The sequence below is a fragment of the Daucus carota genome, chromosome 8, assembly GCF_001625215.2.
Source record: "Daucus carota subsp. sativus chromosome 8, DH1 v3.0, whole genome shotgun sequence".
NCBI lineage: Eukaryota > Viridiplantae > Streptophyta > Magnoliopsida > Apiales > Apiaceae > Daucus > Daucus carota.
Window position 1 is genome coordinate 32,422,648 of NC_030388.2, and position 228,731 is coordinate 32,651,378.

Consider the following 228,731-nt stretch of genomic DNA (forward strand, 5'->3'; position numbering starts at 1 on the left):
AATTATATAATACAAATTATAGTATTACGGAAACCCTAGGGGGGCCCATGGCCCCTCTGGCCCCTACGTATCTTCGTCCCTGGCTGCAAGCCTGCAACAGATTACAGAACTATCCAGGTACGTTTTTGTTTAAAGGTTGAACATTTCGAAAAAAATCTCGAAACTGAAAATATCGAACACGAATTTCCTGTTAACTTGATAATTTTCAATTATAATTATCAGAATATTTAGCAGATTCTAATAGTGAACATACTACGGGGGTGTTTGGCTGGGCTTTTAAGCCTAGCTTCTAGCTTATAAGTCAACTTCTACTTATTTCGTAGTGTTTGGGTAAAGAAATTATAAGCACTTCTGGCGACTTATAAGCTGGAGTTTTGGAAGTTAGAAATGCTAGCTTTTTTCTTGACTTATTTTTTTTTTTCAAAATTTAACTTCACAACGATGTGTATGATCATTCTAAAAGATAGTTTATAATATTTTATTATTATTTTAGCAATTTTTATACCTAATAAGTCGTGAATTTTAATGAATTTATCAAAACACTTAAACAGCTTATAAGTACAAAATTACTTATCACTTTTAATCAAGAAATCACTTAAAAGCAATAAGTAACTTCTTTTAAGTTAAGCCAAACGGCCCCTACATTTGTAGCCTTACTTAAAATTTCATAAGCTTCTGGAATGTAGAGTGATAAAGCTAGGGTTGGGGTGGAAGGGCCCACAGAAATTTATATCGGTAAACACATGCAAGGAAGTCGCTCTCTGAAGCTTGAATTTATTTGGCAGGGCTACTGAAATTATTTTTTCTTTTATTTGAATCGTCCCATTTATTTTCAGCTTTTACCTGTCAAAATTTTCAACCAAATCAATCAATCAATCAGTAGTCACTTATGCTTGCTCATTACATTCAAGGCCAATCTCGTCATTTCACTTTTTACCTCCGACTGTCTCCGGCCGTTATCAAGGCCATAATTAGTTCCTTGTATTTGACACACTTTATTTGAGTGTTTATTTACACCCTTGTACTCCCTCCGTCCCCCTGAATTGTATATATTGGGGGACGGGAACGCGGCACGGACTTTAATGCTCCTGTAAAGTGTAGTTGTGTAATTTATTTTTAAAATTTTCTTTTTCTGAATTAAAGTTTGGATGTTATATTTTTATTCAGAAAAAGAAAATCTCAAAAATAAGTTACGGAACTATATTTTATAAGAGCATTGAAATGCGTGTCGAACAGTTGAAAAGAAACGTATACAATTAAATGGGACAGAGGGAGTAGTAGTCTTTTATTTCATTTTACGAATATCCAAATGTTCGTACCAATATAAAATATAAAAGAATTGATAAATATAAAAAATATTTAGATATCTTTAAAGTTATTTTAAACTTTTTTCAAATTCTGATTAACAATATTTAATTGATTCTTATATTAATAGTAATGAGCTTCTCGGTACGCACATAAACAACGCAACTAAAAGTAGTTATTTATTTCCCACATTATTTGAACAAAATATTTTATCATTTAAGAAGATTTAAAACAAAATTTGGGAATATTATATTCAAATATAAAAATATTACAAATTTCATTAATGAGTTTCACTTGAATTATGAATTATAATTGAATAATATTTTCATAATAAAATCCGACATTTTTTCCCGTTACTTGAACAACGTCACAGACTTACAGTGTGCATGTCCTCAGACTAGGCGTTACGTATAATTCGAAGCAACTGAGAGCAAAAAAAATAGAAATAAAATGAACAAAGAATCGAAAAGGGAAAGGTGATATTTATGTATAAAATAGTTGAAACCGAATGAACTTTTTTCAATGTAAGCTAGCTAGCCCATGACTGAAAAGCTAACTTCATTGTTCTCCAGCATCTCCTGCTTCCTCCTGTCTGTTCCATCCTCCACACCAAATTATTTCTTATTTTTCGATAATTATTTTCGTATTTTCCCATAATTATTCGAGAATGGATGGACTCTACGGCCACCGCGCTGATTACGCAGACAAGCTGCTCATGTCGCCGGAAAATATCATGTTTCCTTCGTCGGATTACCAGAACCTGATTTCGTCGCAGCGGTTTCCGGTTTACGGATCGGATGAGCTGTTTTCTGCGGCTTCGGCTATATCGGAATCGGCTTCGAATAGTCGTAGAAGTTTTCAACAAGGAGAGGATTCGAATAATGATCCTAGTTTGATTAAGGCTAGAATTATGTCGCATCCTTCGTATCCGAAATTGCTTCATGCTTACATCGAATGTCAAAAGGTTTTTTTAAGTCCCTTGCGGGAAATATAATTAGTTGTATGAAAATTATGTGTCTGTCATTGAGTATACGTTCCTAGCGTTGCAGAACGTTAGGAATAGTATAAGTTTCTAGCGTTGCGTTGTACTACAACGCTAGAAACTTATACTGCAACGATAGGAATAGTAAAAGTTCCTAGCGTTGTAGAACGGTATGAAAATTATGCGTCATTATTGAGTATAAGTTCATAAATCGTGGAACTACATGTTGATCATATTGATAATAGGTTTCTTTGGAACATTTTTATTTTAAGGTTGGAGCACCACCGGAGATCGCGTCGTTGTTAGATGAAATACGGAGAGAAAATGATGTTTACAACAAGCATGATCATGTGAATTCTTGTATTGGAGCCGATCCCGAGCTGGACGAGTTCATGGTAAAAACAATCGTTATAATTCCGTGTTAAACGACCAATTCTCCGTCACGGGATTTAACGAGTGACCTATGTTTGTATTAATATGCAGGAAACCTATTGCGATATACTGATCAAGTACAAATCAGATCTTTCGAGGCCTTTCAGTGAAGCCAGCACTTTCTTGAGCAATATCGAAACTCAACTCGGCGATCTCATCAATAAAGGTAAACAATACAATTCCTTGGATGTATTAGTATTTGTTTCCTATGTGTTCTTGGCGCAAGATAGCTGGAGAACTTGCGCAAATTAGCATCAACATGCTTTTTTGTACTACACAGTACTCATGTTTTTTGCACACAGTACTGTGTAGGTCTGGAATTAGTGCTCTAGGTTTTGCCTGAGTTCTTGTGTCTTTGACTTTAGAGAAATAATACAGATCTAATTACTTGAATATAACAAAGATTTGACCATGGCTTGTGAGTTTTTAGTGTCTATGCTGACTGGAGCAAGATGATCCATGTAAACCCTAGAACGGAAAATCCGCTCACTTGGATACATAACACACGGATTAATTAAATCCGGATTTTCTAATTTGTGCTCGTAGACACCCACCATCAACAATTTTTCGGTCAGGTATTAGATTTATATCAACTCGAATTTTATTAATAATGATGATCCTTCACGCATAAAATTTTTCACCAATTAAAATTTTCCACGAAAGTAGTTGTCAGTGTTTATTCATATAAATTTAAATACTGGTGTCCGGAACTAGGATTACAAATGATTTAAGCTTGAAATATTTAATTGTAGCTCAAACTTCGAATGTCCGTTAGCAAATTCTTTTCACTAATTTTTCAAAATTAACCGCGGGTCGGGGTAACATCCACTAATTTTTCGAGTTCTGATGTAAAAATCTGAATAAATTTTTTCTGAGTACAACAGACTTGTTGAGTATGGGTAGCCACTCTAGTTCCGCAGTGTGGATCTTAACAACTGGGAACTGTTTGGTTCAGGTTCTGGTTCGCAAGTGATTGTTTTGGTTGATGGAAAACTGAACTTGGAAGTAAACCCATGATATATATATAAGAGATTTTGATTTGACATTTCAGAGTGGAGATCATGCCATATATGTTCAATAGTAGCAGCCTCTTTTATAGACAAACGTGAGGTGAGTATCTGTTGAAGCTAATATAAAATACTAAAACAGTATGAATTACAGAAGGTACTATATATATGGTCTTTAGCCTTTGATATAAAAGCCTCAAGGAGCATACCCCAAACACAGTCTTGCTGTAACTGAGTCATGTTTCTGTTAGAATATAATATGATTCTAGTAGGCGCTTCTCTTAGCAATTATACGTTTTAGGAGAACTGATCGTTTAATAGTTGTTTGCTGAGTTTGGTTTCCTGCTCTTTCCATGCTTTGCACAGTATAACCCTCTTACTGTGATTTGGTACTGAGAAAAACTACTGTTTATGAATGATTATTACAAGTGTGGCTTGTGAATGGGTCCAAGATAAGTATACATATTACAGACAATCTATATGGTTATTTTCGACCAAATCCCATGTGTTTGGGCAAGCTTTTCTTTTTCCTTTTAAATTTAAGGGATTATTTTTTATAATAAAAAATGCATATTTTTATAATTTTTTATATATAAATGTAAATGAGGTGTTGTATATTCGTTATTTAGTAAGAAAATAAGGGCTTATTTCAAAAAAAGTACATTTTTCTGTACTTTTCTCCAAAAATAAGCTCTTATTTCTGAAAAATAAATTTGGCCAAATAAGTCCTTTTACGATGGAACTGTTATGTTATATATGTGGATTAAATCACATAATGTGTCAGCTATAGTCATATCTGGAATGTGTTTCAAAGTTGTTATAACCTGATGTACCCACTGAAATTATATGTGGATCGAGTCTCTAGCTCCTCAGTCTTAAGATATAATGTGATATGCATATAATGTGGTACTGATCTTAAGATATAATGTGATATGCATATAAGCTCTATTTGAACAACCGCAAGGAATTATCAGAAACTGGCAGCAAATCTGAAACGTTTTCTTAGGCATCATAATTAGGGTGGTAAGTCACATGTAGTGCATGGCATATAAACTTAAGTAACAAAATGATCAAAATATGATGTCGGTGAGTGTTACAGTCTGGCAATCTGCTCTTCAATGAGCATGCCTTCTTTCCGATCTAAACTAAGAATTCAGATTCGTCAAAAAATCCTCCATCCACTTCCTGATTTTGAGAAAAGTTCCGCACTTGATATAGTGAATCATAAAGGCCTAGAGCTTCTTGCATTATGCTTCCTAGTTACCGCGATCTTCTATTAAAGGATGACTCTGGCTAGTGTCGAGCAGCAAGTACAATTAAAGATTTGTTTTTTGCTTTGTTGCTGAATCAAGTATTAATCTATATGATTTACATGTTAATTTATGAATCATCATCACAATAAAGCTTCTTTTATTATACAATTTAATATCTGAACTCTGAAGTAGTGAGGACGTGAGGCGATGAATAAAGCAGCGATGATTCCTAGTCAGTGAAGTGGTTTATGCTTGGCGACTAATGTTGTTTATTGCTTCTAAGTACAGATTAACTTTCCTGTAATCTTTTCCGAGCTTTGTGCTTCTTAATTGTTTAAGCACTTCACGTATGTGGTAATTAAACTAATTATGAATCCAGAGATTCTTAGACAATATAGCAGATGTCCACTTGGGTACAATATTAAGCATATTGTCATGTGGAAAGTCTGCGATTAGATCTTAACTACCTGTATATGTCCTATGGCTCGATGAACTTTGTCGTCTGTCCTTGTTTATCTTATCCTTAAAGTGAAATTATTTTTTGATTAGTCCATTTTGCCAGATCATAAAGCAAAAGAAGCGTCTAATTTGTCTAATTTTGTTTTTAATCTCCCTCGGAGCTGTATCAGTAACCGGCCAAGAAGTTCCAGACATGTTAGGTCCTTATTAGCTAGCTCTCCAGAAAGACCCGAACTAGTATTTTCTCTTCATTATCGCGGATCTTAGTCAAAGTCAGTTTACTGTGTCCTAACGCATAAACCAAACCAAATCAAACGTACCCAATATATCCGACTTAGAGCATGGAGGGTAAAATGTACACACAACAAGCACCATACCCCTATTCTCAAGAGTTTAAGGAAAAACTGTTTCCGTAAAGACTCCGGTTTAGTGTATGAATATATTGTGTGAGATATATGTAATTAGTAACTTAATTAGCCCATGATTTTCTTTTACATGGACTACTCACTTTTGTCGTGAAATCCTCCGTCACTGATCTGAGTCTATTCTTCAAACTAGAGTGTCATAAATCTGAGAACAGGAGTTGCCACATATTTATATTTATTTGGGAAACTTTTAGTTCTTTTTCTCCGACACATCTGTTGTCCGTCGATAATCAGGATCACCCGTGCCTTATACATACGTATAAGCCATGCAGTAGTATAACACATGCATGATTAAGTGTATGTAGGGTTTCCGCAAATAAGCTAATTAAATGAAAAATCTTCTAGAAAAGTTGTAAAATTAAATGGGGATGCCCGGTTGATCGGGTGATGAAAAGACTCCCGTGTTTTGCGCTGAGTATCTTGTTTTACAGGGAGCAAATTAAACACAGGCCACAACTCAAACACATGACTGCTACTAATCTACTGGTACCTGCACACACTGTACAAGTGCTGTAGTAGTGGCTGTCAATCTTGGCTTTATTTTTCTTGTGCTTCTTTGCTTCACATCTATCTTTAGCTTCTATGCATCTTTGCAGGCCCGGTCCTACCTCAACCACTTTTCCATCTTTCCGTTCCGGTTCTCCTAAAATCTCAAACTTCTTAGAAATCGGACTTATTCGAATTTTTTTTAATTTTTTGAGTTGAAATAGTATCAATAAGAAGAGGTTATTTTAAGCTAGTATATCTAACCTTGACCTCTCAAACTTCTTAGAAGTCGGACTTATCTGGAAAATTTTAATTTTTTCGAGTTGAGATAGTGTCAGTAGGAACAGGCTGTAGTAAGTACTATATCTAACCTCAGTTCTCAAACTTCTTAGAAGTTGGACTTATACAGGAAATTTTAATTTTTTCGAGTTGAGATAATGTCGAAAGGAATAGGTTGTAGTAAGCTAGTATATCCTGGAGATGTTGATAAGAGAGTTTACCGGGATCATGTTGTATTCTAACGTTTATATGCATGAATTTTTTTTTCTTCGAGATTTTTTGTTTTTGTTACAAAAATAGCTCTTTCAGCAGATGAAAATGCTGTATCATCAGATGATGAGCTTAGCGGAGTGGAGGTAGATGTTCAAGAAGGCCAAGCAAGGGGTGAAGATCGCGAACTCAAAGATCGACTGTTAAGGAAGTTCGGCAGTCACATAAGTTCACTGAAACTCGAATTCTCGAAAAAGAAGAAGAAAGGGAAGCTGCCTAAAGAAGCAAGACAAGCACTCATGGAATGGTGGAATGTGCACTACAAATGGCCTTATCCCACTGTAAGTACATTCATACATTCTTTAATCACATTATGTCACGTAATTTCACTGAAACTCGAACTCTCGACACGTTCAGGAGACCGACAAAATATTTTTGGCGGAATCGACTGGACTGGACCAGAAGCAAATCAATAACTGGTTCATAAACCAGAGGAAGAGGCACTGGAAACCATCAGAAGACATGCAGTTAGCTGTTATGGATAGTATTTCGGGGCAATATTACAATGACGAATAGACGAAACCAGGTAGAACGCAGATTCTCGAAAATATTCGGATATTTGAGCATGGTTTGGTTCGGTTCGGTTCGATTTTTTTTCATGTTTGTATATTCTTAATATTACTTGCTTTAAACAAGTTGTCATCTTCTTTTATGAATATAAGAGAAGATTAACAGTAGTTTCTTAACAGATATGGAACATGTATGTTCAGGCACATGCAACTAGCAAGACTGGAACATAATTTTATTCTAAATATTTATTAAGATTAAACAATTGTAATTATACTGCAGTTTTAAAAGCTAATATGTTCAAGTATATTTTTGTATTAATATCACAGTTGTAAAAATTCGAAATCGGAACTAATCAATCTATTGCTTCGGGATTTTTTTGATAAACAGAAATTTTTAGTAAAATCAGTGTATAATATCTGAATTGATAAAATGTATTTTAGAGATTATTAGGGGATTTTTTGGAATATAGGAATATGTTTGCGGTACGTAAAAAGCTTATTCAGAAAAAATAAGTAAAAAGTAACAGAGAAAGTAACTATAGCAAATGAAATAGAGGTATTTTTCTAATGGGCTTTGAATTTGAACGACCCAGAAGTCTGTTTGAAGTTTCGATAAATTACGGGTCTTTAAATATTGCAGGCTGTCTTCTTGGGCCCAAATTTAGCAGCATCTTGCTGGGTTATTCCACGATTGAACAGGGCCCAATAATATTTGTTGCATAAATTAAACTATGATAGTATAAATAATGCAAATTAATTTGTTGCATAAGATTCTGAAAAATAATTGAATAATTAGTCATTGTAATATTTCTCATTTCTCTATTTTCCACATACGTTATTTTTTTAATTAAATTTATTAAGTGGTGATTGGAATGATTTTTTTCATTATCAATAAGTAGCTTTTTTTTCAACCTTCTAAGACTAGCTTGCTATATGCTTCATTATACTACATGTAAATATATCGGTTAATTAACATGATATCATCATAATTTTGTACATCGGCAAAAACTCGTATATGAGTCGGTTAAGCATCACAGTATCATTAATTTTGTGCATCAGCAAAAATTCACAAATAATTAGCAACAATATGTCACTTCTTCACTTGCTAAAATTGTATACTATGAAGAGATTGTATTTAGTGTGTCCTGCCAGCCTTCTAAACAATGTCTTTGCAACACAAGTCACATTTTTTTCCGAATCCTAATAAACCAACTCCAACGGTATGTTTCACTCGGAAATAGGGTCTAAGATCGGATCAAGTGCAAACGTTGACGAGCCAAGTACGGGCAGAATCCTGACAACCAACTCAAACAGTATGTTTCACTCGGAAGTAGGGTCTAAGATCGGACCAAGTGCAGATTTGACGAGCCAAGTACAGGCAGAGGTTAACTATTGACGGTTTCTGTTCAACACTTCACTGTAATGTATGTGCATGATGCTTCTAGTTTCAAGAAATAATGGGTTACCGTGGGTAGAAAGAACTGTGGGAGATATTAGCAATTGAAGCAGAACTAGAACCATTCTGAGGGTAAAATGGATCATCACTCGTGTCGTTAAGCTCCATGGTCTTTTCATCAATGAAAGGAGGATTTGTTGGTGGGGGGAGGATTTCATCCTTTTTTGCCAGCATTTTGAGTGCTTTCGACATTGAAGGTCTTAGTGATGCAGCCTCTTGGATGCACAATAGTCCTATATGTACCACTCTGAGAACTTCTGCCTTTACATTGCTTCGATGGAAATCGTTCAACATTAGGTTCGTATCAAGAATCTCCTCTACGGTGCCTTGTTGAAAACGCTTCCATGCCTGTTTCACTCGAATTGGTTAGAAACCTTTAGGGTGGTGACAGATAGATGAACTACTAAATATAAAAAACTAGAAGGCTCACAATTGTAACCAGGCTGTCGGAAAATTCAGAGCTTTTGCCCTTGTTGTTTTGCCTTCCAGTAACTATCTCCAGCAAGAGCACCCCGAAGCTGTACACATCTGCCTTTTCAGTTAATTGGCCATTGGCAAGGTATTCGGGTGCCATATATCCTCTACAGAGTAGTAAACATCAGCTAATGTTAAAAACATATCTTAATTACGCTTCAATTTAAGTACCATGATTTTCTATGTCAAATATAAAGTAATCCTTACAATGTTCCTGCAATGGCGGTACTAATGTGACTCTTGTCTCCTTGGAAAGACCGGGCTAATCCAAAATCAGCAATCTTAGCTCTGAGCCTTGAATCCAACAGAATGTTGCTTGCTTTAATATCTCTATGAATTATACGAATCTTATTGTTCTCGTGAAGGTAGACTAAACCTTCAGCAGTTCCAATGATAATTTCATCTCTCTTTTCCCAGTTAAGTTCTTTTCCTTTGCTTGAGTCTGTCAAGTTATAAAAACATATATTAATCGCATCTCAGTCTATGAAATTAGATATAATAAAAATCTTCTATGAGGATAGAATTACGAGTACTTACCAAAGATGAACCGATCAAGGCTCCTGTTTGGCAAAAATTCATACACAAGAAGACTCTCGGGACCTGAACAACTGCATCCTAACAACCTGACAAGATTTTTATGTTCAACGCTGCTAATAATGTTAACTTCATTAAAAAAGTCTGCGGCTCTGTGTCTGTTATTGTAGAAAAGCCTCTTGACTGCAATCTCTCGTCCATCTGCCAGAACTCCCTGCGTTTAAGATACAGTGTAAAGTTAAATGCTTAAAAACAGATTTCTCGGAAATTCCAGATTCCTGTTGGAAAGATGGTTCATGCTATTACACTGGAATGAGATTTTTTTCTTGGCCTACCTTATAAACCGTCCCAAATCCTCCTTGCCCAAGCTTGTTGGCTTCATCAAAAGACCCGGTGGCTCTCTCAACTGTTGAGTATTTAAAGTTCAAGCTACTGTCGTGAAGAGTCTTCACCAATTTATTCACTTCGGTTGAACCTGAAAAATGTATAGAAAAAAGCATATAGTCATAACCATCTTACCAATGTGTTTACATGATCCATAGATACAAAGGTGCGAATATGTAAACGATACTATCTGATCTCTCTCAGATATACTCTCAATTTATGGCTAAAACTGCATCGATATTATCCTGAAACTAGGATACACTATTTGTAATTCAAAATAAAATGCAAAAACTCGCACCTCTTCTCTTCTTTTGAATCTTCCTGTGTTTCCATATGTAAACTGCAATAACTATCCCGACTACCAAAACAATAACAGAGCTAATGGTGACAACCACAATCACTACAACTGTCCCTGCAAATCCACAAATGAAACACCGTGATCAGGCGTACCAATAGCACCACTTTTACAGAAGACTACAGATGGTGAAGCCACACTAAACTTTTATATCAGAATTAAGCGAGGATTTTACTATTGTAACTACCTTTTGAACTTCCACCGCCTGGTATAGGATTAAGAAAGTTGGTGTCAGAATACCTCATGAAGCAGCCAGTGTTCAATGCTCGGCCCTCAGACCTAGGCAAACATCCCAGTATTGAAGAAGAAGCATTTTCAAGGCAAGCCTTACAAGAACTCGCATTCAATGTCCTCCAGCAATTAGCCAACACATATGTTGAGTCATTTTGACCTCCTCCAGTCGGTTTAAAGTGAACTCGAGCATAGTTCTGATTGTTTGGTGCATCTACAACTGCTTGTGCAACAGCTGCTTTTGCAGCTTCTTGAAATTTAGAACTCTTTCCAGTGCCATTTCCACACACTGCCACATCTTCAGGTCCTTTGTATTCATCGAAAAATGTAAAATTCTCAGCCCTCATAAAGCAACCGTCAAGGTAAATTCGACCTCCATTATAAGGATAACACTGAGGAAGTAGAGTTCGAGCTTCAGCATAGCACAAAACACAGTCAAGTAAAGAAAGATCACCATAACATTGAGCAAGTCCAAAGTTAGTATCCACCCCTCTACCAGTAATCGCTACACCAAAACCTGAACTTCTCATCTGGCTACTAATATTTTCCATCGTAGCAACAAAATTCGGTACAAAAACAGATGCATTATGCTCTACAATCTTCCCACACTTGATCTCAACCATCTTGGATCTCGGATCTCCCTCTGATCCATTTATCAACAACAGAGCTATAACAACAAAAACTACGACAACGGATACATTAACTCTTCTCTCCATTCGAGACCCTCTAGAAATACCTCCAAGCCTAATTCTGCAGTTATTCCCAATACAATTTAACAAAACCCGAAAAAATACAAATAACTAAACAAAACTGCCTTTCAACACACATAATTGAGCAATTCAGATGGGCCAATCTGTCAATCCATAAAGCATAAAATTAAGCAATTTCCAACATTAAAACTCAACTAATTCCTTGACTTTTCTGGTAAAGTGCACTAAGGTAGGGTGTGAAAGCAACTCAAATTCTTGATCCTTGGCTCAAAAGGTTATACATGGACAGTTGCATTACTACAAGCCAAAGATGGCAGGTGTCAAATAATCAACATGTGAAACTAAACTCATTTCAAACTCAACATGTCAACAAAAAAAAAAGGAAATAAAAACATCTAGAAACATTTGAAAATCTATGGGATCAACAATGAATTGATTAAGGTCATAATCAAATTAAATAAAGTGGGCAATTTTCATTGACTGAATTACACCTAAGGAGAACAAGTGAACAACCTACCTACACTAAATATATGTCAAAAAGATGTTAGACCCACCTCATCTACTCCCATGGCACCTAGCTAACCATCTTCATTATTTTTAAGCTCACTTTCATAAAATAAATAAATAATTTAATAATTATTACACATATATTTCTCGCTCGAAAACGGATTGTGTTTGAGGGTGCGATGTACGCAGACTTTATCCGACGCTAAATTTTAAATTTTGTTTACCAGAAAACAAAATTATGGAAACAAGAAAGTCAAGAACTGATCAAGAAAGTCAAAAAACTCAAACACTTAAAAGCTAAAACCTCAAGAACCTGAAACATGAAACAGTTAACTACTTATAAGCTAGAAAAACAAGCTGAAAGGTATTACAGCTAGATTTATAGTATTATTATTTATTACCTTGATGTTTTTCTTCTTCTTATGCTTGTATATACATGTATGATCCTTATATGTGCATGATCACTTGAGGTGAGCAAAAATTTACTGAGCTGCTTCTGGGTTGATGGATAAAATGATGAGTTACTGCAGGAAAGAAAAAGAAGAAGAAGAAGAAACAGAGGGTGCAAAAGCGAAAATGATGTTGTGTATATCTGTTGTTCTCTTGAAATTCAGAGCATTAAAAGCTAAATAGAGACGTTTTCAAAAACGCGGTTGGGTAAATTTGAAGGGGGTTTGACTATGTATTTTATCTGCCCCGGGAAAATTATTTACAGGCAAGTGCCAAATCTGGAGTACAATTGTGATTCGTATAATATATTTTTTAATATAATTTTTAGATTCGTAAAAAATCCGACCATAGTAGGAAATATTTATAAATAGTATCGGTAATAAACAGATTTAATATATAGTATTAAGAATTTTGGGTCCTCAGTAAGAAGAATTTGCATTTATATAAAATAATTTCATTCTTATTAAAAATGAGAGGTCACTATTTTTATTTAATTTTTCTTGTATTTCTCTTTTTTTAAACTCGGGAATATCTGACGGAAAAAAAACTCAGAAACACGATGTTAAAAGTCAAAACTTTAACTCGTGCTGTTTTCAGTTTAAAAAAAACATCAACGGACTGAAATTAGTCAAACGACCTTGCGAAAAAAGAAGAAAAAAAATTAGTCAAACGAAATCGAAGAAACAAAAAGAAACTAGTCAAACGAAAATCAAGTGAACCTTCCTGGGAACCTAATACAGGGAACTTTGTAGTAAACGAACAGAAATTGTGATAACAGTTAAAAGACACTAGCAGCATCATATTTGTAATATTACGTGCAATGCCAGTTCGTTCTCACATTTTTAAATCTAAATATTACATGTAAAACTCACTCAACAATGACCTTTGAGATTTTGACCCGACCCAGTTTTGTACAGCTTATATTAAATATCACGAGTATTACCCAGTCATTGACTAAATAGTATAAATCATTATATATGATTAAGCTCATAAATTAAAATTTTGATTATATTTTTCTGTTTAATAAATATTTCAGAATTAGAATAAAGGCAAAGCATTAAACATATGTATTAAAAGTCAAAGACCTGTGTATCAGTATTTTTTGACAAGTGGGGGAAATATGGCAATCCTCATACTTTGGTAAAGGAAATCGGTCAACGGAAAGTCAAAATATAAATCTAAATTCGATAAGTTTCCATTTCAGCAGAAGTGACCCGCAAATATAGCTACTTCTGTGAGGATAGGTAGATAACAAAACCTGCTAAAATCAAGGAGAACCTAGGAAGGTGCAGTCCAAAATAAATTTGCAGAGTTCAAGGCCATAAGATAAGAACAAGAAACATCTATCAAAAAACCTTTACATATTCTAATTCTTCACCCTTGGGACTGTAGGTTGTTCTGAGGGCAGAAGAACTCATTTCAGGATCCGAAAGCCAAGACCTGAAACAATGGCTTCCAATATGTACCAGCATTTGGCAAGAGTTTGGCTGGTGATGGCCATGATTGGCCTCTTTGCTTCAGCTACCGAAGCATTTGGCAACAACCGGTTCTGCAAAACAAGCGATTACAAGCAAATTTGTAACTTGATGGTTAAAGATGCTAATAATTGGCATGATGCCACAAGAAATGCGATTCAATCATCTATAGACGTTGCAGTAACTTTGCAGAAAATGACACCTACACTAGACAAAGCACTTGGAAGACTTCCTGGAAATTCCAAAGATAGCACCACGTCAACATGCAAAGAAACATTTGACAACACCGTAGATGACCTGAAACAATGTTTAAAATTTCTTGATAATAATGATACTGCTAGCCTTAACATTCACTTATCCGCAGCGACAAGTGTTACCGACTGCCAAGATGCTTTCCAGGAATCTGGAGCAGAATTGCCTCCGAGAGTGGCCAAGATTACAGAAGAATTGAGCAAGTATGTTAGCAATTGCTTGGCAGTCTCTGAACAAACTTAAGCACAAGCATTCCACGGGGCTATTTATACGAAATAGAGAGGAATATCTCAGGTTATGGTCTTAATTTGTTTGTGTGGGCAGTTTATTTAGTTTTACTGTGTCTGAGATCTTGTCATTATAGTATTATCTATACATATATATATATGATAAATATATTACCCTCCTGAAGGATAGAATAGTGTTCTGTGATCCTTAAAGGGGTAAGCGAATTTTATCAAGTATTGAGCTTGATGATTTCGACTAGGCTGTCGGAAGGATTTAGCTCTTTTCTTTTACAAATAATAGCTGCAGTCTTTATAATGCAAAGATGCCCCACAAAGAATATGTCTGTCAACTATCTGCTCTTGACAATATTTCTCTAGTGATTCTTTCATCACAGTAAATAGTAAATACTATTTGAAAGCTACATTAATCTAAGCATATATAGTATTGAATTTCTTAGCAGTTCTCTTCCAGAAGCTACATTGATCTAATCATATATAGTCTAATATTATGGATAGCTACAATAATGTTTCTTAATTTTATATGATCCGGTACCGTTGCGTAAAAACAACTGAAACTGTAATTAATAATATACAACAGTTGTACATGATACAAACAAACCTGGAAAATATCTTTCCAGTACAAATACAATTGGAGTCCTGAAATCTGCAGTAGTATAAATGGGGCATTTAGATCAGTCTTAATTCATATTCCCCTGCCGTTGTTATGTATCTAACCCAGGGAAGAGCCTGATAACCACTCTTTTCGACAATCTTCAGGTACCGGACCTACAAAAACTCAAGTTCTTTCATTAATTATAGATGAAATTAGCTTAGTACTATTTTGCGCAGAACTGCTGAAGAACAAATGTATGCAACCATATCAAATGCATCAAGAAATATAAGAGATAACAGCAGATAATGTTGGAACACGTATATAGCTTGCAGGGAAAGAAAATGAATATAGATGAAAATAAGTAATATCTCTGCAGAAATTTCAGGGAGCCAAAAACTGAATCACAGTCATACGAACATATCCTCAACTCGAAATTTAGATAAGGTTTACTCAGATACTCGTTGGCAAGGAAATTCATTCCAATTAGGTAGAAATTTATTACAGCAAGCTTGTCTGATAATAAATTGATTAAATAATTATATATGTAGGACAATAAACATAACTAGCACTTATGATATGTGCTTAGAAAGGAATAATTGACTTCAAAAAATTGAAAACAATGAGAAAATAACCAAGAATCATTATTTATCTGAGTATTGTTCAGTTGGATGGAATTTAAGCAAGTTAAAGGACATTTCTGCATAATAGAACTATGTCCATTCCATCCAATTAATGTAACAACTCTCCGGATTAATTATATATTTTTTCCCCAGTCATTTCCATTACAAATTTTATCATTAGAGTGATGCATTATTATGGCTTTTTTTTTACCTTTTTTGCATTTCTCTTTTAGCCCTTATTTTATTCCAATCAACAAGGCACAACATTAGGATTAGTCCACAAAGCATTAGAGATGCCAAGAAATTAATGCAACTGGTAAGTTCAAATCTATGAAAAGAATCAATATCTCACTAGAACAAACCTGTATTCCGGAAACAGTAAAATATGGAATCTCAAATTTCAAGCGTATGGGAGCTTTTTTCTCCGGAGCTGCTTCTTCATCTGTAATACTAGAAAGACTAAACTCCGCTCTCAACATATATTCCTACAATGGCCGTAAGAAGTTTTATTAATGAACGAGATAAACACATTTAGAGTTAATATGACAGAAGCCTTAAAACCAAGAATGCAAGAGTGGTCCAAGCTATTACCTTACCACCTGGAAAAGATTTGATTTTCCAGATCAAAGAATCACTTTCAGGTGCATAGGAAGCAGAGCCCATCGATGTTCTAACATTTGGATTGCTAGCATCAGATGGCACAGGCAACTCAATTTCAACATTAGTTGCAGTGCTGCAAAAAAACCCAAAGTTTTCTTGTAAATTTTGGAATCTGCATGACGCACACTTGCTATGCCAGAAGAACAAAAACAATATAGGGTTTATACCTACGATCTTTGAACTGACTTTTGGCTTTTACTGTGATCTCTATACGGCTTCTTGAATGCTTTTCCACTTGAGCTTCCACCCATATCAGAGGTTTGACCTACAATAGTGCAATTTAAGTATTCCCATTCAGGAAACTCTAGTCAGTAACCAGAAACAACATCCGAAGAAGCAGTATCGTTTACCTGGGTACTGAGTCTATATGTCATGACATCGAAAGATCCATCAGGAGGTATGAAGGATATTGTCCGATCATTTTCAAACCGAGCAAGACGCACACACCTTTGTGAATAGTGTGTCTTAGTCCATTAGAAGCAGGAAACAAATTTAGGGAGACATAAAAGAAAAATAAAACTCTTTTTACACATCTTTAACAAGCAATGTATACAAAAGTTGCAACTCATACTTTGTTAAATGTTTAACCATAGTAGTACCAGAGCACAGGAAAAAAGAAAAGATTGTTTATCTTAATTAAACAGTAGAAAGAAGCAAGGTTTTACCAATACTTAAGGTGGTATTGTAATCACCAATTAATGCTTAAATTTTACAGGAAAAAATGAGGAGATTGAGAAACTTCTCTATAAAGACATCTATACATGGATGGAGGGATTATAGAGGTGTGTGACATACTGATGAAACTTTATGTCGTCAAGGTCGATGGCCTTTCCTTTAGTTGACCGTCCTTGAGCCTCCAGTAACCCTCTATCATTTAGTCCCAGTTTACATTCGGGCATACCACTGCAACATGAGAAAAACTCTTTTCTTTAACTAGAACAATAAGAAGAGATCATCAAGCTCACAGAGAGTTCTTTAAGACATGTAAACTGCATCTTTTTGCCATCACAATAATAGTGGTCATCTTAGCCATTATTTACCAAAATTACTCGTGCATGGACCAATTAGTGAGTAATATTGGACTCATATTCAAAGTAAAATTTTGTCATGCTTATGGTCGGGCATCTTATAAGTATCATAGACACATACATGCTAAGGTAAAATACATGAATTTATTAGCAAAAAGGGGTAAATACACTGTCACTACGTCATCCTTGTTATCAGTCTTGCCAACCAAGTACCATAGAAGGGTTCCAAGAATCCTAAATAAGTTAACAAAGGCACAGGTTCAGTGGTTCCATTGGCAATCTTTGAGGGATTCCATCTGCTCTGTAAAAGCACATTATGTAAGAATCATAACAAACTTTGGTGATTGTAAAGCCCTTTCTCTAAGTTTTGCAGGGGGGAAGTCCTGCACTTGATTGTATACAAATTTTGGTGTAAGAAGAAATTTATGTGTACTTAACGAGAGGCACTAGTTCAGCAGTTCGAGATGGCAATTTTTGAGTGAATCAGACTGTTTTTAAAGGTAAATCATAACAAACTTTGGTAATTGTAAAGTCCTTTTTCTGATTTTTGCAGGGAAAAAGGACATAGTATGTATCCAAATCTCGGTATAAAAAGAAACCATGTGGTCTTAGGATGTCAAGTTTACAAAATGTTTGTAGCAATTTACAGCATGCACTTAATCCAACATATATACTAGTTTGTCCTAGCTGCATAATGTGATATAAAAAAAAGAATATAATAGTTAAATGCCCATATATCGTAGCTAGCATAGCATATATGCTCAAGATTTAAGGTGACAACTCTCATTATTACTAATTGTTCCAAATGACATTAATTTCCATAAAGAATTGGAGATTTACATAGGATAACTACACGTGTAGCAAAAGATAGTATATACAAACATGATTACCAATTATATTATGATTTACCTTAAATATGTACGCATCTTTAATGCTCCAACAACATCAGACCTAATAACTTGCCCGTTGTTATTCACAAGAATATTGACACTCTCAACAACATCTAAAAACACCTGAAACAAGTCAATAATCTTCAGTATTTCTTATCTTCAATATAGATAGCTACAAAATAAAAAAACCCACTTCGTTCTTCTTGTAATGTATCCCTTCGCTCCGCCAAGAAACAGCATTTGTAACAGCCATTGGAGGTCTCTGAGAAACCTCCATCCTATAAGCATCTGTCTTGATAAACTCACTCAAAATGTTCGCTTCAGTGTATTGAGGGTAACCAAAGTCCATCATTTCATCAAGCAGCTCGTACTGAGAAACAATATAAGAGCATCAACATTATCTCACCGACAAGAAACAGTGTTAGACCACTTGTACAAGAAAGAAAAGACTGAGCTGTAATCTTGTAATCTTACGACAACAACAAAATTGTCTCTAAGTGATTCCTCTTCTAACTCTTCAAAATAGTGTACAAACACCTGCAGTCAAATAAAATATCAGGCAAAAAATGATATGAACTATATATTTAAGCTAACAAATATAGCATTAAAAATTGAAGCTGGCAAGCTTATAAAACAATAATTCTCAAAAACTCTCATCAGAACAACAAAAGCAGTATCATAAATTAACAATGGCACTTACATCAACAACACGGTGTAGAAACAAAAGGAGGCTGGCAGCATTACAGTTCTGCCTCGAAGCAATCATCAAATATACATTACTGTGTTGTATAAACATATAAGTCACACCATTATCGTATACAACCGGATCTTGCGAATCTGAATCTCCCTGTCCACATATCAAAACACATAATGATAAGTCAACTCAAATCAACATAAAGCTCCAATTCATATTTTATCAACTAAATTGAAATGGCCCATGATATAACTTAACACATATCATGATAGACACTACTCGGAGACACTTCAAATTTGTACTAAACCAACCCCCAACTCTTTACAATTGGATGGGGCGCAGAGTTTAGGGAAATAGTATGAAGTAGTGAGAAAGGCGGTAAAGTGGTGGGACCCATTAATAGTTAATTGATAGATTTGAAAAGTGGATGAAAGTAGTGGGTGGGAGTAATTTTTTTATAATATAAGTTTACAAAGTTTTGAGAGTAAAGAATTGAGAGGAACATCCAAAAAATGAAAGTGTAAAGAAATGGTTGTGACAAAGGGAGTAGTAATATAATCTCTAAACAAAAAATACAAATTTATTATAATAAGCTCAATATGTACGAGCAAAAGTAATCCAATACAAAAAATAAACAACTTCCCATATGTGTTGTATAAACATATAAGTTGCACCACAAAACTATAGTTACAGCTCGAAACACATTAAAAGATGTACAAGATTCGACCATAATTCAGTCTCTGAACTAAAATTGCAAGCAGAAGAAATTTATACTTGCATCTCTATCAATTTGATTGAGCTACACCTATATATACGGGACGAAAGACTTTAAAAGCAATTACATCAATTGTAATCCAATCGCCTAACCAAAACAAAAGTACACTTAGTTACAACAACATCAAGTGAACAATAATTAACAGCAGCTATACTCACAATTTGAAGCACTCCTACAATGTACTGGATCAATCAGAATTCAGTTGCTTAACTAAACACAGAATAGAACCTAATGAGCAACAACTAGATCGATCGTAATTCAATCGCCTAACTAAAATCTCAACTAGAACAAGTTCATACTTACGAATTCATCAACTAAAGTAACAAATCATGACTCGATTGAGCTAAACTACTGTATGACTTAAAACACTTTAAAAGTGTACTCTATCAATCACATTTTATTCATAATATAATCGCACAACTAAAATAACTAAAACTGAATCGAGCTACAACTAGATCGATCGTAATATAATCGCTTGACTTAAACCGCAACTAAAACAAGTTCACTTACAAATTCATCAATTAAACTAACGCATCATCACTTAATTGTGATAAACTAGTTTATAACTCGAAAAACTTTACTCTATCAATCACATTTCATCCGCGAAACTAAAATCCACTACAACTGAGTGAGTCACAACCAGATCAATCGCAATTTCATCGCCTAGCTAAAACCTCAACCGAAACAACTTCATACTTCCAAATTCCTCAACTAAACCACCGAATCACCACTTAATTTAGCTAATCCACTCCACGACTCGAAAGACTTTGAAATGTACTATATAACCGACTCGAGTCAAGCTACAACTACACTCACGAGCCGCAACATTTCAATTGTGTTCTAAACTGATTATTAATTGTTAATTAAGCTCTGAATTGAAATAAATTGAGTGATGAAATATGTATTGAGATGAGACCTGTTTGGCGATGAGATTGGAGAAGGCTTTCTCGGCTTGAGCAGAGGAGACGTCGCCTCGGTAATCGTGCCAGACGAGAATGCGGCCTTTGATGTCGAGGATGAACAGCGCCGACGCCGCGCCGGCCATTGAAGTGGTTGTTAAGCGAGTTGGATCTGGTATGAGCTACAGTTTTGGTTGGTTAATTCAAACAAAAGAGGGAGTTTGTGATGAAGATAGTCGAGTCGGTGTCGTTGCTCACCGTCGGTGGTTGAGTTGGTTCTGAAAATTAATGACTTTTAAAATATGTGTGCATTTTCGAAGGAGTAAAATGTAAAATAAGGCCGAAATTTATTCGATTTTATATTTTAGTAGTCAGAATTTTAAATTTATTAATGGATGGCCAGTCATTATTTTTATCTTGAAATAAATGATCAAAATTCACATTTTCTGCTAAAAACTAAAACAATATATTTCATTAAGAATATTCTAGTTAAATTCTTATAATATCTTCTTTTTAAAAATATTAATATTATAAATAAATATTTAAACTTGTAATATTAGTCTATTAATCACGGAAAGGTCCTCCTCCTGGTGTTTTTTATAACACTGATTTGATCATTAATTTTAAAAGTTTATATTAATTTAGCCATTATATTTAACATTGAGATATGATTTAACTTTCAAATTTGTAACCAAATTACTGACAAAAAAAAAATTGTAACCAAATTAGTGATTTGAAATGAACTACTAATTTGACGGTGCTGCTAAGTTATGAACCAGCAAGTTATATGTAGCATGCAAGTTTTTCTCACACTGATCTCAGCAGCTGCAAATTCTTGTGATTTTATATATAAACTAAAAATGCAAATCGAGTTAACCAAACTTTCTGATCCTCCAACTAGAAATTGAAAAATGTCTACAGCAAGCTATTTTTATTATTTTAATAATTATCAAAGTGCAGCAATGTATACATAATTCGATATCCATCCTCTGTTCTTACTAAAAATAAACAAAGTTGTCACTGTTGTTGTGCTTACAAGAGGCTCTTTTGGAAACTGCAATCACATGCTACCTAAACTTGTTATCGCCCACTGAAAACTCCGCTAAAAACCTGACTGTTTCCTCCCAGTGAGGCTTCCCATTCCACAGAAGAAATCATGGTCTGAGACAGTGCCACGACGATTTCACGCATCTCTGGTCTGCTGATTGGATCTTCACTAAGACACCAGTCAGCTATTTCTGCCATCTGTAGAGTATCGTCGTTGCAGATAGTTAAACATGTCAGCCTCCGGGGCACCAAGCAAATTTTTGGAAAATATCTATATATTTTCAAAATTTCTGGAGGCACTTCTACAATTTTATAAAATTTGGAATAATGAAAAAATGTCAAAAACAATAATTAGAGAGGACACGTGCCCGCAGGTGCTATTACTAGATCCGCCCCTGTCCATACCGTTACAACTTCTTGTTTCCCTTATGCAATGTCTTAACATTAACTACTATCTTAGACCTTGGTGCTAATATATTTGGAAAACAATGGTATAAATTTTAGGAAGACTAACCCTGTACACGTCTTCTGTAGGATAGCTTCCTTTGAGATTGCCATCAATGACAGATTGTAATACTTTTACGGGATCTTCATCTTGGAAGATTTTATTAATCTGGACATGAAGTTAAAAGTTATGATCTTTTTTTTTCAGAGGCTCAACAATAGCTACTTTTACTCAAATTTCTTTACCATAAAGATATAGCTGACTTACTACTGTGATGAGTGATTTCATCTTGTTAGGTTCTCGGTTGTCACGAATGAGTGCACGCTGACCAGTTATAAGCTCTGCCAAGACTACTCCAAATGCAAAAACATCGGTTTTAGTGGTCACCTGCAGCTCCTTCACACACCTGTTCATGATGGCAATTAGTCCCCTACAGATGCACTAGTGCGTTAAGTTCAATTTGAAATGACATTGGTAAATGCATACTCTGGAGGTAGGTATCCGGGGGTTCCAACCAGGCGAGTTGCCACAAAATCATCTTCATTGGTTCTTCCGACAAGTTTTGCCAATCCAAAGTCTGCAACCTATGGAAATCAATTTGAAGGCACTTGCTAAAGCTAAGGTTTACTCAGTAATATTAAGATGTAAAACAAGATACTGAAATTGAATGCCGGTCTTTCTTTTAATACTTTAGTTTACAGAATCAGCACTTATAAGCAAAATTTTGTTACGTCTGAAACATTTATTGATCATGAAAACCAGTTGACTTATGCTGCAGGTACCTTTGCTCTAAGCCTTTCATCAAGTAGGATGTTAGTTGTCTTTATGTCACGGTGCACATACCGGGATTTTGTGTGATCATGAATATACTCAATACCCTTTGCTGTATTCAGCGCAATCTGTGTTCTTGCAGTCCAAGAGAGAGGCTGGTGACCTGGTCAATGGTTTAATGTTCTCGGCTTTATTGTCTTCTAAATGTTTTAAGTAACATGCATAAATTTAGATGCATTGTGAATAGTTAATCTGAATACCTTTTAATAAAGGATCATGAAGATGATCACCAAGAGATCCGTTAGAAACATATTCGTATACTAGATAGAGGTAGTCTTCTGCACTGGCATACCCCAAGAGCTCCACCTATACCGGAAGCTTGATTAGTCTAACTATCCATATGGAGACAAACAAAACCGAAAGAACCATTTAGTAAAACGGAAGTTTATTAGTGATCACATACCACATTTATGTGGTGTATCTTGCATAAGACCTTGAGCTCTGCTAAAAACTCCTTGGTCTTGTTTGATCTCATCTTCTTTACCGCAACCTCCTGAAGAGCAATCAGAGATACTGAAGTTTAAGATATAATGGACCTAAAGCCACATTCAAGAAAGGAGATCTTCTTACCTTTTCTCCTAGTACCCCAAAATACACACTCCCATATCCGCCCTCTCCAATTTTCCTAGTTTCATCAAAGTCCATTGTTGCCTCTGCAATCTCCTCAATGCTATATACTACTGGTCTTTCTGACTCAAAACCCGTGATATCTGCACATGTAGGATCATCTTAAAGTGAGTTAATAATACTAATTGTCTATAAGTGAGGAACTCTAATTATGTAGTCCAGACCTTCTCTTTGCAGGAATTTGTTCTGCAAGGAGAATGATTTATGGGCGCTCATTGTTTTTGATACATGAGCTTTTAGGTCCTCCTCATTGTATTTCCGGGATCTCTGACGCCTGACAAGGATAATGGCCAATGTGCATATTGATAACAGAGACGCTGCTGCTAATACTCCAACTATTATCACCCACTTGTGACTACGTCCTGCTAATGAGCGTTAAAAACAAAGTTAAAATACTTAACTTTACCCAACATTATCATCTAGTACAGTTTGAAGATTTTTATGTATCTTATTGTCTTATTCCATAGCCTTTTTCAATTAAAGTTAATTTTCTAAAAACTGAGTTTAGAGAAGTGTTACAGGTTGCTGGTTCGTGTAACTGAAGTTAAGATGCACTTAGACAGCGTCGAAGGTAATGGAGAGAATAGAAACTTAAAACGTCGATACAATGATGAGAAAGCAAGTACTTTGTGCAGAAACATTGTTCATAAGAATAGTATAAATTAGAAAAAAAATTTAAGACTCACCCTGAAACATCCTGTCAACATCCCGCGGTACAGGAAGTCCATTTATCTCCATGGGAACAAACAGCACCCAATCTGCTTGAATATATGTTGAATTTTGAGCCAAATTTGTGTTTAGGTCCTGAATCTTGCTCACTTCAGCAGATAAATCATCCCCGATTTTTGACAGTGTATCCTGCTGCTGGACTGTATAAGTCACAACAACTTGATCTTCACTTTGTACACAGCCACAAAGAAGATGGACAGGAACTTCCGTGTCTGGAATATAAGTCCGTTCTTCTCCTCCAACCGGCCAGGCTTGGCCACTATAGTACCAAGCCGACACGTTCACAAATGAGTCTCCGGCCTTCACCTTATAGACCGTGTCATAAAAATACCCAATAGTCCCATTGACATTTTTGCAAGAACAAGGTACTTGGACTAGATAACTTAGTTTGTTACCATTTGTAACGTTCTTGATATCCGATGCATTAACCTGGTAATAGCCTGCAATTTCTTCCGGCTGAAGACCATTGCTCTGGTAGAGCAAGGAATTGCACGTCTTGCTTTGGTCTAACGAGCAGTTGAACGCGTTTATGGCAGGCAACTGATCAGCAGAAACTGCAAACCTGATGCACAGAATCTGCGGTAAAGGGAGAAAGAACAGAAGAGCAAGGAGATTCCAAGAAGCCATGAAGTTTCTCATGTGAAAGATGGACACTAAAAGAAATAAAATGTGTTGAAAAATACAATGCCGATTTTGTCACACATGCTTGTTAATTAAGTTGAATCAGATACTTGTTATATAATTCATCTCTGATATAAAAATTAGACAGTCACATCTGAAGTTTGTTATCAACGACGAAATTGAAGAATACTAAAGTTCGCTAGCATTATCATTTACACATTATATTCGCCAGGATTGATTATATATTGTGGACCTGTCGATAGTCGATGTTTACAAGTAAAATTATTTCATTAAAAAATCGAAGATGCAAGCAGCAGATGGAGCTGTGTCTGCAGAATCTTGCATAACATGATATTAATATGCAGATAGCTGTGCATTTTGTTCTAAGACTGCATGATATAAGCTGTATCATGGTGTGTTTTGTTGAAGAAATAAGGAGATGCTCTGCAGGCAAGTCTGTGATGCATTTGCATTGTTGTTTCGATCGCATAAAAAGGTTTTGATTATTCAAAGAAGATTCATGTTTCGTAAATTTTACAGAGGAATCTCAATGTTTGGATATGGACAAAAGAATTAAAAAAATTGGATTCTGCAGCTCAATATATTTGTACACTTGCATATGTTCAGAACGAATCAGGCCAGCATATTTGATAGGTTAATACTTTCGATATTGAAAATATTATTAAAAGTTTTGTGCCTTTGTATCACACACACTGTTTTATTTATCGTGCACTAAGCCGGGGTTTTCACGAAAACAGTTTAAGGGTAGGGGTAGGGCTGCATACATTTTATCCTCTTCAGACTTTAAGGGTAGGGGCAGGGCTGCATACATTTTATCCTCTTCAGACCTGCTCTAAGCGGGAATGCTGAGTACGTATGGTATGGTGTGCTCTAAACGGGAATACTGAGTACGTAAAGAAAGGCCACAGTAAGTGACACGGAACAAGACATGTAATTAGATAAGAGTAGTGCTAGGTGCACATAATTGTGTACAGAAAATTTGTACATAATGATGTGGCAAGTGATGTGGTGGATTTTAATTGGGGTGGTTGGTGTAAATGCAGGGGGTCATCCAATTAAAATCTGCCACATGTCATCATGTACATGTTTTTGTACACAATTATGTGCACCAAGCATTTTCCATTAGATAAACAGACCTCTGGGACAGAGAATAGGGGTCGAAAAATATTTGTGAAATTCTTTACTCCTCCGTAGTGTATATATAGAGAAAAATATAGGGGCCCAAAAATATGAGTGAAATTCTCTTATATAAATAGAGAAAAAAAGCAGAGACTGAACCGATGCTAACAAATTATTTAAGAATTGTAAGTATAATTGGATTTTTAAAGTTGATAATATAAAGTTCTAATAAAGAAAGATTTTTTTATTTGTTTTTTTATCGATATAATAAAGAAAGAGTTAGCAATAGTAAGTTCATAACCGATAATACTGAGCTATTGGGCCCTTGCCCAAACTCATAAATCTGGGCTCAGTTCTAAAACTCGATTTAGGGTTTATCTCTATCCTATAAATACGAACATCGCAAAATTATTAGGGCTCCAACGAGCCGATCCTTTCAGAGCAACACAAAATGGTAATCCGTCTCTCTCTCTCGATCTCTCTCTCCCTCTCGTTTCTCTCTCGATATATCTCATCCTCTCCGTACAATTAATATCATTACATATATCATATATATTTTTTACTGTTAGCGTTTTGTATGCTTTAAACTGAATCGATGTGCTGTATATGTAGTTTAAATTCATGTTTGGTGATGCTCGAGGAAGCTAATTTTGAAATGAATCGATAGTTTTTTGATTCTAAGCTTGTGATAAAATCAAACAGCGAGTATTACTTCTTTTTTTGTGTGATGAATTTTATGGATTAGTTCATATGTTATTAATGCTATATTATTGTTTAGTTAGGTTGATTAATGTATTGTTCGCTTTTTGTGTGTTAGCTTGTTCTGTGTTGTATGGTTTTGTGTCGGAGAAATATAGTAAATAAGCTTCATAGAAATGCGACGAGACGGAACAGTGTATATAAGTGATTATGTAATTGAAGTATGGTGTGGCAATCGGTTATATGCCAGTTATGAGGATTACTATATATCATTGAGTCTGTGATGATTCTCAGTGAAAGAAGACTGGTTCTCGGTTAGTGGTCATATTTGGAAATATAATCAGGCATTTTAAGTTGAGTTTATAAATTGGGCTGATATTACTTGTGAAGTACATTTAGTAGTGAATCTCACTTATTTTGAAATTTCTGCTGGCATGTGTAATGCTGTCTTGCTGTGGTATACTGCTTGTTCTGATTGTCGGGAAAATGTGTTTTAAACAGCCGAAGCAGATTCACGAGATCAAGGATTTCCTCCTAACTGCAAGAAGGAAGGATGCTCGTTCAGTGAAGATTAAGAAGAACAAGGATGTTGTCAAGTTCAAGGTTCGGTGCTCAAGTTACTTGTACACACTCTGTGTGTTTGATGCTGAGAAGGCCGAGAAGTTGAAGCAGTCTCTTCCCCCAGGTTAGTTATCGGTTTATAATACATTTCTTTTGGTTGGTTACTTGTATTTGCTTGTTGCGACTTATAGAGTTTGTTATAAGGTGATTGTGTTGATAGAGCATAGAATTGAATGATCAGATCATGTGTATAGTGGGATATATGCAAGTAGCTTATAAAAATGATATAGTTGTAACAGTATATTATCTACCTGCTGTTTAGTGGATTATGCTTGAAAATGAACTTGCATTAGCAATATTGTGTTCTTTCATATTGAACCTAAACTGAATAACTTTTATCAAGAATTAAGATATATGTATCGTCATTGAAGTCATTTCATTTGTTGGTTGGTTTATAATGAGAGCCTCGTTTTTGTTGAGTTATACTTAAAAAGCCTGCTTAAGTTTCCTTTTGAATACAATGGCGCCATTAAGTACTAAAATTTTGTGCTTTAGAAATGATTTTACCACTTTCTAGAAGTGCTAGAAGCTTTCTACTTGACTACTTCTCTTTTGAGATAATGGGTTGACTATATCATTTTTTGATCCTTCATTTAACAGAACTTACAAAGCACCAATTCTGTCAAGTACTAGTAATATTTTCATAGACTTTGGATGAAGAATATGGTTGAAGGATGAAGACAATATTATCTGTCTAGTATTCAAATTTCTTCTATTATTGGTGTTTCTTAATCTGTTGGTGTTAAGATAATTGATGTATGGTCTGTTTTTAAGCCTCTTATGCTTATTTATGTTTTGTTTATTTTTGCAGGTTTGAGTGTCCAAGACCTTTAAGTAAGAAGATTCAACTACATTCCCTTTGCATTAGTTATCACCTTAGCTTGTAATGGAATTGATTTTGTATTTCTCTAGTATAAGTTTTGAACAAAGTTTTTTAAGCATTTGGAAATGTAGACTCCTCTTATACTATCTTTTCGTTAATTGCTCTTCTTGGATTTTGCATGGCTGGATCTTTGAATGTTGTCCATTTCTGTATCATCTGATCCCCTCAGTTTATATTGTTTGACAAGCTTCATTATCGTCCGTTTTGAGTTATTGGTCGCAAGAACAGGGGTTGTGGCATATTGCCTCCGTTTTTTAATATATGATGCTTGATATATACCAAAATTTAGAATTGTGCACAGAGCCATCCTGTATACTGTATGCAGGCATATGGCCTCTAGCTTTTTGTTGTCTGACTAATATATGAGACATGAAAGAATCAGAAACTAAGTAGTTGATATATTGATTTAGGATTTATTTATTTATACACGATTTACGTGAGCTTTTTGTGTGAATCGGAAATATTTAGTTAATTGGAATATAATCGATGATTTTTTAATATATTGGAGATTTTTCAGAAAAAAACACAGATCGTAAGCATAATCTCAAAGAATTGAACTTCCCACCACAAAAAAGGAAGAGGTGACATGTAATGAAATGGAAAATTCAAACACAAATGGACAAACCATCAAAGATGAGTATGAACCATGCAGTCATTCTTTGAAGCTACTACTAAATGGGAGCCAGTATTTTTGGCTCGGAAACAGAGTTTATGTTTTAGTTAGGAAACTGAAATACTCATCAAAATCTATTTAATGGGAGTTGGAACATGAACATTGGTAAGAATATACAAATAAACTACTTCTTACTAAATTTAGTAAGAAGCTAATAGTCAAGTATAAGAATAAATATATTATTAAAAGAGTTCAGGTAAAAATCATTTATATTTTAGGTAATAATAATTTATAACTTCAAATTTATAGTTAGTAAGATCGGAAATAACTCTTGAGTTCAAAAATAATGGTGATATCTGAGAAACATGATGATATTCGATAATAAAATGATAAAATTATTTATAGATAAGAAGGCCGGGAGAATACGTGAAATATTTTTTGTTGTAGATGTTTGTATAGTAATACTGTTTAAAATTCATTTGATAATAGAAAATAGGTGAAAGAAATATTAAGAAACAAAAAAAGAAATATGACATGATTATTATAGAAATTGTTTTATTTTTTAAAGTCAAAAAAATATCAAATTCAAAAGGTGAAGGAAAAATAAAGAAATAAAAAGAAAGATATAAGACGATTTCAGATATACTTCTTTTAGGGGGAAAAAAACTCTGTAATATATAGGCAGCTTCTGCTTCTTACTAAATTTACTATAAACTCGTGTTTTTGTTGCTGTTTGTTTTCTGGTATCAACTCAACTAACTAAATTTAGTATAAACTCTTTTTTTACTAAATTTCATTGTAGGATAGTAATGAAAAAATATGGGCTTCAAGTTGTCATCAACTACCTACCTGAACATGGATAGGTGCTCAGAATACTTGCAAGTTTAGACTTGAGACTAGATATTACAGAGATATTCTTCATTACGTATTTCACTGAGTAAACGCTCTTCAAGCTTAGACAAAGAACATGGAATTTCGCAGTTTTTCATGAACGGTCCCACCACCATGGTTTGAACACGTTTCTGAAGTGTCATCGTACATTGTAAACTTCCTTGTCTGAGTGGCTGCCAAGCGTGCATAATGAATTGGAGCAACTGGAACAAAGAAAGATTTGTATCAGAATCTATAGTGGAAAGCACAACACATGTGAACATTTGAAAGCACTGGTTGGATATGTACATACCTACAGAAGTAGCAGTTGTGCTTCCCTGGTACCTGAAATCACATGATATACTGGGATGTTAGTAACCTCCTACATAGACATGTCAGCTAAATTAACAAATAAGAAACAAATACATACTGGTAGCACAGAAAATGAACAAATTTCTGCATCTCATCCGGGGAAAAACCAATTTCATCCAACAAAACGTGATAATGGGTTGGCCTTGTAGTACCCTAATGAGATGAAATATAAGAATGTTAGGAGAATTTGTTGACAATTGAAATGAAGAATTGACTGACCAAAACTAATTACCCAATATATCAACAGGTAAGATACATGCTACCAAATTATATCATGCCTTTAACTAACAAGTCAAATACTCACAACCATTCCAGCCTGAGCACACAAGTAGAAATCATTGTTCCGAGGATGACAGATCTTATTGTCAACAACAGTTCCTGAAAAGAAAAGAAAATTAGCACCTCGTGCACCACACCTTTGTACTAAAACCATGCAAATATTAACTATCTTAAACATTCTACCAGCGGGGACATTGTCAGCAGATGTTGGCTGGAAAAACTTTGTATGTCGACTCTTTTGTGCAATTATGACAACAAACTTTGGGCACCATTTCCCATCCTTGAACTTGCACGCCTGCATATATAAATTAGAAGATTTCCAACAAACATAACATACAAATTAAGCAATATTTAGCATACCTCAATAATTTGATTCAATTCAAAATTCAGAACCTGATTGAACTGTGATTCGCTAACACCATTCCTAAAGATTATAGTACAGGGTATTACTACATAGCAAAAGAATATAAATTGCACAAAAAAAGTAGCACCCGGAATAGAAAAATACAAAAACTCTTATTTGGCAAGTAGTTAGAAGGTAAACACACATATTCTAAATTTCAAGTACACCCACACTTCAATCATATTCAGTCAAAAGTACCTAAATATAATGATTTGTTCGGGTCTCCTGCTCCCTGACCTCATGTAATAGTCATCCAAAATCTCACTGCAGATAAACAGCGGATGTCACTAATAAATTATCCCTCGACTGCTTACTGATAATTATGACTGCATACTGAAAGTCAAAAACTGATTCTAGCTTACTATTATTACCCTTGCAAGGGTCTTCAAATGAGATGAAGGACTTTATAACTAGCAAATGTAACAATAATAACATAAAAGACAGTCATATATAGATCAACCTCATTATTCCATCATCTTTGTTGTCAGCAACTCTGGTAAAGAGAGAGGCTATCATCTTAACCTTTGGGGACTGAGTATGAACTGATGCCCTATACTTTGCGCTCAGTGGCCCCTCTCCGGAACTAACAACCTGAGAATTTTATGAATGTAAGATAAGACAAAATGGCCAGTGCTTGTACCTAACAACCTGCGAAATTTTACGAAAGAAAAGCAAGACAAAACACAAAATAGAATTGAAATTCCGACACCGATGTTGCATTTCGTCGGAGAAATATGTCACATCGTTCATAATCCATTAATGGTAATTTTTAAAAACTATTGCATCGTAAATTTCAATGTATTACTTGTATAAGATTTTCAAAAATACACTGGAACCACTTAAATTAGAAGAGCAGATGAAAAATGATTATAAAAAAAAGATTCACCGCAGCAATAGATGGAACATCAGAAGAGCCACGGCAGAGCGTCATCCCAATGATAAGTGAGCCAGCTTTTAGTTTTTGAGAAATGCTACGGGCATATCCAATTGCGAACTTCGAATTCAGCCCACCAAGCTACCAAGACAATAAAAAATATTCATCAATGTCAAATCCACTGAAAAACTATTAACATCAGATTATTCCAGAATATATAATACCTTTGCATTGATCTTTAGAAGGACACTCATCAGACGTTGGTCAACTACATAAGAAAGGCCTTTTCTTGTATAAATCTTAGGACCAATGCACTGTGTATAAATTCCATGGACAACTTGACAATTTCTTTTCCAGTGACCTTGCAAAACAAATTAGTAAAGTCAAGTAAATATACAGTATTGAAAAAAATTTGAACAGAGGACTAGAAACAAACCATATAGAGGTGATTTCCTCTCAGGAAGTACACAGAGCAAAAATTGTGGGGCGTATGGAAGTTTTGAGAACAAAAATTTGAACATCTTTTCAACTCTAACAAGAGGAGAATCCCGCCTGTGCTGTGGACTTTCCTCGATCACCACAGGAGAGCTCAAAAAATTCTGTAGAAAAAGTTTTAACAATTAAAAAGTTCAACAATTAGCCGTGCAAATGGCAGAAACAATTAATACTTACCATTCCTTTTAACTCCCCGCATTTTATAAGATCATTTATTAGGGATTGCATGTTGCACTTAGCAGAGAAGTTGACAACAGCCCATTCACTAATTGTTGTAGGCTGCAAGAGTTTCTGGTCAAACACATTAAAAGTTAATTAAAATCATCAACAGACATGTATAATGGATAAAAACGTTAATAACTTTACTATAAACAAACCTTTTCGCTGAAATTCCAGCGACCGTTGTGGGGTGCTATGGTTTCTAAATGTCCGACCCGTATCTGTAATTATAAGAAATGAGAAAGTCATAAGCTACAAAACATATAGGGGGGAGTGAGAGAGAAGTGTGTACCCTAGGTGCTGCCAGCATGCGCCCATCTACTTCAGTGAACTTATTAATAATAGAAACACCGCAGGCACGCAACAAAGGCTCGTCAGCATAATTGTTGATTTGTGGACCCTGCAAACACCATGAAGTAGTTTTATAAAAAATAAAAATGAGAATGCTCTTCCTCGAAAGGTTGATAAGATAAGAATTACGTTTGTCAATGTTGTCATCCTATCTTGGGGCTTTTGCTTTGATTTCTCCACCAATGACCCTGGTTGAAGAGTGGTAAGAGCTTTTGGATAATGTTGCAAGGAAACCAGTGAACAAAGCTACAAAACAGTTGCATTTAAGTATAAAGTAAGAAATTCATTTGTCACATAGAGATCCTGAGATATAATTGAGAACTGTAACTGCTAATTAGTAATGCGGCAAAGAATAACCTCTAGAGGGATATATGTTGGACGCTTGGGGTTTCCAACAATAATGCAGGGAAGATCACCAGAGTAACACAGAGGAATATTTCTAATGTTTACAAAATAATCATAAACAGATAATTCAGTCATTAGTGGTTCCCCATTCTCATCTTTTTCACCTCTCCGCTTCATCGAAAACCTACAGGACAATTAAAAGAAACATAAATCTTCGAGTTGAACCAAAAAAACATTGGGCAATGGAAATACAAAAACTTAAACAGGCAAGGAAGTTGATTTCTAAGAGCATCCAGGCACAAATACCACAAATAGGTACATTAAAAGTACTAGAAGCATACATAAGTTTTTTGCAGATTTCATCGCTGAGTCCTGTAATCTTGTACGCAGTGTTAGTTGAACTGGTCTTCACCCTTAAACCTTTCAGCACTTGATTGGCCTGCACAATGGAGGGAAAACGAGAATTTAGAAATAATAAGTTGAAGAATTGGATGATGTAGTGAAGTTTAGTTTACCGTCGCCCAGTCAAGAGAAAATGAATCCTTGGCATTCTGATTGGCTATCAGGAAATCAACAACAGGTCCAGGCTTAATAACCATTATGCTGTCTGATAAGTCACAAAACAAATCTAGTTAACAATTTATATGTTGTATCAGCTATGCCGGCATTAATATACATTACTTGAAAAACATATATTACAATACAAACTTGAGCAAGCATACCTATATTTAGTGACAAACCTCCCTGTGTGGTCCGAAAACTTGAATTAAATCCATGATAACCAAGGACGCCACCCCCCAAATCAGAAAACTCATTCACGTTAAAGCACAACTGGCGTTCAAAACGGCATCCCCTGCAGTACTCAATGTTAAATATCAATCACATGACAAACCCTAAAAAAGTCAGGAGCAATAACATACTGTTTAGCTGCATGCTGTCTGACGATGATATTTAGAACCCTTATGGCCTCCTGAGAGTTCTTCGAGTCCTGACCACGTAAAGCTTGTGCAATGGCCTGCATAGGAATCTTCGCAGCAAAGGATATCTCAACCTTGTAAGACTTAGATTGATTGTTCCTGCATATAATAACAATCCAGTGAACTCTAGCTTGTTTCTTAACCACAACAGTGAACTCTAGCAATTATTTAAGCAAAAACATACCTATTGGATGAGTTATCCTTAAGCACAACAGTGAACTCAAGCTTGTTTTTAGGAAGAGCTCCAACTGTAAACAGACTCTTTTCACCATCATAAGCGAAGTCTTTCCCTTCCACCTCAGCCTTGTATGTGTCATGAACACAATCAAGCACTTGGGTTTTAATACCTTTACCTTCAACTGGACGGCCATCCTCATAGAAAAAGGCAACCTGCATAATTATTATGCTTAGATTCTGCCAAACGCAGCCAGGCAACAGCAAGGAAAAAAAATACAAGGTAAATAATTAACTAGGAAGAAACTTACAGTATACTGAAAAAAATGTCCATCGACATTTTTAACATTCACTTTATAGTGATTCGTAAGAAGTTGAATCTTCTTGCCTTTTGATGCTAGGCCACACCTAGCTATAGGCTTCTTGGCTTCCATCTTAACACAAATAAACACAAACATTACACAGTAATGAAATAATCAGTTCAACACGAGTAATAGATTTTTAAAAAAATAAAAAATATAACATACACAGCTCTTTCAACTCTAATTCACATAAAAATACCGCAAGCAAAAAATCAGTTCAAGCATCAAACTGTAGTTCAACACGAGTAATAGATGTAATTAACGCGTCAAACTGTAAAAAATATTACATACACAGCTCTTTCAACTCTAATTCACATAAAAATACCGCAAGCAAACAATCAGTTCAAGCATCAAACTGTAATTCAACACGAGTAATAGATGTAATTAACGCATCAAACTGTAAAAAATATAACATGCACAGCTCTTTCAACTCTAATTCACATAAAAATACCTCAAGCAAACAATCAGTTCAAGCATCAAACTGTAATTCAACACGAGTAATAGATGTAATTAACGCAACAAACTGTAATTCAACACGAGTAATAGATGTAATTAACGCAACAAACTGTAATTCAACACGAGTAATATATGTAATTAACGCATCAAACTGTAATTCAACACGAGTAATAGATGTAATCAACACTAAAAGAGCTTCGAGAATACCTCCGAAGAAATCGCAAAACCCTAATTTGAGAGTGCTGTTAGCTTTAGAGAGAGAAAGTGAGAGTGGAATGAAATGAGAGAGAAAGTGAGAGTGGAATGAAATGAGAGAGAATATGATTATGGGGAGTGGAGTGTGGTATATATAGACAGGAAGTGTGTATGCAGAGGTAAGGTGTTTGGAAAGGGGAATGCGGATATATAGACACGAAGTGTGCGTGTGTGTGTCTCTGTGTGTGTATAGGTGTACGTGCTTGGAGGAAAAGTTGGAATTGTAAAGCGAAATTGCCCATGGAATCGACGTGCTTCTGTCTCTGTGTGTTCGAGCTCTGAGAGTTTAGTGAGCATTCAATGCTTTGTTGTGCAGACAATATACAGAGTCAATTGCAGTTTAGTGCCATGAAAAATAATAATTTTATGGTTTGGTGACTGATGTTCAAAACCTTGCATCTTCATTGTTCAAACCAAAATTTTGTTTAAAATCAATATTTATTTCTACAAATCTATACAATACTATTAAAGCCGAAATATTAAAAGTTTGGCCGGTCGGTACGCGTGCTTTTATACGGACTTTTATAATTAGCGGGTTTTGTTGATAGAGGAATTTGGTGAATCAACAAACGTGAGGTTCATTGCCGGAATACGGTGTAGCGTGGTGGTGATATGACGGAAAACCGTCGTAGGATGGTAGTGTTAGGTGTTTGAGGGTGGCTGAGATCAAGGGAATATATCTTCGCTCTCGTTCTCACAACTCTCGATATCTCCCTTGATGTGCCTACGTACCCCTTTATATAGGGGATCAAGCCGTACGTAGTTCTATTGAACCAAGACTCCTAGTTTGATCAAGACTAGGACTCTTGGGGATAAGACCAACATCAAGCCGGTGACTTATCACTTAGAGTTCTACTCCAGTTAGAATTAAGCCTCGAGACAACTACCGTAGACTCCTAGTCCAAGTACATCACGGATACGGCATCATCTCCACTACGAGAGATGACACTAACCGCTACTCTTTCGTAGCATGGAGGAGACGTCCGATAGAGCCGTGACCAACTCCATGAGGTGTAGTGACGCGTCCTCACCCCTTAGTGAAGGTTCTCACTAAAGGGCAAGACAAATAAGGAGCCAAGTTACACGATCGTCTCAGTCCCCCAATGAGGGCTAACTCACTAGAATACAGGACCCAGACATATGATCGGCCTTCATGATACCCCTGAGGGCCTTCAACAATCATGATCACCTCAAGCCCCCGCACGAGGACAACCCGGCAGATAGCAGGATTGAGGATTATAGATCACGCCCGGACGTAACCCGGGAACTACCAGATGAGCCTGATAACTACCAGATGAGCCCGGCACTAGTCTTCATATCCCTCGGAAGGGTTGGTCTTCGTATCCCTCGGAAGGGTCGTCATTGAGACTCACTCATCCTCACACATAACAAATTTACCTGTGGGCGCGACCATGGAGGGCGCGCCCTTCTCCTTCGTTATCCTGTCTAATCATCTCTCTCCAGTAACAGAGACCATACCTTCTTTCAGACAAAGGCCGCACCTTCCGGGCTGACCCTGTGAAGGGCGCGCCCTTCCTGACCTTCATCACCTGTCTTCCGAGTTTCGAACATGACACAACCATTCATGACACTCCTGTCCCCGCCACTCAGGGTCGCCCCCCACGGGATCGCCCCGTGGAGGGCGCGCCCACCTTGATATTCTCATGGCCAAAACTGGCCATAACAGGTTTCAAACAAAATTAGTGGGTTTCAAACAAAATATAAACAAATCAAAACATAAAACAAATATACGATCAAAACATAACAAATATAAAACCTATTTGACTATACCAAAATTAAAGTCAAACCTTAAAAAATACTATCCTATTAAAACCGAAACATTAAAAATTTGATCGGTCGGTGCGCGGGCCTTTATATGGACTTTTATAATTAGCGGGTTTCAAACAAAATTAGTGGGCTTCAAACAAAATATAAACAAATCAAAATATAAAACAAATATAAGATCACAACCTTAAAAAAATATATACGCATCTATCTATACTATACTATTAAAGTCGAAACATTGAAATTTTGGTCAATCCGTACTTGGGCCAAAATACGGGCCTATCTATATACCAATTATTCTTTTAAACTAAAATATGTTTCTTTTTTTATATTTTCTAAATAAAAAACTCCATTATTTAAAATAACATCGAAAAACGTAGTAATTACTTTTTTAACTAAAACACATTCTTTTTTTTATATATTCTAACTAAAAAATGGAAATTCTACAATTAACACGGGCTACATATATCATAATTTTATTCTCACAATAATATTAGTTTACCATACTAAGCCGAAACAATAAAAGTTTGGTCGGTCGGTACTTGGGCCAAGTTATGGGCCTACTTATATAATCAATTATCTTTCTAACTAAATCTATTATCTTTTTTTATATGTTCTAACTAAAAACACTCAATTTTTTAAAATAATATTGAACAACATAGCAACTACTCTTTTTTACTAAAACACATTATCTTTTTCAGAATCCTAACTAAAAAATCGATTTTCCAGTAAATAAAATACATCTATATTAGACTATTAAAGCCGAAACATTGAAAATTTGGTCAGTAGTTACTTGAGCCATATACGAGCCTATCTATATACCAATTATTCTTTTTATTTAAAATATGTTAACTTTCTTATATTTTCTAACTAAAAAAACTCCATCATTTAAAATAACATCGAGAAACATAATAATTACCTTTTTAACTAAAACACATTATCTTTTTTAATATTTTCTAATTAAAAAGGGATCTTCTACAATTAACACGAGCTTCATATGTTAAAATATAATAATATTATATATATTTATTAATAAATAACCTGTGATATTTTTCAACCAAAATACATTAAAATTATTTTTAAATATATTAATGTAATCACTTTAAAAGTAATATTATACATCTATAATATACTATTATACTGTTAAATCCGAAACATGAAAAGTTCAGTTAGTCAGTAGGTCACTCGAGTATGGTGAGCCGGTTGGTGTTCGACCCACGAACCTCCTTAATTTATAACATATTATAATATATTTTTTTTATCATCTATTAAACCAAAACATTTAGATTAGTGGTTTACGCGTCTTTTTTAACTTATTATGTTCCATACTATATTATCAATAATGAAATATTAAAAGATTGATTGGTTGATTTATATCTGATTTTATAGATCTTCTTAAATTATAACATGAAATAAAAACGTATTTTAACATTCTCAGTAAAATATATATGTTCGACCTAACTTTTAATTAGCCATTTGACGAAATTAACTATAAGAATTTATCATCTGTTAAATAAAAAATTTATTTAATCATATTATTCTATCATAATTTTATTCTCACAATAATATTAGTTTAAGTTAAAATATATACGATAAAATAGCAAATATTATAACTGCATGTGCATTGCACGGGTTATAAGCTAGTATAATGTAATTATGTAAATGTAAAACTTTATTTTTTAGAATAAAGTAATCAAATAGTGTTGTAAATTAATAAAAAACGAGTAATGACTATTTTAAGTAATATTTTCGTGCTACATTAGTCAAATCTCAATTTTGATCTTTTCACTTTTGCTCAAGTCAATTCAATCTTTCTTTTTATTAAAATTGCACTTATCTTATTTATATTGTCGGTAAATATTTTTATATGTGAAAATTACATACAACATAATCGGGTTAAAATATATAAATGGGATCCGTTGATGGAATTTTTAAAATAACGTTCTAATATGCTCTAAAAAATTGAATAATATTGGTTAACTTTTTTGACTGAAAGCTACATACATTTTATAATTAAAAATAGAGAAAAGTGCACTATGTGTACTCGCACTTTACACGTTCCAGCACTTTCAGTATTGTACTTACATGTCCTGCACCCGAACGACTGCACTTCAGAATTTTCAGCAATGAGTGTACTCCGGTCAAATAAAATGTGACGGTGTTAGATTAGTCTGTAATTAGTAGGGTAAATTAAATTTTCAAACCTTAAACCGACAAAACATTACATATTCTCTAACAAATAATTATCACAGCGGGCTGACAATCAATTGAGAAAAACATCTAATTCAATGAAATCGATTGACTTGGGTAGAATCTTAGCCGCCATTTGATAATTGGAGAAATCAATTGGCAAGGACCACACCAAGTGGCAACAAACTCAGCAAGAACTGGAGGATTAAACTTCAATACAACATCTGAAAACTGAGCCTCGTCAATCTCTATAACACCGCTGCAAGTAATCAACAATCTCCTGCTGCAACGAGAGACTTAATTCGAAAAGCTTCTGGTACTGTGGCGGAATAGAAGCTTCCTTCTGAATTCCTCGACGGCGGCGTAGAAAACAATAAAGTGGCGCCGGTGCCGGAAAATTTAGCTGCACGGATCGGGTAACTAGAGAGGAGATTGGAAGTTGAGGCCATTGTTGTAGTAGTCTCTATTATCGAGAAGATAAACAGTGAAATGCTTGAGTTAGTTTCTGGGGAAACTAGATATGAGATTATAGTTGTGTGGTGTGGTGTGGAGAGTTATTATCCTCCGTGGAGACAGCAATAGCATACACCAAATACTCTGATCCTGCTAATTGATCAACCCTGTTAATTAATAATTAATCTAACGCCGTTAAGTTTTATTTGACGGAAGTACACTAACTGGTGAAAATCCTGAAGTGCAGTCGTTCGGGTGTAGGATATGAAAGTACAATATTAAAAGTGCTGGAACGTGTAAAGTGCGAGTACACATAGTGCACTTTTCTCTTAAAAATATTTCAAACACAGACTGTGCACTCGAAGTTTCCAACATATGCACATCATTGTCATTGTTTAGCTTAAGTTTCATATCTAGCAAATAGCATGATCGAGTTTAAAAAAATATTACAATTCGCATACTTCCGTAGATAGGATTAACGATATGTGGGTATTTTTGTAATTTCACTACTGCAACGACTAGTTTTATTTTGGGCGTGTATATATAATCGAATTAAGCGTGTGTATAAACGGGTTAAACCCCCCAAAATCGTAACCCTAATTTCAGAATTGAGTAACCTCGTTGTATTTAATGGAGGAATGGTGTGTATGTCGTATGTTGGTTGTGGAACGCACGGTTTAGACGGAGAGTAATGCATGTCGGAGATTTGTTAGCTGTCTAAACAGTAGAAGGAGTCGCAAGTATTTCCGTTGGGTGGATCCGCCGGTTTGCGATCGTGGTCGTGCTTTTATACTTGGGTTACTTAGAAGAATACAGAGGAATAAAAAGAAACTTGAAAAATTAATGTTGTTGTAAGACAAAGAGAAGCAAATAAGATGTTACTCCCTCCGTCCCAGCAGATTCTTTACAGTTTCCTTTTTAAGCCGTCCCACTCATTTCTTTACATTACAAAACTTTCCTAAAATAGGTAATGGGTCCCACCACTTTCTCACTTTTTCTTACTTTTCACACTACTTTTACTCCCCTATCTCCCTTTTATATATTAAAAACCAATGGGTCCCACCACTTCACCCACTTTTCTTTCTCTTTTCCACTACTTTATACATATTTTTTAACATCCGTGCCCAAACCCAATGTAAAGAATTGGGTGGGACGGAGGGAGTACAAAACTGGGATCAATCGATGGGTTTATATTAATTTTGTTGTTGTAATTGTTCTTATTGTTGTTGTTTGCTTTGACCAGTACGAAACTAAAGATCCCATATAATTGTGTTTGTCATTGTAATAAAAGTTAGATTTTGTCTTTGATCGAATGTAATGGTGCTTGTGTTTGATCGGATGGTTTGCGTATTTTGTGTAATTGTGTTTGACAAGATTAAGGTTGGTGCAAATCAATTCATTAAACTGAGACTGGCCTATGATTTGCAATATATGTATCTTCGATGTTTAATGACAACTGACCTTGTTGGGCTTAATTAATGGCTTAATGACGTGGCGGTCGAGTTTGTTTTTTTAGTTATTTTCCTATTAACAGCTTTGCGCATGCCAAATTGTCAATGTCCCATAATATTCGTCCTCCGTGTACAAGTGATTTTGTATTTATTTTAGCATTTTTAATTATTTTCACTAATAACTTTTCTTATTTGGGAAAGTAGATTTTTTTTACCATCCAACTTATTATTTATTTAGAAACCTACCACTGAACTATAATTGTTTTCTGTTTTGTCACTAATGTTAAGTTCGGATTTTTATTTTGTTACTAACGTTAGGTTCGGATTTTTTTTGTCACTAACGTTAGGTTCGGATTTGATTATTAACACTATATTATTCTTTTTAGCATTATTAAAATGTAGTGATAGTCTGCAATATAATAGTTATCTGATATGTGTCTATATCTTTATATACAGTACTCCATATGTGTCCTAGTAGTTTATCTTGAAGGACGGGAGTAGTTAGAAATATTATTTTTCAAATTTTCCTTTTTGTGAATTAAAATATATAATCAAAATTTTAATTCATTAAAAAAATTAATCAAAAATAATAGTTTTTACTATCCGGTCAACTCACCTAAACATGTGTGTCAAAAGTCAAAATATCAAATAATAAAATAACAGAGAGAGTATATTCTATAAAAAGTGAGAACCCTAAAATACGTGCCAAGTAGTGGTAAAGAACTTTAAATAAATGAGATGGACATAAAGGAGTGGTAAAATCAGGAAGAATTATAATTAGAATTCTAAAATTTCATTAAATTATCAATATGAAATCAATGACTTCAAACATAATATTGCACACTACCACTATGTTTTTATAATGGTATAAAAATAACATATTGTTAAATTCAAACGTTAAATTTTATTTAGAAAAAATAAAATAAAATAATTTTTGAAACTAAATTTTTTAGCAGTCTCAAAATGTGTGTCCAACTTTCGTCCTCCAAGGTAAACTACATGCATATGTAATATTACATATAAAGATATAGACACATATCAGATCACCATAATATTGCAGACTAACAGTATAATTTAATAATGCTAAAAAGAATAACATAGTGTTAATAATCAAATCCGAACCTAACTTTAGCGATAAAAAAATTTGAACCTAACATTAATGACAAAATAGGAAAAAATTACAGTTCAGTGGTAGGTTTCTAAATAAATAATTAGTTGGGTGGCAAAAAAATCTACTTTCCTTTCTTATTTTAGTATCTTGATTTTGTTAGGGTTAAGGCTCTGAATGCCCACATCCGAACAGAAAATAACCAAAATACCCATTGTCAGGAACTGTGGCCCTTTTTACAGACTGATTGCGCAGAGTGTAGATGCATGTTCTGAATTCACATAATCCCTCCGTCTCTAAATACTTTTTGTGTTTGTACTTTTCACGTTCGTCAATACACACTTTTGATCGTTAATATCTTTCATTTCGTAGTAGCATTAAATATAAAAACTTCACCGTATTAAAGTACTCGTGAATACGAATCTAACAAGATCACTCATGACTATATTTAGATTTATAGATTAGATGTAAATAAGTAAGTTGTCTCATGTTATGAACAGTACCGACATCACAAACAAGAAAAGAAAAAAAGAAACAGAGGGAGTATAATAAATGCGTATACAATGCATATTTGTTTGCCAACTACGTTAGATGCGCATATACTGCTTGCATATATGTAGAGTCGCATTTGTGGGATGCGACGGTGTTAGATATACTTGCGATTTTGACCTAAAACGAGTGGGTAAAATTGAAACCAACCTCATCATAAAATATAAACCGGTGCAATTTCAACAGGTTAAAATGATCGTGGTTTTTGATAGAGCCGGAAACACCGGCTATATTAGAAAGTGAGGAATATATAAATATAAAATATGTAAGTATATATTTTATGAATATGGTATGAGTTATAGAACGTGTCGACGGGAAACACCATTATATAAGTATATCATAAGGGGAAGAGGCGACTTTCTCTTTAAAGAGAGAGAAAGAGTAATGCAAGACAAAATGCACTGGGATGCTTGCCTTTACGGTTTACCTTTCATATATGACAATATAGCATAAGTAGTTGTATGTCTGTCAAGAATACGCATGTTGTTTATGCAAGTTCAGTGGGTATTAAGGCCAACTCTCCCAGAAAAGGTAATTTGAGAATTATTTTTTATGGAGGAGCTATATTGGGCATTCTTTCTCATTAATATGCATATTAATACTCATTATTATTTATTTGATCATAAATATATATACTTTTATAAATAAAAAAAATTAGTGTAAATCACTTATTAAATGCTAAACCCCTACATTAATGTACATGTAATTTTGTATGTAACGCAATTCATTTATTTAAGCCTATTAACTGTTGCATAATAAATAGATATATTTATATATAACTCATCATTATTATATTGTGATTATGGATACATACAAATATACATACTCAAACATACATACACACACATGCATAATATAACACCCATTCATAAATGGGAGGAGATAATACTTAAAATCATTAATGTCTTAATAAAATTAAACCTCCTGATAGTTCAAACTAATCAATTTAAATAAACTAAATATCTAAATAAATATTAAAATATTAAGTAATGCTAAAAGCCCACAAGTCCTAACCAACAAAAGTAAAAGATAGCTATTCATCACACAGTCCCAGATCCCCCTAAATACCTGTCAGAGAAAGAATACGAAATGAGCCAAATGTTCAGTATGGATTGGAAGTAGTATTTAATAAAACATGAAGTAGAAATAATATTTTGATCATTTTATAATAAAGAGAAAGATGTTGAATCAACAAAGGGTTAGGATATTTCATACCGAGATCATAACAGATACAGATACATCCATCATAGGGTACCGTAATGTATGCAACAAATCAGATAAATACACATATGTATCGTCACCGCCAAATCAAATAAAATCAAACTATGGTGCATCCACGTATCCTGAACAAATATCAAATGGTCAAAGCTCCTCTTAAAGCTAACAAAAGAATACGCTATGATCAATCACACTGTCACGAAAACGTCATGCCACTGGTGCTGCAATGACATGGCTATAGTACCCCTACAGCTGGTTAACTCGGTATACCCTATATCACTAAGGGTCCAAATAAAATAATTTTACATAATTTTAAAAAAAATACTTCTCGCAGATACTTCGAATATTGTAAACAAATACATAAAACGAATAATTTTCAGAATCACCATTACAGATATTCAAACTAGTATAAAAACCCGTGCAAGGCACGGGCCGCTAATCTATATTGTATTTTATATCATATTTTTGTGTAATTATCTTATTTAGAACATGCATATTATTTATCTGTTTTTCTATAAAATATTTGAGTTTGATTCTTTTGTTTAAGCAAGTGAAAATATAATATTTACTATTTAGCAATAATAATATTAAGAGCAAACTTCAGATTTGTGGCTAAAGTTTGCACCGGTTTTCAAAAAGTTGGCCAGAGTTCCAAATTCTCAAAAAGATGGCCAAATTTTGGCTTCGCTTTTTAAAAGTGTGGCTCCCGTTAAATGTCACTAACGGAAGCCTAACGGGAGCCACATTTTTGAAAAACGGGCCAAAGTTTAGCCACTTTTCTGAGAATTTGGAACTTATTTTTACCCTTATGTCCATTTCAAATTTCAGAAAAGTGGCCAAACTTTGGCCCGCTTTTCAAAAATGTGGCTCCCGTTAGGCTTCCGTTAGTGACATTTAACGGAAGCCACATTTCTAAAAAATAAAGTCAAAATTTGGCCACGTTTTCGAGAATTTGAAACTCTGGTCAACTTTTTGAAAATCGGTGTAAACTTTAGCCACAACTTTGAAGTTTACTCTAATATTAATATATCACCATACTTTAAAAATTTATTCCGGATCATAAACATATTTGGACATATTAGCTCATGTTGTCAAATCACGATTAAGTTTTAAGATATTGCAAGAATTCTTGTAATGCATATATAATTTTCGATAGTTTGATTGTGATTAGAGAACAATGTATCACTGCCACTATCTCACGCTCCTATTTTCATGTATGGAGGATTCGAATACTTTGATAATACTTAAGATTATTCGGACTCAACGTGTAATTTTTAATGTTTAAGACTGGATCAACCGGAAAGTGTGTAGAATTAACAATGTTTAAGATCGAATCAACATGAAAGTCAAAAATCAAAACACATGAATATTTTTTGTGTTACTTGATTAAAATTTACATGAATTAATTGCTCGATTAATTACTTCTAATTTTTTGTACCCACAAATTTGTTAGTGATACTTTTATAAATGAAATTTTAATGTAAAATGATAAGCGCAATTAATGTCATTATTTTATGTGTAATTAGAGCATTCAATAGCATTTAATAATTTTAGTGAATTAAATGAATTTTTGGATGGTATTCTTGTAATTATATGATGAGTAAGGGTATATCAGACATTTCACAGCTATTTTCTTGATACTTTTTGCCCTTAGTTGCCTTATTATATATACTAGCCTTTAACCCGTGCGAAGCACGGGCGGTTATATAATTCGTAATTTATTTTTTATAACTTAAATTTAACATTATTTTATTAGTATTTTAATATTAAAGAATTGAACCTTAGTTAAATTATATTAACTAACGGATTATATTTTCTCACAAAAATTTAACTTTTACAATTTATTATCTATTTTAATTTTTTGTTATTAACATGCGATAATTTATTATTCAATTAATTTTAAATCATATTTTTCATATTTCGTATATCTTCATGTGTATGAGAAAGATATTTGCCGTGTAGCAGATTAGAGTTAAAAAAAATTATGTAATTATTCGTGTTTGTATTGAAATAGAACATGTTAGAATTCGAAAGAGTTATATCAAGGTTTTTGTTAAAAAAATATATTCAAAATGATATATATAATTTTATTTTAATGTCATTACAATTTTTTTAATGAAATAACAAAGCAAGCCGAAGACTCGAAAGTTATATGCGTGTGGTGTTTTGGATCGGTTTAAAACTTGTATTTATTATGAGATAGATTTTTAGTATTGTAATTTTTTTAAAACTTGTACTTATAAGAGATAGATTTTTAGTCTTATAATTGTTTAAGACTTGTACCTATTAAGATAGATTTCTACCAAAAAACATGAACAAAATTTATGACTACAAATTATACCCATGTTGCATGGGCGAGTATATAATTCATAATTTATTATTTATAAGTTAAATTTCAAAATTATCATAGTATTTTTAGTATAATTGGAACATCTATTTATAAGTATTTTTTAGTATTAATATATGTTATTAATAGTAGTTTTATTTTTTTCAACTAATTATATTTAAGAGGATAATGATAAAGTTTTTGTCTTGTAATACATGATGAGTGTTTTTAGTATTTGAAATTGTTTAATGAAAGAAGAGTAATAGACCGTTAGTATTAATATATGCTATTAATAGTAGTTTTATTTTTTTCAACTAATTATATTTAAGAGTATAATGATAAAGTTTTTGTCTTGTAATACATGATGAGCGTTTTTAGTATTTGAAATTGTTTAATGAAAGAAGAGTAATAGACCTGCATAGTTGTAGACTTATAGAGTTCTAGTTGTATAAGGAGAGTACTAAACCAAAAAGAACATGACCAAACCAAAAATTTGTACGACTACAAATTATACCATGTTGGCTAATTTTCAGAACAGAACTAAAACAGATACTTTAACAAAATTAAAAACAACACCGTATTTAATCATATTCTGTTATTTTAAACCCTTTACTACGATAAAGCTACAAATGCTAACTTCAAAAGTCTAAAAAAAATTTAATAGCACAAATTGAAGCTGGCGTATGTAGTTCATTTCTGTTTCATTTCTTATATGAATATCATCCTTTAAGTATATCAAACTTTCTTTTAATTGAAATGTCAAATACTTCAGAAGATGTCTTCTCGAACCAGGTATTAGACACAACTTCATATTCAAATCATATGCTCTTATTAGTATATATCAAGACTCCTTTCTTCTTTATATTATAACATAAGTTCGAACTTTGAATGCCTTCATATCTTAACATTTTTTGAAATGTGATAATGAAATTATAATGTTATCGGTGCTCCGTTTTTGTTTCTTGTAATCCTCCAACACCCGAATATTTCTCTCCTTTACGACAGTGAGTAGTGACGGCTTATCATTTCACATCATAAAGGTAACCTCCTTCCAGAATGTAAGCTTCGCGGCACAGTACAAGTTGTACAGGATTCCTTTTCAAGATCTATGCAAATGATTTCTGTATTATTCGATCCAGCCGGAACTATGGTGCAAAAATATATCATATCGCGATCAGTTGACATGCCACAAGTAAAATAGTTGTCCTTCATTAAACGGATATTGTAAAATTTTCAAATATTGAGAGTTCTTTATGTTATATTGTTATTTTCAATTATATACTAGTGTCGAAATTGGTCAATTTTATTAAAGAAAATAATTGGTCAATTTTATTACAATAAATTAAACAAAATAGACAATTTTGGACGAATAAAGTATTTTTCAAGTTTTTAGTCAAATTAAACGATCGTAATACAGTAGATTAGTAAATACTTTTATGATTTGAATTGGTAACTATAAAATATTTTTGCACAAATTTGAGATGACAATATTCTTAGTATTTCACATTTTATTATTTAATTAATGGACAAAATTTTAAACGAAACAACACACAACAACTATACTAACTAAAAATATCAATAAACATAGTTTTTGGTGTCATCTTAATATTGAACCGTTCTTCTTGATCATGGATCGGGCTCACAAAAATATTGGATTGTAACTCAACCATCTTATTTCTACTTGAACAAACATATAAAGTACTGAATGACTTTGCAGGCCTACCGCACGTTCGGATTTTGTATGTTCCCGTCAACATTTGCCTGCCAAACATGTACTTGACACATATATAAGATGAATCAATCATAAAAATGCTAATAAATTTTAATTTGAGACTCAGCCGGATCCCATATTTATGTGTTAAGTTATCTCAATCTTATCGTGCAATCAGGTTGAGAATTTCAGAGAACGCTTCCGAATCCAGACACCACTTCTAGTACTAGTAACCACAGTTGTTGAGGTTATGGCAGATCTTTGCGATGTAGTCCTTGGCTTCACTTAGGAGATGGACAGTTTGATCACGCATACTGGATGGGCTCTACCTTCTGCTCCAACTTTTCATAAGATTCTTGAAGCTGCAATGCAAATTCAAGGCTCCAAACAACATCACTCATGCTAGGCCTATCAATCCGACAATCCCTTGGTCTCTTAGAAAACTATATGCTATCTCACCAAACTTGTTCAAACTCTCTACTGCAATCTCATCCATTAAACTTGAAGTTGCCTTTCGTATAACAAATTCGAGCCCATTCAGCTAAATTCGCTTGCTCCACCGGTAACTCTGCCATAATCACTGGCCTAGCACACAACACTTCAAACAACACTACTCGAAATGAGTAAACGTCTGATTTGCAAGTTATTTGCTTCCGTCGGTAATATTCGGGATCCAAGTATCCGAAACTACCCTTAACTATTATGTGCAACTGTTGGGTCACTGTATCCCATTTTGGACAAACCAAAATCTGAAACCTTGGCAACCATTTCCTCGTCCAACAAAATATTAGTTGACTTCACGTCACGATGGATTATCACACGTTCTGTACCTGTATGGAGATGATGCAATCCTCTTGCCGCACCAATGCAAATTGTAGCCTTTGCTTCCACGACAACGGGGGATTTTCCCCTGTAAAGATGACTACTGAGAGTTCCGTGAGCCATATAATCGTGCACCAGAATCATTTCTCCACCATCATTACAGTATCCGATCAGGGGTAAAAGATGAAGGTGTCGCAAAATTGATAGCATTTTAATCTCTGTTTGAAACTCGTGAGATCCTTGTCGTGATGATGGATTCAACCTCTTGATTGCTACAGGGCATGTACCGTTCTCCAAATACCCTTTGTACACGTTACCGAATCCTCCTCTCCCAATAACAAAATTGTCATCAAAGTTGCTAGTAGCTAATTTTATTTCTTCTGAAGAAAATTTCTTGCTCCTAACAGACGGCAACGATGATATGTTTGTGGGAGTTAATTTGTTGTCACAGTCCAGAGTTTTTTGTCTTTTTCGGATATATAATAAAAAACCGACAATCAACAAGAACAAGATTATACCGCCAAATGAACCTCCCATACAAGAGACCATGAGTGGAGAGTGAGAGGCGCCACTCATCTGGATGCCTCCAGATTTTTTTGTTTCTGAAGGAGGCGGTGCCACAAGTTCAAGATTTGGTGCAGCAAGGCTACCACCGCTAAGCTTGAAAATCTCCAACCCATTCAAAATTGTATTATGATATAGAGGTCCCAGCTTCTTGTAGGGTTGCAAGGTGAGCAACAAATCTGGCTTATACTTGCTACCATATTGGTTGGCACCAACAAAAACTTATTTAGCTGGTTTCTTGAGAATCTCGACCTAGCAATTTAATTGCATTTTGGATATCATTTTGGGAACGGAACACTTTAGAGATGAAGGATTGTACTTACATTATCTGTCCATCCACTCTGTGGGAAAGTTATTTAACTTATTTAACAAGGTTCTTAGAGCAATGAAGCCTGCTTCTTCTTTTTTTTTCTTTTTTGTATTAGGACAGTGATAAACATTTGACTGTTTGAACAATGGTAGAACCAGGCTTTGAACTTCAGAATTTTCGCTTGCAGACAGGTCAATGCTTAATCGAAAAGGGATACAACTATGTCATAGATTTAGATAGAACTATTATAGCACTGGGATATGAATGTTAGACAATGAACTTCCAGAACAGACTAAAGCTCAACAGAAACAACGTGCATTATCAACATGAGATTCATGTTGGAAAAAATCGCATATATAATTGTTTCTAGAATTTGCTTAAGATTGGTAAAGGAGATTCACCTTAAGAGCAGACCTCCGTACTAATTCAACCTCATCCAAACATCTACCTAAGATGCTTTCCCAATACAGCTGGACAATCCCCCCACATATGTTAGTATCACCTGCACCGGCAGCAACGGGCACACTTTGACCACCCTCTACAGAATAAGCAACCTCATTGTTGTCGGAATTATCTGTCCCCATTCGACTTTCCGCATCAAGAAGATATTCATACAGATTCTGCAAGGATTGCATCTGGAGAAGTAGATTCTGAATGTCATGCCTTCCCTAACCCTTATAACATTAATAATGTGTGTGCGGTGTTTCTTTTCGTAAAGCCTGTACAGATGCTAGGAAAATAAACTTACCTTAATTAAGACGATGAACTGTACTGGAAGACAATGTTGCCTCCAAAATTTTTCCTATATCCTTCTCCAACATGAATTCAGGCCTGGAAACTAAAACATAACCTAATGCCTGAAAAGGTCAAAAAGCACATGATCAAAGGTAATAACTACATCAGGACTTCAATGAGGGGAGAATAGAGGCTCACTTGCAACGATCTGATCTTAAAAACAAAGTCTTCAGCGGTAAGATACTTGTTGAATAAGGTGACACTATTTTTAACATCTAAGTTTCTCTTGCTACTTCGCAAAGAGTTACCATAACGAATTAACAACCCCAGACAGAAAAGTGAGCGGCCCGCTTGCTGAAATAAGGAGGGTAAAAGGAAAAACAGATATATGTTAGAACATGTATAAATGTCCAGGTCAAAAGCTGGAAAAAGGGAAGTACTTATTATAAGAAGGGTAAAAAGGAAATCACAGCAAGAAGACACAGATACAATTCAAGGCCAAAACTTATTCTAACAATAATATGTGTTTAGTTGTATCTCGGATAAGCACCTAAGTATCTGCATATCATTTCTCGGTAATACGTCTTGATAACATACGAATCACATAATACTAATTCACCTTTGTTGCACATCTAAAAGAAATGAGGGGGGTCAATGCTCTTGAGAAAATAAGTAAAAAAATTAGTAATATATTCGAAATTTATTAAGAAAGCACCAACCTGTTTATTGTCGAATCCTAGTGCATCCAATCGCTTGAAAAAAACATGAATAAGATATCCGACAACTCTTGCACCTTTTCCTGCTACTCTACTCACCGTGCAGAGGCACCTTACGAATAGGGAAAGAGTTAGAGAAGTTAAACACCAGATTACAAGATGATTTACGATAAGTGATGCAAAGAGAAAACTCTTTAACAGATCATGTTTTTCACATCTTGCTAATAACTTATCTAGCTGCAAGAAACCGAAAAATCCCTCCAAATACGCAAGTGATAGAGTGTAGAAAATCTAAGGAAGGTAATTACTTGATGCAAGCATGGACAATAGTTAAGAAAGAACGTCGGACAATCATCTGTTTCAAATCTTGCTCGAGCTCTTCAACAACAGCTTGAGGAATCCTTGGAGCCAAGGGCAAAACAGAATCAATGGCAAACACTATGCTTTCCAGCAGCTGCGCAACTCCTCGGCTATCAGCCTGAACACAAGCAAACTGAGTTAAGTATAAACATAAATTTAATTGAAGTATACAATAGACAACTATCTCCATACTAAGAATTGCAACGATTTCTCTCACCAAAATAAACATCAAACCTGTACAAATCAAATAACAATATAAAGAAGCGACACTTCAACACATGCAGTGATACAGCACTTTTCTAACGAATTCTTGGCATAAAAAAAAAAAAGCAATCAGCAATAAGGCACAGCGAGCCTCCTCTTCCCCGATATATTAATTTGGCGAGCATAGACACAAAAGGTGAAGTTATAGGTTACTATAAGGTATATAACAATATTATTTCACAGCTTACTTTTATAGTGCACTAATATTGTTCACTCCAGAAAGAAGGCATATGATATGAAGTTTAATATCCAGCCCACAAAAGTTCTGTCTAAATATTCAAAATTTTGAAAAACTCAGATATCCAATATTTATGTATTCAAAAAACTTCCAAATGTATTCAATTCATTTATTTATAGCCGTAGCCCATAAGTAACATTTCTTACCTACCAACTACAACAAATCCATTTAAACTTGAGAAAATAAAATTTCGATATAACCTGACTCTTCAAGTACGGCTCTAGAGTGACAACGAACTGTGAAGGATCTGAAGACGGTGCACATAGTGCAGGATCCACAGTACAAAAGGCATGCAACAGAAGAACATAAGGAAGCAGTTAATGACGGTGAAAAAGTCAAGGGCCAAGTTACACTTAACGACGGTGACAAGCAGTTGATTGTCTTTCATCCTCCGCTGCATCTCGACAATCTGCTCGGTTTTCTTAGCTACTTCTATTGGTACACAACTACCATCTCCAAAAGACCGAGTCTGTGAGCTTGAAGAATCGTCAAACCAAAATTCATAAAACGTCTTACATACAAGATCCTGTGGACCAAAAAATTCAGACAAGATCTTTAAAAAAATAACACTGAACAGAAGGGAAAATATAAGTAGTTCTCATTAGTTCAAGGCCAGAATGCCTTTATGACCCTACGTCAGGCATCTTGTACTCCTGGCACAATGATATTCAGTTTTGAACTCATAAACCTCAATGAAATGTAAAATATTCCAATTGACCTCTTTAAAGCCATAATATACGAAACTCCAGCACCCTAACACCTTGTGACTTTTATGTGATCTATGTGATCTTATCACAGACCATACATATGGTAGTAAAAGTAGATACTTCTGGCTATATGGTTTGATTTTGACTGTAAATCACATATAAATTTGCAATTCTGACCAAATTGGCCAAAAAAGAGTTGATTCCATATAAAAAGTACTAGTTGATAGCCCGTGCCAAGCACGAGTTTAAATAAAATTTTAAAATTTATTATTTTATTAGAAGAATTATGTCTTTTTTAATTACATTATCATATTTTATTATATCTATTTAAATTATTGTTTTTAAATGATATTTAAATTATTGTTATTTAATATAAGATTTTTTATATATTAAAATTTGATTATACTGTAAATTTATTTCATAACAATATGGGTCACTGTTCAATGAGTCCACAAAATAAGAGTATTGGAGTCCAAAATTATTTAAAAATAATCTACTCGTTTCAATTTTAAGTTTTTTGGTACTTTGGTATCAATATCGAAACTTATTTATTTTAGTTCTGAAATATTATTGAAATTTTATAGATTTGTTTCGTAAATTAAATTGTATGAGTTTTAAAAATTAAAACAAATATTTGACGTATGTCCAGAGTTTCGGTTCTTTTTTATTATATGTGGCATATGGACAATGATTTATTTTTTTTAAATTTCCATTTGTCAAGTCAGTGTTACCACCGCCTTATTCGTCTTTATCGCAATCTTCTAAAAAACACTGAATGATACTTGTTTATTTTAATTCTGATATATGATAGATTTTTTATAGATTTGTTTCGTAAATTAAAATGTATGAGTTTTAAAAATTAAAACGAATATTTGACGTATGTCCAGAGTTTCGATTCTTTTATTATATGTTGCAATATGGATAATGACTTCATTTTTTAAGTTTCCATTTGTCAAGTCAGTGTTACCACCGCCTTATTCATCTTTATCGCAATCTTCTGAAAAACATTGAATGATAATAATTATTTTTATTAAAAAATCTATGACCAAATTTTTTGGTACTTTGGTATCAATTTTGAATCTTGTTTATTTTAATTCTGAAATACGATAGAAGTTTTATAAATTTATTTCGTAAATTAAATTGTATGAGTTTTAAAAATTAAAACGAATAATTTCGTTGACATTATTATTCTATTAATAGGATATTATATTAATATCAATATGAACACTTTATTTATTTGAACTCTGAAGCATGATAAAAGATTTATAGAGTTGTTATGTATATTAAATTATTTGAGTTTTAAAAAATTAAAATAAATAATTTTGTTGGTAACATATATTTATTAGTAAGATAATTGTTATAATACAAAATCCCGTCAAATATAGAAATTTTTTGATAATAGTAATAATTGTTAAATAAAAATTAATATGATGATAGCCAATTTTTGATATGAATTTTATAGAACTGTTTCATAAGTTAAATTGTTAGCGATTTAACTGTGCGAATATGATAATGTTATATTACAAAATCCTAAACACCATAGAAGTCTTTTGATAATAATATAATCATCTTAACCAATATTGAAATTTTTATTAATAAAATCTGAATCAATATAGAAGTCTTTTCATAATTGTATAATAATAATTATAAAATCCTAAAAATGTATAATAATAAGTATAAAATCCTAACAATATAAAAATCTTTTCATAATTCTATAATGATTGTTGTTATTAAATAAAAAATTTATATTACATTGTCCTAGTCAATATTGAAGTTTTTAATAATAAAATTCTAATCAATACAAAAGTCTTTCACTGTACTAATGAATATTGAGGTCTTTAATAATAAAATTCTATTCAATATAAAAGTCTTTTAATAATAATATAACAATGACTATAAAATCCTAATCAATATGAAAGTGACCAAATTTTGGTACTTTTAGTACCGATGTTCCACCGAAAAGTGGTTTGGCTTATTAATAAAGGGTATTGATGGTCTTATGATGAGTCCTACACATGATATCATGATGATATGAGTACAATGTGCTGAAGTTAGGGTTAAAAAGACCCGTATCCGCTGCATGGAAATGTTTCTAGTATTACCCATCACTAAAACAGATAAGCCTGACATGAGAAAACTCCTTTAAAGGAGCAGAAGTTGCGAGAGTAGAGTATGGACAACATGATACATAATAAAATAATTTGGTGCAGAACTAACTGAATACTGGATTCTTCATCACAAATACGGGATATAATTATAATGCAAGCATTAGTAAATTCTGAGAAATTTGGATCTGCAGTGCACATATCCCTTGTAAATTTGATGGCTCGTTTCAGCACGCTCACTCCAGTATCTTTTATTCTCTCAGCAACCTTCTCGAAATACTAAAAAACACAAGCAGAGAGTGAAGACAAAATTATTATATAGCGGAACCCAGTATATGAGGATGTACAATCCAAATCAATACCTTTACACCAAAATCAGGATGTGAGGTAATATAGCGACCAACAAGTTCAAGAGATACTTCTCTAACAGATATAGATGAATCACAGAACCTGTCTTCAACTGCCGACTGGACATGCTTATCAGTTATCACGCAAAACTTCTGGATATCAGCTTCAACAATAACACTAACCTGCTCTCATGAAACAAGGGAAACATGATGCCAAGTACATCAAATTTCTTGCAAAAAATAGTAATTAATACTATAACAACTGGTCTTGTAATGCTTGAAGGGACTAGAAAGTTGGGCACACTCTACTTACTGCTCTTAATGCCTTGGCACGAATCACAGGAGAGTTCTCCCTTAAACTTGCCTGAAATCAAGTAAGCAGTACATATTAGCAGGAACATTATGTATTGGTAATCAAGATGCAACAGAAAATAAACTGACCAGAAGCATTTGAAGGATTTTATCATACCCTCTGGAGAAAGAATTGTTTTGGCCCATGGCTAAAGTCATCTGTGTTACTGAATTTCTTTTCAATACAGAAGAAACAGTCTTGCAGTCTCGCACAAGTGCTCTTGATTTCAGTCGAGCAAGAAAGAAGAGTAACTTTTGTTGGCAAGTCAGGTCGTCTTTGTACCACGAGCAAAGAAAAAACCTGCACATTAATAATCAGCATGTTCAGCAAAAATAGCCAACCGGGCTCAAAATCCTGGAGGTGTTTTGTTTTACTAAAACACTAATTTATTAATGTGCAAAAAAACAGGTCTTGGCATGAGAATATCCTGGCAAAATAGTAAGGTCCACTAAAAATGCACACCAGCGGGTAATGAGATGCATATCAGATGCATATCAACTGAAGCACCAGCATCCTGGAGATAATTCAAAAGCATCTGCTGAACAATCTCCATCTTTGCTAGGGGATTCGAAAGCTTTAGTACTTCTCTTTTGCCATCATTCTTGCACTCTGATTTACAGTACGATTGTAATGCAAGAAGTTGGTCCCTGCAAGCACAAAACTGACAGCAGCTGCCGACAGATATTTCATCTTCTCTTAATCCCATGCACTCTGCATGAAATAATCTCCGACAGCCTTGGCGTACAACTAAAGACTTCCCAGTCTTTGCACCCAAGCAAACAGAACATGCATCTTTCGGATAGCTCTGACTCGTATCATCATTCATAAACTCTTTCACAGTCCAAAAATTTTCCCTCCTACATAGAACAGCATCCTGTTTCAACCCGGCAGCAACTGTACCAAGGAGTTCAATTGTCATCGAACGAGCAGCAATATCCTTGGATTTTAAACCAGCATTCTGAAGTAGCAAAGCACCTGCAAGCAACTACATCTTAGTAAACTAAAAATAATATGCATTTACAGGCAAGTCAACCAGGTGGCTGATACCTCCAGAATAAGAGCCGAAGCTGGATACTCAGGCAAATTCAGTGTCATCAACAAATCAGCTACAAGATTATCAATCATGTTTCTCAGCTCTGCAGCATCATGATTTTTTGTACTAGTAAATCTCTGAAGAACTCGAGTCCAGAAAAGACAACATGCATCTGTGACAGCCTCATGTCACTTGCTAGGGTAAGAGGCATCAATTGAAGGCTCAAGAAGGAATGAAGTGCTATCAGACTCCCGTAAAGCATCAGGAAGGTTGGCACTACAATGAACCAACTGAATCAATAGAGCAGTTACCATTTGATTGGATAAATCCAAATTAAATTTGATTTGAATTCAGATATCTAAAAACCCAATTGAATGTAAAATTCAGATATCTAAAAACCCAATTGAATTTGGATTTGATTAGGAGTCCTATAAATCCACCACAATTCCCCTCGTGTTGCCTACACATTCTCTTCCTCCCCTTTTTTTTCATAGCTAAAGATGGCGACTTGTCTACCCGAAGAGATCACTTTTTACGAGATTTTACTCCGACGATCAACACTTTCTATCAAGTGTTGGATTCGTTTAACTTTAGTGTGCAAGCGTTGGCTTTCACTCATTACAAAACCTGAAACAATCAATTCCCACCTCGTTCACTCTTTATATTTTAATAATACTTGTGAATCCCCTTCTGTTGTTGCTCATTATTCCGGACGTCACACTTTCCCCGAAATCATCGTCTTGCCCAACAACAACTCAGTCTTCGAGTCATTTAAGCTTATGTATTCGAGTTTTCGAGTAATGTGTGTGTGGTGGAGGAAGGTGGTGGTGGAGATTTTTGTAGGTGGAGGAGGATAGTTAGTTGGAGTGGGGGTTGGTTATTTATGAGAGAAAGACAGACTCTTGATATGGTGGTTAAGTTTTGAATTATTTACCTCCAATTTTTGTTTTGTTTACGAAATAATCGAAGATAATTAGCAATTTAAGACAATTATGATGTGATCTAAGACAATTATGATGTGATTCATGTGTTATAGGAGAAAAGTGTGTGTTGATATACAATACAGCAACATGGTTTTGCCAGAGTTTTGAATGGACTTTTGAAAGTATTGTAATTGCTTCTAATACACTTTTAATTTATACTAAACTAGGTTTAATTGTCGAGTAGGATAATGATGTAGATTAAGAGCTTTAACAATGATGTGAATACAATGGTGATTTCTTTATTCATACGGCTTTTATCTTTGCATAATCAACTTGAATTCCTTGTTAGCTGAGCTGGTTTCATACAACCTTGTCCTTGTGTTATAATGAAGGTTTTATCATATATTACACGTTAATTAATCATGATGATTAGTACAAATAAGTACCAATTATGAAAACAAGCTTACAAGCGAAATATACCAAAAGGAGAAAGGACAGTAATATTTTCTTCCTGTTTTTCTATTATCATATCTTCATCCAATATGCACTCTGTACCATGACATAATAATTCTGATAAACCTGGCAATTTTTCAAGCTTTTGTACCAATTAAATCTGGTAATGCCTTCAAACAGATATAGCCTATAATGCTCTCTTCAAAAACCTTGTACAATACGGTCTAAACTCTGTAAGATACTGCTCTATAATACTTTCAAATGATAAATCAGAGACGGCCAACCTAAAATAATGCTCTACAATACTTTCAAATGAGAATTGGACACTAGACCTCAGCAATCCTTCAATTCAGCAAGAAATACTGTAAAGATGAAAAAAATGTCATGTTCTGTTACGTATTAAAAAAAAGAAAGGAGTAACTACTATCTTGAGATGGAAGAGGATACTCTGTAAGCTTGAAACATTAATTTCTGCCATTGAAATCGCAAAGACATATCAAATAAGATCCACGACAATTGCAAAGCCGTGTCAAATAAGATAGATACTAATTCAAGTTGCACGACAGCAGGGGCACATAAAGATTCAATTTTACATTGTTTAGAACTAGTGCATAGCAACTCAGTTACATCAAAAGATCTAATAATCATTCAACATGGAAGCAAAAAGTTACATGCATGCAATCTCTTAAGCAATGGAAATTTCAGCCATTTCCTGTTCTACAACAGCTGGTCCGACAGGATAGTACTTGTAGTGCAATTCTCCAACATCATCACCAGACAATTTCTTCCATCCATCAGGACCAACATAATAAACTGATAAATAGCACCAAAATTAGACAAATACTTGTGTTCCAGTAATAAAAACAAAAAGATCAGAAACAAACTAAGACCGAGGGGGGAGGGTGAGAGCTTACCGCTAGCAGTACCACCACTGGCTCCATCACGAAATGTTGCATGATAAATGGATCGCCGAGCCAATTCTGCAGCCTCTTCTATTGACATATCATAGCGGTACCTACAAATAAACGACCAAGAAGAGTACATATATTGTAAGATAACAGAAAATTGCTCTGTTTAGAACGAAACTTGCAGTTCAGGGAATGATCACCCAAGAAAAAGTGAATACAGTGAAGTAATTATGTCAGTTCAACTAGAGACTAGCAAAATTGAGGATAACTGGAAAAGCATCCCCGTCATCATCCATACAAAACAACAAGACTAACGACTACGGTAGCATATCATATTTGGTCATGGAAAAAAACATAACAGAACTACAGAAGTAATCGTTTTTGCTTTTCAATCCGTACAAGCAGTTACAAACCATAAATAAAATTTCAAGTTGCAGTAGGATGCATACCCGCTGTCCAGTACACCATAAGCATATGGTGATCCAGATCCAACAGAAAATCTGTTTCCCTTTAGCCGTCCTCCTTCACTGTCCACGTAATAAAGACCAGGGCCCTGTAAACCAACAAATAAAAAGCAATAAGTTACCCGCCACTCATAATTACCAATCAGGGTTAAAACAATTAATAATCATTACCTTTTCATCCCAAATTAATAAGCTACGTACAGTTCAAGAACATTACCTTAATACCCAAATTTCTGTGCCAAAATTGGCAATCAGCAGCACCTCCAGCCATAGTACCAAGCATGTGGGGATTAATTTCAATGATTTTCTTCACTGATTGTGATGCTGTTACAAGAGAAAGGTATAATATAAATGCCACATGATCTGTGTTTTAATAATATCAGACGTACATTAACCCCTATAGAATAAAGTTTCCGATGACACTCGTGATCAAAGCTATATTGATTTACACACCGACTAAAAATTGTATATGGACAAAAATTACAAGCACTATCCAATCCAGTAGAAAAATACATACAGATATAGCCTCCCATGCTAGCACGAGAATCAGCAGCCACAATAACACCTTCCTTAAAGATAAAAGCAAGAGTAGTGATAACGCCAATCTCCGATCCCGGTCCTTCCTCCGCCGTGACTGGTGGTTCCGTGGTGTAGCTGCTGGATGGGAGCCTACAAAACAACGCCGGCGGGGGGGTTTTGCCCCAAAGCGCCTCCGGCGTGAGAGTAAGCGTGGGCTTCGGAAGGATAAAGATTAGAGAAAGTGCTATCTATGTGTGGTGGGTGAAGGTGTTTGGCTGGTGGTTGCTGGTGGCTGAGAGTGTTTGAGTATATGCTGAGTGTAAGTGTGTGTATGAATGAGTGTAAAGAGAGAGTGAAGTTAACCCCCAGACTCTTGATCCTTGGTCTATTTATAGGCCAAGGATTAGGGTTCGGGGGTGCGTACCTGGATCCTGGTCCTACACGTGTAGGGGTTTGATCCCCTACACGTGTCCAGGTGTCGGCGTAGAAGTAGTCTTTTGGAATGTTCCCTGGCTTGTCTCTATCGCCAGTAGTTGACCGTTATATTTGTCTTCATCGTGTCAGTCTGTGCCTTGTGCAGCAAGTGTCGGCTGGTACAGGTTTGGACCCCGGTCAAGGAGTATGATCCGGATATACGCCTGGTGTACCCGGGTCCTGTACCTTATCCGGACGGCGTACTCTGGTAGGGTTGGTGGATTGTACCCTACTCCTGGTGGCTTCCCGGGGATCGGGGTCTTTGAGTAGGCCCGGGTTTGTGAACCCGGGTTACCCCTATCATTTGCCCCCCACTCCCTTATATAGATTCTCTATGTGAGGGAGTAGAGTGAAGTTTCCGCTTTTGTTTGAGTGGGCCCGGGTAGATGTGAAGTTTTGATGTTTGCCCCCCTGTCCGGGTAGATCCGGGTAAGGGTGGAGGTTTGTCGGTGTCGCTTTGCTCGGGTAGACCCGGGGGTTTGTTTTGCTTTTCTGCCAGGGAGAGTCCGGGTCCTTAGGGAGATCCGTCCGGGTTGTCCCGTGAGAATGAAGCGTTTTCGGTACGCTGGAATTTCGAGGGGTTTTGTAACCGCATCCAACGCTTTGGAATTTGAATCGTCGCGGCTTTTGAGGAGGCGTTTAATTATTACAGCAGTAATAATTAAAACTGAATGCCCAGTAATACGTCGCCACGTGGCCTACGTTGTGGCTATAAGTACGGCCATTTCTTTTAGTTTCCAGTTTTCACTCTTGCTTTCGTCTTTTCTCCTTTACTTTCAAAGAATCGTTCTCTCGCCTGTGTTCTTCGAGTTGCTGGAGATTTCGAGTTTTCTTCGAGGGTTTTTGTCGCCGTTGCTCGCTTTCTTTTCGGTTTTCTTTCAGGTAAGTTTCCCCTCCTCTCTTTTCTCTGCACTTTCGTCTTTCCATGTATGAAGCTATTCGTGTGAAGTTTATTTTTTCGAAATGTTTGCTTTTGGTTTGTTGATCGTTGCGTAGATGATTTTGTATGCCGTCTATGAATCGTATGCGTATTTGTGGAGTGTTTCGCGATTTGGCATGTGTTTGGTTCGAGTTTGCTTTGCGGTTGTGTTTTGGTTTCGGGGTTTTGTATTTCGGAGGTTTGGAGATCTGGGTTTTGGGTTTTGAATATTCTTGGCTGTGTGTATGTATGTATAGTTGTATAATTTAGTGGGTTTTGGGTTTGATCTTTGATTTTGGTTTGGAATGTGTTAGGATCTGTTTGTGTCTGTTGGGTTTTTCGGGGGTTTGAACTGAACCCGGGTATGGCAGTTGTGCCCGGGTTGGGTAATTTTGGGACTTAGCCGTTTTGTAGGTTGTGTGCAGTGTTGCGGAGGGAAGGGTTCGCGACCCGGGTACATATGTTAGGTCCGGGTAGGGCCTTTGGGTGTTTTGTTTCGTACTTAGGAGAATGTTTTGCGCTGTAGTATGTACACGGGACCCGGGTGTCTTCCTAGTATGTTGTATCCTTTCCCCCCATGTAAATTTGAAGAAGGACATGGCCCGGGTAGGTTCATAGGATTTCTGTGTGTTTTCCTGGTGTATCCGTGTAGCTTTAGTAGTGTTGTGGTAGTCTTTATTCTTTGTATTGCTGTAGTATATGTCGGACCCGGGTAGCTCTTTTCATGTTGTACTTTGTTTTTTGCTTCTCCTTTGGTATGTTTTCCACATAGAATTAGGCTGGGATCCGGACCTAAATAAAACTTGCAACAACTTGTGTGAATTTTCTTCCTTTAAAATTGACCCGGATTGCTTCTTTATTTAGGTCTATGGTCCGGATCCCTTCGGTGGTTTTTGAAGAGTCTTCCAGTGATAGTGAATTGGACGGGTTTCACGCCCTTGCTCATCGTGCCCGGGTCCGCCTCTCTAAAAGGCCAAGACAAGAGATTGTTGCTTATTCGGCCGTCCCCGGGGAGTTTTCTAGCGACACAGAGTGTGACGAGGTCCAGACTTTATCTCATCGTGTCCGGATTAAGATGGCAGAGAGAGAAATTGAGGAGTCCGGGGTTATTTCCGCGCGTCAGGATGTAGTGATCTCGACCGGTCGACAAGTAATAATGACCCCAGAGGGCATGTGGGGAAACGGTAGGTCGTATTTTGTCACCAAAGGTCCGCTGGTGGAGGAGAAAGGTTTCTATACCAATATGTCTGGTTTTTATAGATGCAAGCATCCGAACGGACGTTTGGCTCCCTACAACAAAGAGGAGTTCGATGAGAATTTCCGGGAGTTGACTGGGATCCGGGTTCCGTTCCCGTTGAAGAATCATATCAGGGAGATGTCTCCGGATGCGGCTGACCGGATGATCCGGGCGGCTTTTCAGCTGCCTTCTGAGATCGAATGGAGATGGCCTGAACCCGGCGAAATGATCTATCATCGTCCGGCCGACGGTTTCGTTCCAGTGTGGATGGAGCATCTCAGGTCCGGGTGGAATCCCCGGTGGCATGTTTTCTTCAAACATCTGTGTAAATATGAGTGGAGGATCTCGCCGATGCAGTTGACGCCGAATGCGGTCAAGTGGATGACCTGGTTCCTGTGGGCGTGCAACAAGATGAATTATTACCCGACGCTGAAACTTTTCCACATGTTGTTTCAATTTAAGAAATCTGGGGTAAGGCCTTTGTATGAGTTGCGCTTCCGGTCGAAGGAGTGTGGTTTGGGCTCCGGGTTCATAAGCCCGGTTATCCATCAAAGCTCGCTGAAGGGATGGAATGGCGAGGTAATTATGTTGAAGGGCTTGGATTTGGCTTTTATGCCTTATATCGAGACAGATGACGAGAAAGTGAGGACGGACTTCGGTGCGCCCGGGGCGGCTGGGGAGTTCCGGGCCCAGTTGGTCGAGTTCTGTAATTGCCTAGGATTTCAATTGACTCGGGATACATTTATGCGTCACGATCAATTGCATGAGGGTGGCTGTAAGTTGCATTTTGTTTTTGGTTCCGCTTTCGTAGTATCTTGTCCGGGTCTCCTTGTTTGTAGTGTGCATGTTGCTATCTTGTCCGGGTCCTTTTGTTTGCAATCTGCATGTTCCTTAGGATATTTTATTGTGGCATTTTTCTTTGTATGATTTGTCGTATTGTTCCCTTATTGACCCGGGTTCTCTTGACTCTTGGCAGGTCTTCCCTACTTCGACCCGGATCTTTGGAGAGCTATGTCTGCCAACGACTCTTTTGCTGCTGCCTTGAGGAACTTGGGGGGAGTGCATACCCTTCCAAAGCCGCAGCCAAAAGTTAAGTCGGCAAAGAAGAAGGGGGTCGCGAAGAGAGGGGAGTCCGGGTCTTCCCGTCAGGAGTCCGGGTGCTGATGCTGATCCGGGCTCTTCCTCTGATTCTGAACCGGTTGATGAGACTCCTGTTGACGAGACCCGGGGTGATGAGACTCCTGCTGCCTGATCTCCTTCTCTTTCTAGTTTGTTCATATGTTGACTCAAGAACAATGTTTTTGTAAGACTGAATTCGTTGGATCTGGATTTGGATGTTTGTCCGGGGTTTATGTAGACCCGGATTTATGGATGGTTGTCCTTGCTGTTTCTTATCAAATATTTTGTTGTCATATTTGTTTGTGAATGCTTTCGTTTGCTTTGTATATTGTTTTATCCAGGTGGGGATAATACAGGTGTACTCGGGTAATTCTTACCCGGGTTGATTGCTTAGAATAGGTTTATACTTAGAAAAATCTTAGAAATTTTTCTAAGTAAATAAAATGGATGGACCCGGGCAATTCCTACCCGGGTTGATTGCTTCATATGTGTTTGCACTTAGAAAATTTTTCTAAGTAAATAAAATAGATGGTCCCGGGCAATTCTTATCCGGGTTGATTGCTTCATATGTGTTTGCACTTAGAAAATTTTTCTAAGTAAATAAAATAGATGGACCCGGGCAATTCTTACCCGGGTTGTTTGCTTCATATGTTTTTGCACTTAGAAAATTTTTCTAAGTAAATAAAATAGATGGTCCCGGGCAATTCTTACCCGGGTTGATTGCTTCATATGTGTTTGCACTTAGAGAATTTTTCTAAGTAAATAAAATGGATGGACCCGGGCAATTCTTACCCGGGTTGTTTGCTTCATATGTTTTTGCACTTAGAAAATTTTTCTAAGTAAATAAAATGGATGGACCCGGGCCATTCTTACCCGGGTTGATTGCTTCAAATGTTTTTGCACTTAGAAAATTTTTCTAAGTAAATAAAATGGATGGACCCGGGCAATTCTTGCCCGGGTTGTTTGCTTCATATGTTTTTGCACTTAGAAAATTTTTCTAAGTAAATAAAATGGATGGACCCGGGCAATTCTTGCCCGGGTTGTTTGCTTCATATGTTTTTGCACTTAGAAAATTTTTCTAAGTAAATAAAATGGATGGACCCGGGCAATTCTTACCCGGGTTGATTGCTTCATATGTTTTTGGTTGCCTTAGAAATTTTCTAAGTAAGATAACAGGTGAAATTCATTAGTAGCAAAAGACTTCATTGATTTCATTGATATTCAGGAGATTATACAGCTTTGATAGTGATCAAAAGTACATGATTGCTTTTAGGTATATATAGCTGTCTTCTAGGATCCTTCCTTCTTGATTTTACTGATAGAACTTCCTCAACCTAAGACCATGCCAGGTGTTGGATACTTCTAACCCATCCATATGCTCCAATTTGTAGGTGCCCGGCCTTAGGACTTCTCTGACTTTGTAAGGGCCTTCCCACTTAGGCATTAGCTTTCCTGTGTTAGTTGGATCTGAGGCTTCGGTGTCTCGTAGGACCAGGTCCCCTGCTTGAAAATTTCTAACCCGGGATTTCTTGCTGAAGTGGTCCCGGGTCTTCTCTTTGTACTTTTCCATTCTTGCGATTGCCTGATCTCGGACCTCATCTACCAAGTCCAGGTTGACCCGGAGTCCTTCCTCGTTTGCAATTTCGTCGAAGTTGATTACTCTGTGGGAAGGTGACCCGACTTCGATTGGGAGCATTGCCTCCGTTCCATAGGCCAACTTGAAAGGGGTTTCTCCGGTGCTTGTCCGGGGACTGGTTCGGTATGACCAAAGGACATGAGGTAGTTCTTCTGGCCATTTGCTCTTGCTTTCTTCAAGTCTCTTCTCAATTCCTCTCAGGAGGATCCGGTTGGTGACCTCTACCTGGCCATTTCCTTGAGGATAGGCGACTGAAGACTTCTTGTGCTTGATGCCTCTTTCGGCCAGGTAGCTTTCAAAGTCCGACCCGATGAACTGGGGTCCATTATCTGAGACCAGAACTCTTGGTAGCCCGAATCTCATCAGGATGTTGTCCATGAACCGGATGACATCTTGTTGATTGATCGTCCGCATTGCCTTGGCTTCAACCCACTTGGTCATATAATCAATGGAGACAAGCAAGTATCTGAGGTCTCCTTTAGCCCGGGGGAAGGGTCCCATGATGTCTATCCCCCATACAGCAAAGGGGATCGGGGATAAGACTGAAGAAGGTAGGACAGGGCTTACCCGGGGTACGTTGCTGAACAGCTGGCAGTTCTTGCATTTTTTTACAAACTCCATGGCGTCCTGGTGGATAGTTGGCCAATAGTAGCCTTGCCGGATGATTTTATATGCCAGGCCTTTTGCCGACATGTGATCTCCACAGATCCCTTCGTGAACTTCTCTCAGACAATATTCGGCCTCCTCCGGACCTATGCATTTCAGGATTGGGGATGAGTAGGTCCGGCGGAAGAGTGTTCCTCCTTCGACAAAAAATTTGGCCGCCTTAGCCTTCAGCCGTTGTGCTTTCCCCTTGTCTTCGGGTAACTCTCCCTTCTCTATGTAGTTGATCAGGGGAGTCATCCAGGTAGGGTCATTGTTAATTTCAAAGATTTCTTCCTGCTCTATTGTTGGCTTGTGTAGCTCTTCGAAATAGACCGAGCTATCCAGGTCTGCTGAATTTTGGACCAACCTGGAAAGATTGTCTGCCTCCGCGTTTTCTTCCCTGTTGACTTGCAAGATTTTGCACCCGGGGATCAGGGTAAGGTAGCCCAGAACTCTTGGTAGCCCGAATCTCATCAGGATGTTGTCCATGAACCGGATGACATCTTGTTGATTGATCGTCCGCATTGCCTTGGCTTCAACCCACTTGGTCATATAATCAATGGAGACAAGCAAGTATCTGAGGTCTCCTTTAGCCCGGGGGAAGGGTCCCATGATGTCTATCCCCCATACAGCAAAGGGGATCGGGGATAAGACTGAAGAAGGTAGGACAGGGCTTACCCGGGGTACGTTGCTGAACAGCTGGCAGTTCTTGCATTTTTTTACAAACTCCATGGCGTCCTGGTGGATAGTTGGCCAATAGTAGCCTTGCCGGATGATTTTATATGCCAGGCCTTTTGCCGACATGTGATCTCCACAGATCCCTTCGTGAACTTCTCTCAGACAATATTCGGCCTCCTCCGGACCTATGCATTTCAGGATTGGGGATGAGTAGGTCCGGCGGAAGAGTGTTCCTCCTTCGACAAAAAATTTGGCCGCCTTAGCCTTCAGCCGTTGTGCTTTCCCCTTGTCTTCGGGTAACTCTCCCTTCTCTATGTAGTTGATCAGGGGAGTCATCCAGGTAGGGTCATTGTTAATTTCAAAGATTTCTTCCTGCTCTATTGTTGGCTTGTGTAGCTCTTCGAAATAGACCGAGCTATCCAGGTCTGCTGAATTTTGGACCAACCTGGAAAGATTGTCTGCCTCCGCGTTTTCTTCCCTGTTGACTTGCAAGATTTTGCACCCGGGGATCAGGGTAAGGTAGCTTTTCACCAAGGCTTGATACCTGGTCAGGATCGGGTCTTTGGCGAGGTATTCCCCATTTGTCTGCCTGACCACGATTTGTGAGTCGCTGTAGATGGTCAGGTTCCGGATTGACAGTGTCCGGACCAACTTTAACCCCGCCAACAGGGCTTCATACTCCGCTTGGTTGTTGGTTGCTGCGAAGTTGAAAGAGATTGCTGTTTTGATTACGAACCCATCCGGGCTTTTCAGGATTATCCCGGCTCCTGATCTTTCGGTTGTTGAGGAACCGTCGACGTGAAGTATCCAAGACTCCGGGTTGAGTTCTCCCGGGGCTTCCGGGTCAGTTTCCATGGGGGTTGTCTGGTTCTCTGGGAAGTTGCATTCTACTACGAAATCGGCTAGGACCTGTGCTTTGACTGCTGTTCGGGGTAGGAATGTTAGGCTGAACTGGCTAAGTTCGATTGCCCAATTCACTAGTCTCCCGGAGATGTCTGGCTTGTGAATGATTTTCCTTAGAGGTTGGTCTGTGACAACTCTGATCTCTCTTCCTTGAAAGTAGTGTCTGAGTTTCCTGGATGCGGTGATCGGTGCGAAAGCAAACTTCTCTAAGTTGGGGTATCTGGTCTCCGCATCTTTGAGGACCTGGCTGACATAGTAGACAGGCTTCTGCTGCCCAGCTTCTTCCCTGATCAAAGCCGCCCCGACGGCAAAGGGTCCGGCTGACAGGTATAGGTAGAGGGGTTCTCCGGGCAAGGCTTTTGTCAGGATCGGGGGCTTGGACAGGTATGCTTTTATTTCATCAAGAGCTCTCTGGCAATCCGGGCTCCATTCTACCATCTTCTGATTTTTTGCCCCTTTTAACAACTCAAAGAACGGTAGACATCTTTCAGCGAGTTTGGAAACAAACCTTCGAAGTGCTGCTAAAGACCCTGCTAGCTTTTGGACTTCTCTCTGAGTCCGAGGTGGTTGCATCTCTTGTACAGCTTTGATCTTCTCCGGGTTAGCCTCGATACCCCGGTTGCTTACCATGAAACCCAAAAACTTTCCAGCCTCTACCCCAAAGGTGCACTTGTCCGGATTGAGCTTTAGCTTAGTTCTTCTCATGTTTTCAAAACATTCTTTGAGATCAGAAATGTGACCCGGGACCGAAGTGGATTTGGAGATGATGTCGTCGACGTAGCATTCCAAATTCTTTCCAAGTTGATCCTTGAAAATTTCATTCATTGCCTTCTGGTATGTAGACCCGGCGTTCCTTAACCCGAAAGGCATCAGTTTGTAGGCATATACTGCTCTGTGGGTTATGAAAGCTGTTTTGGCTATGTCTGCTGGGTTCATCTTAACTTGGTTGTACCCGGAGAACGCATCCATAAAGCTTAACATCAGGTGTCCTGATGTGGCATCAATAAGCTGGTCTATGCTTGGTAGAGGATAAGGGTCCTTGGGGCATGCCGCATTCAGATCCGTGTAGTCGACACACATCCTCCACTTTCCGTTTGCTTTCTTAACCATGACTACATTAGCTAGCCACTCCGGGTATTTGATTTCACATATGATATCGGCTTTCATTAATTTGCCAACTTCCTCATCTATTGCCCTCTGCCTCTCCGGGGCGAAATTTCTTCGTTTTTGTTTAACAGGCTTCTTCTTGGGATCGACGTCCAGGCTGTGCATTGCCAATGATTCATCCAACCCGGGCATGTCGTCCGGGCTCCAGGCAAAAACATCTGCATAGCTCCGGAGTAGTTGGATGAGTTCCTCTTTAAAGACAGTATCCAGGCCTTTTCCAATTTTGACTTTCCTTGTCGGGTTGTCTTTTTCGATCAGGACCGACTCGGTCTCGACCGCAGCTTCGACCTTGGTCAATTCTTGTGCCGAGATCATTTGTTGGATCCGGGCGTCAGTGTTCTTTTCCACAAAATCTTGAGCTGAGTCCGTGGTTGCTTTCTGGATGTTTTGTTCAGGACCAGGGTTGGTTGCTCCCGGGTTAATGTTACCCGGGTTGAGGTCGATCACCTGGACCTCTCCTTTGGGATTTGTTTTCGGGTATGGTCGGTGTTTTTTGTTGCTCTTCTGTTTTTGAAAAACGGTTGCCTTTCTCTTGTTGTCCAGGTGTGTTTCTGCCATGACCAAGGCTTGGCTATAACATACCCCGGCTGTCGCCGAGTCTCCTTTGACTTCTCCTACCCCGAACGGGGTTGGGAATTTGAACTTTAGGTGTGGAATGGATGTGATAGCTTCAATCTTGTTCAGACCTGGGCGGCCGATGATCACGTTGTAAGGTGAGGGCGTATCTGTGACATAGAATTTGATGGTATGAGTGACTTGGTTCGGAAGAGTTCCGAATCGGACCGGGAGATAGAGTGTGCCAAGGACCGGGACAATGCTATTCCCGAACCCATATAGAGGATCTTCCCTGTAGTCGTTCATCCGGATACTCCCGAGCTCCATTCGGTCCATGGTGTGTTTGAACAAGATGTTGGCCGAGGAGCCGTTGTCCACCAGGATCCTCCTTACTTCATTTTCGGCCATGTCAAGGGTCACTACCAGGGCTTGATTGTGGCCCCGGGTGACTCCTTCAAAGTCCTTGTTGCTGAAGGAGATCACTTGTTCGGGGAAGGCTTGAATGGACATCACTTCTTGACAGGAGCCGGGGCTAGGGGGAGGTGAACAGGATCCTCCTAGCACTACGTTGACAATGTTTTTCTGTTTCCCGGATCCCCCTGTTTTGTCGGCTGTATTCCGGGCTATATATTGCCCCATGTTTCCTTTGCTGATCTGTTCTTCAATGAAGTACTTGAGGGATATGCAATTTTCAGTTTTATGACCATGGGTACCATGGTAATCACAGTGCCTGTTGGTGGGCCTGCTTTCAGGAGGAGTTTGCATGGGTTTTGGTGGGTAGTAGAAGGGTTTGTCCCGGACCTCTTTGAGTATGTCCCCGCGGGACCTGTTTAGAGGAGTCCATTCGGGCTCTGGTTTTGGTTCCCTGGTTGCTTTGTTCGGACCGGGGTCACTTCTGGACCCGGATCCCTGTTGGCTGGTCCTCTTGGAACCTGATTGCTGGATGAAGTTTGTCTGCCTGTCCGGTTTGAATTTCTTATCCTGGTGATATTCTTTCCGGGGTCTATCCTCGACCTGCTTCCCTTTTGAGCTTCCTTGTCGGGTCATTCTCATGGCTTGGAGTACATCGGTTTCCTTGATGAATTTGGCGGCCATGGCATAGGCAGCTGCCAGGCTTTGGGGTTCCTTGTTGATCAGTTCGACCACATATCTCTCATTTTGTTCCGGGTCCAGGTTCCTTCGGAATATGCTTAGGGCCTCACGTTCATCCAAGTTGGAAATTTTGTTGATTGCTTCCTGGAAACGTTTCATGTAGTCTGAGAGTGCCTCATTGTCATATTGGCGAACCGTTTCCAGGTGACACATATGGAGTTCATGTGTCTTGTTTGCTCGAAACCTTCTGAGGAAGGCTTCCCTGAAATCTTTCCAGGACCCGATGCTCCGGGAGGGGATCCGGCTGAACCATCTCTGGGCCCCCCCTTTGAATGTGGATGCGAAGAAGCGACATTTGGTTAGATCATTGTACCAGTAAATTTGGGCTATCTGCTCAAAGTAGTGCAGGTGTTCCTCCGGGTCTCCCAGTCCATTGAAAGATTCAAAGTTGTAGTGTTTCATACCCTTTTGCCGGGGTATGGATTCCAAGGAGTGGCTGAAGGGAGTCAGGGTTCCCCCAATTTCAAGCCCGGCATCGTTTCCGATTTTCCGGTTGAGTTCATTGATCATGTCTCTGAGGTTGGTTTGCCCCGGTCTCCCATCCTCGTCATCAGAGATGAGTTCGGGTGTTGTTTCCTTCCGGTAGCGCTTGGACCGGGATCCTTTTGTCAACTTTTCCTCTTCGAGTTGAATCCGGAGGGCGATTTTTTGCTCAAGTTTTTCTTCTTCCTCTTTCCGGATTTGTTCTTTCCTTTCGGCCAAGATCTTCAGCCGGGTTTCCTCACTTTCCTTTTGTTTCTTTTTCTTTGTTTTGTCCCCGATCCGGTCAAAGACGGAACCCCGGGATTGACGGCTGTTCCCGGAGTCCTCAGACTCACCGATGTCCTCGAGTCTGCGGTTGCTTTCCCGGCGATCATGGTACTGCCGGATGGCCTCGGCCAACTCTACATTGGTGAGCTGGGACAGGTGGAGGGTGGTGATCGGGACGTCAGTGTACTTGTACTGGTTCGCTTCGATCGTGACCCGGGCGTCATTGGGGTTGATGGTTTGGTTCTCCTCCGGGTTCACATGGGTGAAGAGAGGTCCCGAGGCATGATCCTGGTTCGGGTTATCCTGGTCTGTCTGAGGGTTATCCGGGTTCTGGGGAAGACCCAGGTGGGAGCGTGTCCTTTTTGTCATGGTCTCAAGAACTTACACAGGGTGTATGGTTGCTGTTTTGGTGGTAGTGCCCACAAATAGTATAGATAGTGACAGGATGACAAAAATAGTGTGCACAAGTAGTCAACTTACTATTTTCAGAGATACCACAAATAGTTAAGTGACAAAATGTGTGCTGGTGTGAGACAAGAGATTTTATGTGCTACAGACAAGATTAGGGTTTTGCTCAGACAGGGTTTGCTAACATGCTCTACTACAGACAAATTTAGGGTTTTGTTCAGGTGAGGTTTTCTATCATGCACATATCAAGAAAAGCCATGGTTGAGGGTTCTGAGAAGCTAGGTGTTTGGTGAGAGCTTACTGGTGTTATTTGGACCCCCGTTTCGGGGGTTTGTTGTAGGAGATGAGTCCAGTGGCACCGTGACCACAGGACAGAGGACACCTTCCCCTCCTTCTAGCGCCAAATGATAACGCCAATCTCCGATCCCGGTCCTTCCTCCGCCGTGACTGGTGGTTCCGTGGTGTAGCTGCTGGATGGGAGCCTACAAAACAACGCCGGCGGGGGGGTTTTGCCCCAAAGCGCCTCCGGCGTGAGAGTAAGCGTGGGCTTCGGAAGGATAAAGATTAGAGAAAGTGCTATCTATGTGTGGTGGGTGAAGGTGTTTGGCTGGTGGTTGCTGGTGGCTGAGAGTGTTTGAGTATATGCTGAGTGTAAGTGTGTGTATGAATGAGTGTAAAGAGAGAGTGAAGTTAACCCCCAGACTCTTGATCCTTGGTCTATTTATAGGCCAAGGATTAGGGTTCGGGGGTGCGTACCTGGATCCTGGTCCTACACGTGTAGGGGTTTGATCCCCTACACGTGTCCAGGTGTCGGCGTAGAAGTAGTCTTTTGGAATGTTCCCTGGCTTGTCTCTATCGCCAGTAGTTGACCGTTATATTTGTCTTCATCGTGTCAGTCTGTGCCTTGTGCAGCAAGTGTCGGCTGGTACAGGTTTGGACCCCGGTCAAGGAGTATGATCCGGATATACGCCTGGTGTACCCGGGTCCTGTACCTTATCCGGACGGCGTACTCTGGTAGGGTTGGTGGATTGTACCCTACTCCTGGTGGCTTCCCGGGGATCGGGGTCTTTGAGTAGGCCCGGGTTTGTGAACCCGGGTTACCCCTATCAAGTAGTTGTTCCCTTTGCTGGTTTCACCATCTGGATAGCCTCCTTCTGGAACCCATCGAACTGAAACAAACAGAACAACAATATAAGTCACAATTCTATAATGACAATTTCTAAGAGCAAGTCCAATGGTGATGTTAAAATAGATGTAGCTATTGTTATAATTTGAAACCAAAAAGTGGTTTTTGGTGTTAAAATAGAACTTATAGTCCAATGGTAAATGCAAAATAGAACCAAACATATCCAAATAAAGCTATATTCTAATTACATAATCTTAAAGTACATAATTATATTTGTCACTATTACTTTATTAATGCATTTTGTCACTTGCATGCTTATGTGGCAATTATAGCACCATCTATACTTGGTTCTATATTTAGCACCAAGTATAGCATTTTGCTATTCTATATTCAAGTTTAGCATCTCATTGGAGTTTGAGTTTTTTGCTTGGATGCTATATTATAGCAATAGCACCTACTTTAACACCACCATTGGACTTGCTCTAACATGTAAACCAGGAAAATCAAACCCACATCAAGCGTATCAGGAAGCTGGAACGACGGAGTTCTTAGAAAGCTCTCGCACAAGTCAGAGTCAGCTCCGCAAAACGAGGCAGGAGATTCGAGTCCACTAAAATCAATTCTCTTCATTGCTTAATCTGCAGTTACACAGATAAATCGCAGTTGTTATCCATCCACTACATCAAAAAAACATCAAGCACAAAAGCCACACATTATTCCCAACACCTAACTACATAACATATCCACCTCATAATCCGCAATCATTTACAACATACATCGAAACCTCTAACCTAAACCTTCTGCCTGTCCCCCAGCTCAAATCACTCTCCAAAGCAATTTCCTAAACCTCTAACCTAAACCTTCTGTCTGTCCCCCAGCTCGAATCAACCGACCAAAATTTTTTGTGTTTCGGTTTTTATATATTATATTACTACAAATATGTGTATATGCATATGTTATTCGACGATGATGTCTTTTTTATTGATTTAATGAATTTACCTAAAAAATTTTAGAGACTATAAAATGAAGAATTGTATCTTGAAATTATTAAGTATTGTGTCAATTTTTTTGATGCATAAGACTATAAGTTAAATTTTAAATTTAATAATATTCAAGTTCAGAAAAAAATCTTAAAAAATATACTTATAATGTTACTAATTTTTTGAAATTTGGGTTTTAGATAAATCCAAATTAAATTTGATTTGAATTCAGATATCTAAAAACCCAATTGAATTTGGATTTGATTAGGAGTCCTATAAATCCACCATAATTCCCCTCTTGTTGCCTACACATTCTCTTCCTCCCTTTTTTTTTCATAGCTAAGGATGGCGACTTGTCTACCCGAAGAGATCACTTTTTACGAGATTTTACTCCGACGATCAACACTTTCTATCAAGTGTTGGATTCGTTTAACTTTAGTATGCAAGCGTTGGCTTTCACTCATCACAAAACCTGGACCAATCAATTCCCACCTCGTTCACTCTTTATATCTTAATAATACTTGTGAATCCCCTTCTGTTGTTGCTCATTATTCCGGACGTCACACTTTCCCCGAAATCATCGTCTTGCCCAACAACAACTCAGTCTTTTACAAATTTAAGGATTCTGTAGTTAAAATCTGTGTCCAAATCTTTGGCTTTGATCCCTCCTTTCTTCAAGTTGAATCATATCGCCATGCAGCAGGTGCACTGCATGTTAAACTAATAGATTCAGTAAATGGTCTTGTCTGTTTCTCTCATGCATATGCGCAACGCGTGCTTTTTATTTGGAATCCGGTAACCAATCTCTTCACAACTGTTTACAAACCGTCTGTTGTTTCAAGTGCAACAATCCTTAATGAAGACTCTGTATTCTATTATGACCCGGTGAAAGGAGATGTGAAGATTATGCACATTGAACTTTTGTGTTGGATGGAAAACACGAATTCAATTCGAGTTCATGTGTACTCTTTCAACGCTGAGGTTTGGAAAGAAATTAAAGACGACACACTTCCCAGGACACAGTTTAAAATCATGCGCACTGTCAAGCGTAGGCCTGGTTACACTTATGTGCAATTTGGTTCGTCTGAGTTGGTGGCCTTTGATTTTAATAACGAGGTGTTCAAGCGCTTGCCTTATTTTCCTAGTGATAGTACCATTAACTGGATGGGCTCTCTTTGTAAAGTAAGGCTTAATTACCCAGAACAAGTCGTATATGCTTTGGATGGAAGTAATGCTACTTGGATGGAAAAATGCATTGTTCGTTATTCCCCCGAAGCGGACAAGTTAAGACTAAGACTAAGACTAAGTTTGAGCAATGGTGACATGGTAGTTGAAGATAAGTACGGGACTCCGTTGTGGTCCGAAGCTGAAGCTGATCAACGTAGCAGGCCTACTAATTTAATATCTGAAACGAGTGGACGCTACTATGATATTACTCCCTACACAGAAAGCCTACTTTGCGTCAAGGGGATGCAGGACCTTAATAAAAAGATGAAAACCAGAAGAGAAGTATGTAATTTGAGGAAGAAAATAACAAGATAATTTGGTTGTGGTTTGTAATGAGAAATCTTAATTTTATAATTTGCTTTTCTTTAAGCACGCCATTATTGTAGTTTCTTGTTTGCTTCTGATCATCAACTGATTTTATGTTGCTTCTGGTATGATTCATTATTAACTAAGTCATGACAATCTCTGTCTAATGAGTAACACTGTTGCTTCTCATTATTTACTAATAATGTTAGCTACTAAATGGGAGCCAGTATTTTTGGCTCGGAAACAGAGTTTATGTTTTAGTTAGGAAACTGAAATACTCATCAAAATCTATTTAATGGGAGTTGGAACATGAACATTGGTAAGAATATACAAATAAACTACTTCTTACTAAATTTAGTAAGAAGCTAATAGTCAAGTATAAGAATAAATATATTATTAAAAGAGTTCAGGTAAAAATCATTTATATTTTAGGTAATAATAATTTATAACTTCAAATTTATAGTTAGTAAGATCGGAAATAACTCTTGAGTTCAAAAATAATGGTGATATCTGAGAAACATGATGATATTCGATAATAAAATGATAAAATTATTTATAGATAAGAAGGCCGGGAGAATACGTGAAATATTTTTTGTTGTAGATGTTTGTATAGTAATACTGTTTAAAATTCATTTGATAATAGAAAATAGGTGAAAGAAATATTAAGAAACAAAAAAAGAAATATGACATGATTATTATAGAAATTGTTTTATTTTTTAAAGTCAAAAAAATATCAAATTCAAAAGGTGAAGGAAAAATAAAGAAATAAAAAGAAAGATATAAGACGATTTCAGATATACTTCTTTTAGGGGGAAAAAAACTCTGTAATATATAGGCAGCTTCTGCTTCTTACTAAATTTACTATAAACTCGTGTTTTTGTTGCTGTTTGTTTTCTGGTATCAACTCAACTAACTAAATTTAGTATAAACTCTTTTTTTACTAAATTTCATTGTAGGATAGTAATGAAAAAATATGGGCTTCAAGTTGTCATCAACTACCTACCTGAACATGGATAGGTGCTCAGAATACTTGCAAGTTTAGACTTGAGACTAGATATTACAGAGATATTCTTCATTACGTATTTCACTGAGTAAACGCTCTTCAAGCTTAGACAAAGAACATGGAATTTCGCAGTTTTTCATGAACGGTCCCACCACCATGGTTTGAACACGTTTCTGAAATGTCATCGTACATCGTAAACTTCCTTGTCTGAGTGGCTGCCAAGTGTGCATAATGAATTGGAGCAACTGTGCTCAGAATACTTGCAAGTTTAGACTTGAGACTAGATATTACAGAGATATTCTTCATTACGTATTTCACTGAGTAAACGCTCTTCAAGCTTAGACAAAGAACATGGAATTTCGCAGTTTTTCATGAACGGTCCCACCACCATGGTTTGAACACGTTTCTGAAGTGTCATCGTACATCGTAAACTTCCTTGTCTGAGTGGCTGCCAAGCGTGCATAATGAATTGGAGCAACTGGAACAAAGAAAGATTTGTATCAGAATCTATAGTGGAAAGCACAACACATGTGAACATTTGAAAGCACTGGTTGGATATGTACATACCTACAGAAGTAGCAGTTGTGCTTCCCTGGTACCTGAAATCACATGATATACTGGGATGTTAGTAACCTCCTACATAGACATGTCAGCTAAATTAACAAATAAGAAACAAATACATACTGGTAGCACAGAAAATGAACAAATTTCTGCATCTCATCCGGGGAAAAACCAATTTCATCCAACAAAACGTGATAATGGGTTGGCCTTGTAGTACCCTAATGAGATGAAATATAAGAATGTTAGGAGAATTTGTTGACAATTGAAATGAAGAATTGACTGACCAAAACTAATTACCCAATATATCAACAGGTAAGATACATGCTACCAAATTATATCATGCCTTTAACTAACAAGTCAAATACTCACAACCATTCCAGCCTGAGCACACAAGTAGAAATCATTGTTCCGAGGATGACAGATCTTATTGTCAACAACAGTTCCTGAAAAGAAAAGAAAATTAGCACCTCGTGCACCACACCTTTGTACTAAAACCATGCAAATATTAACTATCTTAAACATTCTACCAGCGGGGACATTGTCAGCAGATGTTGGCTGGAAAAACTTTGTATGTCGACTCTTTTGTGCAATTATGACAACAAACTTTGGGCACCATTTCCCATCCTTGAACTTGCACGCCTGCATATATAAATTAGAAGATTTCCAACAAACATAACATACAAATTAAGCAATATTTAGCATACCTCAATAATTTGATTCAATTCAAAATTCAGAACCTGATTGAACTGTGATTCGCTAACACCATTCCTAAAGATTATAGTACAGGGTATTACTACATAGCAAAAGAATATAAATTGCACAAAAAAAGTAGCACCCGGAATAGAAAAATACAAAAACTCTTATTTGGCAAGTAGTTAGAAGGTAAACACACATATTCTAAATTTCAAGTACACCCACACTTCAATCATATTCAGTCAAAAGTACCTAAATATAATGATTTGTTCGGGTCTCCTGCTCCCTGACCTCATGTAATAGTCATCCAAAATCTCACTGCAGATAAACAGCGGATGTCACTAATAAATTATCCCTCGACTGCTTACTGATAATTATGACTGCATACTGAAAGTCAAAAACTGATTCTAGCTTACTATTATTACCCTTGCAAGGGTCTTCAAATGAGATGAAGGACTTTATAACTAGCAAATGTAACAATAATAACATAAAAGACAGTCATATATAGATCAACCTCATTATTCCATCATCTTTGTTGTCAGCAACTCTGGTAAAGAGAGAGGCTATCATCTTAACCTTTGGGGACTGAGTATGAACTGATGCCCTATACTTTGCGCTCAGTGGCCCCTCTCCGGAACTAACAACCTGAGAATTTTATGAATGTAAGATAAGACAAAATGGCCAGTGCTTGTACCTAACAACCTGCGAAATTTTACGAAAGAAAAGCAAGACAAAACACAAAATAGAATTGAAATTCCGACACCGATGTTGCATTTCGTCGGAGAAATATGTCACATCGTTCATAATCCATTAATGGTAATTTTTAAAAACTATTGCATCGTAAATTTCAATGTATTACTTGTATAAGATTTTCAAAAATACACTGGAACCACTTAAATTAGAAGAGCAGATGAAAAATGATTATAAAAAAAAGATTCACCGCAGCAATAGATGGAACATCAGAAGAGCCACGGCAGAGCGTCATCCCAATGATAAGTGAGCCAGCTTTTAGTTTTTGAGAAATGCTACGGGCATATCCAATTGCGAACTTCGAATTCAGCCCACCAAGCTACCAAGACAATAAAAAATATTCATCAATGTCAAATCCACTGAAAAACTATTAACATCAGATTATTCCAGAATATATAATACCTTTGCATTGATCTTTAGAAGGACACTCATCAGACGTTGGTCAACTACATAAGAAAGGCCTTTTCTTGTATAAATCTTAGGACCAATGCACTGTGTATAAATTCCATGGACAACTTGACAATTTCTTTTCCAGTGACCTTGCAAAACAAATTAGTAAAGTCAAGTAAATATACAGTATTGAAAAAAATTTGAACAGAGGACTAGAAACAAACCATATAGAGGTGATTTCCTCTCAGGAAGTACACAGAGCAAAAATTGTGGGGCGTATGGAAGTTTTGAGAACAAAAATTTGAACATCTTTTCAACTCTAACAAGAGGAGAATCCCGCCTGTGCTGTGGACTTTCCTCGATCACCACAGGAGAGCTCAAAAAATTCTGTAGAAAAAGTTTTAACAATTAAAAAGTTCAACAATTAGCCGTGCAAATGGCAGAAACAATTAATACTTACCATTCCTTTTAACTCCCCGCATTTTATAAGATCATTTATTAGGGATTGCATGTTGCACTTAGCAGAGAAGTTGACAACAGCCCATTCACTAATTGTTGTAGGCTGCAAGAGTTTCTGGTCAAACACATTAAAAGTTAATTAAAATCATCAACAGACATGTATAATGGATAAAAACGTTAATAACTTTACTATAAACAAACCTTTTCGCTGAAATTCCAGCGACCGTTGTGGGGTGCTATGGTTTCTAAATGTCCGACCCGTATCTGTAATTATAAGAAATGAGAAAGTCATAAGCTACAAAACATATAGGGGGGAGTGAGAGAGAAGTGTGTACCCTAGGTGCTGCCAGCATGCGCCCATCTACTTCAGTGAACTTATTAATAATAGAAACACCGCAGGCACGCAACAAAGGCTCGTCAGCATAATTGTTGATTTGTGGACCCTGCAAACACCATGAAGTAGTTTTATAAAAAATAAAAATGAGAATGCTCTTCCTCGAAAGGTTGATAAGATAAGAATTACGTTTGTCAATGTTGTCATCCTATCTTGGGGCTTTTGCTTTGATTTCTCCACCAATGACCCTGGTTGAAGAGTGGTAAGAGCTTTTGGATAATGTTGCAAGGAAACCAGTGAACAAAGCTACAAAACAGTTGCATTTAAGTATAAAGTAAGAAATTCATTTGTCACATAGAGATCCTGAGATATAATTGAGAACTGTAACTGCTAATTAGTAATGCGGCAAAGAATAACCTCTAGAGGGATATATGTTGGACGCTTGGGGTTTCCAACAATAATGCAGGGAAGATCACCAGAGTAACACAGAGGAATATTTCTAATGTTTACAAAATAATCATAAACAGATAATTCAGTCATTAGTGGTTCCCCATTCTCATCTTTTTCACCTCTCCGCTTCATCGAAAACCTACAGGACAATTAAAAGAAACATAAATCTTCGAGTTGAACCAAAAAAACATTGGGCAATGGAAATACAAAAACTTAAACAGGCAAGGAAGTTGATTTCTAAGAGCATCCAGGCACAAATACCACAAATAGGTACATTAAAAGTACTAGAAGCATACATAAGTTTTTTGCAGATTTCATCGCTGAGTCCTGTAATCTTGTACGCAGTGTTAGTTGAACTGGTCTTCACCCTTAAACCTTTCAGCACTTGATTGGCCTGCACAATGGAGGGAAAACGAGAATTTAGAAATAATAAGTTGAAGAATTGGATGATGTAGTGAAGTTTAGTTTACCGTCGCCCAGTCAAGAGAAAATGAATCCTTGGCATTCTGATTGGCTATCAGGAAATCAACAACAGGTCCAGGCTTAATAACCATTATGCTGTCTGATAAGTCACAAAACAAATCTAGTTAACAATTTATATGTTGTATCAGCTATGCCGGCATTAATATACATTACTTGAAAAACATATATTACAATACAAACTTGAGCAAGCATACCTATATTTAGTGACAAACCTCCCTGTGTGGTCCGAAAACTTGAATTAAATCCATGATAACCAAGGACGCCACCCCCCAAATCAGAAAACTCATTCACGTTAAAGCACAACTGGCGTTCAAAACGGCATCCCCTGCAGTACTCAATGTTAAATATCAATCACATGACAAACCCTAAAAAAGTCAGGAGCAATAACATACTGTTTAGCTGCATGCTGTCTGACGATGATATTTAGAACCCTTATGGCCTCCTGAGAGTTCTTCGAGTCCTGACCACGTAAAGCTTGTGCAATGGCCTGCATAGGAATCTTCGCAGCAAAGGATATCTCAACCTTGTAAGACTTAGATTGATTGTTCCTGCATATAATAACAATCCAGTGAACTCTAGCTTGTTTCTTAACCACAACAGTGAACTCTAGCAATTATTTAAGCAAAAACATACCTATTGGATGAGTTATCCTTAAGCACAACAGTGAACTCAAGCTTGTTTTTAGGAAGAGCTCCAACTGTAAACAGACTCTTTTCACCATCATAAGCGAAGTCTTTCCCTTCCACCTCAGCCTTGTATGTGTCATGAACACAATCAAGCACTTGGGTTTTAATACCTTTACCTTCAACTGGACGGCCATCCTCATAGAAAAAGGCAACCTGCATAATTATTATGCTTAGATTCTGCCAAACGCAGCCAGGCAACAGCAAGGAAAAAAAATACAAGGTAAATAATTAACTAGGAAGAAACTTACAGTATACTGAAAAAAATGTCCATCGACATTTTTAACATTCACTTTATAGTGATTCGTAAGAAGTTGAATCTTCTTGCCTTTTGATGCTAGGCCACACCTAGCTATAGGCTTCTTGGCTTCCATCTTAACACAAATAAACACAAACATTACACAGTAATGAAATAATCAGTTCAACACGAGTAATAGATTTTTAAAAAAATAAAAAATATAACATACACAGCTCTTTCAACTCTAATTCACATAAAAATACCGCAAGCAAAAAATCAGTTCAAGCATCAAACTGTAGTTCAACACGAGTAATAGATGTAATTAACGCGTCAAACTGTAAAAAATATTACATACACAGCTCTTTCAACTCTAATTCACATAAAAATACCGCAAGCAAACAATCAGTTCAAGCATCAAACTGTAATTCAACACGAGTAATAGATGTAATTAACGCATCAAACTGTAAAAAATATAACATGCACAGCTCTTTCAACTCTAATTCACATAAAAATACCTCAAGCAAACAATCAGTTCAAGCATCAAACTGTAATTCAACACGAGTAATAGATGTAATTAACGCAACAAACTGTAATTCAACACGAGTAATAGATGTAATTAACGCAACAAACTGTAATTCAACACGAGTAATATATGTAATTAACGCATCAAACTGTAATTCAACACGAGTAATAGATGTAATCAACACTAAAAGAGCTTCGAGAATACCTCCGAAGAAATCGCAAAACCCTAATTTGAGAGTGCTGTTAGCTTTAGAGAGAGAAAGTGAGAGTGGAATGAAATGAGAGAGAAAGTGAGAGTGGAATGAAATGAGAGAGAATATGATTATGGGGAGTGGAGTGTGGTATATATAGACAGGAAGTGTGTATGCAGAGGTAAGGTGTTTGGAAAGGGGAATGCGGATATATAGACACGAAGTGTGCGTGTGTGTGTCTCTGTGTGTGTATAGGTGTACGTGCTTGGAGGAAAAGTTGGAATTGTAAAGCGAAATTGCCCATGGAATCGACGTGCTTCTGTCTCTGTGTGTTCGAGCTCTGAGAGTTTAGTGAGCATTCAATGCTTTGTTGTGCAGACAATATACAGAGTCAATTGCAGTTTAGTGCCATGAAAAATAATAATTTTATGGTTTGGTGACTGATGTTCAAAACCTTGCATCTTCATTGTTCAAACCAAAATTTTGTTTAAAATCAATATTTATTTCTACAAATCTATACAATACTATTAAAGCCGAAATATTAAAAGTTTGGCCGGTCGGTACGCGTGCTTTTATACGGACTTTTATAATTAGCGGGTTTTGTTGATAGAGGAATTTGGTGAATCAACAAACGTGAGGTTCATTGCCGGAATACGGTGTAGCGTGGTGGTGATATGACGGAAAACCGTCGTAGGATGGTAGTGTTAGGTGTTTGAGGGTGGCTGAGATCAAGGGAATATATCTTCGCTCTCGTTCTCACAACTCTCGATATCTCCCTTGATGTGCCTACGTACCCCTTTATATAGGGGATCAAGCCGTACGTAGTTCTATTGAACCAAGACTCCTAGTTTGATCAAGACTAGGACTCTTGGGGATAAGACCAACATCAAGCCGGTGACTTATCACTTAGAGTTCTACTCCAGTTAGAATTAAGCCTCGAGACAACTACCGTAGACTCCTAGTCCAAGTACATCACGGATACGGCATCATCTCCACTACGAGAGATGACACTAACCGCTACTCTTTCGTAGCATGGAGGAGACGTCCGATAGAGCCGTGACCAACTCCATGAGGTGTAGTGACGCGTCCTCACCCCTTAGTGAAGGTTCTCACTAAAGGGCAAGACAAATAAGGAGCCAAGTTACACGATCGTCTCAGTCCCCCAATGAGGGCTAACTCACTAGAATACAGGACCCAGACATATGATCGGCCTTCATGATACCCCTGAGGGCCTTCAACAATCATGATCACCTCAAGCCCCCGCACGAGGACAACCCGGCAGATAGCAGGATTGAGGATTATAGATCACGCCCGGACGTAACCTGGGAACTACCAGATGAGCCTGATAACTACCAGATGAGCCCGGCACTAGTCTTCATATCCCTCGGAAGGGTTGGTCTTCGTATCCCTCGGAAGGGTCGTCATTGAGACTCACTCATCCTCACACATAACAAATTTACCTGTGGGCGCGACCATGGAGGGCGCCCTTCTCCTTCCTTATCCTGTCTTATCATCTCTCTCCAGTAACAGAGACCATACCTTCTTTCAGACAAAGGTCTCACCTTCCGGGCTGACCCCGTGAAGGGCGCGCCCTTCCTAACCTTCATCACCTGTCTTCAGAGCTTCGAACATGACACAGCCATCCATGACACTCCTGTCCCCGCCACTCAGGGTCGCGCCCCACGGGATCGCCCCTTGGAGGGCGCCCCCTCCTTCATATTCTCATGGCCAAAACTGGCCATAACAAGTACTCCCCAGATTTTATAAGTATTGAAAATATTTATGAAATCTTCCCGACACAATCCTCCACCGGTTGTCACCTGCTTGCATATACAAGGGCGCGCCCTTAGTGAAAGGCGCGACCCCTCCCATCCGCCAGACGAATTTGAAACGATTCAGCCGTTAGAGTGGGACAGCTGGCACAACAACCCTCACCACTATAAATATCGCACCACTTCATCTCTTTCACCCATTTTCACTCACTTTCTCTCTCTCTTCGACATTCCAGCGGCGACTAAGCTTTTCTCCGGCCAATACAGCACTTTCCGGCTACCTTCTTGCGATTTTTCTCCACCAATCTCACTCTTCAACTCTCAAGGTACATTTTCATCACTTCTTTATAAGATTTCATCGAGTAAACTGCTAGATCTACTCTTATGCCTCTTCAGTTACTCGTCCGTTCTTGCTCATTTCTATGTATCTATACTTGTATGTATATGTCTTACTCGTGTTTGATCCATATTTCTCCATCAACGATGATACATATCTTGTTTGCTTAGTATAACTTAATTTAATTGAGGGCGCAGCCTTGGGTGAGGGCGCGGCCTCCAAGTACGTTCATCAACCGCACGTAGAATTAAGTTGAACTCGTAGCTATTTCCCTTTGCTCTTTCTTCAATGCTCTGTAGATAAACAACCCAGGGCGCGGCCTTCTTTTTTATGGCAGCATCCTCTAATACTCCCCAGTTACCTACCTTTGATCACGTGTTCACCTTTCTTCTTTTCTTTTGATTTTCCTTTCTTATTCATTTCCAAGGGCGCGCCTTTTATAGCTCTTTCTTTTTATTTTCAGCTGGCAGACGAGGGCGCGTCTCCTCCTTTTCACCCCTTTAGAGCATTCTTGGGTCGCTTTGGAGTTTCTGTTTCCCCTCCTGAAGTCTTCTCCCCTTCGCCTCCAAGGAGCCCTCAAAAGGTTCCTCAAGAGTTTCTAAATAAAATAAACAAGCAACTAGCGGAAGGGACTTTCTGTTCAGACATGGATTCTTCTTCCCCCCAACCTCAGGGTACTTCTCAAGCTCAACCATCTAGTCATTGGGCGCGCCCTGATGATTATGACTCTGAGATTGAGTCGTGGTTCGTGGATGCCCCTACTGCGCCCCTTAATGCTGACAAGGCCGCGCCATCATCAGCTAACCCCAGAACCGAGGCCGCGCCCTCCAAACCTGATAAGGGGAAGAACAAGGTGATTGAAACTTCATCACCTTCTCCCTCCCAGTCCCCCTCAACTCTAGACAATTCATCTGATGAGAGCGCGCCTGAGGTGATTGTCTCCTCTCCTGAGAGTTCCCCAGAAAGATATGAGCATCCAAAAATCGAAGCCTGGGAGGAGGACATATGACGGGGTACTTGAGCTTGTTTAGACCATATGATCAAAGAATTCTTTGTGACAATATATGCCTCGTCGTTTATGTTCTCTCTTGCACTAGTCTGTCCTGTTAATGCGTTTTCTGTTTTTACAGATTCTGGTTCCTGTACCTCAATATCCCCTTTATTCAGCTGCAATTTCTTTGTTTGGCGGTTCTCTTGTTCCCTACTATCTGGAGGAGACAGCCAACTGGGGACTCGACATTCAGAACCTACGCCAGTCAGTTGCTGAAGCCCGCACTAGAGGAATAACTGTAAGCATTTTCCAACTATTGCATACTGGCAGAAAGTTGCTTTGATGAATGGATGCGAAGATTGTGCTAAAAACAGAAACTAAAGTAACTGACATAACCCTTTCTGTTTCTTTCACTAGGTACGCGCTATGGTGATCATAAACCCCGGAAATCCTACTGGACAGTGCCTTAGTGAACGCAATCTGAAAGAAATAATACAGTTCTGTAACCAAGAGAAACTGGTTTTGCTCGGAGATGAAGTTTACCAACAGAATGTTTACCAAGACGACCGTCCATTTATAAGTGCAAGAAAGGTAATAACTTCTACGTATATCAGCTGAAGAGCCCCTGCACTTTTCTGTGATGCTGACAAAGCTAACAATGAACTGAAGGTTCTGATGGACATGGGTCTGCCGGTGAGCAAACAAGTCTAGCTCGTGTCGTTTCACACTGTCTCGAAAGGATACTGGGGTGAATGTGGCCAGCGAGGAGGCTATTTAGAGATGACAAACATCCCTCCAGAGGTTTGCCTCATCAAATGTTCCAAGCCGTTTCTTTTTGCCTCTGGAGAACTCGAAATAATTATTATGTAGTTTTTTTTTTTTGCAGACAGTTGATGAAATATATAAAGTTGCATCAATATCACTGAGTCCAAATGTTCCAGGGCAGATATTTGTAAGTTGCAATTGGTTGCTACTATCAAGTGAAATATTCTAAGTACGTATAATTAACGATGGATTATCCGTTTTTACAGTTAGGTGTAATGGTGAACCCTCCGAAACCTGCAGATATCTCATACGACCAGTTTATCAGGGAAAGGTAAGTAACCATTGCTGATATCAAGTTCTTAACTGCATCTGCAACGTGTGTTCGCGTCTAGTTTAGTAATCAAACGAGGCCATTCGTGCATTGTAACCATTCGGGTTCTATTGCACTTGACTGCAGCAAAGCTATTCTTGGTTCACTGAGGAAGAGAGCTCACATAATGACTGATGGCTTCAATAGCTGCAGAAATGTGGTTTGCAATTTCACAGAAGGTAAGCCTTTCCTCAAATCTGATCAAACTCAGCCTCAAATTTATCTTCATCTTCGCCTGCAATTCATGTCAGGTGCCATGTATTCCGTCCCACAAATACGTTTACCCCCGAAAGCAATTGAGGTTGCAAAAAGTTCTGGAAAAGTCCCTGATGTTTTCTACTGCCTGAAGCTCTTGGAGGCCACTGGCATTTCCACTGTCCCAGGTTCAGGGTTCGGACAGAAAGAGGGGTAACAACTTAACCGCTTTCTGGTCACAATTGTTATAATGGAAAACGCTTCATGCAAAAAATTGGGTTTCACAAAATGACACGTGTTAAGTTTTGATCGGGATGAACCCATGTATTCTCATAAATATCACCAATTAAAACATTCCACTTTAATTGCCATGTCATTTTCAAAATTTTATACTCAATTTTGTGCATGCAGCACTACTCTTTCTACGTTGAACTTTCTGACATTGTTTGCGAACAGGGTGTTTCATCTGAGGACAACAATCTTGCCAGCAGAGGAGGAAATGCCGGGGATCATGGCAAATTTCAAGAAGTTCAATGATGAGTTCATGGAGCAATACGAAGAATACAGAGGCTATTCTAGGATGTAAGGAATGAATGTTCGCTTCTGATGAATACTAAGTGCTGCATTGAGCTTGAGTTTCCTCAGCTCTAAGCAACCTACATTGTGTAAATATTTGTTTTACACCCAGAAAATATATTTATTAAATCTCGGGATGTTGTAAATATTCTGAAGAAAAATGTATTGGAATTTCGGGATGTTGACTGAAGGGTTGAGAGGAGTTTGACTTCCTTGTCGGCACAATTATCTTTATCTTCTGTCACTTGACGGCAAATTTTAATCGACGGTTGTCAGCCACTGCAAGTTGACACGGTACACTAATCCACTCTCTTTGCCGATAAACAGATGAAATTTTTTTATGAAAAAAATATAAAGACAGTCTTTTAAAATAACAGTTTTTAATTTATAATCATTATCAAATTTCAATATATATTACTCTGTCTAATCTTTTATCTAAGTCATTTGACTTTTTACACGTATTTTCGAAAAGTTTAACTACATATATGAAATTGGTATTCTTTTTAAGAAAAATTATGAATAAAGATCTTTGATGTTATATTATTATTCGAAAAAAAATTATATAAATATTAAATTTTATTATACGGTCAAAATATTTAAAATTAAGTATAGAAAGTGAAACGACTTATAGATCAGATGAGATTTTTTTTTAATCTTATAATTCAAATATACAGATACCCGAAAATCATCAAAAACTTAATTTTGAAAACTTGTAGACCAAAGATTTTCCGTTTAATCATGCTTATATTAAACGAGGATGAGAAGTGAGAAAAGGAAATAATAATAATAATAATTGAGCCTGATGACGCCAAATTTGAAGTCAAATTGGTCAAACTCATTACCATTTGACCACCGTCGGCTACTTTTCCATGCAACTTCATCTCATTTCTTCTATTACTACACTTTCTCTGTTCCCACTTCCCACACACAATTGTCTCAAAATTTCTTCTCTCATTCTCACTACTTAAATTTTACATCTGAAGCTGAAGAAAAGATGGTGTACTCCAAGAAATCAGTAAAAAAGAAAGGAGTAATTGAAGCAGAAGTGAAAAAATGGGTACTCACAAGCAGAGCTGATAACAAGCAAGAATCTGATGCAAAACATGACCAGCAACAAGAAGAAGATGAAGAAATTTGTACTACACCAACTTCCGATGAATCAAGAATTCCAAGTAGCAGATTTATTCAGTGCCCCGGGGCTCCGAGAAAGCGAAAATGTAGCTCGAAAAAGCATCAGGTTGCTAGTAAGAATGTTGTTAGCATTGAGTTCTTTAGTTCCCCGGAGCTGGAGAAACTGTTTGTGAGCTCTGTCTATCATCAGAGACCCTGATTTCATTCAGAATCAGAAAGATCCTTTGTTCATTTAGAATCGGGTTTTCTACTTTTATTTAATTTTTTATAACCGTATATTTTTCCCGCTCTTTCGGTTAAATACGATAGGGTGAGAAAGAGCTCTCTTATCCTGCAAATTAATATTCTTCAAATCTAGCTTATCTGAAGGAATTGCAGATAAAAGCTACTGGTCTGAGACTGTCGGTAATATCATGATGTATTGACATGTATCATTTGAACCATAATGTCACCCGGTTAATAAATACAATGACGAGATTTCAGTACAAAAATGTATTAAAATTTCAATTCATTTTCGTCAATAAAGTCTAATATGATCTCAATGAACTCTAAATTTTCCCTAGAACGCATATGTCCGATCTTAACACCCTTGTACTCATATATTTCTGTGAATGTATGGGATAACCACAACTCTACCTCAAATTTTTCTCAAATTTTAAACACTGCTTGATATTTTGGTCAATCTTTATACCATCTGATCATCTGATTCGATTATGGCGACAAAAACACTCTAAATTCATTTACGATGAAATCAATCAGGAAAAAAAAGAAGGGAATAATTAGTATGCTTAAAAACAAGTTTCTTTTACATATGCATGAACGATATATTTAAATTGTTTATTCCAGGATAATGAATAGGCCCCTTCATCGATAGGATGTTGGCCACATTTCTATGCAGCAAGAAACTCTAATCCCAGTACAGTATTGCTACAAGTATCTTGGATTGCAACATGTTAATTCAACTACCTTATTCACGGGGTTTAGCAACATGTTGACTCAAAGACCAGTACATTTATCACTATACGTATCTTAGATTTCAACATTATAATTCAACTACCTTATTCACGGGGCATAGCAACATGTTGACTACTTTATTCACGGGGTTTAATTATTTTACAAAGGCAATTACCTTAGAGTCTGGGACACTCTTATTTACAACTTTGAGATCAAGCCATCATGGCATGCCTTTGCTACTAGAACGTCGTCTTTCAGATCTGAGTCACTTGAGCTTGCTGGAGGCACATCAACTGCTGGTGAGCGATTGAAGAATCCATGCGGCTGAGAACAAAATATATTCAATAACTTAGTACTCCTTTTGAAACTATATTATATATAAACATTCGGTATTTCTTACATAAGCAGCTAAATGTAGAGGTCATCGTCATTACGCATATATATGGCATAACTTGTATTTCGTTGGCCTTAGATGCCAGGCAATTATTAACTCAAACTAATTCTATTCAGGATTTCAACAATTCTAAAGGAGAGAGAACAGTTCGATACCAGGAGCATAAAACCAATGCGATCCACAGGCATCACAGGCCAGTCTTCCAGACGAGGCACATGTGTCACTCCAAATACATACCTAATAATACAAGAGAAAAAAAATTATGTGCAAGATACATATGTACAAGTTAAATCAGTATATAGGAAATCCTTGCACTTTTTTATCTTCGTTTCCTTCATTTCTAATCATTCTTCATTTGTATTTTCAGCGAAGGAAGTATAGTGTATTTGTGTGTTTGTATGTGAGCGCACGCTTGTGGTTGACCGGTTGGGGTTGTGAATGGATGACTGAAGGTTAAATGGAATTTTTTTGAAAGTGTCGCAATATAATATGCTAGCTTGCTAAGATTGTTTAGATTTAACATTCTCAACCACTCGATTTCAAATAATTATTCAAACAGTCAAGAACACTATATAGCAATTTCAGAGGAACAAAATATAATTATACATACCAAAGAACTACATCAGTTTCTTCCAGGGACCGGTTTTGCTTAACCCAAGTAGCCAATCCCTCACCAACACGTGGATTCTGATTCGGAAACTCTCCACCAGGAAACATCTCATCGCGTGAATAAGGGGTGACCCAGAGGTTATGCTTCAGAAAAGCAGCTCTTCTCAAGAATTTTGCCTCCGCACCAGCTAATGGCAAACAGTTGGATCCTGGTAGTAACTTGTAACCAGTTAGCTGCCCAGTCCGATTGACAGTTCTGGTATTCCTGATCTGAATTATGGAGAACAGATATAAATCACACTCATCATACGCCTGATACAAAGATCAACAATAATCGCCAGAGAGCATCTAAAAAGTTACAGGGCTACAACATCCCTAATATTTCGTAAGATTAAAAAGGAAAATGTCAAAATACCGTCTTTTTAAATCAAGAGGCAAGAGTACTAGGGGCGGGCAAAAAATTGAGGGTCGTGTGCGAGATTAAAATATCAGGCCCTTAATTTTTACTTTAGTATAAATTTAAATAATTTTACAAAATAAATTGAACTATCAAAACACATTCTAAATTGAAAGCATACTCATAAGATTCTCTTCTTGCAAATTCAGCAACATAATTATGACAACACTTTCAATATGCATAACTTATGACTTCTCTATATATAGACACACACACGGAGTTATAAATTTGGGGCACTTTAGTTTCGGGGGCCCTATGCAGTCGCTCACTCCGCACTGCCCCTGAAGAATGCCTATTTTCGAAATTCTTGCCAAATTACCTCCTCAATATGGTTTTAAGGAATAGGTTCTCAGGGGATACGCTTTCAGGAAATGGGTATCCAACGACAATATTGTGTTTTTCCGATTGTACGAAGGTGCGATATTAGGGTCTGATTATCTGCTAATCATTCAGGACTGGGATATGACTAAATCTTTTTAAGTAAATAAACAAGTTCAGGAACAGATTATCAGGGGATACACTTTCCACCAAAATGGGTATTTAATTAAAATATTGTTTTTTTCGGATTTTATGAAGGTGTGATAGGCTTTCCGGGACTGCGTATCTGCTGAGTGCTGATATGATTTAAGGACTAGGATATGACTAAATAACAAGTTCCTCTAAAAAGAATTAAGAACAAAATATTCTTTTTGGCATAATCAGATAAGAAACAGAAATCCCAACCAATTTTAAAATATTTATTGATAAAAGAGCAAGTTTCCGCGAGAAAAATATTGTTAAAAAAATATTAAAACATTATTTTTTGGGATACCCATATGATGAATGGTTATTCAAGTCAAATGGTCCAAAATATATGGTATTTTTGGCCATCACCCAAAAGATAAACATGCACATAAAAAGACCCAATATATAATAACTTTTGAATAAAGGAGCAAGAAGTCTTACAACCCAGTGTCGGGCAGATAAAAAATTACAATCACGCATTGCTTCTTCTTCTGATTTCAGCAATTTCTCCTCAGCGTAAAATGCATTATTATGAACATTGTTCTCACCTGGTTCTTCAACAATCACATTCACCTCAACAACCTGAAAACCAAAAAATAAACATTGTTATGATCAAAATAATATTTTGTACATCAAGAAGTAAGATATTTCACATCTGTTGCAGTAATAATACATGGTTGTGAAGACTGAGGTCAGGGGTACACATTCTTTAAAATGAGACATGAAAGTACTTTGGGGGTAGTATATCCTGGATAAAGAGAACACCAGGCACGCATGAAGAAAACCCCCCATAAAAAAATATTGTTAAACTATATGAACAAAATATTTAGTAATTAGTAATTACTATAGACATAGTGCAGGAAATGAGTTTTGGGGGTGAGAAGGCTAGATAGGTTTATCATCAAGACCAAGAATAGAAAGTAATGATAGAGTAATCCTGCATTCCTGTGTTCATCAAGAATCCTATGTAGGCCATTATAATTGCAAGTCTCTTTCAAAAGACAGGTTATAGTACGAACCTGATTATGTGCTTCACCAGGCTTACAATCTACAGCCATATCCATACGAGCAACAAAAAAGTGTTGATGAACCGGTGCATATAATCCAGGCGCTATTGTTGTCCCATATTTACGCACTTCTCCTGGTTGCAGGGCGCCTAGGCTGAGAATTCCGGTGAGCTTTACCTCTGCTTCAATCTTTCCATCCTGTAATATATGATTCAAAATATTATAACTTAAGCATAGTAAACTTTGATTAAGCCACTAGCATGCACTTGTTCAATGTTCTTATTTAGCACTCAGGTAGAGAAACAGCTACATAGTGAAGCTGGCATGCTTACAGAACAAATAAAGTAATAGTTATATTTACAAGGCAACAACGGCAACACTTTTACCTGATAAAAATGCCAGAAGAAACCATACTCATAATTCGCCACAGTACAAATAAAAGACACAGTTAATCGTCTTGATCTGCGAACTTCAGCTAAACCGGTTCTCCAATCTTGGTGTTTCCATAAGATCCCGTGATCCTCTTCATGCAGGCAAACACAGTTTTCTATAGTTTCCACGCCACCAGTGAAATTTGTGAAGTGTGCATCGAAGTATTTGATAAATCCTATACAATCGCAACCCTGTACTAAAAATTGTAAGAAGGACCATCTTCATGTGAACTGGAACTGTAGATAATGTATTTGGTATCTCGTGAAAAAATGATGCTAGAAATTAAGCAAAGACAATAATGAGTGCCTGTACCTTTTTAAGAGAATGGGCATTTTTGCCAAGCCCATCCTCTCCCGCATCGAATGCATTTTTCCTATAATGTGGATCATTAGGATCCCCATAAGGAACCACCATCTCAACAAAACTTAATCTATGAGCAACAGGTCTCCGGCCTCGGCTACCATCAACGTATGCAACAGAGTAAATCACTAAACCCTCTCTAGGTGTAAATCCAATACGAAAATTCCACTGTCAAAGAATATGATAATGGAAAGATGAGTAATAGAAGATGTTGACTCTTATGAATTCTCTAATGGAAAGAAAGATAACCTTCTGCCACTCGACAAAGTGGCCATCGACACGGAAGCTTGGACCTTCAGGCTGGACGATATTTAGAGGTTTCACGTCGCTTCTATCAACACCTCCTCTTGATTCAGCAGCAGCATAATTTCTCAATGGATCAGCTGGTGGTAGAGGAATAAGTTTACGGTCAACAAACTCTACCACAATCATGTTCTGCATATCAACTAAGACATGAATTCCTTCAACTGGGCGTGCATAGCCATTTTCCAATGTGCAGTCACTTTCTGTTCTACAGAAGATTAGTGGCTTAGCAAGTCTGCGATTCGGTGCATCGGCTTCACTATGGTAACCAGCACACCTAGAAAAGAAAGTATGCATTTTAGAGCATTGTTTTTTAACGTGTAATATTTGTTTCAAGAACACATTAATATGGGGATAAATGTGGAACATTATCATAAGAGAATCATACTCCCTCCGTCCCCTCCAATTCTTATCATTTAGAGTGGAGTGCTCGGCACGCATTTAAAGGCTCATCTAAAATATAGTTCTATAACTTATTTTTAAAATTTTCTTTTTCTGAATAAAAGTTTAATGTTTAGATTTTTATTCAGGGAAAAAAAATTATAAAAATAAGTTATGGAACTATATTTTATATGAATATTGAAATGCGTGCCGAGCATCCCATTTCAAATGATAAGAATTGGAGGGGACGGAGGGAGTAATACTTACCATGGGTCTACCATCACAAGATCCATGTCCTCGATACCCCTTCTCTTCATTGCCTCTTGAAATGGAGGAAATTCCTTTACAATGGCTTCACATTCAGCGTATTCCATAGCATCCTATTGTTGCAATTTTGAGAAACAGACAGGCCTTTAATTCAAATATTTTATGTTTGCGGTATAAGGAATTTTGGATATGCAGTGGTAATTGCATCATACTTTACGAATGCACTAACACCCTAACAGTTATAGACACTCTTAGGTGATTCTTGGAAAAGATAAACCTAATGACATACAGTCTACCGCAGCCGTATTGAATGAAGTCGTACCATAGGAGGCTGTACATCAGGCACAACTTTGGAAGAAATTACTTTGCCTCTGTGATGGCCACCTCTAGTCACAGCATGAACTTCCAATAATTCCACAATCCATATGCTTGTCTCGTTCGATTTTTTGTTGTAAACAACAAGTCTAGCTTGCCTTGGAGGAAGTTTAGTAGGAAGTACAGGTCCACCTTTCGTCCTGGGCAGCAATGATGGTTGAAAAGGAGGAAAAAAATAAGCATCTGCTAATGCAACCACATGCTTATCTGGTTCAACGAGAGCCACTTCCACAAACCGCATACTATCTCTCACCTAAACAGTAATACAGTTTTATCACACCATTAAATATTTTTCTGTTTCAATCAGAACATTATCATATGTGAGCATATGCGGCAAACCTCTGGAGTTGCTCCAGCAGCCCTGACAGTTGCCACAGCCACTGATATCTCAGCCGCTGCTAAAGGCTCCAACGGATGTCGAGTTTGAGCCCTGAACAGGCTTGCAATTCCTGGAGCAAACAAAAATCAAATTCAATATACCATATAACCAATAGTACAATAACAGCCAAGTCCTATATCGCTTCTTACTATCAAACAACTCTGTTATTCTAGCGGAATGACTGAACTGGTTGAATATATTGGCTTGTCAAAAGGCTAATTTACAAATTTTCTGCATATTAGAGAACTTACTATTCACTAATGTCTCAACTACTTCAAAAAAAATAGCATGTCACAACATGACAAGTCAGAGTAAAATGTACTCCCTCCATCCCATTTTAAGTGTCCACTTTGCAAATTTCACACATATTAAGAAATAATTAATATCATGTTTTGATCATTATCTTCCACAACTAATCACCTTAGTTTTCATAACATATTGATTATGCACCTCATTAATTACTATGTATTTAGACCTTTTTTCATTTCAAATTACACTATACATTCATAATCTCTCTAAATACATTTATGAGGGGCTTGTTGGTTGTATTTAATTCTATATTGGAAATAGTATAAAGTTTACATAGATTAAAGAGTATGACACATATTTTGGGATATTTTTTTTTGGCAAAATGGACACTTAAAATGGGATGGAGGGAGTAATATCGAACCACTGAACTTGGATAAGCCCAGCTGCTTTTACTTATTTACAAAAAATTCTAGTTATATACCAACATATAACATCTCAGAATTCAATAACATACACTAAATATGAACTGAATTACTTATGGATCATACAACATACTGAATGCATTTATCACATTTCGAACACAGCACAAATTAAACTAAATTTATACATTCCAAATTCACAACTGTAATTTATTTAAGCAATACAAACTACGGTATACATGTCTGTCAGAGAGAGGGGGGGGAGGGGGGAGAGAGAGGGGGAGAGGGAGAGGGAGAGGGAGAGGGAGGGAGACAGAGAGAGAGAGGGAGAGGGAGGGAGGGAGAGAGAGAGAGAGAGAGAGAGAGAGAGAGACCTTTGGTGGAAGTAGAAGTAGAAGAAGGTTGAGAGATGGAATCAACAGGACGAATCAAAGCAGAAGCCAATGAAGTTCGGGTGCTGAGCTGGATCTGATCGCCGGCGATCGAATCGGCGGCGAGGGGCTTCGCCTTTTGTGTAGCTGATGATGCCATAACTCAACTTCACAGTAAGCTCCGTACTGTTTCCTGTGAACAAAATATACTCCCTCTGTCCCGGTCAATTGTATACGTTTCTTTTTCACTGCTCGACACGCTTTTTAAGGCTCTTATAAAACATAGTTCCACAACTTATTTTTAAGATTTTCTTTTTTTGTATAAAAATATAAATGTTATACTTTTATACAAAAAAAGAAAATCTTAAAAATAATTTACAGAACTATACTATATTGAAGCATTAAAGTCCGTGCCGCGCCCCCGTCCCCCAATGTATACTATTGACTGGGACGGAGGGAGTATTAAAGTAGATTTTACTATTGCGCAAAGCAAGGTTAACTCATTTACTTCTTGTCTTAATTCTCTTTTTGGCTAATTTTGTCTGGATTATTTGAGATATGAAATCAAGCCATATTTTGTAGTTTTTAAATTTTGAAGTTTATTTTGCCATAAGCAAAAAATTATGTTTGAAATTTTATAATTTAGATCATTTTTAAGTTCAAAAAGACAATCACACCCATAAATCTGCCTCAATTGCCACGCAGAAGGACGAATAGTTGGATCAAGTTCTTGGAAGGATAAAATTATGCATACACTGCTCACCACTCCAGCCAATCATATTGTGCCGCTACACATAATAAAAAAATTGATATTTTAATCACTTTTATTTTTATAGTTAACTATTTTTATTCTCGAAATTAAAGAAGATATATATTTCATCATTTTGTATTTTCAGTCCCAGTTCAACACAAGTCACAATTACATCTTTTTATGCTTTTTCATCCTCGATTTGATCAAATGGAGTCGTATTTATACTTTTCTCTTCAATATTTTTCTCAACAATTTCACAAATTTTTTTTTTTTTTGAAACCTCACAAATTTATGAAGTCCACCTGTTTTTGCATAATTTTCCAAAATATTCTCTCTTTTTTTTCCCTTGTTTTTAGCACTGAATATTTATTTCTCTTTGAAAAAAGACTTTTACTTTGAATGAATAGATAAAAAATAAGATAAATGATCATAAACCATCAAACAACGATCTTCGAACAATACTTGTCTCGACAATCATGTTCTTATATAAACAATCATATTTTTTCTCTTTAAAATCTTTGACAGATCAAATATTATAGAACTGAAGATGCATCATTGTTTACAGATGGTGTGTATTCGGTCAATTCTAAATCGACCGAATCTAAGACCGAAAACTGAAATTTCATATTTTTCTAAACAAAATCGAATAAAAATTTTATTATAGACCGGATCAGATCGGAATGAAGGACCAAATTTGCCCAAAAGAACCGAATTTATTTTTAAAAAAGAAAATTATATTATTGATAAAGCTAAATTCAAAATTTATTTTTAGAATATAATATTAGTTAATCACCACCACTTCACCAAAACTAGATATATTAATATATATTATAATTTTAACTTACAGGATATATATTAAATATATATATACAATATAAATATAAATATAAATTAGTATTATATACTATTTGGATTGTATCGAAATATTTTTTAGAGACAAGATCAAAACAAATTTTATTTTAATCTATTCGATGCGAATGAAATAGACCGAATCTTCACAAAATTAAAGACCCCAACGAACCAAATTCGCGTGATTCGGTTTTGCCTTTGGGTTCTGATTCGATAGGCAACTGTCGTTACATATCATGGGTGGTGGGCTGGTGGGTATTGTTCCTAAATTATTTTGGACCCAACTTGAAGAACGGGTGCTTGTCACTCAGAATCTGACCGCTCACTTTGAATCTGACAAACAACATAAATCAGTAATTTAAATGGTTTTCTTTGGAAAAATTTTAATGTGTAATAATTTAATCTTAATAAAGTTATTTGTATCATAACATGATATCTTTTTCTTGATTTATAAATTTAAATTACCAAACACTCAATTTACTTATAACTAAAATTATTCAAACACATTTAACAACTTATAATTATCACTCGAAGTCGTTTGAGTAGAGCTGTAATTCGAGTCGGGCGGCTCGCGAGCTCGCCCGGCTCGAACTCGTTTAACTAGGCTCGACTCGGCTCGTTTAGTTAAACGAGCCGAGCTCGGGCAAAGGTTCCGGCTCATTTAATTAAACGAGCCGGCTCGGCTCGTGAAATTAAACGAGCCGAATTCGGGTAGAGATTTAGGCTCGATTAAGTGTAAAATTAGACGAGCCGGCTCGGCTCGGCTCAATTAACTTCGGCTCGAATTACGCCTGGCTCGAAACCCGGTTCGCTCGGCCCGAATTACACCCCCTACGTTTGAGTACAAAATTTGTTAGGCAATCTCTATAATTTTCAATTATAATATATATTATATTATATTTAGTTACAATAAAATTGTTTGATTATAAATGCCGTTAAATAATATTGTCAAGAAGATTCCTGGGTTATGTCAATATTATTCTATTAATCACAAATTATCTGTCAGAATAAAAAACAATAAACCCCGACAAAACTCGCCCTTGCGGCAGTCTAATCTTCAAATAATGTGTCCTTAAGCATACAATTGATAGTTACAATTAAATTTAATCAGATTACGACAGGATCAAGCTTCTGCATGCTCCAGTAGTCCAGTTGAATAGTAGATCGGAGATTTGTTAATGTGGGTAGGTTTGGATTCACACATCAATCTTCTGAAATCCAAATATAAAATCCTTTAATCTTGATTTGGACATTAATTAGCTTGTTGACCATTGGCATAAAAAAACATTAATAAATAAGTTATCACCGGGGATCCTCCGGAAATATATCTCGAAAATCGTTTTAAATACTTCTTCCGTCTTATTTTAGTTGTCACATTTTTATTTTTTTTGGTCAAATTAACTAAATTTTGATCAAAAATTATGAATCGATCTTTTATTATTTTAAAAAACTGAAAATTCCATCTTAAAGTAGATTAATTTGTGTGGTTCATATACATACATGCCGAATTCACAGATTACGACAAAGATCAAGTGCCTGCACGCTGTAGCATCACAGATTTGTTAATGTGGGTAGGTTAGGATTAAGTAATTAACATATCTATCTTTCTGAAATCTAATAATTAAATTAATCAATCTTGACTTATAGCCTGTGTGATCATCGTTTAGCAAGGAGATCAGAAGCATTACTCAAGTCTGTTCTTATTCTCGACGCCATCGATGCACATTGCAGTTGGTCTCTTTCTTTATCATCATCATCAACAATTTTTATAACGTTTTGATTTTTGACACACGTAATTGGACCATAAGTAATTTACATCAACTTGATTACTTTTTATCTCAAATCCGCTATACTTCATAAAAATTCAAAATCACATGCAATGCAATGAACTCCAAAAATTATTGTTTCACTAATTCTTTTTAATCATGACCATTTCTCAGATAAAAAATGATTAATGCACAAAATTAGATATAAATTCTTTTCATAGGTTAAGTTTTGGTTGGAATGAACCCCTAATAGTATTATTAAAATATCTGCATCAATTTTGTTCCCGTCGAGTTGATGAATATTTTGTTGGCCGATATGTCTTAATAAAATCTCCCCACAAAAACTGCCGTCTGATAACATCTATTTTCCTACAAACACCTTTAGGGGTCGTTTGGTTGGGGCTTCTCTGGTATCAGGTATGGGTTTTGTTCATTCCAAACCCATACCTGATGTTTGGTTGAAAATTTTCTTTTATCAATCCCATTCCTCAAACCCACAAGGTATGAGATTTTCATACCCAAGGGGGGAGGTGGATATGAAACATGGGTTTCTGGAATCAAATTCCTTTTCTTTTATTTCATTACTATTTATATCATTTCATGTAAATTATTAATACAAAATGAATTAATGACTCAAAAATGTATATAAATATTAATTTAATGATATTTTAAATTAATTACAACTAATAACTAATAAATATTATAATTCAATCATATTTATTCCACCACTCAACCAAACACCTGATATCAGAAATGATACCTCAAACCCATACCATCTTAACCCGATTCCTCATTCCAACCCCATACCCCCTCTCCAACCAAACGACCCCTTAGGGATCTTATGAATGCCCAACCAATAATTTGGAATACTATCTAGGCAAGCTTTTAGCAGAATCATCCTTCCAACCTCATTCAAAGACTTGCATTTCTAACCTGCTAATTTGCCCTCAATCTTGTTGATTAGGGGAGTCCAGAAATCAGACTTGGAGGGAGATCTACCAATCTATGCACCAAGGTAGGGAAAAGGGATCCTCCCCACTTTGCATCCCAGAAAAGTTGCAGATTCACTCAAAGCTGCATGGTCGTTCTTGGCATTGTAAATAAAACCCTTACCAAAATTTATTTTTAATCCAGAGATTATCTAAGAAGAGGACCGTATCATCCGCATATTGCAGATGAGTAATTGGTTCTAATCCTGGAGCAACTTCGATTCCATCAATCAAACCAGGCCTCGAGGATTCCGAAAGCAGCCAGTGCAGCACTTCTCCAATCAAAATAAATAGATTAGAAATATGTTATAATTATGATAAAAAAAACCTATTAAAACATGTAACAAAATTAAAAATCGAGCAAACAAGCTCAAATACCAATGACTAAAACATTGTTTCAGTTTTAATTGTCTAATTAGCTTAACTTATAATTTTTTCTATTATATATATGCTGATATTTAATTTTATTTCATAGATAATTTTATCATAGGATAATATTTATTTTTTAATTAAAATTTATTTGTTTATATAATTAATAACATGTTTGATTAATATTTTTCTGGTTATATTAAAAAGAAATATTTATTTAAATAAGTTTCTAATATTTAAGCCCAGAGACTAGCTTGATATATATTATATTCATACATGTATGTATCAATGAGTATGTTTATATTTGTTTTGATTATAATAAAAGAGAGCTATTAAAATATATTATAAGATAAAGAGGTCGATAAATAGTCAAAATATTGAAAATATTTAAATAAATATAATTAAAATATATTATAATAAATTAAAGAGACTTCTCAAATATCGACGTTCAAATCTTAATGACGCAATTATTAATCAAAATCTCTGTTTTAATATATAATGATGGAAAAATTAAATTCAGAATGTGTGGCAGAAAATATTATGTAATGTAACACGGCACTCACGTACAGAATCTGAGAATCGCTTACTTTGACAAGGGAAGAATCGGATTCACAACAGGTGCCGCGACAACTTTACGAAATCCAAACAATCAATCTTTTCAATAAAAAAAAGGTTTTTTTTTTGTCACAATAAAAAAGGTTTTTAATCCTCTTTTGTCATTACTCATTAGTATTATTTTGGAAGGAGGTCATTAGCTCCAAAGGTTCTTACTTTTCTGAACTAATTTGCTTTTCTCTAAATAACTGTTTTCGGGATACTCTAATATTCTAGCACTAGCATTTTTACTAGATTACCTCTACTTCTCGAGTTTCGTTGGCAAATAGACATGATTAAGAATATATTAAAACTATCAATTGATTTTGTTCGAAGTTATATTTTTGGTCTACAGCACTCTTATGCAATGATCTATTACAATTTTAACTTAGCGTGTATTAATTCAGATTTTGATGATTTACATGTAATTTATAAATTTTAATAGATTATACTTGATCTAATTTTATATGGATTTTATACAAAATATCATACAGCTAGTATAGAGTTTTTAAGATTTTTGATGATATTTCAAATATCTTAAAATACCTAGTACAATTTCATAAAAGATCCCGCATCAATTCTGCATAAAATATCTCCCATTAATTGTCATCTCATTTTATACAATATTTTATACCCAATTTTATACACTCGAAGGCCGATAAAAAGACAAAATCCCATTGACACACGTTTAAAAACCGTTGCTAACTTTTGTATTATTCAAATTCATTACGACAGTTTGTCGCAAAAATTAATAAAATATCATCGCGACATTGCTGTGTGCCCATTATTTAGTTCACATCCTCAACTCTCTCGTCAGACACTCATTAGTATTATTGTAGTAAGATGGACAACAACATCGTTAACCAGCCACTTCTCTCCACAAATGACTCCGACCAGACCCCACCGAATCATTCTCTCCGGCGATCAGACCACTCCTCCAGCTTCATTGCCGACGCCGCCGACATCCCGAAAATCACGGGGATCAAAGAATTCTACGTGCAGTTCGTTGTCGAATCTCGAAAACTATGGTACCTTGCTGGTCCGGCCATTTTTACTAGCTTGTGTCAGTATTCGCTTGGTGCCATCACGCAGACTTTTGCTGGCCAGGTTGGAACCCTCGACCTCGCGGCGTTTTCGGTTGAGAATTCGGTCATCGCTGGTTTCTCGTTCGGCACTCTGGTAAAGTACTAGCATGCATACATAAATTTATTAGTTCGTTTTACTGCAAAGAAGTCTCCCGAAAGTCTGAACTCTGATATGTTTGGATCATAATATTCTAACAAATACATAATTGTCTAGTCTAGTATATTTCTCATTAACGTCACACTATGCATAAGGATACTTGTTCTTGGCAATCGATTGTCAGAGACCTGTTAAGTAATATTCAATTTCGTTTCTGGACCGTTGGATGAAAATGATTTCATCTAGTGTCGGACGAGTGAGTACCTTTCCAACAGTTAAAATACGCTAGACGTATTAAAAAAATATTATAATCATGACAGCTGGATATTCATCCAACGGCTCAGAAATTGAATGTTACTTAACAAGTCCTGACAATCGATTGCCAAGTACCAGGATCCTATGCATAGAAGTTGTATTAGTGAAGTAGTTGATTGAGTTGTGAATGGAATTAATGCAGCTGGGAATGGGGAGTGCATTAGAGACATTATGTGGACAAGCCTATGGAGCTGGACAAATCAGCATGCTTGGTGTTTACATGCAAAGATCATGGGTGATTCTCAATTCCACTGCGTTTCTCCTCATGTTCCTGTACATTTTCGCGGCACGGATTTTAAGACTTATTGGACAAACAGAGGATATATCTCGAGAAGCTGGGAAAGTGGCGGTTTGGATGATCCCTCAGCTCTATGCCTACGCGATTTATTTTCCCATCTCGAAGTTTTTGCAGTCACAGAGCAAGATTATGGTGATGGCTTATATAGCCGGTGTGGCATTGGTGCTGCACACTATATTGAGCTGGCTGTTTATGATGAAGCTAGGGTGGGGGCTTGCTGCTGGCACCGCGGTGCTGGACTTTTCGTGGTGGTTCATAGTGGGGGCACAGATGATTTACATTTTTATGGGGTATTGTGGAGAAGCTTGGAGTGGATTTTCATGGAGGGCTTTTGAGAATTTGTGGGGATTTGTTAAGTTGTCAGTTGCTTCAGCTGTAATGCTCTGGTAATTCCATCTTCTAAAACCACATTTGATTTCATTTATAATTAATGTTTTCGTTCTAAATCATGTCAAAGTGATAGAAGAAGACCGATGCCTCGATGACCTGCCTTATTGTGTAGACCTTAATTTATTTCGGATCTGTTTTTGATTAATGTGACATCTGACATTATTTCTGCGTTAGTTATTGTAGCATCAGGCCGTTTCATCAAGTCGTCATGTCACCTTGTCGCATCTGTAGTAGCTCTGGAGTAGATATAGCATTGCACAAATAAATACTACAACCACCTAACCACAGCCAACTAAATACACAACAGAACTATAACATGTAGCATTAAGTTTTATGTTTTTTAGTTCATAAATTAGTTAGACAAAGGGATGGGTTTTTGCAGTCTTTAACTTTCCTCGATCTGAAATCTAAAATTTAGACTGATGTTCCTCATTATTTACTATGAATTTATTGAATTACAACAATATACGAATGTTAGTTCCATGGATGAAGGCTACTTCAATTGCTCAGCATACACTTTTAGTGTTAAAAGCAACCAGAACTTGAAGAATGTACTATAAACAGAGAACTTGGCTTTTTGTTTAAGAATCTGTAGATAGTATACAGTTACACATTTATGGAGTGGAGAAACCTTAATGTTGGACAACATCATTTGCTATATAATTTGGTAGCTCCCACTTTACTTGGTGCAAATTATAAATCCAGCAAGTGTTGTATGATTGTGCCGCATATTTTGACTGGAATCATGATGACAGTTCAAGGGAATATTAATTTTGATGATGAGTATGAGTTTGTAGCTAATTATAATTTGAATATGCATCTGTAATCCGTTTACACGTATCTCAGATACAATAATTGTCTTTTACATTGATAAGATATGAATTTTTTTACTTTTGTTTTGGGCCGTGTACAATTGCAGCTTAGAAACATGGTACTTTATGGCATTGATACTGTTTGCTGGATATTTGAAGAACGCTGAAATTGCTGTTGATGCACTCTCCGTTTGGTACTTATCTCTCACTTGATACTATCCCATAAATATACAAATGCATGGATGTGACACTACAGCAAAGGAAAAAAAAATTGGATAAATAGTTTGCTGGGAGTTATATACTAAGGGTGAATCCTTTTTTCCCCCCAAAAAACGTATATGCTAATAGCTCGCCTGATTGATTGCAGCATGAATCTAGTGGGCTGGACAATCATGGCAGCTATCGGATGTAATTCAGCTATAAGGTAATGAAGTTGTAGGTGGATGGTTATCTTATAAATGCTGCTATTTGGATTCGATTCAGCCTACTATGCAGCAGGGTTATATAACCTCCGTATGCAAATGTGCAGTGTAAGGGTTTCAAATGAGCTAGGAGCGAGGCATCCAAGAACTGCAAAATTTTCAGTAGTGGTGGTGGTGATATCTTCATTTCTTATAGGACTTTTCATCTCCATCATTCTTATCATATTCAGGAAGCAGTATCCTGCCGTTTTCTCTAGCAGTGAGGAAGTCCAGAAAGTTGTTTACAGCTTAACGCCATTGCTAGCAGCTTGCATTGTCATCAACAATATTCAACCAGCTCTCTCCGGTAATTTAAATGAATCTCTACTTTCTGAACAAAGGACAAAATGTTCCAACTTTGTACTAAGTTTCATGTGCATTATGATTGCAGGTGTGGCTATAGGAGCAGGATGGCAAGCAATAGTTGCTTATGTGAATATTGGGTGCTACTACATATTTGGAATTCCGCTGGGACTGACTTTGGGTTATATCCTCAACATGGGTGTCACCGTAATTCTTCTTTACTCCAGCCACTACAATTTTTTCAGCTTTTTTGGAATTTGATCAGAAAGCTAATGGTAATTATAAATGTAATGTGCAGGGTATTTGGATAGGAATGCTCACCGGGACAGTGGTACAAACCCTTGTTTTGTTTCTCATAGTATATAGAACCAACTGGAATAAAGAGGTAAGTTTTAAAGTCTCCCTCCCCCCTACTTATGGTACTTGTTTGTATAACGCGTTAATGTTTGAATTTGGTGCAAATTGCAGTCATCTATTGCTGGAGAAAGAATCAGAGAATGGGGAGGGGAATCTAAAGATGACAAGATCACGGATCTAATTGCCTGATGTTAAAATCGACCATCTGGTGACTAAGTTCAGATAATTTTCTGCAATTTTCTTTTGATAAACTATATACATTATTCTTTCCCTGATAAGAGTATCATTCATATTGCCAAGAAGCTTGAGATACCTTCATTGTGTATTTCAGAAAGAGTATGTGTTATTACTGTGCTCGTAATAAATGATAGGTTTCTAAGGTTTATCTTTATTGCGTTTTTCAGAAAGAGCATGTGTTATTATCAGCGATCAAAGGAAGTCAGTTTTTTGTTGTAGAACATTTCAATCTTTCATCACTATCCTTGCATTTATCATTCTATGTCCCTGCATAGCTGTAAATGACAAGCGTATTTGTAGATTGAATCAATAATGGTGAAAAATGACATCGTAATAGGAATGAAGTGTCTGAAAGTGACTGATATGGCACAACTGGGATATGTGACCAACAAGAAGAATGCATGTGCTTTGAAAAGGCTATGCACTTGCATTGAAAAACAACTATAAATGTTCTGGAAATCTGAATTTTACGGTTTACCAGCACTGTGATTGCTAGATGGTTTGAAAACAACCAAAGGATTTAAAGGACATTGAGAGGGCTATTCACTAGCCATGCCGAGCGTTGACCGAACTGAGCCGAGCTTAATTTTTATTTTTTATTTTTTATTGACGAGCCGAGCTTCCTTATTGGGATAAATATCAAAGACATGACTTGTTTGGTTCAAATATATCAAATTAGTCACTCATTTCAAAATTGACTCAATACATATGAAGAAATCACATCGTAAAATTCTTGATTGCTTTCGATTGCAGTCTCCTATGCTACAACTTGACAGAGGATCGAGCCAAAGCTTCTCTATAAGCTTTCATGAAATCGGGACATAAGACAGAGAGACACGTGTCATACATTTCATGTACGGGAAAATCAAATCAGCAACAAAATTCAATTCTATGCATAACAGGATTCTAATTGAATTCCCGCTAAAAACTGTTGATAACAGTTTTAACAGAAATTGAGAATTTGACAGTTTTGAGCACACATTCGGAAATTAACAGATTTCAAATAATTTTTCTGATTCTGACAGTGTAAAACTTGCATATTTCAAAGCAACTGCTGTACCTTCTGGCAATTCGTATCACAAAATATGCTCGCTGTAGCATTTAGGCAAGTAGTCGTGTAATTTGCTTTGACAGTCGTGCAGCGGTTTCCAAAATACAAGCATCAACCTCAGAACTATCTCTTCTGATGGTCCTGACACATTTTATTCTGACATGTCCATTTAAATCATGAGTAGATTCTGTCCTGCAGCCTGCAGGTTTTGTTCACTATACTACTGTTCTCAAGTATCGACAGGTTAAGCCTAAGGGAACTGCTCATATATTATTGAGGATACAGCCTCCAATTCTGAATGCAGATAAGAAAGGAGAGAAGATGCTGTGTACATTCATCGAATCCTTCTAAAATTAGCTCAACATAGGGGAAAAGAGTAATGCAAATACTGACATCAATCAAAAAATTTCAGCGATATAAATCATAAAGCATTGATAACTTTTAACTTTGTTGAATATGTACACTCACAGTCACAGAACATATGATAAAAGCCTGTTCAAGATCCATGTATACACGATGGCTAGCACAGCACCAACTGGAATTGTTACTGCCCAGGAAGTCACAATCTCTTTCACGGTTTCTGCTCTTACGCTGTTAAGTCCCCTAGCAAATCCCACCCCCATGACTGCACCAACCAGAGTGTGAGTTGCTGAGATAGGTAGTCCAAGATTCGATGCAAACATAACCACAGAGGCGGCTGCAAATTCAGCAGCAAAGCCTCTAGTTGGAGTTAGTTCTGTTATCTTATTCCCAATTGTGGCGATCACTCTATATCCCCACATCATAAGCCCTGCCACAATCCCAAATCCGCCCCATGCAATAACATCTATTGGAATAATAAGTTCACCTCCACTTGTACCGCCTTGTAGTATAGACAATGCCCCGGCTAATGGACCTATTGCATTAGCCACGTCGTTTCCACCATGAGCAAATGACATGAAACATGCTGATAGGACTTGCATGTATCCAAAGACTTTATAAACTATTTCTAGCTGAGTGCCTTTTGGACCTGCAACTTCAGCAAGTAAGCCAATGTTTTTCTGGTGAATGGTGTCCTCCTTTGGATCTGATTGTGCTGAAACCGACTTTACAAGTAGGTGACCAAGCTGTTTACGGATAATTCTGTCAAAGAGGAAAGCTCCAACAGTGCCCAGTGCTAAAGCTTGGACAATAGCTACAGAGAGTATTTTGCTTAGAGGAAAGGCTATAAAAGAGATTCCAGTAACACCGATGAAAACCCCAATTGGTGCTGCAGCAGCAGCTGCTTGTCCCGGATTTGGAGCACTGTAAACAAACTAGACATAGCTGAAATGGTTAGTTCAGATATCCTATTCAAACTAATTTAACATTCAGGGTACAGAGAATTATCAGATTCAGGATTGCATTGCCTTGTATTTGCTAGCCCTTTAGAATTCTTAAGGTCTTTAGATTTTTTTGATACTATACTGGTGATTAAGTTTCTTTTTATTGCCATAAGCAGGCAACTAACTGTTATTGAGTATAAGGTGAGTCACGAATGAATTATCATATCATGAGTTCTCACTAAGATTTTTTGAACATAGAACAGAAACAAATCCCAATTCACACAATATCAGTAAACTAGACCTTTTAGCAGACCAGAGTACAAGTAGTTGTATAGATCAGTCTTTTTTTGCAAGAACATACCCTACGGATGCATTTGTAGACAAGAAATGATACTGCTGCTCCGGTCACAGGTGAGATGAGCCACGACGAAGTCACCCTTGCCAATGAACCCCAAAATACAGCATCACGTCCCCCATAGATAAGACCAAAGCCAACCATTGATCCTATTATACAGTGAGTGGTTGAGACAGGCAAACCATAATACGATGCAACCTGGAAATCAGAATTGACAGATACCATTAGTACATAATGACATTTAAACAAACACACAGAAAACCCCCCAAACATAGATAGTATCTTGTAATGTTGTTATGCAGAACAATTTCATCACAGTAATGGAGAATTAGTCAATATTAAGTCGGCATAGGTATAATTGAGTTTCTTGTAGCAGCTACTACATTGGTAATCTTAGTTGATCCATTAAAGAGATTAACAAACATGGTTAGAACTATATACATGTAAGAGCTTGACAGTTAAGGCCTAGGGAAAATAGCAAGATACATTGAAACAGAGTTTATTATTTTGAGAATAGATTATAGTATCTCAGCTCTTCAGTTTACTTAAATGACACAATAAAAAATGCTCTCATCAATCCTATGATATTAGGCTCTATACCAATTTTACAGAATCAAAAACCTAATATCTTACTCATAGTAAAAACACGAAGATAATTGAATCGACAATGCACCTGTAGCCAAGTACCAGCAGCAGCCAAAGAAGAAAGTAAACCAGCCAAAAGCAAAGTATCCTTTCCTTGAAAAACATCAGCAACAAGAATTCCCTTCTGTATTGTACCAGTTACATGTTTTCCCATCAAAAGGGCCCCCGAAAACTCCAGAACTGCAGCAGTTACCACTGCCTGCCTTAGAGTCAAAGCCCCTGAACCCACAGAAGTCCCCATGGCATTAGCCACATCATTGGCTCCAATATTCCAAGCCATATAAAATCCAAACAACAAAGTCCCATACGACAAAAGCTTCGTCTTCAAACTCATCCCCTGCCCTAAAGAGTTCATAAAATATGGGAAGCAAAGAGCTGCCAGAGCTATGCATATCGAAATAGCAGTAGCTGTACTAGAAGGTATGTTAAAGGCCTGTGCCATCCCTTGCAATTCCTCTTGCTGTTTCTCATTTTCTTGATGTTCACTCAAAGCATGGATCTTTTCACTGTTTTCCTCCCCATCAGCTTCAGCAAAAGATGATAAAGAAGCAAAAGGCCGCGTAAGATCATAATTCTCTGCACTCAAAGTAGGGAAATAGAGTCTTGAAGACAATAACTTTTTATGATCTTTTTTCAGACTCAGAGAAAAGAACGGTGGTCTGTACTTGGACTGATCAAAATGAGAGCTGTGGATCAAGAAAGCTCTTGGCTTGACAGTGTTTCGAGTCGAAGAAAGGCAGTAAGAAGAAGTCATGACTATCCACAGCAGGATAAACTGATAACTTGAGTCTGAAAAATGGAATGTATGATTATTCTGATAGATTCTTGGCCATGGAACTTAGAGGAAGAATGTATCTTGGCTTTTTTCACATTGCTAGATTGTTTTTTCAATTTTTTTTTGGTAGAAAGGAGAATATGGATTTGGATGCATGCTATCTAAATGAGTGGTGCATGTGTTGTTACTAAGCCACTTCATCCATATACCACAACTTTTAAGCTAAACTTCATATATCCAAAAGTATAAACATAAATAAAAAATTTATGTCTCAATTTATCCATAAAAATTTTATTTATTTATCCATAAAAATTTTATTTTCAACATGTATATGGGATTTATAAATTGCCTTAATGAAATCATATTATAAATCTATACTATATTATTAAAATCAAAATATGGGATGGTTTTAATTGCCGAGTATTGCAGGGTATAATAATTAAATTATATTAATTGATTAATTATATTATATATTAAAAATTTGTAGCGGTTAACTCATGTTTAACTTGTGGTCAATATATTAGTTAAAATTTAATTGACTTATGACATACTATAAATTATATCGCTTAATTAAATATATTATATACTAAAAATCTGTATTATATATTTAATTCCTCTATTGATTAATTACGGCAGATTTAATATTATAATAAAAATTTATTTATGACATGTACTCCTTCCGTCTCTTTTTAATCACTTTTATTTCCCCACGTAATTTAAGATGATTAAAAACACATAATTCCACTAATTATTTTTATAATTTTCTTTTTGTGAATAAATCTCCTAACAACTTATTAACCCAAAATACGGCCTATAAATATTTGCACAAACCATATATTTAGGGTTTGCATGTGTGCCGCTCATAAGTTGATCTCCGACCAAACTCTTGAACATAATGCAGAGCGACCAGGTTGTATGGCAAGTTATCAGACACAATCACTGCAGTTTCATGTCCAAGTATGTGTCTTATTAACCCATCATGTCTTTTTTAATTTACTTAATAAACAGAGTAAAAACATAATTATGTTATTAATTTATATAGCCCTGTTTTGATTGTTGGAGCTGAATTTTGCAGAATTGAAACTGCAATATTTTGTCGAAATCCGTATAATGTCACTGGGACCTGTAACAGAAGCTCCTGCCCTCTTGCCAATAGTCGATACGCCACCGTTCGTGATCATGATGGTACTTTATTTTATTTTATTTTTACTTTTTTGTAATTTGATTAGCCTTGTTTCGTTCCAAGTATGAGGAATTATGAGCTGTGTAATGTGTTTTTTGTGATTTGATCGAGTTCCGATTGATGTAGTTAGAATGCTCGTGTAATGTAGTAGTTTGCCTTGTAGGGAAGTTGATATTTTGTTAGTTGTAATACAGTTGTTCGCTTAATGCAAACTAATTTAGCCTAGAAACTAGAAACCAGTAAATTGTACGACAAAAGGGGATGGTGCTCAATCAGCTGATTGTCGCGTTTTTTTTTTCTATTTTTGTGCAGGAGTGTTCTATCTGTACATGAAAACAGCTGAAAGGGCGCATATGCCCAATAAGTTATGGGAAAGAGTTAAATTGCCTAGAAATTATGAAAAAGCCCTTGAGATTATTGACAAACATCTGGTATTGCAGTTTCTATCTTATCATGTGATTCGTTAATTTGCCCTTTTCAATTTGCTTTGCAAGGAATAGAAGTGTCTGATATGTGTAATTACATTTTCTGACAGATGTATTGGCCCAAGTTTCTTGTACACAAGACAAAGCAGCGGTTGACTAAATTGACTCAAATGAGGATACGCATGAGGAAGCTTGCATTGAAAACAAGGTCTTGTGTTGTTTTCATTAATTACCATGTTTTTTTCTTATAAGGAGCTTAAATCCCTGTTATTTTTAACTTGGAATTTTGTTGATCTCTATTTCACATAGGGAGAAGATAATGACTATTCCTAAGAAAGTGGAAACGAGAGACCGTAGGAGGATGGAGAAGGCTGAGAAAGCAGCAATGGTGGACAAGGTTACTTTAACAGTTGCTCATTGGCTTGATGAATCATATACTAATGACTCTACCTTACTGAATGCACTTGTTATTTGTTTGCAGAGCATTGAAAATGAATTGCTTAAACGTCTGGAGAAAGGCGTCTATGGGGATATATACAGTCATGTTAAAGAATACAATAAGCTTCCCGATGACATTGAAGTGAAGGATGTTGATATTGAACATGAAGAAGATGATGTTTGTATTCCTGTTGCTCCTATTATTATATATGTTTCCCCATTTTGTGGTGTTTATCTTTAGTTGTTTGGTACCTGTTCAGCCAAAAACTAAACGCTTAATACTAAACAAATTGATACGAGTTGCTTCTTATTTTTTTTGTTTACCTGTAATAAATGATAATAGGAGGTTGAGATTGAATATGTTGAAGGCTATGAAGAACTTGAAGAGGAGGACGATATGGAAGATTTTGGCGGACTTGCAATAGGACAGGGTGCTGCAGATGATGATAATGGTATAATACTTCCTCATTTGTTTTTGATAATCATTCTTTAGAATCACGTCTTGTTTTTAAACCAGCGTTTATTGTCACAGATGGATCAGACGAAGATGATGAATTGATAGTTGCAATGAATCGGAAAAGAGAGAGAAAAGACTCAGCTTTTGGTGGAAAAAGGCTTGATAGTCATGGACCTAATGTCAAATCAAAGAAGAAATCAAGAGTACTCGTGGAGGTAATACGCCTCATCTCATATTAGACAGACACTGAGCATAGCATCGAGGACACATATTAGTTACTAAATATTGTTGTGTGATCCAACCATGTTTGTGTATTGAAGTGCTTAAATTGGTTTAGTGTTGCAAAAATATCAACAATTGTTGTTCACTTTTTTCTTGTGTCGAAATGCTTGCTTATTTTTTGTAACTGCAACTACTGACCAAGTTTAAAATCATGTGATCCTTCTATTGTGCAGGTTGAGCATGACCTTACTGATGAAAGACAAATTAGCCATCACGTAAGGTCTCATCGGAATCTAGTCAGGTAGACAGACTACTGGGGGAATATGTTTTTGCCGCGAATTTGGAATAAAGTTTTGAAAAAGAAGCCTGGCAAAAGTAGATGCTAGCTACTTTTTTCTAGTTCAGAGAAGCAGTATCTTTATAGAATTTCAGCTTTATATTTGTCTTCTTTGTCCTCAATGCAATGAATATTATGTTCTTAAATATAATTTATGCAAGTTTATCAAGTATTTATCTAGTACAGTACTATACTATCAATATCTTAGCAGTTAGCAATGCATAATTGTTTGTGTTTTCTTTACGTTATCTTCTTTATTTCATCATTTTTATTGAAACGCGATTAATTAGAAATAAATATATTAAGTATGATCTTTTGCCTAAAAATGAGGTCATTGATACTGGAATCAATTGAATGCAGAAAACAAATGAACAAAAGATATTGAGCACACCAATGTAACTTGGATTAACCAAGATTAACATGTGAGTTAGAATCCCTATTTTTTAATCAAAAGAATTACTTAGGGACCATGAAGGGTGTTTGGAATAAAAAATATCATTGTAGTGTCTGTATGTCATTTTTCTGCTAATTACAGGTACTTAAAAATATTTGGTAAGTTGACCTGCAAGGCAAAGCAACAGCTTTCTCAGACTTCCATGGAGATCCCAACACTGGAACTCCAGTCTACCTCAGATCACCTGAGTATACCAGTTATTGGAATGGGGACAGCAGTTGCTCGACAGAACTATGATCTAGCTACAATAAAGGAAGCCATTGTTGAGGCAATTAAGGCTGGTTACAGACATTTTGATACTGCTGGTTTGTACAAGTCGGAACCATATCTTGGAGAAGCCTTAGCTGAGGCCCTTACACACGGTCTTGTCTCTCGAGACCAGCTCTTCATTACTACTAAGCTCTGGTCTGCAGATGCTCATCCCGGTCTTGTTATCCCTGCTCTTAAGAGATCTCTCCAGTACTTTTTATCTTCTGCGTATCTTATTCTTCTGTCTATGAAATATTTTGTCTTTGTGATTTTATTGTATCCTGCTTAGCTATAAGTTTAAGATATATGATCCAATGATATTTACTAGCACTAGAAATCTTGAAGGAGTTAAGTTAACATGGTACTATTACATGATTAAGTGAGTCTTAAGTTCCAACCTGGGCTCCACAAATTCTCGCCAATTTTTATTTGGACACTAAAGTTGGTGACTGAGGGGCTCCCAGTGATCTATCAATCTGAAAAAAACCTTATAAGTGAGGGGAACTGTAGAAGAGACATGATCCACTTAGTAAGGAATGAAGTTCGGATTATAAGTCCTTTGTTCTTGAGGCTTTAATTGATATTAACAATTAAAAATAAGTGAAACTTCGATTTGTGTAGTCGTGAATTGATGGATGTTTCATGATAAATATATTTAGGGGAATAAAATCTATTAAAGTCGAGGTTCCACATCGAATCCATCTTCCTGGTAAAGCCTTTAGGTTTATGTTTGTATATATGACAAATATTTACATCTAGTTCAAATTGCCTTATTTTTGGAATTGTTGATTTGTGTAGGAATCTGCAGTTGGACTATGTTGATCTATATTTGATTCACTGGCCCATCAGTGTGAAGCCGGGGGAGTACATATTTCCAGTAAACAAAGAGGATCTTCTTCCTATGGACTTTAAATCTGTGTGGGCTGATATGGAAGAATGCCAAAGGCTTGGCCTCACAAAGTCCATTGGAGTTTGCAACTTCTCTTGCAAGAAGCTTGAGGACTTACTGTCTCATGCAACAATTCCTCCTGCTATTAACCAAGTTAGTGATGACTCTTGCAATCCATATTCATTTTACAAGTAATATATGTATCTGAAAAATATATTAATCTTCAAAGGTGGAGATGAGCCCAGTTTGGCAACAGAAGAAGTTGAGGGACTTGTGTGCAGCTAATAACATCACAGTGACAGCTTATTCACCTTTGGGAGCAGTTGGGGCTCGGTGGGGAACAACTCAAGTTATGAATTGTCAAGTTCTGCAGGAGATCGCGAGAGACAAAGGAAAGACAGTTGCTCAGGTTCTGTTGGGCTTTGCCTATAATCTGCATTGCTAACATGACTTAAAACATAACAGTAGGGAACTACTTATGATTCATATTTTTGTTATATGCTTGAAAACAGGTTATTTTAAGATGGGTATACGAACAAGGGGTTACTCTACTGGTGAAGAGCTTCGATAACAAGAGAATGAGGGAAAATCTAGAGATATTTAGTTGGGCTCTTTCAGAGGATGACTATATAAAGATTAATGCAATCCACCAATCAAGGGGAATGCCTAAATATGAATTTATTTCAGAAAACGGACCTTTTAAGTCCGCCGCTGAACTATGGGATGGAGAGATTTAACTATGAACAAATCATGTAATATGTAATTCTGCACTCCTTGACCTCATATCATTCTCTATTTTAACTCCACTGAAATTTGAAATGTAGTTCTTAGAATTCCACATAAATTCAATGTTGCATATCACAAAATATCACAACATAAATCATCTTTGCATTACAAGGGCTTGTACAGCATCTGCTACCATTTTTTTTGGTTATACTTGTATAAAAGGTGTGACGTCTGAAACGCCAATTATTATTGTTATGCATGTCTGTGCAATAATTTCATGATATAATTTTATTTTTGTCGTTTACAAAAGTTGGTAGAATGCCCTGGATCTCTCAGTACAATACTCCTAGCCCAGCTGAATTGATCAAGGCTATTAAGTTACGTATAATAGAGTAGTTCTGCTCTCTGGTATAAAGAATCGAAGATATGATAATCCCTCCAACCTCTATCCACGGAAGAGATTAAAGATTCTTAATAATCGGATTATCTGAAAGAGACGCAAGAAGATAGAGAATAAAAAAAAATGGAGGTTTATGGGTCACTCTTTCCTCTTCATGCTGTTACCCCTTGCCAACCTCAAGCCTTTGATTCACATACAGTACAAATTTTCTGTATATAGTGTTTTGTTTTTTGGGAAATGGCTTAGAATTTTCAGCAACTTCTAAATTTTAATTGGCTTGACTTGCTTTTCAGACATCTTGTTGATTGCCATTACAGAAAATAGACAGAAAGGTACTAACTTTTTTTTTTTGCTTTGCTACTGTATTTCTTTATGCATTTTCATATTTTTGGGTTCCCTTCTAGGAAAATGTTGTTTCCAGAGTTTCTTTTTAATTTTCAGGGTCTCTGTGTTTGTAATATATGCTACATGTTCATGTTCTTAGGGTTGGAAAACATGTCACGAATTGCTCTGGAAACAAATAAGTTCTCTGCAGATGAATTTCCTTCCATATTTTGAACCATTTGATGTTATTTTTTTTTTAATTTGCTTATATAAAGCTTTATGCTCTATTGGGGATCGGAAAACCATAAGATTCAATGTTTACGTTTTCAAAAAATTGCAGAATAATTCGTAAGAAAAGTGCAGAATAGTGATTCTCGCTGTTCATTGGAATTGGAGCATAAATATATGTAACTTAATTCGGTATGTGTGGAAGATAATGAAAATTACTACCAAATTTCTAAAAGGTGAAAACTTTCTCATTTTTCTTAAAGTTAGGCCAGACGTATCAGATTTGGATGACAGAATATCATTATATGACAAATCAACAAAGCAAATGAGACTTATTTTTGTGGATAGGACTTGGGAGATTCGGATCACTTGGTGTGACACCTGATTGAAATGTCAATGAGAACTAGATTAACAAATGATGTGTGTAGCTGGATAAGGGGAGAAAAGAAGCTTTTAAGAGGAACCTGGTTGTCGACAGAATAAGGTGGAGGATTCTTTTATCCTTCTTGAAGCAGATGGAGATGCCTTTTCGTTTCATCAATGGCCCCTCCAGCTTGCCTTGTGTTTTACTGTCCGAGCCTGGTGGTTCTTCTGCTCAGGTTTTTATGTTGTTTTACTTCATTTACATTTACAACTCATGCTTGCTTGAAGAGTTGAAGTGGTTAATTAGCTTCAGATTCTCCTGGTTTAGGTTTGCTTTGCTCAAATGCATCCTAGCTGATATGCATGTTTCTCAAGAAAGTAGAAATAGAATTTGCCTACATGTATGATCGCTGTAACCTCATGTAGCTGATAAAATGTAGGATCACGATTCAAGTACTTAAGGACGATCATTTCATTCAGTCTCTAATGTTGGTTGATAATAATTTGTAAGAAAGAGGTGTTTCCAAGTTCCAACTGCACTGAAGATAAATTATTCTGTCAGTAATAGCAAATACAATGCCGACAAAGTATAATGTCATAAATATGTTCTGTTACTTTTAATTATCCATAGTCTGAGAGATCATGGTGCAGGTACAACTTTTTGGTGGCCAAGTAGTATCATGGAAGAATGAACAAGGAGAAGAGCTGCTGTTTAAGAGCAGCAAGGTGAGCATTTCCTGTGTAGCTTTTGTAGTTGTATGGAAGATTAATGCATATTACTTAACTCTCTAGCTGAAAAAGGGCTAGAGAAACACAAACCTATCAAAAAATAAAAATTCTGTAGTTATTCACAAAGGGTAAGCTGCATTTCAAATAAAATGAATATTCCAGTGGGCTAATATAGTTTTTTCTCTTGTTCTTGGTCATTCTAATATCTGCCTTTCTTGCTCACAGGCAACGGGAAAATCTCCTAGACCGTTCAAGGGAGGAATTTCTGTTTGCTTTTAACAGGTCATTTTGCCTAAAACCCTGTAAATGCCTTATCTTTTACTGTTCTAATAGGCTTTAGATCTTTATTGTCACTACTCGTTGCAGTTTGGGAATTCAGGATCATCAGGGCATCAAGGATCTTCAAGCAGCAAATTCTGGTCACTGGATAACTGCCCATTGCATCTGGTTCCTACCGGAAGCCCATCATCAGTGGATCTCATATTAAAGCCGACAGAAAATGATATAAAAACATGGCCACGTAGGTATGCCCGGGAAATATGACAATGTACAGTGCATGAGAGGGAAACATTAGTGTCTGAGCATTTATTGACAGTATATGTACTCTGCAGCTTTGAACTACGGATTCATGTTTCTCTTGGTCCAGGCAAGCTTACTGTTGTGCCCCAGGTGAAGAATACTGATAGCAAGTCCTTGTCATTCACAATTGTTGTACACAATTACTTATCAGTCTCGGACATCAGGTAATCTAGGTGGCATGTGGTCGACCTCAACCACTCTAAATCTTTTTTGCCTCATAAATTTTTTATGCCAGGGTTCTTGTCTGAGAATTTATTATTGTACTAAATTTTTTAATTATGATAGGTTCTATATTACAGTGAAGTGCGTGTGGAAGGCCTGGAGACACTTGATTACTTAGATAATCTGCTACACAGGGAGAGGTTTACGGATCAAGCAGATGCTTTAACATTTGATGGAGAGGTTTCTTTCTTTTTTTGGCTAGACTGTAGTGCATGAACTTCATGTGCTTCACGCGCAATCACATGTTACTGATTGTGACCCTAATTTTTGTAATAAGCAACACTAAGAAAAAGCATGCCTATGTTTAGGTTGATCGGATTTACCTGGAAACACAAACAAACATTGCCATCATAGACCATGAGAAAAAGAGAACCTTTGTACTCCGGAAGGATGGCTTCCCAGATGCTGGTCTGTTTCATTATAAAAACTTGCACAACTATATAGTTAACATTATCTTGCTTTCATTTATATATAGGATTAACACAAGTTTACCTTAAAATTATCATGCGCCATGCAGTTGTGTGGAATCCATGGACCAAGAGTCTTTCGGATTTTGGAGACAACGACTACAAGCAAATGGTGTGTGTGAATTCAGGTGCAATTGCAAAGCCAATCATCCTGAAACCGGCAGAAGAATGGAAAGGGTATCAAGTGCTTTCTACCGTCTCTTCAAGTTACTGCAGCGGCCAGTTGGATCCTCAGATGCTTCTCCAATGGCTTTAATTTACTTCATCATGGTAGTACCAACTGAGCCATTATAGTACACTGTTCAGTTTAATTCTGCAGAACTCTGATTAAATTAAAACTTGCATATGCATGTATGATCAGTATGTAAAGTACAGTGCATTAAATTCATTAGTTTTTTTTTTTGCAAGGGCTACAAATCGACAATATATTTAACTAAAAATGAAACAAGGAAGATCAAGATCATAAATTGTCAATTTTTATTACGATTTTTCTCCCAGACACCAGTTTCTGCCTGAACCTATTTGCAGAAGATGATAAAAAGTTGTGTAAAAATTGACAACCACAACAATAGGCATGATAGCAAATTGGGACCCCCTCTCCTATTCTGTCACGAGAAAGGAGATAAACTGCCATGTCCTTCCCATGATTCAATAAAAGCATTAATAAAAAAGAAGAAACAGGATAAGGGCAAGGTTGTGTACATCGACCTTTTCAAACTCATTGATGCGGGAAACTTGTGCACTATCCCATCTTTCTCCGACTTCTTACCACGTGAGACTTGTGCACTGAATACGACCTGTAACAGATAAAAAACTCGAAAGAAATGAAGATAATAGTACTAGTAATAATGGAAGCATTGTTAGTATTGGATATAGAGTGGTTGAAGCATTATATAAAGTGATGAATGCTGGTGGGGATGTTGATTGGTGAGTTGATTATCATATCCGTGACACAACAAGATTAAAAATATAAATAAAAATATTTAATAACAATTTTATATGTTATTGTTTGTTAATTAAGTATCAATCCATCACCTTTCATATCTTTAGTCAATCAATCTTGATCCAAACCTAATTTTTTTAAGTTATCATGCTTGAAAATAATTAGTCTTACTTTTCCAGAGGTTATTTATTATTCACTTTTATTTGTTAGTTGGATAATTCAACTTTTATAAATAGTAGACTTTATTTATATGAAAATTCTATCATGCTCTTTGTTTATTTAAAGAAGAGCTGAGACTTTGTTTGCCAGGCTACTGACAGATAAAATTTGCTAGCCATCCACTCCTGTCTGAAATTCAAGGTAAGATTTCTTCGAACTCAAATGGTTCCGATCTTCATGTTCATCTGTTACATGCACAAATTTGATCTATCTATCAGATATCGACATCATTATGCTAATTTTATGTAAAAGGTTTGTTGTGAATGTCTGACAGAATGCATGTTTCTTGCTGATGAAAACCTGAGGATTTGAATTCTGTTTGCAGGGATTTTTCGACGAGGAGATGGAGAATGATGAAGAGAGTAGAGGCGGAAACAAGAAGGTTGAGAGTCAATATCCATTTTCAGTAACAGTAACATCACCAACAGGATCATCAGGTGGACTGACAAGGCAAGGGAGTATAACAAAGAACAACAACAGTGCTTGTCTGTGTTCTCCAACCACACATGCAGGCTCCTTCCGGTGTCGTCTGCATCGGATTCCGAGCCTCCAAAGAACCAAGAGCATGGATCAGGATGCTCCCCAGCAACATCACCACTCAAAGCCTGATGCTGCAAGTAATACACAGGGCTCTGCAACTATAAGCCACTAAACCAACCCTAAAGTACTAGTAACAAGCAATTCTATTTGCATATAATCATATATAGAGATAATACTATTTATGATATTGTCATAATATTTGAGCAGTTTGTTCGGATTATTGTTCAATATATTTATATAAAAATGCTACTACTCACTGCATAATCTTAAAGCTCTGGTTTTTATTTCATTTAGTATCTGTGTCATTTCAGAAGAAACTTTTTACTTCTGTTATCTTACATATTTGTGCGAAGATGATTTATCGATGTCTAGAACATATGATAACTTCCCACCATCTGAAATTAACCAACTGTCATCGTACTGATTTAATTCTAAACACTGGATTACGACCAACACGATATACTAACTCGGGTTATAGTACAGCCACTAACATTGTTCTTAGTCTTACCTTCTGCAGACCCCAGTGCTCTCTTAATATTTTTAGACGATGAGATCAAAATTTTACTATAATTAAGCAGATTTGCAGAATCCTATATTCAACATTTACCAGCACAAAGTCAGTTAAAAAATTCCCGAGCTGAAATCATTAGACTAGGACAGGAGCAATAATATAACATCATCTTGATCCTTCCAAATTATACAAAAGAAGAAGCACCTTCGAGATTCTATCTCATGTAATTAAGTAATCATGTATTGCTATTTGATTATTGACACAGATTACACCAATAATGCACATTGAATTGATCGTGTTCTCTAATCATTTAATTAACAAAGAGAAAGGAAAGGAAGACACTGGACAGGATAAATCAATACGTAAACCTACAGGACCAGTCACCTCATCAGCTAAATTAATTACACGTTATCTCTTTTCACTTCCTTGCCTGTTGATGGACCACAGCTTACTGAACATTCTTCTAGGCCGATTTGGATGGGAACGAGTTGCCTTGACTTGAGATGATTTCCCAAATCCACTCACGTAGCTTTCATCCAAGTCATCATCTTCTTCCAGCTTCATTCTTAGAGTTGAAACATTAGAACTTGGCGTCTTAAGGCCTGAAACGCTCCACTGGTCATCTGTTTGCAAAGTTTTGCCACTAATTGATGGCTCGAGAGGCCTCATTGGATCGTCATGTGCTGCTAGAAGTGCCTTGATATTGCCTGGAATATTGGTCATTTGGCCTGTAGCAACAGCAGCTCGAGCTTGCTCAAAGAAAAGGACTTGAATCACTACGCGAAGTGGGAGTAATTCGTTTTGTGCTGCATGTGTGCAGGCTTCTGCAGACAACTTTTTGCAGTCAAGAACTCGGCACAGACGCTTCCTTTCACTCTTAGTAAGCTCTGGATGTCCCTGCACATATTAGCAAGATAATTGAGGAGGCATGACATCATTCCACGAATTATAATCCATAAAAATATCTTATTACAATAAAGTTCATCCATTAATAAGACAAGGGGAAATATTAATATTGTCTCAAGTGCAAAACTAATTGTCTTGTCGACAACAGTCGTTCTCATATGGACATCAACCAAATTCTGGATACAAATTAGCTTTCTCAGTTTAAGTGCTGAATTTAGGGTAGATATCCTCAACAATCCTGACAATAAATGCAACCCTCCACATAGGTCTGGTATCGTTGTACTCGAACCTAATCCTAAAATCATGAATCATATGCAAACATAATTAATTTTTTCCTAAATATATGCAAACAGAGTTGATGGTTCCTTTAGAGTTTAGGCCAATATGCTAAGGATGTCTTTGCTGATAAGTAACTTCTTAAAGTAAATCAAATTATACCTTGAGATAGATGTCGATGGCTCTGTATAGGTCATCATGATTGAGCCTTGCAAACTCAGGAATAGCCTCAGCAATTGCAATGAACTTTAGAAGTGGTAAATTAGCATCACGAGCAACCACCTGGAGATAGCCATCCATAAGTCTTGCAACTCTTAGTTTAGAGCTGTGAGAGGCTGAGGATGACCTTCTACTTTCATGAAGCTCTGAAATGTTTTCAGCTGAACGGGACCTCCTATGGATATCTCCCTTGGATCTTGGAGGACTAGTTGGGGGACTCTGTCCTTGTAACATGTACTGCTCTAATATGGTAATGACAATATCAACATCATATTGCTCTTTGCATGAGACCGACATATTAGGAATTAGAAGATCACCAACTGTTGCTTCCTCTAATTGAGTTCCGATTCTTTTGGCCAGTTCTATCTTTGTAGAAGAAGATACTCTCAGTATATTGGCTGCCTTTAAAAGTTTAAGCAAGAAGCTGCAAGAAACAGCAGTTCTGTCCACTGGAAGCAACGTAATTATTGATTTTAAGAAAAGCCTAGGCATCGAAGCTACTTCTGCAACTGAATCCGACTCAAGGGAGGATTCAACTTGCTTCTCATTGTTAAAAGCTCTTGATATTTTTGGTAGCCATCGATGAGCATATATCCGCAATGCATCACCAACAATATTAGAAGGAATTCTTCCACTTGATTTTATGGCCATCATTGTTCTCCAATAAATTTCAATTCCCAGCTCTGCAATATCTTCAGCCCACCAGCCCGTGGACATATTTTTAGATCTGCTCTCCGATCCATTACAAGACAGGGCGTCGTCCTTACCTCTTCTGGAATAACTGTGTGATAAATTCACCTTTGAGGGGTTGGAAATAACTTTGGAAACAATAGATTCAATGCATCTGCTAGTGATACCAAGGTCTTCTGCCCAAGCGTGGAACGTTTTGGTACTCTGTAAGGTCACGATTGAGTCCTTCCAGCCATGAAGTACACAAGAATTAAGAAAAACTTCAAGCTTATTAATCAAGTTCCCCTTTTCAACATCCTCAGTCATCTGTAGATATTCAGCAGCACATCGAGCTGATACAATATTGTAGGCACTAATAGTGATAGTGATACCATAGCAGAACTTTGCACATAATTCAAATGCCTCAATTCCACCAGGGAATTCTGGGAATATGATTTCTTGTTGTGATGAAGATTCAGGAGCTTCGAAGCATTGCTGCTGAAGGTGCAGACACTTTGACAGCAGAGGAAACTAAAAAAAAACATATTAAGACACTATAATTCAAAACATACAAAACTAAGAAATATATAGTTTGCCATACTAAGATCCTTCTGGAAATAATCAAATGAAACAACACCTTGTGAAGCAGATATCTGTTTCCTTCAACTTGCACTATAAGATCAGTAACGATCTCCGAGGATACTGACCTGCATTAGCAAGAACCAGGCCTCGCTTAACTAACCACAACACAAAATATACAAACTATCACAACAATCTCATATTAATCTTACCTCACACCATCAGTAGTATGGAAAGTATCTGGCCGAGATCCAAGTTTCATAAACTTCATGTCTAAAACTTCCTTGCTTTTCGATTTTTGACTCCCTTTCTGAAACTATTGTGTCATTATACCATGCTTAAATACCATGGCCCAAACTTCTGACAAATGAATGCTTCAGCTTTAATACAGTAGTGACCACAAAGGGTTCTTTCCGCGAAAAAGAAAAACAGATAATGCCCGATCTTGACCACTTATTCGAGCTCCCAATTTCTTCTGCATTAAATTTCAAAAACCTAACTGCAGAAAAAAGATTCAGGCCCCAACAGTAAGCAATATGATCCTAAAAAATCTCAACATGGGTCATTTCCAGAACCTCATGCTGTAATTCATATCGAAAATGGGCAAACTGACAGAGACCTAAGATGATCAAACACCGCGCGAAATCTTGCACTTTAGTCTAATATCAAAATATCATACTTCATTTGCTACAGACATGCAGAAATCAAACTCACTAATTTTAAGTATACTCATCAATCCCATCAAAGGGTCACCATAAAATGCATAACCAATAAAACCAAACAAAAATCAAACATCAAAAAGACTAAAGCTGATAAAACTAACCTTGAATTTCAAGATTCTTCTATAATCTGAAACAGAACTGCAGATTCTTCTATTTTGTTACTTCAATAAAGCTTCTTCTTTAAACATGTAATGAGCTTGTCTTAGCTTTAACTTCCATGCCAATTTCTTTATGAAATTCCCACTTGTAAGCTGTACCCTTGAGTCTCATCATTGCCATAGCATTACTGCTGCCTTCCAGAGTATTTTAGTCAACCAAGAACTAATTTTTTACGATTTGAAACATCGTACGCCGCTCTTTAAAATTTATAAAACAGGTAAGAAAATACTATAGTATATGGAGGAACATTAATAAATTTTATACGAAAAAGCATGATTAAATTATTGCAGTATCATGATTTGGTTATGAGAATTTAGAAAAAGTAGTTTGCAGATGTAGGGAAAAGCCGAAAGTGTGGAGGGAATAAGGATACATATGGCAACTCTCAGTGGTGTGTCTTTTAACATATATGATATGAATCCGGGATAAGTCGTTGATATAACCATCTTTGTGTGTTTTTTTATTGACGGAAGACTAGAAGGTATTGATCTTAAATTTTTTTATGTGAATACAGGAGTTACATATTTTACTCATTCATTATAGTGTTTTTGTCTTTCCACCATAAAAACTCGCTCCAAGATGATCGCAGACAATCGCTGCTTAGGCACTGATTGACATATGATAACAATATTCAAGTTCATGTTGCATGCTGTTAAATGAACTAAGAACAGAATTGTAATAATTTCGACTACAATCTCATAGTTGATATTAAAAATGTCGGGAAAAAAGGAAAAAAAAAATTAAATCAAGCGTCTAAATTCTAATATAATTTCTGTAAAGAACAATTACCAAGATTTAAACTCTCGACATCATATAACACGAGATTCGAGACCGGAACCATCAACATATGGTAAAGGGATGAAGTTAATCAATGTAAACCTGATCCACTCAGTAGTGTGAAATTAAGAAGTCTGATGTAGTCAGTATCAGTTACATTCAGAAGCATTAAGTTGTCAGCTGAACAGTGGTTTGCTGCATTGGATTCTTTATTTCTTACATACTTGTGCTTAAATGAATGTTGTTTATGGTCTAAAAACCACAAGCATAAGCTTAATTGGGATAACAAATTAGGTAAATATTTTGACCAATTATCCCAAACATATCTAATCATTTTGACTATTTCTTGTTGATTGATGTTTCTTCACACTTGCTCTCCAATAATTGATGAAATGTCAAAGACTCCCAAGGGCTTCTTGCTAAATTATTTTTAAGTCTTTTACAATGTCAAATAGGTTAGGATTATGTCAATGAAATGCTACAGATTATACACAGGAAGGAAGAGAGATTAATTTTACCATTCTGATTGTAAAAAACATCACATGTTTCTTTGGAAGAGAGACTAATTTTACCATTCTTTTTTTTTTTTTTTTTTTTTTTTTTTGACAGAACCATTCTGATTGTAAAAAACATCACATGTTTCTTTATATTATACGGTTATAATCAAATATTTTAAAGTAAAATATAAATTAGTGAACAAACTTTATCTATTTTCTCATTTTGTTGACAGAAGTTTCAAATTTACAATAAGATGGACATATATTCCTTTAATTCGTCAAAAAGTGGCTAAGGGCCATTTAGAAAAGTGGCGTTTAGTCATTTCTTGAAACATAAAAATAATGTATGTGCGTCCTCTTATAAATTAAGAAGTATGGTCATCAAACTGTAAAAATGGATTAAATTCCATCACCACTTTGCATTTTACGAAAATTACAAGTCATGATTGAATTTTTTTTTTCCTGATCTTAAAATAATAGAGGGAGTTTTTTCGGCTTCCAGATTTAAATGCATTCATATTAAAATTCATAGCAAGAATTTATAATGCATGAAATAATTTCATAATTTCACACATTACAGTGTTGTGGTGTATAATACCGGGTCTCCAAAGAGGAGCTGTAGAAGACGACCCAAAGCATGGTCCAGTTAAAATCGGGCCCACTTGTGCTACCTATAAGCTAACATTTGGACACGTGGGGTCCAATACTTCAAATCGAGAAAGAATATCATGAGTTTAGCGATTAACTTTGCTTTGAATCTTTCATCGATCAGTCTGTATAATTATTCTTGTAGCGCAACCATCCGTAGGATATTTTAATATTCAACGGAACAATTTATGAAGTTCGGTTCGAGAGAGAACCACGCTATCGGAAGAACCGAGATAATCAAGAATGCGAAAGATGTAACGATTTAAGCAGGTAAAAAGAAAAAAAAAAAGTAAGGCACGGTCCACGGATTGTGACTAGATATACAGAAATTTCCTTTTCAGAATCTGAGCCTCGATCTCCCTTTTGTTGTAACAACAAAAACAATTGACCTTTCATCTATGTACTAGCATAAACATACACCGAAAAAATGGATAGTTTTGTAACGAGGACGGAATCGGTAAAGACTAACCCATGAACCCACGCTTAAATCCCGTCTAAATCAGGAAAGACTAATAAATATATTATATTAAATTTTACTCGAAAGTCGTATTAATTCCGAGTTCCGTCACTGTTGATGACGATTAGTGAGCGTCTTATTTAGAGCTGTAATTCGAGCGAGCTCACCAGGCTCGAACTCGTTTAAGTGGGCTCGGCTCGACTCGATTAATTAAACGAGTCGAATTCGGATAAAGGTTTCGGCTCGTTTAATTAAAGGAGCCGGCTCGACTCGACTCGTGAAATTAAACGAGCTGAGTTCGGGTAGAAGTTTGGTCTCGATTAAGTGTAAAATTATACGAGCAGGTTCGCTCGACTCATTAAAACCGGCTCGTTTAGCTAAACGAGCCGGCTCGACTCAACTCGTGAAATTAACCGAGTCGAGTTCGGAAAAATTTAGGCTCGATTAGTTAATCGAGCCGGCTCGACTCGACTCGGTTAAACTTGGCTCAAATTAGGCTCGACTCGAAACTCGGCGGCTCGACTCGAATTACAGCCCTAGTCTTATTTGTGTTAGTGCATGATATGAAACCACGAAGTTGAAGTTAGCAGGAGGCACGCAAAGGTGCGAATCTGCGTGTGTGCGTGCGCGCATGCATGGAATGGATGGAGCACTCACCAGATTCCCTTTCCCCAATTGCAGCAACAGATGAAACATGTCAATCTCATGATACATCCTCTTCCTTCCTCTATGCACTTCTTGTTTTTATGTGTTTTGGACAGAATAATCTTTACACTTTTCACAAAGAGAGGCTGAGTTGTTTGTATGACTGACTGTGAGTGAGCAAGGAACGGACACCGATGCCTTCATTTTTCGTTATATTTTATTCATCGAGTATTTTTAAAAAAATAGATAATTTGAGTAACATGATGTTATTATTCAGAAAATTTCCGAATATTCTCGAAAACTAATCGCAGATCCATGCAGTATATAATAGTCTCTATCAATTAACAATCGCAATTCGCAAGGCTATTTATAATTGATCAATATTTAACTACAGTAGTTAAAGACTTGATACAAGAAGTATGGCCCAACTGGCAAGAGTGATCACCATTCGTGTCATCAAAGGCCCAATATCTTAAATGGCCCCTTTACGGGCCTATCTTTATAAGTATATACAACAACAGTTCTGGATAGATTTAATATGAATTATTTTTGCGGAAAAGTTTTTTTTTTTTGAAAGAATTTTTGTGGAAAAGTTCATACCCATCTTATTCAAGAGTAAAAGTCAACAAATAAATCAAAGAAAAAAAAAATTAAAACAGTAATATGTTCCATCGTCAAGGTCGTCACACTGGCATAAGTCATTGGCCATTGCCTCATAAGTTCGACACGGTGGGTTAGGCTAAACTTAGGGGCCGTTTGGGTGGGCTTAAAATAAGTGCTTCTTGCTTAAAATAAATAAGTGGAGTAGAAGTTAGAAGCAAGATAAGACTTATAAGTGATTAAAGTGTTTGGGAAATAAGTAGAAGTCCTGAAACAAAAGCTAGCATTCCTAGCTTTTTATAAGTGCTTCTTGACTTATTACACAAACGGTACGAATAAGTGCTCATAATTTATAATCCAGAAGCTGGACTTATAAATCCAACCCAAACACCCACTTATTTTTCAGAATTAAGTATTTATTTTTAGAAAAATTATATTAAATCTACTTTTTTCTGAAATAAATCTTAATTTTTTTTGTCAAATAACGAATACGAAATACCCTTTTTAACATTTACTTCCAACAAAATTACAAGCAAATTCATTTTCTATAAAAAATGTTAAAAACTTATTTTTCTAAAAAAATTCTTGTCAAACATGCCCAGTATTGTCTTTAGTTTATGCATGTTAAACCTCGAGCTCCATACAAACCATACTAAAGGTCCTTTATCTTCGAGCCTCTTCCATTAGCATACCATTCTAGGCATTCTTCATCAGTATTTGTGCAATGTATCTATATCTTAGTTTTATAAATATTGATGAAAAATTTTGGTAACAATATATTAACTATATCACATCAAAAAAGAACCTTATTCTCTTTTTTCTCTCCAATCTTGAAGTAGCCGCCTCTATAATCTAAGGGGCTTCCATCGGCTTTTACCGGTGGAAAGCCCTAATCTTTTCTTCTTTTTAGCGGTCTTTGTCCATCTTTTGCTTTTGTCAATAAGTTTCTAATTTATTTGGGTTGTTTTTGTCAATAAATTCCCAATTTATTTGGATTTTGTTTGATCTCTCCTTGTGTGAGAGTTTGATTTTGATTTTTTTACTGTTCGTCATGTTCGGGATTCTAGATCTACAGGATTTTGATGGTGCTGATCTTCATGTTGATTCGGTGATGAAGGTTATTATGATGATAAATCTATGGTCGATTGCTCTGAACAACAGTTGCAGGAGTATAATATGTATATATCTTTTCAAAAAATCGTTTGATTGCCTATGGAAGGCTTCAACAACGATATTATTATGTGTTTGTCCAATTTCGATCATGTATGTAGATGCCGTATGACTTTTTATTATTGAATTATTTTCTTTGTTCCAAAAAAATATATATATATATTAACTATATCGAATAAAAATTTTGGTGACAATATATTAAAGGTATCAGACCTCATGTATCAAGATGTCTAGATATTTATGTTTCTACATGATCACCATGTTTCATATCGGCCCAATACCTTAGTGGGCCCTCTACGAGCCTACCTTCCCCGGCACTTCTCCATAGTATTAAATTAATGAACGAATTTTGTGGAAAAGTTCATGTTATTTAAGAGTGAAGTCAAGAAAACTAAAAAAAAAAAAGGAAAGAAAAGAAGTAACATGATCCCGCTCGTCAAGGTCGTCACGTTGACATCAAGTCGTTGCCGACCCATGCCTCATAATTAACAATTAAAAAAGAGCTATATTTGAGCACGGTTGGATAGCTCAGTGGTAAAGAGCTTATCCTCTGTCGTCCCAGGTTCTGGGTTCGACCCTGGCTCACCCCGAGAGTTTCGTAGAACAGATACTCATTTGTAAGGCTATAAGCCAAATTTGTCAAAAAAAAAAAAAAAGAGCTATATTTTATTTATTTATTTATTGAAAAAGAGTTATCATTTATTTTTCTGGCATCTTTATCAAAGGTACAGGTTTGAAACTTCTTACATATATACAATCAATAATGCGGAGCATAGTAAAGATTATACTGTAGTCAGCGGGGTGTGCTGCGCTCTTAAAAAATGTTAATTATAAAAGTCAGCAATTTGTGTGATATTTTTTTTCATATTTATATATTTTCAGTTTTAACGTTAAAAAAATATTTTTGATAAGATTATATAATACAATCCGCGACAGTATCTTCTAAAAATTCAAAAGTAATGTTTTTCAATAACATGGGCAAATCTGTCTAAAAGCAACTTTCTAATCAAAAATTACTATTTAAAAAATCTGCTCCTGAATTTATAAAACAGTTTTCCACAGGTTTCATAATGAAAGCTATCGTTACCGTTAAAATTAGTTAAAATACGACTCAAGTAAAATCAATTTAGACATCGATAAAGAAATAAAAATATGATTAATCAAATGTTTTAGATGATTTATAATAATTAGTGATATATAACCAAATTATTTATATTATTTAGGGAAACAGATTTGTCAATTTTAGTAACTACCAAGTTTCCTGCGAAACTACAAAATTTGCTGAACAAGTGGGATTTTCTGGTCAAGCAATTCCTTAGAACTTTTTGTAAATAAAAAATTCAGAATTAGGCCCCTATCTCTTTTTTAAAAAAAAAAATATATGCAGCATTTTTCTGGATTGTCAATAATTAAATTCACGTGCTGCGGGCCGCGGTTCCCTTAATCAAGGTGGTGGAATTGGTCATGCCATTTATAAATATATTAAATTTATCTTCAATGATATTCAATTATACTGCTATGTATCTGCGATGGTCAATTTCTGATTATTTTTTTTTATCAAAACTGAGAGATTGATAAATATTTAGGAAATAACGAGAAATTGATTTCATAATTTGATAATATGAGGCCGTTTTAAACGATGAAGATTAAAAATCAGAAATACGAACAAGAGCCATCTGCCTATCTGATGGGTCAAGAATTATGAAAGTAAGGATCTATGATCAAACGAGAATGAGAGCATGTCCAACGGCGTTGGTTATAATTGTCGGTTAAATTGGACCTGTAAGACATAATGTAAAATTTGCTGAACCTGTAAGACATTTTGCTACAATAGTACTGGCTATATTGGTTGATTATAATTTAAAAATAGTATGTTATTAATATTTTAAATTGTTAAAATAGAATATATCAGTTCAATATGATAATAAATTATGTACAATCTTCCTACAGATTTTCTTACAGACCTGTAGAGGTTCGACAAATTTAATCATCCATAGGAGGTTGGCTAAACTTATAGACAACAGCTCATCATGGTTGGAGTTGAGTTTTTGGAGCTGTTGGTTAAATCTTTTTATTTTAAGTATGTCAACTCATCTTTTAACCGATGGCTTTAGATGGTTGGAAATGCTCTAAGTGATTATTTCATATAACAAATTTACTAATTAAAATATAACTAATATATTTGGACATTGATTAAGATTATCAAGTATGTGTTGAATGTATTTCTAAAAAAATTCTCAAGATAAATTTATAAATTTATAAAATATCAACAATATCAATAAATTTTAGCGAAAATCGAACTCATAAGAACGAAGGTGGCAAATTGTTGTTACTAAATAAATTCACTGTGCAACTGTACGAGTGTGCGACATCAAGAAAAATACAAGTGACAGCACTAAGTGAATTACGGTTTGGCTAGTGTGTGTCCATGGGCACATGCTAAGCACGGAAATTTTTGTATTTGGAAGATTTTGATTGGTTTGGTTGGTGTATTTGCAGGGGGGTCCACCATTATTATGAGATAGGAGCCAATCAAAATGATCCAAGCACAAAATTTTCCGCGCTTAGCATGTGCCCATGGGCACACCACAGAAAAACCGAATTATTATTACAAGCTACAATACAAAGGGTCTCGGCGCATACATGACTGCAAACACTGATTTTAAGTTAGTTTAAGAAAATTACAGACCAACCATTACACAGTCTCTCCCTCTCATTTTATTTTTTTTACAATTTTCATATTATTTAACATATATATATGTCATGGCTCATCCATTACCGTTTTTGTCAAAATTCGAATAAATTTAATTAATTACCTACTTTTTTTGTAAGATAATTAATTACCTACTTAATATCACTAGTTTAATGTATCGAATAAGCGAGATCTATAAATACCAATAACCCATTTAATATTATTGAACGATTTGAGTGATTAGTTTGATAATCAACCCAACAAATAATCATAAGTTACATGAATACGAGTTTATCATAACAGTTAGTTGGGTTTGATATGAATTCGGTTGCAAGATTGGTTGTTATAAATAATAACTTTACATGATATATATGTGAGAAATATTACATACCCTGAAAATTATTTTCCAAATTTTCCAATTTCTTTATTGAGAATTTTATTTTCAATCATATTACTAATGAAACCTATATATATACCTAAATCGTTTTTCTTTTTGCAAAACCAAATTGTCTTGTTATATAATATAAACTAAACCAAACATATTCAATATATCCCGTTTAGAAGCAGAGTGATTGTTTTCGTGAAGACTCCCAGCTTTTGTGAAGATCCCCGGCTCAGTGCACATTAAATAACATTGTATGCGATATAATAGTGATATAATATCTTAACTCATGGTGTTATCCACATGAGATTTACCTAAACAATTCTGTTTATCGACAATGAGTGATAGTGATGAAACAGATATATTAAACTGGATAAGAACTGTCATTACACACTTTCTTAAATTAACTTGATTCTTTTGGTGTAATCCATCCACGTCGATTATCTTTTATTCTCATGTAAAAGGAAGGTGAATAATATATGTAATAAATAAACTTTTCATCAGAATAATCAAAATAAATTAAAATAATAGACAGTTTTACCCCACTTATTTTTTACAAACAAATTTTATCTCTAAGATATGATCACCAACACAGTGTTACTTTGATCCAGCAATTCCATTTTCTCCCGATAACAAATCAACGCATAATTACGTGCCACTTCACCGAGTCAATTCATAATTACGCGCATTATAAATTTATCAAGAATTCACCCCGTCAATTCACAATATACGCGTGTAATAACGTCTCTATATAATTAATCATCAGACGGTTCATTCTTCATCAGACACGACATAGACACAAACAGGGTTTTTATTACACACAGACACATACATATGCATGTATCTATAGGCTGTCTTTGAAAAGCTAAAAGACAAGACAAACAAACGGCTTCTTCTTCTTTATATACACACCCTGCTTGCCACCCGTTAACTCATCACACCATCTTGCTTAATCTGTCTAATAATCTCTTGATTCTTTTTTTATTTTTTGTCATTTTATTGTAGCCCAAGTTTTTGTTTTACTTGTTTTTGTGTCAAGATTTGATTTTGATTGAGGATTTGTGGTGTTTGGGTGGTTTGATTGAATACCCATTAGGCCATTTGGTGAAAGTTGTGATCTTTATTGGGAGTTTGATTGCGTTGTGGTTGGATTTGTGTTTTGATCTTGTTGTGTTGGAATTGAGAGATGTGGAGTTGGGTGAATAGGTTTTGTGAGAAAGTGTCTGCAATGGTGGAAGGGGGATCTGGTTATTGTTCTAAGAAGTCTGATGATTTTTGTGGATCTGATTCTGATGAGGTGAATACCCTCTCTCTCTCTCTCTCCCCCCCCCCCCCTCTCTCTCTCTCTCTGTGATTACATGTTTACATTGCTGTGATTTGTTTGATTTTGGGCTATGTTTTTGAGTTTTGATTTTGTTTTTCACATTAATATGTTACAAGTTATGTTAGGGTCATGATTATTAAGGGAAGAAATGCCTAATTTGAACATGATTGTAAAAATTTCCATTGTTAAATCATCATCATCATCATATATTTAGAAACACACAAATTTGGTTTAGTGTACAGATTTTTGTGTATGTTAACTTGACTCATTCATGAGCTGAATCTCAGTTTGAAATATTCCCCCTTTTTTCATATTGTTTACTAGTCAAGGGAATCATTACAGTTAAGAGTCATGACAAGTAGGTAATGTCTATTGGAAAAAGTTAAACTTGGACATCTAGATTTATTCTTTAGTTTATGAAGCTTGTAATTTACTCCTTTAAAGTAGTGGAAGACTGGAAGTAAGAGTTAAAGAACTTATTCTATATGTTTTATGGACTGTTTTGCTACTGGCCATGTGCTGGTTGATGGTGCCATACACATATGTTTCTGGAAAGTCCCTGAAATTATTGTTTTGTGCAATTTTTATGTTATCTCTTTGCTTTTTTAAAAAAATAATTTTGTTTCTTATTTGCATATATGCTTGGAACAATCTGAACTGGATATAAATTTGGTCCTTCCTTTTCTGTGCCTTCTTAGTTCTTATACAGGCTCTTATGAAAGTTATGTTTTTCTGTACTACAGGAATCTGGCCGTGTTCTGAGCATGTCAAGATTACGTTGCATAATGAGGGGAATAGATTTGAAAACATATCTCTTCTTTTTCGTTATGATCCCAACTTGCGTACTTGGTGTATATATGCATGGACAGAAAATATCATATTTCTTGAGGCCTCTATGGGAAGCACCACCTAAACCATTTCATGAAATTCCTCACTATTACCATGAGAATGTGTCGATGGAGAATTTGTGCAAACTTCATGGTTGGGGTATCCGTGAGTTCCCTAGACGGGTATATGATGCAGTTTTATTCAGTAATGAAGTGGACCTCCTTACAATTAGGTGGAAAGAATTGCATCCTTATGTAACAGAATTTGTTCTGCTAGAGTCAAATTCAACATTTACTGGATTGCCTAAACCACTTGTTTTTGCCAGCAACAGAGATAAATTTAAATTCATTGAATCACGGTTGACGTATGGTAAAATTCCTGGAAGATATCAGAGAGGTAAAAATCCATTTGTCGAGGAGGCATATCAACGGCTAGCATTGGATTTTCTTCTTAAGCAAGCTGGTATTCAAGATGATGATTTGTTGATAATGTCAGATGTTGATGAGATACCAAGTCGACATACTATCAATTTATTGAGGTGGTGCGATGACACACCCCAAGTCCTTCATCTACGGTTGAAGAACTACCTTTACTCTTTTGAGTTTCTGTTGGACAATAATAGTTGGAGGGCTTCAGTTCATAGATATCAGTCCGGAAAGACGAAATATGCACATTATCGCCAGTCAGATGACATCTTAGCAGATGCTGGATGGCACTGCAGCTTCTGTTTCAGGAATATAAAAGATTTTGTATTTAAGATGAAAGCATACAGTCATTTTGATCGAGTGAGGTTCAATAAATTCTTGAATCCTAAAAGAGTTCAGAAGGTAATTTGCAAAGGGTCCGACTTGTTTGATATGCTTCCAGAGGAGTACACTTTCAAGGATATCATAGGGAAAATGGGGCCTATACCCCATTCGTATTCTGCTGTTCATCTTCCATCCTATCTTCTGCAGAATGCTGACTTCTATAGATATCTACTGCCCGGTAATTGCATAAGAGAAAGTGGCTGATTTTCAATCTCTTCTGAGTACTCATCTACTTTTGCAAAGGAAGCCGGAGATGCAGCTGTTCTATGAGTGACTGCGGTGTGTTACTTTGACAACCATGCTACTTGTCCAGCAATATTAGTTTTATTCTTTTAGAAATGTTTGAAAATCTAGCTGTCTAGATTACTGTTCAGATTTCTAGGGTGATGTTCTGTATATAAGAGTAAAGTGGTCCAGATGGGGTAATACTTGATCATATCGATGTCCAAATTAGGGAGGTTGTGATGGTGAGAATGACCTAGTTGTTCTCAGGGGCGTTTGTTTCATGGTTTGTCGCTATAGCCTGAACCTACCCTTTCTTAGAAAAATGCCCAGGAAAATATACATGATTGTAGTTCTCACTCCATTATGTAGGAGATTTTGATTATGAGACTAATCTTTTCGTAATAGTTTTACATAATCTACATTGCTTATATTACCTGAATTTTTAATCGTCTCATACTGCAAGTCTGCAAGTTGTCGTATATTTGTTGTTGTGGTTTAAGTTTCACATGTTCTGGTAGGAATGCTGTGTTGAATAAAAAGCGGTGTCCATAGCTGATCGTATCGACTATCGAGTGTTAGCAAAGCAGCAGCTATTATAATGGTGGTCCGAACTCGTGCAATGACACAACTTATCGAAACGAAGTGGAGACCTTGAAAGGTACTTTGCAGTTCTACTCGTGTTTATTGTGGAAGTGTTGGAAATTCTGGAAAGATTAGTCAAGGATAGTGGCATCAAATCGTCCAATTTCCGAGGTTGAAATTTGTGTTTGTTTAGAAGTATCGAGGCACATACAGTGAAATTGCAATCACAATTTCCTCTATTTTGTTCTCCTGAAACCAGGACCTACTCGTTTATTTATTCCTTGATGCCAACCCGTCGATTTTTCGCGATTATCCCGAATCGGAAAATGTTATCGTGGCTATCCAGATATCAGAATCGGAAAATAAAATCACGTATGATACTTTATAGATTTGATTTTTCGCAATTTTCTGGGATTTATTTTTCGTTTTTTATGACTATCCTGATATCAGAATCGAAAATTTTCAACTTTTCATGATTATTCAGATATCAGAATCGGAAAATAAATCATGTACGATAACTTATTTGTCCAATTTTCGTTACTATCTTGAATCGATTTTTCATCACTACTGAGATGATATCATCTGTCAATTCAACCCGAACCCAAGTTTTTTTTTAGTGAACTCCTGGTATTTGTCACCAAAAACAAATTCCAGGTAACAAATAACCAAACTGAGTTTTTACTGAAAAGTCAAAACTGAACCTAAAATAACCATCTGAAAAGTGAAATCTCACATTTTACCGTATCTGTAATGCCTTTTTCTGGCATTCTGCAACTAAATTATTCTCTGTCTGAATAACACACAAATAGAGGCAGAAATTGAGCAAATCAAAACTGTCCCATCACCTTAATAACTAAAGTTCCATTAAAATACTACTGAAAAGTGAAAACCCATTAGGGTTACAAAAAAGTTGGACCAAACTCAAATCATAAATTAAGAACGATAACCGAGCTTCATGAATGATAACGTAACGTCTGACTTGACTTATAAGTAACTTATATTCTCGATGGCTAGAGTACAGATCTGCATAGAGGACAAGTAGAGTGTTGATTATCAAACCACTTTTCAAGACAAACCTTGTGGAACAAATGCTGGCAGTAGCAGAGCTCACTCACATCTTCATCTTGTTTGAATTTGCTTAGACACACGCAGCAACATTCTTCCATTGATGTGTTTTTTTGGCTTGTTAGAGATGCATATTTGGTCGTACAGAGTCTTGTTGATGATGGTTCTTCAGTATGGATATCTTCTTCTTGATCAGGGGAGTATGTGTCTGCACCAACCACCTGAAGGACAGATCTCAGGAGGTTCTTTAAGAGAGTGACTGAGAGAACAGTGTTCATTACTAGCAGGGGAAGGACTCCGTCGTTTGGACCATGGAAATTTGAGAGCCCCATCGAAAGTTCAGTTCTTGGTTTGTGTAAGTGCAACCCAATTGCCAAATCTCTCCGGGAGAGATGGAGAGAGAGACGGAGAGAGAGAGAGAGAGAGATTTATGTTTAACTCAAGGGAGGGAGAGAGATTTGAACAAGGGTTACAAGAAAACAGAGAAACTTGGTATAAAAGGTAGCAGTTTGAACACAAGGAACTGAAGCTGAGAAATGGAGTTAAATATATAAGTTCATGTTGGGGCTGGGTCAGAAATGAACCATGGTTGAACCATGATTAAGCTATTTCCTACACGTGGCAACACGTGTAAGATTTTCGTACGGCGGTGCAAGAGTAATTAACAAAAGTGTTTATTTGAGCCTTTCATTTAATTGCTCTGCTGTTTTATCATATTTCATGATATATTTTTTCTTGTTTTATTCAGAAAATAATATGTACTCTGAACTCCTTTTATCATCTCTTGCTGTCATTGTTTCAACAAGATCGTAAAGTTTTTATTCTCGACTTCTTGTTATCGAGAGAAGAGAATATGAAATATCTAAGTTTGTTAAGATGTTGGCGTGTAGGCGTCATGATCTGTTGTTGCTCAGCTATGCAGATATATCCTCCCATGCAAGCTATCAGATTTTTATCTCATAATCTCTGTTGGCATTTTGGCATTTGTGTTGGGTGTCTCCAGGCAATTTACAGTTCGATAGCGTAAAAAGTGTAGATCGTGACGGAGCTACACTAGGACTATAAAAAATGTAGATCGTAACGGAGCTAAACCAGGACTATTGGAGTTTATAATCATGAGTATGACGGAATTATATTGGGACTAATATAATCGTGAGTATGACGGAGCTATATTAGGACTAATGGAGTACATAAAATCATAGAGAATATATTACACCAATAATATTTGGTTTCACTGGAGCTAGCCCCTCAATCAGTATTTTCTAGCTACGCGATCTACCTCTATGGAAGCGACTGTATAGATAAGTACATAATGCGCTTCCAATACTATACTTGAATTTTTCGGATCCAGTAGTAAAATTGAAGCGTGTCGCGAACTTTGTATATGGTCGAGTTCTGTTGATTTTGAATGGCTATATCATGTGGAGCTGGATGTTTCCAGTGACTTGTAATAATCTTTTTCTGCATTGTCAATTCGATCTTGAAAAATTTTCCATTCTGATCGACACCTCTCCCTCACCTGCCACAAGCAAGAGATCAATAACCATCAGTGACATTCTACTCTGGGAAAAAGTTATTGTTTAACAGTCGACAGAAACAATGGTTATAATGTGATCGGAAATCGGGTGAACTGGTATCAGTGACAAAACGTACCCCTTGCCATGGTGGCTTTCCATTGTTAGATTCACCCTACCAGAGAGAGGAATAAAAAAAAAGTAAATTATACCATATCAGATTTTGTTTATGCGAAGGCAAATGGACATTTGGTTAGGTGAATTCTACAATATGCAAGGTCCACGGAGCTTTGTTGAGCATTATTACCTGTCCCCCTAGTGATGGAATACCTTGATGTACAATCCACTGGGCATCTACAACGCCTATTTTCTCATGAGCAGGCTACAGAGAGAAAAGCATTATCAAAAGCTAGGATTTCAATTTGTGTGGATCAAACCAACTCATAGTCAAAGATAGACACGAGTAGGAGGCCAACCTCAACACATTTTCGAACAGCAAAGTCGAGACCCCATCCATGAACTAAGTCATTCTACAAGGCCATACAAAAGACAATTTGAATTAGGAAGACACAGATTACATTTGATGCATGCTGATATACTTGCACCTACAACATTCTCCCAAGTCAATGTCATTCTCTGTACCTGAATCATATGCCAAACGCAACGCCATGCTTCTCGAGAAAAAACAGGTGCCATGATTTCCACAAACCTGCAAAACAGTAGATAACAAAGTAAACATAAAATATGCCTAAGCATTTCGAACAGATAAGAAGAAGAAATATAGATCTGAGGTAGAAAAGTATACCCCGCGCAAGGTGGTAAATGAGGGTCTGGGCACCAGCCTGGTCTCTCCTCTGTTTCTCTTACAAAATATAACAGTAAACAAGGTAAGGAAAAAGATAGTCAATACAACAATATATTAAAAATGTTTGGATACATATAGAAAGGCCAACTGTGGCTATTTGCCAGAGCAATCTGAAAATTCTTACTTGTGAACTTCACGATCGCCTCTTCTCCTTGTCATTTGCCATGTGAACCCTCTGTTGGGATCCAAGCCAGGCTGTGAAATCTCTAATCCATGCTTCTTCACAAGTTTTATATATCTGTAAGTGGTAAGCTATGCTGATAAGTGTATTCAGTCTTAAGTTGCAGTAAGCTAAATATTTCTGCAGAAATCACTAACTCTTCAGCTATAAAATGCTCTACGCCAAGGTCTTCATCCCAGACAAATATGTAATCGTAGGCAGCAACAACATCAGGATGAAGGAATCTTTTTGCAAACCACCTTGAATAGAGTTTGCCGTTTTCAGTACATGCAAGAATTACACTTACCGAATAACAAAGGAAGCCCCGTGCAAAGGAAAATTAATTTATACATCAAAGAAAAGCTTCTTACCATTTTGTCTGCTTCTGCACACTTATATGAATAGCCTTCTTTGACCACTCATATGCATCCCAATCACTTGTTCGATTATCGTAATGAAACAGAAGGACGGTAAAGTTACCTGAAAACTGAACATAAGAAAACAGATTTAGGAGGAGAGAGAGAGAGAGAGACTGGGATATTAAGCGACAAAGAGTGGGAGTGACCTTCTTAATAGCAGCATCAATATTAGGCATCTGCTTATAACCAACAGTAAATGTCACAAGATACTTCGGTATGACAGTAAGGTCCTGCAAATAGAAAAAAAAACTTGCATGCTTTATGTAAAATTTAATAATTTCTCTAGTACTTCAATGATTAAGGATTCCATTTATGTTACTCTGACTCGGTTGCTAAAGTTGGACTTGGGTATGGATCCAGGATTCAGTTGAACAAAGGTGGGGATGGATTTCACATGCAATTGTGACACATTGAACTTCATACACTCTACTTTTTAATAATTAGTGTCTATTAACAATAAATCTAGCCGCACTTAGTATGTTATGAAGCTTAATAGACTGTAAGACAAAATCAGAGGTCTTAGATTTATTTTGTCTTTTACAGTTAGAGGGTGAAGTGTCTGGTTGCAACATTAAGGATCGGTTTTAATCCCACGCCCATGTCCAATCAAATCCGAGACAAGTATGACCAGAAAAGTGAAGAACCTTGGTAAGAGAGGGTTCCATGTGAAAACATACAAATTGCGAGCCATATAAATGGAACAAAATATATTCTTTTATCTTTATAAATGATTACTTGAGCTCATAAAGTTAGCAACAAACATTTAAATTTTTGACCCCCTCCCCTGCGCCCCCGCCCTCTCAATTTACCAAATAAGGAAGCTGCAGAAACAGAGTGTGATCAACAAAGTCTATATATATAAAGCATTTTTATCCTCAATTTATCGGAGTATTTTTTTAAACTAATATTGTCATCATTAGTTTCAACCTAAAGCTCTGTTTTGATAATAATTAAAAAAAAATAAAAAATACCTCACTGGGTTTACCATACAATCTGCGAGGATACAAGTCTGACTGAGGCACAACAAAGCCGGGGGGTAATCTTTCCGCACCTCGTGGATTTGATGGGACCCATATCTGCACAAGCTTGGGAGTGTCAGAATAAAATATAGCTATACGGAAAAAATGTGGAGAACTTGAAGTAATTATAACACCATAAGAGAAGTTTATGCCAAGTCAGGAAGCTTTAAACTAATATGCAAACATTAGCAGCTTTTACATACCATATCAGGACCCAACATTCACCAAAATATACTGGTGCAGTTCCTTTTATAGGCATTATTGATACAGGTATTTCCACCAGGAGAAGGTAACTTTTCACTAAAAGCATGTCACAATAAATTATATAGAAAGTCTCGAATAATAGGTCATGTACTAGTTTTTTCTATGATTGAATGACATTGTTCTATCTACACTTGAGCCTATAATTATAATTTGAAATATATGTTTACGTTGAATAAGGAAAAACACTGACATGATTAAAGTTTCAGTGAATCCACAGCAGCGAAATAAAAGATAAGCATATTAATCTGTATCCAGTAAGAGAAAGACAATTCAAGAACAATATAATAACCAGGCAGGTTAATGTAGAAAATCAGGTTATTCTTGCAAAGGCATGGTAAAAAAAGACTAGTCAGCATGAGACATAAAATAGCTATTACAAGTGGCAACATTCGATTTTGCAAACAAGAAGAGAAATGTAATTATCTGAATGAAGAATTATTATATTTGTTAAACAAAAGTAACCAATTCCAAAATGGAATAGTGACTATCTTGCAAAGTAAGGATATACCTCAGATGTGTCATTTGTTTGAACTTTAGCTTGATCTGGAAGACTGGAATTCTTGATATGAATATTTTCAGAGAGGGTAAGAAGACCCGAGGAAAGACTCAGCTGCCGATTAGAATTATATGTTAATGGCAGGAGCTAACTTGGCACAGAACAACACTATTAAACAGTACAATGAGGAACACTGCAGGTTAGGACCCCTAACCCTAAACCCTAAACCCTGAAACAAGAGAGAGAAAAATGAGAACATGAGAAAGCAAGGATGCTTACCTTACTTAATGAGTGAATAGGAAATAATACTCCAATCAAGATGCCAAACAACACTCCAATTAAAGTTGTTACGGTAAGCCTCATATTCTCATTTGCTTTGCTAGCCAAAACACTGTTAGGCGTAAGCAACAGAACAAAACAAAAAAAGGAAGATAAATGGTAGATATTATAATAATTAATAAGGTCTTTCAGACGATGATAGTATCAAAAAGTCACAAACCTGCGACCTATATGTCTAATTCTCTCTATAGTCTTCTGAAACTGCATTACAATTAAAGAACCTGTAGGAGTAGCTTTGCAGTGTCCAGTAAGTTGAAAGCTGTGTAAATCTTTTCCTAGATGTAAAATATATTGGAGACTGAAGGCTTCAGGTCAAGAAATAATGAACATTGAATGTAATGGAAATATAATGCAACAAAATCGTCACAATTTAATTGGAAAGAGAATTGAAATATCGATGATAGAAGGTGATATCTGCAATTCAATAACTATAATCAAACAAGAATCTACCAAATATTACATGCACTTTTAAAGTTTCTAATCTGTTCCAAATTTCGTTATACAGTGATTTGGTTAATCAAATCGGAATCCACCAAAAAATGCATGCAATCTCCCCTAAAGCCTTACTAAAAACCAACCAATATTAAGAAGAAGAAAGTAAAGGTAGGATTCTACACAATTGAACAGCTAAAATTTTACTATTAGTTCAACACCAACCAATCGCAAATGTGCTTCATTTAAGCCATAATATCGTCGGGTAGTAACTACACAATCAAGATTAGCAACCATTCATGTCCTCACTTCTACTCACTTATAATATACCACTTACATACTACCTTTGTTTCCAAATAATTACAAATCAAGCAGTTGAGAACCTAATATTTTAAATTCGATTTCAACCAACTATACACATACTTCCTTTCACTGTCCAAACCCTCGATAAATCTCCCCGAAATTAAGCTAACCAACCAACACTCCACTTTGATCCTTCCGCCAAAACTACAATCTACAAAACCCCAAATCAAATTTCCACATTGGGCAACTTTCCCAAATCCCAAATTTCCTCATGCATACTAAACTAGTACACACCTAAATATATGACAAAAATGAAGAAATATCCATCATCACAAGACTACTATAATTGAGCTTCCTTTTACCCAAAGATAACAATAGAAAACACATTAAAGGAAATTATTGCATAAAAGTACACAACATAATCAAGCAAGTAAATAGATACACAAAAAAACATTCACACAATCACCATAATCAACTTAGCTAGCAAAATATTACCAAAAACCAACTCAATAATGATATTTCCATAATATAACATTATACAACATTATACACAAATATAGAAGAAAAAAAAATTAAGTACCTGAAATTTGTAAGAAGAGCCCAGAAGAATAAAGAGAGGGACTTAAGAAAGAAGCTTGATAACAAAAAGGGATCTGGGTTTGTTGTTTCTTGAACTTAATGAGAAAATCTTGAACAGTTATGATGTTGGTTTAAACCTTAAAGGTGTTAAAACACAGAGGCTTCAGGTGTTTGAACAACATAAGCCACGTATTAGGACTAAACAGTCAGAGTTTAGAGTGATGCAAAAGTCTTGAGCAGTGTTCCAAATTATTTCCCTTTTTCTAGATTTAGGTACGACTGCACCAACGTACGGAAATTACGAGAGTATTGGTGTATTGACTGGATTTTGAAGAATATTTTATTTTATAATGTTGAATATCCTAGTTTAAAATTTAAATAGTATATAAAATATAAAATTTGATAATATACATGCGATACAATTTTTTTTAAAAAAATCTTGACATTTTCGGATAAAAATTCTAACATGCTAGAAAATATATAATTAATGTCCAAAATAACATGAAAAAATGGACCAAAATATCACTTATTTACATCAAATAATCAGGCGTTTTATTTCTTTAGAAAAAACGGTAGATCTTGTTGCGTTTAAATCCGAAGAATCATGCAAAACACAACACTATCCGGTTTCGAAATAACATTTAGGATTTCGAAACACTAGGTGTACCGTTAAAAAGGGAAAGAGGATAAACAGTAGCCGATCTCACGTTTTAAATCATAAACTGATAAGTCCGGATTATTTTCTCCGACACACAGATTTTCGAGTCATTTTCTTGAAAATTATGGCCAATATCCAAATATTTGGTTAAGATTTTAAATGATTAGTTGATATTTAATAGTAGTATTAAAATCTATTGTTATTCAAATAACTACGAACCTTTTTTATTATACAAAGCATTTATTTCTGGTAAATTTCCTTTATTTTGTATAAATTGGAATTCGGCTATATTCTCTGGGATCTCGAAATTTTTTGTAAAACATTTTTTCAACTCAGTGTACAAGATTTTATATCAATTTTGTGACCAGTATGTCGAATTCAAAATCAAGCTTTAAATCTATCTCACCGTTATAGGACTCATGTCAACTTAATATAATCAGAAAATTCACGTGGTTTTGTCTTCGGCTTCTGTTTTGACAAATTTTCAAGATGAGTCAGAATCGAGCCCAGAATCTGAGACGACAGTAAATAAATTTTTAACTAGTTATCCAACCACGCTCCTTCGCCCTCTAAGATTAAGTTCAAGGCTTTCATCAGGAGCGACAGGCTCATTAGGATGTGAAATGTCTAAGTTCAACTTTTTTTCTTATAAGTAATTAATGGTCAATTCCCAAGTTGGAACAAAATCACGAGCTTGTTTTTGTAAGACAACTAAACTTTAATTTCAACATGAAAAGATTGCTAATTAGTCCAACGTATTTACAAAACTGAGCTAAACAAATTTACACAATCCAACCCCATTCAACATCAAGAAGAAATTTTCGACTTATAAGTTAAATCAAACGTCCCCGACACCCACTTCCAATGCCAACTCAATAATCCGAAAATTCCGAACTTTGAATAGCACTAAGCGCAGCCTCTTCTTCCTCATCATCAAACGCCAATGCAAAATACTGGTTCCTCTCTTGCGGCTGAAACAAATAAAACATGGTCGTATAAAACCCCAGCGTCGCCGTCTCCGTCACCATCGAGCACCACCACTGATCCTTATAATTCAAATACACACTCAAAAAAATCGCACTATATCTCGTGAAATAAAGATAAACCACCAGAGCGATGTAGAAGTCCCGAAAGAGCCTCAGCTTCTTCAGGTTCGTGGCTGCTCTTCCATCCATTTTCGACGTATCGCGAAGCGTCCTGATCGACCAAGTCACCGGGACCATAATCACGAAGCAACACGCGATGTCGACGAACACGAAGATCGTGAACCAGAAGCCGAAGTTTTTGGCTGAGGGACCTTCTTCGGTTTCCATTATGTAGGCGATGTTTACGAGAGCTTGAAGTGGAATGCCGAGCATGAGGAGGCGCTTCTCGTTGTCTTGTAAGAAGGGCTTTAAGAAGGACCAGCCGGTCCCGATGAGGACTATGACGGTGAAGAGGAGGAGAGCTCTGAGGGTTCGGAAAATGAAGAATAAGGCCTCCCAGCCTCGGGGATTTCCGGTTGTTTTTACATGATATTTGTCTTCGGCCTCGAAGATTAAGTTTAGGAATTTCATGAAGAGGAGCAGGGTCATTAGGACGTGGATTTTGTGCGCGAATGTTCTGTTTTTGAGGCAGATGAAAATCCAAATGATTAGGAAAGGGATGTAGATTAGAGAGTAGATTGAGAGGAGAGTTGGTAATTGAGTTTTTCCGTCTGATAGGAAATCTCTCTTGCCGTTCTCGTCGAGATTGTAGATTTCGAAGTGTACGGTCATGGAAACGGAGGTCTCGATGGCGCAGTTGGCGAACATGAAGACGTATTCGTCGGGATTGGTGATGGAGATTGTTTTATGGACGGAGGATTGGGGCGGGGGAGAGAGTTCGGAGAGAGTGGAGAGGATTGTGATGCCGGGATTGTCGAGGATGCAGGCGTTGGGGAAAATGTGGGTGGATACGGGGGCGATGAAGAATCCGAAGTGGGAGGAGTTGGTGTGGGGGATTGAGGTGGTGCCGGGGATGGGGCCGGCTTGGACGGAGACCGAGGAGACGGTGATTGTGACGTGGCCGGTGGAGGTGAACCCGAATGAGGTGAATTCGATGAGCTCACGGGAGTCATCGGAGATGGTTACTGTTTTAATGTCCGCGGTTGTGAAGGGGAGTTTGTAGAAGAATAAGAGGAAAAGAGTCGTGAAGAAAATATTGAAATGTACGTCATGGAGAACGCTTAAATCTTTCATATTTTGCGGGTGGTGGTGGTGGAGGTCGTAGCCTGACGATTGATAATTATTTATCCAAGGCTATTTTGCGGTGGTAGATGAGGCGAGGATTGATAATGATTCATCTAAGGTCGTATCATGCATGAATGCATGAACATTGAACAATGAAGATTAAAGAGTTGTATCAATTAGTTAAATTTAAGTTTCGGATGAGTTTATGCTATTTAAGTATATGGAGTTAGGAATTAAGAAAATCTAAAATAGAATCAGGATTTGTGGTTGCCTAATTACCCGGAAGACTGCAAGAAAATCGAACGTAATTAAGTAAATTTGTTATATGTGGTTGCAATATAATGTCTGTCTTAATTGAATTTCAATTAACATCTTCATTATCAATCATAAGTTATCAAGCACTGCCAAATCTATCAGTTCAGAACCGGAACATGAGATGTTAGTTTCGGAACCTGCAGGCTGTAGCTAGCTTGCGCGACAGGCCATTTTCAAGGAATTTGGTGGATTTGAATATGAACCATCTACAATTTGATCAAAGATCCATCTGTTAGCTGCTTCTGTGTAGTGAACGCCGTCCCAGTTGATCACCACTGATGGATTCTGACATGATTTTCCTATCAGCACTTCTGTCCCGTTTACCTTGATCTTTCCTCCACACCCGACGTTCCTGTTGTAGTTGTACTTTCCTCCGTGCCCACAGCATGCTCGTAGTGGATGGGCAAACCCTGCGCCAAACCACCAAAAATAAGAAGGTCGTGTTTGGCATAATGGTCAAGTGTCTGCTTGCTAGGTCACTGTTCCAGTACTGGAACAGAGTATAGAAATTTAATGAGATGGAAAGGATAATAGAGTACCATATCTGCTAGCATGACTGATGAGATCATACTTGACAGAGTAAACATCAACATAAGTAATAGCAGCCAATGGAAGATCTTTTCGGAGCTGTTCTGCAGCTTCTTTCAATTTCGTGTTGTAAAATTGGCAGACATCATTGATAGAGCCTGCACATCCAACATGGTCTATCTCTCCAGCAGTGATCATCACGCGTTCCAGTACATAAGGTAAGCACCCTACCGGTCCTGTATTATGGATCCAGAACGATCTCCCGCCTTGACTGTAGATGTTCTGCAGATAGCGCAAGCAATATGTAACATCTCATATCAGAACAAATTCAGAAAAAATTTCAAGTTCTGCGGTCTGCAGAGCACTCAGGAACATACTTTCACGATGTTATTAAACTGATCTATTGCATCAGGGACAAATGCTTTAACTTCATTGGTGGACATGTTGAGGAATAATCCAGCAGTTAAATCGTTTTGTCCAATGTCGAATGTATATAAGCCTTCTGAGAAGGTTTCTGCTGCTGGTAAAATTTTCTTGAATACCTCTCCTACATTCATCAATCCGAAAGTATAAATTTTTTCCATCACTGCTAAAGTAAATCAACTCAATTGAACTACTAAAGGCTAATCAACAAAATTTCAATCCTTGCTGCATTATAGAACTCGTAAACAACCACATTAACAAGACAACAACCATATCGCGCCTATTGAAGGTATATGATAAAGAATGTACCTTGGGAGCGGAAAGCCTGAGAGCGACGATGAAAATCATTGTACTGATACCACTGGACATTCAGAGAGATAGGACTGAAACCAGATTGATGTAGAGTTGTATTCTGAGGCCTAATCGTTGAGCCAGCAGTGGCGAAATTGGCTCCATGACTGAAATTTGAGCCAACTGAGTCCAGGTATGCACTCAAATACGGTAGCCCTACACTCTTTGCTGATCACCATCACCATTAGTAAAAAAAAAAAAAAAAAACTTTCAGTAATTTCAACCCGTCCATCTAAAACCTTAAGGCGTCAGAGAAAGGCCTCAAACTGGATCTCATGCTATATTTCAACAGAGTCGTTCCAAAAAATACTTAATGCAAAGCACAAGTATTAAGGTTAAATTTAAACATACCGATAAAATCAATAACTAGACGTCCATCGCAGTAACGACCAGCAGGCTGATGAAAGTACGTCTCGCCGCTAGGTGCACCAGCCTGACCAAAGGCTGCTGACAGTCCACCAGTGTCCGAGTTCGAGTCTCCGAAATTATATATGGCCGGGAAATGACAGCCACTGCTAGTAGCATTTGTTGCATTTGCAAGTAGTGCTAGTGACACTGCTACCAGTGTAATAAACTTTGCAGCACAATGCTTCAGAATCTCCATTTGAAAACTAAAGAACAGAGCAAATTTTTAAGCTATAGTGATAGTGAGGAGTACACTCACTAGCTAATAATATATAGTGTGGTTGGTGCCAAGAGTCTGCATCAGGATAAGAGGTCCCCTGTCACCAATCATGCCTATGTATGTCGGGCCCAAATAAAAACCCGAGAATCGGAGAACCGGTCATAATTTTTTCTCGTAAATAAAATGTTTTTTTATATATTTGAATTATCGGATTACTGGTGATCGAAGAAGAGAAGTATCACTAGACTACAATGTCGGGACGGAGAGATGGTGATCGAAGAAAAGAAGTATCCACTAGACTACGGTATCGGGATCCCGAGAGTGGGGCGATTTAAATGTTGAAAAAGTTGGGTGTTTTTTATGGATGGAAGTTAGGGGAATGGCTGGAAAAGTGAAAGTAAAGAAGAATAATAGTTTGGCAAGGGAATGAATGATCATGTGAGTGAGATAGTATCAGTTATGCTTGTTTTGTTTTCTTGTGTTTTGCTTCATCTTGAAGCTTTTCTTGGGGAATGGGGATTGGTTATTTTTTAGCACTGAGCCACTGATTACTAATATCAGATTATGAAGAACATCGAATAGGGAATATATGGAGGCATCAGTATAGTATGTAATGGATCATGCTTGCTTCAACTTCAAGTGATACGGTTACTTGCTGAACAGATTTTATCCCAAAAATGTTTACCTATCGTCACAAATTCGTCTTTTTATCTGATTTTAGAAAGACAAACAAAAATTCATATTTTATCTCAGACATAAGTCGTATAATTATAATTTATAAGAGTATTAAAATATGTGTTGTTTACTCATACTTGAATATGTATAATTCAACAAGATGGGGAGAGTATTAGATTTTATGAACTGATTTTAAGCTATATTTCAGTCACTAGAAAGTAGAAACGGTATTTTTTGGTGTTTATTTCTTATCATCTATTATCATACATCTGAGATTATTTTTAGAGATTATTGCACTTTGTATCTCCAGACTTTGGCTCATTAGCAAATCAAATCCCACACTTTGAAACGTAGTAGTTTGTAACCCTAAATTTCAATTAGCTTTCTGTTTCAATTAGTTTTAAATTTACAAACTAAAAACTAATTGAAACTTAAAAGATGTCACGATAAGTATCTCTTTCCCTCTCAAACTCTAGCCTCAATTAAAGATTTTTGAGGGGGCTTCCATCGGTTTTCACCGGTGGGATGCCCCGATTTCTTTTTTTTTTTTTCTCCTTTGAAATCTTGTTTTCCTTTCAATAAGTTCCCAATTTATTTGGTTTTTGTTAGTCTCTCTTTCTTGTGAGAGTTGGTTTTTGTTTTGGTGTGTTTTGATGTTCGTAATGACCGAGATTATAAGATTATAGATCGGCATGGTTTTCATGGGTTTGATTCAGGTTTGAAGGTTATTATGGAATTGCATCTATGATCGATTGTTCAAAATAGTTAGGTGAAAGCCAATCGGGTGAAATCCTATCTAGTGAAAACAAGTACATATATCCAAATTATCTTCAAATCGCTTAGTTGCCTTTCCAAGAAGAAAGGATTCAACCGCGATATAATTCAGCGTCTGTCTAATTTTGATTATATTTGTAGATGCCGTATGGCTTTTGATTAATGAATTGATTCCTTTTTAGCAAAAAAAAAAAGAAAAAACTAATTGAAACTTAAGATTACAGACTATCACGTTTCAAAGTGTGAGGTCTGATTTGCTAATGAGACAAAATCTGAGATGACAAAGTGCAATAATCTCTTATTCTTCCGAGTTTCCTAAAAAAATTATCGGAAGATCTCAAAATTTGTGCAGCATAACATGCTGCGTGCCAGTCTACGATGAATCGTTTGACAAATGTAACACAAGCAAGACTCCGTGGCCCAATGGATAAGGCGCTGGTCTACGAAACCAGAGATTCTGGGTTCGATCCCCAGCGGAGTCGTTATTTTTGCCTTAACTAGATTTCTTTTTCTTCATCAACCGGAAAGATATTGGATACCTGTACTGGAGAAATTTCACTTACTTTTTATTCAATTTATAATCCGTAAAACACGGCACGGCTTTGTTACATGAATCACTCTGATAACATTGAAATGATTTCTATATCCACAGCTCTCAAAGGTACAATATACAAATAAAGAGGTGGAGATTTTTTGGATAAAAGCAAAGATGATCATTGATGTTCATCGAAGTTAACAAGTCCTCAGAATAATCGATAACAGATATCCTATTGTTCTTGCACCTACGACTAAGAGGAAGAAAGTTAACAAACGAAAAAAAAGAGTCAGGCTAATGCAAATATTACATTGTTTCAACATCCAACAATAGATTAGCTCCAGTTCTCGTCGCCATACTCGATAACCCTAGCTCCCTTACTTTCACGAAAATCAGGAGAAAGAATTTTAAACAGGTGACAACAGTATTATTCCAGTCCAAGTCTGTCAATGGTTAAGACAGCAGTCAAAGAATCCACAGAAATAGAAGTTCACCATCTATCGCCCGACCTGCCAAAGAAGAGAACAGATGATGCGGCAAAATTGTGGTACTTTACATCCAAATCTAGAACATTATTAGCAAGTATACGTAGAAATATACAACAGAGTTATAGTTATTGCAGTTGGTGCCAGTATAAATTTCCCAGCAAATTGCAAGTGCCTCCCTCCCTCTGGTGATCAACTGATAATGTTGCAATACAAAAGTGACACAAAAGTGACTGGTACAGAATAGTTACTAAATGAGTATGCGACACATAACTGCTTTAAAAGCCAACAAAAGATACATTACCAAAGATCCGGCTTCAAATGTGTTGTCAAATAGATAGATAGATAGATAGATAGATAGATAGATAGATATGACATGTGACATCCCAAGAAATTATACAGTAGCAGAAACAGTTGATTAGTGCTCCTTATATATCAGCATTTTCCTAATTTTTCAGGTACTAGTGATCAGATAGATACACCTTGGCTTTCAGAAAAAGTGGGACAAAGTGGGAGACAACTTATGGTATTTATTTCTTTAAAGCTTTCTTTCAGGGCTTCTTTCACTATTTGAACTTATTAATTGGTAACTTTGTAATAAGTTGACACACCTTGGCTTTCAGAAAAGTGGGAGACAACTTATGGTATTTATTTCTTTAAAGTTTTCTTCCAGAGTTCTCTTTGATATTTGAAATTAAATAACATGATTTAATCGTAAACTTTGTATCAGTTGACATTGCTTGATAAATTAGGAAAAAATAATAAAGATAGCAAGGCATACCTGTCAACATCTCTACTACCCAAAAAACCTCTTTCTCTGCCACCTTGAAACCCTCGCCTTTCATCTCGCTGCCTTGGCCATGCATCGCCAGTGCCACGTGAACGAGGCCTCTCTGTGAATTCTATGTTCCTGGATTCTCCAAATGATCCAGAACGAAAATGTGGTCTCTCAGGCACCACAGAACTCCTCCCTGATCCAGACCCTGGCCTTTCTATGGGTTTCTGTGCGAATCGAACTTTGTCATCGAATTCACGAGTGATCTGCTCCAACTCCTTCTCTTTCTGAAGTATTCTATCATGCAAACTTGTCTGATCTTCCTGAGATTCCCTGTTAACATTTGCAGCAGATTCTATTTCAAGTTCCCTCTTCAATTGATCAATTTCAACTTTCAAGTTCTTTTCTTCCTCTGTCTCAGGCCTGAGAAACAGAATGTTTGATTTAGAGACTAAGATATACACACCTTATTCAAAATAACTCAACAAGGCAACAATATTGTTGTTCACATTTATATATGATTTCTTACACTTTTACAGCTATATTAAAAACAGACGCAGACATGTGTACAAGACATACTCTCACAAAGTAACCACAATAGAACTACCAGAACAAGTATGTAATAGAGAAACTGCCAATGAAAAGACCCTAAAAAAAAGGTCAGGAACAGATCATAATAAAAAAAAATTGTTGCCGCCGACTAGGTACAGCGTTCAGGTTTAGTACATGGGTACAGATCCTAGAATTCTTAATTGTAAAATATCCAGAATTCTTGGACAGAGTCGACATGGGACATTGGTATGACTCAGCTAGCAAATATAGATATTCTATATAATCTTCATATTACATTTTTGAATCCAGTATCTACTACCAATAAATCGTCTACACTTGCTTGTGTTACATACATGATATTCATAGCGGTAGCATAAAATTAAAAAGATAATACTGAAACTAGTCTTCCATGGAGCTAGCTATCTGTAAACAACGCCTTGTATGTTAAATTGAACTGGATTGCGGCAAGGTGAAGTGTCCAGTTTTAATATGAAGGATCTGACTCAGATCCCAATATACCATACCCACACCCATGTCAACGAGGGTGTAAAGGCTAAATAAAAGAGGCCATGAAAATGAAAAATGACACAAGTAGCTATATATGTGCATAAACCTAGGATAACAAGTAACTACATATGTAACAACACATGACACAATAGTTCTTGTGTCATTCCATGAACCCTAGACAGTCACACAGACAGCACTATATCTAATTTCCTATAGTCTGCATCTTCACTGACAACATCATTGTTATTCCATAATTTGATTACGGCAATTGGGGGAGAAATAGGGAGCCAGCGTGTGGGTTCAGACTTTAAAGAGTTTTTCCCGTCCTAGCTAGTATTTTTACACATGTACTTTTATTGCCACTTTATGTTTTCTTGTGTATTTACATTTTCTAATCAAAAGCCAATGGCCTTCTCAGCCTTTCCCGCTTACGGGAGTAGGAGAAAGGTTTGCCTACATCTCACACGTAATATGAATCTCAATCCATGTCCTCTATCACCAAGATAAGCTAGTATGCAAAAAAACAAAGAGAGAGGATGAGAGAAGAAGCAATCCCAATTCCCAATAGCCCATGCAATGCACACTGCCTTAAAATATACTTTGATAATAATATAACAATTAACCAAACTCTGTGAAATGATTTTTGAGTACGACTAACACTATATAAATTTTTGTTAGAGAAACCAAAAGGCCTCACTGATAGAATCTCATACACTTCATTAGGTTCTAAAGGTTGATTACATGTCAGGGCCACTACTTGACCAGAAGAGTGACCTTGCACATAAGGAATTAGGAAATCTCAGAGAGAGTCTAAGCGGTCATTTGCCAAATCTGAATGATTAAAATTTCTGAATAATATGAAAGAATAAGTAATAGAATTCTGAATATTAAATGATACTATTGCTTGTTAAATAGAAATTTAAAGTGTCTGAATGATATTATCTTCAAAGTTGTCATTGTAATTAGATAACATTGCATACATTACATGTTATAAAATTATCAAAGAATATAAGTCTATATCATGTTTGTGATACATACAGGCGATTATTAGATTGCAACTAATATTTTAATTGCATAAATGTCATAGTAACAAAAAGATCTTCACTAGAAATATATAGCACAATAACATATTTAATATCATGCTAAACAAGCGGCAAGTGAAATTACTTTATACATATAGACGACCATATTATAGTTTTTTGGATATGTCTATAGGTTTGGACTGTTGCTACAGTTTAACCATAACCAACAAAATATTATATATAAAAAATTTATAAAAGAAAAAATAGCCACCACAATATGGTTTTCATGTATGAGAACTTGTTTAGGTAAAATGGATAAAAAGTAATGTGGAAAAATAACATAAAAAGTGAATTTGGGCAAATAAGGGCTTAATAAATTGTTTTTCCTAAATCAGAAAATTTTTAGTTATGCTGTTCAGCACTCTTGGTCGGCATTCAGCCACAAAAGAAATGAAAAAAACAAGCTTATTCATCTCACTTGTTCAATTAAGACCACTCTGCTGCATTCAGTGAACAAATGCGCCCTAATTCCCCTGTCTAGATATACTGTAAAAAACTGACTCTTAGTAAATTGGTGCAAAGATATTGTGACATTTCTAACCACACTCCTTAAACTCAGTCGGTCCTTATTTAGTTAACATAAAAGTAGTTTATCACAATACTCCTTCAACTCAGTCGATCCCTATTATTTTTAAGTACTATCTAGTACAATAAGTAAAGAGAGAAAGATAGTGCCTTCAATTATATATTATAGAATGACAGAAGACTGGGAGGCGGCTCCTCAAGATTGAGGAAAAAAGGGAGGCTCCTATAAAGTTAAAGAGCGACTAGGAGTCTCTTGAAGCACTATTTTGGCATTAACTTTTCAACCTTTAAATTAAGACTCTGAGTCTCTTAAATATGCGACTGGCAGCTGAAGTAACCAACAGTGGACAGGGAAAAAAAATTGTAACAATAGGAAACCTTTAGACTCTTATATTGTGTTCACTTGGATGGAATGGAATGGAGGGAGAAAGGAATGAACTTTGCACTCTAACATGGGGTTGATCAGAGAAAATATTAATAATTTTCATTCCTTCAATCATTCAATTCCAACTATTTTAACTAGAATTCTAACCCACATGTTTTGGAAGGAATGCTCATTCCATTTCAACATCATTTATAATTACCATCTTTATCACAAGAAATTTAAATCAATTCATACTTAGTCATTATTATCTCATACTTTCTTCTTTCCCCACAAATTTTTAATATAATTTTTCACTCCATTCTGCCCTCATTCCATTCCATCTAAGTGAACACAGCCTTAGACATATAATTAAATCACTCCAAGCAGAGAATTATAGAACAGTGCATAAGATTGGGCTCTCATTCATGAAATGACTTTTCTCAATAAAATTCATGACTTATTAATGTCTAAATTATTCGTAATTTGGCTGACTATAGGAATTGAAACTATAAACCTCTAGCTTAATCCTTAAGGCCTAATGGTTAAGAGTTAAATCTAATTGTAACATTGTGTACAGTGTCAATGCATTCTATATAAGCATTTTAAAGTGTGCAAAAGGAATAGTCTCAATGACAACATTGTGTACACTGTCAATCTTATCGCCACTGCAAATCAACCAAGAGAATCCTATATAACATAGGATAATCCCTTGAACAAAGAAATATCAATATTGTATTACATGTAGAAAAATGACAAAAACACCATGTTCTCTAAAAAATGGCCAAAATATTATAACAAGCAAAGGGGAAAAAAAATTCATTTCTCCAAATGTGCATCTTAAATATGTTTATTAAGGTAAATATGTGTTTTCTTCTTTTTTGCTTCGGGAAAAAGGGCTCCTTTCAGGCAAAGAAAAGGCCTATCAAATATAGCTTCAAATAATATACTAGGTCCAGATTGCTAATACCATATTATGCCCACTACCGCAAAAGATCAGTGCGCTAACTAGAACTAAGCTTTATAGTGACCCTCTAACACATAATACTTCTTATCGGATGCTAAAGCAGTTCTATTAGACAAGCGCCAAAGTGCATGCCTAGACGCAAGGAGGACATCCCTCGCCTCGCTTTAACTGAGCGCAGCAGATCCAACAGGCACAAAAATGATTACTATGTACAATAAAAGAAATTTCAATTGGTTTTGTGCTTAAAAGCGATACTCGGTCACTTCCATTTTATTCACAGATCACCAACATATTACTGCATAAAAAACCTAATTGGTAAGACGTCGTAGTTTGCTAGCTCCAGTTCTCCACTTATTCCAATTGCCTAAATTAATTTTAACCTTTAAGAATTATCCGCGGGGGTTTATTAGATATACTTTATTATTTCAGTAATTTAAGCTTGATAGTTTAGTGACATTTTATCACTTAAGAATCAAATAGTTTATATGCATTACCTAATTAAAAACTATTATTGACACATTTGTTTTTATTTTTCAAATGCAAAGATTCTGATTGCTGTTTAAGTGTTAAAATTATAATACAATTTCCAGTGTAGGGCGCATTTGTACATAGGAATGTGATTTATCATTTATGGTGATGAGGACATTGTGAACCCGTAAAGAACTTTCTGACTCTTAAGCCTATGCAAATATTTTTAGAGTTGTGCATTAAGATATAACTCCTATTCCTGAAATATGTCGCCTTTAAACTCTATATATTGTCAGAGTTTCCTTCATTCAAAATTTATCTAGTTATAGGAATTAGAATTACAGACCTTCAGCTTAATCCTTTAGGCCCAGTAGTTAAGGGTAATGGCAAATGCAACACTGGGTACACAGACCACAAAGACAGAACAGTCAAATAGTTAAAAATCAAGGGAGAATATTGACTTTTCTTTAGCTTAAGTGGTTTTAAGATGTAGTTATACAGTTGTCAGGGATGAGCGACTTCAAATGCTATTTGACACGTAACAATCTCACAAGTCTATCAAATATCACCTAAACTATAGACTCGCCTACACAGAAATATGTAAAATAATATTCACAACAGCTCCACCCAACTAGACTTGCAAATTTTATGCAGGAGTCAGGCGTCAACATTTGGAAAAAGACCCAACTCCAGCTTAGAAGATATTTCATAACTAGTTTTCAGCAACTATAGGTTTATTCTTTTGTTTCTGTCAGCTTAATTCGTTTCTTCACATGCATATTTCACTCTAATTCGCCCATGAATTGTATTTTGTCATACCATTATTCTATCCAATACAGAAAATGCATGAAAAACAAATGCATCATATATAAGCAATTCTAAACGTGCAATGGGAACACAATCTTAGTGATGACATAATTGCCAATTCAATTAAACCACCAATGCAAATCAAGTTATTAACTAAAAGACCACATATGTGATAGGGCAATGGTTTGGATGATAATCATACTCACACATAATATCTTAATTAAATGATTCATATGTAGTGATTGACTGATTGAGCTCACTAAGATGGAGTTAGAGCAAGTCCAAGAGTTGCTGGACACACTCCCTATAACAATTGTTATTATTATATTAGCTCTTACGTCATTTATAATGCAAATGTAGAGTTTAACTCCAACAACCCTCCTCAATGTTAACTCTATTTGTTTTTTATCCATTTCTTATTCTAATGGCTATATCTGCACTGACCAGAACAAGCTATATCTACTAATATAAAATTTTCTCAAGTGTTGGAGATGATTTTCACTTCAATTTCATTAAAATTTGACTTAGGAGTTATGATAGGGTGCCTCTTGGACTTGCTCTTATGACCCATTTCTTAAAGCAATGTAAATAACAATAGAACTAAAATTGGTTGTGAACCTGTCAATACGCCGTCGCTCCAAGTCCAAATCAATTTTCTTCCAATCCAACCCTTTTTCCTCAAGCAAAACCTCCCTCGGCTTAGCATCACCAAAGGGATTAACCTTCGCCTTCATCACTACCTGCTGCAATGCAACTCCTCCCTCACCACCACGCTCCGACTGCGCACTACCAGGCCTACTAGACTGTCCACTGCTCGGTCTACTACCACTCTTCTTTGCTTCAATTTCCATATCCACTTTCCTCCAATCCAATCCTTTCTCCGTCAACACTTCCTCCCTAGGCCTAGCCGCCCCAAACGGATTCGGTTTATTTGTAACCACCTTAGCACCACCACTACCCTCATTCACAACCCCATCCGTCCTCGGCTTATCCAACACCAGCCTAGGCCTTTGTGGCTCCTCCCCACCACCTACTCCCCCACCACCACCTCCACGCGTCCAACGATCATTTCCCCCTCCAGGACCACTAAAATCACGAAACCCCGACCCAAAACCACCCGAACCCCTAGCCGGAGGAGGAGCAGCAGCAACATATTGTTTCTTCCCCGCAGCCCAATTATCCACCTCATCCGCCTTCCCTCCGAAAGAACCATACTTACTCCCACCACCCCTATCAAACCCAACACCCGATTTTTTCGACATTGCCCAATTATCGACCTCATCAGCCCTAGAATGCACCTCCACATCCCTCCCTCTCCCACTCGCACCCTCACCAAACCCACCACCATAACCCCCTCTCTCCCTGTGGGCCCCACCCCCACCATCCCTGTGGGCCCCACCACCCCCACCCCTTACACCCCCATACCCACTAAACCCACCACCGATCTTCCCATACATTTCATCCCCCGATCGCTCCTGCGGACCCCTCGGCAGCCTCATCATCTCATCCGCCGTCAGCCGCGCCGCCGCGCCGCCTCCGCCGCCCGTTGTAAACTCCTGCAACGTCATCTTGTTATGCTTCTTCTTGGGCTTCGACGTCACAGCTTCCTTCAGCGGCGGAAAACTCGGCGAAGAAGTCGCCGCCGCCTGAGCCGCGGCGGCTTCTTTCTCCTCAAGCTCGGCTTGCTCGGCGTCAGCCGCCCAAGCCCCAATCTTTCCCCATGGCTTCGACATTAAGAAAGAGATAGATACAGAACAGTGTGTGTATAGTTTGTGTAAAGCTCTCTCTTTTTTCAAGATCTTAAAATGTAAATTGTGGTGATGATGCTGACGATGTAATTTTGGCTTTGTTTTATTTTTTATTTGTTTTAAAGTGAAATGAGAATGTGAAGAGCGTGTCGCAATATTATAAGTGGGATTTCTGTGAGGCCCATGTATTTGCAAGCCCAAGTGGATTTTTTTCTTATTGAATGGACATTTTTATTTATTTATTGGTTATTATCTCAAGAATAATTTTACATTTTTTTCATTATAAAAAATATCACCTTCTATGCATTCAGAAAATATATACAGTTTTTTTAATATTATAATTAAGAATATCAAATAGTTAAATCACCATACTTATAAAATCTTCGATCATATGTCCAGAGGACACGAAACATATCCATTATTGATTTAGAGGTTATGAGTGATGAAATATAAGATATGATCATTTTTCGGGATCGAATTATACACACAAGGTTTAAAAATATTATAAAAGTCCATTTCTTCTTCAGAGTTTTATGAGAAAATTTAATTCATATCCCAGTCTTATTCTAAGAAATGAGTTATAAATGGGGAAACCCAAATCCTTTTCGCAACAAATGATGTAATTTTATTGTATACACAGCATAGTTAAATAAATACAAGTAATATAAAAATACATGGACAAAAAATGTTACAGATTTAGGAGGGGCAGGACCCGACCCCTTCCATTCGTCTATGGATGTTACTAATGAACTAATACTCCAAAATACAAGACATATATATTTAGGAGATAATTTGTTAATATTATTTTTTTTATTGACAACCAGAAACCAATACATCACAAACACGAATTTATAACATAATTATATATCATGACTCATGAGTCATAGATTAATAATATAATTATGTACCACGAAGCACGTATAAACACTTGTATACGGAACAAGCAGAAGAACATGTGCTTCAATACAAATTAACTTATTAGTAATTTGTATTATTTTATTTTTTTTGGAGACTATTACTTCTTTGATAACCGATTGATGTATTTTAGTTAAAAATCTCGAAATAACAAAATCTTGAATTTCGGAATGGTATTAGTATAGAGACAAAACGGTCTAAAAGTTTTGAAAAAAATTGTTCCAACAAGCTTGAAAATTGTATAAATAATTTATAATACGAGGACGTCTTTATCAATGTGTATAAAACATTAATATCTTTTACGTTCACAAATAAATTTAACAAATATTCTCTCCGTCCTAAAATAAGTGTCGTTTTGATTTTTTACACCTAATTTAAGGTGAAAAAAATCATACCTCTACATATTATTCTTCAAATTTTATTTTTTTGAATAAAAATTTAGCATCTATCTTTTTATTCAGAAAAAAAATTAAAAAATGATATGTAAAAGTACGATTTTCCTACACTTAAATTACATGCAGAAAGTCAAACCACAATTATTTTGAGATGGAGCGAGTCGTATCATAGTTTCAAATAATCCAATTTTCAGTAAAACGGTGATAATGCCACGTACACGTGGTACTAGAGAGGGTTTTATATAAAGTCAGACAGCTGATGACTGGTCTTGTTGGTGGAGCACCACAACAAACCCTTGTTCTCTTCCCAAAGTGAAGTGAACTCAAGTGAAAAGATTAGTAGTGTTTGTGTTTGTGTTTCTTGATGGATAGCAACTTGAGGGTTCGATTGGTTTTTGAAGATGAACACATTCTGAGCAAGTCTCAAAGATCACAAGGGTTGCAACAGAGCTGGCTTCTTGTTAAACCCAATCAGCATCCCAATTTCTCTCAGCTTTCTGACCACCTCCTTCATCTTTTTGGTCTTCATCAGTCTTGCCCACATGGCCTTGTTCTCTCTGTAACTCTCTCTCTCTCTCTCTCCCCCTCCCTCTCTCTCCCCCATATACCTCTCCCGCCCTCTCTCTTCATGTATATGTTTGTTGTATGGTATTTGTATGTATGAATGATTTGCATTGCAAATGTGATTATTTGTGAGTTGATCTTTATATATCTGAATTGGGGATGGGGATGGGTTTAAGTTTTGTCTCATATTGGTACTGATAGTTGCTAAAGTCTAGGGCTTTTGAAGAAAGGGCTCCCCATTGAATTAAAAATTGTGTTTTTTTTATATATATACTTGTTTGTTCATTGATGGGCTCACCCTTGTTTTTGATTTTTCGAAGGAATGTGTATGCTTGGTATGGTTGTGAATTAGATTTGTGGTTATTGATAGTAGAATGAGAGTAGTGTTGTTTTCTTGCAGATGGATGGCTTTGTGTTGCCTCCGTTTGAATCCACTTGTTTTTTGAAAGATAAAGAAATTATCAGGTTAGTTTTGATTTGGTTCCCACAGTACTATTTGTTTTTTCACGTCATTTGTTGATGGTAATTGAGATTTGTGTGTATCAGTGTGAAAAAGAAAGGACGCAAGTCATCTAATGTTGTCAAAGTAGCCGACAAGAATGGCTCAGCTGATGAATTAGAGATTGTGAAAGGTGTGGAACTTTTAGCTAATGAAGAATTTAATAAGGAATCAGGGGGCTACCAAAGTGATTCCGAAGATGATGAAGATGCCAATGCAGTAGAAAATACATTGGGTGGAAATGCACTTTCAAAGAAAAGAAAAGCATCTGAAGGACTTGTGGGGTCAACGTATGTGTAACAGTCTGTTTCTGACGAACCCGTAGTCCCGTGTTAATATGATTCATATGTTGGTACATGTCAGTTGTTCGTTTACCTAGCCTTCTACTCTTCTAGGGTTTATGAATTGTTTGAGTCCTTGTATTACAGGACAAAGAAACATAAAGTGGCAGTTCCTGATGGTGCCAAAAAGGATCATCGCACAAACAAGAATAAGGGCAGACATGATGATGGAGTTCTTGTGCGCAAGAGTCATCACAAGAAGGAAAAATCATCTAAAACAAAGACCAAACCAGATACAGAAAATATTTCAGAAAGTACTGAAAGTAGTAGTTCTGATGAATCTTCTAAAAGTGTTAAGAGGTAGACCCTATAATAGTGAAGCATGCACTTTATATGGCCTTCTGCGAGAAAGAAAGATATTCACGAATGCATCCATTAAGCATATAATGATCTTCAGGGGGGAATGGGTTACCAAATTGACCTGTCATCTAACTTAAGAGTCGACGTAGCCAAGCCTGTTTGTTTGTACATACATCCACACGCTTTACTGCTGTAAATCGACCAGGATTTGATTATGCATTTTCATCAAAAAAGCTTCCGCATTTACCACTATACGACATTGACTTAACTTTATCAAACTCAATATTTTTTAATCCTGTGCCCCAATGTGATCTCTGTTTCCATAGCATCTGCACTGATACTAAACCCACCCTCGTAAATGCATATCTGACAGGAATGGCTGCTACACATGTCACATGAAAAGTATATTGTTTGTTCCCGAATTGTGCTGAAACTGTATTATTATAATAAACCTGAAGTCCTGGACTTTATTTTTGGACATGCATTATTTTTATTATCTTTCAAAATGAAGGGTTTCATCGTGGGTGTCACTCTTTATTATTCTCTCACCCAAATCAATTTTTATGGTAAAATTTGTTAGAAAATTGATGCTGGTTATGCATTTTTGTCAAATTGTTTGTAGTGATCAGCTGGAAGAGAATGATAAAGAGAACAAGGACACTTCCCCTGCTCCAACTAAAAAGGTTAATATTGGATTTACTTCATTGAAAGAAGATTGCAATAGTTATCTTTTACTTTTTATTAATACCAAAGAAGTTGCTCAATGCGGTATTCGAAGCTTTTAATGCTATAGAAGGATCTGTTCAAATGTGTGTTACATAAAATGTGTGTAATTTGATTTTTTTTTTTTTTTTTTTTTTTTTAATCTTGAAGTATGATACCCCGATTCTGTTACATCTTGAGTTCCATTGTGGTGCACTGGCACTTGGCACGTGGAAATAGATGTGGACACTTAGCACTTTGTGTTAGTTGACAAAACACAAAATCTAAAATTACTTTCAACACTTTTGACACTTGAATATGTATCCACATTGGACACATCCAGCTGAGTGGGGTAGCATTGGTCTTGAATAATAAAATAAGTGGCGGCTTCCTAATTTTGAAGTGGTAATAAACCGAATAGATTTTCACGTCAACAAGAGTGATCAATGTAAAAATCAGCCCAAGTTTTTTCTTGACAGCTTCCAAGTAGAAGTGCCCGCCGTAAAAAGGCTAAGAGGCAATGGTTGCGGGCAATGGCTAAAATTGGAAAGAAGGAGGAGGTTTGCGATACTAAAAGACCAGTTGGTGATATTAGAAGACCAGTGAGTAGTTTTTTATGGACATTTCCATCCTGACCTTTTATTTTGTTCAACAAATATCTGTACATTATTATTGCAGCTAAAACAGAAGGAAAGACGACCCAGAACTGAAAAGAAAGAGGTTATTAGCCAATCAAAAGGACTTGTGAGTAGCAAAGACTCATGAACCCCTTTTTCTGAACTATTCAAGAAACTCAATTTACAATTTTGGAATGTCACTTTTGCAGCTCCATTGGAAGCAGTCACATGAAGGATACAATAAATATAAGAAAGAAGATAGTGCTCCAGTCTTGGCAAGGCCAGGGCATATCCGGTTTGATCCTCTGGATGAAGGTCCGACTCTTTCACGCTTTCAGATTTCTGTACTTTTACCTGCTTGTATCATGTCTTGAGTTATGGGGCCTACCTTGCTTGTTATTCTTCTAACGTTAGTTACGATTGTTTATTTTTTGTAATTTCAACATCCTAGTGTTCTGAAATATGTTGTCCTTGTGTTAGACTTTTGATGCTAGGTAATAAGGTCACTTGTCATTTCAAGTATTAATTATAGTGTTTGTACAGTTTGGTATAAGCCGTCTAACAGATTCGCAAGTAAATTAATGATAAATATCTATTAATATCGCTCCTATGGAAGCATGCAACTGGTGCTGCATCCTGTACTCTTTCTTTTCTATCAGTCTAATGGTGCTAAAACGATGATTCTTACTTATAAAACCATATTGTTTTGTTCTTCAGTTTCACCAGTTCAAATTTAAAAGCAATTGAATATCTAGTATTAACTTATAGTACTCTAAAGTAAGAAGTGGGAGATTAAGCTTTCTTTTGAGGGTGATGCTCAAGGAAGGGGTGAATATAACTGTGAGTAACGTGCGATACATCGTTCATCGTCAGTTTGAAAATAAAATTGGGACTTGTATAATTTATATAGAAACGATCAGATATTGAGCAAAGTATATAATTGGACAAATCATTTCTCCATACTAATACTCTCAATAAGTTTCTGATCAGCTTGATAATAATAGAATTTTTTTTATATATGCTCAATATGTATTCAATCATATTATTTTATATGTAGTTTCATCTTTTCTATAAGTAAAATTAGCTATGAATACAATATTAATTATTTTTGAATACATATTATATGGGATATCTCAGTGGCTGGTTTAACTAAAGTCTGAAAGTAAATAGGTAATATTATATTTGTTGAAAGCGCAAGTCAAGTTATAAATGAATATACTAATTGGAATAAGAGTATGATAAGAGCTCTAAAACTTTTATGAGATTCGAATCCGAGCTTCTGATCTGAGCATGACCATCTGGGAGTTCGAATCGGCTCGTTTACAGCCCTAACTTTCAATTACTTTAATATTTGTTTTTTAAATGGTGAAGTTGTAAATTTTACACACACACACACATACGAGTTGGATTCTGATATATCATTCTGTCCGATGCAGATGAAGCTGTTCCGGAGAGTCAGGTATCTATGGTATGATTCTCGTGTCTATTTCTATCTGTATTTTTTCCCTCTTGGTGTCAATGTATTATGCATTTCACAATAGACATCTTTATTGCTACATGTTCTACTAAAAGTTTACAGCATACTTGTAATCATATTTAATAGACTATTTAAGCTGTATAATGCCGTATGTAAAAGCAGATCATTGTTTATGTACTTGTATCATTACACAATAAAATCTGTAAAGGTAGAAAGGAGAAAAATGGGTTACCAGTTCGAATTGATGCTGAAGAGGCAAAAATGTATATGCGATCCAGCTTTTTCATTGAAACTAAAGAAACTGCGGGAGAGAAATATGGATGGGAGATGGGAGCTACAAGTAGGGTGGGTATTTTTAGAGTGAGAAGTGGGAGGGAATTGAATGCAATCTTGATCTAGCAGGTAAATACGATAGTGGGATATAAAAGGGTCCGGGGTAAATTATTGTTGCATGTGCATTATTCCTAGCTTGCGAGAATAGTACAGTGAAATTTAAATGGATAAAAATAAGATGGGAGCAGCAATTTTGCCATCAATTAATAAACAATACTGCATTATTTAAGCAAATTAATATACAGTATGATATTTCATTAACTTTTCCTGAACCAGAAAGGATGGTTTCCCCCCTACTGACAATAGTTAAGAATCAGTCTTATTACTTTCATTGTTTTATTGGAGTGCTATCTTTTCCATCATGGCTTGGTGTTAAATTTCCATAAATAAATTATCTCGTGGTTGTTTTCCAGGAAAATTTTCAGTGGAATGGAATCACTAGTAAGAAGCAAGGGCAAAAATGGGGTATTGAGAAGATTTCATCTACTCAAAGAAATGATCATACTAACAACGACGGAGATCATTCTGATACTCACAATATCGTAAAAGATATTGTTATTAGCTCTACCATTGAATTTAACGAACTTCCTCCACTTCCTGGAAACATGCCGAAGGTCTCTGTCCCTCTTTTTTTCTTTTGTGGTATATATTTATGTATAGTTTACTGCTAAGAGAAGTGAAGAAGAACATCAACTTTGCTTTCAGTCTATAACTTTGCTGTCCATACACTTCATGACACCAGATGATGAACATATAAAGTTTTATAACGCTATATCGCATATCCTGTACATGGAATTTGCAGGAAGGTCACGTGATTGCATATCGGCTGCTCGAATTATCATCATCATGGACTCCCGAGCCTTCTGAGTTCCGAGTATGTTCTTATAAATATTTTAATGACTATATTTCTCATTATCAGGACTATGAATGCTTAATGCTTTTAATTCCTAATGACTTAGGTTGGAAGAGTATTATGGTACAAACCTGAATCCAAATCAATCATGCTAGCCCCTGTTCCAGAATATCCGGTTGTTCTTGAGAAGTTAGACGGGGATGAGCCTGCATCACAGCAAGATATACCTCTTTACAAGGAGGATGGATCGTTGGAGGTCTTACTCAACTGTTTAACATAATTTTTTTTTCTAATTATAACCCTCTAACTTTAATTATCAGTGTTTGATTTGGTTTGCATTTCTACTAGTCACTGACTAGCTTCCAGCAGAATCCAGAAACCAGTTAGTTTCTCTGGGAAACACTTACATTTGTTTTCCACGTGCAGATAGATTTTAGATCACTTATTGATGTTCGTATAGTCAAGATAGATGAAACAAATTCCGGAAAAGATGCAACTGTCAAAGTTGGTGGAGGTCCTGTAGGCAATGAGAATGCTACATCGAGCTTGTCTGAAGATAAACAAAAGCAGATACCAGACAAAGGTATAACCTACTGTTTATTCAGTTGTATCAGGACTTGATATTGGTTCACGAGTTGCAACTATGTAATGTATATATAAATAAGATGGATAATCTTCTTGAAGGTGATGGAGAGGTAAATTTGTGGGATCACTTTACCGAGGATTCAAATACCAAGAAGATAGAGTTGTCCGAGGACAACGGTTGGAGTACTTGGACTGAGGGCGCATCGAGGAAGAATGCCCCATCGTATAGAGCATGGAGAGGCAGTGCACTTGGTCCGACAATGTCTCGTCTTCGATCAAAACAAGGCAAATGAAGAACTGACATGTATGCATGCTAAATGGAGTCATAGTCGCTTCTTCCCCTACCAGTTTGAAACTTTCAGTACATTTTCTTTTTTTTATCTAGAAGAAATGCGAGATGTTGTACTCTTTAACTGTTTCTTGTGTGCTCAACTATGCTTAATTATATCCTCCTGTTCTAAGCTCTGGTTCTTATCTAATAATATATCATTATGCATGTTCTCTATATTTGGCTGTAGTATAATACACCCAAGGACTTGTTGCTTGAACCATGTCCTTATTGAATTGTTTGTCCCGAAGCCCCCTTGGAGCCAAGTGGTCTAAAGAATCTCTGACGTTTGATTACTGAGTCCAGTTAACGAGAATCGGAACTTCAGACCCATTTGTTAGAGTTTGGATTAATAATTTTGTGACATGAAATGAAAATTCTTTATCATTTCCGAACCAATAGATGTCATTCAGTTTGATTGTTGTTAGCTGCTTTAAATATCGAAGACACAAAAATGTGAACACACGGAAACTAAAATGGCAAAATTTCCCAACACATTCTGCAAAATATTTCTTCTGCAGATGCTTCACAGTAACTTAGTTCCTGTACATAATACATGCTCCCAAATCAGAAGAGAAACTAGCATTCGTATCTTATTGCTACAAAGCAACTTGGTGCCTGTACATAATATTTCCTGAACTTCAGCATCAGATTCTTTAATTACATCACACACAAGCAGAACAAACAACTTTTAACTGCTTGGGATGCACTTGCGTTTTACAGAGTAAATTACAGAGGGTTCTTTAACATAGCAAAACGGGATTTAGGTGGTTGAGGTTCAAATGATTTGGCGCCTTCCATAGAGTCAGTTGTTAGATAGCTCTTTTGCCTTGTGAAACGAAGACAAGTTAAGATGCTTAAGGAGTTGTTCAGGCTCCTCACCTTCTTTGACTATCTGTACATTAGATGACGACGCAACATCAAATTACTGAAACCCATATTTTGGGGGTAGGATAGGGTCCGATTATACAAGACATTGTACTAGCTCCATAACATGCCAGACAATTTATAGTTAAGACAATAACTTGAAGGTTCAAAAAATTACCTGAACTATGGAGTGTGCCGACAAGTTCTTGTTAGTAATGAAGTTGCGACCAACAGCTTCCCATTGGATGTGGTCGTCCTCACACACACCATCACAGTCCATCCTTTGAAGTTTTTCAGTAGATGACACATCCTGCCCAATCCAGATATAGAGAACATCTCGTGTATTTAAACTGAATCCCATATCTGGCGCACAGATAAAATAAACTGACTCAGAATTAGGCTCAAAGGATTCCCTCTGAACTTCATTCATGCCAGGCCACTGATAAAGAACTGAGCTTGTTGTTTCTGCAATATCATCAACCATATCACCTGATGGAGTATGGAAGAGGCCACTCTCGCCTTCATCATGCCTCACATTCTGAAATACATCAGCGACTGTAATATCAACGTCTGTCATTGGTTCTTCTGTATCAACATAACCCTTTTGTTCAAGATGGATACACTCAGCAGCACTCGTCAATTCATTTTCAGAACTAGATAAAGAAAATGACCATGACCTTGGCAGATTTGCCTGTGCTTGTGGCATCTTATCATCTGAAGGTAACATCATTCGAGGGGGAGGGTAAGTTCCTCTTCGCTCTGCGATCGATGGGGATGTTCCCTTACATGGCAAGTAAGTACTTTTGAAAGCATAACTTGAAGAAAAGGCATTCTCTTCCAATGAATATTTCTTAGCCTCACATAAATCTGTAGAACCCAATCCAGAAGGCGAAGGCTGAGCTGATGGATACGACAAGTCGGACCAGTTGGATGATGAAGGCGAGAAGGTAAATGGACTAGAATAGTCAGAGGTTGAAGGTGAGGGTGAAGGGGAGAAAGCGCTAAACTTTGAACTGTTAACAGGAAAAGAAGAAATGTGTCGGGGTGATGGTGAATATAAAGGACCAGGAATGGTAGTAGAAGTCTCAGTATGGTTATCACTAATCTGATTTAGGCTTCTGGTTGCAAAAGAAGAAAGTGAAGACTCAACTTCTACACCTGTATCCATAGCCATATCTGATGTATCACTAGATTCAGTTGTATCAGAGCTCAACTTGGATGAAGCTATAAATTCTTTCATGATACCATTTGCAAACTTCCGCCTTAATCTGCCCCATCCATTCTCTCTAGCAGGAAGACTGGTCTCTGCTCCAGCTCTAAATAACGCAGATGGTGGAACAACACCACCAGAGAATGCTTGATGAAAGATTTCAAAATCTAAATCATAGTCATTAACCTTTCTTTGACCAACAACTCGATGAATCAGAGAAGATCCCTTATCACTTCCAGAAGATGGTCTATCCTCCTGTGTATCTGCCCCATTCTGAAGAGCACTCCAGAATTCAGATGATTCTTCACCTTCTCTAATAATTGAAATGAAACCCTGCGCCTTTTCATATCGAATAACCTGCAAGGCAGCTGTCCTGGCATTGTCTGACATAACTGAAACACAATCCTGTCCAATCCAGAGATATATAACAGAAGGAACGTGAACAATAAACGCTCCCCGAGAATCAAGTGCATCAGCATGAGGGTGACTTAACAATTTTGGTACAAGATGCAGAGGATCATACGGGGAATGAGGTGCCATCCTATACATCCTTAGCATTGAATTTGGGCTTGCAGGCACAGCATGCACCCTCTTCTGACATTGCAAAAGCTGGCAAGCAAACCCCATATTTGGATTAGCCACCCCCCTTGCTGCCTTGACAAATTGAAATGCATCCTCAAAGCTCTGCCCTTTCCTCCACATGAGGTATGCAATAACTAAAGAGGTAGATCTAGAGACACCCTGACAACAATGGACAAGAACTCGTCCACCTTGTTCTCGAACATCTTCAAAGTAATCAAACACATCATACAAAATACTAGTAATATCCTCTGTGGGGCTGTCCCTCAACCAAAGTGTCTTGTACACCAAATCACTTTTAAAATACTCTGGACAAACAAATCCAACACAATTTAGCACATGAGTAATACCATTCTGGCGAAGTATTTCCCGATTCTTTGCAACCGCATCACTTCCTAAATACACATGGTCAGCAATTCTCGAGCAATCTTTCTCAAAAAAAGCAATCTTATCTCTCCTAAACTCAAATTCTCTAGGCGATTGCTCTGAGTTGTTCCAAGCTACCTTGCCTCCAACCCTCACACCAGGGGTAGTAGGATTAGGCCAAACACCAAGATCATCCGATCCAGCCCTAGGCCACTCCTCAGCCTTTGGTCTCGAAATGGCCAAAGGCTGAAGAGGAGGCAAACAAGCACGCACCTTATTGTTCAACTGCGGTCTAGGAAGAGGGTTCGTGGGTGATCGATCAGACCACGAAGCTGACCGTGAATACGTTTTCCGACTACCACAAGATGGTCTATCATTTTCTTCCACCCTTAACATCTTCAAACCCAAATTTCTTTAAAACCCAAAAAACCAAAACCAATCAAACCCCTTTAAAGATCATTCCAAGAAAGTTCAGATAGGGTATCAATCATCAACTTGTGGTCAATCTTTATTTTGAGTCTACTTTCTACTCATTCACCTAAAACCCTTGACCAAACTCTATGTCTTAATCAACCAACTTGTAAAAATCACACCTTTAATTGAATACTAGTATACTACAATAAAAACAAAAACAAAAAATGACCCAGTAAAAAGCTATAAACATAGCAATCAGGGGACTAAACATTCAACAAAAGTGTACAAATTTATAAGAAAAAAGTGGGCATTAGAATAAGACAATAAAGAGGATTAGTACAGACACAAATACATACATATGTACATATAAAACATGTCAAGATAAAGACTCACAAGTTACAAGTTGTTGAGTTGATCAGGTACAACTTGAGAAGACAAGTTAAAAGACTTTAAATTTATGTTGGACTGAAGAATAAGAAAGGAAACTAGGAAAGTGAGTGGAATCATTCAAACTTTCAAAGCTTGTGTTTGTGTACATATGTTTTGTATGTATGTTAAGATTAGACACAAAGTCTAGAGTCAAATGTTAGTTGGTGTGTAATGAAATATCTGCGGTTTAGCTTGTCTGAGGATTATTTTTGGAGTAAAAATTAAAATTGATATTCTTATATATATCTTTTTTTTGAGCAATGATGATTGTTATAATTAAAATAATATTAAATGCAAAATCTGGCAACAGCCCGGGCCTGACTGCCTTTTAATTGAGATATTTATTGTTTACAAATATAACCGTACAAATATAGGAGCTGAGATAATCAGTTGAACTGTCGATTTATTATTCGGTGATTTGTAGATTTTTTTTTGGATTTTTAGTCTTATCGAAGTATGATTGATAAATCAGTAAAATATTTTTGAAAGGATTGAATTTTTTTAACAAAAAGGAAATTTTTAGATCAATAATTCTTAAAAACAATCTTATGCTTGATATTGTTTTAACTATTCAATGACAGATGCAGAAATATACTAAATTATAATATAATATATAAAATATATATTACAACAAAATACATGAATATTCGACCTTGTTCAATCCAGATATAGATATTACACTACAGACATGTACATGTGCATTATTATTATTTTCGTATCAACTAAAAAACAAAAGAATAAGATCTTGGCTTAAGACTCAGATCAAATGCAAAAAATACTATATATGTGAAGTTGATTGAAGTGGTGATGGCTCTATGTAAAACATTGAGCAGCTAGCAAATATTATTGGAAGCCTGCATGCAAATATTCTCTATTTTAAAGCTGGTCTGAAGCAAGGTCTGCACCGTCTGGAGATGGTGCATCTGCACTTGATGAGGGGCCTAGAGCCTCTGGCTCTGGCCATGAGCCGGTGGAATCAGACATTTCTTGGATGGATGGTTGGTCTGATCCACCTGATGGGCCTGGGGATGGTGCAGAAGCACCTGAGGGGCCTGTGGATGGCGCCTCTGCACCCACGGGGCCTGGGGATGGTGCAGAAGCACCCGAGGGGCCTGGAGATGGCGCGCCTGCACTAGATGGGCCTGGGGATGGGCCTGGGGATGGTGCATTTGCACCACCACCGGTGAGATCCACAACTGTTCCAGCAATCTTGCGAGATTCTTTCTTCCCTGCAGAGGCCACGGAAGCTATTTCCATTGCCAAGACCACAACAAGGGTGGCAAAAATGACAAATTGACGCGCCATTTCTTTATTAATTTTTTTCCTGATTAGTCCTTTTTATTGATGATCATGAGATGAGGTGAGTTCACAGAGTGGATTTTATAAGGACAGGAATGAAGGGTGCAGAATGAAATGACTTGTGTTGCGCAAGTTTTGCATGACTTTCAGGCCATCCATGATTTCAGGACAATGCTATTTCTGTCTGACATTGTTCTTATTGGTTTCTATTGTTTCCCTCTCCACCCCTAATCGTAGAAAACACAGAAAATCTGTCAGTGTGTCGTAAAATTCAGAGAACAAGATCAAGATTCAGAGGAACATGTCACTAACAATTAACTTTTGTGATGCAAAATTTGTAACAATAATAATTTTGAGTATACTTCCACAAGGGGTTCAGAAAGTTCCTTCTCATTGGAACTTTCTTCTTGGCTTTCTAGGCCTGTTTCGACTAAATCTATAGGTTTCTTGGTTATCAAGCTGTTCAAGATGATATGAAAGCTCCTCCTCCTTACCCCTGATTCTTGAAGTCCTTGAATCAATTAGTCCCAGTGAATTCTCAGCTGCATCTCTTGCGGCTATGGCAGCATCTGCTATTTGGTCTTTCAACTCTAGTATTTTCGCGGAATCTGACACAGCTTTCTTTGCCTCTTCAAGTTCCCAGTAATGAGTCAATAGGATCATGTCCAACTTTATTATGTTAAACATTACATGTAGGTTTTGTGACATTTGAGGTCTTTTCTCGACATAATTCCAATCATTGTGACGAATGCAGAAATAAATATTACAACCAATATTGTGATTTACAAAATACATGAATATCCGGCAAAAATAAATATTACAAGTGATTTACAAAATACATGAATATCCGGAAAAAATAAATATTACAAGTGATTTACAGAAAACATGAATATCCAGCCTTAACGGATGCAGAAATAGATATTATCCTAAACACATGTACATGTACTTCATTTTTATTTTCGTATCTACTAAAAAAATTAAAGAAAAAGATCTTGGCTTAAGACTGAGATCAAATGAAAAAAATATTATATAGATGAAGCTGATTTAAGTGGTGATGGCTATATGTAAAACATTGAGCAGATAGCAGTTAGGCCATGCATTCTCTATTTTGGAGGCTGGGCTGGAGCAAGGCCTGGTGATGATGCATCTGCACTTGAGGGACCGAGAGCGCCTAAAATTGTACTTGAGGGACCGAGAGCACCTAAAGTGTCTGAAGCTTGGGTGGTTGATGGTGCATCTGCACTTGAGGGACCTTGAGGCTCTGGCAATGAACCGGTGGAATCAGACATTACTTTGGTGGCTGCTTGGTCTCCACCTGATGGTATTGAACTGGATGGATGTGATTTTGAGTGTGAACCTGAATGTTTCGGATGTTTTGAATGTTTTGAATGACCTGGATGGTCTGCATGATCTGTAATGCCTGGCTCTGTTGAAGGTTCTGACTCTGGTTTGCCTGCCTCTTTTGAAGGTTCTGTAACTGATGTGCCCAAGACCTGTGTAGAAGGCTCTGAATCTGGGGATGGTGCTTCTGCAGCTGAAGGGCCTAGGGATGGTGCCTCTGCAGCTGAAGGGCCTGGGGATGGTGCACTTGCACCACCAGTACCGGTGAAAAACTCAGCTGCTCCTGTTGCAAACTTGCGATATTCAATTTTTGTGGCAGAGGCAGTGGAAGCCATTCCCACTGCCAAGACCACAACAAGAGTGGCAAAAATGACATATTGACGCGCCATTTCTTTGCATTAATTTATTTCTGATTAGTCCTTTTTATTGATGATCATGAGATAAAGTGAGTGCACAGAGTGGATTTTATAAGGACAGGAATGTAGGATGCAAAATGAAATGACTTGTGGTGCGCAAGTTTTGCATATTTTCAGGCCTTCCATAATTTCAGGACAATGCTATTTCTGTCTGACATTGTTTCCTTCTCCACCCCTAATCGTAGAAAACAAAGAGAAATTTGTCAGTGTGTCGTAAAAATCAGATAACAAGATCAAGATTTAGAGTAACATGTCACTACTGATTAATATTGTGATGCAAAATTTGTAACAACAGTAATTTTGAGTATACTTCCTTAAGGGGTTCAGAAAGTTCCTTTTCATTGAACTTTCTTCTTGGCTATCTAGGCCTGTTTCGGCTAAATCTATAGCTTTCTTTCCCGGTGATGAGTCGATAGTCATGTCCAACCTGCAATGTAGTAGCAGAAATGTACTAAATAAAACTAATGTAGGTTCATGGTGAAAGCCATTAATGTAGAGTCAAGATTTTTGTTTCATGGTAGTTCCATTTATGATCAGACAATCAGTTCAGAACAGAAAAAGAAAAGGAAAATGCTTAATGAAAGCCATTTTACTTCAGACTTAAGAGTGTGATGAAGTATCTCTGCAATTTTGTTATTCTTGAAAGCATATAAATATGACTAGCTAAAAAATGCTTGTCATATGCTGTGATGATATTTCACACGCCCCCTCACTCGAAATTCCGTCTTAAATGAAAGAACTAACCTGGGATTGAAGAGTGGACCTCCAGAAGCTCTTCAGAATAATCTGAGTGTTCCAGAAAAGACTGCATCTGAGTAGATTCGTGCGATAGAATTGCAAATAGTTTATTTTCTGCAATATCAAGAAAAAAGTAGCTTTTGGTGAATGTGCGACTCCATAGAGTTAAACAGTCATTTTCGCTATCCCAATCATCAAAACTTGTATCACTCGCCAAGGCTTCCCATTGATATAACTCATCAACCGGATTTAAGTGAGTGTCCAAGATTCCAACCATTTCAAGATATATTTTCTGCCAAATTTGGTGTTTCACATATGGAGTACCATGAAAACCAAATTTCATATGCTAGTCTGTATATGTTAGAATAACAATATGATTCTGGTAAGTTCTCCTCCCAAACTTTGAGGTTTTGTGAGAACTGGTCACTTATCATGGTATCAGTGCTCAGACTAAGGGGAGACTCGGGCTCGACTGAATAACAATATGATCTTGGTAAGCTTTGATCCTTTAGGATTACTCGAGAAGTATTCAATTGTGAAGTTTGCGATGACAAGAACACAAACAAATGATCGTTTACATTGTTTTTGTATTATAACCTTGAAACTGACAGACCATAATCCTCATTGACAATGTCGAATTATAGGTATTATGGATCTGAAAGTCATGTAAAAACATGTACATTACATTATTTTGTTATTGTATCTATGAACAAAATAGAAAAATATCTGTCTTATGAGTACATTGCAAAAATATTATCTATGATCTTGATTGGAGTGGTGATGGCTATATGCAGAACATGTACCAGCTGAGAAAATAATCTGGAAGCTGTGCATGCATTCTCTATTTTAAAGGATGGTCGTTTTAGACGGACACTGGTGCTTCTGCACCTAGACCTGCACTTCCTGCACCTAGACCTGAACCTAGACCTGCACCCAGAGATGCACTCCCTCCACCTGGAGATGCACTTCCTGCACCTGGAGACGTAATTCCTGCACCTGCAGGTGTGGTTCCTGCATCTGCAGGCGTGGTTCCTGCATCTGCAGGCGCGGTTCCTGTACCTAGAGGTTCTGGCCATGCACCGGTGGTATCAGACATTTCACCTGAAGCTGGTGGTAGGTCTGAACCTGCTGAGCTTGAACTTGGATCTGCTGAGCCTCCTGCACCTGATAAGCCTGCTGCCCCTGATGAGGCTGCGCCTGATGAGCCTGCACCTGATAAGCCTGCTGCACCTGATGAGCCTGCACCTGATGAGCCTGCTGCACCTGATGAGCCTGCTGCACCTGCTGAGCCTGCTGCCCCTGTTGAGCCTGCCCCTGATGAGGCTGCGCCTGATGAGCCTGAACCTAATCCGCTTGAAGGTGCAGCTGCACCAAATGAACTTAATGAGTCTGCAGCTGGTGCTTCTGCACCTCCTGCGCTGAAAAAATCAAGATCTCCTACTAACTTGCGAGTAGGTTTTGATACGGCAGTGGCAGAAGAAGCCATTCCGACAATCAACACAATAAGAAGAGTGGCAATAATGACATGTTGACGCGCCATTTCTTGGCATTAATTTATATACGATAACAGTCTTTTTTATTGATAACAATGAGATGAAATGAATATACAGATTGAATTTATAAAAAGAGAGGAATGTAGGCTGAAAAACAATCACTTGTGGACCGCAAATTTTGCCAATGAAAGGTGATTAGAGTGTATGTAAGGCCATGCTTAATTTTAGGACAATGCTATTGTATCTAACAATCTATCATCAATGGCTTTTATTGTTTCCCTCTCCACCACTAATTGTAGAAAAAAATAAAAAAAAATGTCAGTGTTTCGCAAAAATAATTCACTCGACGCAAAATATATGCAGTTTATTCTATAACAAGATCAAGAGGTGAAACATGTATGATTTATAACAATAATAACTTTTGAGTATATTTACATAAGGGGTTCAGAAAGTTCCATCTCATTGGAAGTTTCTTCTTGTCTATCAGGTCGATGAACGCCTATATACTTCAACCCGAGCCATTGCAATGGCCAACAAACATATCTAGGCCTGTTTCGACTAAATCTATAGGTTTCTTGGTTATCAAGCTGTTCAAGATGATATGAAAGCTCCTCAACCTTACCTCTGATTCTCGAAGTCCTTGAATCAGCTAGCCTCAATGAATTCTCAGCTGCATCTCTTGCGGCTATGGCAGCATCTGCTATCTGGTCTTTCAACTCAAGTTTCTTCTCGGACTCTGCCACAGCTTTCTTTGCCTCTTCAAGCTCCCGGTGAAGAGTTGATAGCTGCAGGAGTGGTAGATGAGAATACTCATGTGGTTGCCTTCTTAGGAATGTCATATAAATCCATCAAAATGAAATTCTTGAACAACTGTTGATACCTGAGCAACAAAATCTTCTTCAACAGCTTTACCAGCATCAGCTTCTTGTTCTGCAGCTACCTTCCATCTTGTAATTTCTTCTTCAGCTGCAGCAATATCCATCATAAGCCCTTCAACCTAGGATATCAAACGTGCAATGAGATGTCACATTTTCACATCATCAACATCAAAGATAAAAGGTTGCACAGATCAACATTTATAATTGAGGATCATATGCAATTTACATTTTCATTCGCTGCTCTTTCTTTCTCTTCAATTTCTTTGATGTTTTGTTTGCAATGATGAGCTCCACGGCCTGAGATTCTACCTGCTGCGTGAGTAAGCACTTCTCTTCCCTGAATGCGGAATGCAGTGATGTCAAGTGCTGAACACACTGAAGTCAGGTAGATAAGACTAACTTAAGTAATGTTTTCATGCCTCAGTGTCTTACTTCTATAGTTTAATCATACCTTAGTTTGTCAACAATATGCTTCAGCTCGATCATCTCCAGCTCCAATTGCTTACTGATCTTCTCCAGTGAATAAGCCTGCATTGAGCAAATCAGACCGCAGCCCTTAAATCCATGTTCTCTTATCATCACTACCTACAAGTTCACAAGACAAGATAATACCATTTGAGAGACGGTCTTATCCATGATAAGTGGCGCCCCAACGCCTTCAAGAGCAACATTCCCTGACAAACTTTCTTCAGACTTGGAAAGTTCATTAGTTTTACATACTAAATCTGGCGCCATTCTTGATAAAGCACTTCCTAGCAGCCCTCCAATATGATCTCTCTCCTTGAGTAACAGGGACATTGCATCATTCAATCTTTTTACTTCAAGATTCCTCTCATCTGCTAAGTCCCTCATACTCTTAACTGCAGTTTTACTTAACTCATATATCAGTTCAATTCCTCGTAAGCAAGCACAGATATTCCCCTCCATATCTGTCTCTCGCGTGAGAAATAATGATGTTACCAACTCATCACCACCTGCTATCTTGATAACTTCGTTTAGCTGGTCATAAATTTTTGGCAAATAGCGCGACTGATGCACCATTAACGACCTTTGCTCCCTGAACTCATCAACCACCTTTCTCAAATCCGCGACTTCACTATCAGCTAAAGTTTGTCTCTCCACCACATCTCTTTCCAGTTCAGATATTCTCTTATCCTTCCGCGCCACGTGATTTTCCATCTTCTCAACATAAGAATTCTTCTCCGCCAACTCTCTGCTTAACCCTCCCAATGTTGCCTCGAGCTGTGAAAACTCAATAGCAATCTCGTAAGACCTCTGCTCCATTTGTTCACGAGCCTCAAGCGCGGACCTTGAACTCAAATCAATCCGTCTTAAAAGCTCTTCAACAATTTCATTCGTTCGCTTAATAACTCCATAAGCAACAGCCTGCAATCCGGTGTATTTCTGAGACCTAGGCAATCCAGTAGCGGCGAAGCTACTAAAATTGATAATTTTTCCTGAAATCTTATCGATTCCAATCACTAACATCTGTGCAGCAGTTTCAATCTCTGATCTCAGACAATCCTTAGCTCTAATCGCCTCATCTCTTACCTTCTTCGCTTCAAATAACTCAGCAGATAACTCCTCAATAGCTTTCAATGCTTCCTTCTTCTCTCTCAAGGCTTCATCTCTTTCTGATTTCAATGTCTCAGCTACTTCCCGCGCTTCAAGTTCTAGAAAGTTTGCCATGGGAGCATTTTCCGGCAACTCTCTCCCCACACCAGCCAGTGCCGGAACTTCGTCATCGACATCACTCAGTCCATCCACATTGTCTTCATCACCAAAGTTTGCCATTGAAAGTGCAAAGCAAGTTACTACATCCGTAATAGATCAATCAAACATACCTTCATTACATGATAAGAATGGCTTGATTTATACAAGGATCAAAGTAATCACAAATCATGAGTGACACAAACGTTAAAAACTGAATTTTTAAATTTGAAAACATAGTGGCCATCGTTGTATAGCGTACGGCACAGGCACAGGACCGTTAATGCAACGAACTTGTCACTGTCCCTTACTGCGATTGTATGTATATCACAAATTTATCAGTACTGACAAATAAAGAACGAGCAAACCAATGTTCTATGTTTATCCTATTAGCAAGTAGCATTTGCAAATCGCAAAATTATACATATGGTGGACAATTATGAACTTGAAACTAATCAATTAGTTTCAAGATGAAAATACAATGATACACTGGTTACACTTTACACTCATGTCAAAGCTCGGTAAAAAATTTCAAATGCTAATAATGTTGTCTGTATGACTGATAGCTATACTGATCTCTGTTTGATGAATTGTGATGATATGACCCTTGGTAATTTGTTTCGGGAACAGCTTCACTTGATAATAAAGAACTCTGCATACGTCGGCCATCAGGTTCCTCGAGGAATTTCTTTGAATCTATGTATACCTGGATGTTCATGACTACATTGGCTAGATCTGGTTGTTGTTTGAGTGCAGTAATGAAGTTTCGAGAAATGATATTGAGTATCTTCTTGAACTGGGATCTGTATTTTCTGTATAGAGCGAAGCCTGCCATCTGGGCACAGAAATATACATTAAATTTAATTTTACAGATGAATACAATGATAAGAGTTTCTTACTTCAAGAAAAGCCTGCAGTGAAACAGCAGTGTATAAATTGGCTGGAAGAGCATTCAAACATCTGGCGATCCATGCCCAGCCTTCTTCGATTCCATGTGGGTTTTTTACTCCTTCAGCTTCAGTCTAAAAAACAACACAATTATTCCTAGTAGTTTTGATACTTGAAACTTGAATGAGCAAGCACAATAACTCAAATATATTACAGATATATATAGAGCTAGGTGGAAAGAGATGCACCTGAACAAGTGCCCCGTATAGCTTCATACATGACCTCACTCGTTCTACATAAGTATCACGATTTTCAAGCTTTCCATTCTCTTCTTTAAATCCAATGGCTTTGTAGTAAGCTTCTTTGGTTTTGAATATTGACTGCATGGGTATTGTAGCTTATAATTATTAACCAAAAAAATAATAATGACGACGACCAGAAGTATAAGTTGTTGAACATGTTCAGAGCATTAAGCATCAAGATTAACTCATGATTGACCTCATTGTAGCTGAATTCCAGAATGTGTGTGAGGCTGTGAGCATGTGCATGTCTGTTACCATGTTCGAGGAGAAGGCTGGGGTATCGACACACTAATACACTTATATAATGGAAACAATTTAAATATTCTCTGTATAGATTATACAGTATCTCTCCCATGAGACCCAGTTTAAATTAAGAACTACAAACCAGTGGTATTGTGTAGTTGAAAATGGTGTTTTGGATGCAGCACACTACTGACTTTTTGTGACTGTAAGTGGTAACTTGTACTACACTCGTGATAAGTAATTTACAGCAAATCTCATGGATCTCGTTTGAGCAAAAACCTATATACAACATATTAACTGTTTAACAGCATTACAATGCTACAGCAGAGTAACTAGAGCTGAGACTGAATTACCTCAGAGTATTTCATATATTTCGGAACAGTGTATATGCAAACCCTGTTTAATTCAGCAAGAAGAATGTCCATGGTTTGTGGAACCTAGATACAACAAAACAGACAGGTAAAAATTTATCGATAAAGTATCTAAGCAGTACTTCTCTTTCACCAATAAGCACAAGGACAATAGAAGACAAAACCAAACAAAAATCTTTTAGTTTTTGCGTATAGATAGCAATAAAGCATGTCAAGCATCACTGACCTAATTTTTTTACAGTAGTTGATGTTATTTAACAAAAAGTTGCACATACAATTGTGCCGTTTCTTACCTAATTGCATTACATGTAAAGTAGTTCCGACTCCTAGGATCATTACACAGTACAGATGCTTTATGCCTTATACAGATATGTTACAAGAAATATCATATAGCATCCAAGTAAGTCATGATAATAATAGACACCCACACAAGTGCTACAGGGTTAAGGAAAAATCATTTACATCTTAAATCACAGAAGAACCAATTAGTTGCTGGTCTGTCAAGTACAGGTAAAATATAAACAGCACTCAATAAGATCAAGAAATTGAGTTAGAAATTGTTACATCACTTAACTAGAAGCACTGCATATGGGCATCCAATTTCAACTAGCCTTCATGCAAAAAAAAAACACAAAAAACAAACACAACAGACATACACTAGAAAATGAGATGGAATGCTTCACCTTTGATGTAACAAGAACAACTACTTGAGCATAAGCATAAACAGATTTACTGAAGCTTCCAGATGGATTGACACACTGAGATACTATCTGTAGATTGCATTCCAGGTACAAATTTCACGATCGCAAACATGTCCACGATAAATTAAAAAAATGCATAAGAAGCTAGAAAAAAAATATCGGATGAGAAAATGATGATTTACAAGCGCAAAAGAAAACTTCAATAATTTATATGCACACAAAAAAAAACATTCATGCATCAAAGAGCACTATAGAATAATACACCCTGACCTACAAATAAAGGCTTTCTGTGAAGTACTAGGCACAAGATACATCCCTATTATGGTCTTTGTTGTAGCCTTGTGTTACCTATCTTCTCTTGTTACTACTAGAACTTAACGGTTCGAGTATTATTTGAGTCGTGTGTGTGGTTCTAAGTGTCCGAAATCCTGTTTGCCTTTACGAAAAGGGCACATGACACGATACGCCAAACACTGGTGATAGCAGCAGGTAGGCAGGAACGTGCCAACAGGTCCAGTGGAACCTCCAAATACTTGATGAGAAAAAATGCGTCATCTCTGATTATCCATATATAAGTGCATGCTTGTATATTCCATTTATGTAAGAATAAAGTCAAAGATGACGCATTTGGGACATACTGGCACAGCAGACGGTATTTACCTTTCCAGTAGAAACTTTTCTTATTCCAATTTATTTTTAAACAGAACTTTCAAATAAAAAGAGAGAGTTTTTTAGTAAGTTTTTTTTTTCCAGCTTTTTAATTGCAAAAATCTTGTCTCCATTCGGTAAAGACAAGTCTGATTTTTTACTTGGTCGGGAACTGTACATTGCACAATCAAGATGACTGCGTTAAGTCTGTTTAAAATCTCCTTTCAAACGGAAGAAAATTTCAAATTTTAACTGTTAGATCTGTAGCAATGCATTATATATGGAAGATATTCGAAACAATTTAGACATCCCCAGTAATGATGAATTGCTGCATAGATGGTATCATGCCTAGAGCATCAAAGACTCAAAGTCAAAGATATCTTGTTGCTGTTACAAAAGAATAAAATTGTCTCCAAGAAGTACTTAATGATTGTCGGGAGCCATATAATAGGAAAGAAAAGGTATGCCTAATTAGTTCCCCCGTGATGTATTTATACAACACCGGAAACCGATGTTCACTTCTAATTGTAGTAGGGCCCCTTTCTAAACTTGTAAGTATTATATAAGCTACCAGGAGGATTTTCAAGTGTCTGGACAAACACAAACAATTACTTAGTAAGTCTAAATATGCACCTCCAAGTAATTTTCTTTTATATATTCATAAGTAGCTTTCTATTGAATTTGAGTTATCAAGCCACAGGGAACTCAGACTAGGCAACAGGTAGATTTTTGCTAAAAGATGCGCTTACTTAATAATTGGGTTCATAGACATTCCTATATACTACAATACAAGTAGCCAGTACTCTGGAAAATAATCAACACTAGTATATAAAAGTTGGTGGAGTGGGGAGAAAATGTATATATCGATTCACTTAATATCCAATTCATATTTAGAATAGACATACTTCAGAAAATTAGAAAATAGCATCATCTACACAACAACTATTTCAAACAAAAAGCACAAAAGAGAAGAAAATCTGCTTGTAATGAGAAGAGCAATCACCTTCTCTGCAAAAATTGCTGTACTGGATCGTGGGCTCGTTGAATTGGAGATAAGTGTGACGAGTTCCATTGCTTTTCCTCTAGAGGGATAATTTAGATTAAAACACAGGTGCAATAATGTCAAATATTGTACAAAGCATTCATAACTAAGAATGATAGTTTGAAATATAGGAAATAACTACTTAAAAACAACGTAGTATAAATAAACACCGTGTAACTAATGTGATGCATTTCCGCACCTAACACTTTCTGTTGTCCCACTAATTTGTCTAATTCGTCTAGCTATCTGCATTTCATGGCTGCGAAGATCCTGCACAACGAAAATTGATAGGTCTGTAGCCCTTACAAGCTAGTAGCATGATTACATTAAATTAACCCTAGCACACATCTTGTAGTCCAAAGAGAATATATACTGAGTGCATACAACAAAGAAAGTTATCATAATCTCTAACATAGGTAAGGGTGTTTGCACGTATGATTAAAAAAGTTAAAAACTTCATTCTATTTAATATTTTTCTGAGATAGGAAAACTGGGTCGGGAATTAGACACTACTTTCAATTATGAGATGTTTATGAGAGTGCAGTATTCAGAAATGAGAAATTATTCTACTTTATTAACAAATTATCCTCTTTGAAGTTGAAACTAATGAGATGGAGGGAAACAGAATAATAAAAAATTTAGAAGTATGTGACATCAGTCATGCATGCAATTCTAATATTTAAATATTCTGCTTCAAATGTTGACAACTTATACTCTGGTGGATTACCATATTTCTACGCAATGCCTCAGCTTCAGCAGCAACTTCTTTGTATATCTGTGATCTTAGTTCCTCCATTTTCAAAGCTCTTTCTGCACCTTTGAGAAAAGACCCTACAAACAAATTGGTAACTGAAACCTTATACAAGATCCGGAATAGCAAACCAAGAATAATGAACAAAGTAAACATCAATTACTCAGCTCCTGTCTTTTTAGCAAAAGAAGTTGCAAGTCACAAATTGTCCTGCCTGACTTGCATCAAGATTTTGTAGATATATCTAATACTTCACCAATTATGGTCTCAAAATTAGAGGACGACTAGGGCATATACTGAAACTGTGGCAACCGCTGACCTTCACAAGCTCAGTCAAGCTAGTGACCTTATGATGTAATAGAAGCCGATAAGGAGCTGCAACCAAGTTGTAAAACATATCATAACACAAGGGAAAGTAGTCCCATGTCCTGATTAGGATTTCCATAGCACAAGTTGTGGGCACGGACGAATACACAAATATTACTATCTCTTGGTTTAGTTTATTCGATAACGTATGGATTTTATGACCTGTTATATCATTTGTATGGTGGATTTTATGACATGCCATATGGTCTGATGATCTATTTCTTGTAGTAGTTTGACACTCTTAGAAGTTGATTATTTTATCACTTAAGTAACCATACATTAAAAATTGTACTCATGTAAAAATCTGAAGTAAACCTTGATACGAATGTCGTTGCACCAAAGACCGGAGCACAAATAAGAAGGTAAAGCAGTTAAATGTGTTTATATGGTGTGAAAACAAAGCGATACCTGATGCAGCCTTTTCTGCTTTATCAGCCTGAGTTCTCTCTATTTGTGCAGTAGCTTCAGGTGATATTGCTAATGCAGCAGCCTTTTTTGAATTTTCAGCAGCTAACTTCTCCGCTGCTTCTTTTGCTGCTCGTTGAGATTCCAAAGCCTTCACTTCTTCTGCTCTCTTTTTTTCAGCTTCAAGTCTAGCCTGCATCTATAGAATATACCAATTTATAAGCATCTATAACTGCAAGTTCATCATTTTCTTGTAATCCAACTGCTCTATGCTGTAGTGACCTAGTACACAGCATATGTGCGGTTATTTATACAGGATTCGCAGAAGCGAGAGGGAACAGGTGCAGAACAAACTTAAAACGAATTACAGGAAGGAAAGCTTCATATATAAAACTCCACTACGGTTGTTGAGATTAATTACACGATTTCTACGGGATGGCCAAAAGCGAGAGAACAGGTTTAAAACAATATTTATATAAATTAAATAATGAAAAGCATTTTCAGATAAAAATTCCACTGTTAATACTTAGGATATTAGACATTTTGTTAGGAGAAAATTAACAGACCTCTGCTTCTGCTTTTATCTTCTCCTGCCTATGCTTTTCTTCTTGACGTCTTTTGGCCTCTTCAACAGCCGCATCATCTCTTATTCTTCTTTCTTCTATTTGAGATCTTTGTTCATGCCGTCTCTGTACATCAGTCAGGTACTTATCAAGATCTTCTGCACTATATGAAACTGTATCTCGTCAACCAGTGTGAAATAATACCGACTCTGCAGCTCGAGGCAACTGCTCAACTGAATAGATGTTTCCACAATAACCAAGTATTGCTCTTACACTGTACGCTGATACTGCAAATCAAGCTTTTTCTCCATTTCCCTGCGTGCTTCACTGTGCTTTTCTACACGAGCAATTGCAGAAGTAAACTTCTCATTTTTATCTGCCAGATCTGCTTCCAGGGTCGATATTTGGTTTCTAACTTCCTCCTGTAAATCAAGAAAATTAATGCGATAAGTAATTCTGGGTGATAATCTCACATCACTGAAAGAACTCTGTGCAATATATCAGACAAAAAATAGGCAGGATCTAAGAACTATAAGAGGAATTGGTGAAATTGTTGCCCAATAATATATAAGATAGATTCAACATGCAACAAGATAAAAAGTAATTCTCCAGAGGAAATGTACTATCGGTAAAGTAATAGTGCAAGATTTACATGTGCCTCTTCACCATGGATTCCCCAAGTATTTGACCTTTGTTTTGGAAGGCAAGAAATGTCAAAGAACTGAATCTCATGGAATTTTATGAAGAATGGCAGATATGCTTAGCTTCTAAGTCGTTTCATTAGAAATATACTCTCAAAAGAAGATGACAACTTGGTTGGGTACATTTAATCTGAATGATAGACAGCGTGTGTTACCCACCATAACCACAATACGATGTTCATGGGTTAGCTCAGATAGTGCACCTTCGACTAATCCCACTTTCTCCATCAGACATGGTTCGCTATTAAGCACCAACTCATGCTCGGAATCCTCACTGTCACTAAAAATATAAAAAATTGATCACCCAACCAAATCAGATACGCAAGGTGCAGAAGTACAAGAAACACTATGGTAATATTATCATCTCATAAGATCAGGCTGATCAGCAAATAAACTAAAAAAGTACATAAAAATAACTCCATCATAAAATTACAGCAAGACAATACAGGTTACCTATGATCAGCAAACAAACTAACTCATTGCCTTATGATTTAAGGTAAATTAAGAAAGTAAGAGATGTCTACTGTTTGCATATGAACCTGGTATGCAAAGAGCATTTATCATCCACAAGTGAAACAATTGATTACTACTTGGCAAAAATAAATAAATTATATAAAGAAACAATTTGGAATTCGAACGTAACAACTAAAAAAAAAATTCCCAAGAAACCAGTACGTAAGAAGCACAAATTCTCACTCATACTCTGAGCAAATTATTTACATCCTGTATACATATATGGATAACTAAAATAAGTCAAAACCTGAAATCATCATCACATGCAAAGCGTGTGCCCACAACTAACGCTCGACTCTCAACATCGAAGCTGTCATCGCTGTCAGCATTACACTCTTCATTCTCCATCTCATCGTCTGACACTCTCATAACAAAAGCCGGATTTCGTTTAATTCCTTTTCCAGGCAAGAGTTCCCTAATCAACAGGATGATCAGAAAATAACCACATAAAAGGAAATGACAAACAATAAATGCATTAAACAAATAATTTATCTACTATACTAGGACATGGATGAAAACTTTAACCCACAAGCTCCATACATTGACAAACGGTAATTCTTGTTAAACTGATAACCTATGTATTCCTCTACAAAAACAAAATAAAAAAATAAATAAAATTATAAAGGCAATGCTATATAATTTGCTTCAAACATATGATTTAATTACTCCCCTGCTAGAAACGATTAATACAAAATTACAAATGGACAAGCTATATACGTGCCGTAAAGGATTGAATACAATGCCAAACAAATTTTTACATTTGACAGATAGTATCTGGTAACTTATCTATCACTGTACTAAAACACCCTAAAACCAATAATATATACTATATAAATAAAATATATTGACAAACTACAGTCTCTGTTAATTGATATAATCCTCTACTAGAAAAAGTAATAAAAATACACACGCAAACTAAATATAAATACCGTGAAAGATGAGACAAATTGACAAACTATAATTCACATCAAACATATAATTTATCCACACCTCTATCGGTAACATAATAAAAATTATAAAAACGCAAGCTATACAATATACATAGACAAACTATAATTTGAGTTGAAATTATATCCTAAGCACGCGACCTATAAACAAATATCGTGAAAGACGAAACACATTTGCAAACTATAATTTGCGTTGAATGAAATTTCTATTGCTACTATAAGAGAAGAAAATTAAAATTTTACGAAAGCATAAGCAGGCGTGCAATGGATATACATACCGCGAAGAAAGCGATAAATTGAGCTTGTTTTCGATAGAATTGATCTCGAGCAAGAGAGAATCGAGACTCCAGTCAGGCTGCGGATCCACAGCGATGCCTTGGACATTTCTAGCACACTTGAGCTCCAATGCGATTGTTCGTCCCCTAATTTCAACAAAAACATAATTAGCACCGTATAATCAAATTCATAACCTAATTCAACAAGGTGAATGAATTGAATTACATTGGTACAAATTGAACAACTGTTTGAATTGGTGTGTGCGCGCACTGCAGTGGGTGCTGGACTGCTGGGAAAAGTCCGAATGAGCCTTAAACAAAAAGCAAAGCCAGACCCATTAAATTTCAAGCTTAATTAAACAACCCCAGAAGAAACTAGTCGCTATGAAATCAGAAATTGGTCATCTGCTGCTCGCTGCTCTGCTTCATCTGGGCTGTTCGAGTATGAGTTGGTGTGCAGCGAAGCCCGATTAAAACATATCGCACTGCTAGGCCCAACTCATTACATTACAAGGAGTTTTTCATTTTTAGAATCTAATATTTATATAAATTATAAATAATATATAAATCTAGAATTTTATATAAATTATAAATTACATATATATGTATAATATTTATTTTAAAACAGATTGCCGGAACCGGAAATCGATTTTGATTTATAAATTCTCACTTCCAATTCCGATTCAGTGTTATATACACTCCAGTTTTTAACAGTTTCGTTTCATATCGGATTCGTTTGGTTTTTTGAACACAATGGGTCATTGCAATTGGCATAATTATCTGTTTACCCCCCTCCTTCGAAGGTAAATCTTTTTAAATATCTTAGTAATTTGAATAAAAATATCTTAGCAATTTATTAAACAATTTAGATTTTTTAATTTGTTTGATATATCTTCAATTATTTGGAAAAAATAAATAAATAAGCATTCGTGGACTTGCCTCGGAGACAGGTCACATTGCCCAGATTTTAAATGCACCAAGAACCAGTTACTCTAAAACCTCAAGGTGTTAGAGGATGACCCTTTCGAGGATCTTATATTCTAACATTCCCCCTCACTCGAGAGCCCATTTATGGGTCGAAGAGTGGATCACGGGCGCTCATCTTTAGAGCATTAATTTGCCATTCGTGCCACGATAAATTGTGAGAATATTGGGGGTGGCAGGGCATTAATTTGCCATTCGTGCCACGATAAATTGTGAGAATATTGGGGGTGGCAGGGATCGAACCTGAGTCCTCTGCCAGAGCTCTGATACCATGTCAAGTGACCAATTCTCCTAAAACCTCGAGGTGTTAGGAGGAGGGCTTACCAGGATCATATTCTAACATTCCCCCTCACTCGAAAGCCCATTTATAGGTCGAGAGTGGATCACGGGCGCCCATATTTTTGGGGCATAACTTGTCTTCGTGTCCTTAATAAATTCTGAGAATATTGGGGGTCACAGGGAGTCGAATTCGAGTCTCCCGCGAGCCTAAGCTCTGATACCATGTTAAGGAACCAGTTACTCTAAAACCTCAAGGTGTTAGAGAATGGCCCTTTCCAGGATCTTATATTCTAACACCAAATTATATAATTACAATGTCAATACATTTTGCATTAACATGTCGAATCAAATCAATGCAGATCGAGAGCTAACGTGGTTGTTTGCTCACACGAGACAAAATTACAGCAATGTGCGCCAAAAAGAACTCCTAATTAATCACTAAAATTATTACTACTAATCAACTCATAAGATTAGTAAAGAAATGAGAAAACTCTCAAGCAAATAGTAGTAGTTGAAGTGCCTTGCAAGGCCTTCCAAAACCTTCAAAAATCCTGAAAATTTGGTGACTCGCTTCTTAATTGCTTCAAGGCATGGCTAAACTTCAAAATTCACAACCGAAAGGCATGGGACTTGATGTTCGATACTCATTACTCACCATGCCTATACGTGAATTCATATTCAAATTTCCAATTCCGAAATCCTAACATATCGTAGGGATTATTTCAAAAGTTGATGATTAATCACGATTAGTTATCGATTCATCCAAATTTCAAATCAATATTATATTTAATTTTTCAATTAATCATCCAGTTAAAATTTCTGTTCAAACCAGTTAATCTCTAATTAATTTTTATTCCGTATTCCAGACTTCGTAACTCTAAACAAATTTGCACCGAAATTTTTTATGGATTGCAGTAATCTGACCCGAACTTTATTCAAATAAATGTATAGTAAATATCTTTGAGTATCAATAATTGAATCATGCATGCAATAAACAACTTCCCAAGAATGCAAAAATGTTTCTAGTTAACTTCCAAGAATCTTGGCTTTCTAAGTTTAAGCTTCAAGTAAAGAATTGCATATTGACACATGCACTTAAGGTTTCTTATAAATAGTAGTAGGTTTAAATAGAAACTCTCAAACATTTTTCACTAAACCATGAGGACCTCCTCCTATTCTTTCCTATTTCTCACAATTCTTCATGTTCTTTTGCCTAGTCTGATCACTAACCACCACCACTCCGCGGCAGCGCTGCCACTCTCCACCGATACCCGATGGATAGTTAACGAGTCCGGCCAACGAGTCAAGCTGTCATGCGTAAACTGGGTGACTCATCTGGAGACCATGCTAGCAGAAGGCCTTAGCAAGCAACCAGTAGATGTAATTTCGAAGCAAATAGTAAGCACGGGATTTAATTGTGTTCGGCTTACTTGGCCTCTTTTTCTGTTCACGAACGACTCGTTAGCGAATTTAACGGTCCGAAAATCGTTTCGGAGTCTCGGATTATTGGAATCGGTTGCGGGGATTCAAGCGAATAATCCGAAGATTATTGATCTTCCTCTGATCGATGCTTACCAGGTAAACGCTTTCGTTTTCATCTTATCTACCTAAACTTAACGATAACGTAGAATACTTGTACTAATTGAAAATGATGGATAAAAATAATTAGTGCAAATATACAAGTTGCCGTTGTTAAACCAAAACGTTATCTTAAAATAAAGATTAAGATTGTGTTAGTTTAGTATCTGACCTGTCATACTCATCATCAATTAAGACAATATTTTCATATATTTAAATATTTAATCATAGATTAAAAAACAGAGAGATTTTGTTAAATATATAATTCTCGGGATCTTAAAATACTCGTGCACCCATTTTGGTACTTAATCGTCAAACATCTTATTAATATTTTTCGAGCTAGGAGGATTTCGAAACATAGCATAACTGTGACATGATATGATAACCTAGTTTGCATCGACAATTAGTAAACAAAGAGAGATTATCAATGATAATGACAATTAAATAATTGTATTAGTGATGATGACTTTTATGCATGTTAAGTATTAAGATAGTACAGGAGATAATGACTTTTATACACTGGCAAACAGCATTATTGACTATAGCACAAACGTATACAATAATCAAATGTTTGATCATATCATGTTTAACCGCAGGCCTCTGTTTCGGTTTTTGTATAATTCTGCGATTAGCAACAAATTTGTGTTAATTAATGTAATTAACGTGTTAATTAATCATTTGGTGTGATCAGGCAGTGGTGTCTAATCTTGACAGTAACAATGTGATGATAATTTTGGACAATCATATAAGCAAGCCAGGTTGGTGTTGCAGTGATTTTGACGGCAATGGCTTCTTTGGAGATGTCTACTTTAAGCCTGAAATGTGGATTAAGGGCTTAATTAAAGTGGCGACGATGTTTAATTCAACTAAAAATGTGGTTGGCATGAGCTTAAGGAATGAACTTCGGGGTCCTAGACAAAATTGGAATGATTGGTACAGGTACAATACGTTTGTTGTAACTCAAGTTTTTTTTTAGACGTATATTTCCGGGATAACCTAGTGATAAAAGCGTATCGTGGGCGTTTTTGATTTGATCAGATACGTGCAACAAGGCGCGGAAGCTGTGCACTCGGCTAATCCAAATCTTCTTGTGATTGTTTCGGGGTTGAGTTACGACCGGGATCTTTCTTCTCTTCTGAAGAAACCATTGAACTTGACATTCACCGGGAAAGTAGTGTTTGAAGCGCACTGGTACTCGTTCTCAGACGGGTCAGCTTGGATCGATGGCAACCCGAACCAGGTGTGCGGACGAGCTGTGAAGTACATGATGGAGAAAGCAGGAGGGTTCTTGCTGGCTCAAGGATACCCTTTGTTTGTGAGTGAGTTTGGAATAGACCAGAGGGGAACTAATGATAATGACAATAGGTACTTCAATTGTTTCTTGGGATGGGCTGCTGAAAATGACTTGGATTCTGCATTGTGGACACTTGGTGGGAGTTACTATTTGAGGGAAGGTGTGGTTGGATTAGAAGAGTTTTATGGAATGTATGATTGGAACTGGGGCAAGATTCGAAACCCTAGCTTCTTGCAGAGAATTGCAGCACTCCAGTCCCCACTTCAAGGTCCTGGTGTGTCGAACAGTCGTCCTCATAAGATAATTTACCATCCAGCAACAGGGCTTTGTGTCCTCCGGAAATCCCTGTTTGAGCCATTGAAGCTTGGTCCGTGCTCCATGTCTGAGTCCTGGGAATATAGTGCTAGAAACGTGTTAACGATCAAGGGAACTTACTTCTGCCTGCAGGCTGACAAGTTGGGGAAGCCGGCAACACTGAGTATTTTTTGCAACGGGGAGAACACAAAATGGGAAGCTGTTTCGGACTCGAAGATGCACTTGGCTTCCAAGCTTAACAATGGCAGTGTTGTGTGCCTGGATGTCAGCTCTGATAACTCTGTCATCACAAGCACCTGCAAGTGTCAGGGCAGAGACAAAAACTGCGATCCTGGAAAACAATGGTTCAAAATTGTTAACAGCACACGTGATGCAACCGCTACCAATAGTCTGCTTGCCATTAAAGAGGCAACCAATTTGCTAAAAGAAGTTATGCTAACAAGTTTCTGAACATAAGTATGGGAACATTAACTTGACCAGGAACAAGTTAGCCGATTTATAAAATGTGACAAGAAACCAACAGGAACATAATATACAGAGTCTACAGAGGAGGGCTGTCAAAGTTGAAGATAGGTTGCTTGCACTATTATGTTTGCTAGGCAAAGCTCACTATATATACTGACAAAATTAAACTTACTTATATTTATAGCTAAATTTATTTTATCTGTTCCAATAAAATTATGCAAGTAAAGACTCGGTTGTGAGTAAGTAAATAATATCCAAGTACAACGAAGGAGGATAACATTCAAACATATTTTTCATACAGGGTTAACAGGCCAAGCGATAATTCCAATCACAATTGCCACACACGTAGGCTTAATACAAAACAGAAACTAAACATCATAGCAATTTATTCTTCCATTGCATCCCCAGCTTCGATTACTTCAACCAACTCTCTCAATGGTGTAACCTTTGCAGTCAGAATCTCTGCAAGCCAAACAATACTGATGTTAATACTGATACTCTCCTGTTTAGTATGGTCGGTGCACAACCTTTGACAGCTTATTATACAAACCCAAATTCTTATAGCTTACTACATAAATCACAAACACAGTACCACAAATAATTGCACTGCTCTGGGCCCACTTTTACCAAATTATATTGGCATCTTTTCATGAGCTACAACTTTAGGTAAAAACTCACAGAGAGTGCAGGAGTCGCATGCAAATATAGGAAGCATATTTTGGCCTAACCACAGGACTGCAGGAGTATAACATAGATAGATGCCAATTGCCAAGGCATGCACCTTTGACCGAGAGAGGTACACTTTGTTTATTTACGTTTGTTTATGCAAGATAAGAATGCATCAAGTGTAAACGAAGTTAATAAATGAAAACCTGACATTAACAAGAAACCTGTTCCAATTTGAGGATTCTAAAGCAGAACGCGGGAGCGCGTTAAAACACAGTTTTTTTCTTGTTTTGCAAACAAAAAAGAAAGGGAACTAATAGATATAATCTAATATACATGCTGAAACGAATTTGTTGCTTGTACCATATTTAGCAATATAATGGTAATTGGAATAGTCTTTAAGTTTGATAAAATAGGTCCAACTAATCCTCCCTCCCTGTCTTCATTTTTGCTTAAAAATAGTTTTTAAAGAGAATGAAGCCTGTGGTGTTAAAGCATCTCCAGCAGAGTCCTTACAGGTTCCCTAAATATGTATTTTTTTAAGGGATTACTACATTTTATTGAATGAGAACTCCCAACATCATTCCCTATTTATATTCTCTATTATTATTATAACATTATATTCAACTTGTTATAAGGAGAGAGAAAGGAGGGAAAGAGTGGGAAAAAGGAGAGAAGTGAATATTTTATTCTTCAAAATAGTACGAGAGCATCTCCAGCATATTAGCTATATGATTTCCTAAGCTATAATTTTGAGGAATATGCACAAAAATTCACTCCAGCAGAGTCCCTACTCATTCCTTAAATATTAGGATCCATTTTCCATTCCTCATAAATAGGTAATCCCTAACTCATTCCTTATTTGGTTTTTAATGATTTAATATTCAACTCTCACCTTTTGCACACTCTAACCCACATTTTTTTGTTATCTTTTTGTTAAAAGAATTTGAATTTAATATTATAATAATGACATGGAACACAAATAGGAATTATTGTTGGAGTTGTCAATCAATATAGAGTCCCTATTTTTTAGAAATTGAATTGTTTATCATATATTTAGGGAACCTCCTTAGGACACTGCTAGAGATGCTAATGGTTCCACAATCCTTAAATTTGAGGAATGAAGTTGACATCCTAACTTTTTAAGGAATTGCTAGGACTGTGCTGGAGTTGTGTTTTGTGTCATATTCCCTATTATAATAGCTTAGGACACCATATGGCTAAGCTGCTGTAGATGCTCTAAGGTCCTTGACTTTTAGCACAAGTGAATCCTATATGTACTATTACGACTTCACTACAGTCACTAGTCGTGCCTTCTGCATCCCCCTCCTGCCGATATCCCACCTAGGGTAAGTGCGTTTGCAAGAATGAAACTTAATTTATGCCGAAGTGATTCCCAGGCAGGTCTGGCTTACAAGTTTTATTCCTAACTGTGCTAGCTTCAGGGGGAGACTTTTAGCTCATATCTATTTAGATTACCCAATAATTCCTCGGGGAACAAAGGCTACTATGATAAAGTGGTTCTCTAACTCCAAAAGTAATACATACATCATCCTAATGAAAGGAGGAAGCACAGAAAAAGTGAGGCAGAGAGATCAGGTTTCCAATCTCTTTCAAGAAACTGGGACTGTTTGGCTATTTTATTCTCTTCTCTTTTAAAAAAAATTGCGAAATATTCATCCTGTACACATATATTTGCATGATTTTGCAAATTTGTCCATACAGATCACGCTTTTTAGAAATTCAAACACATTCAAATTTGTTACTTTTTAATTGGCAAATCTTGAGTTTTCTCGAGAAGCACGACTAAGCACACAAGTAAACATTATTTTCTCAACAATGAGCAAAGACAAACAAACCCACAAATCAATCATGCTCGAGAACATACTAAGCTTTAAAATTCGGGAAGACAATTTAACAGAAGTACTAACCAGTCTTCTTGGAGAAAGAGTAGCCCTTTTCACTTGTAAAAGTACGAGGATTTGGCATCTCATAGTTTCTCAAGTACTCCTTGTGTCCCTGTACAAGCAAAGCATATAATCCAGGAGGATAAATAAGGAGTATGTCGTTAAATCTATTATTTTACAGCAGATTATAAAGCAAGCACAAGCATACCTTGGTTATTACACATATGTCAACATTGCTTCCACTTCCCAAGTCATTGAATATTCCAGACCGAATAGCATCACGTACCAAAGCAACTCCGTCATCCCTCTAAAAATGAATAAATACTGATATCAGCTGTAGATTATTATTGATATAAAAAAAGGCTGACTACCCAACAGCCACCAGAACAAATTAAGAAAACATTGCCTAAACCTACCATTACTCATTTCCAAGATAATTGATATACACATACAAAGAAATTACATTTAGTACAAAATGAAAGTAACTAACCTGGTAAAAGATAAATATGGAGCAGGCAACAAATAAAAGAGCACAATCCTAGAGTAGGAAACTGTGGAAGTACATTACTTACATTCATTCCCTCCACGTATCTTGATTCAAAGACAGCCATCGCAGCAAGTGAACCGGACCCCATCGTAGCAAACGGCAGGGTGTCAGTTGACCCATGAGGGTAGATCTGTTAAACAGTCAATAGTTACAATTATAACATGCTTTGACTGTAACCAATATATAGTATATACATGCAAATAACTTGGTAAGTAATTTTATAATTCACCGTGTGCAAATGTGGACCAGTGACATCAACTCCACCAAGCACCAAAGCAGCTGAAACGTGACCTTGGTAGCTAATAATGTAAAATGGTCAGGCCTTTATCAATACAACTCCATTACCCAATAAGAAATCCCCATGAGATCCATGTCAAATTAGTTTTACCTGAAAAGATGAGATTTTAGCAGTGTGAGTGCTGTCACAACCCTCGATTCCCTGCCAGTGTGATAACGGTGCAGCTTTAACTGAGAGCTAATATTATCTGCAAAGACAATGAAGTTTAACTGGAAATGTTGTACTACAATCAATTATCAAATATATAACTCAAACTTCACAAAATATAGGCAATGGAATATGGCAATGCCACAGGACTTGAAAGTACCTGTCACAGCCTCTGTATCAGCAGCAGTCCCTGCTCCACAACAATAGATGTTTGGAGCCATGTAATGTATTTTCTCACAATTTTTGTCAGCGACAATGGGTCCTTCAGTAGCTCTAGTATCGGCTCCGAGAATAACACCATCCTGAATGTATATAAAGATTTATTAGAGTATATTCAGGGAAGGGCTAAAGCAGAGGCATCATTTAGAGGCTAGACATTAACATTCAAGGTAGGACTGATATGGATATCCATCTTATATAGTTATATCATTAATTATTCCATCCATTTTAACCTGTTTGATGTAACAACTAAAATACTTGGCCTCAAATATCATGCTCTTCCTTGTATATGCCAAATTAGACACATTGGTTCCATCCATTTAAACTTGTTTAATGTAACAACTAAATATACTTTGGCTTCAAATATCGTGCTCTTCCTTGTATATACCAAATTAGACACAATGGTTCCATCCATTTAAACTTGTTTAATGTAACAACTAAAAATACTTGGCCTCAAATTTCATGCTCTTCCTTGTATATCACAAATTAGACACACTGGGCTTTGTAAGAAAAGCGCCTTTAACACTCCTGAGGAAACAATTTAGAGCAGGCACCAAAGGCAAATCAGTGAAGTGCCAAAAAAGCGCCTTGGCTTTGTGACCCAAAAGTGCTCCTTTGTGTTAACGAGGTGTTCAGTTAGAAAAACATTCTCCTTGTCACATGTTCACCTATTATTGGAGATGTATACTAAAACATAATCCATATCCTTTCTGTTGTCACTCGTTTCAAAATACTTGTAGGTAGTCAATACTCGAGAGACCAAAAATAAATCAACAAAAAACTCCCTCACCCTTCTCTTTTGTCCAATACACATAGATACTTCAGATAAACTTTAAACTAATCATCCAACAAATGAAGCAAAATTTATCACCCTCTTAAAAAATTGAATTACTGGTAAAACAATTATAATTTCAGATTGCTATTGTGGAATAGGTGAATATTTCCTGGCGTGAAGTTGTTGAACAGTCCCATTCATTTTGATCTTGTCGATTTAAAATGCCTTTACTCGGAAAGTAACAAGTTCATCATGACAAGACAACATAAATGGCACAACCACTAGAAAGCAGGGATACTTCATCTGGGTGAAGAACTGCGTAGGGGATACTTGGGGGTGCGGGGGTGCGGCGGGGTGCGGCGGGATACGCACGGGATACGCCACGTGGCGTATCGGTGGAGGCAGCGATGGGGATACGCGGGGGTGCGGGGATGGGGGTGCGGCAGTGGCACAAATCGTAATTTTTAACAACTTTTTTTTTTTTTTTTAAAACTTAAAATTAGTTGGTCAAAAGAAAGAAAAGAGGGATCAAAACCTAATTAGACTAATTGAGTACCTGTACGAGAGAGAGCATAGCATCTCCAGCTCAAGTATGTCGATTGGTAAGTGTGTTTTCTGTAATATCTGCTCATGTGTGTCTATAGATTGTGAGTATATATAATTGCTCGTGTGTGTGTGTGTATATTTCTATCTCTAGTAGGATTGATTTAGTTATTCCGCTATTTTGTTCTACTTAAATGCATCTTATGAATTATTTATTTTACACAAACACAGATATATATATATAATATTTTTAATATTTTAATATTTGCCGTATCCCCCCGTACCCGTATCCCCATATTTTGGAATTTGACGAATTCCCGTATCCACGTACTGCGCACCCGCACTCCCGCACCCGCACTCATGCTTCCTAGCACAACCATTTCTAGATTTCCTCAAGATTTGTCAGGCCAATCCTAAATTCCTTATATATAGGGGAGAAGGGACTAATCAGCATTCAGCCTCATACCTATCCAATAATTCTCTCTTATTTTTCACTCTGGCCCTGTTTGGAACTTAAAGGATTGAGAAAAATTATAGGTTTGACCATGTGAAATATCTAATATTGGTGTTTGGTAGTTAGAGGATTGAAATAGCAATTTGAACTCAAAAGGCTAATTTTGTAAAAGCTACTTGGAGGAGCTTATTCAATTAGATGATTGCCATGTGTCTACTTAAAATGTATATAAAAAAGCTAAGCAAACAACTATTTACCAAACGATTTCATCCAAAACAGCTAACTGAATCCGCCAGTCAAAACAGCTACTTCAATCAGCTAGTCAAAATAATTAATTCAATCCGCTAACAGCTAACCGCTAATTAGCAAACAGGGCCTGTGTATTCTCTAATCAATCAATTCGGATAGTCTTGATGTGGACATAAAATAATAGTATCAGTTGTTAATTATTTTATACTATCATCGAGATAAAAGTATGTTTTGTAATTGATAGTTATATTATATGGTTAACAATATTATAAATAATATATATTAAATATAGTAGTAACTAATTATTAGGTATTTGCTATCAATAAGGAATAGTATGCAACTTTTTAGGATCTTACTCGCTCAACAAATATTAGATTATCTATATACATATTTGTAAGCATCGTTATTAATTAGAGATGATTAATATAAATTGATATTTGTTCAATAAATCCAAGGATTTATTATTGATGTAAAAAATATAATAGCCATCTAGCTTGTCCTTTGTATTTCAAATGAAGCATGAGAATTGAGAAGCAATTTTCTAACTAAAGTGTCTTTGAAGTTTGACGAAAATCCCCTGAGCTATATAACTATAGGCCAAACAAAAGTTACGTAAGTTTCCTATTTCAATTGGGATGGTGTTTCATGATATGTACTGAAAAATTAACGTGATATATGTCCTGAACTTCAACTGAATGATAAAATAAATAACTTTAATAATGCATATTGAGTCATGTTTGATAAAAGACCTCTAGAGAGTCATAACTCAAAAGTCAAAACAAAGCACTTGTCACATAATTTCTTCTCTACGGCAAATTCGAACCCTGTAAACAAAAATCTAGCTCCCTACTGCTTAATTCCCCACCCCAGAATATATTTCAGTACAACCACTGGTTATATCAAAATCATGTATACAAGCAGTTAAGAATCCTACATGAGACTACTTACCCACACAATGGCCTGTAGTACAAATATATAAAAAATGCCATCTGAACAAATTTGCATTTAACATACAAAAACATACTGTATTTCATTTGAACCAAATTCATTCATCACTAAAAACATCACAATTTCCAATAACTAGTAAGTTACTAATACTATCAGTACACATACCAATACATATACGAAAAACAACAAACTACACTAATATTACAAACAACATCACCACTAAAATCACACACAAAGAGAGAGGGAGAGGGAGGGAGGGAGAGAGAGGGAGAGGGAGGGGGGGGGAGAGAGAGAGAGAGAGAGAGAGAGAGAGAGAGAGAGAGAGAGAGAGAGGGAGGGAGGGAGGGAGGGAGAGGGAGGGAGAGAGAGGGAGAGGGAGGGAGAGAGAGATCATACCTTGTAGACTAAACCAACAATGGTAGTCCCAGTCTTGAGAAAAGAAGAGGGCTTAAGGCCCTTTTTCATCAACATCTCATTTCTTCGACATAAATCGAAGCTAAACCCCCCTTTTGCAGGAACATCAAAATCCACATTAGCCATTTCAACAACTCAGCTGATACAATTCACATAAACAAAGCAACAAACATAAGTATTAGATCAAATTAAAAGCTCAGTTGAGCTAAATTACAGTTTAAAATGGCAATTACGTACAAATTATATATGTTCCGAGGGTAAAAAAGAGCCCTGATCTGATAATAATGGGGACAATCAAGGAGAATAATTAATTGTAGTGTTGTGGCTTGGAACATAAGAAAGGTGATTTGGTTTCAGGGCTTTCTGGGTTGACCCGTAATGAATTTGAATTGGGCTTGCTCAGTTGGAGCAGGAACTTTGGTCAGAATAGGGTTCTGTGTGTAATAGTCTAATTGAAAAGTCATGAACCGGCCCAAACTAGAGATGATAAATGACCTGATCCGATTTGAATGAGCAACCCTTGACATTAAGGGCCGTTTGGCTAATTTTAAAAAAAAGTTACTTATTACTTAAAATAGAGAGATAAATTATAAGTGATAAGTAGATTTGATTTATAATTTATTAAAATGTTTGGATAATATGAATAATAAGTCAATAGAGGTTTTGGTAATTTAAATTTATAAAATATTTTTATTTTAACAATTTATTTAATAAAATGATATTTATCAATATATATAATTTATCACATATTTGAAACGTAAAAGGAACATATTAAATAAGGTAATCAAATATATAAGAAGTTAGAAGCTAGGATGAGAATCTGCGACTTCCAACTTCTTCTTTCTTTCTCTTCAGTTTGTTATAAACTCATATAGAAGTCAAGGTACTTCTTTGCCGAACACTCGTTGAAAAGCCAAACCTGACTTTTATCAAAAAGAAGCACAAATTCATATAGAAGTCAATGCCGTTAAATTCATATAGAAATTTAATAGAAGTCAATGCCGTCAATGCCGTTAAATTCATATAAACACTCGTTAAATTCATATAGAAATTTAATAATAACACCCGTTATTTTAATAATATAAATAAATTTGATAATTTTATGCTATTGTTTTTATAGAATAGTGATGATATTTGAATTTATCATCATTAAAGATCGAGGCGTGGCCGTTAGGCCAATGCCGAGAAATCTTTTATCGAAAAGAAGATATTTATATTGAGTAGTTTTTTATATTTAAAAATTATAATGTATTTCAGTCAGAAGATAATGTTTACATATCATAATAAGATATAATAGATATAATGGGGCCATTGAAATTATCTTAAAAGAAAATGGTTATCACTAAAGATCGAGGCATGACCAGAAATCTTTTATCAAAAAGAAAATATTTATATTGAAGAATAGTTTCTTATATTTGAAAAATCTAATGTATTTCAGTCATAATATAATGTTTACATGTCATAATTAGATATAATAGATATAACGTGGCCATTGTGATTATCTTAAAAGAAAATACTTATCACTAAAGATCGAGGCATGAAGATCGAGGCATGAGTGTTGAAATCTTTTATCGAAAATAAAACGTTTATATTGAATAGTTTCTTATATTTGAAAAAAATAATGTATTTCAGTCTGAAGATAATGTTTACATATCATAATTGGATATTATAATAGTTTTGAAAAAAAATATAATACTTAAAATAATATTATATAATGTATTACCAAAAAAATACAACAAAAACTTATGATCTCCTTTTTGATATGTATATTCGATGGAACGGGAATTTCTAATAAGTATGTTCAATGGAACTGGAACTTTTACAATTTGTTTTGAAAATAACCCAACATACTTATTTGGGCCTAAGGATCTACAGTGGGTCAGATCAAAATAACATTTCATAACAAATGTTTAATTTATTTGGGCTTAAGGATTAAGAATTTATAATATTTTTTGGTACTTCATTTTTTGAATTTCATAAAAAAAATTGACATTGCGACCTATAATCATTTCAAGTTCTAAAAAAAAATAGTAAAAACTATATTATATGATATATATATCAAAAAAACAACAAGCACTTATGATTTAGTTTTTAATAAGTATGATCGATAAATATGTTGCCAAAAAAGTATTTTTTTTATAAAAGTTGAATTTTTGTTATAAATATGAACACCTTAATATAAAAATTATCTTAATAATCAGATTATTATATACTTTAATAATATTATTAAATAAAAAAATCATCAATTTCCCATGCGTAGCGGGCATAATTACTAGTTCATATAGAAGTCAATGCACTTCTTTGCCAAATACTCGTTAAAATGCCAAGCCTGACTTTTATAAAATAGAAGTGCTTCTGAAAGATAGCCGAACAACCACTAAGCAAGTGTCTTTTACGGTATAACTTATAAGTCAGAAATGATTTATTTATATTGTCTTCGTTTGTTTAGGAAGAATTTGTTTTATGGGTTTTGTGTTTCTTGATATTTTTATGTTTACAAGTAAAATCACTTTTATGAACTTGATAATGCTAGTTTTTCTATTAGAGTTCTTATTTTTTTTTTCAAACTCTTTATTAGTTATTTACTTCTCACTTTTAGTCTTTTTTTTATTTCAAAATGTTTCTTAACCAAGTTGTAATTGACAATTTGAGGGTTTATCTCGGCTAGTTTCAGTTATTTTTTAAACTCTTCGCTTTTCCTAAAAAAACAAATAAGATGTCACTTTTTTTAAGATGTCATTTTTTTTAAATTTGTCCAAACGATCCTATTTGTGCAACTGTTTTATAAGTCAATTTCTCTTTGTAAAAAAACATTGAAAATCTTAATTTTTAGTGATTAATTGCTTCTCTCCTCACACTATTTTTAATGTGACACACTTACAAGTCAAGTACCGGTGGTGTTAGTTTTTAGATTTGGGGTTTACTGTATCCTCACGTTGGGAAAATTGTTTCAGGCTGGTGTTTATAAATTTTGAGTTTTTTCTGTCCAGTTGAGAAAAAATTATGGGTTCCAACTTCCAATTCACAACCGATTACATTGATGAAATCTCGAACAGATGACAAATACGAGCAGAATTTTCAAACCAGAGGCCGCCTTTGTAAACTGGTACCTCACCGAACAATATCAGGTGAACAATTCTTTCAACCGAGTTTCATTGGTAATCCATATATTCTTCATCTCATCATTGTAATCCAGTATTTCTTGCTTCCTGTTTTATTATTAATTAATCAAGTCCTACAAATGTGCAACCCATTCATCAAACATTGTTCGGTTTGTTAAGATTTTGTTCGAGTTCGATAATAATTCATCCGAATTCAATTCGTTTACAGCTTTAATCAAACTTCTCTCACGAACTTTCAGTCAATTATAGTAACAAATTTCAACCTCAAAAATCCCACTCGAACTAAATTCATTCTCTGCAAAATCTCAAAATCCAATCAAATTCTTCATTTCAACCACAAAATAATATTTTAAAATCACAAAACCACTTGAATCAAATATAACTACATTCTAATTTAAAAAATTACCTAATTTTGCACAAACTCAAAAAAATATCTAAATAACTTGTAAAATATACCAGTAGACAGGTAACGCGATGCAATGGAAAATAAATCACCACGCTGTTAAAAACTGGCTTATTTATAAAACAATTCATATATGCTTCGGGAAACTTGAACAAATCTCATTAATATTCGAGATAGTTCACCATTATGAAGCAACAACTTAATAAATCATATAATTAACAAGTAACTTTAATAATCATATAATTAACAAGTAACTTTAATAATAATTACGTTCGTAGAGATGTATCACTAATTAAGCCAACGACGATGCAATTTACAAATCTGTAATTCTGTAAATCGCTGAATTCGATGGCGAAAAATTTAGGAGCGAAGATTTGATTTATGCTTTCGTTGACGCGTCCGCCGGGGACCGACGAACGCAACGCCTATCAAAAGCAACACTTGTTTATTTATTTTTACGAACTGTTAGAATCGAAACATTAAGCGTGAGAAGAGAAAATAAAGAAGAAAATGATCGGGAAGAGAGATGTGTACTGAGAAGAGAAGCTGTTGTTGTGGGGAGGGGAGGTGGATGCTAGGGTTTTATAGGCTTCAGTTTATAGGGTTTGGAAAAGCTTTGCGGACTTAAATGGGCTGGAACTAGGCTAGGATAGTTAGTGGGCGGAAAGTGAGAGTCCGGACGAGTTTTAGCAGGATTTGGACTTTAAAGCCCAGTATTTTGGATGCCCACAAAAACGAGTTTTAGAACAAGTCCAAGAGTGCCCTATATTGATGTCCTAAATCAAAATTTAAGGCACATGAAGCAAATCAATGCTCCAACAATTTCCTGGTGGTGCCTTAGAACACTAGGACATGTAACAAGTGCCTTATTTTTGAGGCACCACTATGCATGCTCTATCAATAAGAAAATAGTTTTCTACCATTCCACTACATCTCTCTCCTCCCTCCTTTTCATTTCACTCCAATAACAATTTAAATATATATTATTATTTTAATAATAAGGCACAATAATGGGGCTTATTGTTGGAATTGATATACTAAGATGATGTCCTAAGTCAGGACATTATATTTTATTATATTTATAAGGCATTTGCTAGAATATTGTTGGACTTGCTCTTATATACTCATTTTCCGTCGATTACCACAACATCATTGAACGTAATGATATATACTCATTTAAATAATATGATTTTTTAATAGATGGTCTAAGCGATTAGTGGCAATTTAATATAAAATCCAGAAATATATATTCCGGTAAAATTAATTTGTCGATTTAAAAATGGTAAAAGATTTATCAGAGAATTTTAGTTAAAAATCAAATGAAAGTGTAATAATTGATAAATTAATGAACTTTTTTAAAGATCAATCAAACTAATCCGGTGATTTTTTAATAAATGGAGAATTTTTAAAATACTATTTTCCTGTCATTAAGGAATCGAATAGCTGTGTGCAAGAAATGCTTCTTCTTCTAAACTGTATTAACATACTACAATTTAAGCATGCAATTCAGATATTCTACAAGAAAAATTCAGATTCATAGTCCAACATGTATAAAAATCAGGTTTCTGCAAAATGCAGATTCATCGAATAGGAGATTGGCCTCTCTGGAGCTTTATTAACGAAAAATAGGAGCCCTGTTCTCCCTCAGCTAGTAGTTGAGTATGTGATCCTTGCTCAACTACTTTCCCATCTTTCACAACAGCTATGGTGTCTGACTTCTGTATTGTTGACAGTCGATGTGCAACTACTACACAAGTGCGGCCAACCATCATTTTTTCCAGGGCTTCTTGTACTAGATTTTCGGATAAACTGTCAAGGGCACTAGTTGCTTCGTCTAAGAGAAGGATGGCAGGGTTTTTTAGTATTGCTCGCGCAAGTGCTATTCTTTGTTTCTGCCCTCCAGAGAGCTGAACTCCTCTTTGTCCACAGTACGTCTCATATCCGTCTTTCATTGAACTGCATTACATTTGGGTTGGGCACGGAGGTTAAGAAAATAAGTAAAGTAGTGTGAAAAAGTAAGAAAAGTGAGAATAATGATGAGACCGGTTGATATTTAATAGTATATAAATTAAGTATAGTGGAGAAAAGTAGTGGAAGTGGTTAATTTTTGTATTATAAAAATTTACTATATTTGGTATCTTTTGAAATATAAAGAATTGGATGAGTCATCCTGAAAAGGAATGTGTAAAGAAATGGTTGGGACAGAAGGAGTACAACGTAGTAAAGATATCAGTAAAGCTTTTACCTTATAAATTCATGAGCATTGGCAAGCTTAGCAGCCTTGGTGATCTCTGATTCTGTAGTCATTTCTTTTCCATAGACAATGTTTTCACGAATTGTTCCTGCAAAGAGAGTAGGTTCTTGGCTCACCAATGCAATATGTGACCTTAAACTTTGCAGGTTGTAGCTCTTGATGTCTTGGTCGTCAATTAGTACTGATCCCTTCAAAGGGTCATAGAATCTTTCAACCAAGCTGATGACAGTCGATTTGCCTGAACCACTTTGTCCGACGAGTGCCAGTGTTTTACCAGCTTCTATTGTGAGACTTAAGCCTTGAAAAATTAGTTGTTCAGGCCTTGATGGATATGCAAAGAACACATTCTTTAATTCTATGCAGCCATTAAGTGTGTTTGTAACTTTGATCCCTTCAGAGTCTTGAGGTTCGATCTCACTTTTCCTTTCTAGGATTGCAAAAACTGTTCTAATGGCATTCTTACCTCGTGCCAGATCTGAACTCATGCTTCCTGCATCTGCTATGTTCTTACCGGTGCTCATTAAGATGAAGAAAACTTGAAACAGATGGTCTGAGTTTATTAGTTTTTGATTTATAAGCCTTCCTCCGTACCAAAATGTCAAAGCCATGCTAGCAGTTGTTATAAACTGTGAGGTACATAGGCCTAAACCCGAAAGCCATGACTGTCTAATGCTCTCCTTTTGGGGGCCTTTCAGTGTAGTTTCGAAAAGTCCTAAAATTCTTTCTTGAGAAGAAAATGCAGTGATGGTTCTATGATTCACAACTGCTTCACTTGCAAGTTGGTTTCCTTCATTTTGTGCTTTTTGTGCCTTTCCAGACAAACTCTTCATTAAAACACTCTTTGAGTAAAAGCATGCAATGACCAGAGGCTGAACAGCTATCATCACAATAGCTATTCTCCACGCAAGTATCAAGGCAAATAAAAAGGCCAGAAAAGCGCTTGTAATGACCTGAAGCAGCAATGAAATGCGATCTCCAACTAGGGCTCTAACCATGTTTGCTTCAGTGGCAAGCCTAGCACATACAGCTGCACTTGTGTTCTCGTCGTGATCAAACCATCCAATCTCAAAGGTTAGCACGTTTTTAAGCATTTTCTCTCGCACCCTCTTGGTTAAGCGTTCTCCCATGATGGCGAAATTGTAGTGTTGGAGTAGATTGGCGAAGAAGCTAAGAACTCCCAAACTTGTGAAAACAATAGCATAGAATCTGGTCTCTGATTGTACCTTAGAATCGTTATCGGTGATGAAGAATACAGACACTACTGATCCCAAACAATAAGCATGGACTGGCTGAATCACCCCAAAACCAACAGACCCTAGACATCCAAGCAAGGCTTTCTTCCACTCAGGGGCATTCATTTGCAGTAAATGCCATAGTGATGGATTAGGCTCTGAAGAAAACTCGAGTGTCTCATCCTCACTATCACTATCATGGTAAGTATATGCTTGGACAGAATGAGCCATACTCATGCTTATTTCTTGGCTGAAAGGGGAAACAGGGCTATTATGCCAGCTTGATCTCACACTAATAGGCGTCCTTGGAGATGGAGTGTTGGATGTTCGTCCGTATATTCCATGGTTCGAACTAGTAGAGGTCATATTTTGTGTTGCTGATTGCTGCATCTGCACCATATTAAAGTAGGCGCCACCTTCACCGCCATTTGATTGCATCAATTTGTCATGAGAGCCTGATTCAATCACTTTCCCTGATTGGAGAACTACAATCACATCAGCCTTTCGGATTGTAGTGAGACGATGAGCAATGATTATAGTTGTCCTCCCAACTGAAGCCTGATCGAGGGCTTCTTGCACAACTTTCTCAGATTCTGCATCAAGAGCACTTGTAGCTTCGTCAAGTAGAAGAATCTTAGGGTCTTTAAGCATTGCTCTTGCTATCGCAATTCTCTGCTTTTGTCCCCCGGATAATTGAACCCCATATTGTCCTACCTAAACAATCATCGGAACTTCATCAAAATAAGCAGTGTATGAAGAGATAAGTAATGTACAATAACAGAAACTGTGACTTACCTGAGTTTCATAACCATGGGGTAATTGTTCAATGAATTCATGCGCATTGGCAGCCTCTGCTGCAGAAACAACAAGTTCCATCGAAGCTTCTTCATTCCCAAAGAGTATATTCTCCTTAATCGATGTTGCAAACAACACTGGCTCCTGATTAACGAAGCCCATCTGGGATCTTAACCATTTGAGCTGAAGTTTCCTTATTTTATGTCCATCAAGAAAGATGTCGCCTTTGGACGGATCATAGAATCTTTCAAGCAGAGCAATGATCGTAGACTTTCCAGAGCCACTACCTCCAACAAGACCAACAGTCTTCCCAGATTTAATTTTGAGGTTAAATCCATCAAGAATTATAGTATCCGGTCTAGATGGATATGAGAAAGAAACCTCCTTAAACTCAATATTTCCTTTCACATCTTCTAGAATTTTTCCACGGCTATTCTCAGAGTCTATTTCAGGCTTTCTTGTTATCATCCCGGACATCCTGGTAGCTGCTGCTTTTGCCTCTGCAATGAATGAGAGATTTGGAAGAGCCCCCATCAAGGACCTGAAATTTGTAAGACATTCTCACTTTAACTTGTTATAAACTCATAAGCCTATGAAAGGAGTTACATAATGATGAAGAATTCACAATAAACGTACATTCCTCCCAGAATAATGGAGATGCCAGACACGAAAACATGGCCACCAGATTCTCCTTTCTTAGTAACTAAAACGCTTCCGACCCACGCTATAAATGCCCAAGCAACAAATACCATTCCCATGCTTCCTATCAGTAATCCTTTAGCAAACCCTTGCTTTATACCAATGTCTGTGCTTTTCTGAAGTTCATGGCTAAATCTATCTAATGTTTGGTGTTCCCCCACGTAGGAATAAACAGTTCGGATAGATGAGATTGCCTGTTCTGCAATACCTCCTGCTACTCCATAAGCCTCCCGCGCCTTCATAGCCAAATTCATCATTAATTTCCCGAATCCTACACCTGGAATAACAAATCCGATTGCAAAGGGCAAACAAGCCAACGCTAGTCGCCATGATAATAGGAAGGCCACTAGTATGCCTGATATAAGTGCTGTGATTTGAGCCAGAAAGTTTGGTATCTGCAGATATGGGATATTTAAATGTTAGATTCATTTTAAATTCTATACCAGATAAAAGGGGAATTAAGAAAAAGAACCTTCTCTGCTATGACATCTTGGATTAAGTGAGCATCTGTGGACATAGTAGACACAACATTGAAAGTTGTCGAGGAAGCATCTTTGTTATCAAAGAATCCAACTTCCTGCCTGAGGACTGATCTCAAATATTCCATCCGAGTTCTAGACGCTTGCCTCTCTGCAGTTCTCGTCCAACAAAGTCCTTCTGTAAAATACATAAATTCAGGACCAGATAACAAAAACATCATCAAATTAGTCCAGAAAGTAAAATTTCAATCCAATGTTTCTGAACCAGTATCTAAAATACCCTGACAATGGCTTACCAACAAACGCAGAGGCTCCAACCAAGATAGCAATGTAGAGCAGTCGTAGCGAGTACTATAAGCAGAACAATGATACAACACAAACCAGTTCAATAAGGTTACTGAAACCTAGTACCATGCATAACCACATAAGTTTTAAATTCTGATAAAAAATCATACCTTGTCGACAACATCATTAGGCAGAGCAGGGCCTTTATCCGAATACTGGTCTATCACACCGGCTAGAGCAATCATAGTAAGAGGAGACATCAAGCCATCTCCAATGCTACCTAAAGTACCAAAAAACATAAGCACTTTGTCTGTACCATCTGCATAACTAAAAATGCCACCTCCACCGCCACCTTTACTCCCCATTAATTTACCCTCTCGAATCAAACAATTCTTCGGAGAATAATATCACCAACTCATACAGGGAGCTAGGCAGATTCTAGTACTGCAGTATAGACTCCATCTTATAAAAAAAATCTCGGAATAAGCCAAGCCGGCTCTCCTTGCAGAATAAGCTCTCAGTGTGTCACTGTCTGGAATCGAACTAACAAGTCGCAGCTCTGATGACATAACATCTTTCTGCCTGTCTTTAGCTAACAAAATGTATTATAAAAGCCTTTCTAATAGAACTGGTCTTGCATTGTGGGAGCTAGAATGATAAAAAAAAAACTTGTAAAACCTTCATGCATGTGTATATTTGATGTTTAAATATCCCAGCAGGCAGGGGAATACAAAGCAGAGAAAAAGCATTTCCAAATCGGGTTCGGATACAAAATGTTTAGCAAGTAAAGTTAAAACCGAAGAGGAGGTCATATATCACATAAACTGAAATACGAAAATGATTGATTTATTATTATATCCGGTAACGTTCTAAACAGGAGAAGGATCTAGCAGAAATAGATGCTGTCCAAATGACAGTTGTGGAGTTTGTTTTTGCTTATTGTTTGTTTAGTGATTAATTTAAGTATTAAGGATCAAGACAGTAACGTCTAGTAATTTGATATAGTCTATGATAAATGCCTAACAAGCATATATATAATTACAAGATTTGATAAAAATCTTTGGTTGATGACAAATGTTGTGAATTTATCTTGCATGTGTTTTACAAGCTCGAAAACTTTGATTCCGCTAGAACAGATAAATTGTTGGGTGAAGAATTTGGTCACAGATGGCAGTGTTGTCGAGATTTATAGTAGTATGTTTAACGCATGTGTTGATTCTCTTGTTGGTTGGTGTCGCTGGCGGTACATAGCTAACCATCAAAACATCAATATTATGCGATTTATGTAAGGTAAAAAATGTGTATAATTTTGTAGACCAAGTTCAGTTCTTGATAAGTGTTCCGTCAATATATCAAATAAAAGGCAGTACTCCCTCTATGTATTTTTAAGAGGTTTGATCACATGTTTAAAATTAATATTTTTAACTTTTTCTGAATGAAAATAATTATATTATATTTTTATTCCAAAAAAATATTATAAAATATTAATATTTGTTATACGGTTAAAGCAATTAAAATAACGTGTAAAAAGTCAAACGCCTTATATAATGAACTAGAGAGAGTAATATTTTATAAATTCAATAATTTTTTGATTTATACATAAATTTAAAAATTTCCAATTGGACCGATAAATATACTCTTTCCAATTTAAATTTATAGATCCGATTAATCATTATAATTTTTTTAAGTGATATATTATAAAGTGAATTAAACTAATTTATCGAAATTTTACTAAAACAATAAATATTACTCCTATCAGTCTAGCCATGTAGGTCTCTAAGGAAGTCAATTAACCGAACGACACCGTCTCATATTCTCCCCCAAATATTTGACATCCACAACACAAGCTTTCTCACAATCAAATCCCTAAAAATTTCAAATCAGACCACCCAAGATCAAATCGAAGATGGTGAAAGTGAGCACTTTCTTTGGAATGTCAGTGGGTGCATTTCTTTTCTGGGAAACCATGGACAAAATCCACGTCTATATTGCCCTTCGTCAAGATGAAAAGGTCCCTCTTTCCCCCCATTCTGTACTTACAATCTCTTGTGGCTGTATGTTTTTGTGTTGTTTTCTTGTGTTTTAGCTTAATTGGTGTCTTTTTTTATCTGGGTTTTGCTTTTTAAGCTGATTTGAGATCTGAAATTTTGATTCTTGAAATATGGGTAGTTATGTTTGTGTGATTTGTAGAGATTGGAGATTTTGATTCGTTATGTGGTTGGGGTGGGTTTTTGATTTTTGATAGAGGGTTAGTTTTTGTGAAGTTGGTTGCTTGGTGAAGAATTTTAAGAGCAAGCTGGTTGTTAGTTTGATTCGGAAGAGTTGAGAAATAAGAATTTATCGTCAATTCGGATACAGGTTTGTTAAAAAGAAAGGGAGAAAAGATAGGAAAATGCTTATAGGGTGAAGCTATAGGAAAGAATAGGCTTTGATAGGACTGAGTTGTATTGATAAAGCACTCTGAGTAAATTTGCTCAATGAGTTTTGTTTTTCGTCTGTGAACCTCAATGTGCCATAATATGGTTTTGGTTGGACTTGGAAGTAATGAAACTGGATGGAATGGAATGGAAATGAATTTTCTTACCATTTCGTGGAGAAATACTTACAATTTTCATTCTTTCATTTTGTTCCTCCCAACCAAAGGAAGCACTACATGTTGTTGCATTTGGTATTTTCATGTTTAATTTCTCGAAATAAAGGAAAATCCAGGTTTAATTGTTTCCGTTGGCACACTGGGATAGTGAAAACGAGTAGTCAAGTAGTATGTGAATGAACCTTCGCAGTGTGTGTAATCTCTGCCTTCAATCTTCATAGAAGTGTAATTTTTCCGCCAGATCCGTACTAGAGAACCAGTCCTCACTGCTCACTCACTCCCTTTGTTATGTCAACATTTTAGTTTGCAGTCGTAATTTATGTGATGTGATACTTTTGATCGATGTATCTTCTGTGTTAGTTTCCTACTAACACAAGATTTTGCTTTGTTTTATGATTCCAGAAAGAAAGAATGGAGAAGGAAGATGAGATCAGGAGAGTGAGACAAGAGCTACTGCAACAAGCAAAAGAAAAGGATTCCTATGCCTAATTTGATCAACCGCTTATGGCATTCTTGTGAACTTTCTGTTTCAGCTTTTACTTTTTCATAAATCGTTCTGGTCACAGACTCTCGTGCCAGAATTCATAAATATGAAATTTGTACCAAATGATAAATAGAATTGTCATTAATGAATTTGTATGATGATTAACTGCATCGTTCCTTGTCATTGGTTCATATGTTTAGGGACGCAGTTTTTGGTGTGTGTACTCATTTTTAATATGAATTGTGGATTTGATTCGGAAAGGGGAATATATTTCATATGAATAATGCATGCAGCTTTTGGGCCAGATGCCTGATTGATTATGGATTATAGCACTAATTTACAGTTAAAGTTGAATTTTGCTAATGATTTGGCTCCTGTGAATGCACTATGGTGTGTGGTTCTGTAGAGGGAGAAGTGATAGTACTCGTTTGTTTCATAAACATATTTTCACAGAAATGGCTGTTACTTGCCAAGAACATGTTCCATTTGGGCATGAGTTTTTTGCTGTAATTTATTACTTTGGAGTATCTTTAAGTTAAATTTGCTTCGTGTTTTCGTATATGGCTAGCTCCTATATTGAGTCCCCTCTTTGTTGTCTAATTCCGGTGAAGATAAAGCTTCTTATACAGTTTGAAGCATATCAAGAAGTTGATAAAAGTTGTGCTTTTAGTTTTATGAGCATGTTGGTGATGCTTAAATTGGTTTTGTTTGTTTGAATAGTTAGGCTTTTGTAAATTGTCTCTGTTCTTCAGCGATTCTAAAGCATCTGATACATTAGATACTCATGAGTACTATGCGTCACAGTACCCTTTCTTCCCAGGCAATAGAAATTCAAACAGAAATCTTGTTTGAGTATACTGGTGAGAGCAACCAAATTCCAAAGTTTTTATGATTGTGTGATAAGCTTGGTGAAACAATCATATACAGAGTTATCGACATTTTGATTCTGCAGTTACTGTCGCGATGAATACCATAAAATCTTACCACCATTAATCATGCAGCTCATTTTCCTTGTCCTCTTGTGTGTAACTTTAGTACAATTAAGTTAAAATCATATGTAAGCAAGCATAACAAATAGCATGCCCCTAAGCAACTTTCTTTTCAGGTTTTCGGATATTTCTGTATAACTGCTAAAGTTTCATGGTTTATCACACCCTACCTGCAAGATGTCGTGCAGCTTAAGAGTAAATTCATCAGCGTGCTCATCTCATCATCTTATCTAAGCAAAACAACCTCTTTAGTTATACAAGTACTAATCCAAACCTGAGTATCCAACTCTAAAAATAGCAGACTGATCTTATATCAGCACTCTCCACTTTCCCCCTTTATTTTCTGGTAAAGCTGTAAAAGACTAACTACTTTTCCGTATAAAATCAGGCATGCATTGCATGAGTTTATCATATCGAACTTTGCTTCATTTGTCGATGCTTATCTTTACTTAGTACATGTACACATATATACATCAGGCTGAAAATTACACACTTTCATAGTTATCATTTCTTAGACAGACTTGAATTGAATCAACTGGTGATACAACAGTACTGTCATGAAGACGGGGTTGGTTTTGCTGGTTTTTCTTTCAGGGGCACTGGTGTTCGCGGTGGCAGAGAACTTTGAGGTCACTGAACAGGATTTGGCTACGGATGAAAGGTTGTGGGATTTGTACGAGAGGTGGAGGAGCCACCATACAGTTTCCAGAGACTTGACAGAGAAGCAGATACGTTTTAACGTGTTCAAGACGAATGTGAAGCATATTCACAAAGTGAACCAGATGAACAAGCCTTACAAACTGGAAGTTAACAAGTTTGCAGACATGACATATCATGAGTTTAGAAACTCTTATGGTGGTTCTAAAGTGAAACACTTCAGAAGTCTCCGTGGTGATCGTGCCAGGACTGGATTTATGCATGAGAACACTAAACATCTGCCATCATCTGTTGATTGGAGGAAGCATGGTGCAGTCACCCCTATAAAAAATCAAGGAAGATGCGGTAAATATGACCTCTTTTATTTGAGTCTTACTCGAATTTAGTATGACTTCAAATCTGTAACAGTTAAGATTTGAAGTAAAATCCTCTAATAATGCATTTCATGTGCAGGTAGTTGCTGGGCATTTTCAGCTATAGTTGGAGTTGAGGGTATAAATAAAATCAAGACAAATCAATTAGTCTCATTATCTGAGCAAGAGCTTGTCGATTGTGAGTCTGATAACCAGGGTTGCAATGGAGGACTAATGGAGAATGCACTGGAGTTCATCAAGCGAAGTGGTGGAGTCACAACTGAGAGAGTTTACCCGTACAGAGCAAGAGATGAAAGGTGTGATGCAACAAAGGTTAGTACTATGGTCTTATCACAATTTCCCGCGAATATGTGCTTATTAACGTGTTTATGAAGACTGATGTGAACGTTTATCTTGCATTACAGATGAATGCTCCAGTTGTTAAGATTGATGGGCATGAGAATGTACCTGAAAATAACGAGTATGCCTTAGCACAAGCTGTTGCAAATCAGCCTGTATCAGTTGCTATCGACGCTGGTGGTTCAGATATGCAATTTTACAGAGAGGTAGTCAATTAACCATTTCTATTACACTTCGTGTAATCATATATGAATAAACTGAATTATACTTTACTTTGTGGAAGGGTGTATACACTGGAGAATGCGGAACTGAGCTAGATCATGGGGTGGCAGTTGTGGGCTACGGAGCAACTAATGATGGGACAAAGTACTGGATAGTGAAGAACTCTTGGGGAACTGACTGGGGAGAAAGAGGTTACATAAGGATGGTTCGTGATATAAATGCAGCGGAGGGAATATGTGGCATAGCCATGGAAGCATCATACCCTGTCAAGCTTACTGCAGATAACCCGAAAGCTGTGCCTCAGAAGGACGAGCTCTGAGATGTTACAAGACTGCAATAAACAAAAGATTAGAGACCCTTCCTGTTTGGTTTGATTATATGTATGTGGTGGTGGTCACAAAGTGCAGTCTTTATCTATGTTTCTATGTATAAGCTTGTTTTTCTTTCTGTGAAATGAAATAAAACAAACTTTGGTGTGTGTATAAGCTTGCTTTTCTTACTGTGGAATGACAATGAATAAGCTAGAAACAAGTCCATTTCGAAACAACAAGAAGTAAACGAATGTCTCTGGTTCGGCTTCAACCTTGAGTCAGTCCGGTGGCCGCTTCTCTGACAGGCCTTCTGTCAGCTCACTGAAAGATATGGCATATCGGTAGCATTTTCTCAGGTAGACATATATTTAGACGACGTGGGTGTGTGAGCGTGTTTAATTATCAAAAAAACGTAGACGAGTTTAAGACGGATTTTTATACAATTAGAGGTCAGAGAATTAGAAAAGAACAGAAACCACAGCCAGTATTGTCTAAATATAATGAATGGCTTCCCTTACCCTCCGGTAACTTTTCATCATTTAACCTATATCTACTAATATCCATTCTATCAAAATCTATCGTAAAACCTGCAACAAACTCTTCATTGAATTACATTTTATCATATTATCATATCACACTACACTAAATCTCTGTCAATTTCATTGTTATTAGTACGCAGCAAAATTAAAAAAAATGGCATGTCGGTCTGTCTTTGTTGCAGCCCTTGTTGTTTTATTCATCGTTGGAATGGCTTCTGCAGTCTCTGCGGCTGATGATGCAGCAGCCTCAGAGGCTGCTGCTGCAGCCTCTGAGGCTGCTGCTTCCTCCGGATCTCCAAAGTCTGCCAAAGACTTGATGGGAGAGGCAGCTGCATTAGCCGGAGGGCCTGCAACAAAATCAATGGAAAGTGCAGCCGGTGAAGCATTGGCTGCGGTTCCCACACCCGCGCCTTCTCCCAGCTGTGCCTCCTCGCTACAAGTCTCAATCGTTGCTGGAGCCATCGTGCCCGGAGTAGCATCTTTATTTTTTTAGGTCAGATCAATGTTAGCTAAGGTGCATGCCTAATGGCTACTATAATCCCTTGCCTGATCGAGTTCATGCATCAAGGATGGGAACTTAATTCATCTGGCTGAATTTATCAATGAGATTTACATGATTACAATCAATTTTTGTACCTCCTTAACCGAATCTTCCCTGTATATTATTGTAGTTATCTAATTTTTAGTAAATGCCAACATTAAATCCAGATGTACCACGCGATAACTCAAGCCCGGAAAAAGGAGAAAGGATGAACTTAAATCTTAAGATTGTTGATCAGAGTTCCCAATCAACCCATACTTGAATTCTTCTTAAATGCAAAACACTATCATTAAATTGGAATCTAGTAGCCTCGTCGCGTATTATCCATTAAGTGACCAAGTAGGGTACTTATTCGACATGCTGATAAATGCCTCTGAGGAATTCCCTAAAATTTCAATTATATTTGTTCTTAACTTTATGAAGGTAGTCATTAAACATTCCAGGATGGAGAGCGAGAGTCGAGACCATGATATTAAATGCAAGAAAAACTGTTAGATCTTTAGTCTGTTTTGCTGCAAAAATCACTGCTAGCCCATGTTTTGTGATGAGAATGAGATGTAGTTTTGAGCGTTGCCATAAAGAGAGTTGGTGGTATCACATTGCTGAGATTTATGAGAAGTTCTTTTACTGTCGGCAACAGATGTAGTTAAGAATGAGTGCAGAACAGAGCTTTTAAAATTTGCATGTTACTACTTCCTGTGCTGATAGCGGGAGGAACAGGACATTAGTCTGCTGTACTTTGAAAATAAGATCTGTGCATTAATGCTGAGTCCAAATTATGAATTCTGTAGGTTTGTCTGACCTTTGTAAGTTGCAACTGCCCATCTAGAATTCAGAAACTATGTTCTTTTTATATAGTAAGTGGTTATGGCTTTTGTCGTGTTCATTTTCTTACCATTATTGCATATTCTTGGTATCATGTGACTCTCTCTCTCTCTCTCTCTCTCTCTCTCTCTCCCTCTCCCTCTCCCTCTCCCTCCCTCCCTCCCTCTCTCTCTCTCTCTCTCTCTCTCTCTCTCTCTCTCTCTCCCTCTCCCTCTCCCCCTCTCTCTCCCTCTCCCCCTCTCTCTCCCTCTCTCTCGCTCTCTCCCTCCCTCTCTCCCTCTCTCTCCCTCTCCTTCTCCCTCTCTCTCTGTCCCTCTCGCTCAGAAGTCTTATACTTGACAATAATTTAATATGGCACCAGACTAGATCTGATCTTAGTATCTTACCAAAATTTTCAGTTCTTGTTTCTTGAGACACCTTTCAATACTAAAAAAGATCTACCAAATACAGTTCTTTTTATTTTTTGCAATATAAAAAGCTAAGGTGTTAATCATTTAAGGAAAGTAAGATGGCCTAACAGAATGACCATCTGTAATTTTAAGGTGCTGCATAAGCATGCAAAATTGTAAATACAATTGGCTTTGATATAATATTAAGAAATCCATGGCTTCTTTTGCCACTCAAGGTCATCAGTTAGCAATGGGAGCCTTTCCTGCAACTAAGCACACCAGCCCCTCCTGTTATCGTCCCCACAAGAGACGATGATCTCGCGCCTAGGCTTGATGCCTTGGCATATTTTGAAGACGTGCCTCCTCCTGAAGTAGTGAAAAATGCACCATTCAACAACAAGTCTCCTTCAGACCTCCAGTTCCATCTGCTCCATTCTGTCTTTGGCGCATCTTCATGCTTTGTAACCTAATGGATAACTCATGACTCGCATATTAGTCACTGACAACAATTACGACACTAGTGATTGCATAGCAATGAATAAAGATCGCTTCTCACCTCTTTGTTGAACTCATTATTAGGCGCCAGAAATCTGTTGCCCTGGCTATTGATAGTAGGCGAAGCACTCCCCCCGATAGCATACATTTCCCAATGAGTGTAGTCATTATTCACCACATGGAAGTATCCATGTCTGCACCTGCAAATGTAGGTAAATTTAATGAATCACAGGTTCCAGATAATATACCAGATATGAAATCGCAGTAATTGCAGCTTTACCTTGGCATCCTCTGAACTAGGCCTTCTCCGAAATGGTTGAAGGCAATAGTCACCTGCATATTCCTGTCTTGTGTATAAGTGTCACTATGGCCTAACAACATAACCTTGTTATGATGTGTCAAGTAATTGTTTGAAATTGTAATGGCTGTCGATCCTCGGATGGCATCAATGAGGCCATCTCTACAGTTAGATAAAGAACAGTGATCAACCCAAACATGACTCCCTCCAAAAATTGACACTCCATCTCCATCTGAGACAGTCCTCCAGCCAAAGTGATCCGGAGAGTCTCTGACATTAGCATTCCCTCCTCGCTTGCAATCATGAATATTAACACCGTGGATGATAATATTGGTCACATACTGAATAGTAATGCAGGGTCCTCCTGCAATGTGGACGTCTGCTCCTCGGCCATCTATAGTCTTGAAGGAATTCATCATGAGTTCTTCTTTCAGTGTGATCACCATATCGCGTTTAAAAATGATCCAGAGAGGCTCGTCTTGAATCACAGCATACCGCAATGTCCCAGGCCTCGGGTTCACAGGATCATCATCCTTATTGTCAGTGACCACATAAATTTTACCATCTCTTCCTCCAATAGCATGTTTTCCAAACCCTATAGCACAATCTGCCAGCCTCTGCCTGTTCTTCTCCCAATTCTTGTCGCATCTCCAGCAATCGTCTATCGGATTCCCAGTCCCACATGACAGAAAACCAAGATTCCTCCTACTCGCATTGATGCTCCTGCAACAACAAACCAAAAACCATATCAAGACTCAGAAGTACATTTTTCCGTATTTTTACAGTGCAACCATATATGCAACCTCGTCTTCAACTCCAGTAACCTGAAAATCAACTGTTTTCAACCAGCGTTGTAACCTTATTTGCAACTAAAATAAGTTTGAAAACACGGGTATTTTTGCAAATTTCCCAAAAACGTAATGCACCATACCTGTGCACTTCTTCCACTACAAGCTCTGGATCTTCGACATTTCGAAAACATTGAATAAAGCCAGGAGCTTGAACAAGAAAAACAACCAGAAGAAAAGCCTGTGCAATTGACATATCTTTGTATTTCATTAAAGTACAAGAGAGTTAGAAAATGAACAAGTTTGAGATGAGTGTGGTGCTAATATAAAGGACTTGAAGCCCTGTTATTATTTTTTAAAAATTAAAAAAATGGAATAAAAAGATAGTTATTAGTAATTATTTGAGAAAAACAGAAGTTCCAAGTTTCCCATAGGTGATTTTTTCATTGCTCATCTACCCTAGTTATTATTGAAGGGTCTGTGGGGCCCTCTGCAGAAGCTAGAAAACAATGCAGAAACTTGTGTTTGTAGCACATGAGAAAAGAATAATTATTAGACAAATTAACAAGATTAAAAGAAATTAATTATTATTAAGCCGAATCACCGACAGATGTGCAACTATCTTTCTGCTGTGCAGAAGATTAAACCTTACTGCAGTGATCTTTGTATATGACCTTACTTCTTGCATGCAAAGTGAAAATCTTTTGTTCGCTATAATCGAATCAAACCAAATATATCCGGTATACAGTATTTTCGGGAAAAAGAGCACGTTTTTACTTAAAGCAGAAATACTTATAAATTAAGTAGTCTGTTTAACAAAGTAAAATTTAGAAACAATGTGGAACCAACTTAACGGTACGAAGGGGCACTGACGGTGATCTGCTTTTTAATTTTAGTGATTTCATAGTCACTTGTTTGGACTTTTTATTCACATGTAAAATAGTTCAATAAATGGTTTTTCCATAGTACTACCGCACTACCATTTTATCTGGCCGTTCTTTCAATTTGGAAAAATGAGTGATGAAAATATGTGAAATCTTATATAAAATATGACACTAAATTTTATATTAAAAAATATACTATTGTCGATTCAAAGCGTTAACTCAATGATAAATCATGAGTAGAAGGTTTGTTATTTGGAAGTGTTGTTAAAAATTGCTATACCGTTATAAAAAGTGTTGGTAAGAAAATGTTTATATGAATCATATAATTAGAGTTAAGTTCTATGGAGTACACAAAAATATTGGAGTATTGGAGTACAAGTTTTAATTTTTTAGTTTAATCATAAATAATATATTTGATTATAGAAATTTATATACAATCTATCATTTATAAGTTGTCTTGCACATAATTGTCTATCAATCTTTAATATCCTTCGACTTTAACAAGTATTAACATTATTGTTCTGCTTATTAGTTATATTGCAGAACTTAGAGTCCTGTAATTTATAAAAGTCATTATTCTACCTTTTGATTATAATGTTTATGTTGTGTACAACATAATGTGCATGTTATTAAATGTTTACGAATATTATTGAACAAAAAAAAATTGAAATTTAGATGAATAGATTACATTTTATCCAACTTTGTACTCCAATACTCCAATATATTGTGTACTCCATTGAACTTTACTCCATAGAGTAATTAATTAGTTATTTTTTTCATTTTCACATATTTTGAGTTAAATATAAAAAATAATGTTTTTGATGAAATCTCGATTATTTATTTGACAACTTTCCGTAAAAATTAATTTTCAAAAATATAAGAGGACCTCTTTTTCTTAAAATTAGTTTTTGAAATAAAAACCGTTGTTCGAAAAAACTGATTTTAAATTTATCATACGATTTTTGAATAAAAAAATTTGATATTACCGTCTGCAACAGATATGAAAAACGAAGCGTGAGTTGTTCGATCATTAGACTGGGGATAAGCGAATATGTTACTTATTTGAAATATTTCTTTTCCATTGATTTTTTTTTGACAATGCAAGCTTATATGCCTTACAAATTAGTATCTTTTACGGATTAGTATCTTTTCTAATAATTCTCGGGATGAGTCAGAGTCGAACTCGGGTGCCTCGGAGCTCCAATAACTCAATAATAGTCCTGTCAAAAGAAAAAGGAAAATCAAAAGGATTAATGAAAAGGATTGATGATTTCAATATTTTCTTTTAATGAAAAGACAGGCACGTTCACTCATGTGGGCTGTATGCATCTCGGTCCACTATATCCTTTTGTACGATGGGCCGTCTTACCCCCTGGATCGGTCCACACCATTTCCTTCTTTGAGGTTAGATTTAAGTTTTTAGTGTTCGGATTTTTTCAATGAGATTTACATTTTTAAAATTTTCTGTGATTGTTATAATAAAATCATGTTGGGAGGGAAATTAATTTGTAATATATGATAAACATGGATTCTTGTTCAGAAAATCTTATTATATATTTCAATTTAATTTCCATGTTTATCATTAAAGAAAAAGAATTCTTCTTCACATTTGTATTTAAAGATGTAACCAAATTTTAATTATAAAAAATAAATTTATACGATTAAAATATCTTAATATATTGACCGAAATAATAAACGATTTAGAGAAACGTGGTTATTAATTGACTTATCACATCCTAATGTCCACTGTTATAACCGACAATCATGCAAATAATATTCTAGCAATATCACATTTGTAGTATGATATTTAACTATAATTTTTCGATACATTAATAATATTCATAACAAAATAATATGATATTTAATCATAAAAATTTCGATTAAATCACTTGTCAAAATGTGCATATGAGATATAGGAGAAAACTATTTTTGACATTTTGACACTGGAACGAAAACACATGTAAAAAGTAATCTTGAAATCTGTTTGTGAGACATAAGAGAAATCTGTTTGTGAGACACAAGAGAAATTAGCATCTGATTTTAGAGATATTATTTTGCTTATACTCACAAATTTAAATTTTGATTTATGAAAAAAAAACTTCATGACTTATGTTATTTTTCCTTATAATTACAATATGAAGAAGACCTAAACAACGGAAGCATTTAGGTAAATGAAAGTAATGAAACAAACTTAAGAACAAATGTACCAACTATTTACAGTTGAGACCTTAAGCTTTAGAAAGTTTAGAAAGTTTACATATGCAACTATACAAGGCCCCTGAGCACCTACCTAGATTCTTCACAATTCTTACTTTATATGTACAGAAATTAACACAATGAAATAAACACGTTCAGATCCTAATCAGCATAAAGATAGCATATTAGACTGAATTAGCGCGGGGAGATCAGCTAAACTAGCAATTGTTTCTAACTGAGATCAACGTCAACCCTCTCAGGATTTGCCCTTTCGGCTTGGTTAGAAACAAGTTCAACCCCCAGCTGCCCTTTGTCACCAGCGCCAAATGCGAAAAGCTTACCAGATTCAGTGAGAGCAAATGTATGTGCATTCCAGTATATAGAATTGGTGAGGCTGATCTGTACCACCCTCTCATTCACTTGCTTAAGGGATGTCACCATTTCAGGGCTCAGAACATTTGTATGGCGGTTTCCCTGAGAGAAAATACAACCGCAATAGCTATGAGTAAATATTTGCACACATATTAGTTAAATGGAAAATCTGGTCAGGCATAAGTGTATAATTAATTGCGTGACACGAAATAGATTTGCAACACTGCAGCTTCCAATTTAAGTAAGTGTACTTCATAATTGACCACAACATATGTTGTTATCTAAAAATGCAAATAAGTCTTAAATATACATTGGATCGTGTGCTATATAAAATTCTATATAGATGTCAAAATGGCAGGAGAATTATGAGTAAGAAAACCTAGCTTTAGGATACTAAAGAAGATTACAGATGCATGCACCTCATTACTACCGAAAAAAATTAGTACAATGACAGAAACTAAATGTAAGATAAGGAATGACCTGTTCATCGGCTGCTGCAGTATTATGTCCAAGACTGGAGGATTCCCCACATCCGAAAGAGTATACATTGCCTTCATCAGAAACCACAAAGGTTGTGTAATCACCAGTAGCAACATGAACAGCTTTGACCTTGCTCAATGATTCAACAACCTTGGGGACTGATTCACAATCTTCATTTCCATGACCTAAGCAGCCATAGCGCCCCCAACCCCATGTGCAAACTCTTCCATCGCTGCCAACTACTGCAGCATGCCAAGCACCTGCTGCGACAACTGCAGGCTGAATATTCAGAGTACGAAATTGTTCAATCAATCTAGGAAGCTTCTCATCTGTTCGAGTTCCATGTCCAAGCTTCCCTCCTAAGCCACAACCAACAGAATATACTGACCTGGTGTGAAAGGGAAAAAAAGAAGAAGCTATGAGTAGATTTATAATTTGTAAAGAATCAATTATAAGAATAATATGGAAATGTATTGTCGCGCATTATGCTAAGTCCTCATATATGAGATAATTGATGAACTGTTAAACATATTGCACATTACACAAGGAACTGATGAATCGATATTATTTTGTGTTCGAGTCAAACAGACATTAAAAACTTCTTAATGCATCATTTGACACTCAATTTTGAAGTTACGAAGTTAACATATCGAGACCAACCAGAAATAATTCATAGATTCGCAATTGTCACCAAGCTGACACAATTTAGATAAAAAGAAAGGAGAGCTTACATGCCACTGGGTTGACAAGCCAAGGCAAGAAGATAACAGTATCCAGCCGCAATTTGAACCACAGGTATGTTCTCTAGTGCTCCCAACAACGGATGGGGATCCAGATCATTTGGCTCTGTTTGGTGACCAATTTTGTTTTCATTGCCCCAAGAAAAAGTATAAACCCTTCCTTCTCTTGATAACACGGCAGTAAAGAAATTTCCAATTGCAGCTTGCACCACAAATATATTTTTTAATGAGTCGACGAGTTGTGGAGTATTTACTACATTAATTCCTTGAGCCCCATACTCAGCTTCCCCGAAGGAGTCTTTACCAATGGCATAGACTTGACCGGCATCACTGATCAGCATTGTCCTTCCGGCGCCTGCAGCTGCTTGAATTATTCGAATGCCTTGAAGGGATCTGCAAAATAATGAATTCTCATTAGATTTATCTCAATTTAAACTTACCATCCACAAAGAAATTTTTTAAATAACTAATTTAATTACACCAACATTACGATCAGAGTAAAGACCTGATTGGGCGAGGTCTCCAATCCTCTTCCATGGTTCCATGTCCAAGCTGTCCAGAGCTATTAGAACCAAAGGAATATACAGTTCCTTTTGAAGTCACGGCTATACTATGACCAGGTCCTGCTATTGCTTGTGATTTTTCTCTTCTGGTACAAGCTTCGCCAGCAATGAAGAACCTCAGGACAAGTTTCCAGGAGCCTCCACATTTATGTTTTAATGCTTGGCGCTCATCTTCTGACATGGGTTTAAATATCGCCCTCTTATGACACATGTCTAGAGCTGCAAGTTCAGCTAAAGACAGTTCATTGTCAGGAGCAAAGTCTGCAGGCTGCCTGAAAAAGGAACATGTTGCCTGCAACACAATATTTAAGTCCAATCAGCAGCATTATCAATTCTAGTCAGCTAAAAAGAGATCGAGTACTTTTTTAAATAGGAAGAGGGTCCTTGCCTCTAATTTTGCAAGATCTTGAGGATCGAGATTACATCCAGTAAGGACATGAAGCACAATGGAGGGGTTTGCAGACAGCGGAAATTCTCCAGGGGTAGCATCTCCAAAGCAATGACGTTGCTGTCGTTGAAATGAGCGCGGGGAAGAAGTGACAAGTGCATTTACTGACTGATCAGGAATCTTGCGGTATTGAAAAGTATCCGTTCCACTTGTAGTGGCGTCCATGGGCACTGCTTAAAGACTGCAGTGCCCGAATTAGTCAAACGAGAAGATCTTAACTTCTGGAAATCTTAAACGTGAAGATATACAACTACTTTACCTCTCCTGATTCAGTTACCAATGGTTAGATAATAATGCTATATTTTTTCATCAAAATAAATGCTTGTGACAGTTCTAAGAAATCATGTACCTCCAATTATCAGCAGATCATACAATTACAAGCATCAAACCTACAAACACAAAAACATCAAAAATTGTAATGCTACATATGATTTGCAGTAAACCAAATTACTTGATGAAACAAAAATATGAGTAAAAACCAAGTCAATGCATTAGAAATTTAGAATGATCAAATATCAATATCAACCGAAAAGCATGAGAATCAATGTATGCAAAACTTTACGATCAGATCGGAGCCTATGTTGCTTCAAACAATATACACCAGACTTGGCAAATGAGAAAGAAAAAACATTATAAACCATCAAGTAAATAGAAAGTCAATCACACACATGATCAAACAAGAAAACCTAAAAAAAAGAAAACTATGTCAAGTAGAATACTAATCCCACAAGAAAGAATATCCACAATCAAAAAGAAAAGAATTTCAGGGCAAAAAGTAACTTTCTGTTTGTGTGATCAAATGGAAAACACACATAAAAATCAAATATTTGATGATCAATTCACACAAACACAAATAGATGATTAGAACCAAACCAAAGAACATGAATCAAGCATATCTGATCATTTTCATCTCAAAATAAGCCATAAAAATCTGATCTTTATGTCATCAACAAGAACCACCACCATAATTTCCACTAAAAAAGTTCAATTCATCAAGTGAAACAACAAAAACAAGTTAAAGTACATAAAAAACCATCATCAAAACAACATAAAAACAAAAGGGTAACTTTAGAATCTGCACATTATGATCATCAAGAATCATTCAACAAAACACAAGAAACAAATATTACATGTGAAGAGCCCAAAGATTCCTCAAAACCCATGTGAAATCTTGAACAAGAGTGCATAAATTCTGCAAGAACTGTGAGATAATCAAATGGGCTGTTGTTAAAACAGATTATTTGATCAAAAAGTTGTGAAATTTAGATAATTCAGATGAAATAAATTGTTGGGTGGGAATGAAAATGAAAGAAGAGAAAGAAAGTCTCAAAATTTATATTTATTGAACCAAGAGAATGATGAAAGATTGTACGTATAGGTTTAAGATTGTATGTATAGCTTTATTTTCTCAATCGGATGGCTCTGTTCTATACGTTTTGTAAAGTGGACGAGAAAGAGATGAGGTGTCTCTTTATCCTCACACACATCTACCCACATAGATAATTATTTTTTATATTTTTATATTTTCGTATTTCATTTTTCTATATTTTATCATATTATATTGTCATGTTTATCATTTTGCACATACACATTCTAAATGCAGTAGTTACTTTTATTTTGTCTTTTTATCATTTATTATTTTTTATGTTGTGACGTCATCCTGAAATTTCAGAAATTTAATAAAAAATAATCATCAGATGTATATCATATAAATCTCGTGATATTGAATATAATTAAAACCGTAATCCAACCAATCATCACCATTAAAAGTGAAAAAAATAATGCGCATGCATAATATTTGATCAAATTTTATAGTTATATTTAATAATTTAATTTATATGGGTCGAGGTCCACCGTCATTAATGGCTGTGTGGCGCAGTTAGGTAGCATACACCTCTTGGGCCGTTGGATGCATATCCAGCTGCCCTAAGATCATATTAAAATTTTAGTATGTCCGGCGTTTTTTTAGCGCTGGACACAAGAATCCCCGTCCAACGCTAAAAATGCGTTGGACATGTTAAAATTTTAATATGATCCTGACCGCTGAATATGCATCCAACGGCCCAAAACCTGTAAGCCAGTTAATCAGTCCCGGGCATATAATTGCCCGGGATTCGAACCCAATTTATATATCTTATAAATGATATACTATATGTTTCCACAAACATAAAGTGTGATTATTTGAACGAAAATTTGTACAAGTCTGTCGGCATCAATGTCTTCGATATTATCATTTGGTGGTGTTTGATATATATCGGTTATGAAATAATATCGGAGTTGATGCGGATATCATTGTGTTTAGAAAAGTAATTTCATCTTGTAAAATATTTAGTAATTAAAATTATTGAAAATTTAAAAACACATTGATGCTGCTATCTAGGTCCACGCAACAACACTCAAAAATGATATTGATAAAACTTAAAATGAAAAACTATATTTAGCTGGTGCCGAAATTAGGGCCACATTGTTCACTCATGGGCATCATTATCAAGCTTCAGTTCAAACAAATCAAATTACAATCCTGACACGTTAGGCGAGTTAGGGTGTGACATAAAAATACCGGAGACATAAATAATATTCCCTCCGCCCCCTTCAATTGTTTACATTGAGTTTGGGCACGGAGGTTAAAAAATATGTATGAAATAGTGGAAAAATAAAAAAAAAAGTGGGTGAAGTAATGGAACCCATTGATTTTTAATATATAAAAATAGATAGTGGAGTAGAAAGTAGTGTGAAAAAAAAAAATAAGAAAGTGGTGGGACTCATTAAAAAAAAGAGTAGGACGTCCAAAAGAGGAGACCGTAAAGAATCCATTGGGACGGATGGAGTAGTATAAATTAAATAGACAACTACTTAAGTACACATTCGATGTATTTGATTTTTATCTGCTCATTTCGTGAATTAGCTTAATTATTTGGTTTATGTTAATAGTTAATTATTTAACGTTAAATCACAAAATTACTCCATTTTCAAACTCCATTTTCTCGCAACTTGATCTCCGCGAAGAATCTCAAGTGATCGATATTTCTTGAGGAGCAGATAATAGCTAGGCGAGAGGAAGAATCTAACATGTACAGAGTGTTACAACACTATTGGAATCTTGTTTTGACATGTTTCGTATCCACAAGTGTAAATGACAATACGTAATTATCAATCTCCATTTTCTACGACTCTAATTTTTATAAGCTTTTCACCATGTTACCTCAAGCGCATCTTAATGAACTTGCAAATTATCTTTAGATACCAAGTTATCATATAGTACTATAGACTATAGCCATATAGAAGTTTGACAAGAAGATCAAAGTTTTACAAAATTGACCTGTAAAAATTTTATCGACTTTATTTCAACTTAATTCTGATTATGAAAATCGAAAATCGAAAATAATTGTTTGATTTATTGAGATTTATCAGAAATTTAATTTAATGAATTGCTTGAAAGTTTAACACTCTGTATCTAAGCCAATCAGTAAAGAAAATAATGTTGCACAATTGAGAACAAAATATTCTGTTAAACCTATTAAATTTAACGTAGGTGATTGACGATGTGGACATCAAAGTCGTCTTCTCCGTCCATTATTGCAAGTTTGTTAGTTTATGAATTCTTTTATATATGTACCGCATGTAACTGTGCAGGGACTCTTTCCGTACCTAAATACTTTTCCTGTTTGTTTTTATCACGTTTTCCAATACACACTTTTGATCATTAATATTTTTGATTATATTAGTATTAAATATAAAAATTTCATCAAAGGTACCCATAAATACGAATCCAAGATCACTCATGACTATATTTTATCTTATAAATTAGACGTAAATTAGTAATTTGTATCGTGTTATGAACAGTGTCAATATTTCAAACGGACAATGTTTTTAGAGACGGAGGGAGTATTATTTTCCTTTGCAACTTTTTGCTTACTCTACGTGCTTGCTTTCTCGATAAGATGCCCATTATCCGGATATAATATTCCCCTCCCAAGACATCTTCCAAAATTTAGAAAAATTTATCTAAAGAATACTCTGTAATTAAAAAATTAAAAAAGTAAGAGAGAACTGATCAATAATTAGATATACGTAGATCTTATTCTTGCGAGAGGATTTAGACCTGGGATGTTAGTTAATGATAGGATGCACTGTAAAGGGTGTAATTGTGATGAGAAATGAATGTGTTTAAGGTTTCTTGAATTTCTTGCTTGTTTCCTAGCTACTCTACCAAGGCAAGTAAAATGAATTTTATTGTCTCCGGTTGTACACTACTCCATTATAGCTCTGCTATGCATGACTCGCCTTTGTTTAAATTTGCTAGGATCCATTGGTTTTTTGGTGTTGTCGTTAGCTGACAGCTGCGAAATCATATGAAAAACCAAAATTAATCAAATAAATAAATCAAATTGAGTTCTTATCCAAATATTCTGGTGTTAGAAACTGAGAGTTAGATCTCCCTTAACCCTAATTCTGTCTGACCAAGCCCCGAATCACTTGATTGCTTTGTTTTTCTTTCTAGTTTTTTGAATAATACATCTTCTCGAGAAACTTAGATCTAAAACCATCGGAGATTTCACCGTCTCTCTTCCAAGCGGGTGAGTTTCAGTCTGATTTCTCTTATTTTTGTGGTTTTGCTCCGGATCTATTCTCGGGAGAATTCTTAGATCTAAAACCATCGGAGATTTCGGTGTCTTTCTTCTCTGTTTTCAAGCGGGTGGATTTTCAGTCTGATTTCTCTTGTTTTTGTGGTTGTGCTTCAGATCTAAGGTTGTTTTCTCTCCCTGGTGAGAGTTTTGTTTTTCGCTTCTTAATTGTAAGCGGGGTTTTTGATTTGGTGATGAAAGTTTGTATGGAATCACCGTTTTGGTCGATAGCTCAAACGATAGCTCTGTCAGGGCATGATGAAGAGGGTACCAGTAATTCAACGAGGATGCATGAAGCGGGTACTTGTATTTGTATATACATTTTCTTCAAAATATCGTTTAACTGTCTCCTTATGAGAACAGGCGATTGCAAATTACTGTTTGTTCGACTCGATCATTGGTGTAGATGCCGTATGGCTTTTTGTTATTAGATTAACACCTTTGCTTCAAAAAAAAAAAAAAAAAAGAAACTGAGAGTTAGTACGTGCATGTATTAATACATACGATAAAATAGTTTTGAAGCGCTGTTGAATAATTCAAATAATTAAAACTAATTTATTTCGTTAAACTTTTATAGTGGACTTGT

General features: G+C 36.3%; 31 protein-coding genes, 2 non-coding genes and 4 pseudogenes across 40 annotated transcripts; 13 read left to right on the plus strand and 24 right to left on the minus strand.

The window, feature by feature from the left end:
- The first annotated feature begins 1,815 nt into the window (after nucleotides 1–1,815).
- Nucleotides 1,816–7,611, plus strand: LOC108197298 (homeobox protein knotted-1-like 6). Of its 2 annotated transcripts, none has more exons than XM_017364877.2 (5): nucleotides 1,816–2,269; nucleotides 2,560–2,682; nucleotides 2,771–2,885; nucleotides 6,941–7,179; nucleotides 7,256–7,611. In XM_017364877.2, exons 1-5 carry the CDS (start codon nucleotides 1,973–1,975, stop codon nucleotides 7,412–7,414), a joined length of 933 nt encoding a protein of 310 aa, XP_017220366.1. In that variant the 5' UTR covers nucleotides 1,816–1,972; the 3' UTR covers nucleotides 7,415–7,611. The 2 variants fall into 2 exon arrangements, with proteins under 2 accessions (XP_017220366.1, XP_017220365.1); XM_017364876.2 differs by having other exon boundaries at nucleotides 1,833–2,269; nucleotides 6,938–7,179.
- Nucleotides 7,612–8,425: 814 nt separating this feature from the next.
- LOC108197175 (cysteine-rich receptor-like protein kinase 2) lies at nucleotides 8,426–12,664 on the minus strand. The gene is made up of 8 exons (XM_017364711.2): nucleotides 12,460–12,664; nucleotides 10,798–11,591; nucleotides 10,554–10,667; nucleotides 10,207–10,346; nucleotides 9,875–10,085; nucleotides 9,545–9,779; nucleotides 9,294–9,444; nucleotides 8,426–9,211 (listed from the first exon to the last, which is right to left on the minus strand). Exons 2-8 carry the CDS (start codon nucleotides 11,555–11,557, stop codon nucleotides 8,870–8,872), a joined length of 1,953 nt encoding a protein of 650 aa, XP_017220200.1. The 5' UTR covers nucleotides 11,558–11,591; nucleotides 12,460–12,664; the 3' UTR covers nucleotides 8,426–8,869.
- A 2,353-nt stretch (nucleotides 12,665–15,017) lies between these two features.
- On the minus strand, nucleotides 15,018–20,950 carry LOC108197029 (AP-1 complex subunit mu-2-like). Its single transcript, XM_017364503.2, has 11 exons — nucleotides 20,659–20,950; nucleotides 18,974–19,120; nucleotides 18,748–18,810; nucleotides 18,467–18,643; nucleotides 18,293–18,396; nucleotides 17,151–17,258; nucleotides 16,706–16,802; nucleotides 16,523–16,620; nucleotides 16,287–16,428; nucleotides 16,058–16,180; nucleotides 15,018–15,248 (listed from the first exon to the last, which is right to left on the minus strand). The coding sequence occupies exons 1-11, from the start codon at nucleotides 20,785–20,787 to the stop codon at nucleotides 15,150–15,152; spliced, it is 1,287 nt and encodes a 428-aa protein (XP_017219992.1). The 5' UTR covers nucleotides 20,788–20,950; the 3' UTR covers nucleotides 15,018–15,149.
- A 607-nt stretch (nucleotides 20,951–21,557) lies between these two features.
- Nucleotides 21,558–25,031, minus strand: LOC108198589 (lysM domain receptor-like kinase 3). 2 transcript variants are annotated; one of them, XM_064083296.1, is made up of 10 exons: nucleotides 24,278–25,031; nucleotides 23,756–23,956; nucleotides 23,535–23,674; nucleotides 23,368–23,457; nucleotides 23,165–23,270; nucleotides 22,916–23,067; nucleotides 22,620–22,717; nucleotides 22,401–22,539; nucleotides 22,203–22,301; nucleotides 21,558–21,886 (listed from the first exon to the last, which is right to left on the minus strand). In XM_064083296.1, the coding sequence occupies exons 1-10, from the start codon at nucleotides 24,957–24,959 to the stop codon at nucleotides 21,722–21,724; spliced, it is 1,872 nt and encodes a 623-aa protein (XP_063939366.1). In that variant the 5' UTR covers nucleotides 24,960–25,031; the 3' UTR covers nucleotides 21,558–21,721. The 2 variants fall into 2 exon arrangements, with proteins under 2 accessions (XP_063939366.1, XP_063939367.1); XM_064083297.1 differs by having other exon boundaries at nucleotides 23,756–23,953; nucleotides 24,278–25,030.
- Nucleotides 25,032–26,393: 1,362 nt separating this feature from the next.
- On the plus strand, nucleotides 26,394–28,403 carry LOC108197461 (large ribosomal subunit protein eL38z/eL38y). Its single transcript, XM_017365093.2, has 3 exons — nucleotides 26,394–26,535; nucleotides 27,282–27,465; nucleotides 28,213–28,403. The coding sequence occupies exons 1-3, from the start codon at nucleotides 26,533–26,535 to the stop codon at nucleotides 28,233–28,235; spliced, it is 210 nt and encodes a 69-aa protein (XP_017220582.1). The 5' UTR covers nucleotides 26,394–26,532; the 3' UTR covers nucleotides 28,236–28,403.
- A 1,258-nt stretch (nucleotides 28,404–29,661) lies between these two features.
- On the minus strand, nucleotides 29,662–35,638 carry LOC108198594 (protein argonaute 4). Of its 2 annotated transcripts, none has more exons than XM_017366343.2 (23): nucleotides 35,282–35,638; nucleotides 34,568–34,690; nucleotides 34,267–34,472; nucleotides 34,026–34,181; nucleotides 33,828–33,958; nucleotides 33,621–33,712; nucleotides 33,447–33,544; nucleotides 33,118–33,289; nucleotides 32,890–33,006; nucleotides 32,702–32,809; nucleotides 32,568–32,630; nucleotides 32,368–32,481; nucleotides 32,132–32,294; nucleotides 31,920–32,056; nucleotides 31,708–31,836; nucleotides 31,282–31,412; nucleotides 31,020–31,085; nucleotides 30,779–30,842; nucleotides 30,602–30,713; nucleotides 30,444–30,517; nucleotides 30,198–30,292; nucleotides 30,081–30,112; nucleotides 29,662–29,991 (listed from the first exon to the last, which is right to left on the minus strand). In XM_017366343.2, the coding sequence occupies exons 2-23, from the start codon at nucleotides 34,688–34,690 to the stop codon at nucleotides 29,852–29,854; spliced, it is 2,523 nt and encodes an 840-aa protein (XP_017221832.2). In that variant the 5' UTR covers nucleotides 35,282–35,638; the 3' UTR covers nucleotides 29,662–29,851. The 2 variants fall into 2 exon arrangements, 1 of the variants encoding a protein (XP_017221832.2); XR_010286091.1 differs by having other exon boundaries at nucleotides 29,878–29,991; nucleotides 30,418–30,517.
- Nucleotides 35,639–48,425: 12,787 nt separating this feature from the next.
- Nucleotides 48,426–50,153, minus strand: LOC108198590 (receptor-like protein kinase FERONIA; annotated as a pseudogene).
- A 40-nt stretch (nucleotides 50,154–50,193) lies between these two features.
- LOC108198591 (sister chromatid cohesion protein SCC2-like) lies at nucleotides 50,194–57,476 on the minus strand (annotated as a pseudogene).
- Nucleotides 57,477–58,500: 1,024 nt separating this feature from the next.
- Nucleotides 58,501–60,246, minus strand: LOC108198593 (proteasome subunit beta type-5-A). Its single transcript, XM_017366342.2, has 5 exons — nucleotides 59,939–60,246; nucleotides 59,639–59,745; nucleotides 59,407–59,510; nucleotides 58,964–59,064; nucleotides 58,501–58,862 (listed from the first exon to the last, which is right to left on the minus strand). The coding sequence occupies exons 1-5, from the start codon at nucleotides 59,952–59,954 to the stop codon at nucleotides 58,735–58,737; spliced, it is 456 nt and encodes a 151-aa protein (XP_017221831.2). The 5' UTR covers nucleotides 59,955–60,246; the 3' UTR covers nucleotides 58,501–58,734.
- A 16,064-nt stretch (nucleotides 60,247–76,310) lies between these two features.
- LOC108197243 (protein argonaute 4) lies at nucleotides 76,311–82,134 on the minus strand. Of its 2 annotated transcripts, XM_064083923.1 has the most exons (23): nucleotides 81,994–82,134; nucleotides 81,280–81,402; nucleotides 80,979–81,184; nucleotides 80,738–80,893; nucleotides 80,540–80,670; nucleotides 80,333–80,424; nucleotides 80,159–80,256; nucleotides 79,830–80,001; nucleotides 79,602–79,718; nucleotides 79,414–79,521; nucleotides 79,280–79,342; nucleotides 79,080–79,193; nucleotides 78,844–79,006; nucleotides 78,632–78,768; nucleotides 78,420–78,548; nucleotides 77,994–78,124; nucleotides 77,732–77,797; nucleotides 77,491–77,554; nucleotides 77,314–77,425; nucleotides 77,156–77,229; nucleotides 76,910–77,004; nucleotides 76,793–76,824; nucleotides 76,311–76,703 (listed from the first exon to the last, which is right to left on the minus strand). In XM_064083923.1, exons 2-23 carry the CDS (start codon nucleotides 81,400–81,402, stop codon nucleotides 76,564–76,566), a joined length of 2,523 nt encoding a protein of 840 aa, XP_063939993.1. In that variant the 5' UTR covers nucleotides 81,994–82,134; the 3' UTR covers nucleotides 76,311–76,563. The 2 variants fall into 2 exon arrangements, 1 of the variants encoding a protein (XP_063939993.1); XR_010286635.1 differs by lacking the exon at nucleotides 76,311–76,703 and having other exon boundaries at nucleotides 77,130–77,229.
- A 2,992-nt stretch (nucleotides 82,135–85,126) lies between these two features.
- LOC108198903 (glutamate--glyoxylate aminotransferase 2-like) lies at nucleotides 85,127–88,107 on the plus strand (annotated as a pseudogene).
- Nucleotides 88,108–88,875: 768 nt separating this feature from the next.
- Nucleotides 88,876–95,818, minus strand: LOC108199578 (amine oxidase [copper-containing] zeta, peroxisomal). Its single transcript, XM_017367463.2, has 12 exons — nucleotides 95,581–95,818; nucleotides 94,499–94,608; nucleotides 94,107–94,412; nucleotides 93,785–93,897; nucleotides 93,083–93,413; nucleotides 92,786–93,001; nucleotides 92,428–92,664; nucleotides 92,054–92,239; nucleotides 91,476–91,616; nucleotides 90,075–90,343; nucleotides 89,620–89,701; nucleotides 88,876–89,394 (listed from the first exon to the last, which is right to left on the minus strand). The coding sequence occupies exons 1-12, from the start codon at nucleotides 95,735–95,737 to the stop codon at nucleotides 89,269–89,271; spliced, it is 2,274 nt and encodes a 757-aa protein (XP_017222952.1). The 5' UTR covers nucleotides 95,738–95,818; the 3' UTR covers nucleotides 88,876–89,268.
- Nucleotides 95,819–101,677: 5,859 nt separating this feature from the next.
- LOC108198912 (protein DETOXIFICATION 30-like) lies at nucleotides 101,678–112,489 on the plus strand. Its single transcript, XM_064083845.1, has 20 exons — nucleotides 101,678–102,074; nucleotides 102,535–103,076; nucleotides 104,000–104,086; nucleotides 104,260–104,316; nucleotides 104,422–104,660; nucleotides 104,745–104,863; nucleotides 104,955–105,041; nucleotides 105,125–105,196; nucleotides 107,433–107,587; nucleotides 107,782–107,806; nucleotides 109,243–109,344; nucleotides 110,273–110,337; nucleotides 110,456–110,565; nucleotides 110,876–110,994; nucleotides 111,099–111,196; nucleotides 111,298–111,385; nucleotides 111,470–111,604; nucleotides 111,770–111,878; nucleotides 111,959–112,098; nucleotides 112,339–112,489. Exons 1-20 carry the CDS (start codon nucleotides 101,739–101,741, stop codon nucleotides 112,408–112,410), a joined length of 2,757 nt encoding a protein of 918 aa, XP_063939915.1. The 5' UTR covers nucleotides 101,678–101,738; the 3' UTR covers nucleotides 112,411–112,489.
- On the minus strand, nucleotides 106,696–109,555 carry LOC108200078 (inorganic phosphate transporter 2-1, chloroplastic). The gene is made up of 3 exons (XM_017368139.2): nucleotides 108,634–109,555; nucleotides 107,967–108,158; nucleotides 106,696–107,596 (listed from the first exon to the last, which is right to left on the minus strand). The coding sequence occupies exons 1-3, from the start codon at nucleotides 109,357–109,359 to the stop codon at nucleotides 106,772–106,774; spliced, it is 1,743 nt and encodes a 580-aa protein (XP_017223628.1). The 5' UTR covers nucleotides 109,360–109,555; the 3' UTR covers nucleotides 106,696–106,771.
- A 455-nt stretch (nucleotides 112,490–112,944) lies between the features above and the next one.
- LOC108199655 (non-functional NADPH-dependent codeinone reductase 2-like) lies at nucleotides 112,945–114,817 on the plus strand. Its single transcript, XM_017367576.2, has 4 exons — nucleotides 112,945–113,355; nucleotides 113,944–114,187; nucleotides 114,264–114,443; nucleotides 114,547–114,817. Exons 1-4 carry the CDS (start codon nucleotides 113,039–113,041, stop codon nucleotides 114,769–114,771), a joined length of 966 nt encoding a protein of 321 aa, XP_017223065.2. The 5' UTR covers nucleotides 112,945–113,038; the 3' UTR covers nucleotides 114,772–114,817.
- Nucleotides 114,818–116,177: 1,360 nt separating this feature from the next.
- LOC108199656 (putative glucose-6-phosphate 1-epimerase) lies at nucleotides 116,178–120,063 on the plus strand (annotated as a pseudogene).
- A 370-nt stretch (nucleotides 120,064–120,433) lies between these two features.
- LOC108197092 (BTB/POZ domain-containing protein At1g67900) lies at nucleotides 120,434–124,223 on the minus strand. Of its 2 annotated transcripts, none has more exons than XM_017364589.2 (5): nucleotides 123,758–124,223; nucleotides 123,147–123,429; nucleotides 122,993–123,062; nucleotides 121,630–122,886; nucleotides 120,434–121,182 (listed from the first exon to the last, which is right to left on the minus strand). In XM_017364589.2, the coding sequence occupies exons 2-5, from the start codon at nucleotides 123,203–123,205 to the stop codon at nucleotides 120,694–120,696; spliced, it is 1,875 nt and encodes a 624-aa protein (XP_017220078.1). In that variant the 5' UTR covers nucleotides 123,206–123,429; nucleotides 123,758–124,223; the 3' UTR covers nucleotides 120,434–120,693. The 2 variants fall into 2 exon arrangements, with proteins under 2 accessions (XP_017220078.1, XP_017220077.1); XM_017364588.2 differs by having other exon boundaries at nucleotides 123,147–123,433.
- An 8,240-nt stretch (nucleotides 124,224–132,463) lies between these two features.
- Nucleotides 132,464–135,282, plus strand: LOC108197076 (uncharacterized). The gene is made up of 2 exons (XM_017364564.2): nucleotides 132,464–132,980; nucleotides 133,751–135,282. Exons 1-2 carry the CDS (start codon nucleotides 132,870–132,872, stop codon nucleotides 134,846–134,848), a joined length of 1,209 nt encoding a protein of 402 aa, XP_017220053.1. The 5' UTR covers nucleotides 132,464–132,869; the 3' UTR covers nucleotides 134,849–135,282.
- Nucleotides 135,283–137,688: 2,406 nt separating this feature from the next.
- On the minus strand, nucleotides 137,689–143,147 carry LOC108197479 (uncharacterized). 2 transcript variants are annotated; one of them, XM_017365112.2, is made up of 15 exons: nucleotides 142,908–143,147; nucleotides 141,753–141,867; nucleotides 141,533–141,644; nucleotides 141,266–141,367; nucleotides 140,446–140,550; nucleotides 139,621–139,704; nucleotides 139,427–139,542; nucleotides 139,214–139,315; nucleotides 139,020–139,133; nucleotides 138,836–138,892; nucleotides 138,673–138,739; nucleotides 138,507–138,560; nucleotides 138,338–138,412; nucleotides 138,170–138,205; nucleotides 137,689–138,035 (listed from the first exon to the last, which is right to left on the minus strand). In XM_017365112.2, the coding sequence occupies exons 2-15, from the start codon at nucleotides 141,797–141,799 to the stop codon at nucleotides 137,934–137,936; spliced, it is 1,173 nt and encodes a 390-aa protein (XP_017220601.1). In that variant the 5' UTR covers nucleotides 141,800–141,867; nucleotides 142,908–143,147; the 3' UTR covers nucleotides 137,689–137,933. The 2 variants fall into 2 exon arrangements, with proteins under 2 accessions (XP_017220601.1, XP_063939680.1); XM_064083610.1 differs by having other exon boundaries at nucleotides 137,696–138,035; nucleotides 141,753–141,925; nucleotides 142,908–143,043.
- A 1,289-nt stretch (nucleotides 143,148–144,436) lies between these two features.
- LOC108198595 (protein CANDIDATE G-PROTEIN COUPLED RECEPTOR 7) lies at nucleotides 144,437–145,138 on the minus strand. Its single transcript, XM_017366344.1, has one exon. It carries the CDS (start codon nucleotides 145,136–145,138, stop codon nucleotides 144,437–144,439), a length of 702 nt encoding a protein of 233 aa, XP_017221833.1.
- Nucleotides 145,139–146,068: 930 nt separating this feature from the next.
- LOC108197578 (GDSL esterase/lipase At3g26430) lies at nucleotides 146,069–148,388 on the minus strand. The gene is made up of 5 exons (XM_017365230.2): nucleotides 147,743–148,388; nucleotides 147,350–147,559; nucleotides 146,995–147,164; nucleotides 146,629–146,899; nucleotides 146,069–146,499 (listed from the first exon to the last, which is right to left on the minus strand). The coding sequence occupies exons 1-5, from the start codon at nucleotides 147,993–147,995 to the stop codon at nucleotides 146,240–146,242; spliced, it is 1,164 nt and encodes a 387-aa protein (XP_017220719.1). The 5' UTR covers nucleotides 147,996–148,388; the 3' UTR covers nucleotides 146,069–146,239.
- A 1,486-nt stretch (nucleotides 148,389–149,874) lies between these two features.
- On the plus strand, nucleotides 149,875–149,947 carry TRNAR-ACG (transfer RNA arginine (anticodon ACG)). Its single transcript has one exon. It is a non-coding gene; the product is annotated as a tRNA-Arg (tRNA).
- Nucleotides 149,948–150,134: 187 nt separating this feature from the next.
- On the minus strand, nucleotides 150,135–158,402 carry LOC108198596 (eukaryotic translation initiation factor 4B2). Its single transcript, XM_017366346.2, has 3 exons — nucleotides 157,148–158,402; nucleotides 151,267–151,683; nucleotides 150,135–150,509 (listed from the first exon to the last, which is right to left on the minus strand). Exons 1-3 carry the CDS (start codon nucleotides 158,260–158,262, stop codon nucleotides 150,491–150,493), a joined length of 1,551 nt encoding a protein of 516 aa, XP_017221835.1. The 5' UTR covers nucleotides 158,263–158,402; the 3' UTR covers nucleotides 150,135–150,490.
- Nucleotides 158,403–159,858: 1,456 nt separating this feature from the next.
- On the plus strand, nucleotides 159,859–166,319 carry LOC108197057 (coilin). Its single transcript, XM_017364536.2, has 14 exons — nucleotides 159,859–160,146; nucleotides 160,552–160,616; nucleotides 160,698–160,940; nucleotides 161,079–161,291; nucleotides 161,914–161,974; nucleotides 162,473–162,595; nucleotides 162,672–162,737; nucleotides 162,820–162,925; nucleotides 164,047–164,078; nucleotides 164,834–165,034; nucleotides 165,223–165,294; nucleotides 165,380–165,529; nucleotides 165,700–165,856; nucleotides 165,958–166,319. Exons 1-14 carry the CDS (start codon nucleotides 159,952–159,954, stop codon nucleotides 166,149–166,151), a joined length of 1,878 nt encoding a protein of 625 aa, XP_017220025.1. The 5' UTR covers nucleotides 159,859–159,951; the 3' UTR covers nucleotides 166,152–166,319.
- A 437-nt stretch (nucleotides 166,320–166,756) lies between these two features.
- Nucleotides 166,757–170,142, minus strand: LOC108199787 (protein-tyrosine-phosphatase MKP1). Its single transcript, XM_017367760.2, has 2 exons — nucleotides 167,232–170,142; nucleotides 166,757–167,081 (listed from the first exon to the last, which is right to left on the minus strand). The coding sequence occupies exons 1-2, from the start codon at nucleotides 169,602–169,604 to the stop codon at nucleotides 166,992–166,994; spliced, it is 2,463 nt and encodes an 820-aa protein (XP_017223249.1). The 5' UTR covers nucleotides 169,605–170,142; the 3' UTR covers nucleotides 166,757–166,991.
- Nucleotides 170,143–170,927: 785 nt separating this feature from the next.
- LOC108198597 (uncharacterized) lies at nucleotides 170,928–171,356 on the minus strand. The gene has a single exon (XM_017366347.1). It carries the CDS (start codon nucleotides 171,354–171,356, stop codon nucleotides 170,928–170,930), a length of 429 nt encoding a protein of 142 aa, XP_017221836.1.
- A 2,862-nt stretch (nucleotides 171,357–174,218) lies between these two features.
- Nucleotides 174,219–175,377, plus strand: LOC108198598 (vegetative cell wall protein gp1-like). Its single transcript, XM_017366348.1, has 2 exons — nucleotides 174,219–174,227; nucleotides 174,712–175,377. The coding sequence occupies exons 1-2, from the start codon at nucleotides 174,219–174,221 to the stop codon at nucleotides 175,375–175,377; spliced, it is 675 nt and encodes a 224-aa protein (XP_017221837.1).
- Nucleotides 175,378–175,726: 349 nt separating this feature from the next.
- LOC108199256 (uncharacterized) lies at nucleotides 175,727–178,010 on the minus strand. The gene is made up of 5 exons (XM_064083419.1): nucleotides 176,829–178,010; nucleotides 176,668–176,744; nucleotides 176,443–176,553; nucleotides 176,219–176,335; nucleotides 175,727–176,123 (listed from the first exon to the last, which is right to left on the minus strand). The coding sequence occupies exons 1-4, from the start codon at nucleotides 178,008–178,010 to the stop codon at nucleotides 176,320–176,322; spliced, it is 1,386 nt and encodes a 461-aa protein (XP_063939489.1). The 3' UTR covers nucleotides 175,727–176,123; nucleotides 176,219–176,319.
- A 216-nt stretch (nucleotides 178,011–178,226) lies between these two features.
- Nucleotides 178,227–187,116, minus strand: LOC108199255 (mRNA export factor GLE1). The gene is made up of 15 exons (XM_017366987.2): nucleotides 186,869–187,116; nucleotides 186,646–186,789; nucleotides 185,668–185,835; nucleotides 185,067–185,187; nucleotides 184,480–184,628; nucleotides 184,210–184,369; nucleotides 183,647–183,842; nucleotides 182,849–182,952; nucleotides 182,321–182,391; nucleotides 182,083–182,161; nucleotides 180,414–180,500; nucleotides 179,713–179,796; nucleotides 179,063–179,194; nucleotides 178,826–178,948; nucleotides 178,227–178,761 (listed from the first exon to the last, which is right to left on the minus strand). Coding segments are annotated over exons 1-15 (1,917 nt in total). The 5' UTR covers nucleotides 186,871–187,116; the 3' UTR covers nucleotides 178,227–178,464.
- A 1,794-nt stretch (nucleotides 187,117–188,910) lies between these two features.
- LOC108199257 (glycosyl hydrolase 5 family protein) lies at nucleotides 188,911–191,753 on the plus strand. The gene is made up of 3 exons (XM_017366988.2): nucleotides 188,911–189,483; nucleotides 190,175–190,422; nucleotides 190,522–191,753. Exons 1-3 carry the CDS (start codon nucleotides 189,064–189,066, stop codon nucleotides 191,540–191,542), a joined length of 1,689 nt encoding a protein of 562 aa, XP_017222477.1. The 5' UTR covers nucleotides 188,911–189,063; the 3' UTR covers nucleotides 191,543–191,753.
- Nucleotides 191,754–191,816: 63 nt separating this feature from the next.
- On the minus strand, nucleotides 191,817–199,143 carry LOC108199258 (proteasome subunit beta type-7-B). Its single transcript, XM_017366989.2, has 9 exons — nucleotides 198,962–199,143; nucleotides 198,707–198,863; nucleotides 195,283–195,424; nucleotides 195,066–195,162; nucleotides 194,907–194,976; nucleotides 194,703–194,807; nucleotides 194,339–194,437; nucleotides 194,155–194,242; nucleotides 191,817–192,019 (listed from the first exon to the last, which is right to left on the minus strand). The coding sequence occupies exons 2-9, from the start codon at nucleotides 198,848–198,850 to the stop codon at nucleotides 191,943–191,945; spliced, it is 822 nt and encodes a 273-aa protein (XP_017222478.1). The 5' UTR covers nucleotides 198,851–198,863; nucleotides 198,962–199,143; the 3' UTR covers nucleotides 191,817–191,942.
- Nucleotides 199,144–202,294: 3,151 nt separating this feature from the next.
- On the minus strand, nucleotides 202,295–202,445 carry LOC135148611 (small nucleolar RNA snoR137). The gene has a single exon (XR_010286688.1). It is a non-coding gene; the product is annotated as a small nucleolar RNA snoR137 (small nucleolar RNA).
- A 1,205-nt stretch (nucleotides 202,446–203,650) lies between these two features.
- On the minus strand, nucleotides 203,651–209,612 carry LOC108200007 (putative multidrug resistance protein). The gene is made up of 7 exons (XM_017368060.2): nucleotides 208,164–209,612; nucleotides 208,005–208,059; nucleotides 207,702–207,886; nucleotides 207,167–207,624; nucleotides 206,531–207,071; nucleotides 204,495–206,449; nucleotides 203,651–204,205 (listed from the first exon to the last, which is right to left on the minus strand). Exons 1-7 carry the CDS (start codon nucleotides 208,356–208,358, stop codon nucleotides 203,830–203,832), a joined length of 3,765 nt encoding a protein of 1,254 aa, XP_017223549.1. The 5' UTR covers nucleotides 208,359–209,612; the 3' UTR covers nucleotides 203,651–203,829.
- Nucleotides 209,613–209,768: 156 nt separating this feature from the next.
- Nucleotides 209,769–211,330, plus strand: LOC108200009 (uncharacterized). The gene is made up of 2 exons (XM_017368062.2): nucleotides 209,769–210,004; nucleotides 210,989–211,330. Exons 1-2 carry the CDS (start codon nucleotides 209,900–209,902, stop codon nucleotides 211,073–211,075), a joined length of 192 nt encoding a protein of 63 aa, XP_017223551.1. The 5' UTR covers nucleotides 209,769–209,899; the 3' UTR covers nucleotides 211,076–211,330.
- Nucleotides 211,331–212,452: 1,122 nt separating this feature from the next.
- On the plus strand, nucleotides 212,453–214,136 carry LOC108200008 (vignain-like). The gene is made up of 4 exons (XM_017368061.2): nucleotides 212,453–213,061; nucleotides 213,170–213,402; nucleotides 213,495–213,635; nucleotides 213,713–214,136. Exons 1-4 carry the CDS (start codon nucleotides 212,617–212,619, stop codon nucleotides 213,968–213,970), a joined length of 1,077 nt encoding a protein of 358 aa, XP_017223550.1. The 5' UTR covers nucleotides 212,453–212,616; the 3' UTR covers nucleotides 213,971–214,136.
- A 2,165-nt stretch (nucleotides 214,137–216,301) lies between these two features.
- On the minus strand, nucleotides 216,302–218,147 carry LOC108199393 (probable pectate lyase 5). Its single transcript, XM_017367192.2, has 4 exons — nucleotides 217,981–218,147; nucleotides 217,032–217,772; nucleotides 216,813–216,951; nucleotides 216,302–216,722 (listed from the first exon to the last, which is right to left on the minus strand). The coding sequence occupies exons 1-4, from the start codon at nucleotides 218,106–218,108 to the stop codon at nucleotides 216,501–216,503; spliced, it is 1,230 nt and encodes a 409-aa protein (XP_017222681.1). The 5' UTR covers nucleotides 218,109–218,147; the 3' UTR covers nucleotides 216,302–216,500.
- Nucleotides 218,148–220,889: 2,742 nt separating this feature from the next.
- On the minus strand, nucleotides 220,890–225,011 carry LOC108199392 (ultraviolet-B receptor UVR8). 2 transcript variants are annotated; one of them, XM_017367187.2, is made up of 7 exons: nucleotides 224,651–225,011; nucleotides 223,870–223,909; nucleotides 223,461–223,784; nucleotides 223,015–223,364; nucleotides 222,501–222,902; nucleotides 221,770–222,157; nucleotides 220,890–221,391 (listed from the first exon to the last, which is right to left on the minus strand). In XM_017367187.2, exons 3-7 carry the CDS (start codon nucleotides 223,683–223,685, stop codon nucleotides 221,149–221,151), a joined length of 1,608 nt encoding a protein of 535 aa, XP_017222676.1. In that variant the 5' UTR covers nucleotides 223,686–223,784; nucleotides 223,870–223,909; nucleotides 224,651–225,011; the 3' UTR covers nucleotides 220,890–221,148. The 2 variants fall into 2 exon arrangements, with proteins under 2 accessions (XP_017222676.1, XP_017222678.1); XM_017367189.2 differs by having other exon boundaries at nucleotides 223,461–223,701; nucleotides 224,651–224,820.
- Nucleotides 225,012–228,731: the final 3,720 nt, after the last annotated feature.

What these genes read in the sequence shown, in the direction of transcription:
- LOC108197298 (XM_017364876.2), top strand. Translation starts at nt 1,973, where the DNA reads ATGGATGGACTCTACGGCCACCGCGCTGATTACGCAGACAAGCTGCTC. An exon ending in CTTACATCGAATGTCAAAAG is followed by an intron (nt 2,270 to 2,559) that starts GTTTTTTTAAGT and finishes TTTTATTTTAAG; the next exon opens with GTTGGAGCACCACCGGAGAT. An exon ending in CCGAGCTGGACGAGTTCATG is followed by an intron (nt 2,683 to 2,770) that starts GTAAAAACAATC and finishes ATTAATATGCAG; the next exon opens with GAAACCTATTGCGATATACT.
- LOC108197175 (XM_017364711.2), bottom strand. Translation starts at nt 11,557, where the DNA reads ATGGAGAGAAGAGTTAATGTATCCGTTGTCGTAGTTTTTGTTGTTATA. An exon ending in CCTTGATCGGTTCATCTTTG is followed by an intron (nt 9,780 to 9,874) that starts GTAAGTACTCGT and finishes ATAACTTGACAG; the next exon opens with ACTCAAGCAAAGGAAAAGAA. An exon ending in ACCGCCATTGCAGGAACATT is followed by an intron (nt 9,445 to 9,544) that starts GTAAGGATTACT and finishes ACTACTCTGTAG; the next exon opens with AGGATATATGGCACCCGAAT.
- LOC108197029 (XM_017364503.2), bottom strand. Translation starts at nt 20,787, where the DNA reads ATGGCCGGCGCGGCGTCGGCGCTGTTCATCCTCGACATCAAAGGCCGC. An exon ending in CCAATCTCATCGCCAAACAG is followed by an intron (nt 19,121 to 20,658) that starts GTCTCATCTCAA and finishes ATATGTGGACAG; the next exon opens with GGAGATTCAGATTCGCAAGA. An exon ending in CATATAGACTCAGTACCCAG is followed by an intron (nt 16,621 to 16,705) that starts GTAAACGATACT and finishes GCACTATTGTAG; the next exon opens with GTCAAACCTCTGATATGGGT.
- LOC108198589 (XM_064083296.1), bottom strand. Translation starts at nt 24,959, where the DNA reads ATGAGAAACTTCATGGCTTCTTGGAATCTCCTTGCTCTTCTGTTCTTT. An exon ending in CAAATTCCTGCAAAGAGAAG is followed by an intron (nt 23,675 to 23,755) that starts GTCTGGACTACA and finishes CTACATGTGCAG; the next exon opens with ATATCACGGGTTTTGAGTCA. An exon ending in TTGGGGTACTAGGAGAAAAG is followed by an intron (nt 23,458 to 23,534) that starts GTAAGAAGATCT and finishes ATTGCTCTTCAG; the next exon opens with GAGGTTGCGGTAAAGAAGAT.
- LOC108197461 (XM_017365093.2), top strand. An exon ending in GAAGCAGTCTCTTCCCCCAG is followed by an intron (nt 27,466 to 28,212) that starts GTTAGTTATCGG and finishes TTATTTTTGCAG; the next exon opens with GTTTGAGTGTCCAAGACCTT.
- LOC108198594 (XM_017366343.2), bottom strand. Translation starts at nt 34,690, where the DNA reads ATGGAAGCCAAGAAGCCTATAGCTAGGTGTGGCCTAGCATCAAAAGGC. An exon ending in GGATGACAACATTGACAAAC is followed by an intron (nt 32,810 to 32,889) that starts GTAATTCTTATC and finishes TGGTGTTTGCAG; the next exon opens with GGTCCACAAATCAACAATTA. An exon ending in GAGGAAATCACCTCTATATG is followed by an intron (nt 32,057 to 32,131) that starts GTTTGTTTCTAG and finishes TTGTTTTGCAAG; the next exon opens with GTCACTGGAAAAGAAATTGT.
- LOC108198593 (XM_017366342.2), bottom strand. An exon ending in ACAGAAATTTGGGTATTAAG is followed by an intron (nt 59,511 to 59,638) that starts GTAATGTTCTTG and finishes GTTGGTTTACAG; the next exon opens with GGCCCTGGTCTTTATTACGT. An exon ending in CAGTGGTGGTACTGCTAGCG is followed by an intron (nt 58,863 to 58,963) that starts GTAAGCTCTCAC and finishes GCTATTTATCAG; the next exon opens with TTTATTATGTTGGTCCTGAT.
- LOC108197243 (XM_064083923.1), bottom strand. Translation starts at nt 81,402, where the DNA reads ATGGAAGCCAAGAAGCCTATAGCTAGGTGTGGCCTAGCATCAAAAGGC. An exon ending in TGCTGACAATGTCCCCGCTG is followed by an intron (nt 77,230 to 77,313) that starts GTAGAATGTTTA and finishes TTTTCTTTTCAG; the next exon opens with GAACTGTTGTTGACAATAAG. An exon ending in CACAACTGCTACTTCTGTAG is followed by an intron (nt 76,704 to 76,792) that starts GTATGTACATAT and finishes TCTTTGTTCCAG; the next exon opens with TTGCTCCAATTCATTATGCA.
- LOC108199578 (XM_017367463.2), bottom strand. Translation starts at nt 95,737, where the DNA reads ATGGCATCATCAGCTACACAAAAGGCGAAGCCCCTCGCCGCCGATTCG. An exon ending in CTGATGTACAGCCTCCTATG is followed by an intron (nt 93,898 to 94,106) that starts GTACGACTTCAT and finishes TTGCAACAATAG; the next exon opens with GATGCTATGGAATACGCTGA. An exon ending in GCATTGGTTTTATGCTCCTG is followed by an intron (nt 89,395 to 89,619) that starts GTATCGAACTGT and finishes TTTTGTTCTCAG; the next exon opens with CCGCATGGATTCTTCAATCG.
- LOC108198912 (XM_064083845.1), top strand. Translation starts at nt 101,739, where the DNA reads ATGGACAACAACATCGTTAACCAGCCACTTCTCTCCACAAATGACTCC. An exon ending in GTTTCTCGTTCGGCACTCTG is followed by an intron (nt 102,075 to 102,534) that starts GTAAAGTACTAG and finishes GAATTAATGCAG; the next exon opens with CTGGGAATGGGGAGTGCATT. An exon ending in CACTGCAGTTTCATGTCCAA is followed by an intron (nt 110,338 to 110,455) that starts GTATGTGTCTTA and finishes TGAATTTTGCAG; the next exon opens with AATTGAAACTGCAATATTTT.
- LOC108200078 (XM_017368139.2), bottom strand. Translation starts at nt 109,359, where the DNA reads ATGACTTCTTCTTACTGCCTTTCTTCGACTCGAAACACTGTCAAGCCA. An exon ending in CTGCTGGTACTTGGCTACAG is followed by an intron (nt 108,159 to 108,633) that starts GTGCATTGTCGA and finishes TCTGATTTCCAG; the next exon opens with GTTGCATCGTATTATGGTTT. An exon ending in TCTACAAATGCATCCGTAGG is followed by an intron (nt 107,597 to 107,966) that starts GTATGTTCTTGC and finishes AGCTATGTCTAG; the next exon opens with TTTGTTTACAGTGCTCCAAA.
- LOC108199655 (XM_017367576.2), top strand. Translation starts at nt 113,039, where the DNA reads ATGGAGATCCCAACACTGGAACTCCAGTCTACCTCAGATCACCTGAGT. An exon ending in TTCCTCCTGCTATTAACCAA is followed by an intron (nt 114,188 to 114,263) that starts GTTAGTGATGAC and finishes TAATCTTCAAAG; the next exon opens with GTGGAGATGAGCCCAGTTTG. An exon ending in AAGGAAAGACAGTTGCTCAG is followed by an intron (nt 114,444 to 114,546) that starts GTTCTGTTGGGC and finishes GCTTGAAAACAG; the next exon opens with GTTATTTTAAGATGGGTATA.
- LOC108197092 (XM_017364589.2), bottom strand. Translation starts at nt 123,205, where the DNA reads ATGAAGTTTATGAAACTTGGATCTCGGCCAGATACTTTCCATACTACT. An exon ending in CATACTACTGATGGTGTGAG is followed by an intron (nt 123,063 to 123,146) that starts GTAAGATTAATA and finishes TTGCTAATGCAG; the next exon opens with GTCAGTATCCTCGGAGATCG. An exon ending in CCATCGACATCTATCTCAAG is followed by an intron (nt 121,183 to 121,629) that starts GTATAATTTGAT and finishes TAATATGTGCAG; the next exon opens with GGACATCCAGAGCTTACTAA.
- LOC108197076 (XM_017364564.2), top strand. Translation starts at nt 132,870, where the DNA reads ATGTGGAGTTGGGTGAATAGGTTTTGTGAGAAAGTGTCTGCAATGGTG. An exon ending in GTGGATCTGATTCTGATGAG is followed by an intron (nt 132,981 to 133,750) that starts GTGAATACCCTC and finishes TCTGTACTACAG; the next exon opens with GAATCTGGCCGTGTTCTGAG.
- LOC108197479 (XM_017365112.2), bottom strand. Translation starts at nt 141,799, where the DNA reads ATGCAGTTTCAGAAGACTATAGAGAGAATTAGACATATAGGTCGCAG. An exon ending in ATTAGACATATAGGTCGCAG is followed by an intron (nt 141,645 to 141,752) that starts GTTTGTGACTTT and finishes TACGCCTAACAG; the next exon opens with TGTTTTGGCTAGCAAAGCAA. An exon ending in TTGATGCTGCTATTAAGAAG is followed by an intron (nt 139,543 to 139,620) that starts GTCACTCCCACT and finishes TCTTATGTTCAG; the next exon opens with TTTTCAGGTAACTTTACCGT.
- LOC108198595 (XM_017366344.1), bottom strand. Translation starts at nt 145,138, where the DNA reads ATGACCCTGCTCCTCTTCATGAAATTCCTAAACTTAATCTTCGAGGCC.
- LOC108197578 (XM_017365230.2), bottom strand. Translation starts at nt 147,995, where the DNA reads ATGGAGATTCTGAAGCATTGTGCTGCAAAGTTTATTACACTGGTAGCA. An exon ending in AGTTTAATAACATCGTGAAA is followed by an intron (nt 146,900 to 146,994) that starts GTATGTTCCTGA and finishes CGCTATCTGCAG; the next exon opens with AACATCTACAGTCAAGGCGG. An exon ending in CAGTCATGCTAGCAGATATG is followed by an intron (nt 146,500 to 146,628) that starts GTACTCTATTAT and finishes GGTTTGGCGCAG; the next exon opens with GGTTTGCCCATCCACTACGA.
- LOC108198596 (XM_017366346.2), bottom strand. Translation starts at nt 158,262, where the DNA reads ATGTCGAAGCCATGGGGAAAGATTGGGGCTTGGGCGGCTGACGCCGAG. An exon ending in GAGCGACGGCGTATTGACAG is followed by an intron (nt 151,684 to 157,147) that starts GTTCACAACCAA and finishes TCTGTTTCTCAG; the next exon opens with GCCTGAGACAGAGGAAGAAA.
- LOC108197057 (XM_017364536.2), top strand. Translation starts at nt 159,952, where the DNA reads ATGGATAGCAACTTGAGGGTTCGATTGGTTTTTGAAGATGAACACATT. An exon ending in GAAGGACTTGTGGGGTCAAC is followed by an intron (nt 160,941 to 161,078) that starts GTATGTGTAACA and finishes CTTGTATTACAG; the next exon opens with GACAAAGAAACATAAAGTGG. An exon ending in CCGAGCCTTCTGAGTTCCGA is followed by an intron (nt 165,295 to 165,379) that starts GTATGTTCTTAT and finishes CTAATGACTTAG; the next exon opens with GTTGGAAGAGTATTATGGTA.
- LOC108199787 (XM_017367760.2), bottom strand. Translation starts at nt 169,604, where the DNA reads ATGTTAAGGGTGGAAGAAAATGATAGACCATCTTGTGGTAGTCGGAAA. An exon ending in CGGCACACTCCATAGTTCAG is followed by an intron (nt 167,082 to 167,231) that starts GTAATTTTTTGA and finishes TCTAATGTACAG; the next exon opens with ATAGTCAAAGAAGGTGAGGA.
- LOC108198597 (XM_017366347.1), bottom strand. Translation starts at nt 171,356, where the DNA reads ATGGCGCGTCAATTTGTCATTTTTGCCACCCTTGTTGTGGTCTTGGCA.
- LOC108199256 (XM_064083419.1), bottom strand. Translation starts at nt 178,010, where the DNA reads ATGGCAAACTTTGGTGATGAAGACAATGTGGATGGACTGAGTGATGTC. An exon ending in ATAAGACCGTCTCTCAAATG is followed by an intron (nt 176,745 to 176,828) that starts GTATTATCTTGT and finishes TGCTCAATGCAG; the next exon opens with GCTTATTCACTGGAGAAGAT. An exon ending in CATATTGTTGACAAACTAAG is followed by an intron (nt 176,554 to 176,667) that starts GTATGATTAAAC and finishes TTCCGCATTCAG; the next exon opens with GGAAGAGAAGTGCTTACTCA.
- LOC108199255 (XM_017366987.2), bottom strand. An exon ending in AGGCATTGCGTAGAAATATG is followed by an intron (nt 182,392 to 182,848) that starts GTAATCCACCAG and finishes TTCGTTGTGCAG; the next exon opens with GATCTTCGCAGCCATGAAAT. An exon ending in CACTGCAGGCTTTTCTTGAA is followed by an intron (nt 178,762 to 178,825) that starts GTAAGAAACTCT and finishes TTCTGTGCCCAG; the next exon opens with ATGGCAGGCTTCGCTCTATA.
- LOC108199257 (XM_017366988.2), top strand. Translation starts at nt 189,064, where the DNA reads ATGAGGACCTCCTCCTATTCTTTCCTATTTCTCACAATTCTTCATGTT. An exon ending in CTCTGATCGATGCTTACCAG is followed by an intron (nt 189,484 to 190,174) that starts GTAAACGCTTTC and finishes TGGTGTGATCAG; the next exon opens with GCAGTGGTGTCTAATCTTGA. An exon ending in AATTGGAATGATTGGTACAG is followed by an intron (nt 190,423 to 190,521) that starts GTACAATACGTT and finishes TGATTTGATCAG; the next exon opens with ATACGTGCAACAAGGCGCGG.
- LOC108199258 (XM_017366989.2), bottom strand. Translation starts at nt 198,850, where the DNA reads ATGGCTAATGTGGATTTTGATGTTCCTGCAAAAGGGGGGTTTAGCTTC. An exon ending in TTGTTGGTTTAGTCTACAAG is followed by an intron (nt 195,425 to 198,706) that starts GTATGATCTCTC and finishes ATATACATTCAG; the next exon opens with GATGGTGTTATTCTCGGAGC. An exon ending in CTGGTCCACATTTGCACACG is followed by an intron (nt 194,808 to 194,906) that starts GTGAATTATAAA and finishes ACTGTTTAACAG; the next exon opens with ATCTACCCTCATGGGTCAAC.
- LOC108200007 (XM_017368060.2), bottom strand. Translation starts at nt 208,358, where the DNA reads ATGGGGAGTAAAGGTGGCGGTGGAGGTGGCATTTTTAGTTATGCAGAT. An exon ending in CTAATGATGTTGTCGACAAG is followed by an intron (nt 208,060 to 208,163) that starts GTATGATTTTTT and finishes TTCTGCTTATAG; the next exon opens with TACTCGCTACGACTGCTCTA. An exon ending in CCCATGGTTATGAAACTCAG is followed by an intron (nt 206,450 to 206,530) that starts GTAAGTCACAGT and finishes ATGATTGTTTAG; the next exon opens with GTAGGACAATATGGGGTTCA.
- LOC108200009 (XM_017368062.2), top strand. Translation starts at nt 209,900, where the DNA reads ATGGTGAAAGTGAGCACTTTCTTTGGAATGTCAGTGGGTGCATTTCTT. An exon ending in CCCTTCGTCAAGATGAAAAG is followed by an intron (nt 210,005 to 210,988) that starts GTCCCTCTTTCC and finishes TTATGATTCCAG; the next exon opens with AAAGAAAGAATGGAGAAGGA.
- LOC108200008 (XM_017368061.2), top strand. Translation starts at nt 212,617, where the DNA reads ATGAAGACGGGGTTGGTTTTGCTGGTTTTTCTTTCAGGGGCACTGGTG. An exon ending in AAAAAATCAAGGAAGATGCG is followed by an intron (nt 213,062 to 213,169) that starts GTAAATATGACC and finishes TTTCATGTGCAG; the next exon opens with GTAGTTGCTGGGCATTTTCA. An exon ending in ATATGCAATTTTACAGAGAG is followed by an intron (nt 213,636 to 213,712) that starts GTAGTCAATTAA and finishes ACTTTGTGGAAG; the next exon opens with GGTGTATACACTGGAGAATG.
- LOC108199393 (XM_017367192.2), bottom strand. Translation starts at nt 218,108, where the DNA reads ATGAAATACAAAGATATGTCAATTGCACAGGCTTTTCTTCTGGTTGTT. An exon ending in GTAGTGGAAGAAGTGCACAG is followed by an intron (nt 217,773 to 217,980) that starts GTATGGTGCATT and finishes TTGTTGTTGCAG; the next exon opens with GAGCATCAATGCGAGTAGGA. An exon ending in ATAATGAGTTCAACAAAGAG is followed by an intron (nt 216,723 to 216,812) that starts GTGAGAAGCGAT and finishes GTTATCCATTAG; the next exon opens with GTTACAAAGCATGAAGATGC.
- LOC108199392 (XM_017367187.2), bottom strand. Translation starts at nt 223,685, where the DNA reads ATGGACGCCACTACAAGTGGAACGGATACTTTTCAATACCGCAAGATT. An exon ending in GCTTGTCAACCCAGTGGCAT is followed by an intron (nt 222,158 to 222,500) that starts GTAAGCTCTCCT and finishes CTTTCACACCAG; the next exon opens with GTCAGTATATTCTGTTGGTT. An exon ending in CTGCAGCAGCCGATGAACAG is followed by an intron (nt 221,392 to 221,769) that starts GTCATTCCTTAT and finishes ATTTTCTCTCAG; the next exon opens with GGAAACCGCCATACAAATGT.